General features: G+C 39.3%; 2 protein-coding genes and 1 long non-coding RNA gene across 14 annotated transcripts; 2 read left to right on the forward strand and 1 right to left on the reverse strand.

The window, feature by feature from the left end:
- Positions 1 to 7177: 7177 nt before the first annotated feature.
- On the reverse strand, positions 7178 to 16118 carry RNF6 (ring finger protein 6). 7 transcript variants are annotated; one of them, XM_077158887.1, is made up of 6 exons: positions 15216 to 15253; positions 15003 to 15054; positions 14842 to 14924; positions 13014 to 13225; positions 12133 to 12237; positions 7178 to 10161 (listed from the first exon to the last, which is right to left on the reverse strand). In XM_077158887.1, the coding sequence occupies exons 4-6, from the start codon at positions 13204 to 13206 to the stop codon at positions 8402 to 8404; spliced, it is 2058 nt and encodes a 685-aa protein (XP_077015002.1). In that variant the 5' UTR covers positions 13207 to 13225; positions 14842 to 14924; positions 15003 to 15054; positions 15216 to 15253; the 3' UTR covers positions 7178 to 8401. The 7 variants fall into 7 exon arrangements, with proteins under 7 accessions (XP_077015002.1, XP_077015000.1, XP_077014999.1 ...); XM_077158885.1 differs by lacking the exons at positions 15003 to 15054; positions 15216 to 15253 and adding an exon at positions 15566 to 16118; XM_077158884.1 differs by lacking the exons at positions 15003 to 15054; positions 15216 to 15253 and adding an exon at positions 15349 to 15443.
- A 21052-nt stretch (positions 16119 to 37170) lies between these two features.
- On the forward strand, positions 37171 to 193015 carry CDK8 (cyclin dependent kinase 8). Of its 6 annotated transcripts, XM_077158892.1 has the most exons (15): positions 37266 to 37364; positions 101475 to 101587; positions 125161 to 125231; positions 125715 to 125790; positions 134397 to 134507; positions 138373 to 138513; positions 160675 to 160732; positions 163092 to 163223; positions 176246 to 176389; positions 178809 to 178878; positions 179592 to 179664; positions 187497 to 187594; positions 188320 to 188398; positions 188514 to 188672; positions 191737 to 193015. In XM_077158892.1, the coding sequence occupies exons 4-15, from the start codon at positions 125767 to 125769 to the stop codon at positions 191860 to 191862; spliced, it is 1215 nt and encodes a 404-aa protein (XP_077015007.1). In that variant the 5' UTR covers positions 37266 to 37364; positions 101475 to 101587; positions 125161 to 125231; positions 125715 to 125766; the 3' UTR covers positions 191863 to 193015. The 6 variants fall into 6 exon arrangements, with proteins under 6 accessions (XP_077015005.1, XP_077015006.1, XP_077015007.1 ...); XM_077158894.1 differs by lacking the exon at positions 125161 to 125231; XM_077158890.1 differs by lacking the exons at positions 101475 to 101587; positions 125161 to 125231 and having other exon boundaries at positions 37171 to 37364.
- A 31431-nt stretch (positions 193016 to 224446) lies between these two features.
- LOC143681665 (uncharacterized) lies at positions 224447 to 231453 on the forward strand. Its single transcript, XR_013174767.1, has 3 exons — positions 224447 to 224552; positions 226387 to 226453; positions 228480 to 231453. It is a non-coding gene; the product is annotated as an uncharacterized LOC143681665 (long non-coding RNA).
- The last annotated feature ends 43822 nt before the right edge of the window (positions 231454 to 275275 follow it).

Genomic DNA, 275275 nt, shown 5'->3' on the forward strand with positions numbered 1-275275 from the left:
ATGGTTGTAGTGGACTGGACATGTGACCCAACCTCCTGATTGATTGGGTTGGAAAGGCTATTCTGCCTCACCTGCAGACAAAACTGAAAATGCAGCCCTCCTATTATAAAGGATGCTGGTCTGAAATGCAGCCAGAAGGAGAAAGGTGACACTCAAGGGAAGATTAAAAGAAGCCTCCCAGGAATATATGAAAAACCCACAGCTAATATCATCCTCAATGGGGAAAAATTGAAAACTTTCCCCCTAAGATCAAGAACAAGACAAAGATGTCCACTATCACCACTGTTATTCAACATTGTGTTGGAAGTTCTAGCCAGAGCAATTAGACAAGAAAAAGAAATACAAGGCATCAAAATTGGAAAGGAAGAAGTAAAACTATCACTGTTTGCAGATGATATGATACTATATGTCGAAAACCCTGAAAAATCCACAGCAAAACTACCAGAGCTAATAAACGTGTACAGCAAAGTGGCAGGTTACAAGATCAACACCCAAAAATCTGTAGTGTTTCTATACACTACTAATGAACAATCTGAGGGGGAAATCAAGAAACAAATTCCATTTAAAATTGCAACCAAAAGAATAAAATATTTAGGAATAAATTTAACTAAGGAGACAAAAGACCTATACAAAGAAAACTACAAGAAACTGTTAAAAGAAATCACAGAAGACCTAAATAGATGGAAGGGCATACTGTGTTCATGGATTGGAAGACTAAATATAGTTAAAATGTTAATTCTACCTAAATTGATTTACAGATTCAATGCAATACCAATCAAAATCCCAACAACTTACTTTTCAGAAATAGAAAAACCAATAAGCAAATTTATCTGGAAGGGTAGGAATTGCTAAAAGTATCCTGAGGGAAAAAAACGAAGCTGGAGGTCTCACGTTGCCTGACTTTAAGGCATATTATGAAGCTACAGTGGTCAAAACAGCATGATACTGGCATAAAGGTAGATATATTGACCAATGGAATCGAATAGAGTGTTCAGTAATAGACCCTCTCATCTATGGACAATTGATCTTTGATAAGGCAGTCAAACCAACTCACCTGGGAGAGAACAGTATCTTCAATAAATGGTGCCTAGAGAACTGGATATCCATATGCAAAAGAATGAAAGACCCATATCTCACACCCTATACAAAAGTTAATTCAAAATGGATCAAAGACCTAAACATTAGATCTAAGACCATAAAACTGTTAGAAGAAAATGCAGGGAAATATCTTATAAATCTTATACTTGGAGGCGGTTTTATAGACCTTACACCCAAAGCAAGAGCACTGAAGAAAGAAAGAAATGGGAACTCCTCAAAATTAAACACTTTTGCACATCAAAGAACTTCGTCAAGAAAGTAAAAACACAGCCTACACAATGGGAGACAATATTTGGAGATGACATATCAGATAAAGGTCTAGTATCCAGAATTTATGAAGAGATTGTTCAACTCAAGAACAAAAAGACAGCCAATCCAATTACAAAATGGGAAAAAGACTTAGAAGAGGAAATACAAATGGCCAAAAGGCACATGAAAAGATGCTCAACTTCCTTGGCCATTAGAGAAATGCAAATCAAAACCACAATGAGATATCATCTCATGTTCACCAGAATAGCCATTATCAACAAAACAGAAAATGACAAGTGCTGGAGAGGATGTGGAGAAAGAGGCACACTTATTCACTGTTGGTGGGAATGTCAAATGGTGCAACCGCTGTGGAAGGCAGTTTGGCGGTTTCTCAAAAAGCTGAATATAGAATTGCCATATGACCCGGCAATACCATTGCTAGGTATCTACTCAAAGGACATAAGGGCAAAGACACAAATGGACATTTGCACACCAATGTTTATAGCAGCATTATTTACAATTGCAAAGAGATGGAAACAGCCATAATGTTCATCAACAGACGAGCGGCTAAACAAACTGTGGTATATACATATGATGGAATATTATGCAGCTTTAAGACAGAATAAAGTTATGAAGTATGTAACAACATGGATGGACCTTGAGAACATTATGCTGAGTGAGACTAGCAAAAACAAAAGGACAAATACTGTATGGTCTCACTGATATGAACTGACATGAGTGAATAAACTTGGAATATTTCGTTGGTAACAGAGACCATCAGGAAATAGAAATAGGGTAAGATATTGGGTAATTGGAGCTGAAGGGAAACAGACTGTGCAACAGGACTGAATACAAAAACTCAAATGGACAGCACAATACTACCTAACTGTAATACAATTATGTTAAAACACTGAATGAAGCTGCATGTGAGAATGATAGAGGGAGGAGGGCTGGGGGCATAAATGAAATCAGAGAGATAGATGTTAAAGATTGAGATAACATAATCTAGGAATGCCTAGAGTGTATAATAATGGTAACAATGTACAAATTTTAAAAATGTTTTTGCATGAGGAAGAGCAAAGGAATGTCATTACTGCAGGGTGCTGAAAATAGATGGTAATTAATATTTTAAAATGTCACCTTATATGTGAGACTAAAGCAAAAAATGTTAATATGGTACAAAATTTATATTTTGACTAGTACATTTCCTAATATAACTTATGTAGATAGTTTGATTGAACACCATAAGTACTTGAAATCTCAGGTAGGACATGAGATTTCGTTGGTTTGTCCAGAGTGATACCCTGATGAATCCCAGAGTGATTCAATTGGTGAGTGGAAAAGTATCTGCAAAGCCCCCTTCAGGGAATGGTGAGAACGGGGAGAAATTCAACTTCCCCAAGTTGAATTCTTGATATTCTCACAAGCAGTGGGGACAACCAAAGCTATAGGCACAGCCCCCAGCCTTGGGGGTTTGTTCATATGAAACTTAACCCAACAAAGGATAGGTCAAGTCTACTTAAAATTTGGGCCTAAGAGTCACCCCCAAGAGAGCCTCTTTTGTTGCTCAGATGTGGCCTGTCTCTCCAGCCAACACAACAAGCAATCTCACCACCCTACCCCATCTACGTGGGACATTACTCCCAGGGGTGTGGACCTTCCTGGCAATGTGGGACAGAAATCCTAGAATGAGCTGAGACTCAACATCAAGGGATTGAGAAAAACCCTAGAATGAGCTGAAACTCAGCATCAAGGGATTGAGAAAACCTTCTCAACCAAAAGCGGGAAGAGTGAAATGAGACAAAGTGTCAATGGCTGAGAGATTCCAAACAGAGTTGAGAGGTTATCCTGGAGGTTATTATTATGCATTAAGTAGATATCACCTTGTTATTGAAGATGTAAGGGAGAGGGTGGAGGGAACTGCCTTAAAATGTAGAGCTGTGTTCCAGTAGCTATGCTTCTTGAGGATGATTGAATAATGATATAGCTTTCACAATGGGACTCTGTGATTGTGAAAACCTGTGTCTGATGCTCCTTTTATCTACCTTGTCAACAAAAGAGTAGAACATATGGAATAAAAATAAATAATAGTGGGAACAAATGTTAAAATAAATTTAGTTTGAAATGCTAGTGATCAATGAAAGCAAGGGGTAAGGGGTATGGTAGGTATAATCTTTTCTTTTTTCCTGTTTTCGTTTTCTTTTTCTATTGTCTTTTTATTTCTTTTTCTGAATTGATGCAAATGTTCTAAGACATGATGAATATGCAACTAAGTGATGATATTGGGAATTACTGATTATATATGTTAATGTTTTGTTTCATTTGTTAAATTTAATTAATAAATTAAAAAAAAAAAGCCTCCCTACCATGCCAGAAGCAAAATTTATTTAGCTAAGAGTCAGATTGATAGAAAGATGCCCCCGATATATATAAACACTGAAGATGTAGTGAGGGTCATGGCTATTCCCTTTTGCAAATCAAGAGCAAGGCTTAACAAGATTTCTGGCCTTGGATATGAGGAGTCAAATGAAATCATAAAGCAGCTCATTGAAGACTTAAGGAAGTTGTATGGTCAAAAAAGCCTCTAGCCTGTTGTCAAGGGACCCATGACTGTTTAAACTTTATAGCAGTCCCCAAACCAAGCACTAGCATCAAAGTCCCCACAAAAAACCACTAACTAGCAGCTCCTCTAGCTCCACCCACCGTCGCCGCCATTTGCACCAATAGGGAAATCCTCCCTCAGTGCCTTTCTTGAGGAGATCCTAAACAATAGACTGGCTGATCAATGAATTTATTCTACATGCACATAATTGATCCAACAAAGAGATGTTTATGAGACTCAGTATTTCTATCACTCACCCTGCTAAGCCTGCTCAGCAAGATAGGAGTATTTTCTGTCCCAAAGGCACTTCCCAATATTTCCTAATATATGTCTCAGTATATGGCACTTCTTTTAGTTTGATTTTTATTCCATCTCGCTGAATCAGGTAGATAGGAGAAGCTACATTTATCATTTATTCCATAGGCATCAGGATGGTGAAAGGGTCATAGTTAATCCTGATCAAATCCAAGCAGATAGAGGAATGGATAACACACAGAGGCCTTAAGGGCTAAATTACATCAATTTGCAATACAGAAGCTGTATGTGAATTTGGGTTGTTTCCCATTGGGGAGAGGTTGAGGGTGTTTGAAACTGCATAGAAGACAGTAAGATTATGGTTAATTAAGAGCAGTTTGGCAACTAAATGCATGAAGAGGGGGTGCATGTGTACCGGGTAGCCAAGAGGTTACTCCATCTTTAAATGAGACAATATAGGAAAAATATACTTGAAAGTGTTTTTTATTTTCTAGGAGAAAATATGATGGGAGGGAGGGAAGGAAGGGATGGATGGATATAGGGGCCAACTTAGAATCTTTGGATATTTAATACTAAAAACAAAAAACTTGCTGAAAATAATTATGGATCTATAATTATCAGAAGGGCGGGTATCCTCCAAGGCTAAGACACTCCTAGTCACTTAAAATAACTGTCTGTTAGAGATGGAAGAAACAATCACCACTGACAACAATCATGTTCTTTGGAACATGGAACATTTGGCCTACTCGAAGATAGATGGATCTGGCTTCCTGAGCAATAATCTCCTAACACAGACACTCCAGCTCTTGGATGCCAGGGAGACTCGAATAAGCTGCTGCCACTACAAAGGGAAGAATAACTCCCTTCATATAGAACGCTAGTTCTACATAGTTTCTTCCTCTGCCAGCCAGAGACAATTCAAGTGGAGAGAGACAGACACGGGAATATTAGAAATTCATTAGTAGATGTTTTCATCTAGGAGTAACATGCATGAAAATGCCTCATATTTAGCTGGCTAACTCTGGTCTCATATACAGCATCTTCAGATGCCTCATTCATCTTTTTTTCTGGATTAATCTCTGTAATACATATTCTGCATCTTTCAGGAACAGCTTTTTATTCTTTTCCACTGAGACATATAAGATGTATTTGCATATGAAAATTAGAATAATAACAGAGACAGCATGGTGTAACAGTTATAAAATTAGAAAAAAGTAAATTAGATTGCAAACCTCCCAAGGCATTTCTTTTTCTGTAGAATGCAGGAAAGTGGAAAAAGCACAAACTTTAGAAACAAATGGCCCTGTTTGACCTTTTTAACTTGGTTTCTTACTAGCTAAGTGGTAATAATAACGCGAGATCTTGGGGGGTTAAATCACAAATTCATGTAAAGTATTGAAAGGAAAATAACTTCACAAGAATGAATAAAAGATAATAAAGTAAGGGTCATAAAAAATGCTAATTAAAACTAGAAAATTGTGGGAATGAGAATAAGGGATGAAAGAGGTAGGAGAGCAGCTGGGAAGCTGGTGGTTAAGAACAGAAATTTGCAAAATGGCCACAGTGTAAAGAATAAGCTTTAAGGGCTTGACCTGGGCCATAATATCCAAATGCAGAATTTCAAGTTATTTGTTCCTTTCTATATTGGGATCACAATGGGTATAAGTATTGCTAATCAGAAGTTATAAATGATATTTGTCATCAGTCTTATAGGGAAATGAGTGAAAATATTAAAGAAAACCCTTCTCTGTTTTCAAGTGGATACCAATTTACAAAATGCATTAAGCTTTTCTGCTGTTCTCAGGGAAAGATCCATATAGTACACAACTGAGTTCTACTCCAAATGCTTATTTGAGATCATTGGTTCACAAGGTGCAACACTCTCATTTCTGGCAAAGGTCTAAGTCAAACAAAGAATCAATGTGATTTTATTACTTTTTCTTTATCCCTACCTTTCCTTTCCTTTCTTTGCTCTCTTCCTAATTTTCCTAATTAATCAGACTAGGGGAGGTAGAACTTCAGGTGTAATATTTTTTTCTTGAGTAATATTTTATATGAGAAATAAATGATGGATTTAATCTCCTGCACATTCAGGGAACAAATGTTCACACTGAAATGAGTGTGTTAGTACATTTAAGATGAACATTTAAATTGGCATACTTTGTGTAATCTGTTAACAGCTCTCCCTCCTTGAGTGATTCTTTTTTATCCTCTGAACTAGAAACCACGTACTTTTTTGTTCTTTACAGTTTCACTGCCATCATACTTGGTTAGATAATAACTAATAATGATGATGAATGACAATAATGATAATATCTGTTTTATCACAATAGTTCCTCTGTTAGTTTCTTTGTTTCCATCTCCCTCCATTCCACTGTGTTCTACATCAGACGAATCTTCCTGAAACATGAAAGATGATCTTACCAGTCTCCACTAAAATCATAAAGGGATATCTAACATCTTAAGAATAAGTAAAATTCCTTAGTCTGACATTTAAAGTACTCAAAATCTGGCCCAAATCAACTTTTCCCATCTCATATCTCGTAACGGCCATACATAAGCCATTTTCTCTAAGCAAAGGAACAATTTTTACTAAAACCTTTCACTCCAGAGTGCAAAATGCACTCCCTAATTTTCCTGGCCATGCAGTGTACTTAATGAATTAAATATAATTACGAATCAAAAAGAAAAATCATGAGATATATCTAAATCTCAAGAATCAGGCCTTGAGGCTCTTGTGATTGTGCCCAAGCAGTAGCACCACAGGAAAACACAGAAACATAAAATTAAGAACAGTAATTCATTTTATCAGTTGACTTTCAATTTCTAAGAGCAAATCCATCTTTTTCATGAAGACAGAGACTTTAGTCTGTCCTCTGCTGAATCCTTAACACCTGTAACATTGCCTGGCCCCATTACATATGAAATAAATATTTTGGGGGGAGAAAAAAGAACACAGTGGACCAATAACAAAAAAAAATTCACAAAGTCTTTGTTGTAATATTTATTGGTAGAAATAGATCGTCAATGCATACTTTGTGTTTATATATAAAGTCTACATTCTCTTAAAGGGCTTTTTATTTTATTTAGAGTTGTTTTTGTTTTGTTTTATTTTTTATTTTTGGCCTCCAAGTGAACTTAACATATTATCTATGCATTTGATTTTTTATAGACATTTAAAAATGTTTAAATTCAAGAAACCATGCATATTGTATAGCTTACTTAATAAACCAAGGAATTTTTGCATTTTCAAAAAAAATCACAAAAAGAGAGTGAGCTCAGTTAAATAATCTATATATTCTAAAATTTCCATTTTCCATTTGTGAATAAAGAAATATTTATTCAATATTATATATTGCTTGCTGCTTAATAAATCAGATTGTCAGAGACGCTTCAGTAAATTACCTCTATTTTTAAATGACATCTTAATCCACTTCCTCTGAGATGATCTCGTTAATAATAAACATTGTGCCATATGCAAAAATAGCCAAAAAAAACTTAAATAAGAACCAAAACTGATAGTTTTCAGATTGAATATTTTAACCTTAAAATTATATATCTATATATACACATATGGTATGCTGCATATTAAATTTAACAATTCAAGTAACTTAAATACATTTAGCAAACACTCAGCCAAACATTCTTTCATGAAAAGATATTGTCCTTATAATAAAAAGTTAATGAGAGACTTATTTAAACATCAATGTCTGGACATAGTGAGCCTATGAAACTTTAAAGTCCGAGTAAAGTCTGCTGTACTATTAAGAAAAAGAAGACTGATTTTATTTTTTAGCTTGGGCAGGCGCTGGGAATTGAACCTGGGTCTCCTACATGGCAGGTGAGAACTCTGCCTGTTGAGCCACCGTGGCCCACCCAAGAAGACTGATTTTTAACCTACTGAATTTTGCAGATACAAAAGTGCTTAGCATGACAAAATTACCAAAATAAAAACATCTTAAAGGTTATTTGGTTCTAGCAATATAAGTGCTCTGTATTTTTGGATAATTTAACATTTGCATTTTAAATTGTATATAAATTTTCTCTTTTTAACAAGTTAAAAAAGCACACAAAAAAATAGTTAAAACTATAATCTGTTAGTTTTCATCCTGGTTAGCTTATCACAAATAAGTCAACAAAAGAATGTTTGGATACTCAGCTCTACCACAGTGCAGAATCTGGACAGATCCCATCACCTCACCCATTGTTTGCTGAACTGGACCCCAGAACAGGCTGCCTACAAATGGGACAAGTACAATTCTCGGAGAGCCATCGATCAATACAGTGAATGTGGAATTCATGCATGCATGGGAGTTGCCTGAGTTTGTTTCCAGTTACATAGTCACTGATACAAACACTACAAATTTTATTCAGTTCACCATCAATACTGCTATGCTCATAGTTCCTGGTGGAAAGATTGTCAATCTGCTCTTTGGTTAAACCTCGGATGCGGTCATCATCATCGCCTTCATTTAGTAAAAAGAAGTGAGCAAGGCGAAGAATTGGGAGTGTCCCTGTTTCAACTAAATTGTTTGCATTTCTCTGTCTGCCTCCTCTATTTTCACTGTGTGGGGCATGAGACTGGGAGGTCTCATCTGCACCAGGCATTTCAGTGCTACTGCCTTGGGCCTGCCTGTCTCGAGAGGAACCCACACTGTGCTGGCTGCTATCATTACCTGCACCTAAGTCACTTGATCTCGAGTGCATCTCTGGTAAACGCTGACCATTTCTCTGAACCTCTGACTCAGATTCGGTCTCCATCAGAGAGCTCAGTTCTCCAAACCCGGTCATGATCTGCCTTAAAATTGACCGAAGAGCCACTGATGATGGCTCAACAAGCTCATTCTCAGAAATTCTACGAAGAGGCACTGTTATGGTGCTAACATAGGTTCGAATACCTGATTGTTCTAAACGAGAAATAGTTCTGCGAAAGCCCCCACTATTGCTTTCAATAGTGACTGTATTTTCTGCTAGTCCTGCTCTGGATCGAGTTCTATTTGCAATACTATCCCGATCTCTATTTTCTCCAGGGTGAATCCTTCTTACTTGAAGGTCCAGTGTAATAGTTGGATGTCGTCGTACAGCAGCTGAGGACCTACTAGATTCTTCTCCTTCTTCTACTGTTATTCTTGACACAAGTCTTGAATTAGAGAGTGGGGTATATGTAGTACTTCTGGGTTCTCTATCTTGCTCTAAAAAGACACGTGTCACACCTCTCCTCCTAACAGATCTTCTAATGATTCGCTGTGAAGGTCTACTTTCCCTCTGTGAATTATGATCAACAGTGCTGCTCTGTCTCTGAATTGGTGACCGGCTTCGACTACTGAAAGAGGACCGTAACCTTATTGGCTCTAATCTTTGGTTTGTGTTCCTCACTGTAACGTTAGTTCTGGCCTCATTTTCCCAAACATGTGCTGCACCAAATCGTTGTCCCTCCCTCTGCCTGAGTTCACCACCACCTGATTGGTTTGTGTGACCACTGAAATTAGCATGTGGAGCACTAGTTCTAGGAACGCCAAATGATCCCCCAATTCCATTTCTTAATCTTCCCAATGCAGAGAAAGACATTTCTACTGAATTCTGCCCCCTTGAACCAAGTCTAGTCCTTGGAACTTGAGAACTACTACCACTGAAATTCACTGAGGTTTGGCTTCTTGTACGCCTAGCCACAGGACTATTTGATCTTTGATTCCTATTTCTACTATGGTCTCTGCTAACATCTGAAAGTGGGATGTCCATATAATCTTCTCCATGAATTTCAAATCCTCTATTCTCATGATTTATGTGGATTTCCAGACTAAATCGAAACTCTCCACTGTCGGGGTTTGTTCGACTCACAGCTCTCCAAGTTTGGTTCCCATTTTGTCCAGTTCGAGTTGCATTTCCTGTGCGGCGAAAGGTATTCAACCATTCTAACAGAGAATCTTCATTTGAACTTTCCCTAGGAACTTCTGAGTCTAGAAAACAAAACAAATTAACTTAAGATCAATTCTCAAAATCTATCCTAAGGTTTTTATTGAAAGTTTGTAAAAAAAAAAAAAAGATAAAAAACACAGCTTTTACAAAAGTAAATTATATGTAAGAACATATGTGCATTTTAATGAATGAAAAATACCACAAAAATATTAATTCAACTTTCCAAAAGAAAGGCATATACTATAAACATATTATACATTTTCAAATATGTATTACAAAACTTTAAGTACTATTTACACAAAGTTTTCAAGAAATCCTCACTTCCTCTTTCTATATACCTGTTTTTGACAAAATGTGAAAGCAAATGAAAACTATATCCAATACTAACATTTAAAATTGCTTTATTCATATTGTGATATCAATAAAATATTGTAATATTTTAATGTAAAAATATTTACATTGTAAATAATGTAAAATGTAAAAAATATTTACATTGATAAAATATTGATATATATATCAGTGGCAAAACTTTATGTATAAGTCATCCTATATTTGTGGAATCCTTTTAATAAAGCTAACTCAAAAAATTTTGCAATTAGGTATTTTTGGAACCTTTAAGAATTTTATCCTATTTCTTAGGAAGTGCCAAAAATGTACATCTCAAGAAATGTGGTTTTCTGAATATAATGTTCTAACACCATGTTATCTATCTTTAGGGAGACAAAGTCACTTAAGTTCATCATGTTGTATTCTTTTCTGTAAATTGGAGATAATTTTTGGATTATCCAATTTTATTGGAGTATCAATATCATGTGGGTATCACATGGATAAGATACAATATTATTTGCATAATAATACTTGGCTTATTAGAAGCACTCAAATGTTAGCTGTTACATAAAATATAACAATACATATTTTCACTTCACATAAAATGTAAAATGAAGACAAAGGATTTTGTCTTATACTATTCACTAAATCTCTAGCCTCTAGATCAGTACCTGGTACAAATCAAACTCTCTATTAATAGTTTTTGAGTGAATTAATTTATACATAAATGTGTCCTAGATAAACTTCTTTGACTGTGAATCTGCCAGTGTACAAAGTTTAAATATTCCTTTTTTATCAGTGGATTATACAAGTTAAAGTGCAAAACTCTGATTTACATTAACTGTACGGACTTTAACCTTGAGGTCTGTCCTAGTCATGAAAACCTATTAAATGAGATAGCACTGGTTCCATTTCATTTACTGCAATCTCTCATAAAAATTTTTTTTAAATGTCATAGTTTAACTTTAATGCTATATATATATATACACACACACACTTATACATAGTTTGCATTTTTTTATATGTACTTTGTCTTATAAATCTTCTTCTACTATGTTCAATAAAATGGCAAAAACCAACCAAACAAAAATAACTACAAAATGACGACAACAGGTTTCTGGACTCTCTGCCTTTTTGCATCACTCTCTAAATATGTCTGGAAGCTATGCTTAGTTACATCACTTTGGAAAAAGTGATGTATACATTCTAAGACTAAAAAAAGAGCTATGCTGGGGGTGCGAGGGTAGTTCGGTGGTAGAATTCTTGCCTGCCATGCTGGAGACCCGGGTTCGATTCCCAGTCCAGGCACTTTCCAAATGAGCAAAACAAAGAAACCAACAAAACAAACAAACAAACAAAATAACAAATGGTGCTGCAATAATGGGCTACTCACATGGAAAAAGAATGAAATGTGACCCCGCCAGACAGCATACCAAAAAAAAAAAAGAGAACTATGTTGCTAATTAACTTAATTATGTACTGTTACAAACATTTATAAGCTCAAGGCAATGTATGTAAGACATCTTCATATTCACTCGCCTGTCCCAAAGTGTCTAAGAAAACTTTTTATCACCTGAATGAGGGTCCCATTAAAATTGGAAAACAAATATATTGTACAAGATCTACTAATTTCATTTCTATAATTGCTCATCAATTTTGTTCCTTATGGAAAGAGTCCACAATACCTCTGGTATTGGTCCCATCTTCCCTATTTCTCAAGTCAGGCTGAGATGCTAGCTGTTCCTTGACTCCATCTAATCTCTGCTGAAGTTCTTCTGATGTTATTTCTCCTAAAACAATAAAAAAAATTGCCCACTTTAAATTAAAACTCATGAAGGGTAAGACTAATCTTTGGCAACCTGTACAGGACAATGTCTTCTTGTTTTCATACGTTCTGTAAATTGAAGACACAGTTAAAAAAATTCAATTAATGCAAATATACATCAATCTGGTTGTGGTTCATTTATTTATGTTTTATAAAATAAGATTTCATTTTAATAACAGGTAAAGTGCTCTCAGTTGATATGTTTAGGCACCAGAGCTAAAATTCTGTAGATTTCTGTGCAAGGTTAAAAATTAAGAGGGGGAATATTTCTAGAGAAAACTTCAAGTCTTAAGTTGAATTTTATCCAATACTTCATTATATGGGTCACCAATATAGGATATAATTTTAGTTATTTCATGCATCTGCAGCAAATTTATGGAGCACACTGAACTTCTGAAGAATTATTAATTCAGTGGAATAAATAAACTCATCCAAATGAGTTAAAATTGGGTTTTAAATCACAATACTTTATTTGTACAAATATTACTTAAGTGAAATAGGACCATATATGTAAATACTTAACACTATCATGTAATTAGCCTGTTTATTAGTTTGGAATTTATGTAACAGTGCTCCACATCCAATGTTCTTAACTACTTAGAAAATACAGGAAGAAGTCACTGATTTTATATTTTACATTAAGTAAGTCCTAAATTCACAAGAACAGACATAATATTTTCATTTTGAAATTCCTCCTTCTAATGAAGAAAAAATATATCTCCACTTTTACCCATCTCTTACCAGGGGTGCCTAAAAGATTATAGTCTCTCATTAACCGATAATCTTCATCGTTGAGTTCATTAATGAACTGATAATAGGCTTCTTCTCTGTGGAGACGCTCTTGTTGCCATCTTCTTTCACTTTCATGATGATTATGGTCTTGAGGTGAGGTTTCTGCACCACCACCATCTGATCTAGAGCTAGACTGATTCATATTGAAACACCTTGGCTTTCTGTTCAAACAATAAATACAAAATTTAAGGTATTAGTCCTAGACTACACATGGTTTCATATTTTAAGGTACAGTTTTCTCATGTGTTCTTTTAAAATTTTGTCCTCTATTTAAGCACTTCATTTGTCAAATCTTGAGAAACTTACATATAAATGAAAAAGAGCTTCTAGGAGACAGAACACAATTGGACCTATTTCTTTGCCTAAAGTCATAGTTAAGTCTGACTGGATTTGGTTTCACCCACATTTCCCATACCTAAATATCAAACTGATGCTTCCTTTTTTTAACCTAAGTTTCTCCGGTTAACTTGGTCTAAAAGCCCTCGTTGATATTTCAAATATCTGAATATTTCACAGTACCATACAAATATTAGGCTTGAATTATACATGTTCTTTACTTAATACAAGCAAAGGGCTCTTGGGAAGGTACAATTTACATTTATTTACAGCAAAAGCATTCCACCTAAAAATAAAAACTCATAAATGTAACATTACACAATGCATTTTTTTTGAGGTAAAAATAACTTAGTCTACTGTACTTATTGAATAGATTTGGAGTTGATCTCTCCTTAAAGCCTAACAGAAAGATGTTTGAAATCTAACGGGAAATATACTCCATGCAAGTCTCTGAAGACTCTGAATGTGCACCAAAGCACTTTGCACACCCCATACCAAGCCTTATCCCTGTGCATGGAATGGTTAGTCCTCATGAGTTTCTGAGTGCTAATGAAACTTCCTTACTTTGCCCAAGCAAACACTATCTTTGCATTATACTTAAATGTCATCCCTGAGAAGCCTACTTTTAAATTAAAGGGAATCAAGGAGAAAATTATTATTTTCCATAAATATTTTAGAATTTTTCTTAAACACATCTGTTTAGTAAATCATTTAAGCAATGATTCTCAACTGGGATGCACATCAAAATCACCTGAGGAAATTTTTAAAAGTCCAGATGTCTAGATCTCATCTCCAATGCTAGATGAGAATTTTCCAGAGTAGGGCTCAGGCCTGTCCTTAAGAGCTAATTTGGGCTGTTTTGTGGATGAAATAAACTATTCCTTGACAATTTTCAGTATGTCACCAAAGGGTATGTAAAATATAGCACACAATTTAATACAGACAGGAGGATCAAATGACTAGGTTACTGGCTGAAGTACCGCGTGCAATTCTGACTCTCAAAATATACCAGGTGTTTACTGAATAAATTGCTTTAAATATTAAAATTAACCCGCAATTCTAAACTACTGAAGGAGTGAGCAGTTATCCAATTTCTCTCGGATTCTAACATGACATTACAAATTTAGGGATTTTTTTAAAAAGCGGTCATAACATCTTTTTTAATAAACAATCTAGTAGCACTATCCACTCAAATATGAATTCAAGTTACAAAAACTCAGTATTTCTTTTTTTTTTTTCCCATTTTCAGAATCATCAGGACCAGACATTTGCAAAGAGCATATTTGGTAGGAACAGCATTAATATGATTTCTGGTACCACACAGTTTAACAAGTTGAAACCTATCATAAAATCAAGCCACTCTATCATTCAAAACGTTAAGAGCATTTCCTCAAAGGTAATTTTCTTTTACAATGTATCACAATTAAATCAAAGTGAATACCTTATTTTCCTTTCAGCACTCTTTTAAAATATGCAACGGTATCCATCCTTCAATTGTTTACGCTTTTTTTGAGAGCTGCTCATCTGAAGCAATAAAAGAGAGCTGAATTATTCAAATTAAGCGGTCTGTCTGAAGGCCAGGAACTGCCCGTAGTCTCTCACCTCTGCTGTAAAGTCAAAGCAAATCCTCCAGTGGATTTTGTTAGACACTCACCTAGGAAATTAGATCCCCATGCACTCAGGTCATGAAATCTCCCGCAGGACCCTTTCCTGTTATACTGTCACTGCTCCTGGGATCACCCTCCCCTCCCTCAAAGACCTTCCTCCCAATCCATTCTCCCTCCACCGCTGCCAGGTTAGGGGTCTCCTGATTACTTCTAAACCTTCACTTTCTTGCCATCCCGCCCCTGTCCCGCTACTGGTTCCTTTCCTGTCCGTTGGGACGGAAGCTCGCGCGGGGGAACAGTCCCCCTACGATAAACAAACTGTGCTCAAGGGCCCCACCAACCTCTTCGCAACCGAGCCTCAAGTAACGCTTCCCTTAGCGACCCAGATACCCACTGGGAAGCAAGTGACAGACGGCGCATCTCCACCAATCACCAGCTGGAGGCGGGCGTTAGGAAAGCAGTTAGCCAATCGGAGAAGTGGGCGGCTCCACGGTGGCCGGCTCTCACCCACGTCTCCAGGAAGTCGTGCTGGGACTCCGAACTTGGCCCCAAGCTTACCTCGCGGGGAACCCGGCGTCCTCCTTCTCCTCCTGCGGGGAGGAAAGCCTGAGGGGAAGAAAGGCTGCGGCGGTTCCCAGGCGAGTCCTCGATCTGTGCCTGCGCGGCGGGAAGGCCTGGCCGCCGCTCCCTCCTACGGCGGTCGTTTCGCCCTCTAAGCGTCTCCTGCGGAGAGAACCGAAGCCTGCGCCGCAGACTGGGGTTGTCCGCCGGAGGGGGAAGCTCCGGAGGAGGAAGGGAGGCTCCAGCCCTTCCTTTCCCACTGCAGGCGCCGTCACCTACCCGCCGAACCGGCCCCGGGTCGCGAGGAGACGCGGCGCCGCCGGCTGGGAGCCCCTGGTGCGCTCGCAAACTGAGTCCGGGGGTAGCCGCGAGGCCCGAGCTCTGTGTTCCGCCGGCAACGCTCCACCCTCGGCACTGGGGCTGGTCACCGCGGGGCCTTCCTTTCCAGCGCCCAGTGCCGGGCTCTCTGCGGTCGTGGCAGCCGCGTATTCCCAGAGACACAACCTGCTTTGGGAAATGCCGGCGCCTGCTCCGCCTTCCGGTGTCGCTCGTTTGCCAAGCCTGGCCCCAGAGTGCAGCCCGACAGCCTGTTCCTCTCTCTTTCCTGTCCGGGTGTCGCCGTAGCGCGACAGCCAGGCCCCTCCTCCGTCCCGCTGAGCCGGACCGGGAAGTCAGAAACCCGGCTTAAGTTTCCTATATTTGTGCTTTTTGAATTTCCCGCTAGTTTGAAGCTCCCCACACACTTATCTTTGGTTTTATTTCTAAGACGTGGCGCTCACGAAGCTCACCTCGCCTCTGGTTATGTCCTTGACTAGGTCTCTGCTCAGCCTGGTGAAGGCTCCTTTCCTGACATCCCCACCAGCCAAATGACTTAGTCAATGGACAGTGCCCACCCTGCTATTATGCATCGTTCCTTCCTCCCTTTGTTCATTCGTTCCTACATTAAGTTTTGAGGAATATTCCCATCATTATGCTGGGCATCTCAGTAACAAATGAATAGCCTCAAGTGATCTCCCAGTGTAGTAGAGGGTGTATGAGTAAGTAAAAAGAAATTCAGCATATTGCTATAGATGCTACAGTAGAAATATATAAATGTCACAGCTACAAAGACCTTCAAGATCTCGCCCCTGCATGCCTCTACAAACTGATTTCTTGACACTCTGGAACTACTTGAAATTTCTCCAAAATCATATAAGAATTCCTAAACCACCCCCAACTCCACTTTTACCTATTGTCATAGTCAGGGTTCCAGGGTGCCTCAGAGAAACAGAAGCCACAGGATACACACACTCATATATATAATCATGGGGAGACTCTATATCAAGACTGGATTGGTAAATCCCAATTCTGTAGGGCAAATTGCAAGTTGGAAACTCGAAGGTGACAATGAATTCCCCAGGAGAAGCTGGCTGGCTGAAATAGAGAAATTCTTTCTGACTGCTGAAATTCTAATTTCTCCCTTTAAGGCCTCCATCTGATTGGATGAAGAGACTGTCCTCATTGCTGAATACCATCACCTTAGTTGATTGTAGGTATAATCAGTCATAGATGCAATAAACAGACTGATGATTTACATCCATCTACAAAATACTCTCACAGTAAACAAACAGGCCAGTGCTTGCTTGACCAAACAACTGAACACCATAACACATTAACTTACCATCAGACCTAATTTCCTCTATCCTCTGAGGCCTTAGCTCAGATCTCATCTTCAATAAATTTTTCCTGTTACCTCTGTAGTGACACTTAAAATATACACACATAAAACTAGGCAGCTGTCCCTTCTTGAGGATTCCCAGAGTTCCATCTGTTATGCTTCTGTTTTAGCATGTATTCATAGCTTTAACAAATATGGAATGCCCACTGCCTGTTAGGTACTGAAGATAGCAACAGTGAGTCAGACAAACAAGGTACCTGCCCTCATGGTGCACACAGTTCAATGGAAAAGGACAGCCATTGAACAACTACTTACAATGAGTTTCTGCTCATTGATAACTCTCCCCAAATTGGAGTCTAAACTCCTTAAGTGCAAATAAAGGGAATTATATTATTATTTTTTATAATCCCACAACTTAGCATAGCACCTGGCGGAACATTTTACTCACCCCATTGCATGGATAAGCTGAGAAAAAGCAAAATGCAAACTGTTTGTAAGCCGTATTAATGCATGTTAGTATAATAAATGACCTCAGAAATTCTAAGTGCAAGTCAGAAAAAGCCAGGTGTAGAAATCATTTTAATCATTTATAAGAGTATTGAATAGTATTCAATATTGAATGCAATATTCTATCAAGTGCAAACAGTTTTTTAATGTTAAATGGAAAAGACATTTTAAGAGTTAAAGAAATGTAAAATCCAATCTGGTGATTTACCTGACAGGAAGCTGCAAATTTTTGTGAGCAGATAGAGAATCAGTTAAATATGTAATGTGAATCCAACACCTTGCTTCAGTTTTTGTAGGCCAAGACAAAGTGACTAGGAAAGGGAAATAGATATGAAGGTTGGGAGAGTGAACTGAGCCATTCTGGATATCTGTATTTCCAGATATCATAAACTCTGGTCTAATTAATAGAAATTTACTGGAATGGTTCCTGGTCTCTTTGGTATAAATGAATCTTTTAACTCCAGGACTTTTAGAATTAAGAATAAAAAGATTTAAGAGAAGGATTCTCTTTATGCTTGCTGTTTTATGTACTTATAAAGTTTAAGAGATTTTGACTTCTTAGAATGACAGCCTTAATTAAATTTTAAAGTGCAAAAAAAAAAAAAAAAGGAGTAATTGCTTTGGACCTCTAAGTTAAGTTGAAATCTTCCTAGGTTTACAGACAGTATCAGAATAGCAAGAGAAATTTGGGTTCATCATATTAATAATTTTATTTGCTAAATTTAAAATTATTATATAAGGAATCAGGAAGAAGTTAAATCTAACATTTGAAGGATTTATGAAGAAAACAAAATATTAGATTTATAAATACAATTTAACATGTTTGCTTGAAGATGATTAATTAAATGAGTATGTGAATGGGATAGAAAGTTAAAGGCCAGTTCCAAATAACTGTTAAAGTTTACTATACTTACCACCATAATAATAAGAGTTTTAACCTAATTTTTAAAGCTTAAGGTATAAATAGGGCATTGAATTTGTAACTTTAATAAATTGAATACCAACTTTTGAAACTGCAGATAAACTTTTCTTTTAAAAAATGTTTAATTCCCTTTTAAAATTTCTTAATTGAGATATAATTTATAAACCATAAATCTCACCTGCTTTCAGTGGCTTTTAGCATATTCACAGAGTTGTGCAACCATCACCACTATCTAAATTTAGAGCATTTTCATCACCCCTAAAAGAACTTCATACCTATTAGCAGTTACTCACCATTCCTTCTCCAATTCCCCATCCCTGCCAGGCCCGGCTAACCAACCACTGATCTACTTTCTGTCTTTGTGAATGTTTCTGTTCTAGACATTTCATATAAAAGAAATCATACAGTATGTGGCTTTTTTGTGTCTGACTTCTTTGGTCACCCATGTTGTAGTGCATGTATCACTACTTCATTCCTGGAGAGATGCTCCCGTTCTGCATATAAAAACCACCCCTAGATTACATCAGGAGCTTAGAGTTTTACTCTAGCAGAAACTCTTCCAGATTGGAAGCACGAGCCCAGGGAAGGAGCAGGCTCCATTTTCTAAGCCCGCGTCCAGAAATGCCCTTCTTTTCCTCTAAGAAAATCTCCCCACTGCTTGGAAAGAATAGTTCTATGGTGACCATACAACTACACCTCTCTAGCCACAGCTGTTTGAAATGAGGTACAAGTCCCAAATGTTCCGGAAGTTATGCCTTGGAGACTTTGTTGGTTAACTGTAGGTGAAAGAACAGAAAGGTCATGTAGACCAAAGGGCTGAGACCGCTCAGATGGTGGCCATGGATGAGCAGAGTAATTAGAAAAGAACAAAGAACTTCTAGTTCCCATGGGGCTCAACTATTCTGTCAACAAATGTGTCTCTGAGCTTGATACTATTCTCTCCCTTAGGTTCTTTTTTTTTTTTAAACTGGGTTTCTTGCAGCTATGTAATCTTCCTTGAAATCAGCCAGGGTTTGGGACAGGATACAAAAAAAATTTTTACTTTCCATTTTTAGAGCCAAAAGGGATTTATTACAGGACACTTATAAAAACTTAGCATTGGCTAGATAAGTGGACTCTGGGAACGACTCCCTCGTGCTACAGGACTGACCTGCGAGAAGAGCTACTGCCTCTGAGGCTGCCATTGGGCCTCCTGAGTTCAAGATCACACTTGATCTGTTGCCTTCACAGCTGCAACATGGGGATCTGGAGCCAGACCCAAAACCTCAGCCATCCCAGCCATCGACTATCACCAGCCATTGGTTTGAGTACATTACACCCCAAAGGATAAGTCTCCATCCACACAAGCTGAAGCCTCAGTTACATCCTCTATAGGACACTGTTCAGTCCCAAGAAGAGCCTTTAAGCAGTGCAGAAGGTGACCTGACCAGTGGATTATGTGGTCACATGCCCACCACCACATCTTCTTTGCTGCCAACAGGTCATGGAGAACTCCCCTGAGGCCATAAGTATGTGCTGATGAAGAGGCTTTGGTACAATGATGGTAGGTGACCTGGGGGACTCAAGCCACCTGTTCATGTAACTTCTGCTTGCACATAATCCCAAGTGCAGTGGATTGCTCACAGAGAATTGCCATTGTACCAGTCTGACCTTAGGACACGGTGAGTCTCTCTTGGTGTCCTGTGACTGACACAGTTTCTACCAGGGTCTAGTAGCATGACAGGAACTGTTTTTCAAATGATGCACAATTCCTTGCTGCAGATGGCATGGCCTTGCTCCAGAACCCTGGGGTCTGTGCTGGGACTTGCCTATTAGGGCTTGCCAGAAGCACCACATGGCATCTTCCTCTAAGCAGATATCTCTAGTGCCATGAGATATGCTAACTCATGTGACCTAAGTACAGGGCTGTTTGTACTACAAGATGTACTTGCTACAGAGTCTCTCTATTTCCCTGGCCTTCAGTGAAAGCCAGCAGATTTCCAAATTGCTTGATGTATATATTTCCAGGTGCTGTGAATATGCAGTCACAAGAAGCCTACCAAACATCCTGCTATTTTTTCTTAGTGGTAGAAAATGCAAGGTGCATTAACTGCTCCTACGTTTTGGAGGAGATGTCCCAGCAGGCTCTTGACCATGATGTGGCCAGCCCCTGCATCTCAGAAGGCTTTATTTCTCCCAATTCTGGAATAATCATAGCTTGCCAAGGCATGCAGAGTACTTGCCACTGTTTGCTCATCAGGTCCAAAGAACATGATGTCATCTATATAGCAGACCGATGTGATATTCTGCAGGTAAACCAGGCCCCTTTGCATTGGATCATGACACAGGGCAAGATAGTTATCATTGCCCTGGGGCAAGACTGTGAATGTATACCTTGTCCTTTCCATGTGGATGCAAGCTGCTTCTGACTTTCCTGGGGTCCAAAAGGGGAAGGTAGAAGGAAGGAAAACCTTGTCTTGTAAAGCACCTTTTTCATTTGAGGCTCTGCAGTACAAGGGAGGACTGGGTGCTAGCTTCTAGCAAGGGGAGAAGGCCATTTCTTCAGGCCCCCTGACTGATATCTCTGATATCCTCATTTCATATCTCAGGGTTCTACTGCTTCTCTCTCAGGGCTCTGCCTTTAGCATCTGCCCTTCAGCTGCAGGTGATGAGAGGCTTTATAAAAGCTGTCAAAAGTCACTCTCATTCTCACTCTTTTGATTTGTGACCCAAGCCTGTCATTTTCTCTCTTTAGTCCATCAATTCCAGTCCTTATAAGCACTATCTCCCCATTTCTCTCAAATGCCAGAGACCCTGCACCAGCCAATATGCTCCCTTCCCTCTGTAATTCATACCAGCTCACCACACAACAGGCTTAGCAATGGCACCACTTCAGTATGCTAGGAACTATCAGCACAGAGGATCTACCTCTAGAGCCTCTTTGCCAGCCAGCTAACAGATGACCCAACTCCAGAATTCCTTCCCACTTCTTGGGATTCCTCTGAGAACCAGCTATTTTAGCTTAGATTCCCTAGAAACAGAGTCTAAGTCAGATTTATTGATGGACTACTCTTTAGGAAAAACCTTTACATAGTGAAGGAGGAAGGATAGGGAAGGGGAAGGAGCTGAGCAAGGATTTGCTAAAGTCTAGGCTCAGCTTGGTTCTTTTATTTGGGAAAACCTATCCTATTTCCCTTTGCCTGGCTAACTCTTTTGGAGTCTTTGGCTCTGATATTGTTTCTTTTGGGAAGGATTGAGTGACCTCCTCAGCCTAGGCTAGGTTTTCATTTATCACATGATGTTGCAATTGTTTCTACTTGCTTGAGAAGAGGATAGAAGTTGGAGTTTCCAAAATAAATATGGTACCCTCTAGCTAAAGGTTTTAATATGCCTCAGGGTGAGGGGAGGTAGAATAATGAAAGCTGTACACACACATACCTGAACATGTATATATACATGCGCACATATATACTTTTTTTATTTGTTTTTTTTTTGTTGTTGTTCTTTTGCACATATACACTTTTTAAACTGCCCCAGGTGGCTCTAGTATATTCTCAGCCCTTCCTTAAACCCCTTAACATCCACTAGCCCAGTGGTTCACCATTCTGGCTACTTGTTCAAATCCTCTAAGGACCTATTACAAAATTGATGCATAGACCTAACTCCCAGAACATTCAGATTTAGTCTGAATGGGGCCTGGGAACCAGTGATTTTTTCTTTTTAAGCTTTCTGCTCATTCAGATGTACATTTAGGATTGTACTACACTGTGATGTCTATGGGGCTGGCTTCCAGTCTTATTCCTTTAGATATGTCCAGGGCCTACCTCAGTATGTGTGGTAGGCATACAATAAATACTGAATACATTAATAAATGTTTCAAAAGTGTAGAGAGATAAATGCAATTTCCCCCTGTTTATGGCATAAGCTGACATTTAACAATGTTAAATCCCACTTATAAATAAAGTTGACCTAGCTAATTCTCCATTGCAATGATCACAAATATCCCTGGAAACATGACCCACAGAGAAAAGCTCCATGAGTCTCAAATAGCTCTAGCCAAAGTCCTGGAAACCCCTCATCTTTCCAGGCTTTCAGCTCCCCAAGATAATTACCTCTGCCCATGTATACATTAAATAGAGGTCAGAGTTATCAAATGGTACTCAGACTTATAAAAAGATAGGTCTGACAAATGGGTAGGACGATTAAAGCACATCCATTTTACTAGAAGAGACAACAGAACAGGAATGAACAAGATCATAGGAAGGACAGCATCAGTGGAAAAGGAAATAAACATTTATGAGCACCACCGTGTTCTAGATACCACACCAGCTGTTTTCATAGCAGTCAGTGGAGCTCAATAAATATTGCTGGATAAATAAAGGGATGGAATGGCTGGGGGCGGGGGTGGTGGTGGGGGACGGCTCCAGAGTAAGGAGTCCAAGAGTGCCATGTCAAAAATTGTCCTTTGTGAAAAAACCGAGGTCATATCTGGAAGTGGTTACAATGAACTGAGCTAATAACAGGGAGAATGGAAGACAAAAACATCCAGTTGGAGGTGCAAGGGGAAAACAAGAGAAAATGAATAAAGAATGAGGTATGAAGCTGCAGCATGGTGCAGAGAACTAGGTCTGTGAATAAATGGCATTCATCGGATGTTTTTGTTTTTATATGAATATTTATTGCTTATTTCAAACGAAGCTGTAGACTTTTAGGTATTAGGCCAGACTGGTCAAAACTCTTCCAGATAAGTATTATCATTATCATTATATGCAATTGACTGAATATCTATTATGTGCCACCCCCTGCATTGGATCTTTTAAATGCAACTTCTCTAATCCTCACAATTTTGACAATATCACTACTTTACCAATATAAAAACTAAAATCAAGAGAGGTTACGTAACTTGCACAGGATCTCACCAATTGTAAATGGAAAAACTGTTGCCTTAACTACATTTTTGTTTACAGGTTAATTATTTTAAAGAATAAAGATGCTATCTATTTTTTTCTCTCCATAGGGGTCACTATATAGAGAATGAGTTCATAATGTCATTAGAGTAACAATTGTGCAAAAGTTGTCAACTTTCATAAAGTCATTTCAATAATTAATAATATTGTTCATAATTTAGAATGCATATTCTACAGAGCATGGGCAATAATTCCCAGGCTGATCCAAAAAATACTCATTTCATCTGTAATGGAACTAAATTATTAATTGCCCAAATATGGATTTTCCTTCCTGATATCAATGGTACATACTATTAAGAAAGTCTTGTGGAGGGGGAGTAAGAAGAAGCAAAGAGAATAGAAGGATTTTCTGACAATCAACTAGAAGTGAAGTTCTCACCTACATATTGGTTGCCTTGAATGTGTGTAAATTGCTTATTGGAACTCAGAACGCACGTTGTCAAAGAAAAAAAATTATACAATGTACTTTGGTTTCTAACTGGCCTACAAAGTTTACTAAGTGGTAATTTAGTTGAAATTAATTTATTTTTAAAATATGATTTGACATCTACAGTCCTTGTCCTGTGGGTTTATCCTTTTCCTTTTCCAGTTCCTTCTTTTGTTATCTGTTCAATCTTGAGCAAATCACTCAGCCTCTACCTGCCTCAGTTTCTTCATCTGTAAAATGAGGATAACCACGGTTCCTACCTATTCTGGAGGATTACATGCCTTAGGCATAAAAAATATTCAATAAATATTAGCTGCCGTAACTATTACTGTTATCACTTTAGTATTATCATCTGTGCTGGTTTGAAACTATTATGTACCCCAGAAAAGCCACGTTTGAATACTGATCCAATCTTGTGGCACAGCCGTTTCTTTTAATCCTGATTCAACAGTAGGGCAGAAAGTTTTGATTATATTATTTCCAAGGTGATCTGACTCCACCCATTCAGGGTGGTTCTTGATTCGTTAATGAGTCCTTTTAAAGAGGAAACATTTTGGAGAGAGCTGAGCTGACACAGATGCCGACACTTGGGAAACAGAGACACAGATATTTGGAGATTCTTGGAGCCCAACAGATGTATGTCACCATGAGATGTTAAGCAAGCCAGAACCTGGAACGAGCCAAGGGAAGCCAAGAGATGAAAGCCAGCCCCGGAGAAGCAAAATGAGGAATTCCCACAGGAACAGAGGCTGAAAGCAACAGAGTCCAGGAGCCAGGGACCAGCAGATGCCAGTCACGTGACTACTCAGCTGACAGAGGGTTTCCAGACCCATCAGCCTTCCTTAATTTAAGGTATCTTTCCCTGGATGCCTTGGTTTGGACATTATTATAGGCCTAGAATGGTAAACTTGTTACTTATTAAATTCCCTTTATAAAAACCATTCCAATTCTGGTATATTGCCTTCCAGCAACTTAAAAACTAAAACATCATCTGTTTTAGGTTGTTTACCCTAGAAGTAGACCCTTAGACAAAAATTCATATGGATATGATTTATTTAGGAAGCATTCTCAGGAAAAAACAATAGGAAAGTGGAAGTGGGAAGTAAAGGAAGGTAAGCAAGGGTGCAATATCAACTTTGACTCGGACTCAGATGGGACACAGGAAACAGTGTAGGTCACCCCCATGTTGTTCCAGTTAGGGTGTATGAGAGCCAGAGTATTTATAGGCACATCCACAGCCATTAGTTAAGGCTGGATGGGGTAGGGCTTGATTCTCAGGCACTTCCAGTGTTCTGTGCGACAGGGAAACTAGTTTCCATCAGTGGAAGGGCAGCCTGACAATGGGTGTCATCACCACCGCCATCACCACCATCATCATCATCATCATCATCATTCGCATTAACATCATCACTTTCATCATCAGCAGCATCTTCACCCTTATTATCATGACCATCATCATCACCTTTATCATCAGCATCACTATCATCAACATCATCACCCAATCATCATCATCTCCAATAAGACAGAACATATGTTACATTGTGTGTAAAGCATTAGGTAGGTTCTGGGGTCCAAAGAGGTATAGAAAAGAGTCTCTGCCCTTTTTACCAGGCAAATAGAAGTGAAACACAAAGGTAAAAGAAGTATATAGTAAGTGCCAAAGAAGTAGAAAACATGGAATGTGGTGTGGGCATATGTGCTATGGGCATCAGATGGTAAGGGAAATTCAGGTAAAACCTGAGTTGGGTCTCAAAGAATGGGGTAGGGTTTACAGAAGAAGAAAAGGAGAATGCTGATGGGAATAGGAGTGGGGTGATGAATGTTTTAGAGAGAATCAATAAACTCAGGCTATCATAGTGGTTCCCAACCTTGAATGCACATTAGAATACCAGGGAGCGTTTGCAGATTGCAGCGTAGCCCAGACTAATCACATTAGAATTGCTGGGTGATTCTCCAGGTAACTCCATTGCACACCCAAGGCTGAGAGCTAGTTTCTATGACATAGGAGGCATCTATGAGAAAAGGTTTAGGAACTGTATTGGAGATATAGAAGAGCTCAGATTATGGGGACTTAAGCTATGTGGAGCTAATTATTTTAATCTAATTCAAATGTTTTCATTGCAAGCTGCCTTAAATTATTTTTGTCAGGCTTAAGTAAATACAGGGCCTGGAATATTAGATGAAGGCATTTGAACTTTATGCTGTAGGCAAGGAAAGATCACATAGGGTCACTGAAGATTTTTAGGCAGGGGAATGACGTAATTAAACCATCGTTTAAACATTTAAACAGGATGTAGGGTTTCAGAGCAGAAAGCACAATATCTGATGGAACTCGACCTTGGCTACTCAGGGGAAGGACTGCTCAGGGAGAAAAAGTTCAAGAGTTTCTGGGCGTGGGGTTGCATGGAAACAAATAGTGTTGGGTATCAAGTTTTGGTGGTTGCAGAGATGACCTAACCACGTTTGCGTGCAATAGAAAGAAAGCTATGTGGCTGACAGGTTTGTACTGGAACCAGACAAAAAAGATTTGGCTTTCCTGATGATTGGGCCTGAGTTACACAGTCCAGCTAGGCTGGAAGGTACATCATATTAGAATCCAGAAGCTAGAGCAATATATTAAGCCTGGACAAATTGAAATATGAACTAAATTATATTTCTTTAGATTCCTTGCTGTGTGGTTGAATAGCAAAAATATATTTTGAACTCAAAATTTTATTTTTGCTAACTCAGAAAAAAAAAGGGTGTCCAGTAGGAGAAATAAAGGATAAGATCATTGTCCTGTGTGTCAATTTAAAGAGGTTAATTCTCCTTAATACTTATAGTACATGAGAGTAAAATTCATTAGCAACAAATTTGAAGGTTTTCACGGTAATGAGAACCTGTTAGCTAAGGAAAGGAGAAATCAGTCTTAACCGTTTACTTATATTATTATATCAGCTGTCTGTTTCACTTAGTATATTTTTAATGAAAGTGTCTTGTGACTGCATGGATATTAAGGAAGCAACGAGTGAGGGTAAGTATTTTTTAAATTATCTTGCAAAAAAATAAAAGAATTATAGGCTAGTGTTATAATATGAAAGGGGAAATTCTATCTTCATTTTCCACCATATCCAGCTTAAATGTCAGGGTCTGTCATTTTAACGACTTTCTTGCCAATAATCCTAACCTCACTTGTTCCATTTTCTTGTCATCATACCCAGCTGGCTGGGCCCCAGCCCTAGATGAATCCAACATCTGTCTCTCCCCAGCCTCCACCTGGGCTGTTGAGTGCTGGTGATGAAAATCACACAATGGGGCAGATGGCTATTGATGTACATACACGGCCGGACCTGCAAATGGATCCTCAGTGTTGGCCAGGAACTCTACAATGATCTCCTGCCAGCTCTCTTCTCCACTCTGCCCTAGAATTATTTTAAACCTACAGGCTTTTCAAATATGCAATCATGGCTTTTTCTCCTTCCACCCATTCTCCCTCATTCACACCAAATGAACTTTTCTTCTCCAGTACAGAGGAAACCAAAGTCATCTGAAAAGGAATCATGTCAACCTTCTCTCCCCAAATCTAGAGTCCTACAACATCTACACCTGTGGTAGATTGAAAACCTGGCCATACTATTTTGCAGTTTCTACTAATAAGAAACGGAGTTTCTCTTCCCATCCCTTGAAACTGGGCTAATCTCGGGATTTGCTTGAGCCACCAGGATGTAGTAGAAATGCTGTTGTGTGACTTCCGGAGTAGAGGTTTCAAGAGACCTTACTACTTTCACCCTTTTAGAGAACCCCCACACGCTGTAAGGAAGTTTGAGCTTGACTACTGATTGATGAAAGATCATGTAGAGAGAGAAACCCACTGAGGCCACAGACATGTAAATGGGGGCCATTTAGGCCCTCCTTGCAGTCTAGCAAATGATTACAGCCAAATAAGTCACCTCAGGCAACACCAACAGAACTGCTCAGCTGAACCCAGCCAGTTTATATAATAGCGAGCAATAGTAAGTCATTGTTTCACACACTAGGTGTTGGGGCTGTTTGCTAGGCAGCAATAGATACCTGATACAATTTCTATCCTTCTCTCCTTCCTACCTATTAGCTGTGGAAGAGACCTGTCTCCTGCTCAAGAGCAATCCCTTCACCTATGCTGTGGGTGCTATTATAGGGATACTGAGTTATCTAATATCCTCAATATCTTCCTTGCAACAAAATATCTCTAGTCTTTGCTGACTGATAAAGCTTCCCATGTGCACCTCCAGGGATAGCCCCACCTTTGATATTGAACTAGATGCTATCGGCCTATCCTTCTCCCCATTCACAGTTAAACTTCTTCAATGAGAATAAAATAGCTTCCATATACAGAACACTTATCAGATGTTAGGCACAATCTACATACTTTATATACCTTATTGATTCCCTTATTCCCACCCCACCCCCCACAAGAGGTCAAAAATTAGTTCTTAAGGTGCTGCCTTAGTTTGCTTGGGCTGCTGTAACAAAGTACCACAAACCAGGTAACTTAAAACAACAGAAATTCATTGCCTCACAGTTCTGGAGGCCCAAAATTCGAAATCAAGGTGTCAGAAGGTACCATACTCCCTCTGAAGTCTTTAGGGAAGAATCTGACTTCTGGCAATGGCTGGCAAACCTTGGCATTTCTTGGCTTGTGGTAGAATAACTCCAATCTCTGTGTCCATTATGAGGCTGTCTTATCTCTGTCTACCTGTGTCTCCTCTCATTTTCTTATAAGGACGTTAATCAGCTTGGATTGAAGGCTCAACCTACTCCAGTATGGCTTCCTTTTAATTTGTCTAATTCTATTTGTAATGACCCTATTTTCAAATTAGGTCACATTTTGAGGTGCTGGGGATTAAGACTTTAACAAATCTTTTTGGGGGACACAATTCAACCAATAACAGGGACCAAAAAAATCTTAGATATCACAACTCTTTGTAGCCCTACAAAAGGCCACAGTATATAAACAGATATACATTATAGCTTTGGTATTAAAGTTTCATGGGGAGGGAGGGCATGGACAATCAGGAGAAAGATATCTAAAAATGTTCCATGGGGAGGGGGCCACAAAAATTTTTTAAAAGGTTGAGAAACACTATGATAAACCAACCACATCAATCTTTAACTTGCTTGACTTCTTGGCAGCATTCAATGCTGTTGGCCATTCCCTTCTCTGGCCTTTGTGATACCATACTTCCCTATTTCCTAAATAGCACTCTGTCCTTTTCATCTCAAACTCCCTTTTGGGCTCTTCTTCTACTAGGCCTTTAAATGTTGGAGGTCCTTAGAGATTTATACTTTTTTCACTGTAAAGTACTTTGTAGGTGATCTAATCAACTCCTATGGCTGGTGATTTACAAATTGTTATTTCCAGCCCTGACCTTTCTTTTGAGTGTCTAACTCTCCTATCTACCTGCCCACTAGATATCTCCACTTGGATTTCTGAGACATCTCATATTTGACATGTCCAGAAATGAACTCTTACATTTTTTCCCCAAACTTGTTCCTCTCAAAATCTTCCCAATCTCTGTAAATGGCAGCATCCTTACAAGTCTTCTTGATTCCTTCTTTTCTTCACTTCCCATACAATTTATCAGCAAGCCCCATCTATATATCCATTTCTATCTATATCTTTTAATTTTGCCTCCTACAACCCATTCTTCACACAGCAACCAGGATATTCTGGTCACTCCCTTCTTTAAAACTTTCCTATGGCTTCCTCTTGTCTTAAAAATAAATCTAAATCCCTTACTCTGGCCTAAAAGGCACTATATAATCTGGTCCCTGCCTACCAATGTGCCTTAATTTCATATAATTTACCCACTCACCGATTACTCTTTGTCACCCAATCCTTCTTTCTGTTCCCTCATTCCAAGCCTGGGGCTTATACACTTTTCTGATCTTCCGGGAATACTCTTCCTCATCTTCATGCTGAGTATTGGTCCTTTTTGTCTGACTTATTTCATTCAACATGATGTCTTTAAGGTTCACCCATCTCATAGCATGTATCAAAATTATATTCCCTTTTATGGCTGGATAATATTCCATTGTCTATATATACCACATTTTGTTTATCCATTCATTTGTTAATGAACACTTAGGTTGCTTCCACTTTTTGGCTATTGTGAATAACGTTGCTATGAGCATTGGTGTTCCATTGTCTATATATACCACATTTTGTTTATCCATTCATTTGTTAATGAACACTTAGGTTGCTTCCACTTTTTGGCTATTGTGAATAACGTTGCTATGAGCATTGGTGTTGCTTATTCTTTCTTCTGTCTCTTCGAATCTGCTGTTGTGTGCCTCTAGTATGTTTTTCAACAGAATCTTTAATCTCTGTGATATCTGCTATTTTCTATTTATTCTTTCAAATTCCTCCTTATGTCTTCTTGATCTACTTTATGTCATTAGCCATCCCACTTATTTTATTAAGTAGAGTTATATTTACATCTTTGATTAATTGTTCCAATGCCTATGTCTCCTCTGATGTTTTAATTTGGTCGTTAGGCTGGGCTATATTCGTCTGCATTGTGATATGCTTAGCGATCTTCTGTTGTCCTCATGGCATGTGAATATCTTGATTGATTTACTTTGGGAGTTGATTTCCTTCAGAAGTCTAAAGCCTTGTGTTTGTGGGGTGGATGTGTAGGATACAGGGTATGGGGAGGGGCACAACAGTGCGGTGATTTGTTGCAGCACAGGTATAGGCGCAGGTTGGGAATGTTACACTGGTGCTTGTGAACGTGGGCACCCAGTTGTCAGGGAGGATGTAGCTATGCAGGTACCCAGGTCTGGGGGGTGTTTAACCCTGGTGTGCACTGGTGTAGGGCACGGGGCCCTTTGTGCGCATGCACAGAGCTATGGCAGTGGGTCAGTGTTATATCTTCATGGGCTGGAAGTGGATGTGACCTGGCTGCGCAGGTCAGTGCTTTCTCAGAGCTGGGAAGTGTGACTGGGGGCCTGAGTGCATGCACAGGTCTAGGAGTGCTCTGAACTGATGCGCAGAGCTGGGGGGTGAGGTGTGGGGTGAGGCTGTATAACACTATGGGTGGGAGGCGGGTGTAGCCTGGGGATGGAGGGATGTGCCCGCAGACTTTATGCACTGGAGACAGCCTGCGGGGAGCAGGGAGGGGGAGGCAGTGCTGGGGTGGGGAGGAGTTCAGGAGAGGTGGGTTGGGCTGCACATGGGGTGGGGATAGGAGGTGGGTATGCATGCTGAGGGTTTGTGGGGTGGGAGCACTTGGAGTATGGGGAGTGGGGGTAGGTAATAGGGTTCAGGTGAGTGGGGTGTGGGGGGAGTCATGGGTCAACGGGCTGTGCTGATGAGGGTAGCGTGGTCAAGGAACACAGCTTGGCTTACTTCCTAGTTCCTGTCTCCCTATCAGTACACTCCCATGGGCTCTGCACTTCCACGTTTGGCTCTAGTTTTCTGCTTCTCAGTTCCTCAACTTTTGCAACCAGGGATGACCTGTATGGTGCAGAAGGCTCTCCTAGGTCAGTTGCACTCTTAAATCACTGTTTCAGTCACCCTCCCATCCCTTCTCTAACTTTTCCTTGGAGCAGGGCTGAACTTGGTCTACCCTATACAGCTATCTTCCCAGAACTTCCACCATATACCCAATTTAAAACATTCTCATCCTAGTCCCTTACTGCCACATTACCCAATTTAATTTCATTCCTGATACTTAGTTTTCTCCCTTTTCCTGGGAGCTCCCTAATGCCATCTGCCTTGTCCCTCCTATTAAGGAGCTCTCACATTCTTACACGTCCCTGTCCCTGTGGTCACATTTAGTTGGTCCAGTATGGGCATCTGACCTAGTAGGATGAGAATCCTTCTTGGGATTTTTACAACTGGAATTTGGAAATGGAGTAAATTCTTCTCTAATGACAGACATTGCCTGATATAAAATTCAGCAATAGTTAGTGGTCATGATTCCAGTCATGTGAAGGAAATGAGTCTGCAAGAGTAAATGATGTTCATATGATGAAGGGAAAGAAGGTTCCTGTAGTTTTTACTGAATGTGGTTCTTTATAAGGTCTGAATATACCTATTGGGTGTTTTTAGAATTAGTTGAGAATGTTTTTGCATCAATATTTTCTTTGACAACTTAAAAACACTAGTGTTTTAATTGATCCAACTCCCTTTTCTTTGTGCTCAAATGTAGATGCTTACTACATGCTTTTTGATAATAAAGATAATGAAAATTCTACCTGCATTGCCTTAGTTTGCTAATGCTGCTATAACAAAGTACCACAGACTAGTTGGTTTAAAAATCAGAAATTTATTATCTCATAGTTCTGGAGGTGTTGACATGGGCATGCTTCCTCTAAAGTCTGTAGCGTTCTGGTGGGTGGCAATCCAGACATTCCTTTGCTTGTGGTAGAACTCAATCTCTGCCTCTATCACATGGTTGTCTCTTTCTCTCTCTGTCTCTCTTACTCACTGTGTCCAAATTTCTTCTGCTTATCAGGACAGCAGTCATATTGCATTAAGCCTAATCCAGTTCGGCTTCATCTTGATGAATCACATCTTTAAAGTCTGTATTTCCAAATAAGGTTACATTCATGGGACTAGGGGTTAGGATTTGAACATCTTTTTAGGGGACACAAATCAATCCATAATATGCAGAATGGGAGTTCAGTTCTGTCCATTTAAGCACACTTTTGATAGTGAGTGAGAGAAGTGAATTTAAAGTTGTAGAGGCTGGAAATGATCAACTATAGGAAAACCCACTTGGGTATTTACATTAATACATCATGAAGCACTAAGTTTTTTCCATGATACACAAAGTACATCTTCAGAGGCAAGACTGAGTCAAGATGTTAAGTGTTTAAAATGACTGTCCCACCCCACCTCCATTTCGACCTTCAGAGAAATCAACCCAATAAAAACACATTCTACTTAAATATAACTTTATAAACTATGTGCTGGACACTGTAGGAGATACAGAGACGAATAAATCATGGACCCAGACATTAAGGTATTTATTTAAGGACAGACTTTTTTAAGGGTATAATATAAATGACAAGAATACAAAGTAGCTGTGATGATTCTAAATGAGTTACAAAAAAAGTGCAATGGAGGCTGGAGTATGAGTAGGGGGTTTTGGTAAAGAAAGTGTTCTAGTTTGCTAGCTGCCAGAATGCAATATACTAGAAACAGAACAGCTTTTAAAAAGGGGAGTTTAATAAATTGCAGGTTAACAGTTTTTAGGCTATGGAAATGTCCCAAGTAAAGCATGTCTATAGAAATGTCCAATCTAAGGCATCCAAGGAAAGATACCTTGATTCAAGAATTCCAGTGAAGTTCAGAGTGTCTCTCTCAAGCAGAAGGGCATATGGCGAACATAGTCAGATTTCTCTCTCGGCTGAAAGGGCACATGGTGAACATGGCGTCCTCTGCTAGCTCACTCTATTGGCTTCCTGTTTCATGAAGGAAGCATTTTCCTTCTTCATCTTCAAAGGTCGCTGGATCGTGGACTCTGCTTCTTGTGGCTACATCGTTCTGCTCCCTCAGAATTTCCAGCTTTCTCCAAAATGTTTCCTCTTTTATAGGATTCTAGTAAATTAATCAAGATCGACCCGAATGGGTGGAAAATATGTCTCCACCTAATCCATCTTAACAACCACTCTTGATTGAGTCACATCTCCAGGGAGATGATCTAATTACAAGTTCAAACATACAGTACTGAATAGGGATTAGAAGAAACGGCTGCCTTTACAAAATGGGATTAGGATTAAAACATGGCTTTTCTAGGGTCCATGCATCATTTCAAACCAGCACAGAAAGATCATATTCAATTGCAAGAATCAGGACAGGCTTCATGACTAAGTTAGGCTTTGAGATGTGCCCTTGAGAATGAGTATGACTGCAAAGGTCAGTGATGGTATTAGCACGGGCTTTCCAGCCGTAAGAACAGGCATATTAGGCAAGGGTGTTAAGTACAAATGTGTAGGTAATGAAGGCCTCAACAGAATGACTGTCTACTGGGCTTGCTAGGTACAGGAATTGGGAAGTTCAGATAATAGCACAGTGTGTTCAGTTTCAGAAAATTTAAGTTGGAAATGTAGGGCTGGTGCTTGGGAGGCATGTTAAGTCTGGAGATGTTCAATTTGGAACGTAAAGAAAACCACACTTTAAGAAGGGAAGCATGAGCAGTATTTGGGAATTGCTTGGAATGGAGACCAATGAGGGTCATAGACTCTACAACATTGGATCTCATCACACAGCAGAGAGATAAGTGAAATCAGCATGACCTGAGGTTGTAAACTGACACTGAAATGAGAGCTCCATGTTCCTGATATGTGTAATTCATTCAAATAGCACGTAAGTCTGAACCTCCATGCTTCTAACCTCAGGAAGCCCATTCTTAAACAGGTTCTGCTCCTCAAATTTTGGAATACTTATATATAAGTCTCTCCTAGCTCACCTATTTGGCTCTGCAGGCCATTTCTTATCTTTCAGAATTAAGTCTCTGGCTGCCGTTCTTCCCCTTCCTCCAAGCATGGATGCAGGTCCCATAGCTAAGATCAGGCTGACAGCTTGGGGATAACAGAAGGGAATAACCATGCAGAAAATAAAACTTAAAACTCGATGTCAGATATTACTGCTCTTGACACATTAGCCCTACTCCTCTGGAAGGAGCCCCTAATGGCCATTTCTTCCTTAGGTCCCCATCCTGAGGCTGTGTTAAGGGGCTAGCTTACCTTGTACCACCATATTTCCCCAACTTGGAGGTCAGACCTCTAACTCTCAGAAAGAATAGCAGGCCATTCTCTTCCCTGGTCAAAGGTCAGCTTCTGTTCCTGCCTGGGGATTACTGTTAGGACATTTAATTCCTTCAGAAAGAATTCTTACCTTCATCTAGGGTAGATCAAAATGTTAGACAAAAGTACGTTTTAAAAAGTCGAGGATCTTCAATGTTCGGGAATATCACACACAGGTGGTATGTATATGGAGGAGTGGGGGGGTGGGCACCCACAGTGTAGGACCAATCCTAGCTCCATGCCTCTTTACAATCTTTCTTCCAGAGGAGTGACTTCGTTTCTCAAGATCTACAAGTAAATACTTGGGCAAAAAGACAGGCCTCTCAAGAAGCACAAAATAAATTTCTAGGAGGAATCTGGTCTACAACTCCATTGAGGAAAAAAAAAAAAAGAACTTTTAACTATGCTAAGGCACAGTCCTGCTAGAGTCACTCAGTTAATATCCCTGAATAGAAACATGTAATATCTCATTAGTGAAAGTTACATTTGTTATGCACTTACTTTCAGTGAGGGCCTTTTATATCTTCATTTTCAAAGAAACTGAAGCTCAGAGGTAGTCAAGGATATGCTGTTAATAAATGGCAAAGCAGAATTCAAACCTTGGCCCATCTAACCAGAGTCAAAGTACTTAAACACCAAATAATATTGAATGTACTATGTAAAAATAGCTTAATTTAAACCACTGATGAAGTTATTATTTTCTCCAAAGAAACTTATATAAGAGAAGGGTCCTGTGGAAGAGTTTAAAGAAAATACTATCATCATCACATCATCATAATTTCTGCAGGGATATTTTTAATATAACATGTTTATTCATTCATTAATTCAACAAATGTTTACTGTGCATGATGCTAGGTGTTATGGAAGATGCAAATATGATTTCTTATAGAAATCCATGAAACAGAATTTGACGAGGGCCACAGATGGGGGAAGTTGGGTGGGAGAGTATTATGGGGGTTTAAAAACTGTAGAGACATACCCTGTTTGGGACTGGGGAACTATAGTAGAAATGGTAGAAAATGCAAACCAAAAAGTTAAAAAAGAAACAGACATGCAAATAAGAGAGACAAGGCAAAATGAGAGATTATTATCAAGATACCAGGACTCTTCCTACAGAGTCCTTTCCTGCCTTAACATTGTCAACAAATTAGCTCCCATGGATTTATTCCCACTACTGTAACTTCATGGCTAAAAATTGGTGCTGTTATAGAGAATGGTGTAGAAAGTCGTACCCTAAACAAGCTTCTGTCTGAATGCATGGGAACCATTTGGATGATCATCTATCTGCAGAGCAATAATATTTGGAGCAGAGCAGACATTCCTCATTGATTCACTTCTCTTGATGTTTGCAGTGTGTCGATAACACTGTGGAGTCCTAATGAGATTGTGAACGCTAAGAGTAGCCCCACTCATAGCATGTGCGCTGTTTACAAACATTATACAGGCTTTTTCCCATCATGAGCCTGCTCTTTAAAATCTGCAGTTCGGGAGTTGCAGACTGTGATTCTGACATAAACCAGCATCCCTCACTCGCGCATTTCTTTACTTAAGTTAATGGCTCAGATCAGACTCTGAAGATGTCGTTGCAAAAAAACCCAACAGCCCCCACCACATCCCCTCCAGCGACTTGAACTCATCCCACCTCGAACTACAAATCCCGTCCAGCGGCTCAGCCCACGTTTCCCCTGTGTGGGGCGGAGTCGTGGAAGGGGCGGGCGCAGTGCGACCGGTGCATCCTGGGCATTGTAGTGCGGACCAGCCCCGGCTGGGCACCCGGCGCACGGTGCGTCCGTCGGGGGCTTTGGTCAGCCGCCCCCTCACCGGGTCCCCACGACCCGGCCCGCGCGACCGCCCGACGGAGCAGACGAGGGCGAAGTGGGGGAGGGAGGTCCAGGCCGCTCGACAGCCGAGGGAGCCCCACTTGGCGACGTTTTGCGACAGCCGGGCCGGATTCTGCGAGTGCCCGCCCTCCTCCTCTCTCTGAGGAGGCACCGGCTGTTGTGTGGCGGCTGCCTTTCTGTCGGAGTGTATGGGTGCGCGAGGGAGTGAGTGAGGGAGTGTGAGTGTGTGCGAGAGGGAGAGGAGCGGGTGCGTGTCGGAGGAGGAGGGCCCGCCGCGCCGCCCGCCGCAGCACAGCCGCGGGAGCAGCCGGGCGGCCGAGAGGGCTGCGGGAGCCGGCGCCGCGGAGCCCGGGGACAAGGGCAGACGCCGCGCCCCGTCCCCAGCCTCCCTCGCCTGGCCCCGCCGCCCCCCTGGATGCCCCCGGCGCTCCCGCGGGGCCTTCTGCTCTCGCCGCCTCCGTCGGGCCGGTGCTGCGGCCGCCGGGCGTAGAGCGGGCGTGTTCCCGGGGGCCGCGGCCGCCCGTGCTTCCCCGGCGCGCAGCCCGGCCGCCCGGCCCCCCGACCCAGCTCCCCCGCCTCGGAGGCTGTGACAATGGACTATGACTTTAAAGTGAAGCTGAGCAGCGAGCGGGAGCGGGTCGAGGACCTGTTTGAATACGAGGGCTGCAAAGTTGGCCGAGGTACTTACGGTCACGTCTACAAAGCCAAGAGGAAAGATGGGTGAGTGCGTGTGCCCCTCTGACTCTCGCAGGCCGAGGCAGGTGGCGGGGAAGAGCGGGGCCGGCTGCCCTGCTCCCACTTCCTCGGCACCCGCGTCTGGCCCCGCCGGCCAGGTTCGGGGAGGAAGTGGTGTACGAGGGATCCAGAACCACAAGTAATCCTGCGTGCTGCCTCTGTGTTCTTCTGGGTGGCCGACGGGGAATAGGCGCCTCTTTCCCGTGGGCCCTGATCTCTTCTAGGGTTTTAGTACTAGATTTTTTTTTTAGTTCGTTATACATTGTCAGTTTATATTTTTGTTTGTTGGTTTTTGTCGGCTTATAATGGTCACCTTCTGGGGATTTCCTCCCCCGCCTCTGGAGTGACATCGGTCAGTCTGGAAGGCAAGCTGATCCTTTCCCCTGACCAGCTTGTAATCGATTTATGATCACATTTAGGTTTTATTTGGGGGAAAGAAGGCAGCACGGAAATGTGGTTGTTGAGCGTTCCTCTTTGTGATCATCTGTAAAATAAATGTAGCAAGTGCTGCTTAAATATCATCAGCTGTGAGTTTTTGCATAGAACAATGGGGGGTTGCTGCAGGGTAGATGGATGGTGGGAAAAGGTAAGTGACAAATAGGGGCTGTATGTTTAGGCTGTTCCCCCAAAATTTAGCAGCTAGGAGTGAACTTTAGTCTTTTTTGCTTTAAACATTCTTCCCTAGAAATAGCATAATTAAATCTATGACCAGCAGTGCTCCCAGTTTAGTTTCCTAAGCAGTCAAGAAAGTGTTCATTATTTTCCTTTGTCAGTAGATGAATGACTTATAATGTCTTGTAATATTGACAAAAGAGAAGACATTTCTTAGTTGGGAAGAAAATATATTTAAAAATGTATTTAACTCTTCATTTTCCTCTTACAAAATGGGTGTTGTCTATGTTGCCTTGCCACTAGAGAAAATTGTTGGGAAGATAACGTCAAAGCTTATTAATTAATAATCTTTGGAGTCTATTGGAAACAGAGTAGCTTTACTCGAACAGCACTGTTAATTTGTTTGGTTGCTATGTAACATTTAAAATAAGTACTTTTCTTTTTTTCTCCAAATTAGTAGAAGATATATTCTAGCACTAAAAAAAAATCGAAACCTTTCATAAAGCTGAAATTAGTTACCTGGAGTGAGAGGGGAAGGCAACATTTATAAAACTTTAGCTAGATCATGGAAAAGAAAGGTGTATTTAACACTTTTCTTAGATTTACTGAGATATCTTTCTAAAATAATTTAAAATAGATTCCAAGAGGAAGATAGTTCTAATTAACTTGAAATGTGTATTTCAGTGCTTTTATGCAGCAGTTAAAGCAATATAGATATCTGCAGAAGATAGGGATTTAAAAACTTGATACTCTGGATGCCACATGATTTTTAAAAGTACTTTTTAGTGGAGTGGATAGTCTAGTGACGTTTGAGAAATCTGCGTCTGGAGATACTGCTGACTCTCTTGTCTAATTAGATTTCTTTTTAAAGCATAACTCTGTAATGACATACATATTTTAAAAACTATGCTTAATTAGCTTACCGTACTATATTTTTCAAAAGTCTTAAACCATTTCCCCTTCACCCATCCCCCAATATTACATAATTTGTAACATATTAATAAAATCCCCAATCCCATGAGATGAGACATCAGTATATTTCACCAGTTGGTCATCTGTTTTATAAAATTCAAGGGACTTTAAATTATTGTTAATTTCTCTGAGAGAAGCCCGTTCTGTTTTCATGAATTACCAAATCATGCTAATAAGAAAATGCAAATTTGATTAACTTCATGTAATGTTTTATTTTAAAACCATAATTTGTATATTGGCCGGAGGTACTTTTTAAGCACATTGAATAGCTTAGTCCAAATTTCAATTTAGGCTGTCAAGAATAATTTGAGAAGAATTACACAGTTTAAACGTGGCTGAATATATAATTTATCAAGTTTTTTTTTAGTCATTTATGATAGCTGAAAAATAAAATTGTGTTTTGGAAAAATAACTTTTTGTTAATAATCTTTAGTCTTGTTTTCCAGCAGCCTATAATAATTTTGTTTATATGATGAACCTTTTTTTAATGGATCAAATATCAAGAGAGTTTTAAAATTACTTAAAATGGTTTTTGTTGTCCAGAGGGACTAGTTTTCAGGTTGGCTTTTTTTGTAATTTCACTCTGGTAAAATACAGCACTGTATTTACAAGGTTCTTTTGAGCTTATGTCAGTGAAATTCAATTTAATGTATTTTGGTCCTGGTGAAATAAAATTTGTGGCTGTTTAATCTTTTCTAAAAAGATCATGATCAAATAATTTATTTTTAGTATTATTTGCTTTCAAATTAAGTTATAGTTTCTGCAATTTAAATTTCAGAGTACGCTGGAAATCCAGACAGTAACACCTTCAAAGACAATCCTAAGATTTACAGTAAAGTGAAATAATATAAATATTGTTTTATTTAGACATGTTTGACTATTAAAGTGAATGAAGTAAATATTGTATCCTTTTCATTTGTCAGGTGAGCATCATAAAGCGTTAATAATCGGTAAAAAGAATTTAGACCAAAGGTGTTAGCTTCTTACGTTATTTTAGAAAATAAAACAACTCAAAAGATAATTTGTTTGATTTAAGGGATTAGTAAAATTATCCTGCTTGTATACTGCACTTATGAAAATCTCAACATTTTTAAGGAATGTAGGGAAAGGGAAAGTACTTTATTGGAGGCGTGATCACATGCAGGGAAAGGAGTCTTTTATGATTGTATTAATTTCAGATTCTAATAGAGTTAAAATGTAAATGCACAATAAATCTTCGAATTAATTTGTTCTCCCTATAACTGTAAATGAGGTAGAGAGTGTCCTTTGTATCTGAACACCAAAAGGATAGATAGTCAGTGGCAGGCAGAGGGTTTCATTTTCTTTCTGAGTCAATTGTATTTCTCTCGTCATTGCAGAATTTAGGCAACTGAATTCTTTCTGTTGGAAGGTATGGAAAAGTGTGAGAAAACAGAAAACCGTTTGTGTTTTTAAATTCAAAATTTTCAGTATAAGCCGTGGACATTTGTAGGATTTAAATATCAATTTGAGATAATAGTTTTATGTCCAAAAAAGGAAAGTATTAGGAATTTTGTTGAATGTGGTTCTTAATCTGTTATACTCTGTGTTTAAAGGAATAAATAATGTATATTTAGGATTTTTTGTATATGTGTTTGATAAATATGTAGAAAACTTTCTTTGGAGAACTTTTGTAGAAAACTCAGAAATAAATAGTCAGTGATAATGTTAATAATAGTTAAATCATTGAGTAATTATGTAACAGGTCTTGGGTAGAGCATTTTATGTACATCATCTATGTAATCCTCAAGAACCCTATGAAATTAGTTCTGTTATTTTTCAGTTTTACAGATGAGAAAACTGAGGCTTAGAAAGGTTGAGCAAATTTGCCCATGGTTACATGGCTTATTTAACGTTAGAGTTGGGGATTAGAGAATTAAGAGGCATGGACTCAAAGCCTAATGGTTAAGCCCAGGCTCTTTTAGGTTTCGTATCATAAACATGTTAAAATAAATATAAACACAGATATGGAAATTTGAACATGGATATCTAAATTAGTCATTTAGAAATCAGGGGTACCTTATCACAGGACTATGCTCATAATCTGTTAAACTTTTTTGGTACATTTCTGAACTGTCCCTTTTTTTTCCCCAAGTGCTACAAGAATGTGTATGTAGATAAATGGGTGTAAATATATTTGGTGATATAAGTATAGGCACATGTGTGTATCTGCATGTATATACATGTATACGTGTGTGTGTGTGCATATAGGAGCAAACTCAAATAGAAGACATATTAGGATATGAAATTTCTTCATCTAGAGGAATTGAGCTCTAAATTGGGAGTCAGAGGACTGAGTTCAGACTGTCTCTAACAGTATGACTTTGGGCAAGTTATTTGTCCTTGTAGATCTTGGTTTCCTTGTTTGTGAGATTAGGGGGTTTGAGCAGATAACCTTTAATGCCTTTTCTAGTATTATGATTTGAGAAAGAAAAATTATGAATATAAAATGTAATGTTTTTGTAAGATTAGGTAAGCACCCACTGAAACAGAAGTTTTACTTTAGATAATGGTATCCCATATTTCATAGTCTCATGTTTTAACATGGATTTACTCAACTGCCAAAAAAACAAGTTAGGTAACTCCCAAAGATCTACCTAACATGTCTTATGTGCTTTGACCCTCCCCATATTTATCTCTAATATGTTGGAGATTTATGGGTTAGTGCCTGCTCCCACTCCTGTGAACCATTCATTTAGTGGCCAGCGCAAGGGACCTCATTTGATTCCAGCTTCATTGGAACTTAGGACTTTCCTTAACTATGATCAGAACTTTGGTGGTATCCTTTCTTTTCCCAAAGAAATCTAATGGAGAAGTCAGCACCCCACCCACCTTATTTTGGCTCTAGCTATTGCTCATTCCTGTATTTAAGTTCTTTTGATTTCAATATCTCTTAGATGCCAGAAATGCTAATAGGTTATGTACTCTCCATCATCAGAGATTTTGTATGAACAATGAAGAGTATTTTTCATAATTTTTCAAGAAAGTGGCAGGAAAGGACAAGCAGAATATATACTCTGAATTTCTTATCTACTTGCAGTCATATTTATCTTTCTTATATATTCAGAACATTAAAATCTACTCTTCGGGTGTTTTTGAGGTTTCATGCTTAGATACCATTTTCTTAGTATTAGCGGGACTGGCAAATTAATTCATTTGGGGTTTGTTCATGTGAGTTATTACTTTTACTTTGTCTCCCAACATTTGAAGTCCGTTCATTGAACAATTATTTATTAGATCCTTCTTTGTGCCAAGCACTGTCCAAGGTATTGTGGATGCAAAGATGAATATTTAGTTATTTGAGGAGGCATCTTCTAGGGGAAACAAACATGTAAATGCACTATAGCAATTTAATAAGTAGTATAATAATTAATACAAGTTATTACGGGAACACAGAAAAGGAAGTCCCCAGTTGCCTAGGGTTGTCAGGAAAAGCCTCTCAAAGAAGGCAGCTTTTGATTTGTGTCTTAAAAGATTGGAAAGATCTCATCAAAAAGGACATTCCAAGAATGAATGGAACAAACATTGGTGCTTATTAATGTGCATCCTGCAGACTCCAAAAATATTTGTGGGGTTGAATTTTTTCTTCCACCTTTTCTTCCATACTCCTTTTCCCTTGCCAGTATTTTTTGAACTCCTGTTATATGTGTAGTACTACGTCCACACACTACAAATGTTCCATTGGGTTCTCCAAACATGATGGGTTAGCAGGGAGATAAATTTGTCAGCATGTGCTGGACACCATAATTGTATGTGACAGTTTTTTGTCATAACAATATTGGAGAACCAGAATATAAGCAGTCCCTGAGATCCAAGTATCTGGCTTAAGGATATCTCATATAAAACTGCCTTGGTGAATGTCAATTTGATTGCTACTCTGGCTGGCAGATGCTTCTTCTGTGACCGCACCTCTATGAGGAGTAGGGAGCTGAGATGGTGGTGGCAATAGACTGGATGGGGAAAGGTGTTTCCCAGTTAGAGTTTAGGAAGTAATAGAATTTCTTATTTTCGAGTGCTGTGATTGGAGGTAGTGATAGGGAAAGGGCTTCTGGCATTCTTGATTTCAGCTAAGAAAACAAATAATGAAAAACTATAATAAATTATTCTAGGCCATTTGCAAACCTAACTACTTTTTCAAAAATTTTGTCTCTTGGCAAATGTGTTTAGAATTTTGATTTATAAACATTTGAAATGTGATCTATTCATAAGTTGGGAACTGTATATGCCAAATCAGTGCTGATAAATATATATTATTCTCTGTGGCTGGTGTCATCTTTCTTATGATGCTTTTCATTGCTGAATCCAACCCTCACTGTCTCTTTATTCTGTTTCTGTTCTTAGCTGCTGCTAGAGAATGAAAATTCTCCTGTCTTTTCCTCCTCCAGAACAATTTGTAAATCCTTTCCTTCATTACTAGTCTTAGGTAGGCCTTGGTCATCTCTTATTTAGAAAGCATTGCATCCTTTTTCTTTATATACCTTCCGTCACCTCAAAGCAGTTCTTGACAATTGTCACTAATAAGTGTCTTTCATCTGTTATTTTGATCTTAGTTCTTGAAGTATACCTTTGCATGGTGAGTCTCAATATTCTTTAGTGTAGTTATTCTTAAAGTCCCAAAATCAGTCCCTGCTATAATAAACTGTCAATTATTGATGGAATTGTGTCATGTCCTTCAGATGTGTTAGTGCAGAAAAATGCTGAAAATTTCCTTCTCCTCTTTAAAATTGAAAAACAATTCACACACCACAAAATTCACCTTTTTAAAGTATACAACTAAGTGGTTTTTAGTATATTCACAAAGGTGTACAACCATCACCACTAATTCCAGAACATTGTCATCACTACAAAAAGAAAATCTCCATACCCAGTAATAGTCACTCCCCTTTCCCTCCTCCCTCTAGCTCCTATAACCACTAATCTGCTTTGTCTCTGTGTATTTGCCTATTCTGGACATTTCATATAAATGAAATCATACAATATGTGGCCTTTTGTGCCTGGATTCTTTAACACAGCATAATATTTCCAAGGTTTGTCTATGTTGTAGTAGTCATTCCTTTTTATGGCCAGATAATATTCCCCTGTATGGATGTACCAGTTGTTTATCTGTCTATCGTTTGAGGACATTTGGATTGTTTCCACTTTTCGGCTATTGTGAACAGTGCTGCTGTGAACAATTGTGTGCAAGTCTTTTTGTGTGGACCTAATGTTTTCAGTTCTTTTGGGTATATACTTAGGAATAGAATTTCTAGGTCATATGATACCAAGTTTAACTTTTTGAAGAACTGCCAAACTGTTTTCCAAAGGAGCTAAAAACCACTTTTGAGTGGCTTCACATTGACTGTGGTTTAAGGCCAAGATCTTTGACCTTTATGTATAATACCTGACTAGCCTATCGTATCCCCAGGATACTGTTCATACAACAGTCTTTTGTAGTGATTCTGAAAAACAGAGTCATATAATTCCTCCTATTACATCAAATCAGACTTAACTCTGAACTTTTTCTCAAGCAGTACCTTGTGCTGGAACATTTTTTTCCCTCCACTGAAATAGGTTCTAGAATCTCAGAAATCCTAACTACTCTATCTTAACGTACAACTCCAGTTGTTCCTACTTCACTCACCACCCCCCAAAAATAGTTCTTTATAAGTTTATTATGTAACTACTTCAGTTTACGTGTTTTGTGTTTATATGTCCTTTGGGTATTTCTGATGAATGTTTTATGTGTTAGATATTGTGAATTTCCTCTAGGACAGTGATTGTAATCCCCTCAGCTCCTGGCACATTGCCATATGTTGACAGGTATTTAGTAATTGTTTTTTGATGTTCTTAAAGTTCATATTTTGCAAATCCTCTTCTAAACTTGCTGTCATTAAAAACCTGAGGCTTATTGTAGGAAATTAGAAAAGCCTTGCCTTGTGGAAAACCCAGACAAGTAAAGTTTGATGGGTTGTCTATATTGATACCAGGAACTGGACTGAACAAAATCATAAACCAAAGGTAGAGGCAGTCTTTGTTGATTGTCTGACTCCAAATGGAATATTCAGATATTTGAAAATTGAACCATTACTAATAGTAAAGTATTTTTTTAAATATACCTTGTAAAATGAATCCGTTTAAACAAGGATCAAACTTTAATTTCTAAAACTAATTAGTCTCTGAATTGGAGCTTGTGTTTATTTTTGTGTAAGTTCCTTGGTCATACTGTATGTATCATGGTCGTTTTATATTTGAAGTTTACTTTGAAAGTTACTCGTCTCTCTAGATAAGTTTTTTTTCTATTGTGAAAAATAACATACAAGAAAAGCAATAAATTTCAAAGCATATCACAACAATTAGTTGTAGAACAGATTTCAGAGTTTGGTATAGGATACAATTCTACAATTTTAGGTTTTGACTTCTAGCTGCTCCTAGACACTGGAGACTAAAAGAAATATCAATATAGTGATTCAGCAGTCATATTCATTTGTTAAATCTCGTCTTCTTTGTCCTTCTCCTTTGATCTTTCTCCCGATCTTTAGGGGTATTTGGACTATGCCCATTCTAACGTTTTCATATTGGAGAGGGCTATTGATAATATGGGATAGGGGAATGGAACCAGTTGATGTTCTGGAGAGGCTAGCCCCTCTTCATTTCAAGACTTATCTCTAAACCTAGAGGTTGTAGGTTTCTGGAAAGTAATCATAGTGCATTGAACCTTTTTGGAATCTCAGATAAAGCCCTAGGTGTACTCTAGGATTGGTAGGAATGATTTTGGTTGAGGTTTGGCAAACCATGATAAGTAGTAATATCTAGCTGAAGCATGGGCAAAGTAACCTCTAGAGTAGCCTCTTGACTTTACTTGAACTCTCTCAGGCACTGCTACCTTATTTGTTACAATTCTTTTCCTCCTTTTGGTCAGGAAGACACTATTGATCCTGCGGTGCCAGGGCCAAACTCATCCCTGGGAGTCATGTCTCACATTGTCAGGGTGACTGTCACCCCTGAATGTCATGTCCCGCATTGGGGATGGGTAATGATTTTACTTGAGGAGTTGAGCTTAGAGAGAGAGAGGGCCTACATCTGAGCAACAAAAGAGGTCCTCTGGAAGTAACTTGTAGGCATAACTATAGGTAGGTTTAGCTTCTCTGCTACATAAATAAACTTCGCAAGAGCGAGCCTCGTGATCAAGGGCTTGGCCCACTGACTTGGGAGTCACTAATGTTGGGGAACAATATCAGGGTTTCCTCATTGGTAAAGTTTAAATAGTTCCATATTTTTTTCTCTCATCCCTCAAGAGAGTTTACCCGTACTTTTTAATTATCTGCTCACCATGCTCTGGGTTGTATCTGGGCATTATATTATGCTATAGAGAATTACAAGCTCTCATTCCCATTCTGGGCTCCCTGTGTTTGGGTTGTTTAAATGATCTGTCCAGATAATTTGAGTTAGATTATGTGCTACAGAAAATTTAGGTTTTGGACAATCTTTTCCTTTGGTGTCATAAAGTAGGTGAAATTCTAAAATACAGACAATGGCATCCTTACCCCCGTATTCTGATTTACCTCAATCCCAACCTGGTCAGCTTTATTCTTATCTCTCATTAAAGCCTGATCTTTTTCCATTTCTTTATAGGTCATTTTATGTGGCAAAGCTGACTTTCAGACCTGTAGAACTCCTAATCTGAGTCTTAGGCATCACCCGGGTACCCAGTGTTCCAGGGAAATCTCAAAATCTATAAATAATAATTACCACACTGGATTAAATGGGACTGCTATAATAGTCCCCGATTTTCTTATAAGTGTTTTCTAAGTGATACAATACAATACTTGCTTTTCTGTTTCTGACTTATTTTGCATTACATAATGCCACCCAGGTTCATTCATGATGTTGCATGCCTCATGACTTCATTCCTTTCTGTAGCAGCACTATATTCGATCATATGTATGTACCACAGTACACCATTCTACTTCTCAGTCAGTATATCCTTCAGCCACCATATCCATTGGGCACTATGTATAATGTCCAAAGTCAACAGTCCATCACTGCTCAATTTTCATTACTCCCTAGAGAAAAATAACTGATAAACACAACAACTTACAAAATAGAAAATCTAAACCTCCCTTAACTCTTATCCCTCACCCCCACCAGTTATTTACCCCTGGTATTGTTGTGGTTCTGTTGATATTTTCATGTTAAACATAGCCCATAGCATGCATTAGTAGTTTCCCCCATACCCCTATATTATAAATGCTTTGTGCAAGATTCATACTTTTGAAGTAGTTCATGTAAGAACTTATATTTGTAGTGTTGATTACACTACATGGCTCTATACAACTGCTTTCAATCATGTTCACCTTCAATATGACAATACTGCTTATAGACCCACTAATGAACTGCTTTCACTTCTGCCAGTCCCTTACATTTAAGTTCACCTTCATTAGCTAACCATTCATGCATCTGTAGCTTCTGTGTATCTCTAGGTCCCCTAAATTCTGTATTATAAGCCTTGAATTTACCTTTTCCAAGGTCATAAAGATGAAAACATAGAGTATCTTTTCTTTTGTGTTTGGCTTATTTCACTCAGCATTATGTCCCCAAGGTTAATTCATGTTGTCATATGCTTCAGGACTGTCATTTCGACTTATTGGTGCATAATATTCCATCGTATGTGTATACCGCATTGTGATTATCCACGCTTCTGTTGATGGGCACTTAGATTGCTTCCATTTTTTGGCAGTTGTGAATAATGCTGATATGAGCATTAGTGGGCAGATGTCTATTTGTGTCACTGCTGTCAGCTCTTCTGGGTATATACTGGGTATTGCTGGGTCATAGGGCATCTCAATATTTAGCTTTCTAAGGAACTGCCAGACTGTCTTCCATGGCAGCTGTACCATTATATTACCTATGCAGGAGTGTGTAAGTGTTCCAGTATCTCCACATCCTCTCCGACATTTGTAGTTTCTTGTTTGTTTAATAACAGCCATTCTTACAATTCTGAGGTGGTTTGTCTTTGTAGTCTCATCTGCATTTCCCTTATACCTAATGAAAATGAGCATCTCTTCATGTGCTTTGTAGCCATCTGTATTTACTCTTTGGAACAAAAAGTAATTTTTTTACTCTTTGGGACAAAAGCATTTGATTTTGAGGAGTTCCTATTTATCTATTTTTTTCTCTTGTTTCTTGTCCTTTGAGTGTAAAGTTTAGGAAGCTATCTCTTATTGCTAGGTCTTGAAGATGTTTCCTTACATTTTCTTCTAGGATTTCCATGGTACTGGCTCTTATATTTTGGTCTTTGATCCATTTTGAGTGAATTTTTGTAAAGTGTATAAAGTAAGGGTCCTCTTTCATGCTTCTGGCTATTGATAACCACTTTTCCTGAGCCTGTTTATTGAAAGAGTATTTTGTCCCAATTCAGTGAGTTTGGGCCCTTGTCAAAGAGCAATTAATTGACCACAGATTTGATGGTCTGTTTCTGTTCTCTCAATTTGATCACATTGGACAATACTTCTTTCTTTGTGCCAGTACCATGCTGTTTTGACCACTGTGGCTTTATTATAAGCTTTAAAATCAAAAAGTGTTAATCCTCCCATTCTGTTCTTCTTTTTAAGGATATTTTTAGGTATTTGAGGTCTGTTTCCCTTCCAAATGAATTTGACAGCTAGCTTTTCCAAGTCTTCAAAGTAGGTTGTTGGACTCTTGATTGGTATTGCGTTGAATCTGTAGGTCAATTTCGGTAGAACAAACAGAAAAACAGCAGGTATTACAGAGATTAAAGATGCTGTACCAAATAAAAAATGTACTAAAGACATACAACAGCAGATTTGAAGAGACAGAAGAAGCAACAAGTGAACTAGAGGACAGGACAATTGATTTTGAACACACAGAAGAGCAGGTGGCAAAAAAAAGATGTAAATTTTTGAATTGGGTCACAGAGAAATAATGAAAAAAATGAGGTATACAAATATAAGAAGTGTGGGTGTCCCAGAAGGAGAAAAGTAGTGTAATGGGCTAGGAAAATGAGTTGAGGAAATCATGGGAGAGAACATCCCAACCCTTATAAAAGACATAAATATGCAAACCAGAGAAGCCCAAACGAATCCTAACAGAATAAAACCAGACAGATACTAATCAGTTGTCAAATGTTGAAGAGAAAGAAAAAGTACTGAAAGCAGCAAGAGAAAAGTGATCTACTACATACAAGGGAAACAACATAAGCTTAAGTTCACACTGCTTAACAGGTACTATGGAGGCAAGAAGGCAGTGGTATGATATTTAACATTTTAAAAGAGAAAAACTTCCAGCTAAGAATTCTGTACCCAGTCAAATTGTCCTTCAAAAGTGAGGAAGAGATTAAAATTGTTCATGTATTTCTAGGAATTTGTCCATTTCATCTAAGTTGTCTAGTTTGTCGGCATTTAGTTGTTCATAGTATCCTCTTACGATGTTTTTTATTTCTTCAGGTTTCATGGTAATGACTCCTCTTTCATTTCTGATTTTGTTTATTTGCATCCTCTCTATTTTTTTCTCTTCCAGCCTAGGAAGGGGTCCATCAATTTTATTTATTTTCTCAAAGAACCAACTTTTGGTTTTATTCTTTCAGATTCTTCTTTTTGCTCTTCTAATGTGCTCCTGATCTCCTTTATGTCATTAGCCATCCCATTTATTTCATTTAGTAGAATTGTTTGAACATCTTTGATTAGTTGTTCCAAAAACTATGTCTCCTCTTTAAATTTGTTCATTAGGCTAGGCTATATCTGTCTGCATCTTCATATGCTTTGTGTTTTTCTGTTGCCTTTGAGGCATGTAATTATCTTGATAGGGTTACTTTGGAATTTGATTTCCTTCTGTAGTCTAAAGCTTTATTTGTGACGGGTGTGTGGCAGGACATGGTGCTTGGGGCATGGTATAGTGGTGGGTTGCAGTGCAGGATAGGCATGTAGTGGGGGCACTATGCTGGTGTCTGGGAGCATGGTGTAGGGTATGGGGTTGTGGGGGTTGTGAGGGCAGGGTGCAACTCAGGCAGGCTGTGGGGCACAGGGGCAGGGCATGACATGGGGGACATGGAGCCAGAATGCAGCACAAGTAGGTTAGGGGGTGGGTGCACCCATGGCATGCCGGGGTAGCTGGCATCGAGGAGAGGAGGTTAGGGCACTGGGGAGGTGAGTATGTGCTTGCACGGGAGCAGGGGTTCAGGGTGATGGGGCCAGGACATGATGTGTATGTGGGGATGGGGTGCAGGTGTGCAGGTTGTGTGGGTGTGGGGGTTACCAGGGGGTGTGGCATGGATGTGCACTTGAGCATCTGTGGGGCAGGGAAGGCTGGGATGCAGATGCATGTGTGCACTGGTGGTGGTATGGCATGTGGCCAAGATGCACAGTAGCATACCTGCAAGGGAGGAAACGGGTCTGCAGGTCCAAGGAGGGTGGTGGGGGTATGTGTGTGTGGTGGCAGGTGAAGCTCAGGGGTGATGGGGGACGGAGCTGAGTGCATGTGTGGGGCATTGTGGTGGGGGGCATGCTTTGGGCACCACGGGGCAGGGCTTGCTGTGGGGGAGGGGTTGGATGAGGGGACAGGTTACAGGGATGGGGCGTGTTCAGGGAATGCCTCTTGGCTTACTTCCTAGTTCTCGTCTCCATGTCTGTGTACACCTGAGGGCCCCAGGTCTCCTTTTGGAGAGGGGTACACTGGGCTGTTTCTACTAGCTTCATGATCTTTGGTTCTCTGCATCTCAATTCCTCACCTTTTTCAATCAGGGCCTCCCTATGTGCTGTAGAAGACCCCCCTCTCAGGTTGCTTGCACCCTGAATTGATATCCTGGTCTTTTTTCTGTCACTTCTCTAGCTGTTCCTTGGAGCAGGGGTGAACTCAGCTACCCTACTCCACTATCTTCCTGAACTCCTAAGATAAGCTTTTTAAACTTATAACTTTATTATAGTCTATGAATTCTAAAAAATTATCCTAAGAGAGGAATTCTATACATAGAGATGCAGAGCATACTCTCTATACACCTGAATTCATGAGTTGTCTAGAGAAGTAGGTACATTTTCAAAAAATTAACTTGTCCATCAGTGTTATTTGCCTTATATGAAACAAAGGATAAAAAAAGAGGTAGGCAAGGAAAACTTATAAAGCTTCTGTTTTAAGAAATACCAATAAATAATGTAAAAGAACAGAAAAGTTTAAGATAAATTTGTTTAGAGAATTTTTCACTTTATGAAAGAATCACTTTAAGTGAGCTCCCTTAGCACATTGATCACGTGACTCCATTTACAAAATATTCAGTATTACACAGTTTCAAAGAAAATGTCAAACTGTAAAATAAGACATATTTACAATTTATTTTCTAATACTAACTTAATATAGAAAGTTATTTTAACTCAGTAAATTGTAAATCATTTAACTTTTTCGCATCTCATTATGCTTCTTTTTTAGATGTGATTATTTTTGTGAATTTGTAAACTTATAACTTATTTATTTAGCTGTTAACACAAAGTTTATTTTTTTTGCCAGATTCTGTGCTAGATTCAGGTTATTCATTAGTGAGCAGCTCATGGTCTAGATTCTTAGGGAGCTTACAGACTTTTGGGGTGGGGGCACAGGCAAGTAAATAGGCAATTATGCTATAGTGGGGTATGGGCTGCGATAGGGAAAATTATAGATTGCCATGGGGGTACCTAATCTGCTCTCATGGGTTCAAGGATGGTATTTCAGTTGAGACTTGCAAGAGAATTAAAAATTAGACAAATGAATGGACAGTAAATAAGAGTGGGAGTGTGTGTTGGGGCTAGAGAGAGCAACATCAGTCCTGGCTCTAAGATTTCTTTATATGTGAAGGGGTTGCAATCTGATTGAAAGGGGAATGTGGTATGGGTTGTATGATGTATAGTAAGCACGTTTTCATTTAAATTGTTTGAGGTAATTTCGGAAGTGTGTGTGGGAGGAAGGGAGGACTAAAGCTCTTCCAGCTACCCTTTGGGGCCACCACTGTGTAGCTGTATATACACTGTGTATACAAAGATAGAAGGAAAGATAGATGATATTGAATGAACTGAAAGAATTTCAGTGCCAGACCCTTAAAGAGGAGATAGGGAGGGGATGGACTTGGTGTCTTATTCTAAAGAGAATGGGACCATTTTTTGGTTGTTTTTTTTTTTTTTTTTTTTTTTTTTTTGTATGCTATATGGCAGGGGTCACATTTCATTCCTTTTCCATGTGAGTATCTCATTATTGCAGCATCATTTGTTGAATTTGTTTTTTTGTTTGTTTTGGAAAAGTGCATGGGCCAGAAATTGAACCCAGGTCTCCTTCATGGCAGGTGAGAATTCTACCACTAAACTACCCTTGCACCCCCATTTGTAGGGCTTTAAGCAAGTAGTAATAAGTTGTGATTTCTCATATAAAAGATTGCTTGGCAGTACAGTGAGACTGGACATGATAAGGAACCTTGTGTCCTCATGTTAGAAGAATGTATTCCAGGTGAGTGATGCTGGTAGTTTGAATTAGGGAAATGACAAAGGGAATGGGGAGGAAGTAGAATTGATAAGGCTTACTTACTGGATGTAAGAGAGAGAGTGTGGAAGAACCTAGGACAATAAGTTTTTGCTTAGGGCAGCTGGATGTTGCCATCTGTGCAGGTAGCCAAAAAGTGGAGGTTTGAGGTGAAAGTTTGAGTTCAGTTTTGATATATTGAGTTTTACGTAATTGTTGGACATCTAAGAAGAAATGTCCTACTTAGAAGAGGGCCTAGAACTGAGTGTAGATGAAGAGAAGTCCACCCAAGAGGACAAAAAGTTGAGTCCAAAAGAGGAGGTGAAAAACCAGGGCCACACCATTATGCACCTGGAGCTGTGTAGTATACAGCTTATTAGCTGTACAGAGTGGCTCTTTGAAAAATCAGGACTTTGTAAGTAGAATTATAGTAGCCTGGGAGAGAGTGTTTTGGAAGAAGTGATAGGTTGTGTCATGCTGCACAGAAGTCAGGTGAAAACTGGGACATGATATTTTGAACAAAAGAAAACCTCAGCGAAAGATTTTTTGACGCTAAAGCTTAAATAAAAATAAACTTTATAGTTTATATCCAAAATGTTTTGGTTCCTTCATGGTTAGTTAGCCTTATCATTCAGAACCAAGCAGTGAAAAGTTTCCCCTCCTTCTTCAGTTCCATATTGGCTATTTTACTGAAGCTAAATCTAAAAACGTCATTTTATTTTCTTTTTTAATTCCATGTTATTCAAGGTATTTCTTATATTTTAAAGAAAATAGCTTTGTTGTTTTTTTCTGATGATAAAAGTGATACGTGTTCATTGTAAAAAATTTTAGTTTGCTCAGAAAAAAAATCAGAACCTAAAAGCCCTGACTGTCTACTAGAAGATACTTGCTATTTTCATTCTCATCTTTCCAGATAATGATAAAAAGATATAGATTAATGAAATATGAATAGATACAGATTAATATCTGTGATTTTATAGTTTTCATTGATAAGTGTTGTATATCTTTCCTATATCAGTGAATATGATTCTATATTAATTTAAATTACTGTAGATCATCACATTACATGTATGCACATAAATATATATTTAGTTAGCCAGTTCTCCATTAATACTCATTTAAGTAGAGTCTACAAATTTTAGCCATTGCAATTAGTTGGGGATCTCTTAGTAAATGTCCACAGTTCTCCAACGTTTTCTTAGGACTTTGAAGTGGAATTTCAGGGTCAAAGGTTATGCATTTTTAACAACTGTTCTTTCTCTCTCTCTCTCTCTTTTTTTTTGGCATGGGCAGGCTCCGGGAATTGAAGCTGGGTCTCTGGCAGGGCAGGTGAGAATTCTGCCACTGAGTCACCGTTGCAGAGCCCAACAACTGTATTTTTATTATAAAATTAAATCGGATTGTAAAATTGGTATGTTCACACAATAAAAAATGGGAACAATACAAAATGGTACCCGGAAAAATCCAAGTTTACCTTTTACCTCAGATTTAGTTCTCTCTAAGGATAATCATTGTCAGCAGTTTCTTATGTGTATGCATATACAAAGTGTGTATATGTATATTTATACATATATAAAATATATATATATATACACTTTAAAATTTATATCATACTTGTATTCATTTTAAACAGATAATATATACATTTGGAAAAAAATTAAATTTAACTGAAAGAGTAAAAACTTAATCTTTTCACTTATTTCTCCCACAGATGCTCTTCCTTTCCCTACAGCTATACAGTGTTTCTTGTGTATTTCTAGTTTCTGGTTTATCTTTTCACTTTGTTTATGGTGTTATGGTAGAACTTCCCAGGTCCCCAAAGTTCTCCATAGGAACATTTTCTGTGGATAATACCATTGGTGAGGATTGAAGTTTCCAAGTAAGAGAAGTTTCCTTTGCTATATTAAGGAATTTTATCCCTTCACATGTCTCAAACTGTTCTAAATTGCCTAAGTATAGGTTACTGGTAAGAACCCCAGCACATCACCGAAAGGCTATTGAAGTGAACGCCGATTTTCCCAAAATTTCTTTTGAATAGGCCAAGGTACATTCTTGCATCCTCTGTAAAGGTTGCGCCACTACAATCACTTCAAAACTCTAAAAACAAAAGTTATTTGGAAAGAAGAATTGGAAATAGATACAGTAATGACGTTCGAGTCATGGGGGTTAAATTCATTGTAAGTCAAAGTTTTTTAGATTATTCTTTTGGAAGTTTTGTTTTGTGATTCCTCCCTACCCCCACAACATATTTTAGGTTTGGGATAAAAAGTTTAAGAGCGATGTGGGTGTTTATTTCATTGCTTTTTGTATCTTATGCTTACTTTCATCATCTCTTTTTTTCTAGCTTAATACTGCTGCGGTAATTTGTCCCTGTCATGAATACTTGATGTTCTTGATGTATTCTACCTCTATCACTTTTCCTTAAAGCTGACCTTTACTACCCTTTCACTGTCACCTGGATTGTGTCCATTCTCTTTTGCTTGACCTTGGTCATCCTCCAATTCCCATCCCATCAGTGACCTTCCTACTCCCCAATTTTTCTTCTCTTCCCTTTTTTGGCTTGCCTTTTCTGTTTTGTACTAATTTTGTATTTGGCCTTGTTCCTTGTCACCTTTCTCAGTTGCATTAATCTCTGGATTTGCTTCCATAGACCAGGAAGCTGGATACTTCTGTTGCCAGTGGAATTGTTAGGCATTGTATGCTCAGCATTGGTAGACATTCATGGTAGGTAAACAGGCAGGTGATTATCTATGAGGTAGTTCTGATGTGAGTTTGTTTTTTAAAGGTAGTGGTTAAAGCTTACAATCTGAGCTTTAATTTTTATAAGCATTTTTTTTATTAATTAAAGAAAAAAGAAATTAACACAACATTTAGAAATCATTCCATTCTGCATATGCAATCAGTAATTCTTAACATCATCACATAGATGCATGATCATCATTTCTTAGTACATTGGCATCGATTTAGGAAAAGAACTAGCAAAACTACAGAAAAAGATATAGAATGTTAATACAGAGAAAAAAAATAAAAATAATAATAATAGTAAAAAGAAAAAAAAAAGACAAATAAACAAACAGACAGACAAAAAAAAAACCTGTACCTCAGATGCAGCTTCATTCAGTGTTTTAACATGATTATTTTACAATTAGGTATTATTGTGCTGTCCATTTTTGAGTTTTTGTGTCTAGTCCTGTTGCACAGTCTGTATCCATTCAGCTCCAATTACCCATTATCTTACCCTGTTTCTAACTCCTGCTGGATTCTGTTACCAATGACATATTCCAAGTGTATTCTTGAATGTCGGTTCACATCAGTGGGACCATACAGTTTTGTCCTTTAGTTTTTGGCTAGACTCACTCAGCATAATGTTCTCTAGGTCCATCCATGTTATTACATGCTTCATAAGTTTATTCTGTCTTAAAGCTGCATAATATTCGATCGTATGTATATACCACAGTTTGTTTAGCCACTCGTCTGTTGATGGACATTATGGCTGTTTCCATCTCTTTGCAATTGTAAATAATGCTGCTATAAACATTGGTGTGCAAATGTCCGTTTGTGTCTTTGCCCTTAAGTCCTTGGAGTAGATACCCAGCAATGGTATTGCTGGGTCGTATGGCAATTCTATATTCAGTTTTCTGAGGAACCGCCAAACTGCCTTCCACAGTGGTTGCACCATTTGACATTCCCACCAACAGTGGATAAGTGTGCCTCTTTCTCCGCATCCACTCCAGCACTTGTCTTTTTCTGTTTTGTTGATAATGGCCATTCTGGTGGGTGTGAGATGATATCTCATTGTAGTTTTGATTTGTATTTCTCTAATGGCCAGGGACATTGAGCATCTCTTCATGTGCCTTTTGGCCATTTGTATTTCCTCTTCTGAGAGGTGTCTGTTCAAGTCTTTTTCCCATTTTGTAATTGGGTTGGCTGTCTTTTTGTTGTTGAGTTGGACAATCTCTTTATAAATTCTGGATACTAGACCTTTATCTGATATGTCATTTCCAAATATTGTCTCCCATTGTGTAGGCTGTCTTTCTACTTTCTTGATGAAGTTCTTTGATGCACAAAAGTGTTTAATTTTGAGGAGCTCCCATTTATTTATTTCCTTCTTCAGTGCTCTTGCTTTAGGTTTAAGGTCCGTAAAACCGCCTCCAATTGTAAGTTTCATAAGATATCTCCCTACATTTTCCTCTGTTTTATGGTCTTAGACCTAATGTTTACATCTTTGATCCATTTTGAGTTAACTTTTGTATAGGGTGTGAGATACGGGTCTTCTTTCATTCTTTTGCATATGAATATCCAGTTCTCTAGGCACCATTTATTGAAGAGACTGTTCTGTCCCAGGTGAGTTGGCTTGACTGCCTTATCAAAGATCAAATGTCCATAGATGAGAGGGTCTATATCTGAGCACTCTATTCGATTCCTTTGGTCGATACATCTATCTTTATGCCAGTACCATGCTGTTTTGACCACTGTGGCTTCATAATATGCCTTAAAGTCAGGCAGCGCGAGACCTCCAGTTTCGTTTTTTTTCCTCAAGATGTTTTTAGCAATTCGGGGCACCCTGCCCTTCCAGATAAATTTGCTTATTGGTTTTTCTATTTCTGAAAAATAAGTTGTTGGGATTTTGATTGGTATTTCATTGAATCTGTAAATCAGTTTAGGTAGGATTGACATCTTAACTGTATTTAGTCTTCCAATCCATGAACACGGTATGCCCTTCCATCTATTTAGGTCTTCTGTGATTTCTTTTAACAGTTTTTTGTAGTTTTCTTTATATAGGTTTTTTGTCTCTTTAGTTAAATTTATTCCTAGGTATTTTATTCTTTTAGTTGCAATTGTAAATGGGATTTGTTTCTTGATTTCCCCCTCAGCTTGTTCATTACTAGTGTATAGAAATGCTACAGATTTTTGAATGTTGATCTTGTAACCTGCTACTTTGCTGTACTCATTTATTAGCTCTAGTAGTTTTGTTGTGGATTTTTCCGGGTTTTCGACGTATAGTATCATATCGTCTGCAAACAGTGATAGTTTTACTTCTTCCTTTCCAATTTTGATGCCTTGTATTTCTTTTTCTTGTCTAATTGCTCTGGCTAGAACCTCCAACACAATGTTGAATAATAGTGGTGATAATGGACTTCCTTGTCTTGTTCCTGATCTTAGGGGGAAAGTTTTCAGTTTTTCCCCATTGAGGATGATATTAGCTGTGGGTTTTTCATATATTCCCTCTATCATTTTAAGGAAGTTCCCTTGTATTCCTATCCTTTGAAGTGTTTTCAACAGGAAAGGATGTTGAATCTTGTTAGATGCCTTCTCTGCATCCATTGAGATGATCATGTGATTTTTCTGCTTTGATTTGTTGATATGGTGTATTACATTAATTGATTTTCTTATGTTGAACCATCCTTGCATACCTGGGATGAATCCTACTTGGTCATGATGTATAATTCTTTTAATGTGTTGTTGGATACGATTTGCTAGAATTTTGTTGAGGATTTTTGCATCTATGTTCATTAGAGAGATTGGTCTGTAGTTTTCTTTTTTTGTAATATCTTTGCTTGGTTTTGGTATGAGGGTGATGTTGGCTTCATAGAATGAATTAGGTAGTTTTCCCACCACTTCGATTTTTTTGAAGAGTTTGAGGAGAGTTGGTACTAATTCTTTCTGGAATGTTTGATAGAATTCACATGTGAAGCCGTCTGGTCCTGGACTTTTCTTTTTAGGAAGCTTTTGAATGACTGATTCAGTTTCTTTACTTGTGATTGGTTTGTTGAGGTCATCTATGTCTTCTTGAGTCAAAGTTGGTTGTTCATGTCTTTCCAGGAACCCGTCCATTTCATCTAAATTGTTGTATTTATTAGCGTAAAGTTGTTCATAGTATCCTGTTATTACCTCCTTTATTTCCGTGAGGTCAGTAGTTATGTCTCCTCTTCCATTTCTGATCTTATTTATTTGCATCCTCTCTCTTCTTCTTTTTGTCAATCTTGCTAAGGGCCCATCAATCTTATTGATTTTCTCATAGAACCAACTTCTGGTCTTATTGATATTCTCTATTGTTTTCATGTTTTCAATTTCATTTATTTCTGCTCTAATCTTTGTTATTTCTTTCCTTTTGCTTGCTTTGGGATTCGTTTGCTGTTCTTTCTCCAGTTCTTCCAAGTGGACAGTTAATTCCTGCATTTTTGCCTTTTCTTCTTTTCTGACATAGGCATTTAGGGCAATAAATTTACCTCTTAGCACTGCCTTTGCTGCGCCCCATAAGTTTTGATATGTTGTGTTTTCGTTTTCATTTGCCTCGAGGTATTTACTAATTTCTCTTGCAATTTCTTCTTTGACCCACTCGTTGTTTAAGAGTGTGTTGTTGAGCCTCCACGTATTTGTGAATTTTCTGGCACTCCGCCTATTATTGATTTCCAACTTCATTCCTTTATGACCCGAGAAAGTGTTGTGTATGATTTCAATCTTTTTAAATTTGTTAAGACTTGCTTTGTGACCCAGCATATGGTCTATCTTTGAGAATGATCCATGAGCACTTGAGAAAAAGGTGTATCCTGCTGTTGTGGGATGTAATGTCCTATAAATGTCTGTTAAGTCTAGCTCTTTTATCGTACTATTCAGATTCTCTATTTCTTTATTGATCCTCTGTCTAGATGTTCTGTCCATTGATGAGAGTGGTGAATTGAAGTCTCCAACTATTATGGTATATGTGTCTATTTTCCTTTTCAGTGTTTGCAGTGTATTCCTCACATATTTAGGGGCATTCCGGTTTGGTGCATAAATATTTATGTTTCTTATGCCTTCTTGTTTAATTGTTCCTTTTATTAGTAGATAGTGTCCTTCTTTGTCTCTTTTAATTGTTTTACTTTTGAAGCCTAATTTGTTGGATATTAGTATAGCTACTCCTGCTGTTTTCTGGTTGTTATTTGCATGAGATATCTTTTCCCAACCTTTCACTTTCAACCAGTGTTTATCTTTGGATCTAAGATGTGTTTCCTGTAGACAGCATATAGAAGGATCCTGTTTGTTATTCCATTCTGCCAGTCTATGTCTTTTGATTGGGCAGTTCAGTCCATTAACATTTAGTGTTATTACTGTTTGGATAATATTTTCCTCTACCATTTTGCCTTTTGTATTATGTACATCATATCTGATTTTCCTTCTTTCTACACTCTTCTCCATACCTCTCTCTTCTGTCTTTTCGTATCTGACTCTAGTGCTCCCTTTAGTATTTCTTGCAGAGCTGGTCTCTTGGTCAAAAATTCTCTCAGTGACTTTTTGTCTGAGAATGTTTTAATTTCTCCCTTATTTTTGAAGGACGGTTTTGCTGGATATAGAAGTCTTGGTTGGCAGTTTTTCTCTTTTAGTAATTTAAATATATCATCCCCCTGTCTTCTAGCTTCCATGGTTTCTGTTGAGAAATCTACACATAGTCTTATTGGGTTTCCCTTGTATGTGGTGGATTGGTTTTCTCTTGCTGCTTTCAGGATCCTCTCTTTCTCTTTGACCTCTGACATTCTAACTAGTAAGTGTCTTGGAGAACGCCTATTCGGGTCTATTCTCTTTGGGGTGTGCTGCACTTCTTGGTTCTCTAATTTTAGGTCTTTCATAAGAGTTGGGAAATTTTCAGTGATAATTTCTTCCATTAGTTTTTCTTCTCTTTTTCCCTTCTCTTCTACTTCTGGGACACCCACAACATGTATATTTGTGTGCTTCATATTGTCCTTCAGTTCCCTGATCCCCTGTTCAAATTTTTCCATTCTTTTCCCTATAGTTTCTGTTTCTTTTTGGAATTCAGATGTTCCATCCTCCAAATCACTAATTCTATCTTCTGTCTCTTTAAATCTATCATTGTAGGTATCCATTGGTTTTTCTATCTTTTCTACTTTGTCCTTCACTTCCATAAGTTCTGTGATTTGTTTTTTCAGTTTTTCTATTTCTTCTTTTTGTTCAGCCCATGTCTTCTTCATGTCCTTCCTCAATTTATCGATTTCATTTTTGAAGAGGTTTTCCATTTCTGTTCAGCATTAGTTGTCTCAGCTCCTGTATCTCATTTGAACTATTGGTTTGTTCCTTTGACTGGGCCATATTTTCAATTTTCTGATCGTGATCCGTTATCTTCTGCTGGCGTCTGGGCATTTAGTCAGATTTCCCTGGGTGTTGGACCCAACAGGTTGAAAGATTTTTCTGTGAAATCTCTGGGTTCTGTTTTTCTAATCCTGCCCAGTAGGTGGCGCTCATGGCACTCGCTTATCTGCGGGTCCCACCAGTAAAAGGTGCTGTGGGTCCTTTAACTTTGGAAAACTCTCGCCATGGGGGAGGTTCGCCAGCCGAAGCGGCTTGGGTTAGTGCAATCCGAATCACCCAGCCGGCCCGGGGATCCGAATGCGGGGAGGGTCGCCAGCCGCTGCAGCCCGGGAGAGCGCCCGTCCGAATCTCGTAGCCGACCTGGGGTGCCAAGTGTGGCGGGAGGGTGCCAGTTGCCGCGGCCCGGGAGAGCGCACCGTTCCCAGCCGGAATGGGAAGTCACGTGTTTGGAAGGGATCCCGGTCTCCGTTCTCCGCGGCCTGGGGTTCTCTGATCCAATTCTCCCAGCTGGTCCAGGGGGCCACGTGTGGGGGGAGGCGCCAGCTGCCATGGCTTGAGGGGACCGCCTGTCCAATTCTCCCAGTCGGCCCGGGAAGGAGGAAGGGAGGGACTCCGGCCGCTTGCCGCCCCAGCCCGGGGAAGCCCGCGCCCCTCGGCAATCTCACCGGAGCGGGTTCTCCCAGCCAGTCAGGCATTCCAGAATGGGTTACGCTGTCTTCTTGATCTCTGTTGTGGTTCCGGAAGCTGTTCTGTATCGTTTCTACTGCCCTAGTAGCTGTTCTGGAGGAAGAACTAAGACCCGCGTGTCTTACTAAGCCACCATCTTCTCCGGAAGTCCCTGAGAGAATCTGCAAGTACTTTTTTATTCATTGGTGAAATCACTCTGGGATTTTTTTTGGCATTACTCTGGACAAACCTACAAATCACATGCCCTACTCAAGGTTCCATGTACTTATGGTGTTCAGTGAAGCTGTCCACATAACTTATATTAGGAAATGCTCTAGTCAAAATATTAATTTTGGACCTAATAAACATTTTTTGCTTTAGTCTCACACATAAGTTAAAGTTTTAAAATATTAATTGCCATCTATTTTCAACACCCTGTAGTATTGACATTCCTATGTTCTTCCTCATGCAAGAACATTTTTCAATTTGTACATTTAGTCACTATCATTATACACTCTAGGCGTTCCTAGATTATACCATTTCAGTCTTTATTGTCTTTTCTTTTGATTTCATTTGTGCCCCTAGGCCTCCTCCCAGCATTATTGTGCTACAATCAGATAGTATTGTGCTATCCATTTCAGAATTTTTATAATCAGTTCTGTTGCACGATCTGTATCCCTTCAGCTCCAATTACCCAATATCTACCCTGTTTCTTTCTCCTCATGATCTCTGTTCTTAGTTGAAATTCTTCAAGTTCATTCATTAATGTTAGTTCATATCAGTGACAACATATAGTATTTGTCCTTTTGTTTCTGGTTAATTTCAGAATTAACCAGAATATGCAGTATATATATGCATTATATATATATATATACACACACACACATTATAACTCGGCATAATGTCCTTAAGGTCCATCCATGTTGTTACATACTTCATAACTTTATTCTGTCTTACAGCTGCATAATATTCTATTGTATGTATATACCACAGCTTGTTTAGCTACTCATCTGTTGATGGACATTTGGCTGTTTCCTTCTCTTGGCAATTGTAAATAATGCTGATGTAAATATTGGTGTGGAAATGTGCTTTTGTGTCCTTGCTCTCATGTCCTCTGAATAGATGCCTAGTAATGGTATTGCTGGGTCATATGACAATTCTATACTTAACTTCCTGCATATCCGTTAAGCTGCCTTCCAGAGCGATTGTACCATTTGACATTCCCACCAACAGTGGATAAGTGTGCCTCTTTCTCCACATCCTCTCCAGCACTTGTCATTTTCTGTTTTATTGATAATGGCCATTCTGATGGGAGTGAGATGATATCTCATTGTGGTTTTGATTTTCATTTCCCTAATAGCAAGGGATTTTGAGCGTCTTTTCATGTGTCTTTTGTTCATTTGTATTTCTCTTCTGAGAAGTGTCATTGAAGTCTTTTGCCCATTTTGTAATTAGGTTGTTTGTCTTTTTGCTGTTGAGTTGAATAATCTCTTTATATATTCTGGATGCTAGACCTTTATCTGATATATCATTTCCAAATATTGTCTCCCATTGTGTAGCCCCTTTTTACTTTCTTGATGAAGTTCTTTGATACACAAAAGTGTTTAATTTTGAGGAGTTCCCATTTCTTTCTTTCTTCAATGCTCATGTTTTGGGTGTAAGATCTAGGAAACTGCCTCCTATTATAAGAGTTATAAAATATTTCCCTACATTTTCTTCGAAAAACTTTATGGTCTTAGAACTAATGTTTAGGTCTTTGATCCATTTTGAATTAATTTTTGTATAGGTTGTGAGATATGAATCCTCTTTCGTTCTTTCGCATGTGGATATCCAGTTCTCTAGGTACCATTTATTGAAGAGACTGTTCTGCCCCAGGTGAGTTGGCTTAACTGCCTTATCAAAGATCAGTTGCCGTAGATGAGAGGTTCTATATCTGAACACTCTGTTCGATTTCATTGGTCAGTATGTCTATCTTTATGCCAGTACCATGCTGTTTTGACTACTGTAGCTTCGTAATGCACCTTAAACTCAGGTAGCATGAGACCTGCAACTTCATATTTCTTTCTCAGGATATTTTTAGCTATTTGAGGCACCCTGCCCTTCCAGAGAAATTTGGTTATTGGTTTATCTATTTCTGAAAAATAAATTTTTGGGATTTTAATTGGTTTTACATTGAATCTGTAAATCAGTTTAGGTAGAATTGACATCGTAACCATATTTAGTCTTCCAATCCATGAACACAGTATGCCCTTCCATTTATTTAGGTCTTCTGTGGTTTCATTTAACAATTTCTTATAGTTTTCTTTGTATAGGTCTTTTTATCTTTAGTTAAATTTATTCCTAAATAGTTTATTCTTTTGGTTGCAATTGTAAATGGATTTTTTTTCTTGATTTCCCCCTCAGATTTTTCATTACTGGTGTATAGAAACACTACAGATTTTTCAGTGTTGATCTTGTAACCTGCCACTTTGCTGTACTCATTTTTTTATTTTTAAATTTTTAAAAAATAACAAGCACAAATATTCTTAACTTATGATCATTCTGTTCTACATACGTAATCATAATTTACAGTATCATCACATAGTTGAATAATCATCTCATGATCATTTCTTAGAACATTTGCATCAATTTAGAAAAAGAAATAAAAAGACAACAGAAAAAAATTCATGCATACCATACCCCTTACCCCTCCCTTTCATTGATCACTAGCATTTCAATCTAAATTTATTTTGACATTTGTTTCCCCTATTATTTATTTTTATGCCATATGTTTTACTCTTCTGTTAAGGTAGATAAAAGGAGAATCAGACACAAGGTTTTCAAAATCACACAGTCACATTGTCAAAGCTATATTATTATACAATCATCTTCGAGAAACATGGCTGCTGGAACACAGCTCCACATTTTCAGGCAGTTTCCTCCAGCCTCTCCATTATATCTTGACTAACGAGGTGATATCTATTTAATGAGTAAGAATAACCTCCAGGATTACCTCGCGACTCTGTTTGGAATCTCTTAGCCTTTGATACTTTATTTTGTCTCATTTCTCTCTTCCCTCCTTTTGGTCAAGAAGGTTTTCTTAATCCCCTGATGCTGAGTCTAAGCTCATTCTAGGGGTTTTCTCAGTCCCTTGATGCTGAGTCTCAGCTCATTCCAGGATTTCTGTCCCATGCTGCCAGAAAGGTCCACACCCCTGGTAGTCATGTTCCACATAGACAGGGGGAGGGCGGTGGGTTTGCTTGTGATGTTGGCTGTAGAAAGAGGCCACATCTGAGCAACGAAAGAGGTTCTCTTGGGGGTGACTCTTAGGTCTAATTTTATGTAGGCTTGACCTATCCTTTGTGGGGTTAAGTTTCATATGAACAACCCCCAAAACTGGGGGCTCAGCCTATAACTTTGGTTGTCTACACTGCTTGTGAGAATATCAAGGATTCGACTTGGTAAAGTTGAATTTTCCCCCTTTCTCACCATTCCCTGAAGGGGACTTTGCAAATACTTTTTTGTTCACTGTTCAAATCACTCTGGGATTTATCTGGGCAACACTCTGGACAAACCAACAAAATCTCAAGTCCTACTCAAGGTTCCATGTACTTATGGTATTCAATTAAGCTGTCTACATAAGTTATATTAGGCAATCCACTAGTCAAAATATAAATTCTTGTACTCATTTTTTTTAGCTCTAGTAGTTTTGCTCTGGACTTTTTGGGCTTTTAGATATATAGCATCATATCATCTGCAAACAGTTTTGCTTCTTCCTTTCCAGTTTTGATGCCTTGTATTTCTTTTTCTTGTCTGATTGCTGTGGCTAGAACTTCCAACACAATTTTGAGTAACAATGGTGATAGTGGGCATCCTTGTCTTGTTCCTGATCTTGGGGGGAAAGTTTTCAGTTTTCCCCCATTGAGGATGATGTTAGGTGTGGGTTTTTCATGTATTACCTTCATCATGTTGAGGAAGTCCCTTCTGTTCCTATCCTTTGAAGTGTTTTCAACAGGAAAGAATGTTGAATTTGTCAAATGCCTTTTCTGCATCAATCAAGATGATCATATGGTTTTTCTGGTTTGATTTTTTGATATGTTGTATTAAATTAATTGATTTTTTTTATGTTGAACCAACCATCCTTGCATACTTGGAATGAATCCTACTTGGTCATGGTGTATATAATTCTTTTAATGTGCACTGGATTCGATTTGCAAGAGTGTTATTGAGGATCTTTGTATCTATATTCATTAGAGAGATTGGTCTGTAATTTTCTTTTCTTGTAATATCTTTGTCTGGCTTTGGTATGATGGTGATGTTCACTTTGTAGAATGAATTAGGTCGCCTTCCCTCTTCAGTATTTTTGAAGAGTTTGAGCAGGATTGGTACTGATTCTTGAATGTTTGGTAGAATTCACATGTGAAGGCATCTGTTCCTGGACTTTTCTTTTTGGGGAGCTTCTTAATGACTTATTCAATTTCTTTACTTGTGATTGGTTTGTTGAGGTTGTCTATTTCTTCTTGAGTCAATGTTGGTTGTCGATGCCTTTCTAGGAAGATGTCCGTTTCATCTACTTGTCTAGTTTATTAGCATAAAGTTGTTCATAGTAGTCTGTAATTACCTCCTTTATTTCTGCAGGGTCAGTGTTTATGTCTCCTCTTCCATTTTTTATTTTATTTATTTATCCTCTCTCTTCTTTTTTTCAACCTCACTAAGGGTCCATCAATCTTATTGATTTTCTCATAGAACCAACTTCTGGTTTTATTTTCTCGATTGTTTTCATGTTCTCAGTTTCATTTATTTCTGCTCTAATCTTCATTATTTCTTTCCCTTTGCTTGCTTTGGGATTAGTTTGCTGTGCTTTTTCTAATTCTTCCAAGTGTATAGTTAATTCCTCAATTTTTGCTCTTTCTTCTTTTTTGATATAGGCATTTAGGGCAATAAATTTCCCTCTTAGCACTGCCTTTGCTGCATCCCATATATTTTGATGTTGTGTTTTCATTTTCATTTGCCTCGAGATATTTACTGATTTCTCTTGTGATTTCTTCCTTGACCCACTAGTTGTTTAAGAGTGTGTTGTTGAGCTATTTGTGAATTTTCTGACACTCTGCCTATTATTTTGCTTTGTTTTGTTTTGTTTTTCCTTTACTCTGCCTATTATTGATTTTCAGTTTCATTCTTTTATGATCTGAGAAAGTGTTTTGTATGATTTCAATCTTTTTAAATGTATCGAGACTTGCTTTGTGACCCAGCATATGGTCTATACTTGAGAATGATCCATGAGCACTTGAGAAAAAGGTGTATCCTGCTGTTGTGTTGTGTAATGCTCTATAAATGTCTGTTAAGTCTAGCTCATTTATTGTATTATTCAGATTTGCTGTTTCTTTATTGATCCTCTGTCTAGATGTTCTGTCCATTGATGAGAGTGGGGAATTGAAGTCTCCAGCTATTATGGTAGATGTGTCTATTTCTCTTTTCAGTGTTTGCCTCATGTATTTTGGAGCATTCTGGTGCATGAATATTTATGATTGTTATGTCTTCTTGTTGAATTTTTCCTTTTATTAATACATAGTGTCCTTCTTTGTCTCTTTAGTTGTTTTTACATTTGAAGTCTAATTTTGTTGGATATTAGTATAGCTACTCCTGCTCTTTTCTGATTGTTATTTGCATGGAGTATCTTTTCCAAACCTTTCACTTTCAACCTATGTTTATCCTTGGGTCTAAGATGCGTTTCCTGTAGACAGCATATAGATGGGTCCTGTTTTTTAATCCATTCTGCTGGGTTATGTCTTTTGGTTCGGGAGTTTAATCCATTAACATTTAGTGTTATTATTGTAAGGACAGTACTTTCTTTTACCATTTTGCCTTTTGGATTTTTTATGTCACATCTAATTTTTCTTCTTTTTATCTTTACGGATAGTCTTCATTTCTACACTCTTCTCCAAACCTCTCTCTCCTGTCTTTTCTTATCTGTCTCTGGTGCTCCCTGTAGTATTTCTTGCAGATCTGGCCTCTTGGTCAAAAATCCTCTGAGTGATTTTTTGCCTGTAAATATTTTAATTTCCCCTTCATTTTTGAAGAACAATTTTGCTGGATATAGAATTCTTGGTTGGCAGTTTCTCTTTTTTAATAATTTAAATATATCATCCCACTGTCTTCTCTCCACCATGGTTTCTGCTGATAAATCCACGCATAGTCTTATTGGGTTCCCTTGTGTGCGATGGCTTGTTTTTCTCTTGCTGCTTTCAAGATTCTCTTTTTCTCTTTGACATCCAACATTCTGATTAGTAAGTGTCTTGGAGTATGTGTGTTTGGATCTATTCTGTTTGGGGTACAGTGCACTTCTTGGATTTGTAATTTTAAGTCTTTCATAAGAGTTGGGAAATTTTCAGTGATAATTTCCTCCATTAGTTTTTCTCCTCCTTTTCCCTTCTCTTCTCCTTCTGGGACAACCACAACACCTATATTCATGTGCTTTATGTTGTCATTCAGTTCCCTGTGTCCCTGGTCATATTTTTCCATTCTTTTCCCTATATTTTCTTTTACTTGTCAGATTTCAGATGTTCCATCCTCCGGTTCACCAATCCTACCTTCTGCCTCTTGAAATCTGAAATTTTAGGTTCCCATTGTTTTTTTTATCTCTTCTGCTGTGCCTTTCATTCCCATGAGTTCTGTGATTTGTTTTTTCAGACTTTCAATTTCTTCTTTTTGTTCATTCCTTGCATTCTTTATATCCTCCCTCAATTCATTGATTTGATTTTTGATGAGGTTTTCCTTGTCTGTTTGTATATTCTGAATTAAATGTTTCAGCTCCTGTATCTCATTTGAATTGTTGGTTTGTTCCTTTGACTAGGTCATATCTTCGATTTTCCTAGTATGATTCATTATTTTTTGCTGGCGTCTAGGCATTTAATTACCTTAATTAGTTCACTCTGGAGATAGTTTTCACTTCTTTTACCTAGGATTTTCTGCTGGATGATTTTGTTTCTGTTTGTTCTTTGACATTCAGTTCAGTTTATTCTGAACCACTACCTTAGGTTTTAACAGATCAGAATTTTTCAGTTCTTATTCAGTTTTCTTATTTCTTGCCCTGCCTGTATGGTGCCTCACCCCCACCCCCATCCCCATAGGAGGGTCTACTTAGATATTATAGACCCTAGCCAGATTTTCCCAGACCAAAGTAGCCTCCTCTGAGGAGAAAAGAGTTACCTGCATCAGTTTTTCCTGAGGGTAAGACCCAGCAGGTTGAAAGACTTTACTATGAAGTCTCTGGATTCTGTGTTTTTCCTATCCTGCTCAGTATATGGCACTTTTCTGCCTGCAGGTCCTACAGTATAAGGTGATACAGTACCTTTTACTTCAGCAGACTCTCCCTCCTGGGGCCATAGTGGAGACAGAGGAGAGGTTGTAGGCTGGCTTTAATCACTTTAGTGTTCCAGACCCTGGGATCTGAATTTCTTCAGGGAGGGATTCCACCTGAGCTCGGTCCCACCCCACTCCTGGGGAAGGCACAGTCTCCAGACACGCTTTCAAGCAAACTTATTTCTGCCTATGCCTGGGGCAGTTGGAGCCTGAGAAGCCCTGCTGCTATATCCAAAGACTGTCAAGCCATAGAAACACAGCCACAAAAAAGAAAGAGAAAAATCCTTCTCAGAGCAGGACATCTATTCCTCAGGTTTTCCAATCAAGAACATAAGTTAGTATGTTGCTTTGTGTGCCTTCAGATCCTATGTGCCCCCTCCTTTCCTTCAGGGTCCAGACCCTTTCCAGTATTATGTGCTATTGAATCCAAACAACCTCTGTTTCTTTTTTTCTTTTTTCTTTTTCTGTAAGCCCTGCCCCCTCAGCGCCAGGGCAAAAATCAGCAACCTCTGCTTTGACTCGAGGTTCAGCTGAGCTGGGGGCCTTTTTTTAGTAGTCAGAATTTGTGAATTAATTCCACAATTGGAGTTTAGTTATGCTCAGCCCCTGCTGCTAGTAAAATCCCTTTCCTTTCCCCTGTGGGAAGCAGCCTGTTGGGGAGGGGCATCGGCTGCCACAGCTTGGGGAACTCACCATTCTGGGTGGATTTGCAGCCAGTTCAGCTGGTCCAGACTGGTGTATGCTGTGTGTCCAATCACTGACGTGGCCCTAGCAGTTGTTCTGTACTGTTCCTGGCTATTTAGTAGCTACCCTGGATGACAGACTAAATCCCACACCTCGCTAAGCCACCATCTTGGCCTGATAACCTCATTTCTTTTTAATGCTGAGTAATATTCCATGGTATGTTTACATCACTTTTGTTTATTCATTCATTGGTTGATGGACAGTTGGGTTGCTTCTATCTTTTGGCAATTGTGAATAATGATTCTGTGAACATCAGTGTGCAAATCTCTGTTCAAGTTCCTGCTTTCAAGTCTTTTCGTGATATATCTAGTAGTGGACTTGCCTGGATGAGAGATAACTCAGTACTTTCCTTTCTGAGGAACTACCAAACTGCTTTCCACAGTTTGGCATTTTGCGTTCCCATCAGCAGTGAATGAGTGTTCCTAATTCTCTGCATCTGCTCCAAGACCTGTAATTTACTGTTTTTTTTTTGTTGTTGTTGTTGTTCTTTAACTTTACAATTTATTTATTTTTAACTTTTTTTGTTGTATAGTGTAACATATATACAAAGCAAAGAAATAAAAAAGCAATAGTTTTCAAAGCACTCTCCAAAAAGTGGTTACAAGATAGATTCTAGAGTTTGTCATGGGCTACCATACGATCCTTTCATATTTTCCTTCCAGCTGCTCCAGAATATCGGAGGCTAGAGGGCTTAAATACCGTTTTATCATCACAGTCAACCTTTTTTCTTCTGTTTTTGGTGAGCAATAACATATATATGAAAAAGCTATAAATTTCAAAGCACAGCACCACAATTAATTGTGGAACATATTTCAGACTTTGACATGGGTTACAATTTCACAATTTTAGGTTTTTGCTTCTAGCTGCTCTAAAATACTGGAGGCTAAAAGAGATATCAATTTAATGATTCAGCATTCTTATTCATTTGTTAAGTCCTATCTTTTATGTATAATTCCACCATCACCTTTGATCTTTCCATACCTCTCTTTGGAGTTCTTTGGACTATGGCAGTTCTAAATTTTTGCTATTGGAAGGGACTGTCTCTAATATGGGGTAGGGAGATGGAACTATCTGATCTTCTGGACAGGCTGGGCTAGGTTTCAGAACTTATCTGAACCAAGGACCCATCTTGAGGTTGTAGGTTTCTGGAAAGTTGCTCTAGTGTCTACAACCCTTGTGGAATCTTATATATTGCTCTACGTGTTCTTTAGAATTAGCTGGAATGGTCCTCCTTGGGGACTGGTAGGTTATTATAGGTAGCAAGGTTTACCTGAAGCTTGCATAAGAACAGTCTCCAGAGTAGCCTCTCCACTCTATTTGAGCTCTCTCTGCCACCGATACTTTATTAATTACACTTCTTTTCCCCCTTTTGGTCAGGATGGTATTGTTGATCCTACAGTGCCAGGTCTGATTTCATCCCTGGAAATCCTCTCCCTCGTCGTCAGGGAGACTTTCACTCCTGGATGTCATGTCCCATGTAGGGGTTTGGGCAATGATTTCACTAGCAGAGTTGGGCTTAGAGAGACTGAGGCCACATCTGAGCAACAACAGAGGTCCTCCAGAAGTAACTCTTAGGCATGCCTATAGGTAGTCTAAACGTCTGTGCTACCTACATATGCTTCACAAGAGTAGGCCTCATGGTCAAGGGCATAACCTATTGATTTGGGTATCCCTAAAGTTTGACACTGTATCAGTGGACTCCCTGATGGTAAGATTTAATAGTTCCATAGTCTTTCTCCCCTCCCTCAGAGGACTTTGCCAATACTTTTTGATTATCTGGTTAATATACTGTAGGATGTTTCCAGGCATTACAATAATCTATACAGGATTAAAGGACCTTGTTCTTATTATGTGCTTTCTGTGTTTCAGTTGTTCAAATGAGCTCTCCATCTATTTTCAGCACCCTGCAGTAATGACATTACTTTGTCCTTCCTCATGCAAAAACATTTTTAAATTTGTACATTTAAAATTAGGTCTGAAGAGTCACCCCCAAGAGAACCTCTTTTGTTGCTCAGAAGTAGCCTCTCTCTCCACCCAGCACAACAAGCAAACTCACTGCCCTCCCCCTGTCTTAAGGGACATGACTCCCAGGGGTGTGGACCTTCCTGGCAACATGGGACAGAAATCCTAGAATGAGCTGGGACTCAGCATCAAGGGATTGAGAAAACTTTCTCGACCAAAAGGGGGAAGAGTGAAATGAGACAAAGTGTCAGTGGCTGAGAGATTGCAAACAGAGTCGAGAGGTTATCCTGGGGGTTATTCTTACACATTAAATAGATATCACCTTGTTAGTCAAGATGTAATGAAGAGGCTGGAGGGAACTGCCTGAAAATGTGGAGCTGTGTTCCAGTAGCCATGTTTCTTGAAGATGATTATATAATGATATAGTTTCCACTATGTGACTGTTTGATTGTGAAAACCTTGTGTCTGATGCTCCTTTTATCTACCTTATCATCAGACAAGTAAAACATGGCATAAAAATAAATAATAGGGGGAACAAATGTTAAAATAAATTTAGTAGATTGATATTTCTTAATCCATTCTGCCAATCTGGTATCTTTTAATTGGTAGGTTTTGTCCATTATTAACATGCTACTGAAAAGGCGTTTCTTGAATCTACCATCTTATCTTTTGGATTTTATTTGTCAGATCTATATATTCTTTTCCCTCCTTCTCTTTTTATTCTTTAAATTACCCTTACTGGTACTCCTCCTCAATTCTGTGCACTCTTCTAGGCCTCCCTCTCCTGTCCTTCTTTTTTCAACTGGCAGAAGTCCCTTTAGTATTTCTTATAGGGCTGACCTCTTGTTGACAGTTTCTTTCAGGTTTTGTTTGTCTGTGAAAATTTTAATCTCTCCCTCAGCTTTGAAGGACCATTTGGCTGGGTCCAGACTTCTTGGCTGGAAATCTTTCTCTTTCAGGATCTTAAATATATCATACCATTGCCTTCTCACCTCCATGGTGCCAGTTGAGTAGTCTGAGTAGTCTTATGTGATTTCCCTTGTATGTAGTAGATTTTTTTTCCTCTTGCCACTTTCAGGATTTTCTAAATTCTCTTCAACATTTGACAGACTGATTATTATTATGTGTCTTGTGAAAGGCCTTTTGGATTTATTCTATCGAATTCATTGAGCTTCTTTGACTTCTATATTTATGTCCTTTAAAGGGTTGGGAAGTTGTCCCCCATTATATCCTCAACTAATTTTCCTAGCCGTTTACTCTTCTCCTTCTGGGACACCAATGATTCTTACATGGTGCACTTTGTTTTGTCCATCATTCCCCTGTAACGAATTCAGATTTTTCCATTTTTTTTTTTGCCATTTGTTGTTTTGAGTGTTCAGATTCAGATGTCCTGTCCTCTAGTTCATTTATTCTTTGTTCTGCCTCTTTGAATCTGCTGTCGTGTGTCTCAAATATATTTTTTATTTGGTCTTCAGTATCTTTAATCTCTGCGATATCTGCTATTTTTCTATTTATTTTTCAAATTCCTCTTTATGCTCTCTGGTGTCTTCTTGATCTCCTTTATGTCATTAGTCATCCCATTTATTTTATTTAGTAGCATTATATGAGCATCTTTATTTGGGTTACAAGTATTTGTTCCCAATTTTTCATTTGTCTTTTTACTTTTATATTTATAATTTTTATATGTAATCACATCTTTTATTTTCTTTTATAGCTTCTGACTTTGATACTATGTGTACAAAGACCTTCTGCATTTTATTTCCTTTTACTTACATTTCCTTTTATTTTTGCAGTTACATTTTAATCTTAAGTTTATGGTTTTAACTTTAGTTCTTTGCAGACCATTTAGTAGTATCGATTAATTCTTTGGCAGTTCATTTGAAATGCCTCCTTTATGGTTACTCTCAATTTCCATGTATATTTGGGGCTTATTTGTGGACTTTGTTTTCTCTTCCATTGGTCTGTCTATTCTTGAGCTACTCCCCTATTGCTTTAAAATCTTACAAATTTATAATTCTCTATTAATATCTAGTAAGATCATTACCTCTACATTATGTTTCTTTTGAAAACAATTATAATTTTTCTTGACTCATTTATTTCAGGTATATTTAAAAATCAGCCATTTGAGTTCCAGAAAATATTTTGGGATTTGGGTTGAAATTGTGCAGATAAATTATGCAGATTACTCTTCCTAGTCTCTAATATGGTTATGTATTCTTTTACTTATTCAAATTTTATGTTAAGTGTCTTGATGAAGTCTTGTAGTTTTCTTCATATGGGTTACACAATTTTAAATATTGTTTATTAATATGTATTTTATTTATTTATTTTAATTGTTCTCTGCACTAGATTCATGCAACATTTTGGACATAGTTATACTAAAAAGTTATTTTTTATCTAAAATTCAGATATGTATCTGCGCAACCTGATATATATGGGCAACCCTAAATCTTGCAACTCTATATGTATTTTTTTTTTTTTTTGCATGGGCAGGCACCGGGAATTAAACCCGGGTCTCTGGCATGGCAGGTCTGCCTGCTGAGCCAATATGGTCTGCCCTCTATGTGTATTTTTTTTTTTTTTTTTTTTTTTTTTTTTTTTTTTAAAGGAAAGACAGAGAGAAGGAAGGAAGGATAGAAGGAAGGAAGGAAGGAAGAAAGGGAAACATTTTTAAACATTTTCTTGTTTTATTGTATTCTGTTTCTCCGTTTTTGTTACATGGGCTGGGGCCGGGAATCGAACCGAGGTCCTCCGGCATAGCAGGCAAGCACTTTGCCCGCTGAGCCACCGCGGCCCGCCCTCTATGTGTATTTTTAACTATTTGGTTTAGAAATTTAAAAATATACTCCAAGGTAGAGATAGTTTAGTAAATCCCCATTTATCCACCATGCAGTTCAAATAGCCGTAAACTTTTTTTTGTTTCTGTCTAGATAGTTTTGGGTTTTTTTATTTGCTTTTGTGAACATTCTCATAAATTTTCTGAATACTTATTGGTGGTATGTAATTTTATATGCTTATATATAGTTATATTAATTCTAATACTTTTTTAGTTTGCCTCTTGGATTTTTTAGGGTTGATATTCATTTGCAAATATGAATAGTTTTTATTATTAACTCTTTTCTTGTACTTAAACGTCAGAAAGTCTGGTGTTATTGCATTGGCTATAACTTTTTAATAATTTTCAGTAATGTCAATGTTGGGGATATTTTTGCCTTACCTTGACTTTAAATGGAATATTTCAAATGTTTCTCTGTTAGGTAAGAGCTCTTATTAATTTTTATTCTCATAGCATAATTAGATTTGGAATTTCAGTATACTAGCTTTGTGAACTTGAGTAATTCCTTTAACCTCTCTGAGTACCTCAAATTTTTCATCTGTAAAATGAGTTTATCTCACTGTGTCCATATATATATAACATAACATGACAATGTATATAAAAGAAATTTTTAAACTCTGTTAAGGCCATGTAAGTTACATGTACTTTATTAAATTAATCTTGGCTGATCCATCATATGTGATTCCCTGTTTCTCAGTGCCCATTTATGCTAATTCATGTTTTTCAGGAAGAATTTAAGGTATTTATTAGTAGATGATTAACCTGAATAGGTCCATTTACAGATAAGCTGCCTACCGTTGCTCCTGCTCCAATGTTTGTATTTCTGAGAAATGTCTTATTATGAAAAATCCCTTATAAAACATTGGTGAAAGTGGGCTTGAGAGTTTCTGTAGGTTTTGCCATAATCTAAGTATTTGTATAGTTAAAATTCTAAAAAAATTTTCTACTGACCAAAATTAACAAATCAGATCTTTCCTCCTTTCACTTTAGTCCACATATTCAGTAGGTTTTTAGTTGCCCCTCTCACCTTTGTCCTTGACCATGCAGTTTTGCTTGTACTACTGTTCATAAGTACCAGTAGTAAACAAAATAAGAAAGGAATGCCTGGATGAACAAAACAATTCTATTGAAAGAGAACACCTAGAGACACGAAGCCTTTAATGCCTGCGTGCCTGCTTTTTGCATGCAACTATTACTTTTCCTGTTTACTCTGCAGGTTCAGTTTACATTGTAATCATGGCTTCTTGTGCATATTTTGTTGCCTAATTAATCTGTCATATTATATCCACATTATGTTATAAAAACTCATACTATGGGAGACTTACGTGTATTTGCTAGTACAGAGTAAGTACTGTAAATATTTGCTCATTGCAAATGGCCAGATAATGAACTATTAAGATTAACTGTGATTGGCCCATCTTGCTGCAGATTTCAACGCTAGCTTGTTAAGCTGGTCGTTGGGCAGGGTCAGGTTATATGTGTATGGTTATTTCTGCTATAAGCATTTGAATGAATTTAAGAAAATTGCAGGGAGAAAGCATCCCTAGAGGGACATGTGTGGGAGTGGACATTGAGCAGATGAAACGCTTTCACTGTAGCATTAGACTGTGTATTGAAAACAAAGTAGAAAATGTAATCTTATCATTATATGGAATCATAGTGGCTTTTTATTTGTGACACATGTCACGTTGTAGGAAGACAAGAGCTAGAAGAGGGCAAACAATGTGATTGAGGAAAAGGTACTAAAGGATATAATTAAAGGTGTTTGAGTCTTTAAACTTGGAACTTAAAGAGATGGATTTGAGGTATAGAAAGTTGTGACTATATGTGGTACATTGAACATAGGCTGATTTCTAAATCTCAGGTGTCTGAGCTGTTGCTTCTTCCTTTCCCAATCTTAAAAAAGTACAGTTGGATGAAAGCTATACAATACTTATTTTGAAACTTAAAACATAATTAACTCGCATCGAGATATATTCAGATGTGATAGATCCATAATTAATTACTAAATGATATTAAGCTTTTTAAATGTTGCACCCAGTCTTCTGAGGTTTAAATTAAGGGGCATAAGTATCTTCTCCAAAGTGAGTGCTATTTCAAATATTTGATTTGCTGTCCTGTGGAAAAGGAACAAAACTTTGTATACCCAAGCTACAGTACTATGACCAGAAAGCTAAAGAGAGCACACTTTCACATTATAAAATAAGGAGGAACTTTGTAACAGATCGAGTTGTCCAAACATCAAAGGGAAGGCAGTGAATTCTTTCCTTCTACAGATGTTTAAACATCCTGAATAATGCATTGATGGGTTTGTTGTAGAGGAAATTCAGATTTTGGATGGATGTTTGGACTTCATGATTTATGTGTTCCTACTAGCTCATTAGAGAACATTGGACTGAATTGGCTATAAATCTAAAAAAGAACAAGAAGTTATGCCAAAAATCAGAGATGCCTGTTTTGCCCTTAAAGGTCAATAATCTACAGACTTCATTTTTAATTTATAATACTTAATTTTTTTTAAAGAAATGATTCTGGAAAGACATAAATAGTGCATAAGCGTGTGAGCTGGAAGGTAATTGCACTGCATTCTCCTGACCATCCTGTTTCCCTTTCCAACTTCTTTCCATTTTAGTGAAGGAAAGGAAGGTGTTGAGAATATTCCTAGGTTTCCGGCTTGAATTATTGAGTTAATGGTTGTAGTACCATTTACTGACAGCTGAGGTAAAATTTGGAAGTACAGGACATTGGTGGGGCAATGCAGAGAAAATCATGAGCTGTATTTTATACTTTTGGTTTGGGAGACTTATAATAATACTAGTTTCAGATTTCCCTTTGTTCTTTCTACCTTTCTTGGAAGTAATAAAATGACAGTGAAGTTACTGAGTGAATGGCAGGATTTGCAAAGCTCTTTAATAACAGTTTCTGTAAATGGGTCCCTCCTGTCATCAGAGAGATCAGTTGGAATTCCTCAGGTTGGGAACACTTTTGCTACTGTTCAAGCTGTAGGTTTTTCCAATAAGAAAAGGCCCAAGAATAAGCAAGCAACACCCAGGAAATTTTCAAAACCCTTAGCATGAGGATAAGTTGTATGAAAACATTTGGATGTGTTCAAATGGGCCTTGAGGTTTGGACTCTTGTCCATGCCTCACATTTACAGTTTTAACCAAGGACTATGCTGCTAAAAGATGAGACTTGCACCAGAGATGCAATTGGCAATTTTATAAATTTTCCTTTTAGTGTTCGTGTTCACTAATTAATCTGTCCTTGCTAGAGTGTATTATTTTCTGTAAATAAATTTCCCAGGTTCCATTAAGAACACAAAACAGTGGTCCTCAGAGCACAAAAGTTTAACTTTGATCATTTACACCTAAATTTCTGCCATTTGCTGGTGTTCTCTAATGGCCTTTTGAGCCTCCGTAAGGATTTGGTCTTTTGAAGTATTGTGAGTACTAGAATCTTGGAAGGACTACCTGTGTGCTATAATCATCAGCCAGGACATTTCCTTTATTTGGTCTTCATGTTCTCTCTTTTTTTTAGGGGGGCTTTTATTGTTATAACAGTTATCTCCTTAGGAAGCATAATGAAGTCAAGAATCTTCTTTGTCTCAAGCATTCCGAATTCCTGGATTACTGCAAAAGCAGGTCTCCTCTCAGTTGATATATCTGTTTAGGATATAGATAGCTTACATCTTTTTTCAGGGAATACAGGAGTAGAAGGGATCAGAAAAATTCCTGTATAGGGCCAGAGAGTAAATATTTATGGATTTGCAGACCACATATAGTCTCTCTTGCATATTCTTTTTCTTATATTTTTTCTTCTTTTTATAAACAATGCTCTAAAAATGTAAAAAACATTCTTAGCTCTCAGTGGATTAAAACAGGTGATGGGCTGAATTTGGCCCATGGGCCATAAATTGCTGATCCTTAAAGTATTACAACAGTGAATAGAAATAAGTGAGGGAGAGTAATAGGATTTTTTTTTTTTTTGCATGGCCAGGCACCGGGAATTGAACCTGGGTCTCTAGCGTGGCAGGTGAGAATTCTGCCACTGAGCCACTGTCGCACCGCCCAGGATTTTATATTAGAAAATCCTCCTCGGTGAACATGTTGTCTTTTCAGTGAACAACAAAAATTGTACAGTATGAAGGACTTTAGAATTGAAAGAAGGACCCTCAGACCAAGTTGGTAGAAGACTATTAGTTTAGCTGCTGTGGCTCTTTTTAGACAAGATGGGTAAGCTTTCACCCCTGGGTTTAGAGAGACTCCAGTAAGCTATCTTGATTGCTGATGATTTCTATTAAGTCAAGTCAGAGATCTAAAACTTTGTTCAGATCTCTCAGGTGTGGATAAGAAGTTTATAACAATTAAGTAGGCTCAGAATAGAAAGTTGCTGAAGTGTTGTTTTAAATTACAAAAGTTTTGTTTATGTTTAAGTTCCTAGAAGAGATGTTTAGTTATTGAGAACCTAGTTAAGAAATACAGTGATCATTCAATTACAGAAAGATGGGAAACTGTTGCCTGAAGTAGTCAAAAAGATCTAGGAATCTTCGTAATTGTCTGTTACTTACATGTGTGGGAAAGTTTTTAAGTTAGAATTCTGCCAGTAGTAAGGGACTTCCCTCCTGAGGATAAATCATATACTAGGTAATGTACTTTAATAGGATTGTAACTTATCTTTGGAAATCTTATGCCCTTTTTGAGCTAACATAAAAAGATGTAATTAGAACACACCAACAGATCATCTGCATATTTGATTAGAGTAGAAACATAGAGAAATTTGAGATCCTTGAGGCTCTGGTTGAGGACTTAAGGAAGAATTGTAGGGTGCCTTAGTAAACCCCTAGGACATAACTATCCAGATATGTAGTTGATTTTTCCAAGGCAAAGAAGTATTAGCTATTTTGATCTAAAAAGATACTAAAGAAAGCAGAACACAGACCTAGAAGTATGAATTATGTAACTTCAGGAGGACTTGAAGATAAAATAGTATTTGGGTTTTGTTCTATGGGAAAGTGAGGGATGAGTATTCTATTTATTGCCAGAGGTTCTGAGCAAATTTGTATCCTTTTCCATTGTGTGTGTTTGTTTGTTTGTTTGTTTTGCCAGAAAGATGGGAGTACTACAAGGATTAGTATGAGGTATGATGATGTGTCCTTTCTCTTTTAGGTTTTCAGGTGTTGGTTGTAGTCCTTTTAACTTCTGCTTTTAGAGAATATGGTCCAAGTTTGGGTAGATGTTTGAATGGTTCCGTCTGATCCTTGATTGGTTCTGCTCCCAATAATTCTGCCGTTATTAGCAGATCTTTTTGTCCACAAACTTAGTGGAGAACTGAAACTTCCTAGAGATGTTCTGTTTGGGCTTGACTTAAATTGAGACACCAGGAAGTCAGTCGCCAAATTAGTTACGACTTGATTAAATAGGAGAGAATTCAAGGGATTTCAAGTAAAATGCCATTCAGAGGACACTTGACTTGAGAATTCTTTTTGCACAGTATATTCATCCCTGTTAAATTACTTGGTATAGTGTCACAGAGGAGGAAAGAATGTTCCTTTAGTGAAGGCCTGAGAGTGAGAGTTAAGAAGTGGTCAGGGGAAAAGTCTGGCGCTTACTAGAGATACCACTACCTGTGAGTTGTGTGTTGACTCAAAGGGGGAGGTTTTGTAACAATGGTAGGTTTAAGTTTGGTATTATAGCTTTGGTATAAAAAAATTTGCAAGATCGTCCTTTAATGTTTAGAGAAATTTCTCCTTATGAGTTTAGGGATCAAATGGGACTTTTTCCATGAGAGCACTTTCCATGATCACCCACTTTTTTATTCACTTTCTTAGCTATCCACTGGACCATTGTTTTCCCAATGTCTTTTCAGTTGACAGAATCACGTGTCTTTATCAAAAATTTCCCTGTTCTGGTGTTGAATGATTTGGAAGTTGGCAACCAGATATAGTAGAAGGCCATCTGCTTTTGTTATTCTGCTTTTGTTCAGTGAGGAGTTAGTAGTCTGGTTGGGGAACCATTTCCCATCCCCTTTTTTTTTCTCCTTGTTTGTTTTATTTTATTTTGGGGGACAAATAACATATATATATAAGAAAGCAATAAATTTCAAAGCGTATCGCAACAACTGGTTATAGAACAGATTTCAGAATTTGCTATGGGTTACAATTCCACAATTTTAGGTTTTTATTTCTACTTGCTCTAAAATACTGAAGACTAGAAGAAATACAATTTAGTGATTCAGCAATGATACTCATTTATTGAACCTTACCTACTCTGTATAACACCACCATCGCCTTTGGTCTTTTTCCCACTGTGGGAGAAAGAAAATGGGCCATGCCCATTCTAACTTTTTCATATTGGAAGGCAGTGTCATTGATATGGGATAGGGGGATGGAACTAGTTGATGTTCAAGAGAGGCTGGTGCCACTGCATTTCAGGACCTTTCTTGTCCAGGGACCCATCTGAAGGTTGTAGATTTCTGGAAAGTTACCCTAGTGCATGGAACCTTTGTAGAAGCTTGTTTCACACCCTAGGAGTTCATTAGGGTTGGCAGGAATGGTTTTGGTTGAGGTTTGACAAACCATGATAGGTGGTAATGTCTAGCTAAAGCTTGTGTAAGAGTAGCCTCCAGAGTAGCCTCTTGACTCTGTTTGAACTCTCTTAGCCACTGATACCTTATTTGTTACACTTCTTTTCCCCCTTTGGTCAGGATCACGTTGTCAATCCCATGGTACTAGGGCCAAGTTCATCCCTGGGAATCATATCCCACATTGCCAGAGAGACTTTCACCCTTGGAGGTCATGCCCCATGTAGTGGGGAGGGTGATGGTTTGACTTGCAGAGCTGGACTTAGTGAGAGAGAGAGGCCACATCTGAGCAATAAAAGAGATCCTCCAGAAGTACCTTTAGGGGCATACCTATAGCTAGGCCAAGCTTCTCTGTTAATAAATAAGCTTCACAAGAGTAAACCTCCAGATCAAGATTTGGCCTATGGACTTGGGAGTCCCTAATGTTTGAGACAGTGTCAGGTTTAATAGTGATAAACTATTAACAGTGATAAACAGTGATAAAGTTTAATAGTTCCGTATTTTTAATCCCATCCTTCAAGGGATTTTGCCAATACTTTTTGATTATCTGCTTAACATACTATGGAATGTATCTGGGTGTTACATGAAGCTGTACACAATTATAGCCTCTCAATCCCATTCTGGGCTCCCCTTGTTTGGGTTGTTTAAATGATCTATCCAGATAGGTTGAGTTAAATTATGTGCTGCAGAAAATTTAGGTTCTGGACAAAATAAACCTCTCTTCCTTTGGACTCACAGAGTAGGTGAAATTCTAAAATACAATGTCTTCCTTACCCCTATATTCTGAATTATCTTAATCCCGACCTGATTGGCTTCGTTCTTATCTCTAATTGAAAGCTGATCTCCATTATCTTTTTATTTTCATATAGCTGTGTATTTATTATCACAATCAACTTTTTTTTCCTTTTTTGTGAAACATAACATATACAAAAAAGCAATAAATTCAGAGCACATCACAACAATTAGTTATAGAACAGATTTCAGAGTTTGCTGTGGGTTTCAATACCACAGTTTTAGGTTTTTATTTCTACCTGCTCTAAGATACTGGAGACTCAAAGAAATATCAGTATAATGATTCAACAGTCATACTCATTTGTTAAACCCTATCCTCCCTGTATATCTCCACCATCACCTTTGATCTTTTTCCTACTCTTTAGCAGTATTGACAGTAAGGGACTGTCAATAATATGGGATGGGGGATGGAACTAGTTGATATTCTGGAGAGTCTAGCCCCACTGTATTTCAGTACATATCTGGTACTGGGACCCATCTGGAGGTTGTAGGTTTCTGGAAAATTACCCTAGTGTATGGAACCTTTGTAGAAGCTTATTTAACAACCAGAGTTTTCTTTAAGATTGGCAAGAATGGTTTTGGTTGGAATTTGGCAAGTTGTGGTAGGTAGCAATATCTAACTGAGGCTTGCTCAAGAGTAACCACCAGAACAACCTCTTGAATCTACGAACTCTCTCAGCCACTGATACCTTATTTGTTACACTTCTTTTCCCCCTTTTCATCACGATGGTATTGTTGATCGCACAGTGCCAAGCTCATCTCTGGGAGTCAAATCCCACATTGCCAAAGAGGCTTTCACCCCTGGATATCATGTCCCATGGGGAGAGCAGTGATTTCACTTGCAGAGTTCCTTCAGCTGCTTTTAAGTTTGTGTCTTTGTCTTTGATTTTTTAAGCAGTTTTTCTAAGAAGTGCCAAGGAATGTTTTTTCATATGTGCTGCTGTGATTCATAATGCTCCTTGAATCTATAATTAATGTTATCAGTTTTAGAAAATTGTCTGTTTTGTTTCCTCTCATTTTCTCCTCTCTCTTTCCCCTCTTTATAGGATCCAGTTATATGTTTGTTAGCCCTTCTCATTTGTATTTTCTATGTTGCTTATCCTCTCTTTCATGGTTTTTATAATTTTCATTCCAGTCTTCATTTTAGCTGTTTTCCTCTGATATATCTTCCAGTTCATTAATCTTCTCTTCTATTGTTCTTCTTCAACTTTGAATCCATCTATTGTGTTATTAAGTACAGTTATTATTATTTTTTTTTGGTTTTGGATTCCCCCTCCCCTCAGAAATCTGCTATGTCCCATTTTGGAGCTTTCTAGTTTCTGTCAAAATTTTTAATCTTTTTCACCATGTATATTACATGCATAATAACTGCATAGAATTTCTAGAGCCCTTGCGAGTATGTTTCTCTTGTTTGCAGTTCTGCTCGTTGTGTGGACTCCTCATGTGCCTGGTTATTTTTAATTATGTGTTAGACAGTATGATTGAAATTTTTTACATTAATCTGTTTTCAGGTTTTGTTATTTGAAGTTGGGCTACAGTTCCCATGACAGTCAGCATACTTCTCGTATACTCTTACTCTTCAGGATCTCAGCCAGATGTGCCTGGGCCCTTCCCAGGACCTTTTCCCCTTCTTCTCTGGTTTTAGTGGTCCTTAGACTACACTTTTCTCACTTTAGCCCTGCAAGGCTTTAGAAGCATCATTCTGCTCTTCAGTAGCCCCTTTTATAGACTAAACATCTCTTTAACTATTGTTGAATCCTTGGTTTGCTTGCTAATTACCTACTTCCAGTAACATATAAAATATTTTATTATAGTTTAATGCCAGTGATACTTTTTTTTAATGTGAAATATGACATATACAAAAAAAAGTAATAAGTTTAAAAGCACACCACAGCGATTAATTATAGAACAGATTTCAGGGTTTGATATGGGTTACAGTTCTACAATTTTAGGTTTTTACCTATAGCTACTCCAAGTTCTGGAGACTAAAAGAAATATTAATATAATGTTTCAGTAGTCATCTGCGTATGTTAAATCCTGTTTTCTTTGTTATAACTCTACTTTCTGCTTTGATCTTTCTCCCAGTCTTTAGGAGTATTGCTGCTGTGTCCATTTAGTTTGTTCGCATTGGAGAGGATTATTGATAATATTGAAATGGGGATATGAAACTAGCTGATCTGGAGCGGCTGGACCCTCTGGGTTTTAGGATTTATCTAGCGTAGGAACCCATCTGGAGGTTGTAAGTTTCTGGAAAGTAATCATAGTGCATGCAATCTTTGTAGAATCTCAGCTAGGGTCCTAGGTGTTCTTTAGGGTTGATAAGGATGACTTTGGTTGGAGTTTGGCAAATCATAGTAAATAGCTGAAACTTCCATAAGAGTACCCTCAAGAACAGCCTCTCGACTCTACTTGAATTCTGTCAGTCATTGATACCTTATTTTGTTACAATTCTTTTCCCCCTTTTGGTCAGGAAGGCATTGTCGATTCCGTGGGGCCAGGGCCAGGTTCATCCCTGGGAGTCATATCCCACATTGTCAGGGAGAATTTCATTCCTGGATGTCATGTGTCACGTGTATGTGTAGGGGGGAGGGTGTTGGGATGGGGAGGGGTTAATGATTTTACTTGAGTTGGGTTAGAGAGAGGAGCCACATCTGAGCAACAAAAGAGATCCTCTGGAAGTAACTCTTAGGCATAACTATAGGTAGGCTTAGCTTCTCCACTGCATAAATAAGCTTCACAAGAGTAAGATTCAAGATTAAGGGCTTGGCCCATTGACTTAGGAGTCCCTAATGTTTGAGACAGTATCACAAGTTTCACTGGTGGTAATTCGTATTTTTTCTCCCATCCCTCAAGGACCTTTGCCAATACTTTTTAATTGTGTGCTCATGGGATATATCTGGGCATTATATTATGCTACAGAGAATTACAAGCTCTCATTCCCATTCTGGGCTCTCTGTTTTTGGGTTGTTTAAATGATGTATCCAGACAGGTTGAGTTAGATATGTGCTATGGAAAATTTAGGTTTTGAACAAAATAAACCTCTCTTCCTTTGATCTCATAGAGTAGGTGAAACTCTAAAATACATGTCTTCCATGCAGGAGACCTGGGTTTGATTCTTGGAACATGTACCCCCCTCACGTAAAAGTAAAAAAAAAAAGGAAAATACAGACAATATCATCCTTAACACTGTATTCTGATTATTCTGATTTCCCTCAGTCCCAGCCCAGTTGGCTTTGATCTTATTCTAATTGAAGCCTGCTGTTTTTCCATTTCTTTAAAGGTTGTTGTATGTGGCAATGCTCACTTTCAGACCTGCAGAACTCCTACTGTGAGTCTTAGGCATCACCCAGGTACCCAGTGTTTGAGGGAAATACCAGGTTATGTATATATATTGCACAGCCTCTCAAAATCTAGAAATAATAATTACTGCTCTGAACTAACTGTGACGGCTGGAAGAGCTTACATCTAGGCCTCAATTTTCTTATAAGCATTTTCTAAGAAAGACAATACAATACTTGCTCTTTTGTTTCTGGCTTCATATAACATCACCCAGGTTCATTCAAAACATTGCATGCCTCACAACTTCATTCCTTTCGTTATCAACACAATATTCTATCATATGTATATACCACAGTTTGCCATTCTACTTTTCAGTGTACCCTTTAGCCACCTCATCCATTGGGCATCATGTATAATGTCCAAATCAGTAGTCCATCAACACTCTCAATTTTAGACAATTTTCATTACTCTCAAAAGAAAAATAATTAATAAACACATCTTCACAAAATAGAAATTCTAAACCTCCCCTTAACTCTTATCCCTCCCTACCACCAGTAATTTACCCCTGGTATTGCTGTGGTACTGTTGATGTTTTCCTGTTAAACATAGCCCATAGCTTGCATTAGTAGTTTCCTCCTGTACCCCAATATTACAAATTCTATACAAAATTCATACTTTTGAAGTAGCTCATGTAAGAACTTAATTGTATTTTGGTTATTACATGGCTCTACACAACCCCTTTCAATCATGTTCACCTTCAATATGGCAGTATTACTTACAGACCCACTAATGAACTGCTTTCACTTCTGTCCAGTCCCTTACATTTAAGTTCACCTTCATTAGCTAACCATTCATCCATCTGTAGCTTCCATGTATCTCTAGGTCTCTTATATTTTGTATTATAAGTCTTGAATTTACCTTTTCCAAGGCCACAGAGGTTAAATCATAGAGTATCTATCCTTTTGTCTCTGGCTTATTTCACTCAGCATTATGTCCCCAAGATTCATTCATGTTGTCATATGCTTCAGGACTGTCATTTCAACTTACTGCTGCGTGGTATTCCATCATATGTATGTACCATGTTGTGTTTATCCACTCTTCTGTTGATGGGCACTTAGATTGCTTCCATTTTTTAGCAGTTGTGAATAATGTTGGTATGAGCATTAGTGGGCAGATGTCTGTTTGTGTCACTGCTGTCAGCTTTTCTGGGTATATACTGAGTAATGGTATTGCTGGGTCATAGGGCATCAAATTTATTAGCTTTCTAAGAAACTGCCAAGCTATCTTCCATGGTGGCTGTACCATTAGACATTCTTACCAGGAGTGTGTAAGCATTCCAATATCTCTATATCCTCTCTGACGTTTGTAGTTTCCTGTTTGTTTAATAGCAGCTATTCTTACAGTTCTGAGGTGGTTTATCTTTGTAGTCTTCATCTGCATTTCCCTTTTACCTAATGAAAGTGAGCATTTCTTCATGTGCTTTTTAGCCATCTGTATTTGCTCTTTGGAAAAATGGCTACTCTCGTTAGCCCATTTTATAGTTGAGTTCTTTGTTCCTTTCTTGTTGTGTTGTATGATTTCTTTACATATACAGAATATCAATCCTTTATCTGATTTCCAAATTTTTTTCCCATTGAGTTGGCTGCCTTGTCACCTTTTTGACAGTCTTTTGAGGCACAAAAGCATTTGACTTTGAGGAGTTCCCATTTGTCTATTTTTTCTTTTGTTTCTTGTCCTTTGGATGTAAAATTTGGGAAGCTGTCTCCTATTGCTAGGTCTTGAAGATGTTTTCCTACATTTTCTTCTAGGAGTTCTCTGATACTGGTTTTTATATTTTGGTCTTTGATCCATTTGAGTTAATTTTTGTATAGGATGTAAGTTAAGGGTCCTCTTTCATTCTTTTGACTATTGATAACCACTTTTTCCCAAACCCATTATGGAAAAGAGTGTTTTGGCCCTATTCAGTGGGGCCTTGTGGAAGAGCAGTTGACCATAGATCTGGTGGTCTATTTCCATGCTCTCATTTCAATTCCATTGGTCAACACTTCTATCTTTGTGTCTATACCATGCTGTTTTGACCACTGTGGCTTTATTATAACCTTTAAAATCAGAAAGTGTTAATCCTCCCACTTTGTTCTTCTTTTTTAGGATGTTTTTAGGTATTCGAGGTCTGTTTGTTTCCCTTCCAAATGAATTTGACACTAGCTTTTTCAGTTCTTCAAAGTAGGTTGTTGGAATCTTGATTGGTATTGCATTGAATCTGTAGGTCAATTTGGGTAGAATTTACATGGTATTGCATTGAATCTGTAGGTCAATTTGGGTAGAATTTACATCTTAACTACATTTAACCTTCCTATCCATGAGCAAGGAATGTCTTTCCACGTATTAAGATCTTTGATTTCTTTTAGCAATATTGTGTAGTTTTTTGTGTACAGGTTTATATGTGTAGTTACATTTATTCCTAGATACTTCATTCTTTTAATTGCTATTTTGAATGGAATTTTTCCTTAATTGACTCCTCAGTTGTGTTATTGCTTGTGTATAGAAATGTTACTGATTTTTGCACATTAATCTTATATCCTGGCACTTTGGTGAATTTATTAGCTCAAGAAGCTTTGTCATAATTTCTCAGGATTTTCCAAGTATGGTATGTCATCTGCAAATAATGAAAGTTTTACTCCTTCCTTCCAATTTGGATACCTTTTTATTTCTTTTACCTGCCTGATTGCTCTAGCTAGAACTTTTAATTCAATGTTGAATAATAATGGTGATAGAGGGCATCCTTGCCTGGTTACTGATCTTAGGAGGAATGTTTTCATCTCTCACCATTGATGCAATGCTGGCTGTGGGTTTTTCATATATTCTCTTTATCGTATTGAGAGGTTTCCTTTGATTCCTATCTTTAGGAGTGTTTTTATCAGAAAATAATGTTGCTTGTTGTCACATACTTTTCAGCATCAGTCGAGATGATCATGTGATTTTTCTTTCAGTTTGTTGATGTCCTGATGGATTGATTGATTTTTTTTCATAAAACCATTCTTGCATTCCTGGTTAAACGCCACTTGGTTGTGGCATATAATTCTTTTAATGTGTTGTTGAATTTGGTTTGCTAGTATTTTGTTTAGAACTTTTGCATCTATATTCACCAGGAAGATTGCTATAGTTTCTCTTTCTTATAGAGTCTTTACCCAGTTTTGGCATTAGAGTAATGTTAGTTTCATAAAATGAGTTAAGTAGTGTTCCTTTTTCCTCATTTTTTTTCAGTAGAGTTTGAGCAGGACTGGTGTTAGGTCTTTTTGGAATGTTTGATAAAATTCCTCTGCAAAACCATCTGGCTATGGGCTTTTTTTGTAGAAAGATTTTTGAAAACTGAATCTCTTTACTTGTGATTGGTTTGTTGAAATCTTCCATTTCTTTTTGAGTCAGTGTAACTTGTTGGTGATTTTCTAGGAATTTGTCTAGTTTATTGGCATAAAGTATCCTCATGATTTTTTTTTTTATTCAGGATCCTAATGCCTGTGATATTCTACTTTTTTGTTTAATGTACCTGGAATCCTTTTTCAAATCTAAAGTGATGTAGAATATTATAAAGATAATACCAAGTGCATCTGTTCAGTTGAAACAGGACAAGGGCCTTGATTCTCCCCTACTTCCCTCCCATTACCCCTTGGTACTCCTAAGTGCCCTCATTAAAATTTTAGGGCTCTGTGAAAATTTGAAAAAGTTGTCTTGGAAAAAAGATTTAATTAAAAAACATAGTGAACACTTTTGTCCTTATTCTCTACTTAATGAAACATTACAAAATCCAAACTCCTTGTTTGAAACCTGTGAATATGTTACGAATGCATGGCAAGGGGTAATTAAGTTTGCAGATGGATTACAATTTCTAATCAGCTAACTTTAAACTAGGAAGATTATTCTGGATTATCTGCGTGGGTCCAGTGTAATCAGAAGATCTTTAAAAGTGGAAGAGGAGAGAGAAAGAGAGAGTTAGAGACAGAGATTTCACAGTGAAAATAAGGACAGAGTGATATGATATTAGAAGGACTTGACTCACTGTTCTAGCTTTGAAGATGGAAGGAAGGGGCCCATGAGCAAAGAAATATGGTGGCTTCTAGAAGCTGAAAAAGTCAAGGAAATAGATTCTCCCCTAGAACCTCCAGAAAAGAATGCTGCCCTACCAGCACCTTTATTTTAGTTCAGTGAGACCCAGTCTGTAGCACTGTAAAATGATAAGTGTGTGTGGTTTTAAGCCAAGGTTGTGATCATTTGTTCTAGCAGCAGTGGAAAGCTAATACTCTCCCTGATTAAATTTACATTTCTCACACTACTTCTATACTGGTGTTATCATTCCCATGCATGCCTTTATAGTTTGATTCCATCCATATGTGTCCCTAAACAATATGTAATGCTTTGCCTGTTTTTAAAATGGATAAATGGTATTGAGTGGTACTAATTATTCTGCAACTTTTTAAAAACTAGAAATTGTTTTTGAGGTATATATGTTGATACATGTAGCTATAGCTTATTCATTTTTTTGCTATAAGTTCTGTTATAACTTGTAGAATTTATCTGTTCTTCTCTTGATGGATTTTTGGATTGTTTGAATCAGCATTTTTTATTAAAGGAAGCAACATTCTAATATTGGGAGATTTAACATTAAAATCTTTATTACTGGTTTATCTTCAAAAGTTAGAACATTCACAGACAATATTCTAGAATTTTGCTGTCTAATAACCACCAGCCATAAGTGGCTTTTGAAATTTAAATTTAAATTAATTAGAATGAAATAAAATTAAAAATTCAGTTCCTCAGTCACACTGTCTGTATTAGTTTCACATGACTGTGTAAAAAACTACCACAAACTGTGTGGCTTAGAACAACAGAAATTTGTTGTCTCATAGTTCAAAAGGCCAGAGGTATGAAATCAAGGTATCACAGGGCCATAAATGTTCTAGGGAAGACTCCTTCTTTGCCTGCCTTTTCTACCTTCTGGTGGTTGGTGGCCATCCTTGGCCTTCCCTAGCTTGGAGCTGCATCTCTCCTCTCTCTCTCTTTGCTGTCCCATGGCATTCTCCCTGTCTGTCCCTGTTCAAATTTCCTCTTTTTATAAGGACCCCGTCATTGGATTGGGGCCCCAAAACTATTTTGACCTCATCTTAACTTGATTATATTTACAGAGACCCTGTTTCCAAATAAGGTCACATTCACAGGTACTGGGGATTAAGACTTGGACTTGTCTTTTTGAGGGACACAATTCATTCACAGCACTAGCCTTTTTCAAGTTTTCAACCATCACATGAGACTAGTGGCTGCTATACTGGACAGCAGAGACATAGTACATTCCCATCATTACAGATGTTTTCTTTAACAGTGCTGGCTATAGTTTCAGTCATAGATATACTCTTAAATGTACATGTGCTCTCAATTCTTCAAATCCCCCACATCACATGCATATCTTTGACCCTTTCTTTAATAGTGCATACTTTGGAACCAGGTTGCCTAAGTTTGAATCCTGCCTGGTTGTATGACATTGACCAAATTTCTAACCTCTATGCGTCAGTTTTCTCACCTATAAAATGGAGTAGATAAGCAGGTCTTGATATCGCATGTGCTAATATGTAAGAAGTGCTTAGAAGAGTGTCTGTCTCATTACAAGTAAATATAAGTACTAGTTGCTCTTATTATTGTTATAATGACCCTCTTGTTCTCTGTAGATAATTGAGTTCCCTACCCCACCTCCAGTATCAAATCTAACAAAACTTTCTAGACACTGAATCCCATTCCAGTTGCCACCCTGTTTTTCCCCTTCCCTTATAGCCTTATTTCTTCAAAGAGTTATTTCTTCATATTGCTTCTAGATCTTCACTTTCCTTTTACTCTGTTGACCCACTCCAATCTAACTTCTGCTTCCAGCTTTCCACCTTAACCATATTTGTGTTGCTGAACCTGTGGATACTTTGGGAGTCTGTCACATGGTGATTAAGAATTCCAGTTCTGGAATCTTCCCGGCTTACTAGCTATGTGACCTTGAGCAGGTTTGTTACCTTCCCCATGCCTCAGTTTGTTCAGCTGTAAAATGAGAATCAATAAAAAAGCTTTCTCATAGGGTTGTGGTGAGAAATAAATGAATCAATATATTTATAGAGCTTAGGACAGTGTTACGAACATAGTAGCCATTCACTTATTACCTCCTGTTACTATTATTAACATTTTATATTTTAGCACAATGTTTCCTTGTAAATATTTTCTTCACTTAGCTTCTGGTTTAGTATACTTTACTATATTTTATTTTTTACTTTTTATGTCTGGCTTTTTCTTTCTTGTCTTCCACCTCAAAGTGAGTGTTAGAGTTACTCATAGCTGGATCCTTCATAGTCCAGGTCCCAGACCCTCTTTTCTTCTCCCCCTGTACTCTCTTCCTAGGTAATATCATCCACTTGTAGGCTTCAGATGCCTTTTTTTTTTTTTTCATGGGCAGGCACTAGGAAATAAACCCAGGTCTCTGGCATGGCAGGTGAGAACTCTGCCACTGAGCCACTGTTGCCTGCCCCAGATACCATTTTTATACTGAAGAGCCTCAAAGTTACATCTCCAGCCAAGGCATTTGTTTTGACCTCAAGACTCATTTGTTCACTTGTCTACTCACTTCCATTTTGATGTCTCACAAGTTTTCTCAAACTGAACATACTCAAATTTGAATAATATCTCAATATTCTTCTTTGCAGTTATTGGCAGCTTTGTACACCCAGTTACTTATGTCAGTAATATAGAAATTATTTTGGATGCCTTTCTACCTCAATCTGCAATCTTCTCTATCAGTCTACCAAGACCTGCTGATCCCTATGTCCAAAATATATCTCCAATCTATCCACTTCTAATTAGTGGCATCTTCTCTGCTATTAATGTAGACCATGCCACTACCATTTCTTGACTAGAAAACAGCCACAGCTCTTAGACTTGTTTCCTACATCATACTTCTCTCATTTTCAGTTCTTTCTTCACATCGCAGCTAGTGTGATCTCTGAAAATGTCAGTTTAATTGTCTCTTCATTGGCTTATTACATTTTATGATTACCCAAAATCCCTAACATGACCTCCAAGTGTTGCATAATTGCCATGATTTGTTCCTTGACTTCCCTTGTACTTCATCTCTAATCGTTCTCTCCCCTTTTCACTGTGCTTCAGCTTTTCATTCCCCCCTAAGTGCCAAACCCCTTTTGCCCCATGGATCCTTATGTGTCTTGTGGGCTGCTGATTTTTAACATTTGGAACAAGACCTAGCAAATGGTAGGTGATCATTGAAATTACTGAATAAATGGAAATGAGTTTGCTCTATATTTTACTGAACATAAATGAACCATCCAACAAATTTTCTCATTTTGTCATCTTTTCACTTTCTGTGTAGCCATACCTTGTTAAAGCTGTGCATCTTTTTTTCTTTGCCTTTTTCTTTCTGTCCTCCTCTTTCCACCTCCTCCACCACCCCTTTCTTCTCCCTGTCCTTCCTTTCCTTCACACATATTTATTAAACTCTTATTTCACTTATCAGGTAGGATGTATTTGGCTGCAAGTAACAGGAAATCCTGTCTGAAATGGATTTAAACATAAAGAAGCTTTAATAGCTCACAAAGCCATTATGTCAAGATTGAACGCAACTTCCGGTTGCAGTACCCCAACCAAGTTCAGTAATGTTAGTAAGATTCCAGATTCATTCCCTCTCTGCAGTTGTTGTCCTCAGCATCATCTTCATCCCAAGGCAGGTTCCCCTCATGGAACCACAGGCAGTTGGGGCTGTGTGCTTCCTGAGAGAGATGGTCGCTTCCTGTGGGTTCTCTTTTATGATCAAACCTACTTCCCCAGAATCACCCCCAGTAGTCTTTACTGCATGAATCATTCATCAGAACTGGCTCATATCACAGGCGAAGGAAGATTACCCTTGCATTAATTAGGTCAACCTGCTGTTTGGACCTGGGGTTATCATTTTCCTTTTTTTAAATATTTTTATTCACAAATCTTCACAAACATGCAAACTATACATGGTGCACAATATCATCACATAGTTGTGTATTCATTACCATGGTCATTTTTTAGAATATTTGAATCACTCCAGAAAAAGAACTAAAAAGAAAAAAAGAAAAACTCATACATCCCATACTCCTTACCCCTCCCTTTCACTGACTACTAGTATATTTTATCCCTTATAGGTGTTATCATTTCTTAAGGGACATAGTTACATTAAGGAAAAGTAGATATACCTGAATAAAATCAATATTTTTTAAGGAAGGAGTCAGAAGGAATGGATACTAGATAGGCAACCAGCAGTGTCAACTACATAATATGCCAGGCCCTGTGACAGCTAATAATCATCACTGACCTCTAAAGGCATCCCTTCTCCTTTCTAAGCTTTACCTTTCCTTATAAGCTCTCATGTTTCTGTGCTTATCTTGTTTTGATTATCCCTATCTTTCCTGAGTGTGGCTATAATACTCTTGGTACTTAACACTGTACTGTTAGAAAATTTCCTTAGAAATTCCCCTTATTTTAATAGCTTCATCTGTCACTTCTATATAGTCAATTTGAATCTTTGATCTCTAGTTTACATTTTTCTACCTCTCCACTGAATATCTCCATATGAATATTTGATGTGAAGTCAAACTCATTTTCTCCTAAAACTGATACTTGGCTACTTTTGACTTATTGTTCTCACTTTCCATCATTAATTCCCAGGTCTGATTTATAGTTATTTCTTATGGGACTTGAATTTGCCCCTTTCTTTCATATAAAAATGTCATTACTTTTATTAGTGAAACATCTTCTTCTTCCTTAAGTACTGTTCTTTGGAGACTTACATATATTATCATATTTAATCATAACATAAGTTAATAGCGCGCCTTTTCAGATGAGTAAAATGAATTTCAGAGAGATCAAGTGATGTCCTGAAGGTGTCGACTGGAGAAGTGATTGGATTTTATTGTTGAGAGTGAATTGAAGTAAGGAGGAACTGGAGGTAAGGATGCCTGTTAGATATCTGCTCCAATAATTCAGAAAGGGAATGGTGTGAATAAGGGTGGTAGTAAGGTTGGAGTATAGGAATTTGATAACTGAATAGATAAGTGGGATAAAGGAGAAAAAATAGCATCATTTCCATGTAAATGGTGAACCACAGAAATCTGGCAATTTGTGAGGGTTGACAATCTTGTCAGGGTGGGAGTGGAGGTAAAGTAGGGTTTGGAATGTCTAAGCATGGAAGTAGATCCCTCTGGATACTTCTGCTGATACTTTCACTTCAACTGCTTTGGTAGTCCAGCATTTGTTAGGTTAAGGGAAAAAAAAATCTCTGAGAGCTTTTGTGGGCATTAATTTTCTAACATCCTTGGGTTTCCACTATTTTAACTTCATATTTACCAGATTTTAAAAAAATTATTTGCTTTTTTCCCAGATTTTATGATAGATTTTATTTTGGAGTAGATCTTAGGAAATATTTTATTCACATCTTCCTATGTGTAGTAATCTTCAGAAGTCTATTTTGAGAAATATAATTAAGAAATACGTGCCAAAGAATATTTATTTCCAAGTTCCTATAAATAACATCAATCAATATTTTACTTTTAGTTCACCTTAAATAAAGGAAACTTTAGAATATAGCTAACTTTGTAGCTATGGCTAAAATACATTTTGGAGAATTGAGTTATTAGGATGCAATACCTTAGATGTCTATACTTCTTTCTGGATGTTTGAAATCTAGATCACTTCTTAAATTTAAACAGATTTATAATTGCAGAATTGGCACTCATTTCCACATTCTCATTTTCATGAATCAGGAATATGTGTGTTTTTTTATATTGTTACTTTATAATATTAGGAATGAGGGCTAAAGTTATCCATAGAATAACAAAGGTAATGTTGCAAGTCAAAGTATTAAAGCAGTGATGTATAATATGAAGAATTTGTCATCAATGTAGTCCATGACCTACCTGCTCTGTTGCCATATAAATTTAGTTACTTTTTATTAAATTCAGATAACTATCTTCTTGCAGTTGCTCTTTTCTTCAGATGTTGATTCAAGAACAATTTTACAGCTGTTTAATTTCAAAAATTATATCAGCAGACAGATTATATGATATAGATTATTTTACACATTAATAAAATATATTCTTTTTATGGCATTTGTCATTTAGAAGTATTTATCTCTTTCAAGGTATAAAAGATCCACTTAATACTAGCAAATTTTGTCAAACATGTAAGTGTTAAGAATTTGGATTTTTTTCAGTAGAATCTAAATTTGTTTATGCTTTTTATTTTCATGAGCTGGTTGGAAATTAGTTTTTCAAACTATCTTTACATTCTGCATTAGTCTGGTTATGATAATCACAGATATCTTCTCCCTTTCCTATAGTCTTTTTTCTTTACTTCAAGCCACTCAAAATACATAATTTATTAAATCACAGTTATTATACATGATTAAATTTTTTCTACTTTTCTGTTTTTAATTTTATACAACTGAAAGACCATAGAGCCATGCATGCCACAAATGAAGCTTGAAACTTTAGATAATCTTTTGTTCTAAGGCCTCAGTCTTCTTTTTGTTCATAGAATATTTAACAGATCTAAATGAAAAACCTCTGATAGTTTTTACCTATGCATTGCCAAATAATGGTTGGATGGGCACTGATAGGAAAATTTGAATCTTTATATGTGTTTGTTTTAAATGATAAACAAAAAGTAGTCTTTTATTATCTTCCATATAGCTAGGGAAGGGGTGTTCATTCCTATATGACCCATTTATGGCTATGGTCATGCTCAGACTACTTAAAAATGGTAGCCATTTCTAGTAGAGTTGGTAGCAATATTTCCTTAACAGTGAAAGATTTGAGAGGTCTTTCTTTAGGAAGCCACCTTAGCATTGTGGTTGAATGTGGTTTCTGCAATCAGACTGCCTGGGTTGAAATCCTAGATTTCCTGCCTTCTACCTGTGTGATTTTGGATTCTCTAAGTCTCAACAATTTTCATATGAAAATGTCATTACTTATATTAGTGATACATTTTTTTTCTTCCATAAACATGTACAAAATTTTTCTCATGGCTGTCTGAGTTAAAAGCAGTACCCTGGGCAATCAATAACCTGTTTATACTGAAAAATCCTTGTTTCTTTATTCTGCTTCCCTCTCTAGTAAGATGTTGCATATTTACCTAATTAAAATGAGACTTAATTCATTTCCCGGTGCCTGCCCATGTGAAAAAAAGAAGAGAGAGAGACTTAATTCCAACGTTGTCATATAGATCATGTGGGTGGGGCAGTGGGTGGAAGGAAACAGGGAAAAGACATAGGTTTCTTCATACTAGTTTTAAACTTATGTGAAGCATTGTACCTATACCTGGGACTATTATTAGGCAGACAGGGGGAGTTTATCATTCCATTCTTATTTATGAATTAAAAGTTGCAAATTTATCGTTTTTGTAATACAATAATGTTAGAACACTGAATGAAGCTGAATGTGAGAATGATAGTGGGAGGAGGCCTGGGGGCACAAATGAAATCAAAAGAAAAGATAGACAGTAAAGACTGAGATGGTATAATCTAGGAATGTCTAGAGTGTATAATGATAGTCACTAAATGTACAAATTTAAAAATGTTTTTGCATGAGGAAGAACAAAGGAATGTCAATACTGCCGGGTATTGAAAATAGATGGCAATTAATATTTTAAAACTTTAACCTATGTGTGAGACTAAAGCAAAAAATGTTTATTAGGTCCAAAATTTATATTTTGACTAGTGCATTTCCTAATATAACTTATGTGGACAGCTTAATTGAACACCATAAGTACATGGAATCTTGAGTGGGGCATAAGGTTTTGTAAGTTTGTCCAGAGTGATGCCCTGATAAATCCCAGAGTGATTTGAGCAATGAATAAAAAAGTGTTTACAAAGGTCCCTTGGGGGAATGGTGAGAAAGGGGGAAAATTCAGCTTCCCCAAGTGGAGAATTCCTGATATTCTCACAAGCAGTGGGGACAACCAAAGCAATAGGCTGAGCCTCCAATCTTGGTTTTTGTTCATATGAAACTTAACCCAGCAAAGGATAGGCTAAGCCTATTTAAAATTAGGCCTAAGAGACACCCCCAGAGAACCTCTTTTGTTGCCCAGATGTGGCCTCTCTCTCTCAGCCAACATGACAAGCAAACTCACTGCCCTCGCCCTGTCTACGTGGGACATGATTCCCAGGGGTGTGGCTCTTCCTGGCAACATAGGACAGAAATCCTAGAATGAGTTGAGACTCAGCATTAAGAGATTGAAAAACCTTCTTGACCAAAAGGGGAAAGAGTGAAATGAGACAAAATAAAGTGTCAATGGCTGAGAGATTCCAAACAGAGTTGCAAGGTTATCCTGGAGGTTATTCTTACACATTATATAGATATCACTTTTTAGTTAAGGTGTAATGGAAAGGCTGGAGGAAACTGCCTGAAAATGTAGAGCTGTGTTGCAGTAGCCATGTTTCTTGAAGATGATTGTATAATGATATAGCTTTCGCAGTGTGACTGTGTGCTTATGAAAACCTTATGTCTGATGCTTCTCTTATGTACCTTATCAACAGACGAGTAAAACATATGGATTAAAAATAAATAACGGGGAACAAATGTGAAAATAAATTTAATAGATTGAAAAAAATTTATAGTTTTGGGACTTATTATTAGCCTTTTGGGTTATTGACAATAACTTCCTAATTAGTCTTCTTGCCTCCAGTCTTGATCCTTCCAATGTACACTGCTTTCTGAAAGTCTAGTCTAATCAGGTCTTGTTAATGTTCCTGTGCTTAGCATTGTCAAATATCTATGTTATTCAGTTGACATTTTGATAAATTATATATTTGTCCTTTGTCCAATTTAAATCTCTTCCCACTGTAATTTTTTTCTTCCAGAATTTTGGGAATTTCTATTTTTGTACTTGAATAGTGGTAGTTCAATTTAACTGGTTCTTTGTTTTTTTGTCCGATAGGTACATAGAATTTAGTTAAAAACATAATTCAATACATGGCACTAACTATCGTTGTCAATCTGTGGAAGGTCCTACTTTTTCTTTCTTTTTTTCTTTATTTTTCATTCTCTCACCTCTGTCCCATTCCCTTCTTCCATTATGATAGGCCCCCATTTTCATTTATTATATGTCTTTCTAGCCCAAACATCTTTATTTATATACTTGTTTCCATGAAAATACTGTTTTTCTATGTGGTTTTAAATTTTAGATGAAGAGCTCAGTGGGTATAAATCTTATTCCATTTTCTACTTACCTTGGTATATACCTGATTCATTCCTTTGACCAGGTATTCCCACATTTTATACATTTCCAGTGATGTGCTCCTAGTATGTCTATATTTGCTTCCACCAGTATGTCGCTTTTTGCAGCTATGTGAAACTTTCCTGCCTGATAATCAGAAAGTGAATTGCTTGTGGTAGGAAATATACTTATTTAATTTCATTATTCTAGATTGTTCTCTGAAATGTTTGTACAGTTTATACACTTAATAACAGTACATGAGAATTACCATTCCTCTATATCCCCGTCGGTATAAATAAGAGCCGTTAAAGTAATGTTAAATATTAGTCTTAAAAGATACTGGAAACAGTGAGAATAGAATGCAAGATGGAGAGAATATAGGTGTATATTAATTTCTTTAAATAGAGAAACTTTTTTACTAGAGTTTTGTCTATAAATTCAGGCTTAATATTATGTTACTAATGAACCACTCACATGCTCCATATGTGAGGCAAAGCTGTACTGACTTCAGCTGTCATCCTGTATATTCTTTAAACAATGAACATTCATAACGTTTTTGATTATTGAGTATTGATGGGCTAGAAAGTAATTTTGATTTGGTGGCTATATTGCTAGAAAGGTAGACATTTTAAAAGGTGGATTAAGGGGCAAAAGACATTTTTAGGATGTCTTTATAGCACCTCACTCTTGAGGACTTATTCACAATAACACTTGGAGTATATAACACATGAACACTTAGGAAATGTTCAGGTACGCTCATATGTCTGACTATAACACAGTACTTTTTAGAAAAAAGTGTTTGGGGCCAAGTAGAAATAAATTAGGTAATGTATGATAGCAGGAAAGGCTAACCATTTAGGATAAAAATATTATGCATTGGGTTTTGGTTTTAGTGTTGCCCATTTCTTTTGGCATGAATGTTAAGGAGAAAATAATTATTATAAATGACCAGTGTCAAATTATGCTATAAATATAATTTTATTTTTAATAGAGTTCAGAAAAGTGGCACTTTAGAAAGCCTGTTTAAGAAAGGTTGATTGATAAGTGGTTTACTTCGATGGAAAACCCCTACATTCTAGTGATATCTGATATAATGTTTGTGTAATCTTGTAACTGAACAAAAAGGGAAAAAAGAGTTCTTTCTAACCTTCAAGACAAATATTTTTCTAAGTGTTACGTAACTGTTTCTCCAAACAAGGTAAAGATGAGTTTGAAGCTTGTGAGCTAAGAAACTTGGCTTGAATTCCTTGAGATAATACAGACAAGAAGTCTTCATTGCTAGGTTTACAGGAGGCATTGTAATTTCTTGGAGCTGGGCATCCAGAGCTGCCAAGAAACTTGAAAGTAATCCCTGTTGATCTGTCTCATTTATTGCCATATCACCGGTACAATAATAGTACCAAGTACAGAAACTCCCCTCAAATTACCAGGAAATTCCCTTAAATCTAGAATTAATAGTTTAATAATCTTTTAAATTGTCGTTAACCAAAAATATGTCATTAACCAAAAGGTTTTGAATTTCATTTGTCAAAATGATCAAAAGAGCAGAACATGTTAATGTGACAAGGGACTTGAAGGAAAAGATAACATGTCTAGCTAAAGATGTGCTCTCTCAGGGTTTACCTGATATAAATGAAAGGAAATGTTTTAGTTTGCTCTACTGCATTGTAACTTTAGTGTAAAGTAATTGGGTATGATAAATGATAAAGCCCACTGTAAAGAATACCAGGAATGCAACCATAGTCAAAGTTTAACTTGCTATAGAAAGAGAGAGTGCATACCTGAGGAAGCTTGTGATGTCTCAGTAAGTGGAAGTGAGGAAGGTTTTTTTTTAAAGGACTTGGATTTAGGCTGAAAGATTCTAAGACTAAGGGAGGTGGAGACCAACTCTGGATTGGATATTGTCATGAAGGGGGGTCATTTTAGTAATTGGTATCCAGCACTTTGTTCAGGAGTAAGAAGAGTGAAACATAGCTGGGGACTTATTGTCAAACAATAGTTACTCAAAAAAGGAGTATTTTAGTCATTTTTCATCTTTGGTATGATCTTGGGCAAAACTTCATGTCTTGTTAGCCTTGTCATTGTCTGTTACACCTGTCACAGTCTGATTATCAGTAGAGCTTATTTTAATTTTCTCAGTCCTTTTTTGGGACATTTCGGGACGTTATATTCTGTGAAATTTAGATCTACGCCATTGCCAGAATTACATTAATCAGAAGAAGGTTTGAAGGCCCTCATTTGTTGTTGGACTAAAGTCAGTTCTTTATATATACATTTTTGTTGTTGTTATATGATTAGCTGTTGAATCATCTGAAGTGAAGATGGTGGTGCAGGAACTTTTATGACTCTGGAGATCACAATTTGAGCAGTCACACTGAAAGATGCTAAGAGGTTATTAACAGAGTTTGTAATGCACTCCTAAACCAAGAGCCAAGGTCCCCCAGTGTGGTTTTGGTGGCCAGAAACCTTCCTAGCTGTGACATCATAGGGGCGGACTGTCCTGTTTACTATTCTTAGTTTACTATTTAAAGAGTTGCTTAGTAATTGAGTGTGTTTGGCCAGGAACTAGAGTGAATTGAGGAAGTGGCTACAAGCTATATACTTGTTTTGAATTCATATTTTAGTGAAATTATTAGCAAGTTGTAGCCTGATATTGGACTTATACAATATTATGAGTAAACATCTTGTGGGTATTGTTAAGAGGTAGCAGTGTCTATTAACAATTCAGAAATTTAAACCAGGAGAAAGGGGAGGAAAGCTTGGAAAATAAAACGTGTGAATGTGATCATCTTTGGGTCTGATGATCTAGCTTATAACCTTGATTGGAAGGTCATTTGAATGGAAGTTCAATTGTGGTTTTTCTCTAATGATATTTTGAAAACAGCCAGTCAACTAATCTGATATCATATAGAGCTGATTAAATAGCTAAGCTAGCAAGGGAAGACAGTTGTATACATCAGTGATAAGATTGAACAGCTCTATAAAATTCATTTCATTAACCGGAATTATTAGATTGGCAGAGAATGGGTCATCTGTTGGCATATAATGCACAGTTACTTTAAAAGAATTCAGTCAGTGATTACCCAGGAAATTAGAACATATTAAGAAAGTGAGAACTTTGACAGACTTGTGATTTATAGCATAAAAATATTCTATCATTGACCTTGATTGACAAGGTTGTTAAAACCTAGAAACAGAAATTAATTTGACCAAACTGTACCAGGTTTTGTATGAGCGAGTCTGCCTCTTCTCAATCTGAAAAGTACATAATCATTGAAACCTGTGTGTAGTAATATAAGTTATTTACATATGATTAATCTGTAAAGACTGAACTTCTCTTTTTTACTTGTCACAAAAATCTGTTTGGAAACAAAAAGAGTTTTTGCAGTAGTTTTGAATTAAAATGTGAATAATGTCAAACATACCTAATTATTTCTGTTGTCCTTTCTTTTTTAATGTGAAAGAGCAAATCTTTGTGTTAGCTGGTGGCCTCTCCAGGAAATCTGAAGATATTTTAGGTGTAGAAGACATTCTAACGGTTTTATTATTCTGAATTTGGGACCTAAATTCACAAAAGGTAAAACCAAAAAGAGTTTTAGATGATATAATATGTAAACATAAGTTGTTATATCCAAAGATATAAAATAAATACAGGCAATATTTGAAAATATAACAAGAGTAGTCATTATTAAGAACTTTATTTTTTAAAATAAAGAATTTTTATTAAAAATGATTAAAATATGACAAAGACAAGAATATGCATTTTAAAGCCGTCTTTTTGAACTTTTGTATTCTTTCTTTATTTGGAAATAGTAGGATCATTAAAAATACAAAAGATATTTATACCAAAGCAGGTCAGTCTGTTCAGTTGACATCTCTAACACATTGTGACCAAACCGGTTTAATCTTCAGAAACGCTAAAATTCATTCCGTAGTCAAACAGTTATATACCTTTCCTCCATGGTAGCCAATGTATCCCAGCATGCAAAGACAGATATTTATGATCTGCTTTCAAATTTACACATAACTAAGGGTGCAAGGGTTGTTCAGTGATAGAATTCTCACCTGCCATGCTTTTTCCATGTGAGTATCTCATTATTGCAGCACCGTTTGTTTAGTTTTTGTTTTTTCTTTTGTTTGCTTGCTTGTTTGTTTTAGGGAAGTGTTCAGGCAGAGAATCGAACCCAGGTCTCCCACATGGCAGGCGAGAATTCTGCCACTGAACTGCCTTTGCACTTAGATTGTTTACTTTTATGAGGTATAAAACATTTAAATATGTGGGATGGGAGAGAGTACTAGTGGCAGATTGAATTTTCTTTTAGTTTATTGAGAAGTAAGAAATTGTCATAGAGTGATTTGACCATTTTTAAATAGTAGGAAGTAGGTGCTGAGATGAGTGGATGAGTCTGTTTACCACCCCCCCATCACTCTTACTGTCTTCAGAGGACCGAAGTCTAGGATGTTATCCTCAAAAAGTAGATATAATAGGATTTGTTATATTCCTGCATTAATCATCTGGTTAGATCAATACCCTGAACATGAAAGTGTCTAGTAAACTTATTTTGATCCCAATTTCATTTTATTTTTGTGTTACCAACTGTTATTACTTCAAGTCTTTCAGAAATCATTCAGACTTAATGTACTTTAAATAAAGTACAGATGTTCTTAATGCTTTTTTCTCTTAAATATGTTTTCCTTTATTGTCCAAGTTTTTTTTTTTTTTTTTTCGCGTGGGCAGGCACCGGGAATCAAACCTGAGTCTCTGGAATGACAGGCAAGAGCTCTGCCTGCTGAGCCACTGTGGTCCACCCCAAGTTTTCTTTTTTTTCATAATGAGTATTTTTTTTTTACAGTGAAAATATTTTTTAGTTAGAGAAGTTGTATGTTTACAGAAAAATCCTACATAAAATAGAGTTCTCATCTACCGCCCTCATATTAACACCTTGGAATAGTGTGATACAGTTGGTACAATTCAAGAAGGAATGTTTTTATGATTGTACTAATAACTATCATCCATGGTTTTAAAGGTTTACTGTGCTGTTTAGTTCTATGTTATTTTCTTTTTATTTTAGTAACATAGTGTTTTAGTTTGCTAGCTGCCGGAATGCAACACACCAGAGATGGATTGGCTTTTAATAAAAAGAGAATTCATTTTGTTAGTTCTTCAGAGGAAAGGCTGCTAACTTTCAACTGAGGTTCTTTCTTATATGGGAAGGCACAGGGTGATCTCTGCTGGCCTTCTCACCAGGCCTCTGGGTTCCAACAATTATCCCCGGGGTGATTTCTTTCTGCATCTCCAAAGGCATGGGCTGAATTGCTTGGGCTATGCTCCGTTGCCATCAAACAGCATTTATTGCAGCAGGCACACCTCCTAGCCGACTGCAGATGTAATCAGCAACAGGTGAGGTTCACATACCATTGGCTCATGTCCATAGCAACAGAACTAGGTGCCTTCACCGGGACAAATTGACAAATGAATCTAACTACCACACATATATGTAACAGAAAATGTCTCCTCTTGACCACAATAGAACATACAACTCTGTGCTGTCAGTCACGTTCACAGTGGCACACCACCATTAGCGAAACTGTTCCATCAACCCAAGTAGAAACTCTGTACAATTTAAACATTAACTCTCCATTCCCTACCCTCATGCCAGCCCATGATAAGCTATTTTCTAGTTTAAAACCCTATGGAGGGACTTCCGGAGAAGATGGCGGCTTAGTAAGACACGCGGATCTTAGTTCCTCCTCCAGAACAGCTACTAGGGGAGTAGAAACAATACAGAACAGCTCCCGGAGCCACGACAGAGATCAAAAAGACAGCGTACCCCATCCTGGAACGGCTGACTGGCTGAGAGAACCCGCTCCGGTGAGATCGCCAAGGGGCGCGGGCTTCCCCAGACCGGGGCGGCAAGCGGCCGGAATCCCTCCCTTCCTCCTTCTCAGGCCAGCTGGGACAATTAGACAGGCGGTCCCCTCAAGCTGCGGCGGCTGGCGCCCCCCCCACGCATGGCCCCCCGGACAAACTGGGAGAATTGGATCGGAGATCCCCAGGCTGCGGAAAACGGTGACCGGGGTCCCTTCCAAACACGTGACTTCCCGGTCTGGCTGGGAACGGTGCACTCTCCAGGGCAGCGGCGGCTGGCGCCCTCCCGCCACGCTTGGCGCACCGGGCCGACTAGGAGATTCGGACGGGCGCTCTGCCGGGCTGCGGCGGCCGGCGACCCTCCCCGCGTTCGGATCCCTGGGCCAGCTGGCACTCTTCCAAGCCGCCTCGGCTGGCGAACCTCCCCCATGGCGAGAGTTTTCCAAAGTTAAAGGACCCACAGCACCATTTACTGGTGGGACCCGCAGACAAACGTGTGCCACGAGCGCCACCTACTGGGCAGGATAAGAAAAACAGAACCCAGAGATTTCACAGAAAAATCTTTCAACCTGTTGGGTCCAACACCCAGGGAAATCTGACTAAATGCCCAGACGCCAGCAGAAGATAACGGATCACGCTCAGAAAATTGAAAATATGGCCCAGTCAAAAGAACAAACCAATAGTTCAAATGAGATACAGGAGCTGAGACAACTAATGCTGAATATACGAACAGAAATGGAAAACCTCCTCAAAAACGAAATCGATAAATTGAGGGAGGACATGAAGAAGACATGGGCTGAACAAAAAGAAGAAAGAGAAAAACTGAAAAAACAAATCACAGAACTTATGGAAGTGAAGGATAAAGTAGAAAAGATGGAAAAAACAATGGATACCTACAATGATAGATTTAAAGAGACAGAAGATAGAATTAGTGATTTGGAGGATGGAACATCTGAATTCCAAAAAGAAACAGAAACGATCTGGAAAAGAATGGAAAAATTTGAAGAGGGGATCAGGGAACTGAAGGACAATTTGAACCACACAAATATATGTGTTCTGGGTGTCTCAGAAGGAGAAGAGAAGGGAAAAGGAGGAGAAAAACTAATGGAAGAAATTATCACTGAAAATTTCCCAACTCTTATGAAAGACCTAAAATTACAGATCCAAGAAGTGCAGCGCACCCCAAAGAGAATAGACCCAAATATGCGTTCTCCAAGACACTTACTAGTTAGAATGACAGAGGTCAAAGAGAAAGAGAGGATCTTGAAAGCAGCAAGAGAAAAACAATCCATCACATACAAGGGAAACCCAATAAGACTATGTGTAGATTTCTCAGCAGAAACCATGGAAGCTAGAAGACAGGGGGATGATATATTTAAATTACTAAATGAGAAAAACTGCCAACCAAGACTCCTATATCCAGCAAAATTGTCCTTCAAAAATGAGGGAGAAATTAAAACATTCTCAGACAAAAAGTCACTGAGAGAATTTGTGACCAAGAGACCAGCTCTGCAAGAAATACTAAAGGGAGCACTAGAGTCAGATACGAAAAGACAGAAGAGAGAGGTATGGAGAAGAGTGTAGAAAGAAGGAAAATCAGATATGATGTACATAATACAAAAGGCAAAATGGAAGAGGAAAATATTATCCAAACAGTAATAACACTAAATGTTAATAGACTGAACTGCCCAATCAAAAGACATAGACTGGCAGAATGGAATAACAAACAGGATCCTTCTATACGATGTCTACAGGAAACACATCTTAGATCCAAAGATAAACATAGGTTGAAAGTGAAAGGTTGGGAAAAGATATCTCATGCAAATAACAACCAGAAAACAGCAGGAGTAGCTATACTAATATCCAACAAATTAGGCTTCAAAAGTAAAACAATTAAAAGAGACAAAGAAGGACACTATCTACTAATAAAAGGAACAATTAAACAAGAAGGCATAAGAAACATAAATATTTATGCACCAAACCGGAATGCCCCTAAATACGTGAGTAATACACTGCAAACACTGAAAAGGAAAATAGACACATATACCATAATAGTTGGAGACTTCAATTCACCACTCTCATCAATGGACAGAACATCTAGACAGAGGATCAATAAAGAAATAGAGAATCTGAATAGTACGATAAAAGAGCTAGACTTAACAGACATTTATAGGACATTACATCCCACAACAGCAGGATACACCTTTTTCTCAAGTGCTCATGGATCATTCTCAAAGATAGACCATATGCTGGGTCACAAAGCAAGTCTTAACAAATTTAAAAAGATTGAAATCATACACAACACTTTCTCGGGTCATAAAGGAATGAAGTTGGAAATCAATAATAGGCGGAGTGCCAGAAAATTCACAAGTACGTGGAGGCTCAACAACACACTCTTAAACAATGAGTGGGTCAAAGAGAAATTGCAAGAGAATTTGGTAAATACCTCGAGGCGAATGAAAACGAAAACACAACATATCAAAACCTATGGGACGCAGCAAAGGCAGTGCTAAGAGGTAAATTTATTGCCCTAAATGCCTATGTCAGAAAAGAAGAAAAGGCAAAAATGCAGGAATTAACTGTCCACTTGGAAGAACTGGAGAAAGAACAGCAAACGAATCCCAAAGCAAGCAAAAGGAAAGAAATAACAAGGATCAGAGCAGAAATAAATGAAATTGAGAACATGAAAACAATAGAGAATATCAATAAGACCAGAAGTTGGTTCTATGAGAAAATCAACAAGATTGATGGGCGCTTAGCAAGACTGGCAAAAAGAAGAAGAGAGAGGATGCAAATAAATAAGATCAGAAATGGAAGAGGAGACATAACTACTGACCTCACAGAAATAAAGGAGGTAATAACAGGATACTATGAACAACTTTACGCTAATAAATACAACAGTTTAGATGAAATGGACAGGTTCCTGGAAAGACATGAACAACCAACTTTGACTCAAGAGGAAATAGATGGCCTTAACAAACCAATCACAAGTAAAGAAATTGAATCAGTCATTCAAAAGCTTCCTAAAAAGAAAAGTCCAGGACCAGACGGCTTCACATGTGAATTCTATCAAACATTCCAGAAAGAATTAGTACCTACTCTCCTCAAACTCTTCAAAAAAATCGAAGTGAAGGGAAAACTACCTAATTCATTCTATGAAGCCAACATCACCCTCATACCAAAACCAGGCAAAGATATTACAAAAAAGAAAACTACAGACCAATCTCTCTAATGAATATAGATGCAAAAATCCTCAAAAAAATTCTAGCAAATCGAATCCAACAACACATTAAAAGAATTATACATCATGACCAAGTAGGATTCATCCCAGGTATGCAAGGATGGTTCAACATAAGAAAATCAATTAATGTAATACACCATATCAACAAATCAAAGCAGAAAAATCACATGATCATCTCAATTGATGCAGAGAAGGCATTTGACAAGATTCAACATCCTTTCCTGTTGAAAATGCTTCAAAAGATAGGAATACAAGGGAACTTCCTTGAAATGATAGAGGGAATATATGAAAAACCCACAGCGAATATCATCCTCAATGGGGAAAAATTGAAAACTTTCCCCCTAAGATCAGGAACAAGACAAGGATGTCCATTATCACCACTATTATTCAACATTGTGTTGGAGGTTCTAGCGAGAGCAATTAGGCAAGAAAAAGAAATACAAGGCATCAAAATTGGAAAGGAAGAAGTAAAACTATCACTGTTTGCAGACGATATGATACTATACATCGAAAACCCGGAAAAATTCCACAACAAAACTACTAGAGCTAATAAATGAGTACAGCAATGTAGCAGGTTACAAGATCAACATTCAAAAATCTGTAGCATTTCTATACACTAGTAATGAACAAGCTGAGGGGGAAATCAAGAAACGAATCCCATTAACAATTGCAACTAAAAGAATAAAATACCTAGGAATAAATTTAACTAAAGAGACAAAAAACCTATATAAAGAAAACTACAAAAAACTGTTAAATCACAGAAGACCTAAATAGATGGAAGGGCATACCGTGTTCATGGATTGGAAGACTAAATATAGTTAAGATGTCAATCCTACCTAAATTGATCTACAGATTCAATGCAATACCAATCAAAATCCCAACAACTTATTTTTCAGAAATAGAAAAACCAATAAGCAAAAATCTGGAAGGGCAGGGTGCCCCGAATTGCTAAAAACATCTTGAGGAAAAAAATGAAACTGGAGGTCTCGCGCTGCCTGACTTTAAGACATATTTGAAGCCACAGTGGTCAAAACAGCATGGTATTGGCATAAAGATAGATATATCAACCAATGGAATCGAATAGAGTGCTCAGATATAGACCCTCTCATCTATGGACATTTGATCTTTGATAAGGCAGTCAAGCCAACTCACCTGGGACAGAACAGCCTCTTCAATAAATGATGCCTAGAGAACTGGATATTCATATGCAAAAGAATGAAAGAAGACCCTTATCTCACACCCTATACAAACGTTTACTCAAAATGGATCAAAGATCTAAACATTAGGTCTAAGACCATAAAACAGAGGAAATATCTTATGAAACTTACAATTGGAGGCGGTTTTATGGACCTTAAACCTAAAGCAAGAGCACTGAAGAATGAAATAAATAAATGGGAGCTCCTCAAAATTAAACACTTTTGTGCATCAAAGAACTTCATCAAGAAAGTAGAAAGACAGCCTACACAATGGGAGACAATATTTGGAAATGACATATCAGATAAAGGTCTAGTATCCAGAATTTATAAAGAGATTTTCCAACTCAACAACAAAAAGACAGCCAACGCAATTACAAAATGGGAAAAAGACTTGAACAGACACCTCTCAGAAGAGGAAATACAAATGGCCAAGAGGCACATGAAGAGATGCTCAATGTCCCTGGCCATTAGAGAAATGCAAATCAAAACCACAATGAGATATCATCTCACACCCACCAGAATGGCCATTATCAACAAAACAGAAAATGACAAGTGCTGGAGAGGATGCGGAGAAAGAGGCACACTTATCCACTGTTGGTGGCAATGTCAAATGGTGCAACCACTGTGGAGGGCAGTTTGGCGGTTCCTCAAAAAACTGAATATAGAATTGCCATACGACCCAGCAATACCATTGCTGGGTATCTACTCCAAGGACTTAAGGGCAAAGACACAACGGACATTTGCACACCAATGTTTATAGCAGCGTTATTTACAATTGCAAAGAGATGGAAACAGCCAATATGTCCATCAACAGACGAGTGGCTAAACAAACTGTGGTATATACATACGATCGAATATTATGCAGCTTTAAGACAGAATAAACTTATGAAGAATGTAATAACATGGATGTACCTAGAGAACATTATGCTGAGTGAGTCTAGCCAAAAACTAAAGTACAAATACTGTATGGTCCCACTGATGTGAACCGACATTTGAGAATACACTTGGAATATGTCATTGGTAACAGAGTCCAGCAGAAGTTAGAAACAGGGTAAGATAATGAGTGATTGGAGCTGAAGGGATACAGACTGTGCAACAGGACTAGATACAAAAACTCAAAAATGGACAGCACAATAATACCTAATTGTAAAGTAGGCATGTTAAAACACTGAATGAAGCTGCATCTGAACTATAGGTCTTTTTTTTTTTTGTCTGTCTGTTTGTTTTTTTGTCCTTTTATTATTTTTTTGTACTATTATTATTATTTTTATCTTTTTTCTGTATATTAACATTCTGTATCTTTTTCTGTTGTTTTGCTAGTTCTTCTAAGTCGATGCAAATGTACTAAGAAATGATGATCATGCATCTATGTGATGATATTAAGAATTACTCATTGCATATGTAGAATGGAATGATTTCTAAATGTTGGGGTAATTTCTTTTTTTTCTTTAATAAAAAAAACTATGGATTTACTTATTCTAATTATTTCATATCAGTGAGATTATGCAATATTTGTCCTTTTGTGTCTGGCTTATTTCACTTAGCATGATGTCTTCGTGGCTTATCCATGTATCAGAACTTCATTCTTTTTTATGCCTAAATAATATTGCATTATACTTATAGACCACAGGTTATTTACATATTTATCTGATGGTGGACACATGGGTTGCTTCCATCTTTTGGCGATTGTGAATAATGCTGCAGTGAATATCAGTGTGCAGATATCAGCTTGCATCCCTGCTTTCAATTATTTTGTGTATATACCTAACCTAGTAATGGGATTTCTGGGTTATATGGAGTTCTATGTTTATCTTTCTGAAGAACAACCAAACTGTCTTCCTCAGTGGTTTCACCATTTTACATTTCCATTGACATTGAGTGAGTGTTCCTATTTCTCTACATCTTCTGCAATACTTGCAATTTTCCAATTTTTTAATAGTAGCCATTCTAGTGGGTGTGAAATGGTATCTTTATGGTAGTTTTTTTTTACGTGTTATTTTTTGCTGCAGTAACATTTTCTGTCTACCTTTTTTTAAAAAAAAACTTTTTAATTTGTATTATATAATATATATTCAAAGCAAAGAAAGAAAAAAACAGTCATTTTCAAACCACTCTTACACAAGTAGTTATAAGACAGATCCCAGAGTTTGTCCTGGGCAACTGTACCATCATCTCAGATTTTTCCTTCTAGCTGCTCCAGAACATTGGAGACTCGAAGGAATACATATTTTTTTTATCATCATAATCGACTTGCTTTTTCTTTTTTTGTGTGAAAAATAATATATATACAAAAAAGCAATAAATTTCAAAGCACATCACAACAATTGATTATAGAGCATATTTCACAGTTTAGCATGGGTTACAGTTCCACAGTTTCAGGGTTTTACTTCTACCTGCTCTAAGATACTGGTGACTAAAAGAAATATCAGTATAATTATTTAGTAGTCATACTTGTGTGTTAAACCTCATGGTTGTTTTGATTTGCATTTCCTATAGCTAATAATGGTTGGGCATCTTTTCATGTGATTTTTAGCCATTTGTATATTTTCTTTGGGAAGATGTCTAGCTTTTTGCCCATTTTAAAATTGGATTGTCTTTTTGTTGTTACATTGTAGGATTTCTTTATATATTCTGGATATTAAACACTTTCTGAATATGTGGTTTCCAACTATTTTCTCCCATTGTAAGTTGTGTTTTTACTTTCATGATAAAGTCTTTTGCACAAAAATTGTTAATTTTAATGAGATTTTATTTTTTTCTTTTGTTGCTTATGACTTTGGTCTAAGATACCATTGCCTAATACAAGGTCTTAAAAATGCTTCCAGTGTTATTTTCTAGGTGTTTATAGTTCTTGTTCTTATATTTATGTTTTTTACTCATTATGAGTTGATTTTTGTATATAGTGTGAGGTAGGGGGTCCATCCTCATTTTTTCACAAATGGAAATCCATTTTTTCTAACATCATTTGTTAAAGAGACTATTCTTTCCCCATTAAGTGGACTTGACCCCCTTGTCAAAAATCAGTTGGCCACTGTGTTAGTTACTAAGCTGCCAGAATGTGATATACCAGAATTGAGATGGCTTTTAAAAAGGAGGATGTAATAAGTTACAAGTTTACATTCTGAGACAGTGAAAACACCCAAATTAAGGCACCAAATTACCTTAATTCAAGGACGGTCCATGGATTAAGAACACCTTTGTCAGTTGGGTAGTCATGTGACTGGTATCTGCCTCTCCATGTTCTTTCGGACTTGCTTAATATCTCTTGGTGACATCTGCTGGGTTCCAAGCATCTCCAAACATTGTGTCTGTTCTCCATGTGTCTGCATCTGTGTCGGCTCTGCTGTGAAGTCAGCTTTGCTGTGAAATCAGCTCTGAGACTTCTGTCATTTTTCTGGATTCTACCATTTCTGAGGTTTCTCCAAAATGTTTCCTCTTTTAAAGGATTCCAGTAAAGTAATCAAGACCCACCTGGATCGGGTGGAGTCACATCTTCATCTATTCAAAAGTTAATACCCACAATTGGGCATACCACATCTCCATGGATATAATCAAATCAAGTTTTCAACCTACAGTGCTGGATAGGGATTAAAAGAAGTGGCTGCTCCCACATGATTGGATCAGGATTAAAACATCGCTTTTCTGTGGTACATAATACTTCCTAACTGGCACAGCCGTAAATGTGAGAGTTGATTTCTCTATTAAATTTTATTACGTCTGCCCTTTGTTGGTATCATGCAGTTTAGATTATTGGGGGTTTTTGATAGATTTTAAAAGAGGGAAATGTAAGTTCTTCAACTTTGGTCTTTTTCAAGATGGCTTTGCTTGTTTGGGTTCCCTTACCCTCCTATATAAATTTGATGATTGGCTTTTCCAAGAAAGTTGTTGGATTTTGATTGGGATTATGTTGAATCTAAAAATTGCTTTGGGTAAAATTGATAATCTTAATAATATTTTAACTTCTAGTGAATGAACACACAATGTGCTTCCATTTATTAGGTCTTCCTTGATTTCTTTTAACAGTGTTTTATAGTTTTCTATGTAAAAGTCCTTTACATTCTTGGTTAAATTAGTTCCTAGATATTTTATTCTTTTAGTTGCTATTGTAAATGGAATGTTTTTCTTAATTTCTTCTTCAGATTATTCAATACTTGTGTATAGAAACACTACTGATTTTTGTGTTGACCTCCTGCTGTTTTGCTGAATTCATTTATTTCTTGTAGCTTTGTTGTGAATTTTTCAGGATTTCCTGTATATAGGAGGATCATGTCATCTGCAAAATAGTTTTCTGCCATTATTTGTTTGAATATTTCTTCAGCCCCCTTTTTCTCTTTCTTCTACTGTGATTCCCAGTGCATATATTGGTATACTTGGTGATCTCCCACAGGTCTCTTAGGTTCTGTTCATTCTTTTTTATTCTTTTTCTTTCTGTTTCTCAGCTGGAATCATTTCATTTGTCTTGTCTTTAACATCACTTCTGCCACCTCCATTCTGCTGTTGAAACCATCAAGGGAATTTTTATTTCATCTATTGTGTTCTTCAGTTCCAATATTTTTGTTTGGGTCCTATTGAGAATTTCATAGAGTCACAAATTGTTCATTTATTGTTTTTTTTCATATCATTTAGTTCTTTCTCCATGCTTTCTTCTATCTCCTTGAGCGTATTGAGGATGATTTCTTTTAAAGGCCCTGTCTGGTAAGTCTTAAGTCTAGTCCTCTTTCTCTATGGCTTCTTGTTCCTTTGGATGGGCCATCATTTCCTGTTTCTTTGGTTTTCTTGTGATTTTTTGTTATATACTGTACATTTTAATATTTAAAGTGTTATTTCTAGGACTAGTCCCTGAGCTCTCCTTTCCTTAACTTTTTTTCCAGCTAGTGATAGGACAGAGATTTTCTTGAATGCCAGGAGCTAATCAAAACAAACAAACCAGAGGAGAAAAAGTACCTTTCACTTTTTTTCAAATTGACTTTACCTTGGCTAATGGTCTCTTTCAGAGGTTAACCCTCCTATCAAGAAAAGGCAAATGCAAAGTGCTGGGTCCTCTGAGGTACCTGAGCCTGGGTGGAGCTGTGGAGCCTGCTGCTTTTCCTGAGCTTTTGTTTGCTAGAGGCTTTAGGAGTTTCCCATTTATGGTTTACAGTACTTAGAGTTAATATTCCCTCTATTCTCTATACAGTAGACTTTTATTCTCTCTTGGGTGCTCTCTTGAGTGACTTAATATAGATAATCATTTACCCCAGGCTGCTGTAACTTGTTTCCCACTCTGTGCCAGCCATCTGCAAGCCCCTTCTATCCTTAGAACAAATTCAGCAAAGGTAGGCCATAGACAAGTTCCCCAACTCAGTCTCTCAGACTTCAGCCCTCTGGAGTGGCGCTGACATACATGTTTCCCAGTATGCACAGGGATAATGGGATACCAGGGACCCATAATGGGAACACAAGCTGATCCACCCATATTGAGGAGGGGCAGGGGAAGGAACCAGCAAGGATATCAAGAGCTTCTTATGTATCTTTTTTTTTGATTCAGCATTTGCCCAGTTAATATAGCCCTTTAATTGTTTTCAGTAGCTTTTTTTTTTACATATATAATCAGTAATTCTTAATATCATCACATAGTTGCATATTCATCATTTCTTAGAACATTTGCATCGATTTAGAAAAAGAAATAAAAGGACACCAGAAAAAGAAAACAATAACAGAAGAAAAGATTATACATAACATACCCCTTACCCCTTGCTTTAACTTATCACTAGCATTTCAGACTAAATTTATTTTAACATTTGTTCCCCCCATTATTTATTTTTATTCGATATGTTCTACTTGTCTGTTGATATGGTAGATAAAAGGAGCATCAGACACAAGGTTTTCACAATCACAGAGTCACATTGTGAAAGCTATATCATTGGTCAGTCATCATCAAGAAACATGGCTCCTGGAACACAGCTCTACATTTTCAGACAGTTGCCTCCAACCTCTCTACTACATCTTTTTTTTTTTTAATTAAGTAAAAAAAAATTAACTAACACAATATTTAGAAATCATTCCATTCTACATATGCAATCAGTAATTCTTAATATCATCACATAGATGCAGGATCATCATTTCTTAGTACATTTGCATCGATTTAGAAAAAGAAATAGCAAGACAACAGAAAAAAATAAAATGATAATATAGAGAAAAAATAAAAATAAAAAATAAAAAAAATATAAAAAAACAAACAAAAAAAAACTATAGCTCAGATGCAGCTTCATTCAGTGTTTTAACATAATTACATTACAATTAGGTAGTATTGTGCTGTCCATTTTTGAGTTTTTGTATCCAGTCCTGTTGCACAGTCTGTATCCCTTCAGCTCCAATTACCCATTATCTTACCCTGTTTCTAACTCCTGATGGTCTCTGTTACCAATGACATATTCCAAGTTTATTCTCGAATGTCGGTTCACATCAGTGGGACCATTCAGTATTTGTCCTTTAGGTTTTGGCTAGTCTCACTCAGCATAATGTTCTCTAGGTCCATCCACGTTATTACATGCTTCGTAAGTTTATTCTGTCTTAAAGCTGCATAATATTCGATCGTATGTATATACCACAGTTTGTTTAGCCACTCGTCTGTTGATGGACATATTGGCTGTTTCCATCTCTTTACAATTGTAAATAACGCTGCTATAAACATTGGTGTGCAAATGTCCGTTTGTGTCTTTGCCCTTAAGTCCTTTGAGTAGATACCTAGCAATGGTATTGCTGGGTCATATGGCAATTCTATATTCAACTTTTTGAGGAACCGCCGAACTACCTTCCACAGTGGTTGCACCATTTGACATTCCCACCAATAGTGGATAAGTGTGCCTCTTTCTCCGCATCCTCTCCAGCACTTGTCATTTTCTGTTTTGTTGTTAATGGCCATTCTGGTGGGTGTGAGATGATATCTCATTGTGGTTTTGGTTTGCATTTCTCTAATGGCCAGGGACATTGAGCATCTCTTCATGTGCCTTTTGGCCATTTGTATTTCCTCTTCTGAGAGGTGTCTGTTCAAGTATTTATCCCATTTAGTAATTGGGTTGACTGTCTTTTTGTTGTTGAGTTGAACAATCTCTTTATAAATTCTGGATGCTAGACCTTTATCTGATATGTCGTTTCCAAATATTGTCTCCCATTGTGTAGGCTGTCTTTCTACTTTTTTGATGAAGTTCTTTGATGCACAAAAGTGTTTAATTTTGAGGAGCTCCCATTTATTTATTTCTTTCTTCAGTGCTCTTGCTTTAGGTTTAAGGTCCATAAAACCATCTCCAGTTGTAAGATTCGTAAGATATCTCCCTACATTTTCCTCTAAATGTTTTATGGTCTTAGACCTAATGTTTAGATCTTTGATCCATTTTGAGTTAACTTTTTTATAGGGTGTGAGATACGGGTCCTCTTTCATTCTTTTGCATATGGATATCCAGTTCTCTAGGCACCATTTATTGAAGAGACTGTTCTGTCCCTGGTGAGTTGGCTTGACTGCCTTATCAAAGATCAAATGTCCATAGATGAGAGGGTCTATATCTGAGCACTCTATTCGATTCCATTGGTCGATATATCTATCTTTATGCCAATACCATGCTGTTTTGACCGCTGTGGCTTCATAATATGCCTTAAAGTCTGGCAGGGTGAGACCTCCAGCTTTGGTTTTTTTCCTCAAGATACTTTTAGCAATTAGGGGCACCCTGCCCTTCCGGATAAATTTGCTTACTGGTTTTTCTATTTCTGAAAAATAAGTTGTTGGGATTTTGGTATTGCATTGAATCTGTAAATCAATTTAGGTAGAATTGACATCTTAATTATATTTAGTCTTCCAATCCATGAACATGATATGCCCTTCCATCTATTTAGGTCTTCTGTGATTTCTTTTAACAGTTTTTTGTAGTTTTCTTTGTATAGGTCTTTTGTCTCTTTAGTTAAATTTATTCCTAAGTATTTTATTCTTTTAGTTGCAGTTGTAAATGGAATCCGTTTCTTGATTGCCCCCTCAGCTTGTTCATTCCTAGTGTATAGAAACACTACAGATTTTTGAATATTGATCTTGTAACCTGCTACTTTGCTGTACTCATTTATTAGCTCTATTAGTTTTGTTGTGGATTTTTCCGGGTTTTCGACGTATAGTATCATATCGTCTGCAAACAGTGATAGTTTTACTTCTTCCTTTCCAATTTTGATGCCTTGTATTTCTTTTTCTTGTCTAATTGCTCTGGCTAGAACCTCCAACACGGTGTTGAATAATAGTGATGATAATGGACCTCCTTGTCTTGTTCCTGATCTTAGGGGGAAAGTTTTCAGTTTTTCCCCATTGACGATGATATTAGCTGTGGGTTTTTCATATATTTCCTCTATCATTTTAAGGAAGTTCCCTTGTATTCCTATCTTTTGAAGTGTTTTCAACAGGAAAGGATGTTGAATCTTGTCAAATGCCTTCTCTGCATCAATTGAGATGATCATGTGATTTTTCTGCTTTGATTTGTTGATATGATGTATTACATTAATTGATTTTCTTATGTTGAACCATCCTTGCATACCTGGGATGAATCCTACTTGCTCATGATGTATAATTCTTTTAATCTGTTGCTGGATTCGATTTGCTAGAATTTTATTGAGGATTTTTGCATCTATATTCATTAGAGAGATTAGTCTGTAGTTTTCTTTTTTTGTAATATCTTTGCCTGGTTTTGGTATGAGGGTGATGTTGGCTTCATAGAATGAATTAGGTAGCTTTCCCTCCATTTCAATTTTTTTCAAGAGTTTGAGGAGAGTTGGTACTAATTCTTTCTGGAATGTTTGGTAGAATTCACATGTGAAGCCATCTGGTCCTGGACTTTTCTTTTTGGGAAGCTTTTGAATGACTGATTCAATTTCTTTACTTATGATTCTTTTGTTGAGGTCATCTATTTCTTCTTGAGTCAAAGTTGATTGTTCATGCCTTTCTAGGAACTTGTCCATTTCATCTACATTGTTGTATTTATTAGCATAAAGTTGTTCATACCTGTTATTACCTCCTTTATTTCTGTGAGGTCAGTGGTTATGTCTCTTCTTCCATTTCTGATCTAATTATTTGTGTCCTCTCTCTTCTTCTTTTTGTTAATCTTGCTAAGGGCCCATCAATCTTGTTGATTTTCTCATAGAACCAACTTCTGGTCTTATTGATTTTCTCTATTGTTTTCATGTTTTCAATTTCATTTATTTGTGCTCTAATCTTTGTTATTTTTTTCCTTTTGCTTGCTTTGGGGTTAGTTTTCTGTTCTTTCTCCAGTTCTTCCAAGTGAACAGTTAATTCCCGAATTTTTGCCCTTTCTTCTTTTCTGATATAGGCATTTAGGGCAATAAATTTCCCTCTTAGCACTGCCTTTGCTGCGTCCCATAGGTTTTGATATGTTGTGTTTTCATTTTCATTCGCTTCGAGATATTTACTAATTTCTCTTGTAATTTCTTCCTTGACCCACTGGTTGTTTTAGAGTGTGTTGCTGAGCCTCCACGTATTTGTGAATTTTCTTGCACTGTGCCTATTATTGATTTAGAACTTCATTCCTTTATGATGCGAGAAAGTGTTGTGTATGATTTCAATCTTTTTAAATTTGTTGAGACTTGCTTTGTGACCCAGCATATGGTCTATCTTTGAGAATGATCCATGAGCACTTGAGAAAAAGGTGTATCCTGCTGTTGTGGGGTGTAATGTCCTATAAATGTCTGTTAAGTCTAGCTCATTTATTGTAGTATTCAAATTCTCAGTTTCTTTATTGATCCTCTGTCTAGATGTTCTGTCCATTGATGAGAGTTGGGAATTGAAGTCTCCAACTATTATGGTAGATGTGTCTATTTCCCTTTTCAGTATTTGCAGTGTTTTCCTCACGTATTTTGGGGCATTCTGTTTTGGTGCATAAATATTTATGATTCTTATGTCTTCTTGTTTAATTGTTCCTTTTATTAGTAGATGGTGTCCTTCTTTGTCTCTTTTAACTGTTTTACTTTTGAAGTCTGATTTGTTGGATATTAGTATAGCTACTCTTGCTGTTTTCTGGTTGTTATTTGCATGAAATATCTTTTCCCAACCTTTCACTTTCAACCTGTGTTCATCTTTGGGTCTAAGACGTGTTTCCTGTAGACAGCATATAGAAGGATCCTGTTTTTTAATCCATTCTGCCAGTCTATGTCTTTTGATTGGGGAATTCAGTCCATTAACATTTAGTGTTATTTCTGTTTGGGTAATTCTTTCCTCTACCATTTTGTCTTTTGTATTATATATATCATATCTGACTTTCCTTCTTTCTACACTCTTCTCCATACCTCTCTCTTCTGTCTTTTTGTATCTGACTCTAGTGCTCCCTTTAGTATTTCTTGCAGAGCTGGTTTCTTGGTCACAAATTCTCTCAGTGACTTTTTTGTCTGAAAATGTTTTAATTTCTCCCTCATTTTTGAAGGACAATTTTGCTGGATATAGCAGTCTTGGCTGGCAGTTTTTCTCTTTTAGTAATTTAAATATATCATCCCACTGTCTTCTAGCTTCCATGGTTTCTGCTGAGAAATCTACACATAGTCTTATTAGGTTTCCCTTGTATGTGATCAATTGTTTTTCTCTTGCTGCTTTCAAGATCCTCTCTTTCTCTTTGACCTCTGACATTCTGATTGGTAAGTGTCTTGGAGAACGCCTATTTGAATCTATTCTCTTTGGGGTGCGCTGCACTTCCTGGATCTGTAATTTTAGGTCTTTCATAAGAGTTGGGAAATTTTCAGTGATAATTTCTTCCATTAGTTTTTCTCCTCCTTTTCCCTTCTCTTCTCCTTCTGGGACACCCACAACACATATATTTGTGCGCTTCATATTGTCATTCAATTCCCTGAATCCCTGCTCAAGTTTTTCCATTCTTTTCCCTATAGTTTCTGTTTCTTTTTGGCTTTCAGATGTTCCATCTTCCAGTTCACTTATTCTAACCTCTGTCTCTTGAAATCTACCATTGTAGGTTTCCATTGTTTTTTTCATCTCTTCTACTGTATCTTTCAATCCCATAAGTTCTGTGATTTGTTTTTTCAGACTTTCCATTTCTTCTTTTTGTTCCTCCCATGCCTTCTTCATGTCCTCCCTCAATTTATTGATTTGGTTTTTGAAGAGGTTTTCCATTTCTGTTTGTATATTCAGAATTAGTTGTCTCAGTACTGGTATCTCATTTGAGCTATTGGTTTGTTCCTTTGACTGCGCCATATCTTCAATTTTCCTGGTGTGATTTGTTATTTTTTGCTGGCGTCTGGGCCTTTAATCAGATTTCCCTGAGTGTGGGACCCAGCAGGTTGAAAGACTTTCCTGTGAAGTCTCTGGACTCTGTTTTTCTTATCCTGTCTGTTTTTCTTATCCTGCCCAGTATGTGGTGCTTGTCTGTCTCCGGTTCCCACCAGCAAAAGATGTTGTGGCTCCTTTACCTTTGGAAGACTCTCGCTGCTGGTTGTGTAGTGGAGACAGAGGAGAGGTTGTAGGTTGGTTTTAATGGCTTCAAATTGTGAAGTCTTGGAATCTGAATTCCTTGAAAGAGGGATTCCACCTGAGTTGCATTTCACCCCTTCGGCGGGTAAGGTTCACATGGTAGAGAGCCCTGAAAGCACCCTGTTTCTGCGTTCGGGGCAGTTGCAACCTGTGTAATCCCAGCGCTGAGCCCAGAGGCAACCAAGGCTCGATAGAAACAGCCGCAGAAGGCTCTGTTTCGCCCCCTTTCCTCTTTTTCAGTTAGCCCAATAGGCGACTTCCACCTTGATCAGTTTCGCCTGAGCTGAGGGCCTATTTTTAGTAGGCAGAAGTTGTTCATTAATGCCGCTATTGGTGTTAGGTTGGGCTCAGTCTCTACTACTGTTGGAGACTTTCCTTTCCCTCTGGGAAGTCACTTGTCGGGGAGGGGCACCGGCCGCCTCAGCTTGGGGAACTGCTGATCCGAGGCTCCCAGCCAGCCCGGGAAGCCGCGTGTGTGGGAGGGGCGCCGGTCGCCGGCCGCCGCGGCTTGAGGAACCGCTGATCCGCGGCTCCCAGCCAGCCCGGGAAGCCGCGTGTGGGAGGGGCTCCGGTCGCCAGCCGCTGCGACTTGGGGATCCGCTAATCCAAGGCTCCCAGCCAGCCCGGGAAGCTGCGTGTGTGGGAGGGGCACCGGCCACCGCGGCTTGGGGAACCGCTGATCCGAGGCTCCCTGCTGGCCCGGGAAGCCACGTGTGTGAGAGGGGCGCCAGTGTCCGGCCGCTGCGGCTTGGGGAACCGCTGATCCTAGGCTCCCAGCTGGCCCGGGAAGCCGCGTGTGTGGGAGGGGCGACAGTCGCCAGCCCCCGTGGCTTGGGGAACCGTTGATCCGAAGCTCCCAGCCGGCCCGGAAAACCCGCCCGTGAGGGGGGGGGCACCGGCCGCCAGCCACCGCAGCTTGGGGAACTCGCCTCTCCGAGTCTCTCAGCCGGACCGGGAAGGAGGGAGGAAGGGGTGCCGTCCGCCAGCTGCCGTGTCTCGGGGAAGCGTGCGCCGCTCGGGGACCTCACTGCAGCGGAGTCATGTAGCCAGTCCAGCCGGTCCAGACTGGGGTACACTGTGTGTTCGGTCTCTGTCGTGGCTCCGGGAGCTGTTCTGTACTGTTTCTAGTTATTTAGTAGTTGTTCTGGAGGAGAAACTAAGACGTGCGCACCTTACTAAGCCGCCATCTTCTCCGGAACTCCTGTTTTCAGTAGTTTTGATGAAGGGAACTTACTGTCATTAAGATTCCTCTGCTGCCTTTGCCCAAAGAGACTTGAAGCAATGGTCTCCTTCAGAACTGGCCCCCAGACATCTGAAATAACAGATCAAAAGTAGTGATCTGGGATCAGACCACACACTGTTGGAGTTTGCAGGTCTAGATCTTGTACCAGCAAGCTACAGCAGTAGTCCATGCTGCAGTTCCTATTGCTACCCACTGTGGGGTTGGGGAAAGGGGGATGACAGTCACTGCAGGGAGGGTGGAACTCACTGGTATTTATGGCATTTTACTAGCCTCTTCCTTCTGCTCCTTCCTGGATGATGCATAGTATTCCTCTAGACTCTGGATTTTCAAAATAGTTGATTCAGACAATTCCTGGCAGTATAGTAGTTGTTTTGGTGGAGGGACTTATTCCTGCAGCCTGCTACTCTGCCATCTTCCTACAGTCCTCTCATGTATTTTTAATGTAATGGATCTTCATAGTGCTTTCCTAGAAAATATGTTATAAAGCTAATTATCATGAAATAACTTTTTCCCATGGAAGTAATGTAATTGAAATTTGCTGTCTTTGCTAAAGATTTCATATAAAATATGTTGTAAAACCAAAGATGAAGCAATGTAAGTTTCAGTTATAAGTTTTAAAAATATATAATATTAAATGGACTTGAATTGATTTTACAATAAGTCGTTCATTTGTTCAATCAAATCTTAACTGCTCAAGTCTGGAGCTCTACCACCCACCCTTACTATTAGCATGTGACCTCATTTCCCTTCAGAAAAAAATGAAAGCCTTCAGAAGGGAACTCCCTCAGCTTCTTGTTCCTGAATTTATCAATTTCTTTCTGTCTGTATCCATCCTTTCGTCTCTCCCTCTTCTTCCTTGTTTTGGTTTACTAAGGCTGCCAGAGTACAATATATCAGAGATGGACTGGATTTTATAAAGGGGTTTTATCAAATTACATTTATTAAATTTACTTTTACAGTTCTTAAAAATTCCATGAAAATGTCCAAATTAAGGCACCAAGAAGAGGTTACATTCATTCGAGAAAGGCTGATGTCCATCTGGAACACCTCCATCAGCTGGGAAGGCATTGGCATCTGCTGGTCCCTTGCTCCTGGACTCCATTGTTTCAGCCTCTGTTCCCTGAGATTTTCTTTCCAAGTGTCTGTTGTCCTTTACTTAGCTTCTCTGGGTGTTGGCTTGCTTAGCATCTCATGGGAAGACACATGGCAGCATCTCGTGGGCTCCTTATCTCCAAATGTCTGGATTGGTGTTGGCTCTAAATCTTTCTCTGTGAGCTCTTTTAAAGACGCCAGTAAACTAATCAAGACCCACCCTGATTTGATTGGGCAGAGTCATAGCTCCATCTATTCAAAAGTTCATGATCTCTCAGTCTAAGCCCAACTCTGCAAGTGAAATCATTGTCTTCCCCCCCCCCCCCCCCACATGGGATATGACATCCAGGGATGAAAGTCTCCGTGGTGGCTTGGGAGATGACTCCCAGGGATGAGTCCAGCCCTGGCACCTGGGATCAACAATTCCATCCTGACCAAAAGGGGGAAAAGAAGTGTAACTAGTAAAGTATCAGTGGCTGGGAGAGTTCAGATAGAGTTGAGAGGTACTCTGGAGGTTGCTCTTACTCAAGCTTCTGTTAGACATTGCTGCCTATCATAACTTGCCAAATCCCAACCAGAGGACCATTCCAGCCAATTCTAAAGAACAGCTAGGACAATACGTAAGATTCCAAAAGGGTTCCACACACTAGAGTAACTTTCCAGAAACCTACAACCTCCAGATGGGTCCCTGGACCAGCTAAGTCCTGTAACCTAGAGGGCCCAACCTCTCTAGAACATCAGATAGTTCCATCCCCCTACCCCATATTATCGACAGACCCTTCCAAAATAAAAATGTTCGAATAGCCATAGCCCAAACACACCAAAAGAGAGAAATAGAAAGATAAAAGGTGATGGTGGAGTCATACAGAGAAGATAGGATTTAACTAAGGAAAATGATTGCTGAACCATTAAATTGATTATCTCTTTTAGTCTCCAGTCTCTCAGAGTAGCTAAAAGTAAAAGCCTAAAATTGTTGAATTGTAACCCATATCAAACTCTGAAATATGTTCTACAACTAATTGTGGTGCAGTGCTTTGAAAGTTATTGGGTTTTTTTTTTGTATATATGTTATTTTTCACAAAAAAACTGTAAAAAGTTTATTGTGATGATAAAAAATATTTAAACCTTCTAGTCTCCTATATTGTGGAGCAGCTAGAAGGAGAAATTTGAGACGATAGTATGGTAGCCCATGACAAACTCTGAGATCTGTCCTGTAACTACTTGTTGAAGAGCACTTTGAAAACTGTTTGCTTTTTTCCTTCTTTGCTTTGTATGTAATATTATACATTAAAAAAGTTGGAAAAAAAAGTTCATGCCCACAATTGAGTGGATAACTTACCATGGAAACAATCTAATCAAAACGTTCCACTTTAAACAAGGTCTATGCCCACAAGATTGGATCAGAATTAAAGGGCATGGCTTTTCTGGGTACATAACATTTTTAAACCAGCACAGTCCTATTATAATGGAAAAAGTATTTACCTGGTATCTTAGTGTCTTTGTTCTTTTAGGTTTTGTTTGTTTATTTCCCCTCTCTCCTATATCTCAGTTTCATTTCTCTGGGTTTTACCTGTCAGAATTTAAACATACTCATCTGTTCCATCTTAAAAATATAATTATTCTTTAGCTTTGCATCTTCTTCCAGCTACTGCCTTATTTTCTCCCCTTCAAAAAATTGACTACATTTGTTGTCTCAGTTTACTTATGTCCAATTCATTCCTCAGTCTTCTGCAATGTAGACCTTCCCACTACACTTCTGCAGTTATTTTTGTCTAGTATCAACTGGTGACTTCATCATTGCTAATTCAGTGGGCATTTTTCAGTCCTTACCTTACTAGACCACTCTGCAGTTTTTGATAGTTTTTACCATTCTGTCCTGTTTTGAAAATTTTTTCTTGATGCACTTTTTCCGCTAAGATTTATCAAAGGTACTGCAAAGTTCACCTATCCAAAGTGGACCCATCACCTTCCTTTCACCCCAAATGTCTCCGTCTTGTGTATTTCTTATTTCAGTGAACAATTTTGCCATTAACCTGTTGCTTGAACTTGAACTATCTGTGACTCCTCGCTCTTCCTTACCTACAGGATTCACCAAGTGCTATCAGTACTGCCTCTTTCTCTGCAGTCTCTCTGTGTAGCCACCACCTTTTTTAGCAGCAGCCACCATCATCTGTCACCTGAATAATTTTAGTACTAATTACTTTTAACTCATCTTTCTGCCACCTGTCCTTATTTACTTCTAAACATCCGCAGGTACCCAAAGATACTTCTCCCAAATAAAATGTAATTGATATTTCTTGTTAAAAGAACCCTTTAATGGACCGTTCCTTGTTGTTCTTGAAGTTAAAAGACCTTCATGTTCTGGTTCCTAATTACATATCCAGCCTCATGTCCTGTTGCGTACTGTGTCCATTTCTCCTTCAAATGCTTTTCTGTCTCTTCATGTGCCTTCATACTGTGTTCCTCCTTTAATGATACACACACACACACATGCATACACACATACATCCACCTATATCAGCAGTTCTCAAAATGCCATCTGGAGCCACTTAGCTGTCTCCAAGATCCTTTCAGAGGGTCTGCAAGACTTATACTATTTTTCATATTAATACTAAGACATTATTTACTTTTTTCACTCTTATGAGTGCACAGTGGATTTTTTTTGGGGGGGGGGCAACATAATGCCATTGCCCTGGGCCATTGTTCTGATGGCTAATGGAGAAGTGCTTGTACAATTTTATATTTTAAAATTTCCCATTTTTAAATTCCAATAGGGTAAATAGTGATAAATATAATCCACACAAACAGAAGCTCTTCAGGGTCTTCAGTAATTTCTAAGAGGCCAAAGGGTTCCTGAAACCAAAAAGTTTGAGAGCTGCCATTTAGGCCTTAGTCAGATGGTGTTTGTTGTGGTACATCTTCTACCCCAGCCTTTAATCTCTGCTTGTCCTGCCATAGCACTTATCATGTTGCATTATGATGGACTGGTTGTTCATTTATCTTGGCCAGGAGACTCAGAAGGCTCCTGAAGAGAAGAGCTCTATTGTATCCCCAGTACCTAGTACAGCTTTGGATATGTAGTAAGTGTCTCACTGAAAACATGTTGAGTGATTTGGAAAGTATTTGGAGGCTTTCCTAAGTTACTAATTAGATTATGATGACTATAAGATGTACTTTAGCAGTACATTCATTTCTTAACTTTTTTTGACCCACTAATATCCAAATAGGTCTTAGAAAGCAGGTTTTATTTTATGTGTCTGTATATTAACATACACACATGCATACCTCCCTAGAGAGGAGGTGTACTGAGAGTCAGCAGTTCTATATCTAAATCTTGGTCTCCTACAGATAGCCATGGAAACAAAGAAAAATCTTGGTATTCCTCTTAATTTAATTTCCCTCATCTTTCAAATAATGGAATTGGACTAGGTTATCTTTCTGTATGGCATTATGTGATTATGGGAAAGGTGTGACGTATATATCAAATATGTGATTTGTATTTATATATATTGCTTTATCAATGTAGTTCTATCTGTATATTAAAATAACTTTGTTTTTTATAGGAAAGATGATAAAGACTATGCTTTAAAACAAATAGAAGGAACTGGGATCTCTATGTCGGCATGTAGAGAAATAGCAGTAAGTGATGTTCTTTTTATACTCTTTATTATCAACTGACTTATGAGTGCCAACTGTGTAGTTCTCTGAATTGTGTTTGTCACATATCCATTAATTGAAAGCTAGTAAATATTTTTCATAGCAACTATATAGGAACATATATTTGTTATTTAAAGAGAAATAAAGGCAGCATGTAGTTCTAACAAAAGTTTTTACGTAAATTCATTTACATGGGGTTAAGTCAAACAGTTGTCTCAAGTAAATATTTTTCCAACACAATGTCACTAAATAGTTAATGGCCCAGTTATTCTTATTTCATTGAGTACAGTAGTATGTTAGTACATATAAAATTGATGTTTCTAGGATGGGATTAATATTGTTAGGTGAACTTAAAATGAAATAGTGTGTTACTTGATTTTCATTGATTCTGTGTTCATTTGGGTATGTAAAAATATGTGCCTTTTTCTTTTGGAAGCATAGCTTTCCATATGGTGATTAGAATCTCTTCTTGAATCTAAAAGGGAAGTATTCTTCATGTTAATACATGATTTAATAGTTATCCAAACATGCAGGCTGAGCATTATTACGTCTTTGAGATTTCACTTCATTTTTTTTAAACATTTTTATTGTATAGTATAACATATATACAAAGCAAAGAAATAAAAAACAGTAGTTTTCAAAGCACTCTTCAACAAGTAGTTACAGGACACATTCCGGAGTTTGTCATGGGCTACCATATGATCTTCTCAATTTTTTCCTTCTTGCTGCTCCAGAATATAGAGGCTAGAAGGCTTAAATTTTTTTTTATCATCATAATAAACTTTTTTCCTTCTTCTTTTGTGAAAAATAGCATATATACAAAAAAGCAATAAATTTCAAAGCACAACACCATAATTAGTTGTAAAACATATTTCAGAATTTGACATGGGTTGCAATTCCATGATTTTAGGTTTTTACTTCTAGCTGCTCTAAGATACTGAAGACTAAAAGAGATATCAATTTAATGATTCAGCATTCATATTCATTTGTTAAAGCCTATCTTCACTGTATAACTCAACTATCACCTTTGATCTTTCCATCCCTCTCTTTAGGGGTGTTTGGGCTATGGCAATTCTAAATTTTTCATATTTGAAGGGTCTATCACTAATATGGGGTAGGGAGATGGAACTATCTGATGTTCTGGAGAGGTTGGGCCCGCTAGGTTTCAGGACTTATCTGAACCAGGGGCCCATCTGGAGGTTGTAGGTTTCTGGAAAGTTACTCTAGTGCAAGATTCCTTGTGGAATCGTCTGTATCACCCTAGTTGTTCTTGAGGATCGGCTGGAATGGTCCTGGTTGGAGATTGGCAGGTTATGATAGGTAGCAAGGTCTAACTGAAGCTTATGTAAGAGCAAGAGATTTCACTTCATTTTAACTGTTGTAAAGCTTTGGGCCCAAACTTGTTGTCTGTGGTTTAAATCAGAATATTCCAGTATGTATGTTGTAATCTTTCTTTCATTTGTGTTAGACCTTATCTACCCTTAATTTTATGCTGTTATAATCTGAAACCATTAATTTAAATGATTTGCTCTTTTAACAATTTCTGTAACAATGAGTTTTCAATCAACAGTCAGTTCTTATTTACCATGTTGACAGTCATGGAATATATGAAAGTAAGGAAAAACAGAAAAAGTCAGGGTCCCTGGCCTCAAGTATTTACATTCTGCTGAGAAAAGAGACTTGTAAATTTTATAGTAAGGACAGTATGCCAAATCCTATGATAGAAATGTGCAGGGGGTGGGGAGAGGGTGTATATTAAACTAGAGTAGAACAGGGAGGGTTCAGGTTTTGGAGAACATGCAAGAATTCCTTCCATGAGGAAAGAGTAGGGATGAAATGGAGTGCATTCTTAGCCAAAGGTACTTCATGTTGGAAAATGTATTTCATTTTAATTTGTCAGGACTTCAGTATCTAGTACTGTATGTACACTAGTCAGTTTTAAAGGGTTAAAGGTTTTAGAAGTCAGGATCATGACAGGAAGAGAGTACAGGGAGCTTTCAGAATGCTAGTTATGTTCTGGTTCTTGCTCTTTTTGCTGTGGGTCTAGTTAAATGATTTAGTATATGAATATTCATCAAGTTTTATACTTAATGAGTGTATGGGCTTTTTTTCTGTGTTTATTATACTTCATAAACAAGTTTTAGAAATAAAATTTCATTCAATTCAGGGACAGACTTTTTTTTTTATTTAAAATACCAAGAAACACCAAACAAATGCAAACATTTGTAACTTTTGATCATTCAGTTCTACATACATAATCAGTAATTCACAATATCATCACATAGTTGCATATTCATCATGATCATTTCTTCAAACATTTGCATCTATTCAGAAAAAGAAATAAAGAGAAAACAAAAAAATTCATACATACCATAACCCCCACCCCTCCCCCTCACCCATCACCAGCATTTCACTCTAAATTTATTTTAACATTTGTTCCCCCTATTATTCATCGTTAGTCCGTATGTTTTACTCATCTGTTGATAAGGTAGATAAAAGGAGCATCAGACACAAGGTTTTCAGAGTCACACAGTCACATTGTGAAAGCTATATTGTTATATAATCATCTTCAAGAAACATGGCTACTGGAACACAGCTCTACATTTTCAGGCAGTTCTCTCCACTACATCTTAACTAACAAGGTGATATCTATTTAATGCGTAAGAATAACCTCCAGATAACCTCTGTACTCTGTTTGGAATCTCTCAGTCATTGACACTTTGTGTCATTTCACTCTTCCCCCTTTTGGTCGAAAAGGTTTTCTCAATCCCCTGATGCTGAGTCTCAGTTCATTCTAGGGATTTTCTCAATTCCTTGATGTTGAGTCTCAGCTCATTCCAGGATTTCTGTCCCATGTTGCCAGGAAGGTCCACACCTCTGGGAGTCATGTCCCATGTAGACGGGGGGGGGGGGGGAGGGTGGTGAGTTTGCTTGTCATGTTGGCTGGAGAGAGAGAGGCCACATCTGAGCAACAAAAGAGGTTCTCTTGAAGATGACTCTTAGGCCTAATTTTAAGTAGGCTTGACCTATCCTTTGTGGGATTAAGTTTCATATGAACACACCCCAAGATTGGGGGCTCAGCCTATAGCTTTGATGTCTGCACTGCTTGTGAGAATATCAAGAATTCAACTTGGGAAGTTGAATTTTCCCCCTTTCTCATCATTCCCTGAAGGGAACTTTGCAAGTATTTTTTTACTCACTGTTCAAATCACTCTGGGATTTATCGGGGCATCACCCTGGACAAACCAACAAAATCTCAAGGTTCTGCATACTTTATGGTGAGAAACAGACTTATTTTTGCATATATGTTGATAACTAAATGCAGTTAAACACAAAAATGGAATATAAAAGCCAATTTTAAAAATGCTTTATCATTATGTTTCAAAGAACTTTTTAATTTTCATGAAGTCTCATTAACAATTTTTTCCTTTTATTAGTTATTGCTTTCTGTGTCTGACTGAAGAAATCTTTGCTACCCTCTGATTATGAAAATATCCCCTATGTATTCTTCTGAAAACTTTATAATTTTACTTTTTTTTCTTTCGGCCTGTACTATATCTCAGTTAATTTTTGTTTTGATATGATGTATGGATTGAGGTTTCCCCCATTTTCCCCACACCTGTATGAATATATAGTTGTTGCAACATCATTTTTTGAAGATTTTCCCCACCAAAGAATTCCTTCGGCACCTTTTGAAAACCAAATGACTGTGTTAAGTGTGGATCTATTTCTGGGGTCCCTGTTCTGTTTGAATGAGCTCTTTGTTTAACCTAATGCCAATACTAGATTATCTTTTTTATTTATTTATTTTTATTATCAAATCAAAATGGCATACATTTATAATCAGTGACTCACAATATCATCACATAGTAGTATATTCATCGTCATGATCATTTTCTAGAATATTTGCATTATTCCAGAAAAAAAGATAAAAAGAAAAACTTCATATGTATCGTACCCTGTTCTAGTTTGCTAGCTGCCAGAATGCAATATACCAGAAACAGAATGGCTTTTAACAAGGGAAATTTAATAAGTTGCTAAGTTTACAGTTCTAAGGCCAAGAAAATATTCCAATCAAAACAAGTCTATAGAAATGTCCAATTTAAGGCATCTGGGGAAAGATACCTTGGTTCTAGAAGGTTGATGAAGTTCGGTGTTTCTCTCTCAGTGGGAAGGGCACATGGCAAACATGGCAGCGTCTGCTGGCTTTCATGTGGCTCTACCAAAAGGGACTCTCTCCAGTGTTTCCTCTTTTAAAGGATTCCAGCAAACAACTCCACCCTCAGTGGGTAGAGGCACACCTCCATGGAAATGATCTAATCAAAAGTTACCATCCACAATTGATTGGGTCACATCTTCATGGAAACAATCAAAATACTCCCAACCAGCAATATTGAATGAGGATCAAAGGGCATGGCTTTTCTGGGGTCCACCACAGATTGAGACCAACCGGCACATACCTTTACCCCTCCCTCTCGCTGACCACTAGATTTCCCTCTACTCAATATATTTTAACCTTTGTTCCCCCTATTTTTTTTTCTATGCCCCTTACCACTCCCTTTCATTGTTCACTATATTTCAAGCTACTCAATTTATTTTTAACCTTTGTTCCCCCTATTATTTATTTATAATCCATATATTTTTTTACTCATCTGTCAATTTCATAGATAAAAGGAGCTTCAGACACAAGGTTTTCACACTCATAGTCGCATTGCATAAACTGTATCATTATACATTCATCTTCAAGAAACATGGCTACTGGAACACAGCTCTACAGTTTCAGGTACTTCCCTCTAGCCTCTTGAATACACCTTAAACTAAAAAAGGGGTATTTATAAAATGCATAAGAATAACCTCCAGGATAACCTCTAGAATTTCTGTCCCACGTTGCCAAGGAGGTTTACACCCCTGGGAGTCATGTAGAGAGGGGGAGGGTGGTGAGTTTGTTGTCGTGGTGGCTACTGGCTAGAACTCTCACACAGTGTTGAAGAATAGTGAGCATAGGCTTCTTTGACTTGTTCCAGTCTTGGGGGAAAATGTTTTCAGTTTTTCATTATTAAGCATATAATGTTAGCTATAGGTTTTTTATTGATCAGGTTTAGGAATTTCCCCTCTATTTCTAGTTTTCTGAGAGTTTTTTTCATGAGTGGTATTGAATTTTATGAAATGCTTTTTCTACTTATATTGAAATGACCATATAGTGCTTATCTTCTTTTCTGTTAAATTGGTATATTTTGTTGATTAATTTCCTAATGTTGATCAAGTGTTGCACTCCTGAGATCATCCCTACTTGGTGCATATGTAGCTAGATTTGGTTTGCTAATATGTTGTTAAGGACTTGTAAGTATATGATTTTGAGGGCTGTCTGTCTGTAGTTTTCTTTCTTGTAATGTCTTAGCATTTGCAATCAGGGTTGTGCTGTCCTCATGAAACAAGTTTGGCAGAATTTCTTCACCCTCTGTTTTTGGGAAGAGTTTGTGTCCCATTGGTAGTTTTCCTTCTACAAATGTTTGAAAGAATTCATCAGCTGATATTGTTTGCTCTTTAGATTTTAGATTTTATACTTGTTTATTAAGTTTTATTTTTAATGTAATTTGTCCATTTCATTTAGGTTGCCTTATTGTAACAAAGTTAAGGATAATATTCCCTCATTGTCCTTTACTATGTATAGGTTCTCTAGTGAGATCCTTTTTTCATTCCTGATATCAGTAATTTGTATTTTCTGTTTTTTTTCCCCTTTGTCAGTCTAGCTAGTGGTTTATCAGTTTTGGTGATTGTAGTAGTTAGGTTTAGGTGTCAACTTATGGGTGATAATGCCCCGTTGTTCTGTTTCTGTGGACTTAAATCATTAGTGTGTGAAATCCATCTATGGTAATTACATTTGTGGTTGTCTAAGGGCAGTGCCTTCCACAATGAGTGAGGTTTAATTTAGTTAGCTGGAGCTTTAAATGAGAGAGATCAGAAGAGAGCTCAGCAGCTCAGCATACCTCATCTCAGCACTGCCAACTCAGCCTAGATATTTGGAGATGCAGAAAGGAATTGCCCCAGGGAAAGCCGTTTGAACCCAGAAGTCAGGAGAGAAGGCCAGCAGATGTCCCCGTGCACCTTCCCATGTAATAAAGAGCCTCAGATGAAAGCCAGCTGCCTTTCTTCTGAAGCACTATAAATTTTTAAATAATAAATCCCCTTATTAAAGGCCAGTCCATCTTTGGTGTGTTGCACTCTGGCAGCTTTGGCAAACTAAAACAGCGATCTTTCTACAGAACCAAATTTTGGGTTGGTAAGTGTTCTCTGCTGTTTGTTTTCTTTCATTGATTTCTGCTTCTAGCTTTATTATTTCTTTCCTTCTACTTACTTAGGGTTTACTTTTATTTTTTATCTTCTTATGGCAGAACCTTAGGTCATTGATTTTTAAACTATATATATTTTTTTCTGATATAGCCTTATAAAAGGTATTGAAGTCAGAAATTCTGAGACTTTTTCACATGGCTAATCCTGTATTTGGAGTACATTGGGAAGGTACTATGTAAGTCTACCTTAACTAGTAAAGACATAATATGAGACTTCATAAGAAGCTATTTTTTTGTTTTCATCACTCTTGTTTTTGCTTTTTGCTTGGCAAGGGTGGAGGTGATTTTTTTTTCTTTTTTTTTCCCTATTTATTTTTTTTTTATTAATTAAAAAAAATTAACTAACGCAACATTTAGAAATCATTCCATTCTACATATGCAATCAGTAATTCTTAATGTCATCACATAGGTGTATGCTCATCATTTCTCAGTACATATGCATCGATTTAGAGAAAGAAATAGCAAGACAACAGAAAAAGAAATAAAATGATAACACAGAGAAAAAATAAAAATAAAAAGTACAAAAATATATAAGAAAAAAAAAAAACAAAAAAAAACAAACAAAAAAAAACTATAGCTCAGATGCAGCTTCATTCAGCGTTCCAACATAATTACCTTACAATTAGGCAGTATTGTGCTGACCATTTTTTTTTTTTTTTTTTTTAGAAATCATACCATTCTACATATGCAATCAGTAATTCTTAACATCATCACATAGATGCATGATCATCATTTCTTAGTACATTTGCATCGGTTTAGAAGAATTAGCAACACAACAGAAAAAGATATAGAATGTTAATATTGAGAAAAAAATAAATAAAAGTAATAATAGTAAGAACAAAACAAAACAAAACAAAAACCTATAGCTTGGATGCAGCTTCATTCAGTGTTTTAACATGATTACTTTACAATTAGGTATTATTGCGCTGTCCATTTTTGAGTTTTTGTATCTAGTCCTATTGCACAGTCTGTATCCCATCAGCTCCAATTACCCATTATCTTACCCTGTTTCTAACTCCTGCTGAACTCTGTTACCAATGACATATTCCAAGTTTATTCTCGAGTGTCGATTCACATCATTGGGACCATACAGTATTTGTCTTTTAGTTTTTGGCTAGACTCACTCAGCATAATGTTCTCTAGGTCCATCCGTGTTATTACATGCTTCATAAGTTTATCCTGCCTTAAAGCTGCATAATATTCCATTGTATGTATATACCACAGTTTGTTTAGCCACTCGTCTGTTGATGGACATTTTGGCTGTTTCCATCTCTTTGCAATTGTAAATAACGCTGCTATAAACATTGGTGTGCAAATGTCCGTTTGAGTTTTTGCCCTTAATTCCTTTGAGTAGATTCCCAGCAATGGTATTGCTGGGTCGTATGGCAATTCTATATTCAGCTTTTTGAGGAACCGCCAAACTGCCTTCCACAGTGGTTGCACCATTTGACATTCCCACCAACAGTGGATAAGTGTGCCTCTTTCACCGCATCCTCTCCAGCACTTGTCATTTTCTGTTTTGTTGATAATGGCCATTCTGGTGGGTGTGAGATGATATCTCATTGTGGTTTTGATTTGCATTTCTCTAATAGCCAGGGACATTGAGCATCTCTTCATGTGGTGGAGGTGATTTTTAACTGGATAGATTATTAGGGCCATTTTTCTTTATTAAGTGAGAATAAAATAGGGAAATACAACATTTTATGTATAAGCATATCATTTTAGAGGATGAGAAAGGTAGAACTCATGAAAATGTTCTGTACTTGGTGGCTTCTACGTGCATAAGTTCTTATTTCATTAATGTGTGAAAAAAGTACAAAATTATGATCAGCTTTACTATGTAATTTAAATTCTTGAAGAATCAGTTACCATATCTCTCAGTTACATGTCTCTACTGATCTGATATTTCATGTTGATGAATTTTGTGTTTTCCGGCATTGTAATTATTTAAGCCTTTGATATTTGTAAAAAGGAATTGCAAGCTACAGGTTTAAGTTCAGTTGTTTTGTGATGTCAAAACACAGCTTTATTCAATTATATTTTTTCAGTATATTTTCCCCACAGATTTTCCTCTTGTTGCTGCTGCTCCTATGTAGATATCTCACAATTGTGTGTGTGCTTATTAGATTTCTAACAATGAAAACCGTTGGGTTTATATTGCCTTTGAATTACAAAACAGTGTGGTTTTTCAACATTTTTGTGAAAAAAAAATTTTAATGGATCCCCTTTGTTTTGCAGTTACTTCGAGAACTTAAGCATCCAAATGTCATCTCTCTTCAAAAGGTGTTTTTGTCTCATGCTGATAGGAAAGTCTGGCTTCTATTTGACTATGCTGAACATGACCTCTGGGTAAGGTGGATTGCTGATAGACCAGGAGCCATTGGTAAAGGGTTGTTAAAGGTGACTGTAACAATTAGGAAATGTCCATTTTTATAATAGAAGTCACCTCATAGAATGCGGTTGATGCATTATCAAGGGTCAGGTATTTTGCTTTGTGTTTTTACTTTCTGATCCTATCAGTTTCACCTTTCAAATAAGATACTAAAGAAAATGATAACTATGGATTTTTGATAAAATAAAAAATTAACTGCAATAATTATTTGTTATAAAATTTTGAAGCAGCCTGTTTCATTTTTACTCTGTAGAATAAAAAGATGGTATCATTGTGTAGGGGGACGAATGTTATATTTAGAAGATGAAACTGAGATCTAATTATGGTTCTGCTTGTTATTTGTCATGTGATGTTAGACAAGTCTCTTAATGGCTCTGAAGCTGTAGATTCCCAGTCTGTAAAATGTGATACTTTCCCTTTCTTTTTTACAAGGCTTCCCTGAGGAGTAATTTTGTATTTGAAAAGTTTATAAACTAAATACAAATGTAGAAAAATATTGTTTATTGGTTATCATTCAATTGATTTTCACTGTTCTAATGTATTTATTATTTTCATCAGCAGTACTTCAATATTGTATCTACTCAAATTGAGCATACTCTTGTATGGGAAGAAGTTTTATGGAAGAGAGCTCTACTACAAAATGAGTTTGGCTTGAAAATCAGATCCAGGATCTGTTGTGACTCTTAGTTATTTTGTTTTTGTCTGACTTATGATCAGAATATTTTTAGATACCTAGAATCAACTAAATATTTGAAGATTACTCAAAATTAAGTAATGACCAGTTTATTAGTTTAGCTGATACAGTGAAAAAAAAAATGCTATGTTGATGAAAATTACAAACTTAGAATTTAAATTCATCTTGTCTCAATTGCTGAAATACAGAAATCTGCCCTCAATCGTTTGCAGTTTACTGAACAGATGGTTTTTAAGATTGTTATTTATAAAAGTTGTGGGTATCACAAATTTACCCCTTTATTAAACGTAACAGATCATTTTGGAATGCGTTTGAGGATGAGACTTTCTAATACATATAATAAAAATCTGTAACAGGATAACCAAAATAAAAATAATTTTGAAACATTCACAGGACTTATATCCTGATCAACCTTGTGTGAAGAACACCTATTAATAGAGATTATACTTTAAAACAAAACATAACACAGAATCACCTTGAGTTAGTTCTTTAACAGCTGCTTCACTACAGTGAACAATGTATTTTTCCTGCTATTTAATAAAGTCTTTAAAACATTTTACTCTGTTTGCATACTGGCCTATATTTATTAATTTAGCATGTCAGTGCTTTTGTGAAATAAAACTTGTATGCTAATATCATTCTACAGTTCTGTAATGTCTTAGCTCCTTTTTCAGAAATCTTCAAAACAGTTTACGTTTCATTTGGTTGTGGTTCGTAAATGTATATACAAGACTTGAAATAAATCTATAGTAAATTCCACTAAAATTGTTTTAAAGTAAATTCACTTTCTGAAAATAGTAAAATAATTTCAAACTGTTTTGCTGACTTTGAGAATTAACCTCATTTTACATGATATAACTTTCCAACAAATTTCAAAAATTCAAACTTATCTGGGTTTCATATATTTTCAAATTCATAAGGACTATTTTCACTTTATTTATAGATACTTATATTCCATGCCTAATTGTGATTTAATTCAAACTACTTTTTTTTTTTAGAATATATCTAAACTGTAGTGTTTCACAATAGAAAATTTTCTTTTATGAAGCTGTCCAAGGTTCTTGTTGGTTATAAATTATATAAATATTTTTCCTTTCGTTAGACTTTAATTTCTGTTCTTTTATTTTAAAAGAAAGCTTATCAAATCAAATTGGGGTTCTGTTAATAGAAATTTGTTAAATCAGGGTGGCCAGTATTGAATGGAACATTTGTCATACAAGCTTAATATGAAATCAAATGATATAACCCAGAGTTAAGATAAAATTTCTAGGCTGGTTTATAAACAGGATTCGCAAATAAAATGCAACAGAGCCTAAGAGATAGTATTAGATTCAGTGTGATTTCTGGCCAGCATCTGTGTAATATTTAATTTTATGCCTAGGTAGCACATGCTTATACTTTAGCAAATTGTGGGTGCATGTAATGTTGCCAGATGTGAATAGATAGTGTATATTTTATTAATACTCATTTAAGCCAAAAAAGTAATTTTAATAAAAATCAAGCGATAATTCAGTTTACTGAAAGTTACCCTTTATCCACTTTATTTTCTTATTTTAATTGGTATTGAAGTAAATTGGCAAGAGTGAGGTTGCAGTGGGCAGCTAAACAGTTAAGTGAAAAGTCATTTTTTTAAATTACTTGTATTGATGAAATATCATGGTATATATACCATTTATTTGCTATATAGTCTGGAATATAAAGAAAATCAAAGTAGGAAATTTCTCCCACCCTGATTTTCTGTAGTTAAAAATATTGGTGTTATCTGAAGAAATGTACATAGAATCAGTTGATCAGCTTATCTCCCCCACATGTTTTTCCTTTCATTTAACACTGGCAGGTCTTTAATTTTTTTTTAATGTGTTCTCTATTTTTATTAAGCCTCAAGAGCCAATGGATCTTCTTCCCAAGGAGAACAGATTTAATCGTTACATTATATCTTAGGAGAGGTGACAAAGTATTTTAAAATCATTGAGGGTTGTAGCGCTATTTTGTTTGCCTGCTATTAAATAACATTGAAGAAAAAAAACAACAGTGTAATACTGCTATTAAGATACTAGCTAAACATACTACATATGGACTGACTGATACACTTTACCTTCCTACCAGATATTATAATATATATATATTTTTGTCATCAGTTATTTGTTATTCTTTACTCATGTCCCTTGCTCTTTCTATGTCATGAGCAATAGAAAATGAAACTCTTTTCTACTTTGCATTTCAAGAGTACTTAATATTTACTTTACAAGTACTGGTCAGGAATCTGCTATGTACAATATTTATGTGTCAGATATAACTATATGTATCAGATATAACTATAACGGTGCACAAGGCAGAGGTGGACTTTAGCTGACATATAGATTTTTCTGAAATTTAACAGTGCTTGAACTAAAATGAAGAAACCCATCAGAAGTGTTTGATACTTTAGATTTTGTTCCACTTGAGGTGCATATATTAATAAAGTGATTTTTGCATTCATAAAGTAATATTTTGTTTTACTGAATGTCTGGTAAATTAACATTATATCTAGAAAGCTCTGACAGTGGGTAGTACAAGACTGGGGTTTTTTTCTTCTTATCTCGATCTTTCCTATTTCTAAATATTTCCAATGTTATTCCAATATTGTTTCTTTATGCTTGTGTGTATTTTATTGAAATTTCTTCCCACTTGTTTTCTTATAACCCATGTGTCATCTATAGGCACCATACCTGTGGTATACCAGCCAGCCGACAGCATCTCTTAAAAAATGTTCTGTTTATTTTTTCTTTTTTTTTTTTATTTAATCCCTACAGAATAAAAAAGCTTCTGTTGGAAATTTCTACCAGATGAACAGGAATAACGTATGCTCTGAAAATGATTTCATTTTAATTATGCTTTTAAAATAAAATCACTATTTCCTATTTGTCTGTTGTAATAGTTTGTTTCCAAGATTTATATGCTTAGGAAATTGAATTTTAGCCCCAGTTATAGGAAATTTTGAAGTTACTTATGCAATTAAACAGAATGTGGAATGATAATTTCAATATCTTTTGGTATCCCTGAGTTTCTTTTTCTGTAAGGAAAATATTATGCATCAAATTATCTTTCCATCTTTTTTAAGCTTCTGTTGATATTTTCCTGTCTTTCAGCATATAATCAAGTTTCACAGAGCTTCTAAAGCAAACAAAAAGCCGGTTCAGTTACCTCGGGGAATGGTGAAGTCACTATTATATCAGATCCTGGATGGGATTCACTACCTACATGCTAACTGGGTGTTGCACAGGGATTTGGTAAGTTGATCTGTATTTGAGTTTAAACTAGAAAGTGGCATTGACAGTTGGATGCTTTTCTAGTTGTCTGTAGATACCAGTGCTTTTGATATGCTAAGACTGTAAGGCCTATAAATGTTATAGAGTGAGTGCTGCCTTCTCAAAACATAACCTAGCATTGTGCTTTTTGTATAATGCATCCTACTTCTTTGACATCTACTAGTTGGTAATATTTGCAGATGTAAGAGAGGGTACATTTGTTTTCTTAAAACTTTTGTTTTCTTTAGTCTGTAGATAAAGCATTGGTTTATTTTACATCGATTTGATGTCAAACTATGGAAATTGATATATTTTTGAATAACTTGAAAATAAAATTTTTGGAGCCTACTGCATAAGTTACATGTTAGGAAAGAAAAAATATTCATTTAATCTTCTCATTTTTTTAACCGTGTTATGTTGGTTAGCAATCTTTTGGTCAATAAGCCTTTGTTAATGTAATTGATATACATTATTGAGAGGGCTTGCTGTGTCCAAGTGTAATACATCTTCATGTATTTAGAAGCTTCAGAAATTGGCTGATTTTTAGTTTATGTGGCAAAATACTTTGTCTTTTTTTCCCCATCTGAAATATTTTTGTTAATTAAATCTTCATAGATTTTAATTACTTAACCCTTGAATTGCCCTTTCTTACTGTATAGTCACATTGTGTTTTTTCCTATCTGCAAACTTAATTTTTAATAGAATTATAACATTTTACTGTATAAACAGTAGATTTATAGAACAGGTATAAGACAGATAAGCCTGTAAGGGTGGAGCTAAGTTAGGAAAAAATTACTGCTTTTGAGCTACTGACCATTCTTATGATCTATACAAGAATAAAATTCTGTGACTAATTGGTATTTTTTTCCATAGAGTCAGTTTTGCCTACATTGTTTTAGATTTTCATTTTTTTGTAAATTATATTTTTAAATATATACGTTTATTGGGTAAATAAAAACTGATTTTTTTAAACTGGTATTTAGGTTTTTATGTTAATATTGTGTACTATACTTAATCTCATAATCTAATTAGCTATACAGGTGTACGTAATTATCAAATCTGATTCCTTTTTTCTCTTTTTTTATTAAGGCTCATTCTACTCATGTAGCTTAAATTTTCTCTGAAATAAAGATAGTATAGAATAGATCATTGCAGATGTCTGTCTGTTAGTGACGTGGAATAGGAGGGCGCATTCACCCCAGGTTTAGGCAACAACACTATCAGTAGATGGTTTTTCAAAAGTAATGAAAGAGACTAAAAATGATTGCTTCTTATACTCACTATATGTTGTCAATTCTGAACAATTTCTGTGATAAAACATTCCTTTTCAATGAGGCAAAGCACCCCTACTCTTCACTTCTGATACTCTTCTCTCTGTTGATAGTCTGTATATCCAAAGTGTTTTCCAAATTGTAATGTACAATTGTCTGCCACTGTTTCTTTTGGTTTCCCTGTTTGAAATGAGATCTCCTGTATTTTCTGTGCATGACTTCTCAGTGCCCATTCTAATCAGCTAAATGCTGTCTGTGTGTCTCAGGCACACAGAACCTGCTGAACCATTGTTGCATCATAGCATCTGCCCCTAATTTGACCTTACTGATTTAGGTGCCTCCCTCTCAAATTAGGCTTACAGAGAGGTCATTTATAACTCCTCAGTTCCTGAACGAAAAATTCATTATCATAATTATTTAAATGTGCCCGTCCTCCTGCCACTGAAATTTAAATTTTGGAGTTTTTTTGTATAGTTTTTCAACTATAGCTTCATAAGATATTGATATATATAGTAATAAAATATTCACTCTTAAGGACATTGTTCAGAAGTGATGTAAATATATAATATGACTTTTTAAAAATGCCTTCCCAAATATTTATTTTTTGCAGATGAAATGTTTACCGTATAAGAACAGGTGTAATTACTAGTTGTTTATATTCTTTGCTCCTTTTCTGTCAAATTTAGATACAATGTAGCAATTCCTACATAACAGATCTACATAGGTTTCTAATGTTAAGAATTGGACCACTTGATTGAGTTATTGATTTGCCAAAAAAGTTCATTCATGGCAGTCTTACCTCTAAGGTAGATAATTGGCAAGGACCCTCTAAAAACACTTAGTAATAACACCTCAGAATGCTTTTGAAAATTTTGTTTTAAAAATTTGGCTTCATTGTTAAAGGAAATATAAGTTTCAGGTGGTATGGCTATGAAGTTTTTTTGTTTAATATGTGTTAGTTGAGCTTTTGCAATCAATAGTCTTTAATATATAAAAATTTGTTTTGTCACTGTTAATCATCACATGGTTTGCAGATAGTAGCTGAGGTCTATCATCTGTGGGAAATAGAGATTTAATAATTCTAGAAGCCTTTTATTGGGCTAAGGGGGGTAAAATATGCGTATGTTTGGGTATTTTCCAGAGAGGAAACACATGCAGTATTTATTTGTATGAGGTAACTTATGGACTGTAACCAAATTTTTTAGGTTTAGAGCATTTAAGTAATGTTTTGTTTACATATGCTAGTTTGCTTATCCATGTTAACTGTTTGCTGTAAGTAGTGATGAATAGAAACCCAGATATGTGTATTATGCGTTAGGTTTGTTTTTTCCCCTGACTGCTCCCTTCCCCTTTGTTCTTTTATTCCCTTTCTCTCCTTAGGAAATGAAAACAGTTGACTAACAGTCTATAGTCCTGGTTCTAGCATTACTATCCTATGAAAATGAGTAAACAGAGGCACAAGTTGAAGTAATGGAGGGGCAGGTTTTCATTCTTTTTATTTTTTCAATTACCTACTTATGTAAAATGTAAGAATTGGGTTAAAGAGTATTAAGAATTTCTGCCCAGTACTATAAAGAAGAACTAACTGGGCAATATTAATGAAAACTTTAAAAGATATGTTCAAGTAATTCATAATAAGGAAAGATTTGAAGTCTGTTAGCCTGCTTGAATTGTGTTTGGTGGTTTTTCTTAGCCCAGTCAAAATAAACCTTGGCTTTGATTTGCCAATGGTGTCTGACCTCTTTTCTTAAAGTTAGTCCTCCAGAATAGAATTGAAACACACTAGCAAAGGGAGGAGAAGTTTACACTACCAGTGTCTGTGCTGTGACCGTTTTGAGAACATCCAGACCGGTTTGCTCTCTGTGACTGTCAGTGTGGTCTCTTTCAGTACAACTGATTATTTTTAATAAAACTTTCTAAATTTAGGAATGATTTTCTTGTGCAACTTGTGAAATTTCAATCAGCTGATTTTTCTTTTCCTAAGAAATATTTGGTGAAAGTAAAAATTTGAAACACAATATCAAATATATATGTATCCTAGTATCTGTGAATCCAGTTGAAATGATCTGTACAACAGTCTGACTCCAGCCTCCTTTTATTTCCTAGCTCACTCCTTAAGCTTAATTTCCAGTCAACGCAGAGTATGTTTTTCTGCCTTGCCTGTTTAAATCCCCTCCTCCCTTTATCTCCATCTTTTTAAATTCTGTTCATCCTTTAAAGCTCTGTTCATGCTCATCTGTAAAGCCCTCCCTGAATACCCTAGGGAAACAACAACGTTTATATCTAAAATCCTGTAGCAGTTGCTTTGAACTACCCATGGGGCACTTATTATTGCTGGTATTAGGCTCTCAGTTCCATTGTAACATCCTGAGGGCAAAAACTATTGCTTAATATTTGGTGCCTATCCTTCCCAGTGCCTAGCAAAAGAACTGTGTATGCAATATTGCTCACAATATTTGTTGAATGAATGAACTAGCTAGCTTGTAACAGAAACAAATGGTTTCTAACTATTTCTCTATAGGTTGTTTCTGGTAATACCTGCTGCTTCTTTCCATCTACAGGGACATATACACCCTACTGCATATTTGCTTTTTCTCACTTGGCTATGATTTCAGTAAAACAGTGTAAAAAAACTTTTCTTTTTCCGTTCATACTGTATTTTAAATCATTAAAGCAGCCTCCTTCTTTCTAAAAAGTACTCAGCTCTTAGTACTTTTCAAAGGCCTTCCAACTAATGATACGGAGCTGTTGATCTCTGATCACTTTCTTCCACTACCCAATATTTTTTTTCCACCAAGTGAACCTATTTGCATACGCTTTACCTGTTTATTCTGATGCTTTCTTTCTTTTTTTTTTTTTAAAAATCTTAAGGCTGGAATATCTGCATCATAGTTTGTTTGTTCTCCTCACTTTATCCAAAAAATATCTTAAAGTCCCTTCTTGTATATAATATTCTTTAATTGTGAATAAGGTGGCAATGCTTAACCTGTCTGTAAACATACCAGCTATTCTAAACATGCAATCTCATGTTTTACTTTTGATACTACTTTTGACTGTCTCAATATTGTCACAGTCTGAATTTTTAGTTAATGTTTGTTCAGTTTTTGGGGTGCTTTTGTTTTTTAATTTTCTGATGCACTTATTATCTACTGTATTTTATGCTTTTTGGTTCAAATATTTGTGCAACTATATCAGACAGACCATAGGAATGTTTACATTGAAATTATATGTCTTAAAGACTTGGGCTTTTGACATTTCTGAAAAAATTAATAGAAAGTACAGTAGTAGTTATATGACTGGCCTATTTGTCCTTTTTTGTCAAGTATATATCAAGTGCTCATATGGTTATTAATTTGTTCCACTTTTTAAAAATCTGATATCCAAAATTTCATTTTAATTATTTCCACAATGGTTTTATCATAATAATAGTCAACTTAGAACTAGCAGGCACTTGGGGTTGTATTATAGTCCTGGTGTACAAGATGGAGTAGAATACTAAGCGAGATATGCTATAGTAAAATATAATTTTTTGACGTAGTTTTTTTTTTCCCTTCAAGCTAACTTACAAGTCTGTATATCTGAAATTTGGAGTGTTTGGAGTATTGCAACTATCTGCTATTCATTTATGCCTGACCTAAACCCATTCGAAATCGTTTTTATGCCATTAAATTTTCTGGAAAATAAACCTCTACGGTAGTTTTCTCCGAAACATCCCAGTGGGGATGTATATGATAGTAGTTACGTAAGTGAAATAAATGAATGGGCCACTCCATACACATATTTAAAAGGTGCTGGAGCCCTTTCAGAGCTTTAACGTGACTTATAAAAGGAATTCATACTGCTGCTGTCTGCAGCTTATTTTAATTATATTGGGTAAATGAGATTTTGAATGGGAGTCATCTGGTGGGGCTTCATCTGGTGTAGGATGAGTTGGTTTCCCAGCAACCATTAAATATGATCAAATATGATCAAAATGCTTAGTAAATCATTGACTCAAACTCAGTTTCTTAGGTCCCGTTTTATCAAAGCATCCTATTATGTATTGATGCTAGCTTGATGAATTATTAGAGCAATTTAGTTTTTTTTTTCTATACAAACCTTCAAAATCTCAAGACCTATTCAAGATTCCATGTACTTATGGTGTTGGTTAAACTGTCCTGTCCATATAAGTTACATTAGGAAATGCACTAGTCAAAACTATAAATTTTGACCAAATATTTTTTGCTTTAGCCTCACACAGAAGTTGAAGTTTTAAAATATAAATGACAATCTAATTGCAACACCCTGTAATATTGACATTCCTTTTTCCTTCCTCATGCAAAAACATTTTTTAAATTTTTACATTTAATCACTGTCATTGTACGCTCTAGGCATTCATAAATTATATGATCTCAGTCTTTATCGTCTATCTTTCCTTCTGGTTTCGTATGTGCCCCAGCCCTCCTCCCTCTATCATTCTCACATTCAGCTTCATTTAGTGTAAGTATAATATTGTGCTGTAATCAGGTAGTATTATGCTATCCATTTCTGAATTTTTACAATCAGTCCTGTTGTACAATCTGTATTCCTAGCAGTTTAAATCTGGTTATTTTTTATTTTAGTGTTTGGCAAAGCGAAAAATTACCTGGTTTATTAGTTTTATTTAGAAACTAATGTTTGCTCATAGTTATGAGGCTTATTTTGACGTTATTTTCTTATTGTCTATTCAGCACTACCACTAATAAGTAACTTGCAGAACTGTAGCAAAACTGCATTACAGAATTCAGGGATTTTTCCTTGAAATTAGTGATTTTTAAATTACAGATTGTGAGCCATAGGGGGGTCAGGAATTCACACAACACATCAGCATTTTTTTCCAATAGAATAGAATAAAATAGAGGAAGTATGGAGAATATATCCTGTTGTAAAGGCAGGTAACTCTTGTACAAAGGTTTGTCTGTTTTACACGTTTAAATATATCTATTGCCATGTAATATCAAATGATTTTCTCTCTGTGGGTTTGTGGTCAAAAGATTTGAAAGCCATACTGCACTGCGCTTTTCCTAAAATGCCTTTAAGGAATTTGGTATAACTACGAAAGAAAACGTTAAGGGAAAAGGGAGTTAAGTCTTAAGAATACCTAGCTCCAAATTGAGTACTTTTAATGTTTTATGCAAACTTAGTGACATTGATGATAATGTTGATGAAAATCTTTTGAACAGAAGTAAGTCTTTAGGGTATGTATTTTTCTAAGTAGAGATTATTTATGGATGGTATAATTTCAGGCAGTTTTCATTTTCTTCCTTTAATGCTTTTCTGAATTGTCTCAGTAGTTTATAATTAATGTACATTATTGGTATAATCAGGAAAGAAAATAAAAATATTTTCATTTTGGACCAGAAAACTGAGGAACATGTTTACTTAGTCTCTTAATAAAATTAAACCATAATATTCCATGTAGTTTAGTGTCTTTCTTTTAGTTTATGTTAGTAAAGGATGGTTGTTACATTAAAACAACAAAGAAGCCATACGCTTTCTTTCTCTCTAAAAAGAGGTACCATCCAAGTCTTTAGAAGCAGAAAGGAACCTGAAGTTATCCATATGCTAAAAGCAGCAGAGTAACAAAGTAATTGAACAGCTGGGAAAAAAGGAACCTCCATTTCTAGACCTCTGTTCAACTGCTTTGTGCCCTTTATCTGTACTTTAGCTTCCTTGAAATAAGTGTTAGGAGCCTGTTCAAGTTTCTTTAAAATACAGCCTAATAAAAAATCATTTATAATTTTCAAATGATAATCTTGCTAATTACTTGAGAGTGCTTTATTTATTGGGAACTCCAGGGATTAAATTCAACTATAACTTTTCTCATTTGTTTAAATGGGTATTAGTAAAACCTGAAGATTGCATGCATAAAATTTAAGTTTGATGATAGAAATAACAACTGATTAAGGTAAACTTAATTGAGGCTTTCATTAATTTAGTTAATATGTTGAATATATATATTTACTTATCTTATAGTATATTTATCTTATAGTATATTTACTTAAATCTTATAGTATATTTACTTAAATGATCAATTGAGCATTTTTACCTCCTGAAAGTATTTGAATGTTTATAAACAATCCTTTTGTTTCTTGAGGAGGCTACATTTACTTAATGTTAATATTGATGACTAGGTTCTGTTATTTGTAAATAATGAGTAAGTAGGTGGCCCAATTAATTTTACTAAATGGCACAGCTGCATATATCATACATATTTGTATGGGCAAATTACAAATCGAAAATGAAAATATTACTTCTTTTGGTTTGCATATTCTATTCTGCTTTTCCTTAGATTCTGAATGAATCTTTTCAGACACAGTATCAGCACAATGTCAGAATATTTTTAGTCAAACTTCTTAACTGGTCAAAAAGCTATTCTAAATAATCTCATTAAGATATTTTTCAAGAATTTATTTAAGGTAGTGTTTTTGAGAGACCCCAGAAATTGACTAGAGATAGGATTTTCTATGTTTTTAGTCAGATATATCTTTTCTCCATTTTTAACATAATTGATGTGATGCATCATATGTAATTTATATAACTGTCCCAGTTTTGTAAATAAAATTTACTACCATCCAAAAGTATGGATTTGGAATTTTCTTTAAAGGGATTTTTGAGTCATATACTTGGAGACAAGAAATTGCTAGACACTTTTCTCCAGCTATTGAAAAGACTTTTAAGTTGATGAAACTATCACTTTGTTTCACATTATGTTAATGTGAGCCATTTGTTTCTTTTCACCTTTAGACTTTCACATTAACAAAAGAGAAGAATTCTACCTTTAGTCAGAATATCAAGAAATAGTTTTCCAAAGAGGGTTCAGAATTGTCTGAATGTGAATTATAACGTGATAAAACATATAAAAATATGTCAGTCTGTCTTTTCTAGTAATAGAGACAGGCCTTACAGTATTATATTACTTTCCAGATTTCTGAAGATTTGCAAAAGTAATTTAATCTTTAAAGATAGACTGTATTAGATAAAATGTCAGCTGAAATTTTTATTTAAGCCTATTTTAAGTCCTTGTTGCCCATTGCCACATAAACCTTTCATAAAGTCTTTTTAGTTTGACAGCCTTATTTCTTTACTGGATACCAGCAAATGAAAAATTATCAAATAAGAAGACGAATGTCCTACAGAACTAAGCACAGGGAGCTAGCATTATTCCCAAAGTCAGTTTAACATAAAAGTTCTAGACTTTGTGTAGATTTTTGAAATGTTCTAATCAATGCATAGAAATGTTTTTTGGATTAATAAAACTAAAAATTTTCTAAATATACTAGATATTAAATCAGCCAATAGTTACTGAATTTTTAACTATTGAAAAAAGTCAGTTACCGTATTAAATTGTCCTTCCTCCAGTACAACTGAGTATTTCTTTCCCTTTATAAAGTATCACTTGGATATAATTACCTATGTCCATTTTTTATTATTTGATTTATGTGTAATTTGCCTTCAGATTCATGTTATACAGTAAATATCTAGGGTAAATATGTAGTTTGTGGTTTTCCATTTCTCTGTTCTGAAGTAGATGTCTGATTTTCTAAGATGAGTTTCAACTTTGATTCTCCAGTCTTCAAATCACAGATATATTTGTGATTCAGGTCGGTGCAGTTTAAGATGCCTACTTAATAAAAATGTGGAAGGCGCAAGATGGACCACTATTTTTTTTTTAATGCAATCTGAAAATCTCCTTATACAAACACCTTCAAAACATTTGGCATAAAGACTTTTTTTTACATTGCTTAATTTCATAGTCTAATAGAACTTTCAAGTTGGAAGAAATCTTAGAAGTAACCATTCCAGTCTCTTTCATGGTATTCTTGGCAGTATCTCTTGCAGATAACTATTTTGTCACTACTTGAGCTAGTTCCAACAGTGGCTAGTTTTCTGTCTTAATAGGGCAGACTATTTTATTGTCACACAACTGTAATCTGCAATAGGTATTGGCAAAAGTGGAGTTTTTGGCATGTATCATTTGATTCCTATCTGCTTTTGGTTGACATTCTCTCTTATTTTTTCCCTCTGATCAACACCAGCTGATAAAATCAAGTGTCTGGGTGGGAAAATCCAAATGAAGTGGGAAAATTGGAAAATAAAAACGAATAGGTGAAAGGTAGGGAGAAGGTGAAGAATATGAGAAGGAGAAACTAAAGAAAGATAAATAAGAGTTACGTATGGTAGGCAGCAAAAAAATCTTAGTAATTCTTATTTACTTAGTAATCTGAGTAATTGTTTTCTGTCATCCTGAGCTGAACAGGAAAAGTGAACCTGCGGTTTGTTTGAAGAATCTTGCATCCACCACTTAATTATGTAAACTTGGAAAAGGTTGCCTTCTTGGGAAAGTGTTACTTTCCTACACTATAAAATAGGCCTAGCTATTTCTTTTTTCTTTTTTCTTTTTTTTTTTTTGGTAAAGACTCATCTGAAGCATTAGGACAGTACCTGGCAAATAGTGCTCAGTGAATGCATTTCACTTCCAGTTCATCATTAAATTGCCCTAGGAATATAAAAGCCTTGGAAACTGGAACTTTATCTGTTTTGTTTACTGCTATTTCATCAATATAGTACCCAGAATATCATAACACATACTGGATGTGTAATAAATACTTATTGAATGAATAAATGGATTCTGTGCCTTCAAATTTTATCTCAAATCCAACCACAATAAGGCCCTACGATAAGTCAAAATTCAGATGTAGCACAATTGGTGATTGATCCCAATCCTCTGCCCAGTAACTATAGAAAAAATAGGAGACTGTTGTCGAGGGGCTACCTCTAAAACTGTAATAAGTACAAATGGTTTCACAATTGAAATCCTTCAAACCCTCAAGCATGATATAATCCTATATTATATAAACTTTTAGAATAGGACTGAAGAAATCTTCCTTAATACTTTGTACTAAGAAAGCACAACACACGAATACTAGTAAAGATAATATACACAATCCTACCATAGTCTCACATGTAAATATTTATGAAATATCTTAAAATATTTGCAAAGAGAAACCAGGTAAGTGAAACTCATTTAAAGAATGTAAGGGTGATTCAGCATTTGGAAATCTATTAAAAGAATTCACTATATTAACAGTGGTAAGAGACTAACACTATGGTTATCTCAATCATTGTAAAAGTAGAACTTTTATAAAAGTCAGCACTTGATGAAATTAATTATTCATTTCTGATTGTAATTCTTAAGAGAAAGAAACTTCCAGCATGAAAAGTATATCCCAGATTATCAGCCATTATCATTCTAATCTTCTATCACCTCTATTATTTAACAGTGTGGAACTGCTCTGGTCCACAAATAACCTAAATAGACATGATAGGAGTTTGATTTAAATAAAATATGATAAATACAATGGTATTATCCTGCTTAATTAAAGCTAATATATATATATATATATATATATATATAAAGTTTTTACTGTTAGGTGAACAGAAAGAGACTCATAGGAGACTTAATAAGATATTTATATTAAATGCTAATAATTTAGATTTCAAGAAATCTGGAATTATGTCCAATAAAGTGTTTGCAGTGATTTATATGTTTGCAATATTTGCATCGCGAGGTGAGATGTCAGGTAAATTTAGCTTTCTTTTTGATACTTTTTATATTGTTTTCACTTTTTACAAAACTACGTTTGTTACTTTATTTTTTCAAAAATATTGCTAATGATGAGCAGTTTTTTAATCTGTAAAAGGCAGACGTAAAAATCAAAGGGCATGAATAGGTTAAAAGTTAGTAATCAAAAGTTGTTAGGGGCATTTCATAAGGTGGTATAGAAAAGTCATTTTAAGAGTATTGTCAAACCGTGCATACGTGCTCCCCAGGAAGTTTTCAGTTATGAATCACCAAAGTAGTCAGTTACTATTAATAGATTATAGTGTTAGCTGTCATTTTAATTATTGTTTCATAATAAGTACTTCTATATCAGGTGTTATCACACATAAGACTTTTATGGATATCAGTTATATTTAATCTTTGCAACACTCTAGGTTATCATGATTGTTTTTATCCATATTTATAGGTGAGGAAGTGGAATCACAGAGATGTTAAGGTCGCATGGCTAATAGCTGGTAGCATGCCTAGTTTTTTCAGCCTTATTCTTAGCCACTTACTTTCTTATTCTTAGCCACTATACTTTCTCATTTTCTGAGGGGAAGTCATCATGTCCCTCAAATATTTAGGGAAAGAAAAAGTTAAGTACTATTGTTCTGTTTACTGTCTCTGCTTGAATATAGAAAAAAACTGTTATTATAGTATGAGATAAGGTACGTTTTATAACAAAAGGATTAAAATAATGAAGATACAGTTAGAAACCTATGATTTGTTCAGTTTGGCAATTGTACATAATAAAATAGAAATAAATAATTATATACCTCAACATTTTTCTTTCAGATTATGCCAAAATTTTAAAAGTAAAGAATAAGCAAAAAATTATAGATTGAGGTGATATGGTATATATATATATATATATAATTGCTTGACATTTAGGGTTATATAAGGCAATTTATTTTTCAAGTGAACATAATTTACTCTAAAAAGTTGTGTGTATTAGAAAAGTTGAGTATACTAGAAATAAAAATATCCATGAAAAATACTTTAAAAGGCATAAATTCTACATTAATCTCTCAATGCAATAATGTTAGATTAGAAATAGAAGCAGAATTGTATTTTAACTATTAGATGTCATCAATTGCAAATGCATCAAATGTATAAAAGAAACTTGAGATAGATGTATATATTCTTTGCAAATTCCAAGACATTCCAGTATCAGAATTCTTTGAAATCATACAGTTAAGCAGAAATGTAAAGAAAGATTGATTAACCTAAAGAGATAAGAGTGCTAATTGAAATTTGAAGTAAGAAAACAACAAATACATACGAGCATAAAAAATCTGGAGACGTTTTCAGAAGATATATGTTATTAAGTTTTGTAATCAAAGGGACGTGAATAATTAAATTCCTAATATTGAAATGTATGCAGTAATTGGATTATAATGAGACTGAGAGAAAGAAATAAGAAAGTTATAAGTAGATGATGAAGTCAAATAGAAAGTTCCCACTTGGATAGGTTCATTGGCTATATTTTTTCAAACTTTCAAAGACCAATGCCTTAATAAAGTATAAATTTCCAAAATTGAGGTGGAGATTAGTATATTGTATGAATAAAATATTATTTTGATTATAAAGTCTGGTAAAGCCTAGATAAAAGCTAACTCAAGTCAACAAACACCATAATATTATAGGGTAGTCTTACTTATGGAGTAAATGTAAAAATTCTAAATAAAAGCAAGCAGGATGGGCAGGCCATGGTGGCTCAGTGGCAGAGTTCTTGCCTGCCATGTCGAAGACCCAGGTTTGATTCTCAGTTCCTACCCATGTTAAAAAATAAAAACACAAAAAACCAAGCAACATTTATAATAAATTAATTAGTTTAACCTAGTTTATTCCTAGAATATAGAAATGAACATAATATGAATAAAAGCATCAACATTTCATTTATTTACCTACTAAGACTTTTTATAAAATTCAGCCTCTAATCTCGACTAAAACTATAAAAATTAGATATGGATTTTGAAACTTCAACTTCTGTGTGAGACCAAAGGGAGAGAGATTTATTTGGTGCAAAATTTTTATTTTGGGTAGCACATTGCCAATTTAATTTATATAGTCAGTTTAGCTGAATATCATAAGTACATGGATTCTTGAATAGGGCCAGATTTTGTTAGTTTGTCCACGTTTGTATGATGCCCCTATATATCCCAGAGTAATTTGGGCCATGAATAAAGAAGTATTTGCAAAGTCTTCTTGGGGGACTGGGGAGAAAAGAGGAGATATTCATCTTTCCCATTTGGAAAATTTTTGGTACTCTTGCAAGCAGTGGGGACAATCAAATCAGTAGGCTGAACCCTCAATCTTGGATAGGCTAAGCCTACTTAAAATTACATCTAAGAGTCACCCCCTTGAGAACCTTGTTTGTTGCTCAGATGTGCCCTCTTTCTCTAAGCCAACTCGGCAGGTAAACTCACTGCCACTGCCCATCCCCTTACATGGGACATAACACCCAAGGATGAAAATCTCCCTGGCAACGTGGGATAGAACTCCCTCCAGGATGAGCTGGGACCTGGCATCAAGGAATTGAGAAAGGCTTCTTGACCAAAAGGAGGAAGAGAAAAATGAGACAAAGTTTCAGTGACTGAAAGATTTCATACAAAGTTGAGAGGTTATCCTGGAGGTTATTCTTACATATTATATAGATATCCCTTTTTAGTTTATGGTTGATTGGTGTGACTGGAGAGAAGTACCTGAAACTGTTGAGCTGTGTTGCAGTAGCCATGATTCTTGAAAAGGATTGTATAAAGATACAATGTTTTCAGTATGACTATGTGATTGTGAAAACCTTGTGTCTGATGTTCCTTTTATCCAGTATGTGGATAGATGAGTAAAAAATTATGGATAAAAATAAATAAATAATGGGGGGATAAGGGTAAAACAAATTGAGTAGATGGGAATATTAGTGGTCAATCAGAGGGAAGGGTAAGGGGTATGGTGTGTTTGAGTTTTTTCTTTTTATTTCCTCTTCTGGAGTGATGCAAATGTGCTAAAAAATGATCATGGTGATGAATACACAACAATGTGGTGATATTTTGAGCCATACATGGACTGTATGTGTGTGAAGATTTGTCAATAAAAATATTTTTTAGCTAGATATGGAGGCTTTCTTCTCAGTATGATTAAATATTTGAAATGATTAAATATTTCAAAATAAAAGCTAACATTAGACTCAGTAGTGAAAAATAGGAACAAGTGTGCAGGCTTCCAATGACTGCTGTTATTTAGTTCTGAATAAAAATATTGATGTTAGCTATTATGAATGAAAAAAAAATGCATAGCTGTAGGGAAGAATGATGTTTCAATTTCCTAAAGCTGCTGGAATGCAATATACCAGAATACACCTCTTACCCTCTTACCTCTGTCAACTGGGAAGGCATGTGATGGCATCTGAGGTCCTTGTCCTGGTTCATTGCTTTCAGCTTCTGATTCCAGAGGCTTTCTCTCCAAGCATCTGTGGACTCTCACTTAGCTCCTCCAGGGCAAACTGTGGATATCATCTCTTAGCTTCTCTCTAGGTTTTGACTGTTTCTGTGAGTCTTTGCTTAGCACCCAGGTATTTCTGTCTGCATCTCCAAACGTCTGTGTCAGCTCTCTGTGTTGGCTGTTTTGAGGACTTCAGTAAACTAATTAAGATCCACTTTGAGTGAGTTGGGTCACATCTCCATGGAAATAATCTCGTCAAAAGGTCTCTCCTAATCCATTCATGTGAGGTCAGACCTTTTTAAAAAACATGGCTGTTTTGGGGTACATAACAATTTCAAACCAGCACAGATGATATGAAAATATTTTGTAAATTACATCATCTTTGCTCATGAACTTTCAGTGTCAGAGCAGATGCCTGCCTTCTCTGCCTGCCCTCAAGAGACAACATTTGAGTTTGATAAGGTTTAGGCTTAGTAATAGCATTGCTTCTTATTCTATGAATGTTTGCTGTAAATACAAAATATTGAAATACAGAATAGTAACATTGGGAATTCCATGATAGCAGGGACCATGCCTACATTGTTTACTCTTACTATCCCTAGAATCTGGAACAGTACCTGATTCATAGGCCTTGCATACACATTAGTTGAGAGAAGAGAGGAAAGGAAGAATACTAGGTACTTATTTAAAGGTTCAAAATGGTTCAAAATATTGATTTACATCTATCTATCTAATTAAACATCCTAGGCACAGCAATGAAAGCATAGTTTTGAAAGGCAAATTAAAAACTAGAAAAACTTTCAACATATTAGAAAAAGAAATAATAATAATAAATCATATAACTTGTTACGAAAAGACCAAGACTGACAAAGTGAGGACACAAAAAGTCAGATCTCTAAGCATACATACGTACATATATACATGTGTATAAATATGTTTTTTAAAGTCCAGTTTCACTAAAAAGTAACGCGGTAATGTTTAGGAGATGCCATTTTCTCCTGTTAAATGAAAGTTCTCTTATTGGAGGTGCTTTGGCCCTATAATGCAATGTTAAAGAGATGGATGGACTCAGGAACCAGCTGCCTAGTTTGAACCCTCTCTCTGGCACTGACTGACAAGATGAACTTGGGCTAATATGAACTGAATTAGTCCACTGAGCTTTTTCTGGGTTCAGTTACCTCATCTGAAATTTGAATGATGGTAATACCTACTCTCACAGAGCTGCTGTGTGGATTAAATAAATTAATACGTGTAGGAGACCTGGCACATAGCTAATGCTCATGTCGTTGTTGTTGCCATTGTTGTTAAACTGTTACTCCACTATTGAAAACTTGTAAATGAAATTTACTTTTAGAGTTAAAAAGGAAATTTATCTGCAAAAGAGGCCCTGCCTTGACTGGCTCCCACATATCTTTGCAACATTTTCTGCAGTGTTCCCCTAGTATATTATGCTGTACCCACAAATGCCTTCTTGAATAAATCAAGCTATTCTTACTTCAGAACCTTGTTTCTCCTTCTGCCTGTAAAGTTCTCCTGCCCTCAGCCGCTTGCATATGCAGGTACATAAGTAACCTTTTACTCTGACTACCTCCTTTAGGTCCTAGTTTCACCATCATCACCTCAGAGAGGCCTTCCCTTACCACCCATTATTCTCTCTCATAGAATTCGTTTTTCGTTCTTAGTATTTATCATAATTTGTAATTATTTACATATTTGTTTACTTTTTCTAATGTCTGCCTTCCCATTGTGACAGGAACCATGTCTGTTTTGTTACCCACAATGTATCACATACCACAAACAGTGCCTGTTATGTAATAGGCCCTCAACATATTGAGTGAATGAACACTAACTGCTGTGATATAAACTATTATAACCTTTCTAAAAAGTAAAAATTCTCAGGATTTCAAAAATTATTCATTCCTTTTGATCTGGTTTTAGCAAACTCTTTTAAGTATATTATTTTTAAAATGTTGAAAAGGCCATCGCAGCATTATTTATAATAATGACAAATTTTAAAAAAATTTATGTATCTAGAAACTCAAGAATAGTTGAGCAAATATAAGATATAACACAGGAAAGATGACCATTGTATAGTCATTAAAAATTATCTCTATGTTAAGTTTAAATAATATTGTTACAATGTTAAGAAAAAAGCAAATCACAAAATAAGATATACTGTGCAAAAAATACATCAACAAAAGAAAGAAAATATACTGTTCTTTAAAATCTGAATTGCTAATTGTATATTTATATATTATTGTCTATATTTCTACAACAGTATTATTAAATTATAAAAGTGAAAAAAAATGTTAATTTTAAACAAAAAACACCAGAACTATTAACAAAAAATTACATGACTAGAAAAAAAATTACATGACTAGGTTCAAACTCTTATGAAAACTTATTTAATAAACAGGAAGTTATTTCATAATAAAGAAGAGCTTCATTTTTATTGTCACTAGGATGATGAAATTTTTCTTGCCTAAAATTAAAATTTTTTTGGATAACATATCTTAAACTGCCATAAATCTCACATAGATCATAGGAATGTAAAATGTGTATCAGAAAATTAAGATATTCTAGCCACAGCTGAAGGTAGATTTCTAACTATTAAAGAATTGACAACTATCATTTAAGGTAAAATATGCTAAATATAAAAACAATAGTGAAAGTAATCTTTTATAAAATATGTAGTACGGAAAATTAGTAACAAGAGGAAAATAATAAGTTAGAAAAATACATGTAGCAAAAATAATTGAATATGCATTTACTACCTAGAATATAGAGAATTGATTTAATGTGTAAGCTTAATAACCAAAGTCCCTTTAATAAACATTGCTACAAAGAACAGTTTATTACATAATTAACAGCGAAGGATATACAAAGTAAAACATTTAAGTTACTATTATATATCAATTATCAAGGTAATAAAAATTACAAAATCTAATATCAATATGATACAGGTGTACATTGCTTTTGGTTTTGCAGATTGGTTTTATCATTTTTGATGGTACTGTTTTTATGGAAGATAATCTCAATTTACAAAACTGATAATTCAACCTCTCAAAAGCAACACTTATTAATGTGTATTAAAAAACCTTTAAGATACAAATTCACAGCTCTGAAAAAGAAAGTGGAAAACTGTGTGAGGGTATTTCCAGACCTCATTTACTGGATTTCCAGTTTTCCATCAGTTATTTAAATCCATAAAAGATTTCATTAAATCTTTTAAAAAATTTCTGGATATGTGTCTGTTTAAAACTTTACTGCCAGGTTTTGAATCCCATTGGACTTATATTGTGTCCTGTGATACAAAACCATTTTAATCAGAATTAATAATTTTTTCAGTATGTATAGTAATACAAAATGATGAATAACCAAACTAAAAGTCATCATTGAGTATCTAAAAAGATTGTATTTTTTTCTGTGTTTGTGAAAGTTCCGTTCTGGACAAATCTTAGAGAAAAACAGACAGTAGTTTCTTATTGATCACTTTTTTTTCATAGACTGTCAAGAATAAGTTTTTCTAATTGTTTCAGAGCCTCCAATTTGCCTTGATACATTGAAATTCTCACAGTTAGCTTGACCGCTGCCACCATTCTCTATTTCCATACCTATGTCAGATAGCTCTGATTCATAATGGCAGTTACCTGATCAATCCAAGCTCTGTCTCTTTCAAGATAGAACTCCTTGCAGTTTTTATTTTTTCATCTAAATTGGGCCCTTAAATGAGATCAGTTTGCCCTCTCTGCTGTATATACCAAGTGGAGAATGGAAATCTTCTACAAAAACCCAGACAAATGATCTCGGCAGTATGAGCATCTTGCTTTAGCGGGTCTCCATGAAATTGCAGGGAGCACGATAGCAGAAAACAGGGAGAAAAGCCATGGTACTGTAGAACAAGTACATTTTCTTTTTAATTACAACTACAGTTTTTTTCATGGGAGAAATGAAACAAAATAAGAGGATGCCGTAGCTTCAAACAGTAGAATGTCTTCGATTTATATCCTTGTTCAGCAGGCAATAAAGACTGTTTCTTGAATCATCTGTGGGATGATCATTGCTGTTTCTGTAATCATTTCTGTGCATATCATAGGTATACATCAAGATGCAGCTATAATGTTATGATACTTTTAAATCATTTTTTACTTCTGCAAATTCTGTTCCATGGCAACAAATACAGTTTAATGGAATATTGCCTCACCAGTTGTTCTAAAATGTCACCAGCAAAGTTCTGTATGTTCTTTCAAGGTGATTATGTTTGCTAATCAATGTAAACAGTAGCAGACTATTTACCACTGTTTGGTTATGACTAATCACTTTATGAATTACCACCAAATTACTTAGAAGTTTTGGCTTTTGAGCTAAAACTGCTTACAAATTCTGCTGTGAGAGAGAAAGACAGAAAGAAAGAAAGAAAAGAAACCCATATTAAGAAATTTGTTTTTGTGGAGAATAGAATACTGTTCCAACTTTATATTAAGTATTAAAATAATTATCCGTCAAGTCGTTTGAAGTAAGGTACTGATTAAGGAACAGTGACAAAGCTTCATGAACATGAGGGCCTTGCTTGCCTTTTTCTTTTTAGATTTCTGTTAAGTTACATTCAGGATAGGAAAAATAGCTTTGTCTTCTAAATCAGAGCCCAGCATCATATGGAATGTTATGGAAAATAGTGAGCCCCTACAGTTGTTTATAGTGTTGTCAAAGCAACATGGCGAGAGCATTCTTTTATTTATGACTATATAGCATGCCTAAATGAGTATAAATTCACTTATAAGTAGAGGGAGCATTGGGATAAAAATGAGCAGCTGATTAAGATGGTGTTCAACTCTAAGACCATGCTATATATCATATGTAGTGAATGAGTTGCCCAGCAAAGTAATTTTTAATTACTAACTAGAGCTTTGACCGCAACCCCCAATACTAGGCCAGCACCTGACAAAGAAATTGTTTATTTCGCATCAGTACTCAAACCCAAAATTTGAACTTGATTGATCCAATAAGTAAAAAATGTATACCTACCAAGGCTAGGATTAAAAAAAAAAAAAAATCCTGAGATGAAGAACAAGAGAGGGAGTTCTTCCCCCTTGCCAAGTACCAAGCCGACAATAGCACGTAGCCCAGGACTTCTCAGACTAGGGCAGTACATCTGGGCCTAATTGCTGAATGAATAAGAAAGTGTATTTGAAGAGAAAGGGAGATTTTCCCTTCTCCATCTAAAATAGAAAGGGAAGAGACATGTCTATGTGTATGTTGGGCTTTGCTAGTATGGAGATGATCCTTTAGGATCAAAAATGCCGATGCTAGAAAGATTGGTCACAACCGGCCAGTTAATCGTTTTGCATCTCTGGAGCAGGGAACGGCATTTGGGATAGGCTGGAAAAGGGATGGGTGGTGGAAGGATTTTTAATTTTTGATTCTGTGTTACTTAAACATTGGAATTGCTTATACTCAGAATGCATTCCTGGATTAATTTTGTCATTATGGGGGGAAAAGATTTGTATTTTGCTAGGTAGCACAGAGGAAAGGTCTGTTGGGGCAGAAATAATACCATAACGAAGAGTAGCCTTGGTGTAGTCCAAGAACACTGGAGGATAAGTGCAGTGTGTAAGGTGGAGCTGGGGACGTTAGTTGGAACCAGTTTATCAGAAGAATAGCTTAGAATGGAATTATGTGCCATTCTAAGGAGTTGGGACCTTATTCAGAGGTGGTGAGGAACCAATTAAAGTTGAAATTATATTTAATAAAAATTATGAAGCGTAGCATAAAAATTCAAATTTTTGGAAAGGTTCCTTCATACCTCTATTACTCTACAACTGTTTTTTGTTGTTGTTTTCTTCTAGTCCTTATTCTAGGTACTTTTTTTTTAACCTTTTGTAATTATATATATCATTTTATGTTCTGCTTTTTCACCTAATAATCTTACAATAATTTTCTATGTTACTGTGAAATGTTTTAAGCAAGGGAATGACATGATCAGGTTTGTATTTTAGAAAGATAGCCATGACAGCAGTTAGAAAAGATGAATTTGTTGGGAAGAGATTAAAAATAGGGTTAAAGATCCAGGAATGTATTCAGGAACCGTTCAAGGAGGCCTGCCCTAAAGAATTATGGAAAAGGGCTCTGGCACAAACATGTAAAGTTGAGAGCAACCCCCTCAAGCCAACCAGAAATGCTGCCTGATTCAGCTTGGGTAGCTCTCTTCCATCTTCAACATTTTTCACAAGTGTCAGAAATCTGGCTTCGTTTTAAGTAGGCTGGATCCCAAGAGGCTTTGCAGAGACTAACCCCGTGTTTGATAGTTTAATGTGGTACACGAGAACCCTTTTATTGGTGCTGAGCAGCACTTGCAGGCTGTGCCCAGGGAATATTGTTAGTGATGTACTTACCTTTTGGCATTTAGCCATTTACCTCAGTGGTCGGCAGTGTATATAAGGTGAGAGAAATTCCGAAAACGTTTTCTTGAATAAGACATTATTGCAGCAATATACATTAGTTCAAAAATGTTGCTATGCACAATTTCAGAATGATATATCAGCAAGGTAGCACTAGAGTGTTCAGAGAAGGGTAGGTTCTTCTGCTGCCCCTAACCTGCTCTTTGTACTTAGGGCAAGACATCTGATCTCTCTAGTGCCTAGCTTGCACACCTTAAAAATTGTAGGAATTTTAACCTCCAAAATATATATGCTACCATTTCAGCAATATCTTTCTTTTTTATCCGGGAAAAAAATGTTAGTCTTTGGTAGGTCACAGAATAATACACTGTAAATTAAATTTAGTCAGTAATAGTGTAGAGACCGTCACTAAATATGTTTAGGGAAGCCTTTGGAATGGCTGTCACTGTAAACAGCCTTCATTAAAATCTTTAATTTTATTTTAAGATTGCTTTGATCAGTTTTTGAAGATGCATTCCAATCTGTTTCACTTTTATTTAGCCTGGTAGAATTAAAATCAGATCAAGTAGATAGCAGGATGAGTAAAGTTTAGAGAGTAACCCGGTTGCCTCTTTCTTTTCCTCCCTCTCTCTAGCCCCCACTCTCCCCTCTTTCTTCCTCCCTCATCTCCTCCTCCCTCCTCCTTTCTTACCTCCTCTTCCCTCTACTCCTTCTCCATCTTCTGCTTGAGGAGGGGGTCGCACTTATATGTTAGTATAGTAAATTCCACTATAAGAGACTTTAAATGACAATTAATCCTCTATTTTTGAAGATATTTAAACCATTTCAAATATTTGGTAAAATATCACTTTAAATTTTAGCTTCCATCTTTATATTTTTAAAAACTCTCAAAACTGTTCACATCATGAATAATTCCTATTACTTTGCTGACTTATTTAGAAAAGACTTTAAGTTTATTTATACATAAATGCAGACCTTGCCTTTTTAAAAAAGGAAATAAGGTGACTCTCTGCAGTTGATTTGCTGCTTAATTTTAAATCATCTTTGAAGATTAATTTTTTTCCTTAAAGTCGTAGAACATTTTACATACTTGAAAGAGTTAGAGAGAACCTCAACATTGTAACTTTCTGTTAGATGTTCCACAATAGTGAAAACAAACTGGTAGAAGAGATTAAAAAAGCCTTAACTGTACATATAGTTGAAGCACCACGATATTTGGGCCTTCATGAAGGTTTATATATTGTTTTGCATATACAAATAAATTTTCTTTGGTAACTTCCTGTATTTGATTTTAGTTTTTTATTAAATGAGGGTTTTTAAAAAGGTGGATTTGTGTTATATTGGCGTATTTGTCTATTTAAAAGAAACCACTGCTGTCTACTGAAAAAAACACACTATTTTGTTTCCACAGAAACCTGCTAATATTTTAGTTATGGGTGAAGGTCCTGAGCGAGGAAGAGTAAAAATTGGTATGTTATATCTTTGATAAGTCACAGTGTAGCACTCTTGTAAAACTTTGCAGGCAGCTGTTTCACTTCTAATTTTTGCTGTGATAATATGTATATATTCATGTAGTTTCAGATGATGGAAGCTATTTCTAAAGAGTATATATTAAAAGTGAAAAATGTTTCACACTCTTGAAAGGTATCAATCTTTAGAGCCTAAAGTGTTCTGTTTATCAAACAAGCTGTGCAGTTTTTTTTATAAACTCTGCCTTCAAAAACTAGCCTTTGGAGGTGAGTGGCTTCTATTCATGTTAGAAGCCAGTCTCACCTTTAGACAAAGGGCATACAGCATACTGTTAATTATTCCATCAGTTCTTTTCCCCTAAGACAATTTAGATCAAAACCTCTACTGAGCAGGTCTAGATTAGGAAATAAACTCCAGGGAAAAGCCACTGAGGCTTGATAGATACAGAACCTTAAGTTCTAACGAGACTGCCTTTTAGGAGGTCTTTGTCTTTAACCAAAAAATTTAATGGATATTCTGTACCTTGGCATGTTTTCTGATAGCTCTATTTTCTGATCACTCTGTTTTCTTATATAGCAAAGCAAAATTTTACCTATTTCTATTTGGATAACCTTATAAGTATAAAACTAACTAGTTAATTTTTTCATTGTCATTTCCAAGTTGTGTTTGTAACATGTGTTTAGTTCATTTTTTGTGTGGATAGAAAATATGTTACTAAATTGTCATATTTAAAGACAGCAGGATTATGGAGTATATAACAAAGTTAATAGTAATTTCCAATTGCAAGATTTAACATGAATTTAGGAGCATCAGCTGATTCGTACTACTTCACCAACAAAGGAATATCTGGATGTTCTTAACTCTTTTTCCCTGTCCTGCCTTATAAACTCCCCAAGTCCCACTCTCCACCTCTAATTATACTCTCAAAATACTCTTTTATGATATAAACTTTGCAAAGTTTTTAATAGTGGAAACACTTGCTCATCCCAAAGTATTCCAACCATTGCCTTCCTTTGAGAACCAGGCTCTGTCAGTATTCAACTTGCTAAACCAAGTGCCTGTTTTAAGTCCTTGCATATGTTTTTAAAGGATTCTGTTCCTTTTGTGGCATTAGGTTCAAATGTGGGTTCAAAACATGCAAAGTAGAAAAGAACCAGCCAAACAGTTACAGGTGTGTTCTTTACTGTAAGATCGGGGGGAAATTTATATATTTAGATAATCTAATTTGGAATTATACTTCTGTGTAATGCATATGATAATGACAGGTTTGGGTGACACTAATATGTTAAAAAAAGGCACTCACATTTAAGAAGAATTATTAGTTCTTCTATAAACCAGTTTTAGTAATTTGACTCATGGTTTTAATTCTTTGCCAAATTTCTGTGTTTGTTTGTTTTTAACCTCCATAATTGAGTAATTAAACTTTAGGAGAGAAGAGCTAAACTAATCAAATTATGACTGATTCTTGAAAATTTCTGAATAAGTTATATGAATAACAATATTAATTTAATGTTTTTTAGGCAAAAGCTATGTATAATGACACTGTGCTTGGGTTTTGTAAGGGATGAAGAGATGAGAAAGATTGTTTTTACCTTTAAGAAGATTATAGTTTTGTAGGAAGAAAGCCATACCCATATGACTATATTACTTTTTAAACTATGTGAAGTTTCATAGACTATATCTGATCTCAGTGCCAGCTCCAAGATAGGTGTTGGTGACTTTGGCCAAATCACTTAACAACTTCTAACCTTAGTGTTCTCATTTGAAAAAAGAGGTGGTTGATTTAAATGACCTTTAAAGTCTTTTACAGCTTAAAGAAAAGAGACACTATGATTCTTTAAAATTACTTTAGTGAAATTCAACCCACATAATTGAGGGAAGAGGATATAGTGGTCATGAAACACCGCATCGTCAACTTCTGATTAACTACATCAGTGAAGCCCTTGTTGATGCAAATAATTCCTTACAGATAGCTGATCCACTGTCTTGGTGTTTTGCTTAGAGTGACCAATACAAAGAAGAGAATAGTTTACCAACCCTGACCCACAAAGGTGGTGTGACAGATGGAAAGAGAATCTGCCCAGAAGAGTAGGGTCACCCTTGATCTCAGGTACAGCAGAGCTTATCCATAACCCAGTAGAAGGAGCTGGGTGACAATAAGTGATTTTCAAAGAATGAATATCTAACCTTATTTCATTTTTAAACTTCTGAAAGGAGTGAAATATTTTGAGGGTTTTTCCCCCTCCCAGAATGCAGCACATTTTTCAATACCTTACTAAATTAAAAGAGTAAAATTAGGCTATAACAGTTAAATTTGTGAAAATATTTACTTAACATTATTTTTTTTTTCTTTTACAGCTGACATGGGCTTTGCCCGGTTATTTAATTCACCTTTGAAGCCTTTAGCAGATTTGGATCCAGTAGTGGTAACATTCTGGTACCGAGCCCCAGAATTGCTTCTTGGAGCAAGACATTATACCAAAGCTATTGGTGAGTAGAACTTATTGGAATTTCGGGACTTTTAAAAAGTGGCTTTGTTGTTGTAAAACATAAAACATACATTTCTCTCTATTTAGAAGATTATGAAAGTAAGAGTAAAAACTAGCCCCAAGTTCCACTAACCAGAAATACCATCATTAGCTTTAGGGGGATATCATTCTAGATAACTGTTTCAGCACAGAAAGATAGATGGATATTCAAAATGATTGTTTAATTAAATGGAATCATTGGGGGTATTTTAGTTTAAATAAAAATTTTAAATTTAATTGTACTCGAAAAGAGAAATAAAAACAATAATTTTGGAATCACTAAACATCAGACAAATTACCTCCCTGTTAGAAGCATTAGGAAATTAGTGGTTTATTATTCTTCCTCCACCACCCTCCGAGCTGATAACAGCAGCAGCAGCAATAATATTGCTCTGTCAGTGCTCACAACATTTATTCTCAGTTCTCTAACCATAATTCCCACACTGGTGAGTGAAGTTGTAACAGATTCAATGCTGAATTACCACCATTTTCCCATTACTGACATCTTTATTTGGCTTCACCTTAATTACTTGGTTGAATTTTTACCATCAAGTAGTTTTTTCTTACATGCCTTTCTTTTCTTTTTCCTTATTTGTGGTCTCTATTGCCACCTTAACTTGTTCTGTGTTCTCCATTATGGTATTATATCCACTCTTCTTTTGCTAGATAACTCCATGCTGGAGTCTTCTATCCTTTGTTCCATTCTGGACTGATTGATTTCCAAACTTCCTCTCCATTTCATCATGGCTTTTCCTTTTTTTATTCCTTTGGATTTTTTATCAGATTTTAGATCTGATGATTTTATCCTTAATTTTCCTAGAGCATATTCTTGAGTAACTTTGTTTGAAAGGGTTATCTTAGAGTTAAGTTTTCTGGTTCTTGCATTTCTGAAAAATGCCTTTATTGTACTGGTCTTAAATTTCTAGATGCAAAATAGATTTTCCCTCAGAACTTTGATGCTACCCCTCCATTGCTGACTAGCATTACTGTTGCTGCTGAAAAGTCTCATGCCAATATTGGCAGATGACCTGTTGTTTTGTCTTCTTTCTGAAAAGAAATAGGATTTCTTGTCCTTAAATTTCACAGTAATGTATTCACCAATGAGTGGGCAATTCAATCTGAAATTTATATTCTGTATCAATGAAAAATTCTTTTGTACTAGTCCTTGATGTCATCCTCTGTGTTGTCTATCTCTCTTTCCTAAAATTGTTTAGTCAGATGTTGGACTCTTGGATTGATTTTTTATGCTACCTTTCTGTTATGTTTTCCATCATCATTTTCTTTTTTAGTTCCAAGAATCCCTTCCTATCCTCTGGTTATTGTGTGTGTGTGTGTGTGTGTGTGTGTGTTTGTATGTGTGTTTATTTTTTAAACGTTTTTTAATTGTTAAATATAACATATATACAAAGAAATCTGATTTTTTTGTTTGGGTTTTTTTGGGGGCGGGATGCATTGGCTGGGAATAGAACCTGAATCTTGCACGGCAGGCGAGAATTCTACCACTGAACTACCCATTCACCCTTAAATTTTTAGTTTTTAATAATATCTTGTCTTTGTTGTATGGCCAAAAAATTTCTTGGATATTTGTGAGGATATTGATAGCAGTGCTTTCTGTTTATTTGTACTTATCTGTATTCTCTGAAAAATGTCTGTTTTTTCTTTATAATCAATCTTTCCCTTCCATGATGCAAGTGTTCTTCAACTGTTTGTTGATGTGTCTTTTAGTTACCTAGGCTGCTTAAGCAAATACCATGAAATGGGTTGACTTAAGCAATGGGAATTTATTAACTTGCAGTTCTGAGAGTAAAAGAAAGTCCAAATCAAGGCATCATCAAGGAGATTATTTCTCCCTAAAGACGATGGCGTTTTGTGGCTGGTTGCTGGCAATCCTTGACTCCTCTGTCATGTGGCAAGGCACATGGAGGCATCTCCTGGTCACGTCAATATCCAGCCTCTTGCTTACTGTGGCTTTCTCTGTCTCTGTTTGAATTTCACTCTGCTTATAAAGGACTCCAGTAATAGAATGAAGGCTCGTCGTGATTGAGGGGGGCCATATCTTCTTATCTGAAATAACCTCATCAGAAGGTCACTTGGGGGAGAAGTATAAATTATTGAAGCTAGTCCTGTTTTTGAATATATATTATACTACCTGAAACACATTTGTATATTTTTTTGCAAATGTGTTCTAGAGGCGTTTAAGAAGTCTATTTAATCAAATATAATGTTTTTCCACCTGAAAAATACATATTTAAAAGCAGTGTTACTTTTTGTTACACATATTAGTAGACTATACAAATAAGGAAGTGGTTATCAATCTTAGCTTCTGTTAACTGAACACTAGATACCTTGAACTGATGGTTTAAATTGATTAGAAAAATAGGTTATCACAGAAACTTGTGACTCTGACTTGTTTATCTTTTTCTTCTTTACTAAGTAACTCTTATTTTAATTGTGAACAATAAGATTTGTATAACCTGTTATTTACTAGGACATTCTATAGGCCAGCAATTTTAATTCAGTGCTATTTGCCTCAAAGCTAAACTACCAACAGTCAGAAGGTAGATTTCCCCTTGTTCCATGCATTATAATTTGGTAAGGAGAAAGCCTTTCTTCATTTTTTTCTTCTTCCTTATTATCAACATTAAAACTTATTAGGTAATTATTATATAAACTTTTCAAAATTTAGGAGAAACCAAAATGGCTGCAAATCATAGGCCTTACTCTTAATGGATTTGTAATCCAGTTGAGAAGACAACATGTATAGATGCATAAAATAATTTTGTCATCTTTGAACAAAAATGAGGTCTGAGTTCTAGTCTTAGCTCTGTCACTCTGTTTTCTTTATGGGGATTCAGGGAAAGACATTTTAATCCTTTAGCCTTGCTGTCTGAAAATAAGAATTTAGCCCTAATCATCTCCTCAACTCTAAAAATTATTTTATTTTAAATGAAAACAATACATAGATAAATAGTCTTTGACTGAGTGCCAAATGACTGCTATGTAAGATCAGAGTAGAAGTCGACCCTAAGGCCTGGGGTTTCAGAGAAAAGCAGATAGGCATGATCTGATAAACTGCAGCTCAGGACAGGCTTGGAGTAGCCAGGATCTGCAATTCTGAAAGTAGGGCTCCCTTTTCAGGTAGAGAGGTCTCAAAGGAATCCATTCAGGTACACGTGATTGAAGCCAAGCCCAATGACAATCCTTTAGGTGTGGTGATCACCCCATCCCCACCTATCCAGGTAAACCTGACTTAGCCAACATCAGTCTTGGTTTTCTAGCAAAATATGGACTAAAAAAAGTTATAATATGACTTGCTTTTTTTGTTGATACAGGAATGAATGCAAATAAGGGAGTAAAATAATAAAACTTCATCAAATCTAATCGTCAACCACACTACTGTGTGGAAAATTACCTATACCTATAAAGATAGCTTAAGAGTTCATCAAATTACTTAACAGATCCTCTATTCTATCACTAAAACTACTTACCAAGAAATTCCCTAGCAGTTTGATTTTCCTTTCTGAGTTATAATGTAAGCAGCTGATGAAAAGTGATTTTATAGTTGAAAATGAATATAATTTGCTGAATACATTCATATATCATTTTTGTGTGCTTTTTTAGTTGGAGAAGTTGTACATTTGTGAGGAAATCATACAGAAAATGCAGAGTTCTTGTATCCCCCCACCCCCGCACGCAGTTTTCCATGTTACTGCGTTAATGTACCTATGTTACAAGTGATGAAAGAAAATTGTTAATATTTTACTATAATCCAGTTCACATTAGGGTTCACTGTTTGCATTATATAGACCTAAGATTTTTTTTTTAAAACTTTATTTTAATAACATATACAACTTAAATTTCCTCTGTTAACTACCTTCAGATATATAATTCAGGAGTCTTTACATGCACAATGTTGTGCTACCGTTACCACCATCCATTACCAAACTTCCCATCACCCCAAACAGAGATTCTGTACCAATTAATCATTAGCTCTCTCTTCCCTACATCTAACCTAACCCTTGATAACTTGTATCCATCTCTGACTCTATTAATTTGCTGATTCTAATTATTCCATATCAGTGAAATCATGTGATATTTGTCCTTTTGCATCTGGCTTATTTCACTCAACATGGTATCTTCAAGGTTCATCCATGCTGTCACATGTATCAGAACTTATTCCTTTTTACAGCTGAATAATAGTCTATTTTAGGTATAGCCTACATTCTACATTTTGTTGATCCATTCCTCAGTTGAGGGACTCTTGGGTTATTTCCATCTTTTTTTATTGACTCTTTTTTAAAAAATTTATTTATTAATTAAAAAAAACTAAACCACATAAAACATTAGCATATATAATCAGTAATTCACAATATCATCACTTCGTTGCATATTCATCATTTCTTAGAACATTTGCATCCATTCAGAAAAAGAAATAAAAAGACAATAGAAAAAGAAATAAAACGAAAACAGAAAAAGGAAATTATACCTACCATACCCCTTACCCCGCGCTTTCACTGATCACTAGCATTTCAAACTAAATTTATTTTAACATTTGTTCCCCCTATTATTTATTTTTATTCCATATGTCCTACTCATTTGTTGACAAGGTAGATAAAAGCATCAGACACAGGTTTTCACAATCACACAGTCACATTGTGAAAGCTATATCATTATTCAATCGTCCTCAAGAACTATGGCTACTGGAACACAGCTCTACATTTTCAGGCAGTTCCCTCCAGCCTCTCCATTACATCTTGAATAACAAGGTGATATCAATGCGTAAGAATAACCTCCAGGATAACCTCTCTACTCTGTTTGGAATCTCTCAACCATTGACACTTTGTCTCATTTCACTCTTCCCCCTTTTGGTCGAGAAGGTTTTCTCAATCCCTTGATGCTGAGTTTCAGCTCATTCTAGGGTTTTTCTCAATCGCTTGATGCCGAGTCTCAGCTCATTCTAGGATTTCTGTCCCACGTTGCCAGGAAGGTCCACACCCCTGGGAGTCATGTCCCATGTAGACAGGGGGAGGGTGGTGAGATTGCTTGTTGTGTTGTTTCCATCTTTTAACAATTGTGAATAATACCACTGTGAACATCAGTGTGCAAATAGCTGTTCAAATCCTGCTTTCAATTCTTTCAGGTATATACCTGGTAGTATAATAGGTTATAATGATAATACTATGCTTAACTGTCTGAGGAACTGCCAGACTATTTTCCACAGCAGCTATACCATTTTATATTCCCACCAACGCTGTGTGAATGTTCCCAATTCTCCAAATCCTCTTTAACACTTGTTATTTTCTGTTTTGTTTTGTTTTGTTTTAAATATTAGCCATTCCAGTGGATGAAAATGGTATATCATTGTAGCTTTCCTTTGCATTTCCCTAATGGCTAATAATTTTGAGCATCTTTCGATATATCTTTTGGCCATCTGTATATCTTCTTTGGAAAAATGTCCATTCTTTTGCCCATTTTTTAATTGGGTTTATCTTTTTGCTGTTGAGTTGTGGGATGGCTCCCATTCTTTAGGTTGTCTTTTTACTTACCTGATGAACTCCTTTGGTGCTTAAAATTTGTAAATTTTGATGAATTTCTAGTATCTATTTTTTCTTTTGTTTGCTCATGCTTTTGGTGTAAAGTCTAAGAAACTATTGCCTAACATGAGGTCCTAAAGATGCCTCCTTATATTTTTACCTAGGAGTTTTATAGTTTTGAGAAGAAGCCAAATTTTATGGTTTTGAGGAGAAATATAGTTTCTTATATTTAGGTCTTTGAGCCAATTTGAGTTAATTTTGTGTATGTGTGATGTCGAAGTCCACCTCACCTTCATTCTTCTTTATCCAGTTTCTCCGGCACCATTTTTTGAAGAAACTATTTTTCCTTACTGAGTGTACTTGACATCCTTCTGAAAAATCAGTCAGACATAGATGTGAGGGCTTATTTTTGAATTGTCAGTTTGATTCCGTTGTTCTGTTGTCTGTCCTTATGCCAGTAAGGATTTGTATTGATTATTGTAGCTTTGGAATAAGTTTTAAGATTAGAAAGTGTGAGTGCTCTGATTTTGTTCTTTTTTTTTTCAAGATGGTTATTTGTGCCCATTAGTCTTCCATATAAACTTGATAGTTGACTTTTCCACTTCTGAAAAGAAGGATGTATTAGTTTTAAGTGCTGGAATGTGATATACAGAACTGGAACAGCTCTTAAAAAGGGGAAGTTAGGGCAGTGCGATGATGGCTCAATGACAAGAATTCTCACTTGCCGAGCCAGAGACTGGATTCGATTCCCAGAGCCTGCCTATGCAAAATAAAAGGGGGGAATTTAATCATTTACAGGTTTACAGTTTTAAGCCTATAAAATTCCATGAATTAAGGTATCTTTCCCTGGATACCTTAATTTGGACACCTTAATTCTTCTTGTAATGTTTGGTAATATTCACCAATGAAGCCATCTGGTCCTGGGATTTTCTTGATTGGGAAGTTTCTGATGACTAATTCAGTCTTTTTGCTTGTTGTTGGTCTGTTGAGGTCCTCTGTTTTTTCTTGAGCCAGTGTAGGTACGTTGTGTGCTTCTAGCAATTTGTCCATTTCATCTTGGGTGTGTAGTTTGTGGACATACACTTACTCCTTGTATCCTCTTATAAGTCTTTTTATTTATGTGGGGTTGGTAGTAATGTTTCCCTTTCATTTTTTATTTTTGTTGTTTATGTCCTCTCAATTTTTTTCTTCGTCACTCTAGCTAAAGGTTTATTGATTTTACTGATCTTTTCAAAGAACCAACTTTTGGTTTTGTTGATTCTATTTTTTTTAATTTTCTATTTTATTTATTGCCACTGTAATCTTTGCTCTTGCCCTTTTTCTGCTTGCTTTGGGTTTAGTTTGTTCTTATCTTTCTAGATCCTTCATTTCTGCAGTTAGGTACTGATTTGAGATCTTTCTTCTTTTTTGATATAAGTATCTAGAACTATAAATTTCCCTTTTACCCCTTTTATGCATCCCATAAGTTTTGGCGTATTGTGTGTTCTTTTATATTTGCCTACAGTAATTTTCTAATTTCCCTTGTGATTTCTTTTTTACCCTTTGGTTGTTTTCAGGTGCATTGTTTAATTTCCATAGAGTGGTGTATTTTATAGTTCTCCCTCTGTTAGTGATTCTAGCTTTATTCCATTGTAGTCAGAGAAGAAACATTCTGTGATTTCAATTTTTTTTTCGAGAGTTGCTGTGTGACCTAATACATGGTCTATCCTGAAGAATGGTCCATGTGCACTAGAAAAGAATTTGTATTCTTTGGATGAAGTGTTCTATATATGTCTGTTAGGTCTAGTTGTTTTATTGTATCAGTCAACTCTTCTGTTTCCTTATTGATCTTTTACCTAGATGTTTTATCCATTATTGAAGGTGTTATATTTAAATCTGCTACTGTTATTGTAGGACCATCTATTTCTCTCTTCAAATCTGTCAGTATTTGCTTCTTATATTTTGGAGTTCTGCTATTAGGTACATATACGCTTATAACTTATATCTTCTTATATTTTGGAGCTCTGCTATTAGGTACGTATACATTTATAATTGTGATATCATCTTGTTGTATTGACCCTTTATCAGTATATAGTGACCTTCTTTGCTTCTCCTAACAGTTTTATTTAAAGTCTATATTATCTGATATTAGTATGGGTACCCAACTCTTTTGCTTACCAACTTTTGACAAATTTTTCCATCCTTTCATTTTCAACCTACTTGTGTCTGAATTTAAGGCCAGTTTCTTGTAAACAGCATATATTTGAGTCATGCTTTTTCGTATCCATTCTGCCAGCATCTGCTCTTCTGACTGGAAAATCTAATCCACTGACATAAAAATAACTACTAATAATGCAGGACTTTCTTCTGTCGTTTTGCTGTTTCGTGTTTATAATTCTTATACTGTTTTGTTCCTCAATTCTTACATTAAGACCCACTTTCAGTTTTATATGATTTTTGGGGTTGTACCATTTTGAGTCCTCATTTCTTTCTTGAGGTATTTTTCATGTGTTTTCTTTGTGGTTACCATGGAGCTTAAATTTAACATTCTTTATCTATAACAATCACATTTAATTTGATGCCAACTTAACTTCAGTAACATGTGCATACACTGTTTCTATACCCCTCCTTCTCTCCCACTTTTATATTGTGCTTGTTATAAATTTTATCTTTATACATTGTGTGCTAGTTTGAAAGTATTGTGTATTCCAGAAAAGCCATGGCCTTTAATCCCGATTCAATATTGTAGGGTGATGTGCCAGTTTGAAGTTATTATGTACCCCAGAAAAGCCATATCCTTAAGTCCTGAGTCAGTATTGTAAGGTCGTGTACCATTTTGAAGCAATTATGTATCCTAGAAAAGCCATGCCCTTAAGGAGGGAACCATTTTGGAAAAAGCTTTAGAACCACCAGAGCACACAGAGCCAGAGAGTTTTGGAGATACATAAAGAAAACACACCCAAAGAAGCCATTAAAGGAGCCGGGAGAGAAAGCTAACAGATGTTGCCATGTGTCTTTCCAGCTGAGTGAGAAACCTGAACATCACTGGCCTTCTTGAGCCAATGTATCTTTCTCTAGATGCCTTAGTTTGGACATTTTTATAGGCTTGTCTTAATTTGGACAATTTTCAAGACCTTAGAGCTGTAAACTTACAACTTAATAAATTCCTCTTCTAAATAGCCATTCTGGGGATTACAAGGGCAGTTCAGTGGTAGAATTCTTGCCTACTGTGCAAGAGACCTGGATTCGACTCCCATTCCATGCACTTCTCAAAAAACAAACAATCAAAGAACAAGCAAGCAAAATAAAAAATTCAACAGATGGTGCTGCAATAATGGGATACTCACATGGAAAAATAATGTGACCCTGCCATACAGCATACACATAAACACAAAAAAAGAAAAGCCATTCTGTTTCTGGCATATTGCAGTCTGGCAGCTTACAAACTAAAACAGGTAGGAACCATTTTCATCAGATTATCTCCAAGGAGATGTGGCATTCCCAGTTGTGGACCCTATCTTTTGATTAGATTATCTCACAAAGGACTCCAGTGAAGAATTAAGACCCATCTTGAATGCGCTGTGTCACATTCCTACACACAATAGGTCTGCCCCCACAAGAATGGATTAAAAGAACATAATCTTTTCTGGAGTAGGAAACAGATTCAAACCAGCAGAAAATCCTTTCGGCATTGCTTGTAGGGCAGGTCTAGTAGTGATGTACTTCCTCAGCTTTTGTTTATCTAGGAAGGTCTTAATCCCTCCCTCATTTTTGAAAGACAGTCTCACCAGATTTAACGTTCCTGATTGGTAATTGTTTTCTCTGAGTACATTAAATATTTCATCCCACTGCCATCTTCCCTCCATGGGTTCTGGTGAGAAGGAGGTACTTAATCTTATTGAGACTCCCTTGTGTATAACACATTGCTTTTCTCTTGCAGCTTTCAGAATTCTCACCTTGTCCTTGGCATGTGACAGTTTGACCATGTGTGTGTGTGCATTTTCTCTGTTTGGGGTTTGTTGGGTTGTTTGTATGTCCATATTCATATCTTTGATTAAATTTGGAAATGTCTTTGAATATTCCTTCTACACCTTTCTTCTCTTTTTGGGGTTCCTACAATGCTTACATTGGTTCTGTTCACTTTTTTTTCTTTTTTCTTTCTGCTCCTCAGCCTCAGTCATTTCAATTGTCTTTTCTTTGAGTTCACTGATTTTCTGACAGGTCCAATTTACTGTTGAAATCCTCTCGGGAATTTTTTATTTCAGTTATTGTGGTCTTAGTAGTTCTGTTTGATTCTTTTTTAAGATATCTGTATTTTGAATTGAGATTCTCATATTGATCATTAATTGATTACCTGATAACCCTTAGGGCTCTTTTTCCTGTGTTTTCCTTTACTTTCTTGAGCATATTAAGGATTCTTCTGTTTTTTAAGTCTTTGTCCACTATACCCAAAGTCTGACCTTCCTTCTTCATTGATGGTTTTTGGATTTTTGATCTTCTTCCTTTGGATGGGCCATCATTTTCTGTTTCCTTTTTTTATCTTGTAATCTTATGTTACAAACTATACATTTTAATATTTTAAAGTGTTAATTCTGGCATTTATTTCCTGAACTGTATGTTCCTTAGTTTATAGGTATTGATATGCCAGAAATTTCCTTGAGTGCTAAGAGCTTTTTTTAAAGCTGCATTTTCTTAATTCTTCACTTACCCAGCTACTGCAACCCTTTACCCCTTCTGGAATTCTGAAAAAGATGGTTCTGCCAGTTTTTACTAGTCATTCAAAGATTTTGTGGGGCCACAGCACCCTGGAGCCTGCCCTCTTGGTTGACTGGAAGCCTCATATATTTGATTTAATGTCATGATTTAGAAGGGTTAAATATTAGTTGAACAAGGTGGGCTGTGTTAAACTGAAGGCTATTAAGAAGCAGCACAGGATCATGGGGCAAAAACCTGGTGTGAAGAAATTAAAGTATCATAGTCCCATACTCTAATACTACCAGATTTTAGTGCTCTTACAGAACTGTGAGCTGAATTATTAAGCCAAAGACAGGACATAGACAGCTAGTAAACAGTATGATCCTAGAGATAAAATTTAATTCAGGTTTGAGCATTGTTTTGTTTGTTTATTTGATTGATTGACTTCAGGAAGAAGGCTGAGAGAGTTATCAATATGTAATTAATCAATGGTTACTAAAGCAGTCTTAAAAGTGTTACTAAATTACTTTAAGCAAATTTTTCAAAATTGCTTTCATTTATCTGTATAGACTTCTTTGTTTCCTTAAACTTTCATTTTGAAATAATTTCAAACTTACAGTATAATTACAAAAATAATAAAAACCCAAAACCCATATAAAGAACTCCAACAACCCTGCCCCCCTCTCCCCTGCCAGACACCTATATCCACCAATTTTAGCATTTTGCTGCATGTGCTGTATACCTGTATGAACCTTTAAGGTCATGTATTTGTCCTCAAATATCTGAATGCCCATTGAATGTGTGGGGTCCTCTTATGTGAGAAATATGTAATAAAATAGGGGGAAAAGGAAGTTACGCTTTTTTTTATGAAAACAGAAGCTTGCTATTAGAACATCTGTTGATTAAAATATTAATAAACAAATTACCCTCTCCTCCCCCACTGAATATACGCAGCATGTTAATTAATAGCCACTTTTCCTGGTTGGCCCAAGGTCTACAAATGAGTATCACAGTTTTTAAGGAATGGATGGGATTTATATAATGTTTTTATATAATTTATATAATGTTTTTGATTTGGAAAGACTAGAATGCATTGGTGAGCAGGAGTGAGACTTTCCCATGAATGTGGTACAATCTGAAAAGATTTTCTTCATGAAATTTTTCATAGCTGACCAGAACCAGTTGTAACAGTGTCTCTTTGGTACAATGAGTATAGTTTCAAATATGCAAAATAACCTGAGTCTTTTTGGTGGTCCTATCTGTCCTTAGATTGGCGGCTCATAGGTCAGGTATTAATGTGGTACACATGTAGAAAGAATAATCACAAAATAAATAATTTCCCCCACTTACCTTCTCATGTTAAAAACAAGTTAGCTTGGGCTCTATTTCTTGATGAGTCTTTTCCCTGTGGCACTATTGGCTACATTTGGTTCTCTGATAGAGAATAAAAATTATATGTTATCATGATATCATTTTTGTTTACATCATTTACTGTAGTCAAAGTATGTAATCTTTAAATAAATGATTAACTTGTGATTTTGATATGATCTTCTTACATGAAATTAAATGTCCATATTCCAGTTTTGGAGTTTAAAAGTTCTCCATTATTTATAAATTATTTATAAAATTTTTGCTCATTTTCTATTTAAGTGACATACCTAAGCAATCAGCTTTAATAAAATTGTGATTTTTTTTTTGTCTCCCTATAGTTATTTTTGTTTGCCACAGGTTAAATCAGCCAAAAAGCAACTTAACCGAATGTCTGCTGTTAACACACCATTGTATTTAGTTAGGGAAATTAACAGTAACAATGTAGGGATTTGTTAATAGAAGTGAGGTATTTTCATCTTTAAATTCTAAATTGGTGTATAAGATCTTTCCTCTACTAATAGTGTTATTGAGTAAAAGTTGAATGGATAAAAGTAGGCCTATATCTTACAGTGAATGAAAGCTGTATATTTTATGTGTACAGAGAAACATATTTGCCTGGCTTTTGTAAATAATTCCTATGAATTTATATCCTTCTGTATCCATTTTAAAAGTTGTATTGATCCTATAGTCTTGTCCTTATTAAATACCTAAACTTGCAAAATTTGACACCACTATAACATAGAGAAACACTTTGAAAGAAAAACTTGTTAAGTAGAAACGGGTTGTTTCATTAGAATATTTGAGATTAGGGATTGTCTTTCTGGTTGGAATAGCACCTTTCTAATTAGTGCTGACGTGGAAGCACTATGTAATTATTAGACCTTACAAAGTATCAAGTAAATAAACAAGATAAAGAAACAAAATTATTGAACTACCAAAATTTGCACCGATTGTTTTTGGCAAGTATGCCTAATTTCAAAGACTCCTTAGGTTTTCTGTTTATTTTCAGTTTAATTTTGTTTGTTTGTAGTTTCGGTGCACATATGTAGCTGTGAATATATTTTATAGATGAGGTAATATTTGGGGCATTTAAAAATTCACCAAAAAATCCAGCTTATAAATTTAATTTATACTTGGAGTAAAGCCACTTGGGTGGGATGGAACTATATATGGAATAGAGAGGACTTATATATTTAAAACTGATATTCCATGATATTTAGTAATTATAGTTGTTTAGGAATATAACTTAGGAGAAGGAAAAAAGAAAGAAAGAACACTCCCCACCAAAGTAAAAATGCATTTTCTTTTGGAAAGAACCACTTTATTTTCCTCCTTTCTTTTTCTTTTTCCTTTCCTTTTTTTTCCCTTTTCTTTTTTTTTTTTTTGTTTTATTTTTATTTTTAAGATATTTGGGCTATAGGGTGTATATTTGCAGAACTACTAACGTCAGAACCAATATTTCACTGTCGACAAGAGGACATCAAAACTAGTAATCCTTATCACCATGACCAGCTGGACAGAATATTCAATGTAATGGGATTTCCTGCAGGTACACATTATGCTGTTTTGTTTTGTTTTTTTTTAAATCACTGTTGTTTGAACTTAGGTATCTTCATTGGAAACCTGTATATTTTTAGCTGATGAAAGCTACTCTTACTCGAGTCGTTGTTTTTATGACTAGCATTTATCAGCATTCCATATATTTCTAATAGTAAGATTTGTAGAGTTTGCATATTAGCATAAAAATAGTTATGGGTTTTGTGAATTTAAGAGTATATTTTTGTTCAGTTTTGATTTGCTGTTTTGTTTTGTTTCATATTTGAAAGGATAAAATAATTGCAATATTTGTATTTACAAGATATTTTTAGTTTGTTTTTACTAGTGGAAACTATGAATAAAATTTAGTATCTATGAATTTTTTTCTGGCAGCACATGTAATACTGCTATTATTTAGTATTTGAATACAGATTTTAAACACTTTCTATTTAGGGTACTGTACAGAATCAAATTATATTGAATAATTGCATATTTGCTCTGTTGTCAGTATGAACATTCATTTCACTGTTCCATTAGAGCAGTCAGAATGTGAGTGGAAATCTAGTACTCCACAAGCAGAACTCACTATTTTGCAGCAGGGAGAAAGTGGCTTAGGGGTCCCCCCAATGACATTAGATCTCTCCAATTATATTCCATTTCCATGTTATAGCACAGAGTGGTAGTTCATCAGTTACTAACAATGCTGTCCAGGGGTCCACAGTAATGAAGATTTATTTAAGCTTGATTTTGACCAGGCAAGTACTTATTAGCACGTGTTTCTTATTATAGATATTTCTCAAGACACTGTAATGTAAAAACAATACAGAAATATCTGGATGTTAGAATTCCACATTCCCTTGTGAGAGTTTTTATTATCAATAAATTCTGAGTAGCTTTCTACCCAGATACTGTCTTCCTCCAAAATTGATCAACAGTTCTGGGAAAACTGTTCTGTTGAGATGGGAATTTCATTCATGTACTAGTAATTACTTAGTGCCTACAATGTGCCAGACACTATGTTAGTTATAAAATATTAATGATACAACAGCCATCTTCTTCCCCTCATGGAGTTTACATCTTATGAACCTTTAAAGAATAGGAATGGCTTGAGTTAGATAGAGGGGAATGGTTCTTTCTTCCCACTTTTGAATGCATACACCATTTTTAAGGCCTACAGGGGAAAAAAATATATCTTAGGAGGGGATAGAAGTGGAGAGGATCCTATATAGGAGACAGTTCTTAACATGTGGTTCATTATTAGGAGGGCTTAGTTTATAAGAAATCTTGAAAATCAGGCAGCAGTTTAGATTTGAAATGCTAAAGAATGAGAATCCTCTATAAGCTCTTGAACACTAATGGCACGATTTATGTTTATTTTAGAAAGATTAGTATGCAGTGATGTGCAAAAATCAATTAAAGAAGAGGAGTAACTAAAGTCAGGGAAACCAGCAGCTTGACTCGAGCAGTTTCCAACATAAAGTGATAATGAGGAACAAATATAGGATGTGTGTATGTGGGGGAAGAGTAAAATATCTCAGGATTTCTAGCATAAGAAACAGACAAAATAGACAAATGGAGCAAAGAGACTGTTAAAGTATATGTTTAGTTAACTTTTCAGTATGTGGTATCTATGAAGGACAGATAGTGGGCATTTTTACAAATAAGTTCAAAGAAAAGCAAATCTGCAAAGGCTTTTTTAAAATCTAAAGGTGCTGTTAAGCTATGTAGGTGCTATGCACCTAGAGCACCCTCAGGAAAGTCCACTGATAGTGATGGAGTAAACAAGTTATCTAGGCTGTATGCTTGAGCAACTCTAATGCCAGCAAAACTAACTGAAACATTTTGTACTTAAATATTTAGCTGCAGGGGTGGTTTTGGTAATATTATTGAAACTAGCCAAGGCACCAGCTGGTTTATTTATATACTAGTTATTTCCTATCCTGTTCTACTTCAAATGATTATTACTGCTTACAGTGATTACTGATGCAAAGAAATGTATTTAATAATTTGAAAAGAGGACCATATCATAAAAAGAAGCTGCTACAGGGAAGGATCTTGCATTTATCATTAAGAAGATTGCTGTTAAACCAAGAAATTTGGTGGAATAGGGTAAATATTTGGTTTTAGAAATATTTATTTATAATATATTCCCTCGAGTTGTAGAAATTGAGGCAACTTACAGTGAAACACATAGAAAATAAGCAGTTAAAATTAAAAAGATAAAGAGTGATATCTAAAGCTATGCTAGGGAAGGGAAGCTGTACTTACAGTTCAAGATAAGATATTTACTGTAGCTGAGTTTTTATTTGAAGTCTGAGCTTTCATGGAGGCTTAAAAGTATAGGAAATATAATGAAAACTGAGGTAACCTTTATTGAAATTCATGAGAATAGGAACCTAGACAATATAAAAACTTATTATTGTATTTCATAGATAAAGATTGGGAAGATATAAAAAAGATGCCTGAACATTCAACATTAATGAAAGATTTCAGAAGAAATACGTAAGTTGGAAAGAAAATGGACCGTTTGTTGATTTTTGCTTTTCCAGTGTTACAATAGAATACACAATTTAAGATTATTCTAATAAGTAATTTTGTTTTTTTTACACCAATAAGTAAATGACATCTTCATTTCTTAAGATGCTTAAGTGGTGGTGTAAAGAAAGTGAAAATCTAATATAAGCATCTGATTTGGATAATAAATTCATTTCTTTCCATATTTACTACTTTCTGGGAGCTATATTTCAGTGTAAAGTATTGTAGCTGAAAAAATAGACCAAATTAAATTAACCTCGCAAATAAGTCACTTGTCTACCTGCTTAGGTTTTGTATTAATTTTGAGCAAGTTCATGGAGAAGAATGAAGATTTCATTTATTTAAAATGCAAGATCAGGGAGTTGGGAAGGGGAAGTTTATAGACCTGTAACTAATGTATTTGAAACAAGACCTACTATATAAATGAATCATTGTGAAAATGCTATTCAGTATATGCTGTTCTTGAAATCACCTTGCATTTAATTAGTGATGTCCATTCAAAGGTGACTAGTGTGGATATTGATTAAATATGAAATTAGTTTAATGCTAGTCTTTAATGCTGATCACCATTTTCAATATATATTTTGTATTTTATATTAGTTATGATGAAAGTAATTCTGTTTGGAAGGACTTTAGAAAATGTAAAAATGACCATCTATTTCATGGTATTTCTCTTTCAGGTATACCAACTGCAGCCTTATTAAGTATATGGAAAAACATAAAGTTAAACCAGATAGCAAAGCATTCCACTTGGTAAGATTTATAAAACAATAGTAATGAATGAAACATCTATTTTTTTCTGATTGACTCACCCACCTGAAGGCTTTTGTAGTCAATTTATAGGTTACTCAGTACTCTTATAATATTTTACTGTAAATGCAGATATCTTGTTGATATATACCAATAAAGACTTCAGAATGTTTGCCTTTCCAAAGACATATCATGGATTTGGCCATGTTAGATTTTCAGAAGAATAGTGATCAGAACAAGTCAGTCCAGAGTATTTTTATAAAATTATAAATTGTTTTTCATAAATTGCTTTAAAATTTTATAAAGTCAGAGAAGCATAAAAAAGAAAGCAAGTGGTTAGAATGCTCACCTTTCATATAGGAGACCCAGGTTCGATTTCTGGACCATGTACCACCTCCCGCCCCCCGCAATGCCAAAAAAAAAAAAAAAATTTCACCATTCAGAAATGATTTGTACAGGTTATTTTGTGTTTCACCGCTTTGAAAAATTGCCTACAAAAATTTTAAACTCCCAAGATAGCTCCTATAAACTTGAGTATTAGAAGTCTTTCAGTAGCTTATGTATGTAGTAGAGAATCTTAGCCTACTTATATATATGCTTAAGAATTACTTCCAGAGGACCTCTTTTTGTTGTTCAGCTGTGACCTCTCTCTCTCTCTAAGCCCAACTTTGCAAATAAACCACTACCCTCCCCCCCTACATGGGACATGACATCCAGTGATGAAAGTCTCCCTGGTGGCATGGGAGATGACTCCCAGGGTTCCTTGCCCTGGCACTGTGGGATCAACAATGCCATCCTGAGCAAAAGAGGGAAAAGAAGTGTAACAAATAAGGTATCAGTGGCTGAGAGATTTCAGATAGAGCCGAGAGGCTACTCTGGAGGTCACTCTTATGCAGGCTTCAGTTAGACAATACTACCTGTCATAGCTTTCCAAGCCCCAACCAAAACCATTCCTGCCAATCCTAAAGAACAACTAAGGCATAAAATTCTACAAAGGTTCCATGTACTAGGGTCACTTTCCAGAAATCTAAAACCTCCAGATGGGCCCTACAACCAGATAAGTCCTGAAATGCAGAGGGGCCAGCTTCTCCAGAACATCAGCTAGTTCCATCCCCCTATCCCATATTATCAACGCTTTCTTCCAATGTGAAAAAGTTAGAAGACTACTTAAGAGTAGGAGAAAGATCAAAGGTGATGGTGGCGATATACAGACAAGGTAGGGTTTAACAAATGAGTATGTATGCTGAATCATAGTGTCTTAGATCAGGTAGAAGTAAAAACCTGAAATTGTGAAATTGTAACCCATACCAAACTCTGAAGTCTGTTCTACAACTAATTGTTGTGATGTGCTTTGAAATTTATTACTTTTTTGTATAATGTTATTTTTCACAAAAAAGAAAAAAAATTGATCGTGATAATAAATGCACAGTTATATGAAAAATTTTTTTTAAATGCAAACAAAAGTCTTTCAGTGATGGCATACATTATTTGCTTTTTCTGTGAGTTTATGAGAGATGTAGCATTTATCTTTGTGTAATCAAAAAATGATTTGACTTAGAATCTAAGTGTCTAGATTGCTAGTATTAAAAATTACTAGCAAAGTAATTTATGTTGAGATTATATTCAGTTATTGCCAACTTAAATTTGTTTGCAATAAAATTTGACTTTTTAATGTTTTTCAGTTTTATATTTTCAAAACATGGCTTATTACATATAAAGGGAGAATTTGTAGAAGCAGGTTTTATTTTGCTTTGCTTAGAATTCTTTTAATCCTTTACTTCCAGGTGTAATTTTTATTGTTATCATTTCATATAATACATTTCATATCTTATCAGCACATTTAAAAGAAGTTCTAAATCTATCATTACCATAATGTATTTTCCAAATAACTGTAAATCATAATGTGCATAACGCAGGATCCAAATTGGAAGATTAAGTTAGAGCCTTCAAAATTATGGACTGATTTATATTATTAAAATAACTATAATAGTAATAGACTATAAGCCACGATCTAGGGGAATTACTCTTAATAAACAAGTTCCCTGTGTCTGAAGTGACTCTCATTACAGTCACCGTGAAAGTGTGGAGATAGACCTCCCTTGTAGTTTATCTACCTGTCTTTGCTGGAGTGGCCTTTGGCAATTGGTAATCTTGTGTGGTCTCATTGGAAAGCTCTGTTATAACTGTTAAAAATGTTGAGTATTTTAAATAGAAAATCCAGCTGCTTCTAAACCTAAAATAAAATCATGCTTCTACTGCAATAACAGATCATCAAAATTAAATTTAAATCTTGCCGTCCCAGATTTTTATCTGCATTTCTAATATTTTGTGTCCCACCATGTTATCTCCCCTTAAGTCTTAATGTGTTCATTGGTTTTAATAAAGTGTGGGGTCCCAGTCCAGCAGCATTAACATCATCTGGGGACTTGTGATTCCTGGGCTCCTGCCCAGACATGCCAATTAGAACCTCTGGGCGTGGGCCAAGCAGTCTGTTTTAACAAGTCTTCCAGGTAATTCTGATGCATGCTCAAGTTTGAGAACTACTGTTTTAAATAAAAGATTATAAGCTTAGAGACTACTATTAGGTAATCGCTTACATCGCTTATTAAAATCAAATATTCTAGTTCATATAGTCTTTAAATGAATTGTTTTAATCAAAATTACTGAATTTTCACATCAATGTGAGATTTCTATATGTAGTGACAGTAATGCATTAGCTATTGCTTAGTCATGTGCTTTTCTGTGTCAGGCACCACATAAGCACTTTCCAGATATTAGCTCATTTAATCCTGAGAACAAACCTGTGATAATAGGTTTTTAATCTCCATGTGACAAAGGGTTAAGTAGTTTGTCCGAGGTCACTCAGCTAATAAATATGGAATTAGGCTTTAGCCAAGCAGTCTTCCTCTAGAGTCCCTGTTTATAATCACAACTTTATGCTTGACAAGTTCTGTATCACTATTTAATTATACTAGTACAGCACAGTACAATGAACTTTCTACAATGATGGAAATGTTCTCTGTTTGCACTTTCAGTTGGGTAGCCAGTAGCCACATATAGCTATTAAACTCTTGAAATATACCTAGTATGACTGGGAAACCAAATTTTTTATTTAATTCAGTCTTTTTTTAAAAATTTTTTTATTTTTTATTAATTAAAAAATATTACAAGAAAGAGACACAAACATTCTTAAGATATGCTCATTCCATTCTACATATATAATCAGTAATTCACAATATCATCAGATAGTTGCCTATTTATCATCATGATCATTTCTTAGAACATTTGCATCAATTCAGAAAAAGAAATAAAAAGACAACAGAAAAAAATTCATATATACCATACCCCTTACCCCTCCCTTTCATTGATCACTAGCATTTCAAACTAAATTTATTTTAACATTTGTTCCCCCTATTATTTATTTTTATTCCATATGTTCTACTCATCTGTTGACAAGGTAGATAAACAGAGCATCAGACACAAGGTTGTCACAACCAAACAGTCACATTGTGAAAGCTTTATCATTATACAATCATCATCTAGAAACATGGCTACTGGAACACAGCTCTACATTTTCAGGCAGTTCCCTCCAGCCTCTCTATTACATCTTGGATAACAAGGTGATATCTACTTAATGTGTAAGAATAACCTCCAGGATAACCTCTTAACTCTGTTTGGGATCTCTCAGCCATTGACACTTTATTTTGTCTCATTTCACTCATCCCCCTTTTGGTTGAGAAGGTTTTCTCAATCCCTTGATGCTAGGGCTCAGCTCATTCTAGAGTTTTTCTCAATCCCTTGATGTTGAGTCCCTGCTCATTCTAGGATCTCTGTCCCACATAGCCAAGAAGGTCCACATCCCTGGGAGTCATGTCCCACGTAGACAGGGGGAGGGTGGTGAGTTTGCTTGTTGTGTTGCCTGGAGAGAGAGGCCACATCTGAGCAACAAAAGAGGTTCTCTTGTGGGTGACTCTTAGGCCTAATTTTAAGTAGGCTTGACCTATCCTTTGTGGGGTTAAGTTTCATATGAACAAACCCCAAGACTGGGGGCTTAGCCTATAGCTTTGGTTGTCCACACTGCTTGCAAGAATATCAAGAATTCAACTTGAGGAGGTTGAGTTTTCCCCCATTCTCACCATTCCCTGAAGGGGACTTTGCAAATACTTTTCCAGTCACTGTTCAAATCACTCTGGGAATCATCGGGGCATCACTCTGGACAAACCAACAAAATCTCATGTCCTACCCAAGGTTCCATGTACCCATGTTGTCCAACCAACTATCTACATAAGTTATATTAGGAGATGCACTAGTCAAAATACAAATTTTGTACCAAATAAACATTTTTTGCTTTAGTCTCACACATAAGTTGAAATTTTAAAATATTAATTACCATCTATTTTCAGCACCCTGCAGTAATGACATTCCTTTGTTCTTCGTCATGCAAAAACATTTTTTAAATTTATACATTTAGTACTATCATTATACACTCTAGGCATTCCTAGATTATATCATCTCAATCTTTATCATCTATCTTTCTTTGTGATTTCTTTATGCCCCCAGCCCTCCTTCCTCTATTATTCATTTATTCCCCCAGCCCTCCTTCCTCTATCATTCTCACATTCAGCTTCATTCAGTATTTTAACATAGTTGTATTACAGTTAGGTAGTATTGTGCTGTCCATTTCTGAGTTTTTATATTCAGTCCTGTTGCACAGTCTATATCCCTTCAGCTCCAATTACCCAATATCTTACCCTATTTCTACCTCCTGATGGTCTCTGTTACCAACAAAATATTCCAAGTTTATTCACTAATGTCAGTTCATATCAGTGAGACTATATAGTATTTGTCCTTTTGTTTTTGGCTAATCTCACTCAGCATAATGTCCTTAAGGTCCATCCATGTTGTTACATACTTCATAACTTTATTCTGTCTTACAGCTGCATAATATTCCATCGTATGTGTATGCCACAGTTTGTTTAGCCACCTGTCTGTTGATGGACATTTTGGCTGTTTCCATCTCTTGGTAATTGTTAATAATGCTGCTATAAACATTGGTGTGCAAATGTCCGTTTGTGTCCTTGGCCTCGTGTCCTTTGAGTAGAGACAGCATATAGATGGGTCCTGTTTTTTAATCCATTCTGCCAGTCTATGTTTTTGATTGGGGAGTTTAATCCATTAATATTTAGTGTTATTACTGCACGGGTAGTACTTTCTTCTACCATTTTGCCTTTTGGATTTTATATGTCATATCTAATTTTCCTTCTTTTTACCTTTACTCATAGTCCTCCTTTTTACACTCTTCTCCACACCTCACTCTTCTGTCTTTTCATATCTGTCTCTAGTGCTCCCTTTGGTATTTCTTGCAGAGCTGGTCTCTTGTTCACAAATTCTCTCAGTGATTTTTTGTCTGAAAGTGTTTTAATTTCTCCCTCATTTTTGAAGGACAGTTTTGCTAGATATAGAATTCTTGGTTGGCAGTTTTTCTCTTTTAATAATTTAATATATCATCCCACTGTCTTCTCGCCTCCATGGTTTCTGCTGAGAAATCTATGCATAGTCTTATTGGGCTTCCCTTCCGTGTGATGGATTGCTTTTCTGTTGCTGCTTTCAAGATTCTCTCTCTTTGACCTCTGACATTTTGATTAGTAAATGTCTTGGAGCATGTCTATTTGGATCTATCCTATGTGGGGTACGCTGCACTTCTTGGATCTGTAATTTTAAGTCTTTCGTAACAGTTGGGGAATTTTCAGTGATACTTTCCTCCATTAGTTTTTCTCCTCCTTTTCCTTTCTCTTCTCCTTCTGGGACACCCATAACACGTATATTCCTGCGCTTCATATTGTTATTCAGTTCCCTAAGTCCCTGCTCATATTTTTCCATTTTTTTTCCCTATATTTTCTTTTTCTTGTCAGATTTCAGATGTTCCATTCTCCAGTTCACTAATCCTATGTTTTGCCTCTTGAAATCTACCATTGTAGGTTTCCATTGTTTTTTTCATCTCTTCTACTGTGTCTTTCATTCCCATAAGTTCTGTGATTTGTTTTTTCAGACTTTCCATTTCTTCTTTTTGTTCATTCCTTGCCTTCTTTATATCCTCCCTCAATTCATTGATTTGGTTTTTGATGAGGTTTTCCATGTCTGTTTGTATATACTGAATTGATTGTTTCAGCTCCTGTATCTCATTTGAATTGTTGGTATGTTCCTTTGACTGGACCATATCTTCAATTTTCGTAGTGTGATTTGTTATTTTTTCCTGGTGTCTAGGCATTTAATTACCTTAATTAGTTTATTGTGGAGATGGCTTTCACTTCTTTTACCTAGGGTTTTCTTGCTGGATGAATTTGTTGTCTGTCTGTTCTTTGACATTCAGTTCAGCTTTATCTGGACCTCTAGCTTAAGTTTTGTTTAACAGAGGAGAATTTTTCAGTTCTTGTTTTCTTGTTTCTTGCCCTGCTTGTATGGTGCCTTTTTCCCCCATACTTAGGAGGGTCTACTTAGGTATTATAGACCCCAGCCAGATTTTCCCAGACCAAACTGGCCTCCTATTAGGAGAAAAGAGTCACCTGCATCGGCTTTCCCTGAGGGTGAGACCCAGCAGATTGAAAGACTTTCCTGTGAAGTCTCTGGGCTCTGTTTTTCTTATCCTGCCCAGTATGTGGTGCTTGTCTGCCTGCAGGTCCCACCAGCGTAAGGTGATGCAGTACCTTTAACTTTGGCAGACTCTCCCCACTGGGGGCATGGTGGAGACAGAGGAGAGGTTGTAGGCTGGTTTTAATGGCTTCAAATTACCAAGCCCTGGTGTCTGAATCCCTTGAGGGAGAGATTCCACCTGTGTTGGGCTTCACCCTTCCCTTGGGGAAGGCACAGGCTCCAGACAAGCCCTCAAATGAGCTAGTTTCTGCCTATGCCTGGGGCAGTTGCAGTCTGAAAAGCCCTGCCACTATATCCAAAGGCAGTCAAGCCTTTGTAGAAACAGCCACAAAAACCTCTGTTTCCTTTTTTTTTTTTTCTCTCTTTTCTGTCAGCCCTGCCCCCTTGGCACTGGGGCAAAAATGAGCGACCTTCGCTTTGACCAGGTTCACCTGAGCTGGGGGCCTATTTTTAGTAGTCAGAATTTGTTAATTAATTTCACAATTGGCATTTCGTTGAGCTCAGCCCCTACTGCTGGTAAAGTCTCTTTCCTTTCCACTCTGGGAGGCAGCCTGTGGGGGAGGGGTGCCAGTTGCCACGGCTTGGGGAACTCACGGTTCTGGGGGGGCTTGCAGCCGGTCCAGCTGGTCCAGACTGGGGTACGCTGTGTGTCCAGTCACTGACGTGGCCCCAGGAGCTATTCTGTATTGTTTCTGGTTATTTAGTAGTTGTTCTGGAGGATGAACTAAAACGTGCACATTGCTAAGCCGCCATCTTGGCCCAGAATATTTAATTGTTTTAATTAATTTGATTTAAATCTAAATAGCCTTATGTGACTAGCATATTATTTATTATACAACAGTTTTTTCCCAGAATAGAAAATATAGGAATTTTAGTCCTGTTCTAAATTGGATAAAACCATTTAGATAATGAAAGGAAAAATCATTGGTTAGTTAGAAGACATGTTTAGATGCTTATATTGCTTGTATGAGAATCAAGTGAGATAATGAATTTAAAATGACTATCATGTAATTTGATACATTAAACTCAATTTAATAATAAACTAAAGTATTTTGTTACTTTTGAAGAATAAGTACCCTCCAAACTAGTGATGTTATTCATCAACAAACATTACCTTCTATATATGTGCCACAGGTCGACTTTGAACAGTAATGCAGTAATATTTTTATGACTTATGGTTTCAGCTTCAGAAGTTGCTTACCATGGACCCAATAAAGCGAATTACCTCAGAACAGGCTATGCAGGATCCCTATTTCTTAGAAGACCCACTTCCTACATCAGAGTAAGTGACACGTATAATTCATGGGCATAGTAAAAATTTTTTTAGAGCTTACATTCTTTTGTTGTCAACTTCTGGTTGCCACCCCTCTTATATAGTACCTGAGGAAATCTTTATGATAAGCAGAAAATAAGCTCTGATGACTGAAGTGTCAACTAGGAGTTTTACATTTATAAGGCATTCCTGTTCATTTCTTGTTTATGAAGCTTCGATCCCATTAGTTTCAGCTCTAATGATTTATTTAGCAACAGGGTTGATTAAGGATGCTGAGCTGCTCTCAGACTATTGCTGCCTGCCTCATTTGTAGTTTTGTGTTCCAAAATGGCAAATGCCATTCCCAAATAAATTTAATTCCCCATATCACCTTTTGTTGTAGTAGGGACCATAACATAAAATTTATCTTAGAATAGTGGCACACAGTTTAGCTTGAATTTATGTTTAGGTTATAGTTAATGAAAGTGTAATGCTGGGGTACAGGAAGAAAGTTTAGTCATATTAGATGATTATTGATTATTTTTATACCATAGAAGACATGTTCAAATGGCCTGCTATAATGTTACTGTTTAGAAGAAAAGATAATTTTGCCATGGTCACATGAAAGGTGCTTATTATTTGCAAATATAAAGACAAAGTCTATCTTAAAAGATTAAAATGAAAACAGCTTCAATGAAGCATTTGAAATATTGATTCAAGTATACCAAAAACATTGTTTTTTTCCTTATGATCAGCGTTTTTGCAGGTTGTCAAATTCCTTACCCAAAACGAGAATTTTTAACAGAAGAAGAACCTGATGACAAAGGAGACAAAGTAAGTATTAAAGTATGGTCTTCACTATCATTAAAATTTGCCATAATGTTTTCTGGTTTGGGTGTATTTTGTTCTCCTTCTGAGTTGAACTTTATTTTTCTGTTTAACAATTGAGAAGAACCAGCAGCAGCAGCAGGGCAATAACCATACTAATGGAACTGGTCACCCAGGGAATCAAGACAACAGTCACACGCAGGGACCCCCGTTGAAAAAAGTGAGAGTTGTTCCTCCTACCACTACCTCAGGTGGACTAATCATGACCTCAGACTATCAGGTATTTCAAGTCATTTTATATTGAATTGCTGCATCAGTCATTTGCATATGGACTCGTGGAGGAGACCCATTGAAAAATGTGGTGGAATAGAGAAATACTGGTCTTATATGTGCTTGGGTAATTGTATAGACATAAGTGTTACTGGTGTTGGAAAATACTGCCAGTGGTACAATACACAGCATTTAGACTTTTCAGTAGACAGACTTGGAGTGATAGAATTACCATGATAGATTATGGTATTTATTAACTGTGTGACCTTGCACAGGTAGTAGAATATCTCTGGCTTAAATTATTCCATCTGTAAAATGAGAATGTAAAACCTAACTTGACGGGTGCAAGGGAGGTTCAGTGTTAAAATGCTTGCCTTCCATGCTGGAGATCCAGATTCGACTCCCAGACCATGTACCTTAAAAAAAAAAAAACTAGAATTTGTTGCAAATTAGACATATCTTGCAATCAACTAGTTATACCATGTTCTAGTTTGCTAGCTGCCAGAATGCAACACACCAGAGATGGACTGGCTTTTAATAAAAGGGGATTTATTTTATTAGTTCTTCAAAGGAAACAGATAATTTTCCACTGAGGTTCTTTCTTACGTGGAAAGGCACAGGATGGTCTCTGCTGGCCTTCTCTCCAGGCCTCTGGGTTCCAGCAGCTTTCCCTGGGGTGATTCCTTCTGCATCTCCAGAGGCCTGGGCTGAGCTCTGAGTGCTGAGATGAGGTATGCTGAGCTGCTTGGACTGTGCTATGTTGCGCTCTCTCATTTAAGCACCAGCCAATTAAGTCAAACGTCATTCATTGCAGCAGGCACGCCTCCTAGCCAATTGCAGATGTAATGAGCAGCAGATGAGGTTCACGTACCATTGGCTCATGGCCATAGCAACAGAACTAGGTGCTTTCACCTGGCCAAGATGACAACTGAATCTAACTACCACATACCAAGAGCTCATTAAATGGTATCTGTTATTTTGAAATAACAAAGTAACACAATGATTAAGAACACAGGCTTTTATATCCCAGTCCAGTCACTTATTTCTGTGTATCCTAATTCAAATGGTCTCAGTATACTTATTTGTAAGTGATGGATAATGATTAATGATAAACATGAGGTTGTATGATGATTTAAATGAGATTATCATGCTAAGGCACATTGATTTGCCTCACATAAGAACTTAATAAATGATACCAATTACTGTTACCATCTTTATTATCATTGTCATTATTAAAATTCTTAGTAGCATTCATAGTACACAGTAAATACTTCTACGTGGTGGTTGTGTGGGTGATGACTATAATGACAGCTACTATTTGTTGAGTGTTTACTATGTGCTAGCTACTATCCTAAGTATAAAACACATTTCCTTTGATCTTCATGATAAGCCTCTGAGGAAAATAGTATCATTGCCATTTCAGATAGGAAACTGAAACTCATAAAGGTTAAATGACTTATGTATGGTCACCTCGTAAGCCACTGGGGGTCCCAGACTCGAAGTGAGATCTGTCTTGACTACAAAGGCTGCTTCATTGCCTATGCGTGGATCCTTTCAAAGGTCATCATCAGTTCTTTGTGGAAAGACATATTTTGAATGTTGTGCACATATTCCCAACTCAATTGAATTTCACTGTAGGAAAGATATTGGAAACTTGACCAATTAGAGTTATTTAAGAGGAAAAAGAGATCTTATTTAAACTAATAAGAGTCCCAGGACCTGCTACTGTACTTCAACAATTATGTATTAACTCTGCTTCAGTTAAAGACAGGTCCTGCCCACCATGCCATGGAAACCAATTGTCTGCTTGAGTAGTAATTCTCTTGCAGTAAGCTAAACAAAGAAATCAGAGACAGATCTCTTTGGGAGGTGATAATTGTTCCAGCATCTATTTCTTCCTGTCTGGATACGAAGAGAGCTGTTTGGCTCAAGAATGCTGGCACGTTAAGGTGGTAGCATCCTTATGACTCTATTACTGTACTTTCTTTCCCCTTCTGCCATTTTTAGAATTGAAAATACCACTGTTCTTACATTGCAGTGATTATATTTTTATTTTTTTTGTATATAACTTGCAGCAGAAAATAAGATTCAGTAGTTTAAGAGCATAGAAATGTGTTGATGCCAAGGAAATCAATTCTGTGAGGCCTTTTCTTGTCATATTCCATTTTTATCCTTTAGTCATATATGTGGGGGAAGGAATTCTATTGAAGAAACTAGCATACAAATTAGCTTTAAATTTCTTAATGTGTACATTAAGTTCATGTTTAAACATCTCAAGTAAATATTTATTGACTAGATACAAAACAGCATAAAAAGGGTATGTTGTAGTTTTCCTCGGCTACTCAACAAATACCATCGAATGGGTTGACCTAGACAATGGGAATGTATTAACTCATGGTTTTGAGACTAGGAAAAAGTCCGAATCAAGGCTTCATCAAGTTGATGCTTTCTTCCTAAAGACTGACGTTCTGGGGCTGGTTGCCGGTGATCCTTGGTCCTGGACTCTTCTGTCATATGGTGGCCTCTCCTGGACTTTCCCTTCTCTTCCGTGTTCTTTTGACCTTCAGCTTATTGTTTCCCCTGGCTTTTTTCTCTCTGAATTTCATTCTGCTTATAAAAGATTCCATTAAGGAATTAAGGCCTATCCTGATTGGGATTAAGACCTACCCTGATTGGGTTGAGCCACACCTTAAATGATATAACCTCACCAATGGGGTCACACCCACAGGAATGGATTAAGTTTAAGAACATGTTTTTCTCAGGTAATACAACTCCAGACTACCACAAGGTATTACTGTTATAGGAAAAAAATGTATTTGCACAGCATAATAAGACTCGGCTTACTATTGTTTACTGGCAATATTATGACTTTTGTAAAGAAAAGTTGAAACTAAAAGTTTTGGGATGTTTCATCATTTTCATTCTAAAACTAGTATATAGCACGAACTTTTAGATTCTTTTTACCTTGAAACATAATGACACTTCAAACATGCCTAAGTCTTGCTGGCCTGGTACAGAACTAACCAACTCATACCAGCACCTGGATCTCATCTCTCCCTTGGTCTCCTTTTCAGCGTTCCAATCCACATGCTGCCTATCCCAACCCTGGACCAAGCACATCACAGCCACAGAGCAGCATGGGATATTCAACTACCTCCCAGCAGCCTCCACAGTACTCACATCAGACACATCGGTACTGAGCTGCGTCGGAAGAATGTCAATGCACTGTTGCTAACGCTGCAGGCCTGGCTGTGCAGCTCGCTGCAGGAACCTGGCACACCCTGAGAATGTACTGTACAACCACATGTTCAGAATGTCCAGTAGCCAAGTTCCACCACTTTTCACAGATTGGGGTAGTGGCTTCCAAGTTGTACCTAATTTTGGATTAGACTTGAAAAGAAAGTGCTAGCACAGTTTGTGTTGTGGATATGCTACTTCCATAGTTTACTTGACGTGGTTCAGACTGACCAATGCATTTTTTTCAGTGACAGTCTGTAGCAGTTGAAGCTGTGAAATGTGCTAGGGGCAAGCAGTTGTCATTGTATGTGGTGAATTCTTTCAGTGTAACAACATTATCTGACCAATCATACACACACAAAAATGCTTAACTGGTACTTGAAAATTACAGTATACATTAACTCAACAAAATAACCAAGACTCAAAATGAGATTATTTTGGTACACCTTTCTTTTTAGTGTCTTATCAGTGGGTTGATTCATTTTTCACATTAATCAGTGTTTTTTGACCAAGAAAATTGCCTGGATTTTTTTGAAAGTACAAAAAGCCACATAGTTTTTCCAGAAAGGTTTCAGAACTCCCAAAGATTAATTTCCAACTTATTAGTTTGTTTTTATTTTCAATCTATGACTTGACTGGTATTAAAGCTGCTATTTGATAGTAATTATGTTGTCATTGATATAAACCTGTTTGGTTCCGCAAACAAACTAAAATGATTGTCATAGACAGTGTTTTATTTTTCCTGTTGGTGTTGCTGATTTGTGAGCATGCTTTAAGATGAAAAAAGCATGAATGATAACTTCCTTAAAAAGGTGCGGCATCCAATTCAGATATTTTGTCCTGATTTTAAAGCTGGTTGGTGTAGTGCTATTAAAATTTCATTCAGCTAATTTTCTTTTTTAAAACCTGTTCGCACGTTGTTTAGGGTGCCCTTACTTCAGCAAAGGAGAAGGAGTAGGAGAGCCTTAGAATTTTTGAGGAAAAAAAAAACCTATAACATACAATGTACTGTATCAAACTATTTTACATGAATGACACAAGTATTCTGAATAAAAAAAATTGAACATTGTTAAAAACAAGGTGTTATGTAATAAATTTATTTTTCATAAATCAAAATGTAGAGTCAGCTCTATTTTTTATATCCTCAAAGGATCTTTCTTTACTTTTAAAATGCTCTTAACAAATTGCCTCTGGATAAATCTTTTCAGTTGTTTTTAATAATATCTACATATTCTGCCTCCATAACATGGTTTGCAATAATGGCTTATGACTTACAGATTCTTTTCTCTATTTCACTTAATGCTGTAATGTAAGATATGAAATACAGATACCTTTCTAATTGAAAGAGCTGATTATGAGCCTTCAGTTTCTGAAATAATTTCTACTTCTGTATTATACTTAGAACTCTTTGACTGTTTTATCCCAAATAATTATCACCCCCCACCCTTGCAACACAAAGCACAGAAGATACAAAACATCTAACATGATTTATTCCATAAAAACTCAACTAATTCATATAAGAACATTCTAAAACATTTTTAAAAACCAAGGAATCTCAGTATTGTTAGGCCTTACCATAAATAAAGATAACTTTTAGAAGCTGAATTCATGTTTCCATTTTGTCTCCCCACTGCTGTTCATTTGCACAAGGCATAGATCTGATTATGGAACTCATATACTAAAAAGCCCTTAAAACCTCCATTTGACCACACAATTAAGTTAATGTCCTCCACAATTTGCCTTCTCTCGGTTTTATACCCCACTTGGTCTCATTTCCCTTCCACTGTAATTGTCTTCAAATTTTTCTCCCAGCTTTTTTCCTGACTTTAGTGGATATGAGAATCAACTAGAGTGTTTTTTTTAATGTATTTTCTCAGGGTCTAGTCCCAGAAGTTGGTTCAGTAAGATTGTGGGGGAGCATGTAATTTTCATTTTTAACAAGCCCTCCATTTGATTCTGATGCAGGTAGTCTAAAAAATACATGTTAAAAAAAAATCTTTAGGGTTACTCACCTCCAAGCTGTCTGCTGGTAGACCATCTAAAAGTTGAGTAGACAGTAACAAAAGTAGGCTTAGGAGGAAGGCTGTTCAAATGACAACCTTTCTACTTGAATTTTAACGACAGAGCCCACCTTAACAAGTTCTCCTCTTAAGCTTTGATGTACCCTGGGGCTTAGTTCTCAGATTTCTTTATTTCTTTATTTACCCCATTCCCTAAGTGATGCTGTCTTGTCTTTTGGCTTATAACGAGTTACTGACCATCAGATTTACATATCAAGCCTGTTTTCTCCCTTGAGCTGCAGACTGACATATCAGAGGACTTTGTGATGATTACAGGCACACAGTAGCCACCATCTTCTGTCCCATCCCCCTGCTTTTTTTATCTTTACACAAAGCACATCTCACCTACCTTTTTATATTTGATTATTGTATGTCTCTTCCCAGCAAAATGGAGGGTTCCTGAAAGCAGGTGTCATATTGGCCTCAGACCTCCCCTCTTTATCTATATTTGCTCCCTAAGTGCTCTCACCCAGTTTCAGGACTTTGATATGCTGATGATTCCAATCTAAACTTAGTTATCCCTTGAACTTTGGACTAGCACATCTGATTCAATTAGGCTCAACATCTCAACTTAAACCAAACCACCCTCCAACCTGCTCTTTCCACAGACTTGACCTTCTCAGGGAATGGAAAACCTTACCTTTCTGTTATCCAGGCAAAGGAGAAACCTTAGTATCCCCCTCTCTCACATTGTACATCCATTCCACATGCAAGTCCTGTCAGCTTTCCCTTTGAAATCTATTCTGAGTCTAACTTCTCACCACCTTTACTGCACCACCCTACTCCAAGCCACTGTCACCTCTTCCTAGTCTGTTACAATAACTACCTGCCTGCTTCCATTCTGTCCTTTTAGTCTTCTCAACGCATCGGCCTGAGCGAGCCTTTTAAAATGTAGGTCATGTCATTTCTCTGCTCAAATCTTCCCAATGTTTCTTTCTCAGTCCTTGCTGTGCCCAACAAGTCCCTTCATGTTCTGTCATCCCATCTCTTCCTGATCCCATCTGCTATTACTCTCCTCTTCTGCTTCACTCCAGCTGCACTGACCTCTCTGCTGTCCCTTTAACCTACCAAGCACATTTTGTCTAAAGACTTTTATACTTGTTGTATCTGCATCTGCCTCAGATACTTTCCCAGCTATGTCCTTGGCTCCCTCGCTCTCTTCCTCCCTCATTAGGGAGGTTCCCACTTTCTAAGCTATGAGATGACAATCTACCCTCTGCTTCTTCATCCCAGCATTGTAGATCCCCTTTATCCTGCCTTATTTTCCTGCACAGCACTTAGCATCAATAACATATGACATATTTACTTGTTTTTCCTCCCCCCACTAGAAGAAAAACCCCATAAAGGCAGCCTTTTGCTTAATTACTACAATAGCTCCAGCAACTAGATGAGAGACTCACACATAGTAAGTACTCATTAATAGTTACTGAATGAATAAATGACTATTTGGATGTCAAATAAGCATCTCAAACTTAACATATCCAAAAGAGTATGTTTAAACCACCCTCCCCCAGCAAATCCATCCCCTGGTGTTCTCTATCTCTGAAGGATGCCATATCTATACCATACATTATTCAACTGCTTAGGCAAAAAAAGTCAAGTCATCCTTGACTCTATTTCGGACCCATATGAATTCATCAGCAAATCCTGGCAGTAGTGCCTTCAAAATACACCCTGAATCCAAGCACTTCCTCTAGCAACATTTAGCCTAGCCACCATTATCTCCTAACCTCATTTAGCTTCCTACCTGGTCAAGCTCCTTCCATACACACCATTCTGTAAATCTGTTTTCCACCCAAACGCTAGTTATCCTTTTAAAGAATAAATCAGAAACGGTCACGCCCATGCTCTTAATCCTTCAGTGGTTTCTCACCACACAGAATAAAGACACCGTCTCAACATCCCAGTGTGTTAGTTACCACTCCAGCTTTGCTTCCTACCACTCTCTCCCTTTTGTGGCTATTCCAGTTCCCTTGAAAATGTCAAGTGCATTCCTATCTCAAGGCTTTTTACTTGTGCCTTCTGCCTGGAATTCCCTGGCCCTGGAGTTTGCCTGACTCACTCTCTCAGTTCCTTCAGATCTGCTCAGTTGCCACCCCCTTGGAAAGGCCTTCCCTGACCCCAATCTAAATTAGATGTCCCTTCCTTCCAATCACAATTTTTCTACTTCTCTTGCTTTATTTCTCTTCTTAGCAGTGGTTGCTACCTAGTACCTATGCATTTCTTTGTTTGTGATTCCGTTTATTGTTATCTTCCCTGTGAGAGCAGGGACTTTGCATTACTCCCCATTGCACCCCTCATGGCCTCAATATGGTGCTTGGAATATGGTAGGCATCCAACACCAATGTCCATAGAGCTTAAAAGAGAACTGGACTGAATCATCACCATCATGTATAAATTTAAAAATTAGTACAAAGGGCCAACAAGAATGTGGAGTAACTGGAATGCTCACTTTGCTGATGGGAATGCAATATAGTACAGTCACTTTAGAAAAGTTTGGCAGTTTCTTATAAAGCTAAACATACCTTTACCATATGACTCAGCAGTCCCACTCCCAAGTGTTTACCCAAGTGAAATCAAGCTGGTGTTCACACGAAAACCTCTGCACAATGGTTATAGTGGCCTTATTTGTAATAGTCAAAAGCTAGAAACTCTGTCCATCTATTAGTAAATGGATAATTGGTGATTTTCCATACAGTGATATACTACTCAATAATAAAAAAGGAAGTAATTACTGATATAAATAACAACGCGAGTGATCCTCAATTCATTATGCTACATGAAACAAGTCAGAAGACTACATTTGTATCATTCTATTTATATATGATTCTGAAAAAAATTATAAGGACAGAAAACAGATCAGTGGATGTCAGAAGCAGGGGTGAGAGGAGCTGACTGCAAAAGGTATGGAGGAATTTTAGGAGTGATGAAACTGTTCTAAATCTTGATATTTGTGGTGGTTACACAAATGTGTGTATTTGTCAAGACTTGCAGACCAGTTCTCTGAATAGGATAAATTTTACTATTTGTAAATTATACCCTAATTTTTAAAAATGCAAGGAAAAAAAGACCAGAAGAATCTAGTGTTTGCAAGGATGAGCAACTGGAACCCTCATAAATTGCTGGTGGGAATGTAAGATGTTTGTTGTGTTTTGTCAATTTGGGTTTGTCAGTTCCTTATGGAGATAAACATGTCCTTACTCCATGACCCTGCGGTGGTGTGCTTGGGTATTGACCCAACAGAGGGGAAGACATCTGTCCACACAAAGGCTTGTACATGCATGTTCATAGCTCCTTTCTTCGTGGTAGCCCCAAACTGGAAATAACCCAAGTGCATATCAGTGGATGAATAGATAAGTCAGCTGTGGAGTATCCACACAGTGGTACATATTTATCAGCAGTAAAGTTCATGAGCAATAGAATCTTGATTGCAGTGATGGTGACATGGATGTACACATTTTCAAAACTCATCAAAATGGACACTTAAATTTGGTGATTTGTATTGTTTGTAAATTATAGCTCAATAAAGTTGATTTGTTAAGAATCGAACGTGTAAAGCACTTAGCACGTGTCTGGCTTATGAGCATTAAGTGTAAGCTATCATTAAGCTCTCTAGATAAATATCATTTTTTCTTAAGAATTAAGGTAACGTAAGCTTTCTGGTTTACCTCATGACCAAACATTTTCTAGCATCTCATTGTGAATAAACCTAGGGCATGTTCATGAGTGTGAGAGCCAGAACAATGATAAACTCAAGGATGAATATTTAAGGGTACCTCTGAATCTAGTGATAGACCTTTAACCTTTTCTTTTTAAATTCTACAGAAGGTGGTGGCTCCTGAATAATTAATACACCTTGCAATATTTATCTCACTCAGAGAGGCTGCTATGAATTTTCTCATAACCTGAATGTTCTTTGAGGGAGTAATAGAATTAAATTCACTAGATAATTTATTGAACATTTGGTATGAGTTCAGTAGTTTGTTAGGACTTGTGGCCAAACAGAACTGAAACAAACCAAATTCCTCTCCTCAAACACTCAAGGAACTTAACTTAGTCGAGAAGTCAGGATGCACATGTAGGAAATGTATAACGATAGACACCATCATTTGATCAAGCACTAAAATGAAAGTTGAGAACCCAGAACTGTTTCTCCTTTGAAAAGAGAAAGCGGCATAGTGGGGAAGGTTTCCCACAGAGGTGGGAATTGGCCTGGAGTGTCAAAGAGGCCATAGGATTTGTGATCAGAAAACTTAAACATCTTGGGCCTGCCACTTCCTCACTGTAAGTCCTCATCACATCATTCAACTTTTCCATGCTCCTGTAAAATAAGAATCATAATAACTGAGGTGCTTGCTGAGTCTCAGAATTACTGGAAAGCACTGTGTAAAGTAAACTACGAATCACTATTTATGTTTCCATCATAAACTTCATTATCTCAACTGAAGTGACACTTATTATCTACCATGTGCCAAGCTCTGGGCTTAGCATTTTTCATCTATTATTCCTCCCCAAAACTCTGAGACTTAAGTATTATTTCCCCCATTTTACACAGGAGAAAAATGAAGTTTAAGGAGGTCACACTCTGCTCCGATTCAGTCAAGGTGGTAAAGGCAGATTTGAACCCAAGTCCTCAGCTACCAAACCCTGAGGAAGGAATAGGGCTGGGCTGGTCATACAAGAGCAAAGTAGCTATTCTGGCCAGACTACAAAACTTGCCCTAGGCAAAAAGAGATGAAGTTGGTAAGATCGTGAGGTCTGTTTAGTTTACAAATCAAGGGATTTCTTATATATACTTTCCCATTTATATTACTGGTGCAAAAAGAATTTGCATTCGACTAGTTATGGATAGTGCCTGATGAACGCACATTCCAAAGTGATCAAAGTTTTAATAACTAAAGCTGGCTTAATTGGCCCTAGGCAGTGATTTCTTTTTCCCGGTGAGTTGCTTCCTTCATGCAAAATATGCTATATGTAGGCTAAAATAGACAACTAACAATTTCTCTGATTTAGTATCAACCAGAGACATTCACTATATGAAGTTATAATGGACTCCTTGCTGTGCCCATTACAGTCCTCTTGGCCCTACTTTTCACTCCTGCTACCGCCATTGTGGCTTTTCCAGACAGGGGGTTGCCTTGTCAATCAGGTGTCCTTTCTGATGCTTCCATAGGGAAGGCCTATAGGGATTCACTTGGAACTCAGGAAAGCACGCACATACTGTTGCGAGAAGGAGTTAATGCCCATGGGGTTACTCTTGACCAAGGGATTAAAAGAGTCAGTGGGTGGACACTTTCCTCTGTCATTCCCTGAGCAGAGGGGGTTGGAGATGCCTTTTATGAGGCTTTTCAAAAGGTTCTAACAAAATGGAGCACCCACCCACAGTGGTAGCTAATTCAATCACCCGTCCTTTATTGCCTTTCCTTCCTTGTTTCTCTCTCTTACCCGACACTACTACTCCCTAATCTACCTGCACCCAGGCCTTTATCTCAACTTCTGCTTTGGGGCAAGGTGGAATCCAGGCTAAAGAACTCTGTACTTAAATGAGTCCTTGCAAGCAGTTGGCCATGAGGAACCCATTGCTGGTAGTAAGTGGGTTACTTACTTCACCAAGTAAGCTCAGGCTGTTACTAAACATGTCAACAAGCCTCTGATACTTCATGTGTGGCCTTTGATGTGGCATATGCATTGTTCTCAATCCTCATGAATAAGAAAGACCAAAGCCACTTCTTTTTTAAAACATGGGCAGGCACCAGGAATCGATCCTGGGTCTCCGGTATGGCAGGCAAGAAGTCAAGAAGTCTGCCTGCTGAGCCACCATGGTCTGCCCTAAAATCAGTTCATTTTTGCATGAGAGGGACAGTAGTACACATTCTCTGTCTTACTCTGAGACCACGTGAACTCTCCTGCTTTTGTTAGAATACAGCCCACAGACACCCTTGATATTTTTGTCATTCTACAGAATATCCACACAGAATATTCCATCAATGAAGTGTGCTTTTCAGAACAGTTGAATAGCAAAGTCTCTAGGTGTTCTAGTATGATATATGCATTCCAAAAGGTTGGAGATAAGTCTTGGAAAATTTCAGGCACTATTAACCACTGAAACTTTAAGCACTACAATGGTCTTGGGGCAGGCCAGGACATTCCCTCCCAAGGTAAGGACAAGTTGTTGTACCTTGTACTGTGTACCACTGAGAAGGTGGATTACTCAGTGGACTCCTTTGGATTTGGAAACAGAACTCCGACACATGCCAGTTTTAAGGGGACCCTAGAGGAATGGAAGGATCTGCAGTAGGGTCAGGTCAGATTGCAAACTGCCCCACCACTCAGGGAATATGACCAAGCAAATCCAATGAAGTTGGAGGTATCTGTAATGGATAAAGATGTGTGGAATCTGTGAGAGTCACAACGCAGACTCCTAGTGTTCTGAGTAACACATTGTGATGGTCAGTTTTGTGTGTCAGCTTGGTTAGGCTATAATCCTCAGTCAATCACTCATCTAGGTGTTGCTGTAGATGAAGATATTTGGTAGATGTTATAAACTCTATAACCAGATGACTTTAAATGAGGGAGATTATCCTCCTCAATAGTGTGAGTGGGCCTGATTCAATCATTTAAACAGCTTAAGAAGAGAACTGAGCCTTTCCTAAAGAAGTTCTGCCTGTGAACTTTAGCTTGGACCTGGCAGTTTCACCCTGCCTTTCCTGTCAGACTGTCTGATGGATTTCAGACTTTCCTGGCCAGGCCCCACAATCATGCAAGCCAATTCCTTGTAACAAGTCCCTTACTATTTATCTCTTGCTGGTTCTCTGGTTGAACCTAGCTGGTACAGCCATGCTGTTTGACTCAGAAGATATTTTGACGGGAGAGAACCATTGGAAAAGCAGCCCTTGGCAGATCATAGGCCTTAGTAAAGATTGATATGGGTCCCATTTGCAACTGTCTTGATCAGGGTATTATCAGATCCACCATCGTAATATCAGGCAAGTACTGCAGCAATTCATTGTATAGTAGAAATGATTCATTCAGGATTGACCTGAGCAGATCCAGAAGGCACAGGTAAGTTACACAAACAGGTAGCCCAGACTTATGAGGCATCTACCTCCGTGGTATTAATACCACTCACTCAACTTTTACCTGCAGCCTCATAGGGAAAGTCTTTCAGCCAACAAATTAAGGAGATTCACAGATGAGTCAATGTGATGTGTGGATGCCAGCCCTAAATGCTCAGTCAGACTATAGCCCCATTCATGAGGTTGCTGAGTGTGTAGTGCTGCAAGCAGTACATGCAGTCATTCATTTTACATGGAGGGGGAATGAGTGAGGTGTGGTTAGACACATATTCCTCGGCAGGGGCAAATGGCTCAGGGGCCCGGAGGAGCGGGACAATAAGACCAAAATTTTAAAAGTCTTCAGAAGAGGCAGGTGATATGAATGAACCTATAGTTCTATAGAAGTGGGCACAAAATATGTAGATCTGTTCCAGGTAATTCCCACCAGAGAGCATCTGCCACAGAGAAGACATTGAACAAGAGTGGACAGACTGACTCATTCTAGGGATGTGAGTCCATTTCTCCACTCAGTTCTACCATCACAGGCATAATGGGCTCAGGAATGAAGTGGCTGGTATTGTCAGTGTACAGATGTCAACTTGACTGGGTTATGATGACCAGTTCTTTGGTCAAGCAAGCTCTGGACAGATTTTCACTAAGAGGGAATTTATTAGATGGATTTGAATCATTAGTCAGCTGATTGCATCTTCGGCTGATTGCATCTGCAATCAACAAAGGAGATTGCCTCCAGCAATGAGAAAAGTCTCTTCATCCAATGAGTTGGAAGCCTTAAAGCCAGAAGTGAGGATTTTAACAGTCAAAGAATTCCTGTCTCTACTTGAGCTTGAAATATGAGCTAGTGGCAGTAGCTAACTCAGCTATGGTGAAAGGAAGTCTATGCTATTGGATCCAGGCAGAGCTTACATCCCTGCTGTATTAAAGCATTTCTCCAGAGAAATGGAACTGACTGGATATTTTTGTTTTGCTTTTGTTTTTTTGTTTTGTAATAAGAACATTGATGAATATGCTTGGTCCAGCCATACCATCAGATTTATTGTCATGAAATGATTATTCTCTCTCACTTTTGGGGGGAAGTATATTAAGTTACTAGTACTTTCTGTCCTTCTACCACGCTCAGTAGATAATTGCTGTCCATGTGTCCTTGCTGTCTTAGTTTGCTGGGGCTTGCACAAAAAAGTATCACACCCTAGTTGGTTTAAACAACAGAAATTTATCCCACGGTTCTGAGACAGAGACTAGAAGTCCAAAATCAAGATACTGGCAGAACCAGGCTGCCTCTTGAAGGGGGGGTACATTCTATGCCTCTCCCCTGGCTTATAGTAGGTGCTGGCAATCCATGGTGTTCCTTGGCTTGTGGTCATAAATCAATGTCTGCCTCCATCATGTGGCTGGCTCTCTCGCTCACTCTAGTGCCCAAATTTCCTCTGCTTATAAGGACACCAGCCATATTGAATTAGGATCTATCCTAATCCAGTTTCACTTCAACTTAACTAATCACATTGTCAAAGATCCTGTTTAGAAATAAGTTCACATTATTTCTAATCAGGGTTAGGACTTGGACATGTCTTTTGTGGGGACACCCTTTATCAAGAGAATTTAATTTTTTTTTTATTGATCTGTCTTCTCTTTGGTGTGTCCTGAGGTGAATTATACATCCCCTAAATCCCTCTTAGGTCAACATGCATTCTATTGTCCCACATTTAATTTGCCAGGAAAAAAAGTTTTTTACCACTAAAAGGAATTAGGTCATGTGTGTAACTCTGTGAGCTTGGTAAATCGCTCAGCCTCAATTTTCACATGTGTAAAACAGACATGGTAATATCTACTATGCTTAATGCGCAGAGCTGTTATTGGGATAAAATATTGCAGTATATGCCAAACATTAAAAAAAAAACTAATTTGAAACTAGAAGCTATGTTTCTTAAAATAGTATATAATGATAGAAAAAAATTTTAAAGTTGCCCTTGTAGCCTGAATCCTGCCATGGGTGCTCTGTGTTGGGATTCTCCAGCAAGCATGCTGCTTGGCCTTTGAAAACTAATTTCTTCATCTGTAAAATAGGAATAATAATATTGTCTACTGACTCAGAAGATATTTTGAAGACCAAAGAAAATATATCTGAACTTGCTTCATTAAGTTGTAATGCACTAAGTATTGATACAAAATAGAATGGACAAATTTACACTTGAAAGTTTCAGGCTAATTATGTATGGCCCACATCTCTAATTACATTTTCTTACTGTATTGATGCTAACCGGTCCTGGGTCAGTGGGAAGACTGGTGGCAATTTCTTTTTATCTATTAGGAGGAAAAATTTCTCAATTGTCATTTGTTTATCACTGGTTTGCAATCACCTCTGTGCCAGGAAGTATTGCAAGCACTTTGTGTAGATGATTTCATTTAATCATCATATCTCTCCTCCTATATTTCAGGAGAGAAAGTGAAGACTTAGAGAGGCCAAGAGGTTTGCTTAGGGTCTGTAGCTAGAAAGTGCCCAAGTCAGTTCTCAAATCCAGGTCCAACTGGCACCAGAGCAGCTACTATGGGAGGACTGGTAGGATCAAAGACCAAGGAAGGAGTTGAGAAACGAATAGAGAATTTGGGCAACTCCAGGAATGAAGTTTCTATCTAGGGGAATAGTCCAAAAACCTAAAAGGATCTCTGTCAGTCATATTTAAAAGACTCTGAAATCTTGGCTTTGTGTATTCCCAAACAGCATCAACTTTGGGGGCAGAGTGCAAAGTACATTGCTTCAGCAGGCAGAATGGATTTCCCATACCCTGAGGAATTGGAAAGTATTTGGGATTAGCTTCATTCACAGTCCTGAACAGTGTCTGACACCAGTTAACCCTGGAGACACAAAGTGGTGATGCTAGTTTAAGTCAGTATCCTGACAAGACACACACAGGGTGGTATCTGTTTTAGCATTTTGCTTCCAACCCAGCCCTCCTCTCTTGGCAGAACAGGTGTTATCAGAGATTAGTGTCAAATCCCTGGAGCCTGAGGGTCACCAGAGCATGACAGGAGAGGGCACTGATCTGCTGCTATCTATGGGATAAGTATGTACTGTTAAAAGTTTTCACTAGGCATATGAAGAAAGCCTCCTTCCACCATGGTGCCACCCAAAGTGTAGTTTAAGCCATGGGCTCAGATTTTGGCTTCATAACTGCTCTCCCAACTGTGACGGGTCGTATTGTATCTCCCAAAGAGTTATGTTTAAGTCCTAATCCCTGTACTTCAGAATGTGACCTTATTTGGAAATAGAGTCTTTGTAGATGGTGTTAGTTAGCATGAGATCAAACTGGATAGGGTGGTCTGTTAATCCAACATGACTGGTGTCCTCGTGAGGAGAGATCAGACATAGACACACAAGGGAGAAGGCCATGTGATGATGGAGGCAGAGATTGGAGTGATGCATCTACAAGCCAAAGAACAAGGTGTGTTAGTTAGGGTTCTCTAGAGAAACAGAATCAACAGGGAACACTTGCAAATACAAAATTTATGAAAGTGTCTCACATGACCGTAGGAACGCAGAGTCCAAAATCCACAGGGCAGGCTGTGAAGCCGATGACTCCGATGGATGGCCTGGATGAACTCCACAGGAGAGGCTCACCAGCCAAAGCAGGAATGGGACCTGTCTCCTCTGAGTCCTCCTTAAAAAGCTTCCCATGATTACATTTAGCATCACTAATTGCAGAAGACACTCCGCTTTGGCTGATTACAAATGGAATCAGCTGTGGATGTAGCTGACGTGATCATGACCTAATCCTATGAAATGTCCTCATTGCAACAGACAGGCCAGCACTTGCCCAATCAGATAAACAGGTACCACAACTTGGCCAAGTTGACACCTGTCCCTAACCATGACACAAGGATTGCCAGCAAACCACTTGAAGGTTGAAAGAGGTGAGGTAAGATTCTCCCCCACAGGTTTCAGAGGAAACCTGCCTCTACTGATACCCTGATTTTGGACTTCCAGGCTCCAAGACTGACATGATAAATTACTGTTGCTTTAAGCCATCTTGTTGTGGTACTTTGGTATGGCCACCCTAGGGAACTAAGATACCCCCCAATCCATCAGCTGGATGCCCAATCTCACTCAGCAGACCTGCCTTTTCTCATGGCCATCTTCTCTGGCCCCAAGGAGCTGTTCTCCCTCAGGGTGGTGCTGAAGTCAGTTCCATCATGTAGATCAGCTCTTCCACTTTCAGGGGCATATTTACCAGTTTGTTTACTATATGATGACCTTTTATTGCCTCTAATGGATATTTTGCCTTTGCAAATGTAATTTGATGTGCTTATGGTGGCATCAACAAATCTTTGCAGACTGGGGAAGCATTGATTCCCACACCCAGCTAATATTTTCTAGCCCTCTTTCCTCATGAGATCAAGGCCGACAACTCAGCAAAAGCTTCCAAGGCTTGTGCTTTCAGGCAAAGAGAAAATTCAGCTACTACAGCCTGAATAGAGAAAATGACTATGATGTCTTCCAGTCCCGTTTCTAGCACTCTTCATCCCTTTGAGTCACACAAATTTCTATCTTGTATCTTTCGTCCAAGGAACTACCTTTACCATTTCTTGTAGTGTAAGTTTATTGGCAATGAATTCTTTAACTTTTGTTTATCTGAAAAGAAAAAGTTTTGTCTTCATTTTTAAAAAATTACTGGGTAAAGAGTTCTACACTAAAGATGGCCTTCAAATTTTTGAGATGCTATGCTTTATGTGTATAATCTGGTGTTTCCCTAGAACTTTGGCTCCCTGTCTGACACCTAAAACTCAAAATAGGCATTCTGCAACTCTGAAATCAGCATCGCTACATACAACAACTGTTAAAGAAACAAAAAAAAAAAAAGAGAGAGAGAGAGATTAGCCTTCAATTAAAGATAGGAATGAAACCTATTGGGTTGAGACTAAGGTGACTCAGAATACAGAGGTAAGGATGACATTATCTGTATTTTAACCAAGAGAAGAGAGGTTTATTTCATCCAAAACCTAGATTTTCTGTAGCACATAATCTAACAACCTGTCTGGAAAGCTCATTTAAATAACCCAAACACATGGAGCCTAGAATGGGAATGAGGGCTTGTAATTCTGTATAGCCAAAGGTATTGCCCGAATACATCTCAGAGTATGTTAGGCAGTTAATTTAAAAGTACTGGCAAAGTCCCTCGAAGATGGGAGAAAAAATATAGAACTATTAAGCTTTGCTACAAGGGAAGCCCTTCATACTGTCTCAAATATTAGGAACTCCCAAGACAATAGGGCAAGCCCTGTTCTTGAGGATTGTTTTTGTAAAGCTTCTTTATGTACTAGAGAACCTAAACCTACTTATAGGTATGCCTAAGAGTTACTTCTAGAAAACCTCTTTTGTTGCTCAGATGTGGCCTCGCTCTCTCTCAGCCCAATTCTGCAAGGAAAATCACTACCCAGCCCCCCCTAGGTGGGACATGACATCCAGGGCTGAAAGTCTCCCTGGCAACAGGGGACATGACTCATGGGGACAAGCCTGGCCCTAGTACTGCCTTCTTCACCAAAAAAGGGAAAAGAAATGTAACAAAATAAGGTATCAGTGGCTAAGAGAGTTCAAATAGAGTTAAAAGGCTAATGTGGAGCAATTCTTATGCAAGTTTTAGCTAGATATTACTAATTACCACAGTTTGCCAAGCCCCAACCAAAACCATTCTGGTTAGCCCCAGAGAACACCTAGGACTCTCACTGAGATTCTACAAAAGTTTCATGTACTAAGATTACTTTCCAGAAACTTAAAACCTCCAGATGGGTTTGTAGGTGTGCTGATTTGAAAGGATGTATGTACCCTATAAAAGCCATGTTTTAATCAAAATCCCATTTCGTAAAGGCAGAATAATCCCTATTGAATACTGTATGTTTAAATCTGTAATTAGATCATCTCCCTGGAGATGTAACTCAATCAAGAGTGGTTGTTAAACTGGATTAGGTGGAGATGTGTCTCCACCCATTTGGGTGGGTCTTGATTAGTTTACTGGAATTCTATAAAAGAGGAAACATTTTGGAGAATGTGAGAGATTTATGAAAGGGCAGAGAATGACATAGCCACAAGAAGCAGACAATCTACCAGCCAGCGACCTTTGGAGATAAAGAAGGAAAACAACTCCCGGGGAGCTTCATGAAACAGGAAGCCAGGAGAGAAAACTAGCAGATGACGCCATGTTTGCCACGTCCTTCCAGATGAGCGAGAAACTCTGACCGTGTTCGCCATGTGCCTTCTCACTTGAGAGAGAAACCCTGAATTTCATCGGCCTTCTTGAACCAAAGCATCTTTCCATGGATGCTTAGATTGGACATTTCTATAGACTTGTTTTGATTGGGACATTTTCTCTGCCTTAGAACTAGAAACTAGAAACTTATTAAATTTCCTATCTAAAAGTCATTCTGTTTCTTGTATATTGCATTCCAGCAGCTAGCAAACTAGAACAGTAGGTTAGATAAGTCCTGAAACCCAGAGGGGCCAGTTTCTCAAAGAGCATCAACTACTTCCATCCCCCTTTCCTATATTACGAACACCTCCTTTCCAACATGAAAAAGTTAGAAACAGCAGAGTCCAAATACCCCCAAAGATTGGGAGAAGGCCCAAAGGAGAAGAAGGAGTTATAACTGAGAAGATAGGATTGAATAAATGAATATGAGTGCTGAAACATCATATTAATATTTCTTTTAGTCTCCAGTGTCTTGAGGCAGCTAGAAGGAAAACTTCAGATTTGTGGAACAATAACCCATACAAAACTCTGAGAGCTGTTCTACAACTACTTGTTATAATGTTGAAAATGATAACTTTGAAATTTATTGCTTTTATATATGTATATTTCATAATAAAAGAAATGTTTAAAAAAAAGATGACTCCCCATTGTTTCTTGCCTGTATAGTTTCTGTTGAGAGGTCATTGTTATGTTTGATCTTCTGTACATAATGTGTCTTTTATTTTCAGTGGTTTTGAGGTTTCTTCATTGTCACTGGTTTTCAGCAATTTGATATATGTCTTGGAGTATTGGTCTGTAAGTTTATTTTGCTTGGGCTTTCGGATCTGCTGATATATAGTATTCAACAAATTTGGTAAATTCCAGCCATTATATTTTGAAATATTTTTCTGTCCCCTCTCCCTTGTCTAACTCTAGTCATGTGTATATTAGACCATTGATATTATTCCACAACTCAGTGATGCTCTTTCTTTTTTTTATTGTTTTTTCTTTTTTCTTAATTTTTACTGTCTGCTTAGTTATCTTTTTTAAACAGATATTTATACAACTTTATTCACAATCTGCTCACTTTTAATATTTTTCTCTGTATGTTTCACTTTGGATAGTTCCAGTTGCTGTGTAATCAAGTTTACTGATCTTTACTTCTGCAGTATGTAATCTGTTATCAACATATTTTGCATTCAGATGTACCTTTCATCTACTAAATTTCGATGTGAATATCTCTATCTATCTGTCTGTCTGTCTGTCTATCTATCTATCCTCTATCAATCTCCTCTGTGTCTCTCTTCATCATGCTCGGATTTACCTCCACCTTCTCCAATATATGGAGCATACTTACAAGGGCTTTTTAAAAAAATCATCTCTGTCTGCAGATTCTAATATCTCTGTCCTTCTTGAGTCCAACTTCATAGATATTTCTCTCAGTTATAGGGCATGTTTCTCTCCTTTTTTGTGCCTGGTAATTTTTATTGGCTGTAGGACTTTTTTTGTTGCTGGATTTTGTTATATTTCTTTGGTGTTAGATTTTATTATGGCACACACTTAAATTACTTGGAATCAGTTGGATCCTTCTGATGCTTGCTTTTAAGCTTAATAGGGCATTTCTAGAACAACCTTTACTCTGGGGCTAATTAAGTCTCACTACTAAGCAGATGTCCTTCTGAGAATTCTGTCAGATGCCCCAGCTACCAGTCTGACTAATAGGTATATGAACTATTTTCAGCCCTGTGAGAGTTCCAGGAATTGTTCTGCCTTCTCTTTTCTAGCAGTTCTTTCTCAGACTTCAGTAGTTTCCTTTCATGAATGCACAGATCAGTACTCAGCCAAAGACTTGAGGGGACCCTTTCTGCTGATCCCCAGAACTCACTGGGCAGCAACCTCTTCTCCAGGATGTATTGCCCCTAAGTTCTAGCCACCTTAGATTCCATAAAATGCGGTTTCTATTGCTCAACATCAAGACCACTGCATTTTATTTGGATTCTCCTTCTCTGCACTACAGCCTGGAAGCTGCTTTCAAGTATAGGCAATTCACCTTATTTGTTTTTCAGGTTTCACAGTATTGTGCTGCCTGTTGTCTGGTATCTGCAAACCTATTTTAAAATATATTTTGTCTTGTTTTCTAATTGTTCAGGGGGTAAAAGTTCGTCTGGTTCCATTACTCCATCTTTATTGGAAGTGGGAATTCCAGCTGGTGACAATTTGTTAGCTGGGTAAAACTTTAAGCTGGCTCATAAAATTTGTTAGCAGTGTGGTTTACTTTTCATAAACTGTCAATACATTTGCCTGAAATCCACAGATTTCCATATACAGTCCCATATATAATGTGATATTCTGGTTTCCCAGTGAGAAAATCCAAAAAGGAAAAGAGCTGTTGCTTTTTCAAAGTGTGTATACAGTCAACCTTCATTGTTTGTGGATTTGGTATTTGTGGCACTTTCACAGTCATTTTTAGACATGCCAGAGCAATGGAAAATGCAAGTTGCCCGATACCCACTTCCCAAGATGAGGTCAAACAAGGCTGCGCTTTGCCTTCATGTTTCAGCTCTCCTACTATCAACAAGTGTCCTTTCATTGTCCGCATTTTTCACCTTTTGTGCTTTTCGGGGTGATTTTGCTGTTTAAAGTGATCCGCAAACATAGTGCTAAAGTGCTGTCTAGTGTTTCTAAGGGCAGGGAGGCTATGATGTGCCCTATGGAGTGTATTATTACATAAGCTCCATCCAGGCATGAGTTGCACGCTGTTGGCTGTGAGCTCGATGTTAATGAATCAACAATATATATCAATAATATGTATTAAATAAGGTATATCAATAATAAGCATATTTAAAATAATAAAATGTTTTGAATAACATATTTTAAACAATAACACACAGTACAAGGCAATGTATTGATATGTTGATGAAAGCGTTGTGACCAGACACTTGGAAGAAACCAATGTTGTATTTCTTTTAGGGGCAATGGTTCGGTGTTCGCTAACTCAGTGTTTTTGGAGGCGCTATAGACCATAACTAGCGTGATTAACAAAAATGTACTGTATATCCTTTAAGGGATGCAGATGGAATATTAAAATATCTACCTACAGTATTAAATTTAATTACAAATGTATAAAATTACACATTAGATAAGCTAATATATTAATTTAGGATACTGCTTTTTCCCATTCTCACTTACATGGAATAAATTTATTCAGACTGTTATGTGCATCTTTGACTGTAGTAATTTTGTCATTACTTCAAATCTCTTTTTACATTATTTAAAATATGATCCACACGGCATCTAAGTTGTTTCAGCTATAGCACTATTTGACTTTACGTATGTTGCTATCACTGGAAATTTTGCCCAGGCCACAAGGATTCGTTCACATTAAGTAAATAGTTAGTTGTGTCTTGTCTTGGTTTCGGCTATTCATTTGGTGATTGCCACGTGAAAACATTTACTGTGTGGCTTCTGTAGGTGATTTTAAAAATAAAGCTTGTTTATAATACATCCAACATTTGTAATCAGGTATAACACACCAAAGAAAAGCTACTAAACACTAAACTCATACAATTTCATTGTCTCTGTTTTAAAAAACTCACTCTATCAGGTGACCTCTATAATCATCTGTACTGGTTTGCATCTGTTATGGTCCCCCAAAAAGCCATGTCCTTTTACTCCATTCCTGTGGGTGCAGACCTGTGCTGGGTGGGACCTTTGGATTAGGTTGTTTCAATTGAGATGTGACCCACCCAATTCAAGGTGGGTCTTAGTCCTTTCCTGCAGTCCTTTATGAGGGGATAAAATGCAGAAAAAGCTGAAAGAGATTAGAGAGAAAAAGCCCCTAGAGGAGCTGAGCAAAAGAAGCTCCAGAGAAGCAAGCAAGGATACACAGAAACTGCAAGCCACGGAACCCAGAGAGAAGGACCAGCAGTCGCCGGCCAGGTGCCTCCCAGTGTAACAGAGGTGTCCCAGCGGCTGGGGGCCTTTCCTCAGAGAAGGCACGCTCATGTGGATGCCTTAATTTGGACATTTTCATGGCCTTAGAACTGTAACTTGTAAGCTATAAACCCTCATAGTAAAAGCCAACCCATTTCTGGTATGTTGCATTTTGGCAGCTTAAGCAAACTGAAACATCAACTATAAATGATGACTATATAAAACTAGCACTTCAAGACTATTTTATGCTAGGGTTGTGGGATAAAATACAGGGTGTTCTGTTAAATTTGAATTGCATATAAACAAAAAATTTGTGGGTATAGATATGTCCAAAATATTGCATGGAGCACACATACTAAAAAATATATTTATTTGCTGCTTTTCTGAAATTTGAATTAAACTGGGCATCTTATATTTTTATTTGCTAAGTCTGACAGCCCTATTTGAGACCAAGGTGTCTTTCCCCAATAACCCTTCTAAAAGCTTGTATATTAGTGGACTTCCTCTATTTTCAGGGATGATACTGAGAGAAAACCTCCCTTTATGTTTAGTCCTAAACAGTAATTTCCCTCCTCACTTTCTGAAAATGTAATACCATCAAAACTCTTTATATAATCCCCAATTATTTTTCCTAGATGGGAAGTAGAAGTCAATTCAGAGAACAAAATATTAGAATGGCATAATGGGTTGAATTGTGTCCCCCAAAAGACACGTTCAAGTCCTAACCGCAGCCCCTGCCCCGGTCCCCTGAATGTGCACTCATTTGGAAATAGGATCTTTGAAGATGTGATTAGTTAAGACGAGGTGAAATCGGATTGGGGTGGGGCCCAAAACAACATGCCTGACGTCCTTGTAAGCAAAGGAAATCTGGACACACAGACGAGGGAAGAAGGCCATGTGGCCATGGAGACCGAGATCGGAGTGATGGCTCTACAAGCCAAGCACTGTCAAGGATGGCTGGGAAACACCAGGAGCCGGAAGGGGCCGGGAAGGATTCTTCCCCACAGGTTTCAGAGGGAGCCCAGCCCTTCCCCCAAACCCTGATTTTGGACTCTGAAATCACAGCAACCTCCAGAACTGCGAGACAAGGCACTTCTGCTCTTTTCAGCCACCAAGTTGTGATGCTTTGTGACAGCAGCCTTGGCAAGTGGATTTACCAATTCTCCAAATAAGCCGCCAGAATGCCACATGACAAATTGAAATTTTATGGTATTCATAAACAGGTATTGGGCCCAAAAGAACTGGTTCATTTTTCTTCTCTTTTTTTCAGATTTATTTCCTCTGATTCTTTGGCATAGCAGCATTTTCCAAACACAAATGTCATCTTTGTCATCAACATCCAGATGATACAAATGGCAGATATTTCCTAAGCCACAGTAACAATTTAAATGGCAAGTAGTAAAGCTAAAAGAAATGTCCCTTTCCTCTTAATCTGGTTGACTGTTGTTTCTTTTTTTAAATAGAGGTCTTGAGGACTTGAATTTCTTCATAAAACTAAACATATTTTCTTCATTTATTCTTAAGCATAGCACCTATAATACTTTCATCTTTCCTTTCTGCATTATTTAGAAAGTGAAATTCAGTGCACTCAGTACTCAGAATGCTGGTGGGTTGTCAGATGTTTAATAACTTAACTTGCTCTGTCATTTTATTAAATTACGGGCAAAAATAACCGTTTGCCACTTCAGATCCCATTTTAGAAGCTCTGAAAAAGTGCTGCATTCCTCTGGGGCTCCTCAATATCCTCAGCTAAAATCGAATTATACCCAGCTTGACTCATTTCCTGTGATTCATAAAATCATTTTTGTTTTGTCCCTACGGATACAAATTGGAAATAAAGTGATAAAACTTGGAAGTAATGCAATAAACCATCCCTAGGAAGCAGGAGCATTTTAGATTAAGCAGTTGGTAGGTTCCAGTCTTGCCCAGATGTGCCGAAAACAGTCTTTCCTCACAGTAAAAATATTCACTGCCTCTCTTTAATCCCATGATTATTTTTTTGTCTCAGACATAGAAAAGCAGCTGCTGCGGCCCTCGTTGGCAGGTGAAGGACTGGCACTGAGAAAAGCAGTAGCTCGTGGTCTTTGAAGCTGATGCAATGATGATGTTAGGGTGCGTGCTCCAGCACCTTCTTCATTCCCGGGCTTAAAAGGAGTTTCTCCCAGCACATTCCTACCCCTAGAGAACATCCTGCCTCCCTTTCCAGCACAGTTTTCTCTTCCCAACAGCCAGACAACCCGCCGCCGGGAGGCCTGGTGTGGTTTCCATATCAGCCTGAGCTCAATTCCTCTCCCAGATTACTGATTTACCTCTACAGGAGAGAACATTTCACATGCACGAAGTGGAGCATTTTTAAAGAAGGAATTTTTAAAAGATTAATTTAACAAATGGCATTTCCTTGGATGGGGGTGGGTGGGGGGTGGGCGGTGCTTGTAAAAGTCAAACACACCTGGAGCCAACCTGTTTCTAACATTATCCTTCATTCAGGAATGACCGGGCCGATGTGGAAAGATTCCTGCAGCCTTTCCTTATAACTATTTCTGTCACAGGATTTTATTGAATGATGACGCATGGGTAAAGGACACTCCTTGTCATTTCTGCAGGATGGGGCAGGGAGCTGTGCCCTGACCTAAGCTGGCTGCACAGGGCACAGTTGGGGTAGATTGGTTCTCTGTGGCTCGGGTTTTTCCAGACATTTATGGGTTCCCAGGACCCATCTGCATTGGTGAACTGAGTTCTTTTAGAGGAGCTGGGATGGAACCCACATGCCATTTACAGCACCCCCTTGTGCCGGCCTGGTCTTGCCCACCACTTTGACAATTCTTTGGGGGCTGGAACTCTTCTCCCGGGTCTCCCCAGGAGCACCTGGCAGAGTGTGGCCACTTGACATTTAAATGCCAGTTAAGCTGATTAGTCTGGGAAGATGATGTTTCAGGCTACAGCTTCGAGGTTGGATTTTTGTCCCCATGAATGAGCAGAACTTGGGAGAAGAAGCAGGTACTAGAGGGATGGGAAAGTAGGATGAAATTAAAAATTCCAAGTCAAGCAGTTTAACTTTCATGGTAATTTTAAATAGATTTTTTTTTTTCTTCCCCAGGGCAGTCACTTGACCACTTCAGTGTTTGCCATCCACTCGAAGCATCAAGCATTTCCAGGCAGAGCTAACTACTGGCCCTAACATCTTCAAGAAACAAATAACTAGGAAACCACTTCCCCTCCTCTTGGCCCCTTGCAGGGCCCCACCACACCCTGGTTCTCTGGGCTGAATCCGAGTGTGACCTCTTTGGCCTAGAAAGGTCAGGTGTCTGTGTATAAAAAAAGTATTTTGCATCCTTTGAGTCAACAATGTTCTTCTTTCCCTTCTTTTTTGATTCCATCATCCTAGAGTACTTGGTTTGACTTGAAATGAAGCATGAAAATAGCTCTGGGCTGTGCACAGAGTTTTTCCTGCTTATCTCCCTGTCATCTCCCAGGGCTGGTCCTACCTGCCTTATGTGGCCCCTGGTGTGACACCCACCACTCTATCATAACAGCCCACATTTGTCTGTCTTCCCACAGGCATCATCTCCGTAAGCTAGCATAGTGCCTCACACATTGTAAGGTTTCAATTAATTCAATTAAGACAAAGAATGAGATCTTACATTATCAAGTGCTCACTGTATGCCATTCTACTAAATTCTCACAAGAATCCCATGACATAGACACGATTAATCTTTCCATTTTCCAATGAGGAGCCTGGTGCTCTATGAGTTTCACCCTTGCCCAGCATGCACAGCTTGTGAAGAGCCAGGGTTCAATCACAGGCCCCTCTGAACTTAGAGCTTGCATCTTAACCTCCACTGTGAATCAGGAAAGGTACCTTGTTCCATTAACCCAATCGAGGGCACGACAATCTTGGGATAAAGCTAACATGGATGATGGCAGAGCAGACAGGGCACAGGAACTGCCACCCGGGAGCCTGTCCTGCTTCTTGACTTTCAACTGACAGAAGCAAAGCAAACAAATATCTTTACTCTTTAAGCCCTTTTGAGCTGAGGTTTGCAACCTCAAAAAAAGAAAGTACACTGATTGAGACACTGAACAAACTGGGTCTTAGATCCTTCATCACTACCCCCTCTGCTTACTAATTATTTACGAACGTGTTTCTTTTTTGCAGGAACATATTTTTTATTGAATCTTTAATTGATATTTATCATATACCTATTGGAAATCAAAGATTGTCATTCTGATGATTAAAAATTATTCACGTCTTTGCTTTTGTGGATTTTTTTTTTTTTTTTGGCATCTCTTGTGTTTATTTCATGCCTCTAAGAATTTATGAATGTCTCTAGCTCCACATTTGGAAAGAGGTAGCATTTATTTCTGATGGTGCAGGCTCCGACTTAGCATTCCAAGCATACTCGCTGTTTGCAAAGTCCTTTACACTCACTTCCGAGCTGATTTATTTCTTGACGAGCTGCACAATTCCAACCTTGTCCCTCCGGTGAAGGAGACTCTGCCACATTCAGATAGCAAAGACTCGTTTAGAAACGGTCAGTCTCCCTCCAGGCCAAAGTCTCTTCTGCATCCTTGGTTATGTCTCAATGATGCTCTTATCCTTAAACAGAACCCACTTTCTCAGCCCACCAGGAAGCACTTGATTTGTGGATCGGCCCCAGGGACGGGAGGAAGCAGCCGCCTCCGGGGCAGAGTGGATTAAACCACGCAGCCAGGTGAGCTGCCGGGGGCTGCAGCTTGGGGGAAAATGGGTCTGAATGCTGAAAGAGTTTGGTGTCGTGCCAGCCTATTCCCCAAGGAGCCCGGGCAGCCCTGCTTGGGAAATGGGATGGGCAGGCAGTAAAGGGCACAGAACACTTGCAAAGGGGACACTGTAATGTCCTGGCCAGGCTGAGCCCATGACGGGGACAATGTCCAGGGCACCCGTGACCTGGAGAAGAGAGACGTGTGGGACTGCAGGCACGCCAGCACCCTGCCACCTGGGGCTGGGGACCCTGGGACTCGGGTTCCCACAGAGGGTTGGCTTAGATGATGCACATGAGCAAAAACAACCGGCACACAGGATGACAGGAACATGTGTCCCCATGGAGTCTTGATACGCAGAATGAAGGTGACCCAGTGGGGAACGAAGCTGGGTGGATTAAGGGGGGACTGTCTCTAGAGGCTTGGCCAGGCCCCCAAGAGGCAACTCCAGGCTCAGCTGTGACACAGGAGTCCAGTGGAACTCTCCTAAACTTCAATTATTGGACAAATGACTGAGACAGACAATATGACAGTCCCAGGGATATGAAGGGGAACAAGTGTGTGTTTGCGAGGAGGGTGGTCTGTGTTGAGGGTCCAGTTTGCTAAGTGAGGTCATTAATCACAGAGACCTTGTTATTATTCCTTTGCTCAAACGAAAACATTCATAGTTCAGAGCCATCCTCTTTTGTCTTGTACTTTTGCAAAGGCTGGCTGCCCAGGAATCGGGCCCACCTGAGCTCTGGGGGACTGGCAGCCGCTGGGTTTGGTTTCCAGGCTTCCTGAGAAGGAGTCCTTCAGGTGTGGGGCCAGATCCCACTGCACCGCCCTGAAGTGAAGCTCTGGAAAGTGACTGGGGCAGCCAGGTGGCCTCTCTTGGCTCTCCTTCTCTTTCCCGGTTTCTGCCTGGTCCCTTTCCTTCTTTGATGTCTGCCTGGTCCCTTCCCTTCCCCGGTGTCTGCTGGTCCTTCCCTCCACGGTGACATGGCTGGTGATGGTCAGTGGGCACCACGGGCTCGGCCCACACCTCTGGGATGGCAGAAGGGAGAGACGGCCCGGAGGCGACAGGCTTCCCTGTGGCAGTCGCCTGGGGAGAGGTGGGTCCCCAAGCCAGGCCTAGGACAGCTGGAGAAGGCAGAGCCCTGTGGTCCCCGGGCTTCACAGCTGTGGTCAGTGGGGACAATACGACCGCCGGGCCCCCTAGGGCCCCCTAGGCAGAGCACTCAGGGGAAGCCTCGACGCAGTCACATACAGGCCCGGAGAAGATGGACGAGTGTGAGAGGCGCTCATCGCACAACCTCACAGCGGTGTCCTGTCCCAGGGCACGCCACCTGCGCGATGCTGTGGATGATGGCATTTTTCATACACTGTAATAATTTTGTGACAGGCACGATTATATTGCTTTGTATCTGTGTGCAGCTGTGATAAATTTGTTAAACTGTGAACACGTAAAATATGCCAAAATGTGTGTCACTGCTTTGGCAGTTCTTCATTTTTAGAATATAACAGGTGATTAAATATCTTCTTTTAGAAAAATTGGCCCTGTTTTTTTCTAACCCCGGAGAGTCCAGCAGGCATCAGGCTCCCAGGTGGAGGGGCCTCAGCTTCTCACAGTGTGGGCCTCCGGCCAGGGGCGTGCCCTGGACCTTGTTAGAGACGCAGCCTCTGCGGGGTCTGAGAAGCAGGCTGTCGGGACCCGTGCAGACGCTCTGGCTCTGGCGTTCAGCCTGTCTCCGTGTCCGACTGTCCATCCCTCTCTCCCCTGGGTCAGGTACTCTTTAGCAAAGATTTGTTCGAGCGCTTGGACCCCTTTGCTGTGTCCCATGAATGAAGAAGAGACATCCTCGGATGCAGCTGTTGTGGAAGCAGAGATCAGAGAGAACCTGGGTTCCACAGTCCAGCCAAGCCTCCCCTCCCTTCATAGCCTCCTTGGAGAGATGGAGGTGATTTGTTAGGGATGAGGCACTCGCTCACCAGGCTTGTGCTTGAAAGGTAAGGAGGCAAATGGACATGGGAGAAGCAGCTGGAAGCCTTGATAAGCAGATGGGCCATTTCCATGACAGCAGCTCCTTTGCAATCCAAACTTGATTTCCGTGCTTAAATTGTCACCAAAGAGCAAACAAGATCTGGGCTTGTTATGGTCTGCTGAGACTGGGGTTGTTTCATTCATTCAACAATTTTTCACTGAGTTCCTAATATAGAGTTGGCAAACTACAGCTGGTGGGACAGATCAGTCCTGCTGCTTATTTTTGTGTGGCTCTCAAGTTTTTAGAGGTGAACATTTGCAATCAATTTGATGTTTAGGAAATACTAAACCCCAAATAATCGTAATGTTATCCCCCCAAAAAAGAATTCTAGTCTTCTCATTTGTAGATTAATAATAATTAAAACTGTACTCATTATTATTGTATTTTAATTTTGTCAATAAAAATGTCACGGAAATTTGCTTTCTCTCTGGTTTTATAAGTATCTACATAATAAACTCGAATTTGCCTCCTGGCCCACAAATCCTAAACTTTTTCTATCTGGCCCTTTACAGAAAAATTTGCCAACCCCTGATCTAGTCTCTGCCAGGTGTTGTTTTGATGCATCAGTGATGAGAACAAATATCCTCGCCCTCTTGCAACTACAAAAATGCCCTATCAGCTCTCAATCTGCCATGACTGCCACTGTCATTAACTGGAATGGTATGGGTGACAAGTCTATCAGAAAGTTAAGATACGCTTTAGAGATGGGGGTACCTGCACACACAAATACACGCAAGTGCGGGTTTACATGTTCCAAGGCTGGTCTGTGAATCAGAACAAAGATGCTAACTCTGTGGTCCAGACACAGGGTCTGCAGGTGAGACGATCTGCTGCACAGCCTGTCATCCCTCCCACACCCCAGATGTGAAGCTCTATTCTCACAAACCTCGGTGCCTTTGCACATGCTGTTGTCACCATCCGCTATGCCTTTCCTGGCTTTACTCCCTGGCAAGTTACCATGCATCCTTAAGGATTTGATACTTAATAATTACTTAACTCATTATTAGTAATAATTGGTTTAATCTCTCTCTCTCCCAATACCCGGTAAGTTCCATGCAGGTGGGGACCGTGTCTGCCATGCAGCCTTGGTGCCTCGCATATTGCAGGGGCTTAATAAAGAGATTCCAAGTGAATAAATGAAATACCCACTTCTTATCCCTCCTCGGTCCCCTGCCAGTGCCTTTATGACAGCATCTATGACACTCCCCTCTCGTCTCTCTCAACGTGGATGGCACTCCTTGGGCAGTGACTGCCATGTGAAGTCTCAGTGCCCAGCACGGTGCCCAGCATGGAGAAGGGCTACAATGCATGGCAGTTGGGTGGAGGCGAAGAGATGAACAAAATGAAGTTCGCAGAATCGGTTGCAGCGACGAGGTTAGTCCTCTGCAGAAGTAATTTTTTTTTTCAAGAAACTACTTGTAAATATGTAGCTCCTAGGGACACATATCTCAAGTGAGCAGGTTCTGTGAGACACATCACAGTGTGTGTTCTAGTTTGCTAGCCGCCAGAATGCAACACACCAGAGACAGATTGACTTTTAATAAAAGGGGATTTGTTTTGTTAGTTCTTCAGAGGAAAGGCAGCCAACTTTCCACTGAGGTTCTTTCTTACGTGGGAAGGCACAGGATGGTCTCTGCTGGCCTTCTGTCCAACAGCTTTCCCCGGGGTGACTTCTTTCTGCATCTCCAAAGGTCTGGGCTGAGCTGCGAGTGCTGAGATGAGGTATGCTGAGCTGCTTAGCTGTGCTATGTTGAGTCTCTCATTTAAGCACCAGCCAATTAAGTCAAACGTCACTCATTGCAGCAGACACGCCTCCTAGCCGACTGCAGATGTAATCAGCAACAGATGAGGTTCACATACCATTGGCTCATGTCCACAGCAACAAAACTTGGTGCCTTCACCTGGCCAATTTGACAACTGAATCTAACTACCACAGTTGTGTAAGTTGTCAAAATGGAAAGAAGATGGTCTTGAGAAACATCCCTAGGCAACCCAGTGGACAGGACTGTCCAAGAGAGAAATGCTACATCTGATGGGGACAGCAGTTCTGCTCCTGAGAGAGCATGAGGAGTCAGGGCCGTTGTTCAACTTCCGCACAGCTCCCCAGCTCCGTGCCGAGTCTGCTCACCAAACATTTACTAATGAATGCTGTTCTCCAGGTACCTTCAGGCTGGGCGTAGGGGGTCCTCCCTAGCAGACCTAAGTATTTACAGTCCTGGAAAAAGCATCTTCCCTATTATCAGCCACTCAACTGACCTTCTGGTTTACCCAGCAGCCTTCTTGAGTCTGGTGAGCACATGCCTCCTGAAACTCGCTTATTTCTGAGCAAAGGAATCAAACTGAACCTGCAAAGTAAAACGAAGGAGAGACCCTGGCCCCAGAAAGGCCCCCTACACCATCACGCAGGCTCTCTCTCTCTCTCTCTCTCTCTCTCTCTCTCTCTCTCTCTCTGTTTCACACAAACACCCCCCTCTTATTACCCAGTCCCCCAAACTGTTCCTTTAGTGCAGATTTTCAGGGGTCTCTTATTCCACGCTGTCAGTTTCCTGGGGCTGCTGAAACAAATTATCACAAACTGGGGGGATTAAAATACAGAAGTGTATTCCCACAGTTTTGGGGTCTAGAAGTCTGCAGTCAGGGTGTTGGCACGCCCTGCTCCTCCGAAACCTCGAGGGGGGGTCCTCCCGGTGCTGCGGGCCACCCTGGGTGGTCCTTGGTTGTAGGTGCACCCCTCCAGCCTCTGCCCCTCTCACCTGGTCTTAGGCCCTTCTTATAAGGACACAGTCCTTGGTTTCGGGGCCCACCTGCTCCAGGAGGACCTCACACACCTTCCAGGACTTTGTTTCCAAATGAGGTCACATTCAGAGGTCCTGGGGTTAGGACCTCAACAGATCTTTCGGGGGCACACAGTTCAGCCCCAAGACATCCCTTCCCAACCAAGTGCCGGCAAGAACATGCCACACGCTGTGAGTCGGTGGACCTCCGGAGGGCACCTGCAGTGACGGGCCCTCGTAAGGGTCCAGTGCAATCTCTGCAGCCCACCGAGGGGCCTTTGAGAGCCAGGCAGGGCAGCCGTCCCCCTACCTGGGAAAATGAGCTTCTGTGCTTCTGCACCTCCTCAAGGCTACCAGGGCGTCTTTCATCAGATCCACCAGACCCGCTAAGGCATCACTTATTGATCATCCAAGCATGGAGCTTTCCAGCAACAAATAACACGTCTGCGAGCTATTTAAGACATGTAAATGTAAATGCCTCGAGGCCAACTCTGCTTCAGAGCATACAAAGCCAGATTACACAGGCCAGGAGCAGGAGAGCAGCATCCTTCGGTTTTGCAACTCCTTACACTTGTCCCTCTGGGGAGCTTTGGTGGGTGGTTATCAGCCTCTCTAGGTTAACCCTTTATCTGCTTAAGATACAGTTTTTAGAGTCAGATCGATTGGGGTGTCTTAGCTTGCTGGGCTGCTATGACAAACACCACACAATGGGCTGGCTTAAACACCGGGAATGTATTTGCCCACTGCTTTGAAGCTGGAAGTCCAAAATCAAGGTCATGGCAAGCATGCTTTCTCCTGGACTCTGTAGCAGGATGGTGCTGCCAGCTAGCCTCGGGGTCCTTGGCTGGTATTTCTGTCCCCCATCACATGGTGATATTCCCTCCTTTCTGGCTTCCATAACTTATGAGTTTTCTTTATAAGGCAGCCTGTAACCTGCATAAAGACCCACCTTGCTTCAATCAGCTGCACCTTAACTGAAAATAACAGCTTCAAAAAGATCCTATTTACAATGGGGCCACACCCACGGGAGTGCTGGCCAGTGAAGGCTCAGAGCATGTGCTTGTTGGGTACATGATTCAATCTGCCCCAGGGATTCAAACTCCAATTTTGCCTCTCACTCATTGTGTGCTTGGAGTAACTTTCTTAGCTGTTCAGAGCCTCAGGCTTCTATGTAAAGAGAAAATTACGTAAACTTCCTCATAGGACTGTTTATTCACTTAACAAACATTTGAGTGTCCAGTCCACGCAAGCTACTGTGGACGGTGCTGAGGACGGGGGTTTAAATCCTAATTCCAGACAATCTTTGCCCTACAGGGGTGAGGGCTGGGGCGGGGGGGGGGCAGGGGAGAGGTGGGAGAGAGGGGTCGGTGGCTGCATGGGCCTGCGTGGACTCCCGGGGCTGTCCATCGGCGCCCTTGAGGAATTACCCCTTCCCTTTGTCTTTCTGAACTTAAATGCGCCCCCTTCCTCAGCAGAGGCTTTGGAGGACCATCTCCTCCTATACTAACAAAATCACCAGGCAGACATTCACCTCCCCAGGCGAATGGCAGGTACCTTTGGGAGAAAGAGGTGGAGAGACAGACACGCTTAGGGTGGCAAGTCCCGGAAGTCAAGGCGGCCCAGCTGGACCCCAGTGGGCCTCCTGAAGAGGCCTTCAAGCCGGCCATCTCTGCTGCTCACAGAGGCTTTGTGTGTAAAAGGCCCGGCCAGGGGGCGGGGAGGTTGGCAATGGGCAGACATGGGCCTGTGTAGACCTGGGACCCGCAGGCGGGATATCTGCTTTCTGGGGGTGACCGGGGGTGGCCTCAGGTGCTTCTTCAGGGAAGGCTCTGCCTCTTTGGGGAACGGGAAGGGGGATAGAGGGTGGGGGAGGGACGGAAAGGGGGGCAGGGCTGGGGTTGGGGTTGGGAACAGCTCCCAGGGAGGGCGAGGCCCTGGATTGAGGTCCCGGGCCCCTTCCATTGCTGCTGGGTCCACCGCGGTCGGGATTGGTACAGGGCGTCCACGCGGGGTGCAGCAGTACCCAGGAGCGGCTCCCGGGCTCCCGAGGGACCCTGCGAGGCTGGCCAAGGCCCGGCTCTGCCAGCCCTGTTTCTTTCTTTGTGCTTATTTCCTTGGTCCCACGGTCTCTTCCAAGCCCATCCCCTTAAACAAACACCATCCTGGAAAGGCATCTGCGGGAGGGAAAGCCTGTGGCCTCGCTATCACAGGGCAGTGTCCCCAAGGAGGGAGGGGGCCGGATGGGGGGCTGTGGAGGGGAGGTGTGGTGCCCTGGAGGGGAGATGGGGGGCCCTAGAGGGGAGGTGGGGAGCCCTGGAGAGCATGGACTGGGTCCCTGGCCCGAGGCCCGACTATAAAGGCCCAGGAATGCTCTGGGACCTCAGTTTCCAACCCTGTGAGCTGCAGATGACCGCCTTCCAGCGTTTCTGGGGGAAATAAGCAAGGAATGTGTGAAAAGTGCTGTGTAGCCGACATGCCGCTACTTTTGAATGTCAGAGTGTAGAAGAGGAGGCAGAGGAGAGCTGGGCAAAGAATTACAATAATTTCCACCTGCCAGGTGGCTTTTTCTGCAAGCTGATCTGGTTGCTGCGAGAACCTTTCCACGTAAGCCTTCGGCCCTAACGCCAGCGGCACCGGAACCCCCGCGGCGCAGGCCCGGCGTGGGAGAGTGAACCACGCAGCCGCGTCCCGCTGGCGTCCCCGGGCCCAGCCGCGCGTCCCTCCCGCGGCCCCGCCGCCTGCCCAGCCCGCATTTCCCTGGAGGGTGGGGCCTCACTGAAGCCTTTTATTTGCTTGGGTTCCTGAGGAAATAGGAAGCTCCCCGAGTTCCTGGGCGTGAAGCAGCTTCTCCAGGGTCCTGGGGGCGGAGGCTGTGAATCCCGCCCGCCGGGGCGGCCCGAGCCCTCCTGAGTCTGGACCTAAGCGCCTCCCCTCCTGGCCCACCCGCCCCGCCCCGCCGACCCCCGCCCCGTCTTTCCTCCGGACCTTAAAAATCTCAGGTCAGGCTTTAAGACACTTCCCGACTTCCCTTTCCCCAGCACGGGCAATCCCCTGCCGCCCACCGTTCCCCAGGACAGGTCCCGTCCTGCCCACGCACGGGTGCGGCTGTGCACGTGCCGCCCGGGCCCAACCCGGCCCCAGGCAGGGCCATTCCAGGGTGGTGATGACGGAGACGCCGGCCCCGGAGGGTAAGGGGTTGGGTCCTGTGCAGCCCCCCGTGGGGATGGGAAATAAGGAAAATGAAGCTGTTTTCTGAAGCTGTTTTGCAGATGGGGGGTGCTCCCTGGTCAGGGCCCTTCGGGACAGGGGGAGGGGCGGTCCCAGGACGGGGCCTCTCCTGATGGGGGTTAAGTTCCGGGGTCAAGGGCCCATCCCTGGGTGACGTTCTGGGGGCACAGGGACCGTGGGTCCTGGCACCCGACAACCCCGACCTGCCCTCCTCCCTGCAGCAAGCCCTGGGGCCCTGGCAGATCAACTACCCCCACCCCCAGCCCCACCCCAAGTCTCACACAGACGCGGCAGGGTCGGGATTCGACCCCCCGGAGCTGCCCCCAAACCACAAGGCAGTGCGTAAGGGACTCAGCCAGGCGCAGGGGCGCGGGAGGCTGACCCCCGCAGTGCCGGGCCGGGGCGACCCCGCAGTCCACGCCCACCACGCCGCGGGGCCCGGGCCTGCGCTGCTGGGGTTCCGGATGCGGGTGCAGTCCACGCAGCACTCCGCGCCCACCACGCGCAGGAGCCACCCAGGGTCCCCTGGCCGCCGCCCGCTGCTCCGACTCCAGGCCGCACAGAAGCCGCCACCTGAGGCCCTAGGCTGCGGGCTCTGTGCAGGTGAGGGCCTCGGGCCAGGTGAGGGGCTCGGGCCAGGTGAGGGGCTCGGGCCAGGTGAGGGCGCCGCCCGGACCCCTTCCCGACCAGCCTCGCGGAACGGTGCTGCCGGTCCCGCGGACCACACTTAGAGCAGGGGGGCTGCCGGGCCTGGAGAGAGCCTGGTTCGAGACTGGCCTCATACTAAATCCATGACTATCATGCAGCTTCTGTTTCTCAGACACAAATAATGGCAGTTAATTTATGGCATCCCTCCTGGGCTTCTCAGAAACGTGGGAGCTATCCCAGGATTGGTGCTGAGATGGTTCCCCCCACCCCACCCCCATATTCAAGTAAGGCTATGGATAAAGTACCATTTGAAATAATACTCTTTCGTAAACCCACTGAGCGAGGCCGGCAAATGGCAGGTGTTGAAGAGGGCGGATCTCTCTGCACCCACAGCAGGGCTGGGGTGGGAAGGAAGTCTCACCCTGGTCTGCCGTGTCTGTCTTGGGGGAAAGGGTTCGCTGTCAGCTGCCCCACTAGAGTCTAGTGATCACTAAAGACAGCCCCTAATGTCTATTAATGAAGGGTCTTGGGTCAGCCCAGAACGAACTCACCCCAAGTCCAAAGCTATCTTGATAACAGAGACCAGATCTAACCAAAATGGGCCCGCCTGACATGCACAGTAGCTTAGACTTTAACCTACCAGTCACCTATACCTCATTCTAATACTAAAAATCACACCCTTTATCATATTAAGGCTATTTTCTTGCGTGCATTCTGTAACTAAGCATGCAATCATTCTGTACATGCTCAATAATTAGATCACCTCTAATTACATAATCTAGAACCATATGCTCATTGCCCTAAAGCCTACCCTTCTCCTGATACTATAAAACTATCAGAATTAGTGCAGTTCAGGGAGACAGATTTTGGGGGCTGATAGACTATCTGATCTCCTGCTTTGCTCTCAGCAATAAACTTTTTCTCTCTTTGAAACCCGGGTGTCTCAGGGAATTGGTCATTTGAGCACATCAGGCAAAAGAATCCACTGCCTTTGGGCATAACGGAATGACCCTTTCTTGACCTTTGAGTCCCAAATCTTGGGCTCCTTCTTTTACTTTGGAGACTGGTCTCTCCCCCTTGTCCTTTGATGACACTGTTTATTCCCAAGAAAGGAAAAGCAGGTTTTTATTTATGGGCCAGATGATGTAACATATAGAGTTCCAGAGAATTCCCTGCTGGAAATCTCAGCAGCAGGGGCCAAGTGCGTTAGTCAAAGACACCACTGATGTGAAGGCGAAGATTCAGATGTCCTCGGCTGCCCTTGGGATGTCTTTCCTGAGATATTTGTTTGAAAGTAGGCCTGACATTTCTGACACTTGCAGAACAGCTGGTGGGACTGCTGTCTTAAGGGAGGAACCATCTGGGAGCCACTCCTAAAGTCAGCTCTGAAGTGTTATGAAGTTCTCTCATTCCCCACAGCCCAGGAAGGGGCCCAAGAGGCGGGTGCTGAGAATGCACCTTAATTAAACCTAGTCCTGGCCACCCGAGTTGGCCAAGTGGATTCTTTTTTGACCTTCTGCTTGGCTTTTCATCCTTCTCTTTGCTGTCTCTCTCCCTTTTACTTGTATGTGAGTGTTGCACCTGCACAGAATGCTCTAATAGAACCTATATTGAAGGTTAAATATATTAAGGATAAAATGTACTTTCACTGTAACTCCTTTTAAAATTAAACTGAAATCCTGAAAGGTCAAGGAATGTTTCGTCAGCCTATCAGGAAAGAGCAAATCTCATCACCTCTTGGTTGAGTAAAGAAATTTCAAATATGAGTCTGGGGTTGTTGTCTTCATAGAGCCAAGTTTTGAAACAACCTCGCGTTCTGCTGGTTGCTGCTGTGTCAAACTGATGGCTCATCCTAGGTAAGCAAATTCAGGGTGGGTTCCTTTCGGGGTCATGTTTACTCCACCTTGTATGCGCCCTGTTGTCCAGTTCTCCTCATGTTGGATGCAGAGGCTGCTCTCCTGGGTAATGCGATTGGGTGGTTTTATACACTGACCTGGATTATCCCCACAGCCTTAAAACTGCCAGCGATGAAACTTCCAAGATATAAAGCAGATCCATCCCTCAAGAATACCATACTGGAAGGAAGGCTTGGCTTTCTGGCTTCCTTTACCTTTTTTTTTTTTTCTCCCTAACTCCTGACCTAGTTTCCTTAAGTTGCTGATGCTAATTAGTTCACTGAAATCAGATAGTTGAGGAGGTTTATTAACCCTTTCAAGCCCAGAGAAATGCAGAGTGTGTGTGCCTACTGACTGGGGCCCAGGGGAAGAACTTTCCAGTACCCTGTTCTAACAATCCCTCAACTACCCTAACCCTAGGATCAATACCTGGCTTGCAGGTACCTGCAGCTTCTCCCTGTCTTGATATTGCTTCCCTTTTCTGTTCCCAACCTCCTATTCCTCTACCTTAACCCTCTTTTTTAACCCCCATAGAATTCCCTTCACCAACCCATTCTTCCCCCTTGTAAGTTTTGCTTGCTCATTTCAAAGTTAGCCACTCCACTTCTCTTCTGGACAGGCTCTCTTTCAGCTCTCCTCTAAAACAGTGCTGCTCAGACTTTCCTGTATGTATCAGTCACCAGGGGATCTTGCTAAAATGCAGTAGTTCTAAGGGGGGGCTCAGTTCTGCATTTTTAACCTGCTCCCATTGCTGACTAATCTGATTTGACCTCATGCCAGTATTTCTGGTCTGAAGACCCACACTTTGAGTTGCAAAATGTAGGACTTTGCCAGTCAATTATCCCCACTCTTTGTAATTTTTTTAAATTGTGAAAGCAATCCGTGCTTGTTGTACAAAAGAAATTCCATCAACCAAATTGAAGAAGGGCGTGAAAGAGATACCATGGTTGAGCTTTGAAATTGCTACAACACACTCGCTCCTCTTTTTCTTTAATGTCTCTGCATTGTTGGTTACCAGTGACCTCCCCCTTCTGCCAGGAGCACTCCTTTTCTCTGGCTTCCTTGACCCTGTTATCTCCATTCTCACAGTGCCCACATCCCCTGAGTTCTGTCTTCAGCCCTCTTATTCTGTCTCCATCATCTCACCAACATTGAGATTGGTGACTCAAGGCAGATATTTCCACTTCTACTTCTTCAGAGCTCCAGCACTAATTGTCTGCAGGTTCTCTCCTCCAAGCCTCGGAGATCCCAACCGGGCTCCACCTGCTTCACCTTCAGATCTCTGCCATCTATATTTTCTGTTTCTATTGAAGGGACCCACATTCTACCAGTCACTAAGGCTACAAATACCATAGATGTTTGTGGTTCTTCTGTACTATCCATCCCATAAATCCTATATTGAATCTCCCAGTTTCATTTTATCCCATTTTCTCTACCACAATTTATTACTATCATAACCTGTTGTCCTACCTGCTGCCCTCTAGTCTCATCCTTCCCACTTGATCAGATACCCAGCTATAAGATTTATATTTATTAGGCATGGTTCTGATCAATCTCGCCTTCCTTTTCATACACCTGTGATTATACCTTGGTGTCACCCTTTGCCTTTCATAAGAGCCTTCAGTGGTGTGACCCCATATAGTCTCCCAACATTATCTATTACTTCTCACCATTCAGCTGCCCCAGACTTCATGAATGCTGTTTTCAGCCCAGAAGTCCTCCCCTCTTGTTTCTGCATGTCCAGACTTGCCCATCTTTCAAAGCCAAGTTCAAGTGCCACCTCTGCCATGGACTCTTTTCTGACCTGCCTCTCCACCTCAGCCATAAATCATTGCGTTTCCATCCTCTGAACTCTCAGAACACTTTATCTCTTGTGACACATCACTTTCACCATAAGGCATTGCATTACAGTAACTTATGGGAAGGTGGGAAACCAACATTTATTCAGGCCAGCTGTTGCATCAGGAGTTTTTCTTATCTTCTCCAGCATTTTCACAACCCTGGGAGGTGGCTGTTATTGCCCCTTGTTAGAGGAAAAACCATGAGTGGCACCGTGAGACTGACTTCTCAGGGAGGCCTGTCTGACTCCAGTCCGTGCTCTTGCCACTCCGTCATGGCTCATGCCTCCCCTGCCCTCCAGATGCTTACCTCGGTGAGAGGAAGGACCATCCCTTTTCCTCTTTATATAACCCAGAGCTCCCAGCACAGCCAAGGTGCCCGGCCAGCACCCAGTAAGTGCTGCACAGCTGATGATGACGGATGGACCAAGCGGCCTGACCACTGAGTGTCCGGGCTGTGCTGCCCACAGCAGCTGTGCATTTCACGGTCACAAATGCTGTGACTATCTCACTGCCCATTTGTGTTTGGGGTGACTTTTTCTGCTCTCTGTGTCTTACTTATGTGCCTCTCAGTTTGCAGGCTTTTGGAAGAGGCAGAGATTGAATCTGTGGTACTCTTTTGTCCAGATCCTGAGTCTAACAATTGAAGATGATTTTTGGTGATGAAAATGAGTCGTTTTACAATATGTGCTGCTTTTTAGACCAATTCTACTTGCATTTCCTCTGCCCCATCTTCATGGATAGAAACCCCGTGTAGAATCTGCCGTGATGTTACCTCTGTTTATTTATTCTCAAACCTGAGCCCCAACCTAATTTTGGATGATTTATTCTCTTTTCCTTCTGTGTCCAGCTCAGCTAGATGCCAGTTGCCCTCCTTCTCCATGGGTCTGTGCAGGGTGCCCCCAGCAGGGCTTCCCCATGAGACCACACCTGCAGGCCAACTCTCCCACCTAACTGGCCTGTCCTTGGTTCTTCTGCCAGATATACTTAATTAATCTTGCCAACTAATTGGGACTACACAGCTGTTTGTGGAGTTTACGAGTTAATTCATTCCCCCTTCCAATATAGCAGTAGCTTTCTGGTATTGTGGTGAGGATGTAGAAAAAGTGGAACCCTGGTGCATTCCTGGGAATGTAGATAGTGCAGCCACCATGGGAAAGTCTGGTGGTTCCTCAAAAAGTTGAATATAGAACTACCATATGACCCAGCAGTTCCGCTCCGAGGTATATATCCAAAAGAACTGAAAGCAGGTACTCAAACATTTTTGTACACCAGTGTTCAAAGGTGGAAACAACCCAGATGTCCTTCAGCAGATGAGTGGATAAACCAAATGTGGTCTGTCCACACAATGAAATATTATTGAGCCGGAAAAAGGAATGAAATTCTGATACATGTAACAGCATGGGTGAAACTCGACTATATCCTGTTGATTGGAATAAGCCAGACACAAAAGGACAGATACTGTATGATTCCTTCCTTATGCAAAGTACTTAGAATACGCAAATTAACAGACGAAGAAAGTCAGTTACAGGTTTAGCAGGGGCGAGGGGGAGGGAGGAATGGAGAGTTACCTCTCAGTGGGTATGGAGTTGGGGGGCGGTGAAAAAGTGATGGTGATGATGGTAGCACAACATTGCAATGTAATTCACGCCACTGTGTTGTGCTCTTAAAAATGGTTAAAATGGGAAATTGTATGTTAGATATTGTTGCCACAATAATGTGAAAAACTGACTTTGATGCCACATGTCCAGCACTATGGTCCACGTTGAGAGAGAGACTCTTTTCTGAAGACCCTCCTGTTGCACGGTGGTGACCCAGGACAGCCACTGGCCTCGCCCTCCTATCTTCTCTCCCCCTCCAGCTCCCACGCGCCACACCTTGACTTGCAGCCAGGACTTGGGCACGTGCCAGTCTCTCATTGCAGCCCCGTTAGCCGTTTGCTGTGCGGCATGATCCACGGGCAGAGCTGATGGAGCTGGTGACCAAGAGGAAGGCAGTTCCCTCTGAAGAGTGAGGTTGCCACCCCGTGGGGTTGCGCGTGCCCACCTCAGGCAGTGGTTGCCACAGGCAGCCAGGCAGCTCAGGGATAGGCTGGACAGCGTTTCCACTCTTCTGACTCTTTCCCTATCAGCAGAGCCTTTGATAAAACGCAGTCCTGAGCAGGACAGTTCCCTGGCACTGCCACACCCTTGCAAGCAGGGGAGGAGCCCCATTCTCTCACTGTCCTGCAGGTGGTGGGACTTGCTTTTCCAAGAGCACCGTAGTGTTTCTGCCTCCCCTGCTGTGCACTTTGATATCAGACAGTCCTTATTTTGCCTCCAAATTCATGCATGAATCCCACCAAAGCCGCAGATTTATGGTGGATGGGATTTCATGGGCATCAGTGGTTCTGAGCAGCTGTTGTGGGATTTTTGACTTTTATATGACCGTTCATTCTCACAGAGTGCTCCAGGGACATCTAATCTCTTGGATGCCTCTTCCTCTGCCTGTTCTCTTTCAGTCCCCAGCGTATGGGTTGTTACAGCTATTTCTGTAATGTTCTAGGCTTATGGAAAAGGTTGTCCCTTGGAATCCAGTTTCATGAAATGTATTCTAGTCTATTTGCATAGCTTTATTTGTATCCTGTCAGTGTATCTGGAGGTGAAGTGCAACACTGAGAAATAAAATTGCTTTACCATGCCTATAGATAATGCTGATTATTAGTGGCCTCTTTTGGATATGGGAAACATTTCATTTGTATCAAGGTAATATATTTAAAAAGAGAGAGAGTGTGGCCCAGTTAGAGGGGCTCGGAATGGGTCAGGTAAATGTCAGGTATAATTATAGATTGTTGCGAGAGAAAGAAGAGGTGGGGAGGGAGATATGCTAGTCTCAAGCACTAAATGATGGGAGTTCAAAACTCCTTTTTCTTTGGGAAGAAGGGAAATTGAGGCCAGGCGGTGAGATAGAGAAGAGGGCTGGATCGCTCAGCCGAGGTGAGGTCTGTTCTCACGCACCGTGTCCCAGAGCAGTCATTGGTCCTGTGCTGGCTCTTGGCTCTCACGCCGTGGATTCATCTCCAGGAATTGCCAGTTGCAAGAGAGAAGCAGCTGTTGAGAGCTGTTCCCGGGCATCCGCACGGCTCAGCACTGCCAGAGGTAAGGCAGCGCCAGTGCCCCAGAGACCCACCCTGGCACCTTGCAGGGGCGCAGAGGGCGAAGGGCTGTCGAGCGTACCCGGGCCTTTTCAGCCGCGGCAGGAGCAGGAAGCGCTTGCCGGCAGCCATGGCCGTCTCGAGTGTGATGAGCTGTGCCTTCCCAACTTAGCCAGCTGTGTTGAGGCATGAGGAGCTCTGAAGCATAACTTTTCAACTTTTAACATTTTGAACACTTCTGTGATCTCTCAGAATCATCATAGGGAAAAAGAATAAATGTGCTCTTCACTTTAGAGGCAAGACCATCTCATCGGTAGCTCTCAAATGCTAGTTTCAGAACCAGCTGCATCAAATAATCTGGTAAACCTGCTGAGAATACAGATTCCTACTTCCCCCTCTGAAGCCTAATGTAGTAGGTCTGCAGTGGACCCTGGAATCTGCATTTAAATAAGCCAGTGGCCAGCCAGTGTTGTGGACGCTGACCTGGTCTGTGTCCCCACAAGCATGGAATCTTTTCCATGGTATTCCTGAGCCAAGGGGTCTCAGCAGCACTGTCTCACCAAGCTAAAATCTGCCAAAGAGAAATGTTTACCCTTCTGCCCTGATTTGCCCCTTGACAGAAGAGATCAAAGCCCTGTGGATTTGCAGGGCTGGAGAACAGCCTAGGGCAGGGGAGTTGGCAGGATTTGTGTATGTATGTGTGTGTGCATGTGTGTGTATATGAGTGCATGTGTGTCAATGGGGGGTTGGCACATCCATGTCTAGTAGACAAAAAACAGCCAAGGGAAGCAGAGATTGGGTCAAGAAGGAAAGGACAGGTGTGCAAGGAGAGAGCAGTGCCAGTGCGAGACTTGACTACCCAAGAGATTCCACCAGCTATGAGGAACAGAGCTTCCTCTTCAGAAATGGACTGGAAGTGAGCCGTCAGGAAGCCGCCATCAGGCACCAGCTGAAGTTATGGAAATTGGTGCAGGGAAACCTGAAGATACCCAAGAGACTTGGGCAAAAGGAAGCCAGCAAGTCTTCCTTATTGGTGGCAGAAAGGAGCTGCTGGCCCACAGTGTCAGGGAAGAGCCTGTAACCCTAGGAAAAGAGCTAGAAAAGTCATTTCTAGATCCCACTGGTTCAGGAGTCCACAGCGGTCATCAGTATGGTCATCAGCTCTGAGGAAGAGCAGGAGACTGTGTAGATGGACGGATCTTACTTGCAGCTTCTACAGTGGAGCCAGAATGGAGCAGGGTCACAATCCTTCCGTCTCCAGCTACTCAGTTGTCATGGTCTCTGGACTCTTCTCCACTGGGTGAGTGCCTTCAGTTCATTCCAGAAGCAGTCTAATCAGTATAGTCTAAAGTAGATCTGCTCTCTTCTGAGCATCCTACTGCTACTATGGAAGCCCCAAAGTTACTCATTAGACCTTTAGTGGTCCTGTAACGAGGCCTCTAAACCCTCTGGAACTGTTTCACAAAACGTCTCTTAAAATCAGATCTGGATACAAGTGGAGACTTTCCATTTTTCCTTATTATTTTATTTCTTTTTTTACTTTGCCATGCCTTTTCCAGATTTTGGAGATTTGTTTTGAATCCTGACCCATGGCCAATGTATTAGCTATGCCCACAGGTTTCTGGCATTGGCAAATTGAATGGACATGACTGTATGTCTTCATCTAAAGTTCTGCAGAGTTTGGACAACATAGAATTGACACACATCTTTGTGGTGTAGCAGTAAAAATCTCTTTCCACATTGGTGTTGAATAATAAATGTTCATCAGCCAGCTACAAAGTCACCTACTTGTACTGTCATACATAACCCTTTGTAAATGACTCAATTACAGCATTTATCAGCGGGTATCATAATTACTTCTTTTCATGTTTCCTTCACCAGGTTGAGTTTCTCTAAGGCAAGGGCATGTTTATTCATTTTTGTAATTTCTGTGTTTAGTACCAGTGCCCAGCCCAGTAGTTGTACAAAGTACCTGGTATGGCTGACTCATCTGGTGAATGTTTCTGCAACTTATCTACAGATGAGTATCAAGAAGACTCTTAAGTCATCTGCCAAAATGAAGGTATACTGTTCAATCTGTCAGAAATTAAATAAGATATGAGGTTAGTTTGATACACATTAACTCCCAGGAATCATTGATTCTTTCAATGAACATAAAACATCAATTTAATAACATGCCGTTGGTTTGTTAATCTACCTAGATTCTTGTTATTACTCAAAGCTACGTTCTTTGGTCTGTAGTTCCAGAGTTTCCAACTTTGAATGTCCATGGTACTTTTGGCACTCACAAACCTATAGTTTCTCAAAGATTCCCAACAGTGTCTCTGTACCTCTAACCACAGGTCGCCCAGCCCTGGGGTATCCTCGCTTGAGCCCACCTGTCTGAACTGACTGAAAGCCTCCAGGCGTCATCTCCTAATTTCCTCTCCTTTCTTGAACTGCTCTTACCTTTTAACAAGGACTTGAGGTGGGTCTCCATGGCCTAGTCTGCAAGAAAGGGTGAGGACATTGCCTGGGGAGCCCCACAACCCTTCATGGATGGCCTGGATCAGGATAAGAAGACATTGCCGAGTGGGTGCTGTCCTTAGCTCCTTTTGCTCCCTCATACCAGACAACTCATCAGTTCCCCACAGCCTGCAAATCTGGCTCCTGGAGTTCGATCTGTCCATGTACCTCTATCCCCCAGCCCCACCCTCATGTAGACCACCTTCATTTCTCACTGCTCTTACTGCTGTCAGTTGTTGCTAGGCATTGTGTCCTTCACCATCTCATCAGAGAGCAAGTTGGGTCATGTCACTGTCCCGGGCACGACTGCTCAATGACCTCTGCTTAGGTCCCTAGGGCTGTCATACCAAGTCCTTCAGAATGGTGGCTCAAAACCACAGAAATGTATTGGCTTACAGTTCTAGAAGCTAGAAGTCTGAAATTTGTTGTGGAGAATCCTTCCTCACCTCTTCTAGCTTCTCTTGGTTGGCTGGCAATCCTTGAGCTTTAATTTCTATCTCAGTTGTCACAAGGCTTTCTCCCCTTCCTATAAGGACACCAGTCATTTTGGATCAGGGCCCACCTTACTCTACTTTGGCCTCATTTTAATTAATCATGTCTTTAAAGATCCTATTTCCCAATAGGGTCACATTCAAGGGACCAGGTATTAGGACTTGAACATGTCTTTTAGGGGGGACACAGCCTATAACAAGTTCCCAAACCAACTTGGAAACAAGTTCCCACAGTCCCACATGATGTACAGGACCAACTGGGATCACTTTCCCTGCTGACCTCTCCATTCTCATCTGGCTGCCATCCTTTCCCCCGCTATCCTCCCAGCAACCCCACATCCTTACCCCTCTCCTCATACCTGGATCCATTTTAGAGTGTCTTGAATTTGTGTGGGTATCTCTGACACCTTGTGCATGTTCTTTCTGGAAAACTCGTCCCCCCCCCTCCTTGCCTGGCCAGCTCCTGTCTGTTCTTTCAGGTGTGGGGGTGGACATGATTTCCTACCAGCTGCTCTCCTGGCTCTCTCCATGTACCCCTGTTACGTCTCACGTCCTTCATCGGAACAGGTACTTTGTTCTTGGCCGACTCCCAACCACGTGATGTCAGGGACTGTGAATGCTTTGTTCATGGCTGAGTAATGGACACTCGATAATTATGTGCACAATAAAGGAGCAGAATGATAGGCTGCATCAGAGTCCAGAACAACCTATTGTGACACAGAGAAGGAGAAATTGGCAGGTTCTCTGGGGGCATCCAGATGGTAACAAGGCATGTTCCAATTCTCTACTCCAGTAGCTTTCATCTCCTTTTCAACCCCTGTGGGTCCCTGTCAGGAGCCCCCTCCCCAGGCACCTGCATGGCTTGTTCCCTCTCATCCCTCCCCTTCAAGGTGACTCAAATGCCATCCCAGAGACCTTCATTGACCACACTATTTAAAATCTCTACTCCCCGTCCCTTGGGCCACCTGCTCCCAACACTCCCTTCTCACCTGTGCTCCCCCCCATAACAGCCACCATGCCTCAGCATACAAATGACTTTACTCATTCACCTTGCTTATTCTCTCTCTCTCCCCTGTGGAGTGTAAACTCTGGAAGGGCAGGGATGTGCTCAGTGCTGTGTACCCAGGTAGCCCAGTGTCTGTGACCTGGCAGGCACTTGCCACTCTTTGTGAGACAAGGATTCTGATGCACCTGGCTTATGGAGTGAGCATCCAGGAGATAGGGCAGGAGGGAAACGCTGAGCAGGGGAGAGAGCTCTGGTGGAGACCCATACCTGGAGCAGCCTGCAATTCCGGGGTGAATTGTACCACAGAGTTGGTTCAGCCAGCCCTTTATACCCCTAGGGACCAATTGTCATCAGCTTTGGGCTGCTGGGGTTGGGAGACACTTATAGCCTCCCAAATGACCTGGATGTTGTTCGATGAGGACAGTTCTCCAGAGGAGGGGCCACTGTGGGACTCGCGCTAGCAGCTGGCACTGCCCCGAGCCAGGGCACAGGAGCTCATGCCCACTGAAAGGGGTCTGGACTCCCACTCTGTCCTCCAGCTCCTCTAACCTTCCTCTAACCGGGAAACCGGAGAGCCAACTGACTTGAGTGAGGTACTGAAGAAGAGCAGAGCGCTCTGAGTGGACCCCATCTACTTGCTACTGATTTTAAAATAATGTCTTTAGACATCTGTTCTTCTCCTTCAGAAAGCCTTTCTGTTTCCCTCCCAGTTTTGTTTGTGTTCACATAGTTGAGGTTACAGAGCAGGTGGGTTTTGGATAAATGAACCATTGTTTGGGGTCCCAAGTAGAGTCCCCTGGTCTTAGTGCACAGGGTGGTGATAGGGGAGTCAGGCTGCTGCACTGCCCAGCCCCAGAAGTGGCAGTCTCATCATCGCCTACACAAACAGCGCCCCCAGGAGTTGTGCAGCACATAACCAGCCCAGTGGATGTTCCCAGTCACCATTAAAGAAATGCACACCAATGTTGCCCTCCATAGTTCTGGTGTGTGCAGGGGTTCTGAAATGAGGTGGCGGAGGTGGCAGGACAGATGGGGAGGGGGCTGCTGGGCATGGGGCATAGCCAGGCCTGCTGCTGGAGGTTGGGGCTCTGCGGCACCAAAAGCAGATTACAGAGCTCCCCAAGTGCTCTGCAGGAGACCTGGCCCCCACCTGGGAGATAACAGGTTGCTGTGGGGACACGTGGGGGCTGGTTTGTCAAAATCCAGACCCCTGAGACCTCTGCAGAAATAAACCAGATCTACAGGGACAAGTGCCCTTTGCAGTTGTCCCTCGGCTGACAGGCAAAGGGTCTGGAAGGGACAATGCCCAGCGGTGCTCCTGCTGCCCCGAGAAAGTCCCAGACCCTTCTCACTCAGGAAGCTCAGCCCCCATCCAGGGGCTGCACCCAGGGGGTGTTAGGAAGAGGGAATGAAGGATTGTAGAGAGAAAAGGGCTTTGGGGTCAGGAAGGCTGGAGGCAAATGTGGGGTCCCTGCCTGCCCCTCCCCCAGGCTCGTGGGTGGGGTGACATGGGCTGATGCTGCCCAGTGCCAAGGCCGGCGGCAGCAGGAGTGGGCCGCCCTTCTACCTGCGGGATCACGCGGGCAGTGGCCATGTCCTGCTCAGGAGCTCAGCAAGCCCCAGGCGCCCACCTCCTTCTAGAGGGATGGTGGCAGCCGGCACGGCTCCCTGCACCCACAGGCCAATTACCACCTTTTCTGTTTGCCTTGGAGGATTCCACTCACCCAGGTGCTCAGCCTTGCAAACACCTTTAATCTCTGTAGCCATGGTTTCTTCTGTGCACTCTCTTTCCATGTGCCGAAATGGGAGATTGGAAAACAACAACAGACGCTCTAGTAAGACATCATCCTTGTGGAATAATTAGATAATCCAGTTAAGCAACAAGTGGAAATATAACTTAAGGAGCTTGGAATCTTTCCACCCAGACACAACCACTACACCATTGGTTCCAGAATTTTCTACCTGTAAATATAGAGAAATCCTTTTAAAGCACATTTGATTTGTATTATACATACAGCTCTTTAAACTGTTTTTAAAAATTCATATATGCTGAACTTCCTATCGAACAAGTAAAGGTGGAACCATAATCGACAGCATCATTTAAAATGACTATATAATACCCTTTTACATAGATAGAGTGTATTTTACCAGTTATCTAGGGTGAGTGAGTCCCACATATCACCTGAGGTGCCTTGAAAAATACGAACTCTCATTCTCCTCTTACGAACCCCTCTACTCAGCCCCCCACCCACCTCCGCCCTCTGGACTGGCAGGTATGAGGGGTCTGGGACTCACCGTTTGCTTTTGGGAACCAGTTCCCCAGATGGTCCCACGCCCCGAACTCCCTATGAGTGCCTCATCTGCTGCAAACTCCAGCACTGTTTGATCCCCTATATATATTCAATCTCTCTCATTTCAAACAAGCACCCTTGAATATACAGGCTAAAACCTGTATTCTCAATGATGCTTGCAGGCATTCATTCCTTCAGCAAATGTTTATGGAATGCTTCTGCGTCAGCAGCACGCTTCCAGGTCCCAGGTATGTAGCAGTGAACAAAAGAGACAAAGCCCCTGTCTAGATTGGCTCTCAGGCTGAGAATGCAGATAATAAACAAGATAAACAAGTAAAACATTACCTAGGCAGTAATTGTTATTTCCAGGTTTGGGGAGTATGTTTTATATATCTATTACCTGGTATTTAGAGATAAGAACGAAGCCAATCAGGTAGGAATTAAAGTAATTAAGAATATAAGGGTAAGGAAAACATTGTCTGTATTTTAGAACCTCATCTACTCTTTGAGATCAAAGGAAGAAAGGTTTATTTTGTCTGAAACTTAAATTTTCTGTAGCACATAATCTAATCCAACCTGTCTAGATAGATCATTTAAACAGTCCAAACACAGGGTGCCCAGAATAAGAAGGAGAACCTTTAATCCTGCAGAGCTTTTTAATGTAATGCTTGGATAAATCCCAGAGTAATTAAGTAGATAATCAAAAAGTATTGGCAAATTCTCTTGAGGGATGAGAGAAGAAATATGGAACTATTATGCTTTACCACTTGGGAAACCCCCAATACTGTGTTGAACATTAGGGACACCCAAATCAATAGGCCATGCCATCAATCATGAGGCTTACTCTTGTGAAATTTATGTAGGTATTGGAGAAGCTTAGCCTACCTATAGGCACACCTAAGAGTTACTTCTGGAGGACCTCTGTTGTTGCTCAGATGTGGCCTTAGTCTCTCTAAGCCCAACTCAGCAAGTGAAACCATTACCTTCTGTCCGGCGCCGTCTCGCTCAGCTTCTGGTCCCCGGCCGGCGGAGGGAACAGGAGGGAGAGAGAGACAGACGCAGACAAACCGACTCAAGTGACAGACACGGGTTCGAGACACGCTGCAGTTGTGAGCACAGACCTTTACTGGAGCTAAGCTTGCAAGCTCTGTTACAAATTCCGCGCGGGACAGAATACCCCGCGGGGGAACAACCTCTATGCGGCCGTCAGGTACAGCTCCCTATGGGTCGTCTCCACCCACCCTGTCCGGGTAACCTCTTATATACTGTGCCCAAACCCAATAGGTTAGTGCCACGTATACAGAGGTGATTGGAAGATAGGGTTGGTGGGCGCGTGCGTCATTTGCGGAAGCAGGATGTGAGCGCCATCTTGGCTCACTCGATGGGCGGGGGGAACTCTAGAGCAGGCTGCAGCGTGTCCACTAGGCCCAACCCGGGAGGCGGCTCTCCACATCTCCCCCTTTTTTATTTATTTTCACCCAGTGTCTCCATTGATGAGTGAGCTCCCGTGGACCTGAGCGGCCCACTACTTGTTTTGGTGCTTTGGGGAGTCTGGACTAGGCTTGCTAGGCACCAACCAGAATGCCTCCTCATATAGAGACCGGAGAGTCTGTGAACTGGAAACCACGTGACTCTCCCTGCAGTGCTTCGCCTCGCAACTGGGCCAGGAGGGGGTTCGGAGAGCGGCGACCAGAGTCGAGGGTGTCATTAGATATCTCTGTGCAATGGCGTGAGTTTAGCCTGGCCAGGACCGTGACTCTGCCTAGAGATTATCTCAAGACTAAAATTATGACTACTGGTGCCGCCTTTTACACCCGGGACACAGCCATGGGCTTCGCTGCAGCTTTTGCTTTCGAGTGTCCCGCCCTGAGCGGCCGGGATGGGTCATACGGTGAAATGGGGGACTGGGCGGTCGTTGTCAGGAGCACCAGGGGCGAGTGACATAGCCAACATGGTAGTAACACGCAATTGCTGCTGTGTCTGGAACAAGCGTTCTAACAAGCATTTAACAGTGACTAATCCCACTAATAGTCCCACCGCTACGAGAATCCAAGTAGTCAAATTGGGCCAAGAGAACCAAGAGGTGACTCGGTTCCACAGACTTTGTACAGTCTCGCCCAGTTTGGAAAGGTCGAAGGCAACGGGGGTTAACTTGATCTTCCCAAGCACTTTAAGGTCTGATTCCACCTGTTGGGAGAGCGGGGGGTATTAAAACTGGTCCCCCCTTCTAAACAGTCGAAGGGTGACCGGCGTTTTCGTTGCCATCTCGTCAGTCGCCGCCGTCATCAGCAGAGTTGGAGGCCTGATCTGATGGTTCAGGTTGAAGGCTTGTTGGTTTTTTGGGCAACAGCTCCGTGGCCTCCTCGGGCGATGTCACGGTTCTCACCAGTCTTTCCGGAACCCACACTGGTTGACGTCCTGGCTCCTTCTCGCGGTGATCAGGCGCGGGAAGTCCGCTGCGAGCTCAGGATGCACGTCCTTCTCAGTTCAAGAAGAGACAGTACGGCTCTCCTTGCAGAAGAGGTGTCGAGAGAGGAGGTTCCCCGTACGGGCCACCACTTGTCCGGCGCCGTCTCGCTCAGCTTCTGGTCCCCGGCCGGCGGAGGGAACAGGAGGGAGAGAGAGACAGACGCAGACAAACCGACTCAAGTGACAGACACGGGTTCGAGACATGCTGCAGTTGTGAGCACAGACCTTTACTGGAGCTAAGCTTGCAAGCTCTGTTACAAATTCCGCGCGGGACAGAATACCCCGCGGGGGAACAACCTCTATGCGGCCGTCAGGTACAGCTCCCTATGGGTCGTCTCCACCCACCCTGTCCGGGTAACCTCTTATATACTGTGCCCAAACCCAATAGGTTAGTGCCACGTATACAGAGGTGATTGGAAGATAGGGTTGGTGGGCGCGTGCGTCATTTGCGGAAGCAGGATGTGAGCGCCATCTTGGCTCACTCGATGGGCGGGGGGAACTCTAGAGCAGGCTGCAGCGTGTCCACTAGGCCCAACCCGGGAGGCGGCTCTCCACAACCTTCTCTACTACATGGGACATGACATCCAGGGGTGAAAGTCTCCCTGGCGGCGTGAGAGATGGCTCCCGGGGATCAGCCTGGCCCTGGCACCGTGGGATCAACAATACCTTCCTGACCAAAAGGGGGGAAAGAAGTGTAACAAATAAGGCGTCAGTGGCTCAGAGAGTTCAAATAGAGTCAAGAGGCTGCTCTGGAGGTCACTCTTACACAAGCTTCAGTTAGACATTGCTACCTATCATAGCTTACCAAACCCCAACCAAAACCATTCCAGCCAATCTTAAAGAACACCTAGAGCATTATATAAGATTCTACAAAGGTTTCATGCACTAGTGTAACTTTCCAGAAACTTACCTTGGGCATGGAATGTCCCATGCAGGCCGGGGGAGGGACCGCCCTCCTGCATCAAGGAGCCAGTGAGGAGCAACTGTGTCTCCCCCAGAAGTTTATTTAAATGTTTCAAGAAATGTGTTCTCCGACTCTTTCTAAAAGTGCCCTAAACGTGCCTGTTTTCACCAAGCTCAGCGTGATGGTGCTTATGAGAAGGGTCATCTGAGTGCTCTGTCTGTCTGTCTGTCTGCCATGTGGCCCCCCGTCCCCTCTCCAATCTACCGCTGTTTTGTCCAAGCTCCCATCGCGTCTCCCCTGGGGTAGTGCCATGGCCTCCGGCTGGCCCCCCACGTCCACCCAGGCCCCCTTTCTGTGTGCCCATTGGGCTGCACCATGCCTCTGCTTGAGCCCCCAGGACACCCCGTTTACCACAGAGTAAAAGCCAAGGGCTTTCCACATGCAGATGCCGATGCCTGCTATGGGCACCACCAGCCCCGTGTGTACCCCAGAAATGCAGCTGGTTCAAAGCGAGACGTGTGCTCAGGGTAAACTCACGTGGGGTTGCAAAGACTTCAGTCTAAAAAAAGACTGCAAAATATCTCAGCAATAATGTTTATATCAATCACATGTTAAAATTATATTACTTTAGATATACTGGACTAAATAAAATATATTAAAATTGTTTTCACCTGTTTCTTTCTACCTTTTTACGGTGGCTGGTAGAAACCCTGAAATCACACCTGTGGCTTGCATGATATGTCTACTGGACAGCGCTGGGTTATATGGCCCCACGTGACCTAACCCTGGTACCTTCTGGCTTCACCTTCTACCTTTCTCTGCCTCGCTCACTCCATCCCCATCACACCTCCTTCTTGATGGTTCCTGAATTCCCCGGGCACATTCCTGCCTCAGGACCTTTGCATTTGCTGTTCTCTCTTCCTGGGATGATTCTCTCAGATACTGCCCTGGCTGGTTCTCTCACTCCCCTCTCCATTGGCCCTTCTCATGAAGCCTTCCCTGTTTCCCTGCCTAAAATTTCAACCTTGTCCCCACCCCCAAAATACATCCCTCTTCCCTGCTTTTTCACACTTGGTATAGATCTCTAGCTAATATTCTTTTTCATTATTTATTTTTTATTGATATATTTTATATATTCATATACCATGTAATCCTCCAAAGTGTACAGTCAATGGTTCACAATGTCATCATATAGCTGTGCATTATCATCATAATCGACTTTTTTTTTAAAAATACATGCATACAAAAAAAGCAATAAATTTCAAAGCACATTGCAACAATAAGTTGTAGAACAGATTTCAGAGTTTGGCATGGGTTTCAATTCCATAAGTTTAGATATTTACTTCTACCTGCTCTAAAATACCGGAGATTAAAAGAAATAGCAATATAATGACTCAGCAATTATACTCCTTTGTTAAACGCTACCTTCTCTGTATAACTGCACCATTACCTTTGATCTCTCTCCCACTCTTTAGGGGTATTTGGGCTATGCTCACTCTAGCTTTTTCATGTTGAAAGCGGCTGTCGATAATATGGGGTAGGGGGATGGAACTGTCTCCTCCACTGTGCTGTCCTCACACACCGAGGCCCTGGCCGGACACAATGGCGTCACCCTCCTCTGGGTGGACAGAGTTCACTAACACACAGACATGCACATGTGCACACAGACATACACATGCACCACACCACACCACACACGCGTATCACATGCACACACGTGTGCACATATACATGCAAGCACCACATCACATGCATACATCACACGTGCGTGCACACACATGCATACATACACCACATGCATGCATACACACATACACACAGAGACACGCTCAGACGTATATATACACACACATATACCCTCACACTCATACTCACAAAGACATGTACACACATTCACACATATACACACACATACATACTCACACAAACACACAATACATGCACACAAATACAGACACAGACATATGCGCATTCACAGATGCACCACTACACACACATATACACACACACACACACCTCTTACATGCCAAAGTGACGGATAAGGAAATGTCAGGAACTGGGTACCCCCGGCATGTGCCCTATGCCCTGGTTTGAAAGGATGTATGTACCCTAGAAAAGCCACGTTTTAATCAAAATCCCATTTTGTAGAGGCAGAATAATCCCTATTCAATACTGTATGTAACTAGATCATCTCCCTGGAGATGTGACCCAAACAAGAGCGGTTGTTATGCTGGATGAGGGGAGATGTATCTCCACCCATTTGGGTGGGTCTTGATTTGTTTACTGGAGTCCTATAAAAGGGAAACATTTTGGAGAATGAGAGAGATTCAGAGACAGCAGAGAATGAGGCAGCACCACAAAGCAGAGAGTCCACCAGCCAGCGACCCTTGGAGATGAAGAAGGAAAACACCTCCGGGGAGCTTCATGAAACAGGAAGCCAGGAGAGAAAGCTAGCAGATGACACCGTGTTCGCCATGTGCCCTTCCAGCTGAGAGAGAAGCCCTGACTATGTTCGCCATGTGTCTTCTCACTTGAGAGAGAAACCCTGAACTTCATCGGCCTTCTTAAACCAAAGTATCTTTCCATGGATGCCTTTGATTGGACATTTCTATAGACTTCCTTTAATTGGGATATTATCATGGCCTTAGAACCGTAAACTAACAATTTATTAAATTCCCCTGTTTAAAAGCTGTTCTGTTTCTGGTATATTGCATTCCAGCAGCTAGCAAGCTAGAACATGCCCTTTACAGATAATTCCAGATTTTCCATCTTAATGGGGCAACCAGAGATTTAAAACAATATTCAAATTCATTTAAATGTTACTGTCTTCCTCGGCCAGGTTGCTGGGACGCATGCCACGCGGTGTGTGGGCTCAGACGATCAACCGACTGCGTTTTGATGTCTCGGTGTCCTCTTGTGTGGCCCGGCACGTGTCCCCTTCTCCCTCCGCTGCCTCGGACCCAGGGCTGCCCCTGCCTCAATGCCTCCAAGCCGCCTCTGCCTAAGGCCACCGGTGGATCAGGGGCCCCCGATTCTCCGACCCCACCTTACCCAGTCACACCAGCTTCAGCAGGTCCTGGTCACAAGTGGGTTCAAACCCACAGGGACATGGAGTAAGATAAAGAACGTGTTATTTGTGGTGGACATGATTCAGTCCCCAGCAATGATTTTGAAAAATCGCAGATGAATTTCCTTCCCTTCCCAGGGCTGCCTCTTTCTCAAGCTTTGCCAAATCGAGTTGCTGTGAAGGGTTGTGGGGGGGAGATGGGGGGGGGGCTACTGGCTAGACATGCCAAGTCCCACACAACCCCGAGTGGCAGGTCACGCGGCCTAGTGCTTAGTATTTCCCCGAAATGGGCGTAGCAGCCGAGGCAGGTCTGCCAGCTGTAGCTTCTCTCCACTGCCCTTCATTCCAACAGTGATGTATTTCATTCCTTAATTCTCTTCCCTCATCTTTTTTTATCTCCTGACCTGTTTTCTGGTGGTTTCACGTGGAGTTCGGCTCTCTGACGGTGCGGAGGCTCCTTCCCGGCCCCCCCCCCCCCCCGCAGTCCCCCGGGAAATGCCGCCCTGCCCGGGGTCCAGTCTGGAAGGCTGAGGCTTGGCCTGCTCACGGCCTGGCACCCGCTGGTGTCAGCTTCAGAGTTTTATTTCTTGGGAGTGTCCGGATTTCACTCCTCATTCCCCATTTACTGGTGGTTAAAGTACAATAGAACTAAAGTTAAATCTCAAAAACCTAAATTTAGTATGCCAAGAAAGTGATCATAGATATATGCAAAGATTACAAGGTTGCTTATGGATGATATGAACTAGAATAGTTAAAAGAAAAAAGATGGTGAAAGAAACCAAATATCCACCTGCGGAGGATTAATTAAACGATGGTGTGGTCTTACAATAAGAGTATTAGGAAGCCATAAAAATATGGCTGTAGAGCAATATTTAAGGATGCGGAAAGTGATGATATATTGTTGGTGAAAAAAGATTAAAACCAGTATAGGTAGGATGTTCCCAATTCTGTAAATGTAATAAAAGTAAGCACCTATACTCACAAAAAGAAAGAAAAAGACAACCGTGTGGATAAGAAATATCAAGTGTTCACGGGATTGGCTGGGAGTGGGGGTGAGGGGAGGCATGATTGGTTTTTATTTCCCAGGCATAGACCAGGAACTTTTTCTACAATGCGCACGTTTAAATTTTGCAATATGAAAGAAGTTGTTGTAAATGGTGCTAGTTTAGATGTCCGGTGAACAGAGTCGGAGAGGCGGAGGAGCGGATGGAGCAGCTGTCACGGCCTTAGGGGCCCAGCCCACGCACGTGTTAAGGCCGTGGTGAGGCCCCGCCCTCTTTACAGGAGTAAATTACGCACTTTGGGTTTATCCGAACTCCCCTGAGACCCGCTGCCCAGAAGCCCCAAATTGACACTGTAGATGCTCAGTGGTGACGCGGTGTTGGACCCCCGTCCCTGGGGACACTTGCTGTTGGATGTGTTTCCTCTCGTCTGGGTGGCAAATGGCCTCAGATGGGTAAGGAAGGGAGGGGGCCTTAAGCAGGATGCGTAACTTGAAATTATGTGCATTTTCCCCTGTGCCCACCAGAGGGCAGACTTTTAAAGTGCTGATTTAAAAATTCTGGGGTCCTTGGAGCTGTGTATTTTGTTCACCTTAATTTTTAACCCTTAATAGGCTTAAAGAGAATGGTTTCTCTTTTTTATACAAAATTGCTAGAAATAGGTAACGCCTGTGCTGCTTATCAACATTACTTGCCAGTTGGATTCTTGATTGGCCACTCTTCCAGAATTGTCTTTGAAAGTTCAGGATCACAGACTAAGATATATTTCCATTATTGGATCTGAATGTCCTCATAATTTCAGAATCAGCTTTTCAAAAAAGCAACTCTTTGCTCAAATTAGCTTTTTTTTAAAGAACTTATATAATTTTAGTTTCATCATCTCATCTTCTGAACACCTTAAGAGAGAATTAAAGGGGTATCATTTAAGAGTGGAAAGAAAATGGGTTTTGAAGTCAGAGAACTTGAATTTATTTGTTTATTCAATCATTCCTTCAATCAACAAATATGTGCTCTTGTTATGTGCCAGGTTCTGAGCTGGGTCCTGGATTCAAGTCCTCCTTCTGCCACTTGGTGGGTTTTGTGAGCGTGGGCAAGTCAAACTTTCAGTATTTCTGCTTCCACGTTTGTCAGAGGGGGGTTAAGCCAACCCTAAAGGGCTGTTTCAGGACTCAGTGCAGTCACATCCTTGAAAGTTTGGAAAAGTTCAAAGTATAAGGTCCCTGTCAGTTGTTTCATATTTGCCAAGTTTCATGACCCCTTTCTAAAGTGGTTTCTTAGAGTGTGGGTGCAGGGACCAGCTGCTTCTGAATCTCTGGGATGAGATGTAGGAGGTCTTATCCTAGTGCCTGAGGGAAATCGGCCTGGGTAGCCCGTTCCCCAGCTACAGCCCGTGCACCTGGACCCACAGCTCTAGCAGGGACAGGTTCCTCGACCTGGCACTGCTGACATCTGGGGCTGGTGGTTCTCTGTGTGGAGAATGCGCAGGGCATTGCAGGGGGTTAGCAGCAGCCTTGGCTTCCACCCACGCCCAAGCCCCAGCTGCAGCAATCACAATGTCTCTGGGCACTGCCAGGTGTGTCTTCTGGCTGGGGACGGCTGAGCTAGAGAAGTGGACTCCATCCCAGTGTCAGCACCTGCGGCCGTGGTCCCCGTCTGGCTTCCCTCTCCTTGGCCTGCGCCTGCCCCTACTTCTGGCTTGTCCTTACACTCATTTTTAACCTACGTAACAGTAGCTACTCTTTCCTGAATGACTAGTAGGTTCCAGGAGTGCTTTACATAAATGATCTCTGTTAAAGTCTACAATAACCCCTTTTGTTGTTATTAGCATTAATCACAATTAGTATTAATTCTGGTTTGTTATCAAGGAGACTGAGGTTCAGAAACCTGTGCCCAAGCTCATGTGCAGAGCCAGATTTCCCTCTGAACTTTCAGTGTCCCTACATCAGTTAATTAATTACACCCTGCCTTGTCACCTCCTTTTGTACAATTTACCTAATCCAGTGGCAGGCTTTGCAAGGACAGAGGCGTATTCTAAAAGGCTGCGTGGATCTGCCTAAGGGCTGATGTAAATATTGCCAGTGGATTGACTGACCAGTTTCTCTCCTCTCTGCAGGTAAGGTGCTGACTTTTATCTGTTGAAGACCTCTAGTGAAATAGGGAGCTGGTCTATTTGTGGATTCCCTGATGTTTCTGCTTATAGAAAGAATTATTAATGTCAGAGTCATCCCAATATATTTACAGAGAAGGCCCACATCCCAGGGAAGCTGTGTAAATCCTCATCTGTGAGCCACAGTTACGTGCAATCATTGTGATGGATTTCTTATTGTCTACTGGGTAAAGTGGAGGTAGCATTTCAAATCTTAAGCCCAAGATTTAATTTTTTAAATATTTGGGATACTGAGACTCTGTATAACGCACACATATGTACATATCATAAATCAAGCTGGGTACCAACCAAAGGGCCAGAGATCAGCAAGCTGAAAAGAGGACAGGTGTGGCTGAGGGTCAGATGCCAAAACTCTGAGGCCAGCCCGGTGCACCAGCCCTGAGCAGGCGAGCGTGCGATGCCAGGGTGCACAAGCCTCGGACCTTCCCTTTGGCCAGTGGGGCGCTGCTCTTACCTGCCCTGCGGGTGTGCCGGGAGCAGCCAAATAAACGAGCATAACCAGCCCAGCACAGCACCCGGCTCGGAATCCCTACTCAGACTTGTCCTCTCTCCCCTGTCCCCTCACCCTGGTTTTCTTGGGCCCAGAAGTGCCTTCTAGCTCATTAGCTCCAGGGAAGGGAGGTGTTTGGAAACTTGTGTCCCCCTGCGTCACATTGCCCCGGGGGGGAAGGGAGACAAAGAGGTCCCTGTGAGAACATCTCCCAAACAGGGAGGCCAGCCCCAGGGTCCAGAGTAGGGTCTCCTGACTTGGCTGGACAGAGGGAAGGCAGCACCTTCTGATAGGGGCCCCAGACCTCACCAGCACTTCAGAAGGGGCTAGAGGAGCGATAGCCCACCCCAGACCCAAAGAGGCCAGCTCAGTTCAGAGGCCCCTCAGGGACTCCCAGGGCTGGCTTTTAACTTAAAGAGCCTTTTTTTTTTGGGTGCTATTTGAAAATATTTTATTAGCCTGCATATAAACTGCTGCTTATTTTTACTTATCTTTCCAATTCTTTAAGGTTTCTGGTCTTTCTTTTATAACTTTATCTATTTTTAACTGCTTTCATTTCCTTCCTGCTACTGTTTAGAGTTTTCTCCTCTATTTTTGCTGTAGCTTTTATCTTTTTAAAATATTTTATTCCTTCTCTCGTGACTTGTAAGTCATTTTCATGCCTCTAAGCTAGCACCCTCTTATTAACCATTTAAGAAAATTTACCTATCTTAATACTTTTTCCATAAAAACAAATTATTTCTCTTTTTAATTTCCATTTTACGTTTTGTCCTTTTAAATCTCTTTTTTATTGTTGTTGCTCCTTTTAATTTAACTTCGTGGTTCCGGGTAACAGCTGCCTGACTTTTAAACCGTGGTTCGTAAACAGCAGGCACTGATGTGTGGGAGGTTGGGAGAGCTGGGAAAGAGCCTGCAGTCAGAGGTGCCGGGGTGCACCGTTATCTCACTCAGCAGGCAGCGGCCCCGCTGGCTCCTCTGCATAACCTCCCATCTCCTTTTAGGCTAATTTAACCACAGCCTCGATCTGCTCCGCCTGGAGGCTCCTTGCTGTTTTCCTCCGCGGGGCGATAACGATTTATCTGTGCAGGTAACTCACTTGAATTTGCTCATCTAAGAACTATCTGTTAAGCACACCGGCCTCCTTTCAGGACACACTGATGAGCAAGACAGACAGACGTCTGCCCCCGCGGAGCTGATTCTAGCACTGGGCAGTCGGGAGACAGCCCAGCTAGCAGGTGGCGCGATAGCTTCCGGGAGTGATAAGAGCCAAAAGAGGACATTTTAAAAAGGAATGTAGGCCTAGGCGTCGGAGCAGGGAAGTGAGAATGAGAAGGCTGGACAGACCCCTGCTCTCGATTTTTGTTTCTCTTCTGCAAGCAGGAATGAGGCTCCTCCGGGTTATGGTTGGGGGGCAGCGAGCCAGGGAAGGCCTGTAGGCAGGAAGCCTAGGAGGCTTTTCAAGGCAATTTCAAGTCTGTGTTGTTTGAACTCTCCTAGTTGTCCACTTCCATTTGTTCTTCTTCTGTTGTTTGTTTGGAATACGTGAGAGTTCTGCAAACAAAAAGTGTTGAAAAATTCCATTCGGAAAGGATTGCTGGAATGCTGTTGATTTACCATTTGTATACTAGCCACTCCCCTTGTGGTGCACTAAAGCGTGAACATCACACGCACTAAAGGAAAACATGGTCTCTGGAAGCATAACGATGGGACGCCGGCTGAGCCGTGTAGGTGGTGCCCAACAGGGGAAGGAGGGGGGTCACATCTGCCCTCCTCTCTCACAGGGATCAAGCAGACCTGTGAGAACAGGGCAGTGATGACCTAGAGGCACTCCTTCCCTTTCTTGGGCAAGCTTATCGCAGGGTGGCCAGATGGGGAAGTGAGCTGTGGATGCGTCAGGATTATTCAGCAAACCCCATGGAATGGCGAGCACACATGGCCGTCCTGGGGCTGTCTCCACCCACACGACTCCGGGACTGCGTGTCTAGCATCTCAACGACTCCTTAGCCAGGGAGGGAGATGCTATAGGAAATCCACCTTCAGGTCCTTGGCTGGGGATATAAACCCAACCAAGGGATTTATATGAGGGAGCATAATGACAGCGAATCAAGATGTCATCTATGTCATCAGAGACTTCCGCAGCCTGGAGCTGGCTGGTCTCTGGAATCTCACCTTACCCCTCTCCCAGGAGGAAAGTCAGACAAGACTAGCCAGGCCAAGGTGTCTGGTGAAGATGCAGTGGAAAGTGGAGCGTTTAGTATCCTCAGCTGGCAGTGCCTGGAGTCTGCAGGCATGTACCAAATAAACTTCAAGGATCCAAGCCAAAGGCACATCTCTGCAACAGGTGATGGGGCCAATTGTGGGTAGAGGTGGGCTTATCAGATAAGGCCCCAGGAGGAGGGTAAGAAGAAAAGGGGTTGGAGTGATCCAATATACACCTGTGACTGCGCCCTCCAGTGAATCATTGGTACAGACCAAAGCGTTTGCAGGGCCAGGACAGAATTGATGAATTTCACTTGGGATACTGATACAATGCCTTTGGGCTGACATTAGGAGGAAGCCAAGTGGTGCTGAGCCTCCGGAGAGAGCTCCATTGAGGGAGGGAATACAGAAGGTCCAGAGTCAGAGTCTCGAGATCCTTTCTACACAAGCCTGCTCTGCTTGTGCTCTGATTCTACCCCTGCTCAGGTACATAAGAGGGCCCTCCTGGGTAGGGTCTTTCCTGCTCCTTTCCTTTATGGGGAGGGTCAGGTGAAGCCAGCTGGGGCTGGGACTAGAAAAGCATTGGCTCTCCTTTTTGAGTCACCATCAACATAAACAAAGAGTAAGGTCTATCTTAGTTTCCAAGGGCTGCTGGGACAAAGTATCACAAACTGGATGGTTTGAAATAACAGAAATTCATTGTCTTCCAGTTCTGGAGGCCAGAAGTCTGAAATCAAGATATCAGAAGGGCCGTGTATGTTAGGGTTGTCTAGAGAAACAGAACCAACAGGAGAGATTTGTAAATGTGAAATTTATAAAGATGTCTCAGGCAACCTTGGGAATGGAAGAGTCCAAAATCTGTAAGCTGGTGACTCCGATGAAGGGTCTGGACAAACTCCACAGAAGAGGCTAGCTGACTGAAGAAGTAGTGAAGAAATCTCTTTTCTTCCTTAAACACCTTCAACTGATTAGATTATCTCATTGTGGGAGACACGCCTTAGTTGATTGCAGATGTAATCAGCCACAGACACAATCAACTGGCTGATGGTTTAATATGCCATCCAACCTTCTGGTTTATCAACCAGTCATGAAATACCCTTGCAGCAATGGTCAGGCCAGTGCTTGCCTGACCAGACAACTGGGCATCATCATTTGGGCAAGTTGACACCAAAACCCAACTATCACACCATTAAGTAGGAAAGAACCTGTCCCCTGCCTCTATCCTGGCTTCTGGCAGTGGTTGCAATCCTTGGTGCTCCTTGGCTTGTGGCAGCATCACTCAACCTCTGCGTTCTCCTGTGGCCTTCTCCCTTATGTCTGTCTGTCTGTGTCCAATTCTCTTTTTCTTATGAAATCACCATCATATTGGGCATCAGGCCCACCCTACTCCAGTTTGGCCTCATCCTAACCAATCATATGTATAACCTTTTTTCCATATGAGGTGCCATTTGCAGGACCAGGGGTTCAGACTTAAACATGTTTTGGAGGGACACAATTCATTCCCCCAAAGGACTTTTTACTAGCCTCTCTAGGAGCACTTGCAATCTTATGAGAAAGGGGATCCCGTTCCAGACACGAGCCTCACTTCCTCTTGGAGAAGCATCACAGTTGCCACATGGCATCGTTACTGCCTTTGTACAGATGAGTCACATCATATGTATATTCAGCTCAAGTGGATTCAACTGTAGGTGCTCAAAGAAAATTTAAAACAATGTAAATACTTGTGCCATTCCCCTCACTAAGTGTAGGCCTATGATGTGGATCTGCTAACATTCACTCTAGCCCTGACCTTCTCATGATTTGAGCATCTCACACGCCCATGTTTAGAGTCACCACACATATTTTTCATACAGCGTGACCTCAAAACACAAGCCAAGCCAACTGCTTCATCTGATGCTCAATCATAGAAATAGCCATCTGTTCCCATGTTAGAGGGAAAATGGGCTGTTGTATTTGCTGGGAGGTGGGATTTCAGATGCCATTGGACCACCCCCCTGAGGGATGATGTTTCCCAAGGGCGATTGTGACCATACTTAATTTTCTCCAGAATGTTGACTTGAGAATCTACCTAATGGTTGCATGAGATTCAGCTCCTCTCTTTGGCTCTCTTCCCTACTAAGCTTCCAGCTCCGTGAAGGGTGAACCATGTCCAACTCACGTGTCTGCCCCTGGTACATGTCTGGCCCCAGTGGGCATGGTGCCAGAGGGGTAGCCATGGATGCTCATTCCCCAAGGTGGGGCCAGATGGAAGATGCCTTGATTATATTCTGATCTAGTGAAGTGCCGTAGCTCCTATTCTGTGCTGTTCCACTCTATCTCCTAATATTTCTTTGGAAGGTCTTTCTGACAATTTCCTTCTTTTGGTGAAACCTGAACCGCTGACACACACGTGGACTATGGGCTCTTACCTTTTGTAAGAGACTATAGCCTGGCACGAGGAAGTTCTCATTCAATGTATACTGAATGTCAAGGGAGTAAAGAAATGGTTGAATGAGCCCACTCCCCTTCTACTCTACCAGGAATTACATCCTAAACGTCAAACCCCCCCTTTTTAAAAATATTTTTATTGATAAATCTTCACACACATACAGTCCATACATGGTGTGCAATCGAGGCTCACAATATCATCACATAGTTGTATATTCATCACTATTATCATTTTTAGAACATTTGCATCACTCCAGAAACAGAAATAATAAAGGGAAAAAATTCATATATCCCATACCCCTTACTCCTACCTCTCATTGACTACTAGTATTTCCATCTTCCCAATTTATTTTACCTTTTGTCCCCCCTATTATTTACTTATTCTTTATCCATATTTTTTTACTCATTTGTCTATACCCTGGATAAAAGGAGCAACAGACACAAGGTTTTCACAATCCTGCAGTCACATTGTAAACATTATATCTTTATACAATCATCTTCAAGAATCAAGGCTGCTGAAATACAGTTAAACACTGTCAGGTACTTCCCTCCAAGCACTCCAATACATCATAAACTAAAAAGGGATGTCCATATAATACGTAAGAATAACCTCCAGGAAACCTCACAGCTCTGTTTGAAATCTCTCAGCCACTGACACTTTATTTTATCTCATTTCTGTCTTCCCTCTCTTGTCAAGAAGGCTTTCTCAAGCCCTTGATGCTAATCCCAGGATTTCTGTCCCACATTGCCAGGGAGATTTACACCCCTAGGAGTCATGTCCCACGTAAGCACCTCCCTTTTGATTCTCCATCTCCTGCTAATTTCTGCTCTCCCAGATAACAGTCTCTGACTGAGTTTCCTAATCACAATGTGTGAAGTCAGTTCAGAATTTCTGCCTTCCTCTCCAATTTGAGTCCCTCCCAGTAGGGTGAATGATAACTTTTAGATATCTGACTATAATCTGATTATGATTTTTTTTTTACTTTTTATTTTGAAATACTAACAAACGTACAAGAACAATACAAATCCCATTCAGATATATATATATATATATATATATATCTAGTATTTCCTAGATATATATCTCTAGGATATATATTTTCTAGTATATATCTCCAGTATAACCCCATCTCCCAGATACCCAGATCCAACAGTTTCAACATTTTGCTACATTTGACACATCCTTCTGTCAACTCATCTAACTTTCCTTCTATCAATCTATTTTCTGAACACTTACTTGTAGATTGTATACATCATGCTCCTTGAACATGTAATACTGCGATGTACATTTCCTAAGAGCAAGGATATTCACTTATGTAATCACCCAAAGTACAGTAAGCAAGTAAGAAGTTTAACATTAATACATAAAGCTTACAGTCTATATTCCAATTTTTCTTATGTCCCAATAGCGTCCTTTTGAGACTTTTCCTCTCCTATATTAGATCCTGTCCAGGATCACATATTACATTTAATTATCATTATCTCTTTAGTTGCTCTTTCTTTTTTTTCGATTATGAAAACATCTATACAACAGAAACTTTCCCATCTTCCAAACACAGCATTCAAGAGAATGAATCGCATTCACAGTGGTCTGGTACCCTCACCACTCACCATCACCAAAACTTTCCCATCTTCCTAAACAGAAACCCTGCACCCATTGTGCATGAGCTCTCCATTCCCCCTATACCCTGCCCCTGGCAGCCTGGACTATGTGGGGCTTAAATTTAACATCCTACGTGTATAACACTCTCGTTTGCTTTGACACCAACTTCACTTCAATCGTGCACATAAACTTTGTTTCTATACTCCTCTGTCCTCCCTTCATGTAGTTCTTGTCACAAATTACATACTTATATATGACGAGTTCAAAGTCACTGATTTATTCTTATGTTTTATACATTTGCCTTATAAACCCTTTAGGAAGTAAAAAGTGGAGTAACAAATAAAAATATGATATAGGACTGGTATTTATATTTATATTAACCTTATCGTTATCCTTCATGCAGCTTTGATCAATTGTCTATTGTCCTTTCCTTTCAACCTGAACCACTCTTTTTAGCATCTCTTATAGGGCTGGTCTAGTGATAATTGACTCCCTCAGCTTTTGTTTATATGGGAATGCCTTAATCTTCCCCTTATTTTTATTTTTTTATTTTTTGCATGGGCAAGCACTGGGAATTGTACCTGGGTCTCCAGCGTGGCACGTGAAAACTCTACCTGCTGAGCCACTGTGGCCTGCCCTCCCTTATTTTTGAAAGACAGTTTTGCCAGGTATAGAATTCTTGGTTGGCAATTTTTTAGCTTTCAGTCTTTCCAATGTGTCTTCCCCAGAAGAACCTTCTTGCCTCCATGATTTCCCATGAGAAATTGGCCCTTAGACTGAGATTCCTCTGTATGTGACACAGTGCTTTTCCCTTGTGACTTTTGGAGTTCTCTCTTGATCTTTGGCATCTGACAGTTTGATTATAATATGTCACAGTGTGGGTTTATTTGGGTTTATCTTGTTTAGATTTCATTGAGCATATTGGAGGTGCATATTCATTATTTTGTTAAATTGGGGAAGTTTTCAGCCATCATTTCCTTGACTATTCTCTCTGCCCCTTTATCTCTTTCTTTTCCTACTGGGACTCCCACAGTATGTACATTGGTCTGTTTGGTGGTGCTCATGGGTTTCCCAGGCTCTGTTCACTTTTCTTCCTTCCTCTTTCTGCTCCTCAGACTGGATAATTTCAATTGCCTCATCCTCATGTGCATTGATTATTTCTTCTGCCAGCTCCAATCTGTTGTTGAACTCCTTTAGGGAATTTAAAATTTTTGTTACTGTGGTCCGTAGTTCTATTTGGTTGCTTTTCATAATTTCTATCTCTACATTGATAGTCTCTATTCTCTGTGTTCACCTGTCATTTTCCTGGCTTATTTTAGTTCTTTGTCCATGTTTTCCTTTATCTCTTTGAGCATATTTAGGACTATTTTTAGAAAGACTTGGCCAGCACTGTCCCAGGTCTGATCCTCCTCAGTGGTGGTTTCTAATACTTGACTGCTTTCCTTTGATTAGGCCACTTTTTATAATCTTTTGTTGAAATATGGGCATTTTGAGATTTCATTTTGTTGTCACTGGAATTTAGATTCTGTGGCATCTGTTTCTTAAGCTTGTATCCAGCTAGTGTTATGACAGAGCTTTTCCTGAATACTAAGAATTAACAAAAAAAAGAAGGAGAAAAAATAAAACAGCTTTCCCAGTCATTGCAGATGGATGTGCACAGGTGCTCTCCTTCAAGTTTATCCATACAGTTAGTTTAGAGAGTAGCTCAAGGCCAAAGTGCAGGGCCACTCTGATCTTCTTTGCACATCTGTCTTTTCTTGGGCATGCCAGTGTGGTCATAGTAATTTCCCCATTTACATGGGTACAAATGCTCCCTCTTCTCTAAGAAACAGTTTCCTCACAGTTCCATTCACTGTACTTTGTTTCCTTCCTAAAGCCAGCAGTGCCTTGCCCTGGGCAGCCACTTGACTGCTCTCCTGCAGTGTTCTGTAGGAGAGCTCTTTGAACCACCTTCTAAATGCAGGGCAAATTCTGGGATGATGAATCTGTGATGTATGTCCTGGTTCAGTCCTTTGGGCCGCCACCAGACAGACTGGACCAGACATACATGCTCCCAATATGTGCACAGGAGTAATTGTGCTCCCTCTGGAACTGGGACCAGGAACTGAACCTGGGAATGCAGACTGTCTCCACAGTAAAAGGATGGGGAGGGGCCAGCCAGGGCACCACAAGATATCACTGCTTTATGGTGCCTTTTTCTTGACCCAGTGCGCACCCTGCTACTACAGTTCTTTGATAGTTTTCTGGAGCTTTGAGAAAGATGTTTCTGCCAATTTTTGCTGGTTGTTCCAAGCTTCTGTCTCACCCTGCCATCTTGATCAGGGCAGGGCTGGTTGCTCCCTGATCATGTTTTAGCCTCTGTTTTAGATATCTCACAATGAAATGAATTACTTTCTATTAATCTGAACACTGAGACTGCTACCGGACCACTGTGACCTTCCATGCAGTTGATCTGGACTGAAGGGCTATTTTCTAAACTCTGCCTTCTAGAGATGGCTAACATTAATTTAAATGGAAATCTCCTTGCCTGCATTAAGTTTACATTCTAGATGGCATAGCCCACCAATCCTACAACGTACTCCTAGTCCAGCGGTCCCAAACCTAGATGCCATTGGAATCACCTGGGGAGATTTCTAAAACCCTGAATCCTAAGCCTTAACCCAAGTGATTTTTTTCATAATTGACCTGCAGCAGGGCAGGTATATTTTTGAAAGCTTTGGTATATTTTGAAAACTGCCTGTACAGTTCTGAGGTGTACCAGGTTTGAGAACCATCTCACCTAGTTAATTCACTCTGCCACTCTTCTGGGAGATGGTATCACTTCCTTTCTTTCCTCCTCAAGCCTCCAACATCCCCTTCCTCTTCCAAACATCCCCTTCCTCTTCCAAACACTCACCATCAAGCGAGCACTACCTCATTTTCCCAGCACCACCTCTACACATCCATATCAATACCCACGTGCTCTGTCCCGGCTCCCATCTGGTAACTCCCCACCCCCACCCCTACAGTTCATTGGCTCCCACCCCTATTGTCACCTTGAGGGCTTCACTCCTGCACTTGTCCCTCTCACTTGCCTGCATCATTCATTTCCCCTTCTGGCTTGAGTTACTTCCATCACAGTCAAACAGGGCTATAATAGCTCTTGTCTAAAACAGCCTTCTAGATCCCACATCCACCTGCAACTGTCCACCATTCCTCTGTTCCCCTTCAACAGAAATCTCTTCTAAGGGGTTGTCTGTACTCTTGATCTCCATTTCCTCACTTCCCATTCTCTTAATCAGCTTTCCATCCTTAGAATTGCACCCAGCTGCTCTTGTCAGGGTCATAAGTGCCCAATCCTATTGTCAGTTCCCAATCTCCACATCTTATTGAACAATTTGGCAGTTTTTTCTCTTCACTTCTAGGTCCCTACCCTCTCCTCATTGCACTCAGCTTCAGACTCCTTTGCTGGGTCCTCCTTCTCTTCCTAACCACTGAATATCTGATAGCCCTAGAATCTTTGGCTCTGATCTCTCCTCTCCTCTATTGACACTTGCATCCTGCCCAGCTCCATCCATTTTCATACCCCCAGCACTGAGCTGTCCAGTGCAGTAGTTGCCAGGCGCAGGTGCTGCTGGGCCCTTGGGATGGGCCAATCCAAGCTGAGATGGGCTGACAGTGTGAACACACACCACACTTTGAAAACTTAGTATAGAAAAAAGAAGGTAAACTATCTCATTATTTTCACACTGATTGTATGTTGAAGTGATAAAAATTTTGGATGTATTGGGTTAAAAAGAATATATCCAAATTAATGTCACCTGTTTCTGTTTACTTTTTTAAAAATGTGATTACTAGAGTAATTTAAATTCTCTCTGACTTACATTGTGTTTCTGTTGGATGGCTCTGGTCTATACATTGATGACCTGGAGCTCTAGACTGGTACCTACCTAGTGGCCAGCTTGGCGTCTCTGCTTGAATATCTCATATCGTTTTCAACTCCGCAACTCCCAAGAAAAGCCACCTTGCTCTGTCTCCCACCTGCTTCTGCCTGCCCCAGGGTGTAATCTCTCCATCGTCCATGCTGCTCAGCCCAAACCTGAGGACTCAGCCTTGACTGCTTTCTTTCCTCGTCTCTCTTGGCATCCATTAGCAAGTTCTGCCAGCTCTGCTTTCAGAGAAGGTCCTGACTGGGAACCACCATCCATCCGTCTTCTCTCAGTTGGCCTGAGCTGTGATCACAAATACCACAAACTGGTTTTGGTTCGAACAACCGGAATTTATTGATTTATGGTTTTGAGGCTAGAAGGAGTCTAAAATCAAGATGTCAGCAAAGCCATGCTTTCTCTCCAAAGGCTGCAACCGTTCTGGTGCTGGCTGCCTGCAGTCCTTGGGGTTTCTTGGCTTGTGTCTCTGCTCCCCGTCACATGGTGATGTCTTCTCCTCTCTGGCTTCTGTGACTTGTGGGTTCTCTTTTTAAAGCCTGTCATGATCTGGATTAAGTCTCAGCTTAACTCTCTTGGGTTCGCAGTTTAATTACAAGGAACATCCTCAAAGGCCTTACTTTCAGTGGGTTCACACTCGCAGGGGTGAGGAGTGAGAGGCTGCACGTCTCTAACTTGGGTTACATAGTTCAGTCCGTCTGCCACAACCTCTCCCCTGGGCCCCATGCCATCTCCTTGCTTTACTCTTGCCCACCTGTAGCCAGATCTCCACACAGCAGTGAGAGTCACCTTTTTTAAAAAAATGCAATTATATTGAGATATAGGCACACACCTTTCGATTCATCCAAAGTATACAATCATTGGCTCACAGTATCATTGCACCATTGTGCATTCATAACCATGATCAATTTTAGAACATTTTCATTACTCAAAAAAAAAGAAATAAAAGTAAAAAGAAAACCCACAACATCCCATACCCCTCATTATTGAACCCTAGTGTTCTAGTTTGCTGGCTGCTGGAATGTAACACACCAGAGATGGATTGGCTTTTAATAAAAGGGAATTTATTCTGTTAGTTCTTCAGAGGAAAGGCAGCTAACTTTCAACTGAGGTTCTTTCTTACGTGGGAAGGCACAGGGTGATCTCTGCTGGTCTTCTCTCCAGGCCTCTGGGTTCCAACAACTTTCCCTGGGGTGATTCCTTTCTGCATCTCCAAAGGCCTGGGCTGAGCTCCGAGTGCTGAGATGAGGTATGCTGAGCTGTTTGGGCTGTGCTATGTTGAGCTCTCTCATTTAAACACCAGCCAATTAAGCCAAACGTCCTTCATTGCAGCAGGCACGCCTCCTAGCCGACTGCAGATGTAAATCGGCCACAGATAAGGTTCACGTACCATTGACTCATGGCCACAGCAACAGAACTAGTTGTCTTCACCTGGCCAAGTTGACAACTGAATCTAACTACCACACCCGGTATTGGTGTGGTACATTTGTTACTGTTGATGAGAGACTATTAAGGTATTGCTGTAACTATAGTCCACAGTTTACAATAGATACGTTTGCCCCCATAGACCCCTCTATTATTAACTCCTTGTAATAGTGTCATTCATTTGTTCTGGTTCATGAAGGAACTTTTTAAATATCTGTAGTTAATCACAGTCATTGTCCACCATAAGAGTCACTGTGTTATACAGTCCCATGCTTTAACCTCCACTTTCCTTCTGGTAACATATGCGACTCTAAACTTTCCCTTTCCACCACATTCAGCCACCATTCAGCACTGTTAATTATATAGAGTCACCTTTTTTTATTATCATTTAAAAAATTTTTTCAGAGTCACCTTTCTAAAACACAGACTTTACCACATAACTCCCCTTCACAAAACTCTAATGGCTCTTTTTTTTTCTTAATGGATGCGGCTTTATTGGGACTTAATGGAACAGGAGAAGTTCTGTGGTGGCAGCTGTCCAGACTTTAGTGCTAGTTCTGTGTGGGGTCTCAGCCTTTCCACCTGCTCCAGACCAGTGGGCGCTGTGTGTCCGGTCACTGCGGATCCCCCAGCAGTTGTTCCGTGCCATTCCTGGCTATTTACTAGCTGCTCTGGAGGACGAACTAAATGCCGCACCTCACCATGTCACCATCTTGTCCCCCATCTCTAACGGCTCCTTATGACACCCAGGCTAAGACCTGAAGTCTCTGCGGAGACTTCCACGATGCAAAGAGCTGCCCTTGCCAGTTCCTCTGCTGCCACCTCTTGCATCCTTGTCTCAGGACCATTGCCCAGGCAGCTCAGTGTCTGGGTCTCGGGCTCCTTCCCTCACTTTCTTCAGGACGAGGCCTCTGTCTCTCCACCTGCCTGCCCCGGTGAGGGCCACCTCCCGTAGGCCAACACGGGGCTTTTGGCGCTGAGTCAGGCGCTGGGTGGCTCCATGGTCCAGGGAAGCTGTGCAGAGAGGTGACACGTGCCGCGGGGCCAAGGGGGCTGCCAGGGCCCAGACCCTCCACTCCCATGTCCTCCCATCCATGACCCACCCCCTCGCGGCCTCCGTCTTTCAGCGGTAAAATTACAATAATGAAGGTTTTCCACTTCGTGGGTTTCTTAGGGAGGATTATAATGAGATAGTCCTCATAAAGTGCTACCCATGAGCAGATATTCCATACCTGCCTGCTGAGATATTGCTGATTTTATTGGTCAAACATACAGAGAAGGAACCGAGGGCCATTTCAGAAGGCAGCGGTGGCCCACATCCAGGCTTCAGACCCTTCGGATCGATTCATCCCTCCATAAAAGGCTGAGGGGTAGACTGGGTCTTCTGGAGCCGGGGGGTGGGGGTGGGGGTGGGGGTGGTGATGGGGAATTTGTGCCATCCAGTTTTAAAGAGAGAATCAAGCCTCATCTTAAATACAAAGCCAGCTACGGCTACCAGGAGAGGGCTCGGGAGCTTTTCCCTTCACTCGGTGCAGCTTTATTGAGCTTGAATTGCCACTGCCTTCCGGTCCTCATTTCTGCTCAGCTTGTTTGGTCTCATGGTCCCAGCAAGTGACATGATTTGATGGTGAAATGTGTTTTCCCGGCAAGTTAAGGGTACACAGGGAGGATGGGCTTCTCGCTGGAATTGGTAGTACAAACAACCTAAAGTGGGAACGGCTTTCCCAAATCAGTGAGCAGCTAGAAGGAAGCAGCACCCTGTGTTAAGTGGGTTTCGGTCTCTTGATAGAGAGGAGCTGTAATCGCATGCAGCTAATGGGATTTGCAGACACCATCTCAGAACCACTATCTGCCATCCTCAAGAAATTATGCAGAAGGGAAGGAGTGCCAAAAGACAGGAGACCAATTTTTCAGATGTGGGAACAATAAGAATATATTGAACAGAAGCAAACCTTTCTTTGATGATCCAGAGGGCAGTTTAGAATCATGCATTGCTTCAGGGTCATTACACTGAAGAAACTTATTGTTGTGCTGTGGATGGACAGATGCTCGAATCAATAGAAATCCAAGTTAACAGCTTTCTGGGTAGTGGGCTCTGACTTGTTAATAATCCCTTCGCTGAGCCAGGAGCTCCGTTCACTGAGCCAGGAGCAGAGCTAAGTGCTCCCCTTGTATTATTTAATCCTTCCTACCGCCCTGTGGGGTAGGATAAGCATATTGGCACTTAAAGAGATTGACTAACCTGTCCACCACCACCCAGGTAAAGGCTAACTATTAGGACAACCCAGACTGCATTTGGAAGAGAAGTCAGCAGGACAGACTGAAACTAAGCAGTCCCTGGAGGGACTGGGGGTCCTACATCCAAGCCCGGAGGCTTCTGGAAAGTCCCACATCCACATCACTGCACAGACACACTTTCCAGGCTGCAAACAATGATATTCACGTGGGACAAATGCTGGTTCTATATTAAAATGCCATGAGCTGCTTCAATTCAAGGGTTCAAATATTGTGTGAGGGTGACTGGGTGTGATAAATGAAAGTGCACCCTGCTTATGTTGTGGTTATGATTTCTTTTTACCATCCATCCTCGGAGACTGTGTTATTTATATTCTATTCATAAAACGACCCTCCCAACTTTCCTCTACATTCTGTCATTTATATTTCGTTAGTCTTGGGCCCTGGCAGGAAGCAAATGGAGCCCTGAAACTGGATAATCAGGAGAGTTTAATGAAGGGGCTAAATGCGAAGATATGGGCAGGGCTGACGGAAACCAACAAAGTCATGTTGGAGACTCCAGGGCTCCAGAGCTGACCTTCCCCAGAAGGAGCTGGTTCCAGAGCCTCTCTCCAGGGCGGAACTCGGCCGGGTGTGCGAAGGCCCAGCAGGCAGGGAGTGGGGAAACACGCATCCCTATCTCGTCTCCTTCCCAGCCCTGACCCATGCCAGGGTCTCCCAGCAGGAGGGCACAGGGCGGGCGAGAGAGCCTGTTGCTGCCAGTACGGAGGGTGGAGGAAGAGATGCAAAATGGATGTGGGTGGGCTTGACTGAGGATAAGTAGCACAGTTTCCTACTTCTAAAAAGAAAAAAGTGAAATTAAAAGTAATTACAACAAGCTTGAAAAGGAAGAAGTCAAGTGATAGAGTTTTTAAAAATCAAGGCAAGAGACACTCATCAAGAGGTCACAAACTGGCATTCCTTGAGTGGAAAACAGCTCTTAGATAAATTGATTTATGCATCTTAGACATTTTTTAATTTACAGCCAATATTTAAATACTAGGAGAATTTACATAGAAGTCTGGATTTCCTGTTTTTCTTGAGCAATCCAATGATCCTACAACAGTGGCCCTACAGCAGGAGCTGGGTAGCAGCTGCTCCCTATCGTGGGGAGGGCAATATCTACCCTCACCACTTGACTTACTCTAATTAAATGCACAACCCCTGTAGGCAACCTCTGATTTACACCAAATGTGATGGTTAATTTCATGTATCCACCTGGCTAGGTTACAGTGTCTGGTTGTTTCTCCAGCACTGGCCTGATCATTACTGTGAGGATTTTCGGTCGGTGAATTTTTATCATTAGTCAGTTGATTTCATCTATGGGCTGGTTGCATCTACAATCAACAAAGGAGATTGTCATCAGCAATGAGGGGAGTCTCCTCATCCAGTCATTTGGAGGTCTTAAAGCAAGAACTGAGGATTTTAGAAGTCAGGAAAAGAATCCCTGATTCTTCTTCAGCCACCAGTTTCTTCTGGGGAAATTCAACTTCACCTTCATTGAGTTTGCAACTTGTGGTCTCCCCTGCAGAATGTGGACTTACTTATCCCCAAGATGGCAAGAGCAAATCCTATCTAAATCTCTTAATATTTTACATATACGTGTATGTGTCCTGTTGGTTCTGTTTCTCTGGAGAACCCTGACTGATATGCCAATTAAGAGAGACTGTAGCAATAGAATAGAACAACTACTTCTGAGCTTTCAGTCCACCCAGGCAGGGAGAGCTACTGAAAAGAGCTCATTGTGTTCTAAAAGTAAGTATGCCAGTCATCAGAGGAGAAGTTTTTCTAGCTCCAGTTTCTGAAAAGATAGCCACGGTGGAGATGCATATCAACTATTTGCTCCTTTGTCAAGAATGAACAGGGAAAGGGGAGGACCTACAATTTCTGATGCTTACAAGAAACAAGAAGCTTAGCCCAAGGAGAAGAGGGAGAGGGAGACCATGGTGGGAGAGTAGATGGAGCCACTTCTACTGCAGAGTTCCCTGCTACTAGCGCCTTGAGCTGTTCAGAATCACAGTAAGTTGCTACCTCACACCTGCCAGGGTGGCTATAATTTTTAAAAAATGAAAAATAATTGTTGATGAAAATATAGAGAAATTGGAACCCTTGTACATTGATGGTGGGAATGTAAAATGGTACTGTCACTATGGAAAACAGTCTGGTTTTTCCTCAAAAAGTTAAACATAGAGCTACTGTGTGACCAGGCAATTCTGCTTCCCAAATAATTGAAAACAGAAACTCAGATATTTGTACATGAATGTTCATAGAAGTTCTATTCACAATAGCCAAAAAGTGGAAATAACCTGTGCCATTGGCAGAAAAATGGATAAACAAAATGGGGTCTATCCGTACAATGGAATATTGTCCAGCCATAAAGAGGAATGAAGCTCTGACCCATGCTAGACATGGGTGAGCCTTGAAGACCTCATGTTACGTGAAATAAGCCAGACACAAAAGGACAAATACTATACAACTCCACTTATATGAAATACCTAGAATAAATGAATTCATGGAGACAGAAAGTAGATTAGAGGTTACCAAGGCTGGGTGAAGGGAGAATGGAGAATTATTGCTTAATGACGACAGAGTTTCTGTTTGGTGTCATGAAAATGTCTTGGTAATGGGTGGCAGTGATGGTTGCACATCATTGCAAATGTAATACCACTGAATTATATACTTGAAAGTGGTTAAAATGGGACATTTTGTGCTATATATATATGTTAACACAAACATACAAACCTCTTCACCTGTTCCCCATTGTCCCTAGAACAGTGGTTCTCAACAGAGGGCACTTGTTGAGAACCCCAGAGAATATCTGCACTGTCTGGAGAATTTGTGGTTGTCAAGACTAGGGTGGTGCTACTGACACCCAGGAGGCACAGGCCAGGGAAGCTGCTCAACATTCCACGACGTACAGGACAGTCTCCCCGCTCCCCCACAAAGAATTATCTGGCCTCAAATGTCAATTGTGCCAAGGCTGAGGAACCCTGCCTAAAATAAAGTCCAGATTCTTTCATCCCACTTTCTAGATCTCTCTTAGAATCCTGGCTGCTAAAAAAAACATCCGTACAATGGTTTGACCTAAACAGTGGAATTTACTGGCTCATGGTTTTGAGGCTAGGAGAAGTCCAAAATGGAGGCAGAGGCAAGGTTATGCTTTCTCCCCAAAGACTGGGGCATTCTGGGGCTGGCTGCCGGTGCTCCATGACCCTTGGCTCTCCATCACATGGCAGTGACCATGTTCATGTCCGCTCCTTTCTCTTCCAGGGTTCCAGTGACTTCTAGCTTCTGGCTTCTCTCTCCATGTCCAGTTTCTTTACAAGCAAAGACTTCAGCCATGTGGGATTAAGGTCCACCCTCATTCAGTTCGGGCATATCTTACGTAAAAACACCTTCAAAGGTTCTACTTATAAATAAGTTCACACCCATTGGACCGGGGTGGGACCTGAACATGCCTTCTGTAGGGGACATGATTCAAACCCCCGCGGTCTCCAAAGTTCTCGGCCCTGCTTGGATCAGCAGCCTCCTCTCTCACCATCCCCCCCACCCAACTCTCACTTGATGCTTGCTCATTTCTTCCATGCTTTCCCTTATGTCTGGGCCTTTGCAGATGCTGTTCCTTCTGCTTGGAACAGTCCCTGAACACAACACATTCACCTTCATTTACCTATGGAAAATCTGCCTCTCTCAGGTCTCCCCTTGGGTATCACTTCACTTCTCCAGGAACCCTCGTCTCCATGAGCTCCCACAGCACCTGTCCTTACCGCAGCGCAGTAGCTGCCATGCTGTGTTATAATCCCCAGGCTGTACACGTAAGAGGGCAGGTACAGGGTCTGTCCTATGGCTATGGCACCTCCAGTGCCTCGGGACACTCAATACTCAATACTGCTGGATAAATACATGGTCACATCCTCCTCTTGGTCCTCTAATAGTTTTAAATAAATAAAATTCAAGTCTTCAGCTAGAAGTAAAAACCTGACATTATGGAATTGTAACCCATACTAAACTCTGAAATCTGTTCTACAACTCATTGTTGTGATGTACTTTGAAATTTATTGGTTTTTGTGTGTATATGTTATTTTTCACAAAAAAGAAAAAAAGGGGGGGAGAAGGAGGAGTATAACAGAGAGAGTAGGATTTAACAAATGAGTGCGACTGCTGAATCATTATATTGATATTTCTTTTGGTCTCCAGGGCCTTGGAGCAGCTAGAAGAAAAAATGAAAAATCGTGCAATGTAACCCATACCAAACTTTAAAATCTGTTCTATAACTACTTGTTAAAATGTACTTGGAAATTTATTGCTTTTTTGTATATTTATTTCACAATTTAAAAAAGTTAAAAAAAAAATTCAAGTCTTTCCAGCAGCCCTACTTTTGTCTCCAAGATAACCACCATGCCTCAAGCAGTTTCTAGGAGAAAGTGGATGAGTTTGAGAGATTCAGCAGCTCACCTCCCAGCAAGTGCTGGCTCTGGAAAGCCCCTGCAATTCCACCTCTCATGAGAAAACATTTGCTTTATGGTTTGATCTGACTAGGCTTAGGCATGGACTCACAGAAGTCTTCACTGTACATATTTATGGAGAAATCCATCGATCCTCATTTTTCTAGGCAGGGCAATCTCAGACACGTCCTGTCTCCAAGAAGTCATTGCTAGTATTGAATTCCAGTAATATGAGAATCTGTGGCTGGCATCCAATGAAAGATGCTTTAAACCCCAACCCTCCCTTGATAGCTGGCAGTTTGTGAGCAACCTAACAGCACTGGAATTTACTGGACTCTGAATCAGTGACCTTTCCCTTTGGTGGTGAGAACTGAAAAGAGGATTGGTGACCCCAGAGAGACTGTTTCAGGAATCAAAGCTGCATACGTTCAATCACCCTGTATCCCCAAAGAAATATTATTTTTCAAAAAAACTTGTAAATGGACCCAGAAGTGACAAAGGGAGATGCTTGGAAGATGGCTATCTGACTGGATGGCAGGTGCCATTTCTAGACTTGGCCCCAACAAGGCAGAGGGGGCCCCTGGTGGCGGGCAGCTCACGCCCTGCCTGGGGTGGGCCTCAGGCGCTCCGGGAATGGGAGAACCCATCTGCCTGCCCAGCACGCCTCGCTGCCACGCGTCTACGGGTGTCCTATGTTTCCTCTCTGCTGGGAATCTGTAATCTCTGTCAATGCAACCAGAATGTCAAAAACGTGGATCCTTAGGGAGAGAAAGGGCATCAAGCTCTAAATAGCAGCTGAGTGAAAAACCATGTATTTGGTGACAGGTGCTCCCTAGGGAAGGGTCCCTGCCCCACTCGGGAGTAACTGCATCACCAGAGCCCTTTGCTGCTCTCAAAGTGTGATGTGACAGTCCCCAAAGAGGTGCAGAAATGACTGCTCTGCCATTGTGATGAGATGAAATATGACTCAGCGTCAGGAACAAACAGGAGCAGCAGTGATGGCTTGTTTTCTTCCCGTGGTAAATGATCTGAGCTGCTGGATTGTGCACATACTGCTGTCTGTCACATGATTAGCAGTTGGTTTCACGGAATCGCAGGCTGTTGTGGCTAGAAAAGAACGTTGAGACCACTGAATCTAGTGCTCCATGAGATGTGCTCCACGAGATGAAGCTCCCCAAACCTCGCGCGCCGAAGAGGTTTCTTCAAGGGCACAGAGTGAGCTAGAAGCAGAGTGGACTACACTTCCCGGTCCAGCCTGTTACCTCCAGACCCTGCCACCTGCTCGCCCTGCCCTAGGAACCCGGCGCTGCATCCTCCTGGGCTCTCACGGGGGTGGTTTGGTGCAAGAAGTTCTGGGCTTCCGAGTCTGAACACTGGGCTGGACCCCTGGTTGGTGGCTCACCAGGTCACACACGTCCCCAGTGTGCTCACCTTTAAAGCAAGGCTCAGTCTGCCCCTCCCTGGGCCTCTGTGAGGGTTAAAGGCCACGACTGCCAGGACACCGCAGGGGACAGGGCCAGCGCTCACACCTGCTGGTGGAGCCTGACACCACCTTTTGGCACACATACATATTTTATATCTGTTTTCTGCACAAGAAAATTAAGACAATAACGTGCTTGCCTCAGTTCCTAAACTGTCCTATTCGAATCTGCACATATATTTTATGTTAAGATATACAGCAAAAGATAATGCTTCTGCTGAAAATGACTTAGAATGTCCTTTCAAGGCACGTGCTGACCAAAAAAGGGAGTCGAATGGCCTTTTGAGTAATGAAGCTTGCAGTGCCCTCCCGCCCTCCCTGCTCTGCCCGTTTCCGTCAGGGCCTCATGCACAGACCAGGGAGCAGAGCCCAGCAGCTCAGCAGACAGGTTTCCACGGGCCCTTGGAGCAGCTCCCCACAGCACAGCCTGCAGGTTTGTAGGGTGGCAGGTGTGCTGTATAATGCACTTCTCTCCTCTGCATCTCAGGGCTCCCTGCCCCTGTTGGCCCAGCCTCATGGGAATTCCTGTCACTCCAGCTAACTGGAGCCTCATGTCCCTTTCTGAAAGAAACCCAAACTAGGCCCTTTTGTGAACTGTTTTTCAATGTCAGAAAGGTCTGAAGGGGCGAGAGTAGGCCTGGGCTATGGAGCACCCCCTCCAGCAGCACTCCCCCCTGGAATAGCCCTGGACCCTGGAGCAGCCTTGGGTCCTGGAGCCACCCCTTTGCCCTGGAGGAGCTCCTTTGTGCTGGAGCAGCCTTGGACCCTGGAACAGCACTGGATTCTGGAGTAGCCCCTCTGCTATGGAGCAGCCCTGGGGCCTGGAGCAGCCCTCAGCAGGCGGAGGAGCTTGGGAAGAACTCTGGGTATGAGTCTTATCCTTAACCTTCCTGATTTCAGGGTCCTCAACTTGTGCTTGGGACAATAGCGGGTCCCACATCAGGAGGACGAAAGGAGAGATATATGGAGCACCTGGTGCAGGCGAGGGCACACAGGTGCTCTGCAGCGGAGACTCCTTCATCTTATTGCTGTTTCTCTGGCTTCTTCCTAGCTTTCTTTTCTCCTAACTGGGGAGACAGGAAAAGCGGAGGGCAGGGCAATGTCCAGGATCACAGACTACACTTAAATGGCTCTGTAAGTCATGTGGCAGCTGCAGTTCCTCTGGTCTCTCTGGGTTCCCAGCTGCCTGAGAATCTCGGCTTCTTCAAAATACTCTGCAAGCCCAGCTTTGAGGTGCCGACAGGGAAGCAGCGTGCTGCATGCTCCCGCCATTTCCTCTTGTCAGAAGAAATGTCTGCAGAAGGAGTAGTGTCCAAGGCTGAAGTGTGTGTGTGTGTGTGTGCATGTGTGCACGTGCGTGCATGGGCATGTACGTGTGTGTGCGTGTGCGTGTGTATGCTTGGTGGGGACAGGGTGAAGGCAGCAAGTCCTCAGATATCCCCAGGTGAAGGGCACGAGGTGAGAGGTTCGGAGAATGAAGTCCATGGTTTTCTGTATTAGAGGACTAAATGACTTGCGGGTTCCCGTGCCAGTCTCCTCAGGGTGCATTAATTTCCGTAGCCATCTAGTGGGAGAGTGCCCAAGTCATTATAGGTCTCCCCGACCCTGCAGTTGGGGGGGATGAGTGCTTCGGGGCAGCCCAGCTCTCTGCGTGCTTCAGTGCAGCGCGTCTTGGCCAGGAACGAATGTGCTGGGCACAGCCGTGGCATTTAATGCATCTGGAGGCAAAGCACCGGTGCTGGTTCAGTCCTGTCCTGGTGGTCATTGAAGGGGCTTTATAACAGAGCTGGGAAGGCTAAGCGGGGAGACAGGCTTAGGGTCTATCCGTTCTACCTCCTCTGGGACTTGCCGTGAGTTACAGGTCACAGATTTCAGAGTGTCAAGACCCAAAGGGGTATCAGTTCCACTCTCTGTCTGCCTGGACTGCAGACAAACCAGAAAGCTTGGCTTTCACAGTTGCCGAATTCTGCCTAAGTTTTGGTTTCCCTCAGAATACTCGCTTAGAATTTTTTTCAAAAGAGTAAAGAATTACTTTAGGGCTTGTTTAGAAATGTAATCTTGATATTTCTCAGCAAATAGCTAAGTCTGTTGATTCCTAGTAAAAAGGTCAGTCTCTTCCTTTCTCCAGTGTATAAGCAGTTCAACCTCTGGGAATTTAGCAAAGTAAATAATCCTTAATTTAGAAAAATCTACATTCATGACAATGCTTATTATAGCTCTACTTGTTGGCATGAAAGCAAAGGAACCATTTTAAATATTCAATGATCGGCTTGTGGTTAAATAAATTGTGGAAATCCCCTGTAAGGAATATTATTCAGCTATTACAAATGATGAGAAAGTGCCAAGTGAAATGAAAGAAATCAGGATACAAAATTAAATGATGCTACTGCAACTCTGTAGAGACAGAGGACAACCCTGCCAGAAGACATTAACAGTGATTGTATGACTGGCGGATTGTGGATGATCTCAGTTCTCTGTTTTCTAAATTTTCAGCTATATGATTTTATTTTATAATGAATAAATGTTCTGTTGACCCAAGAAGGCACTTAGCAATCCTGGGCCTGGGAGGCAGTGCTTGACTAGAAAGAAATCCACGTAGAGAGGATTTGGTATTTGATAGTTGACATGACTCAGTGAGAATCGTGTGAAGGGCTTCTGTAAGAGCTCCTGGCATGCTGGGAGGTGCCAATAAAAGTGTGGTTTCTAGAACTCCTGTGTTCTCTGCGTTGGCTGGGTAGCATCTGGAGTTTCCCATTCGGAACTGCATGTCAAGACAAACAGAGGTACCCAGGGGTGAGAGGTTAGGGCAGTGAGGATCTAAGTCACGACCAGCAAGTCAGCTAAAGGAGAAGCACATAGGTGACTAGGGAAAGGAGAAGTAGCAACGTGGGCTGGTTGGCCTCAACTTCTTAGGAAACAGGAACCTTGCTTTGTTCTTAACAATCCCTCCTCCCTAGGCAGATGGTGTCTTTATCCAGAAATGACTAAGGAACATATCTTTGCCCGGTCCTCTTCTTTATTTGTCGCCCTGTTTCTGATTCTCTTATGTGTCATGCACCATTTCATTACCCGTGCCAGACAGCAGTGAATTACCAGCGCCCTTATGTCGGAGTTGATTTGCCCATTGTAGCTAGAGTTCTTCCTTTCTAATTGCTTAAATTCACATATTAACTATGAATTCCTCATCATTATGTCTGTAGATATAGCTATCACTCTTTCCACATTCTACTGCACAGATCCATGCTATGCCAGAACTTTCCATTCATTCGTGTCACAAATACTTAGTGAGCACTTAGGGGACCACATGCTGGCACCAATTTAGGCACTGGGGTTGCCACAGTTCACAAAACAGACAACATCTTTTTTCTCAGGAAGCTTACGTTCTAGTGACATGGTGGTTTGAGTGGAAAAGCTAACATTTAACGGCATTTTCATGCACCAAGTTATTTAATACTCGTACCAAATCTCGGGAGTAAGTACTACTATTAACTCCATCTCAGAGGTGCGGCATGGCGGCACAAAGATGCTGAGCCATTTATCTTAGGGTCCCCACTCTAACCCGGAGGCGAGGCTGCTGCGTGCTGGGGCTTCCCGGAAGCTGGGACCCCTCCTTGCCCACTGCAGCATTCTGCCACACTGCCTGCTGTCTGGAAATGACTCCTCTCCCCCTGCTGCTGGGGGGCGGGAGGTGTGGTAAGGATGAGAGTGTGAAAAGAATGACTTCAAAGTTGAGTACTACTTTAAAAATGTGATTATCCCTAAATTACTCCATGTGTTGCATTATTATATAGGCTCTCTGAATGTAAGACTCAGGCTTCCTTGAGCCAACACGTGAGAAGGCCAGTTACATTTTTTACAGTATATCTAACAATAAAATATTTCCTTTAAAGTAAAATACTTTCTTACATGTACCACATTTGGGAAATATTATCCCAACCCACTTTGATAGCTGCTCAAAACAGGCTAAGAGCCATCCATGTGATAAAAGCACCTCCTGTTGTGAACCACAGGACGTGGGGACACTGTGTCCACAGAGTTTGGAGGAGATTTTAAGATGCTGATTCAGAAAGCTGCACTCTTAGAGACAGTATCATTTTCCCACTAACTGCCACACTTATTAGTTCAATTTCTAACTTTTTATGGCATAAGTCTAATAGGAAATGCTAGATGCTCTATTAATATTATGTTGCCTGGAAGCAGTTTTATAGTTCCTGATTTACAGGTTAAGATTTTGGAGAAGAGCCTTAATAAGAAAGACAAATTTTTCCCTAGCCTCTGGTGTCAAATTAAGTGAAGAAGAATCATATTTAGGAGAATCCTGTAGAGCTATTTTTCTCTGAGGGGTTTTAGACATTCTTTTGTTTTTAAAATCAGTTTTATTTTTGTTTATGAATCTAATTACTAACAGGATTGACCTAGTTAACATATTAACATTAACCTATTATTTATCGAGTATCTACCATGTTAGGCAGTTTCTAAGCACTGGGGATCAGTGATATAAGAGGGACAAAGACCCTGATGGAGTTTATATTTTAGTGCGGAAGGCAGCTAATAGGAAGAGCACAAATAATGTCAGTAGGTACTGAGCATGATGAGGAAAAATACAGGCTAACAGGAGAAGAAATGGAGGGGAGATGGTTTTGGATGGGCACCAGCCAACGTACCCCTGATGAAATGAGCCCTGAGCTGCGACCTGAAGAATTTAGTGAGATGATTCAGAGCCCAGTGCTGAGTTCAGGCTGGCTGAGTGCAGATGGCACCTCCCCCACCTAGGAAATGGATGACTTTGGACAAGTTGCATGAATGAAGTCAAGGCTTTCCAGAGAATTACAGAGATTTATTAAAGGTTCAAGCGACCATGGTGATTGGAAAGTCTGAATTCTGTACAGCAGGCTGCAAGCTGGAAGCTTTGATAAAGGTGATTCTGAAATCTTGCACATACAACTCGATAGGACAGGCTGCAAGCTGGAAACTATGATGAAGGTTGTTCTAGTTTGCTAGCTGCCAGAATGCAATATACCAGAAATGGAATGGCTTTTAAAAAGGGGAATTTAATAAATTGCTAGTTGACAGTTCTAAGGCTGAGAAAATGTCCCAATTAAAACAAGTCTATAGAAATGTCCAATCTAAGCCATCCAGGGAAAGATACCTTGGTTCAAGAAGGCTGATGAAGTTCAATGTTTCTCTCTCAGCTGGACGGGCACATGGCAAACATGGTGGCATATGCTGGCTTTCTCATGGCTCTACAAAAGGGACTCTCTCCAAAACGTTTCCTGTTTTAAAGGATTCCAGTAAGCAACTCCACCTTCAATGGGTGGAGACACACTTCCATGGAAATCGTCTAATCAAATCTTACCACCCATAATTGGGTGGGTCACATCTCCATGGGAACAATCAAAATGCTCCCACCCAGCAATATTGATTGAGGATTAAAGGACATGGCTTTTCTGGGGCCTACCACAGATTCAAACTGGCACAAAGGTATTCCCTAGGAGAAGCTGATTCGTTGAAGTAGAGGCAGAAATTCCTCTTTCTGACTTCTGACTCCTCAGTCCTGGCTTTAAGACCCTCTAACTGATTTGATGAGGACCCCCCCCCCCCCCCTGCCGCTCCATCACTGAGGGCCACCTCCCTTGTTGATTGTAGATGCAATCAGCCATAGATGCAAACAATTAAATTTAGAGGCAAATCAATCTACAAGTTACACTCACAGTAACAATCAGACCTGTGGTTGCTTGGCCAAACAACAGGACACCACAGCCCAGCCAAATTGAAACATGGACTTAACCATCACATTACATTGTGCCTCCATTTTCTCATCACTGAAATGGAGACAGTGATAGTACCGGCATCATAGGAGTTTATATTTATCATTCAGTAAATGATGCCCTGATGTATGCAACAACGTGGATGAACCCTGAGGACATTATGTGTGTGAAGTTAGTCAGACAACAAAGGACAAATATTATATGATCTCATTGATATGAACTAATTATAATAAGCCAGCTCGTAGAGTTAGAATCTAAAATAGAGGGTACCAAGAGATCGAATGGGGGTAGAGAATGGAAGCTGATGCTTAATTTGGGCAGAAAGTAATTAGGCTCATTGTCAATGTTTGGAAATGGAGAGCGATGAATGTAGCACATTATTGCGAGTGTGAATGTGGTTGAAAGGAGAAAGTTTTGGATGTGTTATGTGACTAGAAATAAAGTTAGAAGATAAAACTTGGGACTGGATTATCAGCTCTGAATTATGTGTGAATGTTTTTGATGGGGGAGTTTTGGGTCATGTGTGCCACTAGAAGGAAAGCTAGAGGATAAGCCAGGGGACTGTGTGACACAGTGAACCCTGTACTACATAGACACAAAGTACTACATATGGTGTGATTCGTTGATAGAAATGCAAGTATAAAGAAATCTATGCAGGCCCAGTTGGATTAGTGGCTATGCGGGGCTGGGGAAGGCTAGAGGCATTGAGAGGTGACTGCTATAGGGTATAGGGCTTTTCTTTCTGGAGTAATGGAAATGTTCTAAAATTGATTGTGGTAATGAATGCACAACTCTGTAATTATACTAAAAGACATCTATTGTACACTTTGTATGGATTGTACAGTGTGTGAATATATCTCAGTAAAATTGCTTTGAGAAAAGCATTGAGGTAGTTAAATAAATTAGAAAGAATTTTATATTTACATGGTGGAAACTTCATAAACCACTCTTATATAGGGCACTAAGCAATATTTTGGAGCAAAAATCTGTTTACAATTTATTAAATAAACACCAATCTACTGAATGTTAAAAAAAAAATTAAAAGAGAGAAAGGGAATCAGCTATTCTAGTGATCTGAACATCTTTCTCCTTTCCCTCAGAAACATCACTAAAATGACAGTAAAGAAAAAATAGAAACTCACAAGGAGAAAGAATGAGAGAGGAGATGATGAAATATATCAACAAATATTTGGAAGACATAATGAGCAGAAACCAATGCAGCTGGGTGGGAAAGTGTGAAACCTTACTCCCTATAATGGTGGGTGAGGCCTACGTGCGACATGACATCCAGGGGTGACAGTGTCCCTGGGGCGTGGGAGATGACTCCCAGGGATGAGTCCAGCCCTGGCATTGTGGGAACAACAATTCCATCCTGACCAAAAGGAGGAAAAGAAGTGTGACTAATAAAGTATCAGTGGCTAAGAGAGTTCAGATAGAGTCAAGAGGCTATTCTGGAGGTTACTCTTATGCAAATATCAGCTAATTGCCATTGCTTGTTAAACCCCAACCAAAACCATTCCTGTTAACCCTAAAGAACGCCTAGGGCTCTATCTGAGAGTCTATGAAAATTTTAGGCACTAAGATTACTTTCCAGAAACCTATATCCTCCAGATGGGTCTCTAGGCCTGAATAAGTCCTGAATCCCAGAGGGCCCAGACATCAGTTAGTTCCATCCCCTATCCCATATTATCGACAGCCCCTTCCAACATGAAAAATTTAGAAAGGGCACACAGCCCAAATACCCTTAAAGATTGGGAGAAGGATCAAAGAAGAAGGTGGAGTTATAACAGAGCAGATAGGATTTAATAAATGAGTATGAGTGCTCAATCATTATATTGATTTTCTTTTAAGTCTCCAGTATCTTGGAGCAGCCAGAC

This window comes from Tamandua tetradactyla, chromosome 4, assembly GCF_023851605.1.
Source record: "Tamandua tetradactyla isolate mTamTet1 chromosome 4, mTamTet1.pri, whole genome shotgun sequence".
In the NCBI taxonomy this organism is placed as follows: Eukaryota; Metazoa; Chordata; class Mammalia; order Pilosa; family Myrmecophagidae; genus Tamandua; species Tamandua tetradactyla.

Excerpts from the sequence above, each read along its gene's own strand:
- RNF6 (XM_077158885.1), bottom strand. The coding sequence starts at position 13,206 with ATGAATCAGTCTAGCTCTAGATCAGATGGTGGTGGTGCAGAAACCTCA. Across the intron at positions 12,238-13,013 it reads TAATCTTTTAGGCACCCCTG|GAGAAATAACATCAGAAGAA; the intron begins GTAAGAGATGGG and ends TTATTGTTTTAG. Across the intron at positions 10,162-12,132 it reads AGATGGGACCAATACCAGAG|ACTCAGAAGTTCCTAGGGAA; the intron begins GTATTGTGGACT and ends TTTGTTTTCTAG.
- CDK8 (XM_077158890.1), top strand. The coding sequence starts at position 37,237 with ATGGACTATGACTTTAAAGTGAAGCTGAGCAGCGAGCGGGAGCGGGTC. Across the intron at positions 134,508-138,372 it reads ATGCTGAACATGACCTCTGG|CATATAATCAAGTTTCACAG; the intron begins GTAAGGTGGATT and ends CCTGTCTTTCAG. Across the intron at positions 187,595-188,319 it reads GACCCACTTCCTACATCAGA|CGTTTTTGCAGGTTGTCAAA; the intron begins GTAAGTGACACG and ends CCTTATGATCAG.